Raw genomic sequence first — 285839 nt, 5'->3', positions numbered from 1 at the left:
TATTCACCTTGGAAACATTCTCTCTCGTGAAGTGGTTCTCCTACTGCTCCCATTCACAGCCTTTTTCGTCACTACAGAATCTACCAAACAAATCCCAACAGGGAAGGATGTGATGGGAGGGTTTGATGTGATGGTTCATATGAGTGATAGAGTCACTATTCAGAACAACCAAAAATCTTCTGTTGATCAAATCTGGTTGCCTGTTTGCCAAAGTCTTTGTTTCTCAAATTAATTGTATGCGTCAAGAGGCAGTTTCATCTGTGCCTACTGCCCCCTGGAAGGTTGAATCTGAAGGGACCAGGCTAATCCTTTGTATCAAAGAAGGAAATAATTAGGATAGCTGGGAAGGGTAGAAATCTATGTTTGTCACAACAGAGTTTGGATGATAATGTCACAGCTCTTTGTTGTCTTTTCTAAATGTGGAGATTGCTATATGTGTGGTGATTTATTATAAACCTGATCATCATATTTCAGGGCCAACCCTGTCTCACCTCTATTAAGCACGGCAGTCCATTCCCACTGAGTTATTACGGCCATTAAGATCAATACCAAAAATTACAAAATTGAGTTTCACATTGTAAAATAACAGAATGATCCTTTTACAAGGGGTCTACCATGCCCCAGTAGAGAGAGTTGCTTCTATATTTCCACATGCAGGTTAGGTTAAATTCCTTCTTTGAAAATCAACAAATTGAGCCAAGAAGATTATGTGACTGTCAGTCTGTATCTGTCTGCCATGTGTGAGACTGACAACCAAACCCACGGGTTGTTGCTGAGAAAAGCAACAAACCATGCAAAAGGGTTAATGTGTAAGAGAGAATGAATTAATGAATAAGTCCCTGTATTAAAGCACTTCAGACGGAAGGACAATATGTGTGAAGATGCGGTTCCACATGACATTTTTTAACTGTTTTTTTTTTAACATATCAACACTCAGTGTTCAGCAATTATCACCAATGAATATAATCTCATAATTAGCCGCTCTGTTCATTCTTACCAAACATGTTTATTTATTGCAGCTGGAACGCAAACACCATCTGCTTTCATCAAAAATTACTTGACCCACTTTGAAAATATCTGATCTGCCTTGTAACGTAAAAGCCCAAACATCTTTATGCAGATACCCAATTTGGTTTGCATGAATGAACATCTAAAATCTTTGGAAGCTACTTGGAGCAATTGTCAGCGTCAGCCGGTAATCACATACAAAGACATTCATGTTCATATGGAACCAATTTTTGATGTCAAAATAGAAACAAAAGTACAGAAGCAATTATACGGCGTGTGTATCCACATCCACTTAATCACAAAGCCTTTGATACTTAATGAGTCAGTGAAGAACAGCACCATTAAAACATATTAAAAAGTGAATCTGAGAAGGAATCACTGAGGTAGAAATGTATTAAATGCCTTTCTTAGAACAGGTATTTCAGTAGAGCTGCAGTGCATTTGATTTTGACATAAATCTAATTTACATGTGAAGATGTCAGTAGTATCCACAGTATGTTCCGGAGACCTTTATCCTTCAAATACCGCTTAAACTGTTGAGCCATGCTGCAGAAGCTGTTCATGGACTTAAACACGGAGTCACTCTGCAGTTGATGTTTGTTCAATAAACATTGGAAAACAAACAAGACAGGATTAGATTAGAAAGGTGATTTAAAAAAAAAAGAAGAAAATTATCTCTCCCCCCTGTTAGCATGATGTTGGGGAAGATTTATAACAATATAACACAGCAAATTAAAGGAGACCAGTACGTGTGTGGAATGGTGAAAAAAAAAGATGGAAAAAAAAAATACAACATCTTCCCCATCTTCCCAGCTCCAGCGTCATAAACAAGTAATGGTTGTATCAGTTTACTGTCCTGTTATATTTCATGCTGACAAGATAGAAGCCAGAGGAAAGAAGTGTCTCACCCATTATAGATTTTGTCCCACATTTACACATGAGCTGTCTGGACAAACTCTGACTTTCAGCGGGTTTCCTCTAGGCCTTCCTCACAAACCCAAAGGGAAGTCAATACTGCTTAAAACACGCTGCATTTTTTGGGGAATTTGACAGTTATTTATCTATTTTTAAATGAACACTTTAAAATGTGGCCAAATGTGATGCATTTTCTGCTCCCTTATTTTTGGGGGGAACTGTTGGCAGGCAATCGCTTTACCACCAACAGCCCTTTTCCTCCCACCACACAAGCGCGCACACATTACTGCTTTTTGTCTTCCTGTCTGCCTTGGTCTCCGTCTTCCTTTCAAGTGCATTCCCACCCCCCACTAACCCCCTCCCTCTCCCCGTCTATGTGTCTCCACTTGCACTTCCTCGCTCGCTTCTTTCCCATCTCACCGCTTTTGAAGTTTGAGACAGCTCAAAATCCAATGTGGTTCTTTTTTGGACAGCCGAGGGGAAATGGCTCAGAAAGAGGGGCTCAAGTTCGATTTCAGCTGTTAATCAAAAATCTACACTGCCCACCATGGCGTGATGTGAAAAATTATTTTGGTTTCGATCTGTGAAAGCCACTATGGTCTCCATGCACTGACCTACATGAAGATAAATTGTGCATTCACACTCAAAAAAAAAGAAAAAGAGAGAGAAAAGATCAGTTATACAAAATACAAACCCGGTGAGATATGCAAGAGAGGACAAATGAAAATAAATACAGAACAAATACAATTCAAATATCCGTGTGCATGCTTCTGTATCCTCTGTGCTTCATTCCCCAAACAGATAAAAATAAGAAATAAAAAAAGAACTAAATCCTGGTTTCTGCTTAGTTCGGGTTATTAAGGATTCACTCTCAATGTATATTCACTTCACCATGAAATCACACCATCTTTTAAACTAGTTACAGTGTACATATTTTTGTATCTTGATAAATTACACAATCCAGCCCCTACATCCCTGCGTCATTTTATACATTCAAATGCTCGAAAAAAGGTGATGACAGTGCTTTCAAAATGCAAAAACAAAAGCAGAGTTTTGTCCTTATCTTGTTTTTGCAATTTTCTCCACAGTTTCAGTCAGTAGTAATCATATTATTTCAAAAAGTTATTCATCAGAGAAGTAAAACAGGAGGCAGAATACTTAAACAAGATACAAATAAGGTGCCGCAGTTGTGGTGGAAGATTAAGAATAGATCAACTTTAAAGAAGCATCCTCAGCACAAGAAAAAAACAAATCTCCTGACTGATCGCATGTCCGATAATATGATTCAAGATATCATGTCTCCCTACCCCATCACAATGTTGAGCACTAACACGTCACTGCACTGTGACTGGGACCAGTGAATACTCAGGCTATAAAATCCTTGCACATAGGCTGCTTTCAAGACTTAGCTCAAGAAAATTATCTTTTTGAAAGAGGTCACTGTATGTTTAACTTACTGAACATTTTGTGCTGTCTGCTGGCAGGCATAGACTCGAGCATACCCCCACCCCCAACAGTACAAAATAGTGTTGATATGTAGCCATATTGGGGGTAAAAAAACATTGTGCTTTAACAAAAACCAAGAAAACTACAATAGTTATGTATTGATGCTCCCAGCACTTCTATGGTGCTATAAACACAAAGGTGAAAGAAAAAGGCTTTTAGAAAACACATGGAGTAGAATCTGTTTGCCCGATTGGAAAACCTTTATTGAAACAGCATGCTACATATTAACACCTCAGTTTGAAAATTTTGCAAAAAGCTGAATTACCTTTGGATAAAGGTTGAAGAAAGCTTTTGAAGTCAATACTAAAAGTAGCGGTGCAAACAATATCAGAAGGTGACGTTAACCAACCTGCATACTAAACTTAAGAGACTGCATTCAAAATGCTGCATAGTATCGTCTTGTATTCACTATCTACCAACTTTACATGCGGACAGTGTTTTTTGTAGTTCAAATGCACAGAGCACAGAGAAAACCAGAGCAGAGTATTCAGCCAGTAATAAACCCAAGGTTAATCCAGGCTGAAATGACGAACAAAATTAAATTAGGATGAGAGAACCTGAAGGACTGACATTATACACTTGATTCACATAGAAATACTGAAATAACATTCATTGCAAAACATTTTCATGCATAGAAAAAAAAAAAAAGATTCACAGTGAAATGTTTCAGATTAACCTCTACCAGGTTTAGTTTAAGCCATTTGAAGCATAGTTGAGTATCTCATTTTCATAGCTCCAGTTAACACCATTCATTATTAAATGTCTTATGATCAAAAGTATATGGTTATCCTTATTTTTTCTTTTCTGGGTCAGTTTCAATCAGTTGCACAATATTCCTTTGTACCAATTAAGGACAAGCTCAATGCAACAGCATCCAAGGTTTTTTAACAAAATATCAGGCTTCACTTCAGGACAATGCCTTTGATTCTAACTGTTAGTGATGTCACTAGAACCAAAGCAAGAAGTTTCTTTTCTGAGTTTGATATGGAAGAATGTGAGTGGCCTATATTGTGTCTTAATCTTGACCCCATCCATCATCCATGGGGTTAAATGGCTCACACACTGGTATCAGATATTCTGACCCAACAGCACTGCCCAGCCTCTCTTATATGCTTGTTGATTAAATACAGAATGCACTGAACCCTACAACCAGGGTCGAAAACCTTATGGATAGCCTTTCCAGAGACACCAAAGCTGTTATTCCAGCATGTTAATTGTGTCTGAAATTTATAACAGTTGTAAACAAGTATAATTTTCAGGAATTGATTTGTGAGTATTGCCTGGCTTGTGCTCATCGGTATTCCTGACCTGAAGACGAGGCTCTGTGTTGCTGCAAGGTGTAGGATGGCTAGAGACACACATTGCAGATCGCTTTGTCAGCATTACACGAGGTCAAATAAAAAAATAAAAAAAACACCTGTATCAATTCACTGTTTTCCTTTTTACACAAGATCACAGTGTTGTCTTAATATGTTACGAGAAAATACATTTGAAGTCAACAATTGGTAAGTAATCTGCACATTTGAAGAGCATATTGGCAATCACATTAATTGCTAGGGGTGATATTATACTTATGAATAAACAAACTGAGCAAAAATGTCTTTGTCCTCCAGCACTGAGGCTTAAACAATTTCTACCTATCTATCTATCTATTTATCTATCTATTTACAGTATATAAACTAGAGGAAAAGCATCATCCAAATCATCTGCTGATAAAATAACATTAATCATAACAGATTATACTGAAATTCAAAACATCAAAAGGTCAACTTTTACCTGAAGTCAGATACATTTCCACTACAATGAAAAATATCTGACATGAATATATCAGACATGTAATCAATACTTGTAATGCAAGTACATTCTTTTTAAAGAATAAATGAAACTGTATATACTTTGCATTTTATCACATATACTTTTTATTATATCTGTTTTACCTGCAGTCATTAGGATGTATTTAGGTCAATTGAATTTTCATTAAATTGTGAAGAAATAAAGGCTGTTGTGATTTCTGTGGAACTTTAATTGTTTTGCTCTAAGACAGTCTAATTGTGTAATTGAACATTAAATGTTTTTAGTGACAAGAACTAGTTCAATTACTTGTCCTTTAGAAAACATTTGGCCATCTTGTGAATTTCTTTTTTCTTTATAAGTGCAACAGGTCAAAAGGTTCACCATACTCCACCTGGCAAAAGGCAAGCATTTTAGTTTAAGTAAATCTTATAATGTTGCTCAATTTGTGCTGGATGAATGCACATGCAACTGATCCACATTTACTGTAATTGAGTTTGGAGCTTGTAGTACTGCCCCCAAGTGACCGGAAAATAAAGATCAACTCATAATCATCCACAAAGTGTTTTTTTGGGCATCGTTATAACTCCTATTGTGGTCTAGTTGTAATCATTGTATTTCAAGTATTTTTTTCAGTTTGTTTTACAACATGAATATTTAGAGGATGAAAGTAAAGAATATCATAAATAATTTTTTTTTTTTTTTTTTACATTTTTTGCCTACAGCTTATTTGTTAAGATTAAGATTACTTAATGAGGGAGTAACTTGGATGAAAATATTTTAAATAGGGGGTTTCCCACTATAACTTGTGTGGCAAGGAATTTATTTAACTTTATTTATAAATGCATACCCAGTAACGGTTACATACATATACTGGAGCCTATCCCATCTCTCTTCAGGCAAAAGGCAGGTGTAGAGCCTACACAGGTCACCAGTCCATCACAGGCTCACATGTAGAAAATACAACTATATATACTCACTCCTATGGGAAATTCAGATTCACCAATTAACCTAACATACATGTATTGTTATTTGTTTGTTTTTTTTGACAGTGAAGAGTACCCAGAAAAAGACACCTGTTGGGATTTGAACCAGAACCATTCTAGCCACCAAGCCACAATTTATTTTTATTTTATTTTATTCATATACAGTATATTGTCATTATCGATATATAGGAGAAGGTCACAGGGTTAGGAGACAGCAGTTGTAAAGTAACGCCAACCATCTAACATCTGTATTGAGGCCAACCTGGAGGTAACACAAGTCACAGTTCCTCAATTGGTTGTTGGAGACTGGCTCCAAAAGCCACTGACACCATTGGATCTCACTTTAAAATGTCAAGTTTTACAGGAGAAACATATTTGCAGCCTAGTTCAAAAAACAGTTTTGGTCTCTACTGTTTGATTTCCTAACGATGACAACTCTGACGGGGGTGGATTTTTTTTTTGTACAACCTAAGATGGGCTGAAAGAGCTGGAGGCCACAGCTAACTTTGATTGAAATATGGTAGTAATGTTCCACTTGGCATTCAAACAGGTCACCAACTTCCTCTCACAAAACAACCTCCTCGATCCATGAAAGTCCACCATTAAAAGTGGTCATTCTAATAAAAGCCCTGTTCTCTGTGATGGAGGCCCTCAAGAAAGCAAAAGCTGCCTCTCAGTCTAGTATTTATCATCCTGGACCTTTAAGCTACATGTGATATAGTCCACCACACCATTCTGCTATCTGTACTCTAAAAAAAAATTGCATTTTGGGCAAAGCATCTTGGTTTCAGTATTATCTCACAGGGCACTCCTTAAGCGTATCATGGCAAGGGCAAATGTCTATACCTCATCACCTCTCTACATAAGTGCCCCAAGGCTCATTGCTGGGGCCCCTTCTATTCGGTATATACACGTCATCCTTCAGTCCAGTTATCACCTTTCAAGATTTTTCTTTTCACTTCTACACAAATGATACCAAGCTATATCTAAGATTTCTGCCAAATGACTTGATGGTCTTAGCACAAATCCTAGCTTCTCTCCTATAGCTACATGGATGAAGGAACACCACCTTTAGCTCAACCTCTCCAAGACTGAGCTCTTCGTGATCCCAGCCAACTAGTCTATCCAGGTGACTTCAATGTCTAATTCACTTCTCCATCCCTCTGGCAAGGGGTGTCAGGATTAATGAGGTCAATTGGTTGTCCTCTGCAGATGTTGCATCTGTATCACAAACTTGCCACTTTGTGTTGTATAACTTAAGAAAAATCAGGCTTAACCTCTCTCAATATGTCAGACAACTCTTGCTTCAGGCCATGGTTATCTTTTGGCTCAATTATTGCAATGCTCTTCTTGTGGGTCTCAAGACATGCACATTTAAAATATATGCTGATGGTCCAGAACTTGGAGAGGGTCTTATAACCTTTACCTTTAACATTCTGGTCTAGAAATGCCCTTCTGATCTCATCAAACAAGTCTCTCCTTTGCTGTCTCTGGTTCATGTTCAGTGTGGGGTACACCATGATATCAAACAGCCAAGGGGGCTACTTTTCACTCTTTTAAATAGGCACAACTACAATTCAAACTGTCACAAGACAGTTTTCAGTAAATTGCGATTTATTATTATAATTGGTGAGTTTGAAGTTATTCATTGACCATTGTGGGTTTCCCCAAGTCTTTTTGTGAGTGTAATCAAGGAACCATCCAAGAGGTGGTCCTATCTTCCAAGTTGACCTTTTATTGAACAAACTCACAAGATTGATTCTCAACCGCTGATGTTATCTATTATTTCAAGTCTGGAGATTTAGGCATTTTTATACTGTCTGAAAATAACTATTTTTGCTGTCATCAATCAACCCATAAATTTAGCTTTTACACACTTCCAGCAGAAATAGTTTTATATAGGTGTAACTTTATGGAGTCTTTTTGGAGTGTGCTGAATAAACTACTGCCAGACGTGGTTATGGTTAAACAGATTTGGACAAGTCATACTTTATTGGTCTGTACCTTGCATTTGTAAAAAAGTTATGTTTTTGTCTTAATAACAATGCAGGTTCTAGAAAGTTTAATGATGTAAATGCAAGAACACACTTTGCCCTACCTCCCCTACCCTGCATATTCACCACCTACCACACTGTTGAATAAATGAAGTGCAACATTAATGTCTTGTTTTACAAAAGTGAAAACATTGTTATTAAAAACTACTAGAGGAAAAAGAACATGGCTTCTTGGGTTGAGAACATAAACATGGTACAAGACTCGAGTGAACATTCATAATTTCCAAAGTTTAAACTGCCTCCTGTAGAGCCAGAGGCTGAGTCTTATCAGGGGTGACATGACTTTTACTCTCTGGATCCCCAACCGCTCCCTGTTGCTAACTCTGATGTTACACATTTTTTCATTCTGAGTGGAGAGGAAAACCAGTTACACCACATGATGCTTACATGGGAAGAATGATTTTATTTTCATATTACACATTCACTCAGCAGATCTGATGGAGGCGCTGTGATGGAAGTGGGCGATGAGAGTATAACATACAGCTGTAGTGCTTCATGCTGCGCTCTCCCTTCCATGTTAGATGGAGGCTTAAACCTTTCTTCTGAGACTAAATTATAGAATCTTCCTCCTGTGCTGCGGCTCCTCAGTAGTCCTCTCCCTCTCTGTTGGGTGGCTTTCACCACAATAAGATGGAAATGCAGCACAGTTAGGTGGGACTCTCGCCTGGGTCTGTACAGCGCATTGGTGGTGTGTGTGTGTGTGACACATTTCCAGCGACTCCTAGCTGCTCCCAGAACAGCTGCTGAGGACTGTTGTGACAGCTTTCCACTGAGAGCACAGGAATTCATCTTCTCCCTGCGACATTTCTATTCCAGTTCAGTCACTTTTATTTTTCCCTTTTCCACAGTTTTTGCAACACTGTCATTCAAACAGCTTAGATTTAGTTTGAAGGACAAATGAAAGAAAGACATATTTCTTCCTTTAAAAAAAGAAAAACACTTGGTAAGTGTAATTGCTCATGTCTGCAGAAGAACTTTACTTTAGTCCTGATTCCTCACAATTTTTCGTAACATATATTAAACTGTTTGATCTTACATTGCCTCTAACTATCCTTTTGTGAGAGTTTTGAAAAGGTTTACCAGGGATTAAACCTTTGGAAAATCTGGGATCAAATGGGTACAAAAACAGGGAAAGGTTTCATTATTTTATAACATTTTTTATATTCGTTATAAAAAATAGGGTACATCCATCCATACGTACATCCGTATACGTACATCCGTATACATGCATCCATCCATCCATCCATCCATCCATCCATCCATCCATTACATACATACATACATAGTCTATTTCCCTTCCAATAAATATAATTCTTTTATGTCACTACCAATGAACTCTGCAAAAAGGTAGGAAAGTGTGCAGCTGAGTTCTAAATGGTTTATTTACACTGAATAATCTCAAAACAGACACCTGTTTATCCATAATTTGCTTTGCATTACCAGCAGGATACCAAGAGAAGACATGCTTGCTGAACATCACCTTGTGCATAAAGCTGTGCTGCAAGACACAAATCTTAAATAAAAATGAAATTCTTAAAAAATAAAAAAAATGCATGGAAAAACAAAAGAATATGATTTTGCTGTGAGTCTTTTGGAGGGTGCAGGGAAATTTTTATTTCTTTTAATAATCTCTCTGAAACAGATGACAATTCATGTTTCATTGAAATTGCCTAGCTCTGGGTTAACGGCTGATATATTCATGGGTTGTCGCATATATATGAGCACAGATGAGCTAAACAGTCAACTGCAGGGCAGTTAGTCAGGCACTGAAACAACTGAGGATTTGTTTTTAATCACCCAGAGAGACTTGACTGAGATGTTTAACACAGCTACTGTGTTCACAGTAAAAACATGATATGCAGTGGCCAAACACACTTCAAATCCAGCAGAGAAGTGATATGACGTCTGTGGTAACCAGTACTCACTTGCAAAAGCCTTTTTCAAATTGCAGACATTTCATCTTAAAGGATGTGGGACAAAAAAACAACTGATAAACATAAACTGAAACTGAAAAGTAAAAAAACTGGTATGTAACATAGACTACATTTACATGCAGTCAAAATTCGGGTTACGGTCAATATTCCAGTTACTGAAACATTAGGAATAATCTGTTTACATGCGTGAGCAAACAGGGTTATCCCTGTATACATGGTAATTAATCATTTGGGATATCTCGATCAAAGCAGCGACGCACGGAGAACGTCATGACACAATTCCCGTCATTTCCGCTTCTTCTTCCTGTGTCCAAATTCAAAACAACAACAATAACAGCAGGACGGCGGATAATCAACAGCCCAGTAGAACTCGTTTTGTTTCTTGGCCCTATACTTTGCCTTTTTCAGCGTCTTCCAGCGGTGCTTGATCTGGACTGGCGTTCATACAAATTCTGCTTCGTGCAACTTTTCTCTCACCTTTTTGTAAATCTCGCTATCCCGGTACTTTCTACCATCTACAAATGCCAAAATGTTCATATCTTTCATTACATTTATGAAGTGATTAGTCTCTTCCTGGTCTTGCGTTTTGCCATGTTTATAAATACTTCCTGGACTCAAAAGACCAAGATTCCTTGCGAAAAGAACATGCGCAGAAAACAAATCCATGTTCCTTTTGATGGGGATATCCCGTTAAGGGCCATTAGGGGCCAAATATCCGTTAGGGGCAAAAATATTCGGGTTAGAAAAGGAGTAACCCAGGGGTCATATTCAGGTTTTTAAAAACCGGAATATGAGCAAATTCCGGTTATTCAAAGAGGTTATTGGTGTTTACATGGCCGTGCGCAACCAGGTTATTGCTAATATTCCGGTTAGAAAAGGGTTATATTGACTGCATGTAAACGTACCGTATTTTCGCGACCATATGGCGCACTGTGTGGAAAGGCGCACCCTCAGTTTTGTGTGTCATTTTTGGTTTTAAAACACACATACGGCGCATCGACCCAAAAGGCGCCGTCTACGGAGACGGAGCTGCACAGACACGCGTTGCAAAACACACACGCGCTAAAAATACAGCAGAAGCAAAACTTAGTTTGATATTTTATTTCACTTTTCACATCAATCAAACCCTTCAAAGGTTCATATTCTGTTTCTGCATTAAAGAATTTAAAAAAACCACCGGGTTGCTGCACAAACCTGTCTCAGCCACTGATCATCTCCTCATCCATCCAGCCCTTTTCATTTCACTCTGGCTGGAAAAGTCTCTTTAGGGAACGCTTTTCTTTTAAAAATCCCGACCGCGGCGGTCCCGGGTCCCGCTCCCCGTTTGCTCCCTCGCGCTGGACCGGGTCCCGGGTCCCGGTCCGCCCCCCCCCGCGCTGGTCCCGCGGCGGACCGGGTCCCGGTCCGCCCCCCCCCCCCCCCCCCCGCGCTGGTCCCGCGGCGGTCCCGGGTCCCGCGTCCCGGGACCCTCGCGCTGGACCCGCTCACACACACGCGCTGTCGGGGAGCCGGTACCGGGGTTTGTATCCGACAGGAGCTCCGTTAATTCAGCTGCGCCAGTCCGAATTTCCAGACCGGTCTCAGCTTCTTGATCATCATCATCCCTTCATCCAGCCCCCTCTTTTCATTCACCCTTATAATGACTCCGGCTGGAAACCTCTTATGCAAAGTTTTTCTTTTAAAAATCACCATAAGTTTCTGTCCATCAGCTGCGCCAGTCCAGCACCACATAGCCTACATGAGAATCTGTGTGTCGCGCCGCGAATACACACACGCGCATGTCGGGATCCGGTACCGGGTTTGTAACCGACAGATTTGGCTGCAAATCTCGGAAAGTGAAGCTGCTCTGACCTGAGACAGACCCCAGAAATCTCTGCTCTTAAAGCGGCCGGGAACCAGGTCATCGGACCCGCTTGGGGAACCAGGAAGTCGGCTGCAGCAGCGACCATCACCGCGCTGCTGCAGCCGCTGCTTTAACCGGTGAATGTGGACGGTTCCGACCGGCCGGCGCTGCAGAACACTCACACACAAGTGTGCTTATTTAAATAGAGCGGAGCAAAACTTAGTTTGATTGTATTTTATTTCACTTTACACATCAAGCAAATCCTTAAAAGTCTTCATCATCTGTTTCGCATTAAACAGCTCAGTGGATGGTCTCATTCAGCTTCACCCGCCCCCTTCTCTTTTTACCTTCTCATGGTGGCCGACCTGACATTACCGTAATTCAGGTAATAGACACGGCGCACCGTTTCTTAAGGCGCCCGGCACATTTAAAAAAAAAAAAAAAAAAAAAAGTTGCGCCTTATGGTCGCGAAAATACGGTAGTCATAGTCATCATAGTAATGTCAATGTTAAATGTTTCCCACTCTTCTTTATATGTCATAGAGCTATTGAAGTGTCTTGAATTTTACGATGGAATTTTGCAATGACTATCTGTTATAACTCTTTAGATACTAATTAAAAAATCTAGTTCATCTCTGGACATTGATGTGGGTGTTGTGTATGTTTCCATTTCCCTGGTAACTGCAGTTGTTACGACTGGAGTTTTACAGGAGTATGGGTTTTGGGAAGTTGGTGCCTTTTCTGGATGTCTGGACTCTACACTGATTTTACTCTGATCCTTACCTAGTAAAGGTCAGTTGGACCGGTGCTCCACTGTAGCATCTCTTATTTCCTAGATATGACATTGGAGATGAGGATGGAGCTGACGGCCCCAAATCCTTCTCCCTTCCTGGCTCTCCCGGGTGACCCACCTGTTCCGTGTCCCGTCTGGCATGAATCGTGCCTCCAGCTCAGCCAGAACAGAAGTACTCAGTTGGGGCGCGTGAGGCCTTGCCATGCATCTTGGCCTCAGAGCAGTGGAATACTGTATGTATTTGTATGGCAGGCCTTACACACTGCAGACAGATCCCCAAGCCCTTACAGCCTTACTGGGCTTGTCTCGCACAGGATACAGACCACTGAGGCTTCACTGCAGGCCCGATAGGCTCCAGTAATATAACTTCAATCTACAATTCACTCCTGGTAGGGAAAATGTGTTGGCTGATTTGTTGTTACTGGCTACCCCTTCCCCTTCATCAGATTAAGGCCCAGTCCTAATACACCCACTACCCCTACTTTTCAGCACTACCCCTAAATTTTGTGCGTTCCCGTGAGGGTAGTTGTGTCCCAATTCCTCTTTTCATCTAGGGAGAGTGGGGAAAACGAGGGCTAGTCGGTATCTAGCCCTACAGAGCGAGGGTTTTCAGATGCACACTAGCTGGCCGAGGGCTAGAGAAATTTCCCAGAATGCTTTTTGTCGTCATTTGTGGACTGAATCAAACGAAAAAACATGGCGGACATTTCTTATTTTTTAGTGAGTAAAATCAATATTTTGAGTTAGTTTCTGCATAAAAATCCGTTTTGATTACATTTCTAGCAAGAAATATATATTTTACTTTCATGAAGTGAATGTATATAATCACTCGCTTGCTCGTTTTTCAGATCTCGCCAGAATAAAGGCTGATTTATGGTTCCGCGTTACACCAAAGAAGAGCCTACGGCGTAAGGCGACGCGCTGCGTACGGTGCGCGTTGCCGCGTACGGTGTGGCGTTGCCGCGTACCCTACGCCGTAGGCTCTGCGGCGACGCGCTGCGTACGGTGCGCGTTGCTGCGTACCCTACGCCGTAGGCTCTGCGTCGATTTAGCGCGGAACCATAAATCAGCTCCCGATCCAGCGGCTCTAGATATCCCCCGAAAACATCGGATCAAATTTCTTAACAGGCGTTATTTGGATAAACTGAGCCCAGGTTGGGGATCTTAACGGTTACTTTTATGCCTGAAAAAATATTGAAACTTAATAAAGTGGCATATTAACAGCGCTACAGCAGAAATTAAAACTTGCTTTTAGCTCTCGGCTTCCTTATATGGTGTGACGTATGTGCAAACGTAACTACGCAGTCACTTACGTACCCGAACGTGACCACGCAGTGACGTAGCAAGCAAAATTTAGGGGTAGTGCTGAAAAGTAGGGGTAGTGGGTGTATTGAGACTGGGCCTAGGGAAGATTACAAGGGCTCTAAAATTTGTGGCTTCATTTTTAGGGGTAGTGGTAGTGAGTGAGGGCTAGTGGTAGTGAGTGAGGGCTAGTGGTAGAAAGTAGGGGGTGTATTAGGATTGGCCCTTAGGCTCAGCTGCCTCAGACCCAGTCATCATCCAGATGTTTCATTCTCCTCTCCAGTCCACAGTTTTGCTCCAGGATCATGAAAAGGCCTCAGAACAGGACCCAGTGCTCTCAGCTTCGTACCTTTATCCACTCAGGCTGGCCTCCAAAAATCATAGATTTCGATGGAGTTGCTTCCCTTTCATTGGGTCAAGGATGAGCTGATATGCTGGGTTGGCGTCTGTGTCGCTCATGGACTCTGATCTATCATCCCTGGTGGCGTGCAATCACTCAAGGCCACCTGGGTATCATCAGAGTGAAGCAGCGCTGTCGCGACTGTGTGATGGCCGGTCATCGTAAGAGACAGTGAAGTCCTGGTGAAAGACTCTACAGCTTACCTTCTCAGTGGCAAGCCTGGGCCTCCTGCTCCAGCCCCCATGTAACCACAGTGGCCCGCTCGGCCCTGGGAACATCTTCAGCTCGACAGTTGTGGGGAGCTCCAGGGCGTAATGGTGGTCTAGGACTTACACTCTAAGTGGCCCGAAGTCTTCCCATCAGGCTCTGTTACCACACATGTGTTGACTGAGGTCCTAGGCTCACTCTTTGCTCCCTGGGGTTTCCCCAAAGTTCACACCACGGACAACGGCCCACAGTTTGTGTCCGCTGAGTTTGCTACTTTCCTGGCTGACCGAGGTGTTAACACATCCGCACGGACTTCTACCAGCCTGAAGCAATGGTGGAGTCGAGAGGCTAAACCAGACTCTGAACAATGGCATACCGACTCACGTGATTGATGGGTTCTCGTTTTCGGTGGCTCTGCCTTGCTCCCTTCTACACTACAGAGCAATGCAACATTCTACAACGGGCTGCTCCCCAGCTTTCCCAGGGGTTGTTGTCTATGTTTTTGTTGCCCTGGTAACTTTGTGAATGTCTGCACTCTACTTTGTTTTTTACTGTGATCGTTACCCAGTAAAGTTCAGTTGGACCGGTGACCCGCTGTAGCCTGCCTTTTGTTTCTCTAACATAACAGTGAGTCCTGAAATCTTTTTTACCCTGACTTCATATTCAAAAAATATTTCTAGTTTTTCCATTTAAATGATTTCCTCAAGGTTAAAAATAGCTTTGTATAATAGCCTCAGACAAATTTCAACCAATAGAAAGCAACAAGTTCTTGAGTGTCATTGTCAGACTATAGCTCAACAAAATAGTTTCGTCATCCATTTTTCATGAACAAACAAACTAGCCAGACATTTCCTTTCTTTTTTTAATTTGTTTATTTGTTGGTTTCAAGCTTGAACTTGATTATCTTTCCATAAAAATTAAGGATTTTAATCTTCAATTCAATTCAATTCAATTTTATTTATATAGCGTCTAATACAACAGAGTTGTCTCCAGACGCTTTCCAGAGACCCATACCCAGAACATGACCCCCGAGCAGTTATTACATAAACAATGGCAGGTAAAAACTCCCCTAGTGGGAGAAAAACCTTAAGCCAAACAGTGGCAAGGAAAAACTCCCCTTTAGGAGGGAAGAAACCTTGAGCAGGACCAGGCTCATAAGGGGGGACCCTCCTGCCGAGGGCCAGACTGGTGGGTCAGGGACGGCAACAGCACAGCAGGCAGGTGGAAGCAGCAACGGGATGACCAGGGGTGGGGACCGCAGGCCAGCACGCAGCTCCCGAAGCTCCGGCCCAATCAGCAAATCTTGGAGGCTATCAGGATTTAATCATTTTTTAAACATGTCTTAAGTGGCCTTTTTAAAAGCTCAAGCATTTGGCTCAAAATGTTGGCACTTGAGCGAAACAATTCAATTCAATTTTATTTATATAGTTATATGTAGAATGCAGATTGTAGTTGATTTATTTAGCTTCCCCATCCAATTTCACATTTTCACATCGTGTTGCATTTTCTTTGTCCCTGAGGTTGGCTAGCAAAGCTGTGACTCCAGTTTGAAAAAAGGCGCATCCCGTAGAAGGTAAGGGTGGTGTTGAGTCAAGTGACTCCACCCACTAAAAACCATCTGTTAAGGCGCATCTTTAAAGTCATGGTTAAATAGTGAACTATCTCTTATGGCATTTTAACATATCACAGACATTTCATGCATAGCTACCAAAGGAAATTGTGTCAGCATTTGAGAGAAAAACAAAACAAAAAAAATCTCTTTAAATGTCTCCTTTAATGGATGAATCATAACAAGGAAGCTTTGGTGAATGCATGAAACCCAGATATACTGTATGTGCTACACCACTTGTGACACTCACTGACTACAATCTATAAATCCCAGTTAAATGCAGATAGCAGAGGCTGCAAGTGCTGATTGTAGCACAACATATTCTTCGTGCTGTACTGTATATTTTGATCAGAAAAACTGCCCTGTGCCTATTATTGGCTCCAGCTCAAGGATGTGCAGTGGAAGTGAACAAGGGAGACTATGGAAATCTTTGTGACATGTTCAGAATTCAGCACGATAGAGATCACCCTGTTCTTGGATTTAAAAACGATAAAGGTTACAGCACAGAGCAATTTGTGCCCTCCAGAGAGCTGAATTGTAATGTGGTTTTATGTGACCTTGCAGACAGGTGAGCATGAGGCAGCACTTTGGCAGTCGATTCCAAATACTTCTTGAGCAGAGGCAGATCAAATCTTGCATTTAGTTTTTCTCAACTCTAAACTCCGAACACTCAGATCACCACTTCAACCAGCAGACAACAGTGGTTAGCCTCTATGGTTCTTCAAGGCTTATATGCATGCATTTGTGCCACTTTGTTCTGAGCCCTTATGCATCAAACCATTAGCGCCACCCCCTCTTTTCCCCCTCCTGTTGCGTTTCCTGCAAACGCCAGCAGGATTTAGATACCCCATGTATTATGGATAAGAAATATAAACAGAACGCGGCAGCCGTTTATATGATACACTTGTGAGATCACAGGACAGGTGCGATAAAAATTGCCAAATAAAGCTTCAACAGAAGGTAGAAAAAGGAGAAGAAACTGAAATAGAGCATGTCTTACAAATGTGGTGTATTTTTTTTTTACGCTTCCCTCTGCATGTGATCTTCTCCAATTGCATTAAGCCACCACTCCCACTCTTGTTGGAAGTCTATTAAAGTAGGTCTTAATCTAATAGAAGGCTTATGTATGCGTTGTTGTGATAATTATTCCTCTCATTGAAGATGATAGCACCTTCATCAAGCACTGCCTGGCTCCAGAGGAACTCCTTGTGCTCAAGTATATGAAAATAACCATGCAACATTGTCATGGACTGTAGCATTATGCTTGCCAGATTAATTGCATTCAGCGTTGGAAAGAATTGGTTTCCACCAAAGGCTCGTTAATTTTATGGCTCAGATAGCCCTCTTGAAATTTAAAAAATTGCAGAACAATTAGGCTAATGATTGTCCTGATTTTCTAGCTGAAGACACTGCAAGTTGGGTTTAGAAATAGCTTTACAGAAGTATACACTGCTATTGTACCAGGCGAATTAACTTAAAGGATTGCAAAAATAAGATGAATAATAATGCTCACACCCATCCATCCATCCTTTTACTCTACCACTTCATCCTGTTCAGGGTTACGGGTGAACTGGAACATATCCTAGCTGTCATCAGGCAAGAGCACACCCTGGATAGTCCGCCAGTCCATCATAGGGTCATACAGAGACAAATGATTCAAACAATGCTGCATGCTTCTTAGCTCAGCAGCCCTACTTTTTCAGATATATAACATGACAGATTCCTCTACTGACGTGTGGGAAACGGGTGGATTTTTTTCTTTTTTTTATTGCACTAATTATACTTTGACGATCGACATCACATAGGACGGACCATAATTACAAACCTCCGAATTGTAAAAAGTAATAACTTGAAAAATTAGCTATAAAATGTATAGATATTTTCTAAAGGCTCCATATACAATATTTCTTTAAAAAAATGTTACACAATATGCAAATGTGTTAAATCACCAAAAGTGTGTTGGTAGGTTTTTTGGCATTACTATGTGTAAGAAAATGTAGTAGCTGACAGAGGTTTAGGTAGAAAAACAGTTTTAAACTATTTTTTAGGGCATATTACGCGAGTATTACCATGATTTCAGAGTCAGTTCTTACTGTTTGGGGAAAAAAGCCTGTGACAATCAAAGATCATAGTTTGGGGTTCAACAGAGGCAGAATCATGAATTTAACATTAGTTTAAACGCAAAATACTGATCACAGAATATCCCTCCATTTCTGCACAAGCTCAATATGTTCATCAAATAATGGATAGTTAATCTTCTCTTTAAGCTATTTTTCACAACTTTGGTATGACTTCTTTGTTCTATTGTCAGTCCTTTTAAAGACTTACTCACTTATTTCTTCCGGAAACGGGGTTGGAGAGAACAAAATATCAAATAAAAAATGATTCAATATCTATTTTCAAATAACACAAAATAAAAACGTATTGAATATTCCAGATTATAATATATATATATATATATATATATATATATATATATATATATATATATATATATATATATATATATATATATATATATATATATATGCACACACATTTCAGAGAGTGATATTGTGTGTATTGTATTTATCACTGCTTAAAAGTACACTTTCACAAATTACAGTCCTTAAAAGTTTCCATTAGGACCTTCTTTTTGGAAAAAATACTTAATGCAATGTTCTTTTACAAAATAGAGCAGACATTTTTTGGATTTGAGTCTTAATGTTTTATTTTAGTTTATATTGATCAAGACAGTTTTAGAGCTTTTTTCTGCTACTGCAGGTAACCATTTGTGAAATATTTTGCTTCCTTAACTGACACAAAAGGTTGTGCATATACGCATCGCCAAACCATCTCCAAGTACCAATGGAGGTTTAACACACTATAAAATGTAGAGCCATCAGGGTGAATTCTCTTTAATCTTTAAAAGAGAGAAAGGTGGGTGATGCCACCTTGAGAAAGGGAACCCCATGAAGCAAAGGAGCGAAGCTACAGTACAAAAGCAAGGCTTAACTGCCACAAAGTAACCACCTTTTCCTTGCTAACTGACATCTTTACTCACCCCCTATTTTCTGTAACAGAGTTGTACCATTCATTGTACCAAATCCATTCATTTACCCATGCTCTTTGTTGTTTTTTTTTAGTTTGTGTACTGAAAAAATCATAGCACAAACAGCCTGCATAATTGTTTGTTTTATGACCCATTATCAAATAATCAACTCGTGTTATGTGGCTTGCACATCTGATCGGTATCAGCCCAGCAGTGTGAACACAATGGTGACCTCAAGACTCCCTATTGAATTACAGTCAGAGGCAAAGTCTGAACAGCACGCAATTTGGCAATGCTGAGAGCTGTGTAGTCTATCAGCAGCCTAAGGGTCACAGCCAAAAATAGACTTCACCTGGGACTTTTCCACATATATTCCTGAGGCTCCCTGAAGCAGCACTACACCATAACACGTGTTTGTGAAACACCAGCACAAAAAAAACAACCCCCAAGTCACCTTTCCAAATTACGCAAAAACCAGCTGCTGAAAAAAAAAAAAAAAAGACTGTGAGCTGCCATCTTGAATTGTTCAATGACATGAGTCCTTGAAAGTCAAGTGCATGGCCACAGAATTCATCTCCCCTATTAGATTCACACCCACACGAGGTGAAGCCAGCATTAAGGGCCATAATACTTGAAGCATTGCTCATTATGTGCACAAAACTGTTCAGTTAGTTCAGAGCCATAACCTTTTATACTCACTTTTTAGGGCTGCTTGACTTGGGGCAATCTTCCTCTTAAAGATATAATATGCATCAATGCCAAGAAAAAAATAGTCCAATGCCCTTTAGTGACCAAAGAGAGGCTTAGGAAATAACAGGTATCAGACCTGCTGTTGTGTATCAGAGTCATTATGCTGACATCTCTTGGACTAACACCGTGTTTCTCATGTTAAACATTAATTAGATAATTGAAATGTTGTCCAACAGGAGATATGGATTCCACTTACATTATTTGTTTACTCATGAAACTCACTAATATAATAAAAGATCAAAGATCTGTTCTTGTGGGAAAAAAAAAAAAAAAAAAAAAAAACAACAAACTAATAACAACAAAAAACAAGGAATCCAATGTCTGGATAAGGTAATCTACACTCTGGTGGGTGGAAATCCAATAAGGACTTACACTCTCAGAGTCTCAACTTGGACGTGTTTCACCCTTCAATATTTTACAGAAATCCTTTGTAATGATAAATCAAGTTAAAACTGCAGAAAACTTTTCAGATTACACACTGGGAAGCACACAAAACCCACCTTTCATATCACACTCAAAAGTTCATAATATCAAAGGGCACTGGCTTACGATAAGATAACCAAGAACTGTGAAGGCGTGTAGAGAAAATTACACATATCCCAACCGCAATATCAAGCCAAAAATGAAAGTGATAAGTGTGTAACCTATGTGGAAATAAAGCTATGAATATATCAGTGTATTACAGTGCAGGCTTTCGATTGTCTAAGTGGATCTAAAGCTCCTGCTCTCAACAATATTGATATGTATAAAAAAATACATGTATGACCTCCCTTTATAAAATATACCCAGTGTGATGGATCAGACATGTTAAAGATGAAACATCCAGAAAGAAATCTGTGCTATTCGACTGTATCACCATAGACACGTCATCTGGTATCACAGACTCTGCTGTTAATTTGCAGAAAAGGAAATTTAACAGCTATCTCACACAAACTACACACATGAATACAGCATACTGACAACATACTGCGAAAATGTTCTTTGGACAGATGAGGCAAAACTGGAGCTTTTTGACAAGGAGCATCAGCACTGTGTTAAAATGAAGCATTCAACAGAAAAAAGACTCAGCTTATTGTGAAACATGGAAGGAGGCTGTGTCTGCGTTGCTAGTGTCAGCAAAACCTGGTGTCAGTTCAAGGTCATTGGTTCTCCAACAGTATAATGACAAAAAACACACAACCAAGACACCCAAGAATGGATAAGAACATAGCATTGAACTTTTCTGAAGTGGCTTTCTATGAGCTCTGATCTAAATCCTATTTAATGTCTGTGGTAAGAGCTGAAACACGTAGTCTGGAGAATACACCCTTCAAACCCAAGACAGCTGGAGCAGTTTGCTCATGAGAAGTGGACTGAAATTCCTGTGAGCATACTTTTAAGCAGGTACAATATAAAGTTTTCTTCTTCATTGCTAGACTTGATATCCATGAAAGCTGTATCTGTTGAATTTTTATGTACCGTATCAGGTAAAACCACATAATGCCACAAAATCTACAATTAGGCACGTGGTTTTCTTACAGCTAAGAATCATGACTACTTAGCGTTTAGCATCTTCAGTTAACTTGGCATCACAGGTGGATTGAGCAGCCAAACTGTGGGCAAAGCTTGCCAAACAGCCCGCAGCTGGTCGCTCCTTTTGGCTGTGGGTGAAGGGGGCTCAAGCCAGCTGCAACAGCTGCCAGCTGATGCTATCGATTATTAGTCTCCTTCATTACAAATAATCAGTATGGCCATGGGCCTTAGGGGGGAAATAAAAGTCAAAGGTTGAGCCCTGCACGTGATTTAGTGGAGTGGCAATGTAAAATCAAAGAGACATAATTTAAGTTGAAACAAGTTTTTTTCTTTTTCAGCTTTTGTTTCTGATCAGTTTGAATTATGTTATTGTTTAATTGTGTGCTAGAAATAACTGCAGGCACATGTTCTTGGAAAACCTTTCTAATATGACGTGGAGAGGAAGTGTGAATTATTTGTCAGGAAAACTTGATCTTTGGCTCATGTGCAGCTTCAATTTTGTATCCATATGTACGGTAGCCATCTGTCTGTATATCTAGTTGTATTTACCCACAATGCTTTATGAAACAATGTACAGACTATGCCTTCATATGTTGCAGATAGAGCAGACGTTTCCAGCCCTGGATGCCCTGCGTGGACTTTTTCCTGATCTAGCAATACTGCTTTTGCCTGTGCAGGGATCTTTGCTCTCAATTAACGTTGATCAATTGTGCTGCTTTTTCACAGGGATTTAATTTTCTGTTTGTGATTCCATTACAGATACTATAAAAAAAAACAGATGTCTTCGTTTCCACTTCAGTGATGGGTGTCTGCTTTGGTTTGCTTGTTTTGGATTTTTTTTTTTCATATTTTGAGAGACTTGAGAGAAAATTTGCTTTCTGTATAGTTGCAACTAATTAGGTGTGTGTCTGCATCCACTCATGGTTAAAAATGGCACCAAAAGTTAGTTTATAGTGTGTAAAAACGTTTACAGTTGGGATTCATAAAAGGGAAACATACTGTAGATAGAAATGGCTTGATAAACCCAGCGACAATGTGTCTGCACATTTCTGCCTTTGTGCATACACACTTTATCGCTTGGGCACAATATCCAGTGAATATAAACATCTATCTTTTCAAAGAAACCAAAAAAAAACAAGTTTTCTCAAATTGACTTTACAATGGACAGATAACATGTTATAAGAAATACAGTTAAAAAAAAGCAGGAATCATGGTTGCCGTTTTATGCAAAGCACTGCATTGTCGCAGAAATACTGAACCCTTTTCCTAAGAATTAAGTACAGTTTTTTCTGTCAAATGAATGACAAGTAACACACAGGGGTCCTCCACATGCCAACTTTCCAAAGTTGGATAACTTGAGAATTCAACTTTTCATTTATGCATAATTCATTATCATTATTTTTTCTATCCTGTCATACGACTATGTGTTTGAGTTCAAGGGCAAAGATAAAATGATAGTACAAAGGGGCTGGATAACTCACAATGGTAAAATGGCATTATATCTCTTCCTTAATGTTTAATCAACGCTGTCACTGAGCCCACACAAGGCTCAGTCAGAGTATTCAATTTCAATGACTTCGTCGTGTGTGGGTGTGTGTTTGCGTCAGTGTGTATGTGACCAGCTTAGACGCTAACATTCTTTCTGAAACGTCCTAGAAACTTTCTGTGGTGTCAGAGTATATTTTTCGTGAAGAATGAGAGCTGAAAATCACCAATTAAAATGTCAATGCTAAAACCAGCATGCAAGACAATAGCAGACTTTCATCACACTCATGCAGTGTGTTCCACATGCATTTCTCATAATTACTTTACCAATTAATTAAATGAATTTTCTCATTTCAGCCAAAGTGGTTGCGACCAGACTTGGTTATTTCATTCTAATGCAATTTCTAAAAATAAAAAAAGTCTCGTCCAGTGGAAATGTAGATTATAACAAATCATATATAAAACTGTCGTTATTTAGTAACTTGCACCTGAATCAACTTGTGAAGAGACCTGTAGATACCTTCTAGCACAAATACTGTTGGACACTAATTTTTAATTTTCATAATTTTTTAACAAAATTGGATGTTTCACTCAAGTTCGTTGGTTTCCTTCAGATATACGAATTTAATCTGGAGTGTCATTATGAGGAAAACATGCTGTATTCAAAGGCTTAAAATAATTGAACTTTAGGAAATATTATTGGCTCGGAAGGCTACATTTTATTTCACTCCTCATAAAAACCAGATAAACTGCAATCTGCAATGAACATCGAAACATTGAATGACTGAAAAACAAGAACTCTTTGATTCTGCAAATGTGTACAAGTGTATGCTAGAAAGTCCGACTGCTCAGAATAAAGGCTGTTACAGTAAAAAGGGGAAATGTCAGTGAGGCCTACACTCCATGAAAGACCGAACTTCACAGCCACAACAAAGGATCCACAGTGTCCACTCCATCTACTGAGTGATAGGGAATTACATTCAGACTCTGCAGGTACACTGGCGCCATGTGACACCACACAAGGAGCACCACTGGACAACACTGTAAAGTCTGCCTTATATTTACATCTCAGTAGACACTGAGCTGCATCTCCCTGCATTATAATGCACCACAAGAATCTGTAGGTGCTGTACAAACCCCCCCCCCCCCCCCCCCCCCAACAAAATAAAACCCAAAAGTGTGACTTGCAGTTATGAACCAACAGTTATCTCCCAACTCTGCAGTACTTCTCAACTGTATTGATTCTTTTGCCTTTCTGCCTTTGGCTCCGTGGCGCACAACTTTACTGTTTTGATTCATAACCACTACTCTCATCCAGCCTGTTATAAGCAGCTGCAGCCTGCTCTTTTTTAGCAGCAGCTCCGACAAAAACCCAGTGCACATTATACTTCTACAGCGCTGAGCAGTTGACAAAGTTTGCCCCTTGTTGGTGGCACATTTAGCAGTTACAGAGACAGATATTTCCCCCAAGAGTTGCTGGAAAGCAAAGCAGAACTTCTGGCAGGATACAAATTGGACTAACAGCCATCAGTCTGCCTATGAAACTATGCCAAATGAGTCCTGATATTGCCCTGTGTCTTCTGTATGAGTAAACAATGTTTGGCACTCTGTGTTACATCTTTATAGCTCTTACACTGCTTCCAAGCGACCAAACAATTCACAGAATACAGACTTAAGATACATATAGAGAGATTCATTTTATCACATTAGATGTCTCAATGTCTATAACTTAAAATGATTAATGCTGACACATAATTTTAGACACAAATTAGACCTTTCTACCACCTGATCTGCACAAACAAAATGAAAAGAGCTAGATATATAATAGGAGATTTAATAGGAGTTCTGTCAGACAGAAATATCCTGTTTTGTCTTTGCACTGCCTTCAAGTTAAAGGTTTAATTAGAAATCTCTCAGCATTTTTTCTAACAGTCACAGTGGATATTTCTCAGTTTTCTTCTTTTCTTTTTTTAGGTCCTACATGTTTGTCCAATTAATGGAAAGCAAGAGCTGAACTGGTGGTTTCTCAAAGCAAAAAAGGCTGGTGACCATATCGGATCCTAAACAACCAGAAACATGTTTAAGGCTTTGATACGGTGAAGTGTGACGTTTCTTTTTACCGACACCAAAACCATGCCTATAACATACGTAATTGTAAGTGCCGAAAAGATTTTTTTTTGCAGACATTCAACTGGATAATTCCTTCAGTTATCTAACACTTGAGTGAAAGTCGGATATCTTTAGTCAGATAGATATCTTAAATATGTTGGTGTATATTCAGTTTATCAGTTATTATATCTGATAGTGTTTCTCATTGAATCCAATGCTACTTGTGACAGTAGCTGGATAACTGCCGCTCCATGATCCCTGGTTCCACAGGACAGACTCCATCTCCCCCCTGTAGTGGCCTGTAGCTGCAAACATTTTTTCAACAATCTCATCATGGGCAGCTTTTCTATTTATCCATCAATTCTCCAAATCTCTTCCATTTCAAGGTTGAAATAGGGCGGACAGAGAACAGGTCTCACTGTTTCCAGCCTCTTCTTCCAGCTCCTCTTGGTGACAACCTAGCTTTCTCAGTCAAGCTGCAAGATATCTGCACAAAGCCCAGGTCATCCTCAGGGTCTCCGCCCAGCTGGGCTCGCTCAGTACAGCTTTAGAGGGAGGTGAGCGCTGGAGCGTCTTTGTTCTGCTTTGAAACCTCAGCGAGGCTAAAAATGAGTAATGAGAAGCTGTGATTTTTTTTTTGGCTGCAGGTTCTGAAATAAGTCCTCCCAGGGTGAACAAATCCTCACTAATCAAATATGGGATTAGTAACATATTTGTGTCAATCAGTACCAGGCTTTGTACCACCCTAATCCCAATTAGATGCTATATAAAATGTAAGTAAACCCATATTTTATTCCTATTTGAACATAAACAACATATCAGTTGTCCAAACTCAGACATGATGCCATTTCGTGGAAAATATATGTTTACTTTGAGTTTGACAGCTGCAACCTCAAAAATCATTTCAAAAAGGTTGGTATGGGGGGAAAAAAAGTCTGGAAAAATAACCGGCACAATAAGGTTAATCGGCAACAGGTCAGTTACATGATGGGGGCAGGGGGGATTTCAGAGTCTCTCAGATGTAAAGACGAGTAGATGTTCACCAAACTGCTTCAAAAAGTTGTGGAACAGTTTCAGGAAAATGTACCTCAATATGAAATTGTGAAGACTTTGAATATCCCACCATTTTCAGTAGTTAATAACATCAGAAGATTAAAAGAATCAGTCCAAGGGACAATGCAAAGGGTCAAAATTGGGTGTTTATGATCTTTGGGCCTTCAAGCACTGACTGATTCCCGACTGGTAACTGCTGCATGGACTCAGGAACACTTCCATAGATCACTGTCTGTGAACACAGCTTGCCCTGCAATCCACAAATTTAGCTTTTAGATCTATCATGCAAAGAAGAAGCCATTTGTGAAGGTGATCCAGAAATGTTGCCATCTTATCTGGGCCAAAGCTCATTTAAAATGCGCTGAGGCAAAATGGAAAACTATTCTGTAGATGAATCAAAATTTGAGAGGAGGGGGAGCATCCGGCTTGTTATCAATAAGCTTTTAATGCAAAGGCCTGGAAATGATGGCGTGGGATTGCATGAGTGATCATGATGTGGGCAGCTTACACAATTTGAAAAGTTTACTTAGCAAGACAATGGTAAACTACATACTGCATCCATCATAACAGCATGGCTTCACAGGAGAAGAGTCTGGATGCTGAACTTACCTGCCTGCAGTCCAGACCTTTAACCAATAGAAAGATTCCGGTGCATCATGAAATAAAAAAATAAAAAAAAAATCAGCAACAAAGGCCCAGGACTGTTGAGCAGCTGGAATCTTGCTGCATCAGACAAAAATGGGACAAAGTTCTTCTTAAACTCCAGCAACTGGTCTAGTTATTTCCCAGATGTTTACAGTTCTCAAAAGAGGGGTTGCTACACAATGGTTAACATTCCATCCATCCATCCATCGTCCGCAGCTTATCCGTTCCCGGGTCGTGGGGGCAGAAGTTTCAACAGAGATGCCCAGACTTCCTTCACCCCAGACACTTCCTCCAGCTCTTCCGAGGGGAGTCTGAGGCGTTCCCAGGCCAGCCGAGAGACATAGTCTCTCCAGCGTGTCCTGGGTCTTCCCCGGGGTCTCCTCCCGGTGAGACATGCCTGGAACACCTCCCTAGGGAGGCGTCCAGGAGGTTCCGGTACAGATGCCCAAGCCACCTCAGCTGACTCCTCTCAACGTGAAGGAGCAGTGACTCGACTCCGAGCTCCTCCCGGGTGACCGAACTCCTCACCCTATCTCTAAGGGAGCGTCCAGCCACCCTACGGAGGAAACTCATTTTGGCCGCTTGTATCCGCGATCTTGTCCTTTCGGTCACTACCCAAAGTTCATGACCATAGGTGAGGGTAGGTGCGTAGATTGACCGGTAAATCGAGAGCTTCACCTTTCGACTCAGCTCCCTCTTCACCACGACGGTCCGGTACATCGACCGCATAACTGTGGACGCTGCACCGATCCGTCTGTCAATCTCCCGCTCCATCGTTCCCTCACTCGTGAACAAGACCCCGAGATACTTGAACTCCTCCAACTCCTCCAACTTTAAAAAAATATATATATTTTTTAGATGTGAAATTAAAAATTTGCAAATATTTTTTCATGACATGGCAACATGGCTGCTCCAACAACTGATATGTTCCATTGCTAATAAAATGTGGGTTTGAGATTATGCAAATCATTACATTCTGTTTATTAACATTTTACAAAGAATCCTTCATTGGAATTGGGGTTATCTAAAACATTGATACTAATCAGCCAGATCAGGAGTTTGTGGGGATGTCTTCAAGCCGCCATTATCTTGTACTTCTGAGGAGAACTAAGTATTAGTCCAAGTCGTTTCTTTTTTACCCTATTAGGTTATTCAATTCTGAAAGTTGCAAATTTAAATGATATCTTAAATGTTTTTATTTGGATGTCTTATCAAACTGTTCATGTATTAAAGTGGAGATTGTTTATGTATGTGTAGATGCCTTGGCCTTTTTGGGAACCAATAATGTTTTTTGAATTGAAATAAAACAATATGACTTAAAGTCAGTGAGTTGCCTCGCAACAAGGAGGTTCCTGGTTGTGAATCCCAGCAGGAGCATGTTTGTGTGGAGTGTGCATGTTCTCCACACGCTTGAGTAGGTGTTCTCCAAAAAATGCAGTTTTTACATCCAAAAACATGTATTTCAGGTCTATTGGTGATTCTAAATTACCCATAGGAGTGAGTGTAAGTGTGTATGGTTGTTTACATGTGGCCCCGTGATGGACTGACAGCCCGTCAAGGGTTTAGCCTTGCCCATTGCTCAGATATACTCCAGCAGATGGATGAATGAATGGATATGTAACTTAAATAAACACCCTGAGAATCATTTTACTGGCTTCACTCAATTTGTATTTCCCAGAAAACCCTGAAAGAACCCAAAGATGTAATAGCTACTAAAGAATAAGCAGCCATGGCAGCAAGTCATGAACTAGTCAATGTAATCATTAATCTCCACCCCCAATACTGTCAAAAGTCAGACTGACCTGAGCAAGTAAGGCAACCTGAGAGGGTGCAAATGCCTTCTAGCCGTGAACTGAAACTCACACACTCACACATACAGGATGAGTTCCTGAGCATCTGTACTACGTTCTCTGCTGTTTATATCAGGCATCTTCATTTAACAACATAACCTATTCAGGGGCATGTTTTATTGCACTCTTGCCATTTTTTTTTTTTTTTATTATTTTTTTATCCCCGATTTTTTACCCATTTCATCACCCAGTGCTAGGGGTGTAACAATATATCGTGCCACGAAATTTCGCGATACAAAAACGTCACAATACGTGTCGTGGAGGTGACAAAGTGTATCGCGATATTGGGTTATTAATATTAATCTATTGTGTTGACTAGTAACGCACATCCGACCGCGTCCGCGGCCGCGACCGCACCTCGACCCGCGGACCAAAATCTTACTCCGCTCAGAAGAAAGTAGTACCTTTTTGTGGTCCCGTTTTGAGCTCTGAACCTTTACTCATGTAAGGCTGGTGTAGAGTTAAGCCATACCTTATTAAATTAAACCTTTTTCGGGTCGTGAGTAGGATAAACACGCGGGCAACTCCAGTGTAGTTCCAGTGTACTTTAATGTCCGCTCAACAGCGTAGGATTTTAGAACATCAACACAGATCTAGTGCTGTATCACTCCGCCCAATCTAAAACAGACTAACAACTACAGATAAACTGACTAGTGTCATTATAGTCCCTGATTTACATCAGAATATAAAGAATATATTTATAAAATAATGAATCCTGAATTACCAAAATAAACTTCTTAACAAAAATAAATCTCCTCTTGCACTTATAAGGTGATGAATCAATCTTTTTTATGATGTAAAATTGTATGTATTTATTTACTTTTATTTAATTATTTAATTTTAGTTGTTAAATTAGAAAGAAAAAAGTCAAATCATACATGAGAGAAACTATTCAGTTTGTGGCAAAATATTTGTACTTGTATGAAACTGAAGATGCATAATGCAAACCTGACATTTACTTTTAGTTCAGTTTGTGGAAAATGGTTGGCCTGGCTTTCTCTTTAAAACTTAAACAGTTATAAAGCATTACAAACTGTAACAATAGGGCAAACACACAGCATTGTTTTGTATTTTGTGTCTTTCAAATAAAAGACAATTTTTTCCAGTCATATGTTCCTCATTCAAGGTTGTTAAAAAAATACTGCTATAATATCGTATCGTATCGTTATCGTGACCTCAATATCGTGTATCGTACCGTATCGTGAGATTATTGTATCGTTACACCCCTACCCAGTGCTCATACCTAAGTAACAGACCTGGGCATTGCTCTCCTCTGCCAACCCAGGGAGGGCCCTACACTGAGCTCAGGTCTCCTTCTTATCCTGAGGAGTGATGGACCGCTTCTTTTCACCAGACAGGGTGAGGATTCTCCGGCCGGACGTAATTATCAATTAATCTGCATTAGTCATCAGTATGATATAATCTATGCCACAAAACAGAATATTAGAGGTTGATAAATGAAATAAAACCTTAAACGGGAAAAAGAAACAACTTAAACTATTTGCACTGGCTGCATAACAGGATCAAATGGAGTGAGATTCTCCTTTTTTCAGCATTTTAATACATTTAAAAGGCAAAGGTTTGCTAAATTTAGGAAGTTTTTAATGATCATTGCTTTTTTTAAATCAGCCTCTACATTTTGTGCAGAAGAAAACAACAAAGAACAGCAACTGAGCAGTACAAGGTCAATCTGCTGGTAAGAAAACATGAGACAGGAAGAGCAAGTCAAGGTCACTCTGAGGCTTTTACAATTTCAAAATAAATGAAATCAAGCACAATAAAGGAGATATTACAACTGATTTAAGGCAAGTCCTAAAATATATATACTATGGTAACTATTTTGATATTGTTCCACCGATATGTCTATAAAAACCAATTTGAAGTTGAATTTGATATATACTTCATATTATTTTGTAATCAGTAACACGATTGTACTCTGTCTCCTCTTACAAAAGCCAGGCTTGGTCAGCAGCTCATTTTTATGCAAAATATCCCTTGACTGGAGACAATTAAGATTTCCCAGTAGGAGGTCATTATATTTGACGACAAAATATCACTTCTACATAAATTTCCTTTCAAAGCAGTCTGTTGAATGCAAAACAAACATGCCAAGACGTCCCAATATACCAGGCGTCATGGGAAGAGAAGATTATGATCTCTTGACAAGTTCTATTTAAATGTGTGCACTTGAACACATTAAGCTTTTTATTTACTCCTAGTGTCTGCCAGATGGATACGGTGCTGATGCACGTTTTAAGATTCTGTGTTTGGTCCAATTTTGATTTTAAATGACACAATTGAACATTTGAAAATGCACGTGACCACATTATCTCTGGGGTTTTTTATGCCATTGTGACCATTAATTAGACATCATATCCAATGTATAAAAGAATAAAAAATCTGATTAGGAGACAGGAGATTTGCAAGATTTAATCGTGCATGACACTCTCCCGTTCCCCTCAGAAAGGATGAAGGCGGGGGAGACGGGATGGGTTTGTACCATGCAAATCTCACACTGCTGCTGTTTAATGTCATGTAAAGTACATCCATCTGAGGGGGCGCAAATAATCTACTACTACGAGAAGCGCCGGCGGCAGCAGACTGCTCTCCTGGCAACAGATAGTGCTGGGGTGTTCAGTCAGCAGTCAGAAGAGTGAAATCCTTTCTTGTGGTGTCTAATAGCTCAAGTCCTTCCCTCGCACAGGCAAGAGAGCAGGGCAAAGGTGAGTCCGCCTCCCCAGTTATCAGAACCACAGTGGCAGATCCTCATCAGATGCATGTGAAGAATCCAAAAATAGTTCAGATTTAATGAGTGTGGCATGCGTCCAAAAATGTTTCGCTCTCTGTGTCTATGAACTGTGAAAATTATCTGACTGAGGGAGGGGTGCCTATCCTGCACCTCCCTAGTCAATTTGTGTGTCAAGTCAAGGCTTTTTTACAGATCAAACCATTTGATCTGGCCCCTGATGGCTCTGCTGTCTGTTCCTGAGCAGCTCTGGCCTATTGACCGAGGCAGCTGTGTCTCCAGCACAGATGCCACATGTTTTGGATTCAGTTCCTCTCAGAGTTTGACAAAAAAAAAAAAAAAAAAAAAAACAAAAGAGGTTCAGCTCAGGAAAGCGGAGCATGTCAAGACTGTTTCATTTGGGGAAAAGAAAGAAAGACATGAATAATTCCGAACCTGTTCGTAATACATATGTGTTTATGGGACAACAAACGTGTCTGTCTGTGATGCTAAGGTCTCCCTCACGTTGCTATGTAACCACTTGCTTTTAGACAACAACAGATCAATGCTGTGCTCCAGTATTACCGGATTGGAACCTGTATCATGAACCTAAACTCACTTCTGAATATTTAACATAATTGGCATAATGATAAATACACACACATTTCCCTAAGATTCACAGATTTTCAATGCTTTAAGCAAATACTATCCTGCATTAAAACTGCTTTGAAGATAAGTTATAATTCTTCTTCATGTTTCTTTGTATTTTTCCTCCACTACCTTTAGAGGAAAAAATACTATTTACTTGATTTATTGAATAGATACTTTAAACTTAGCTAGAAAGGCACAGTCTTTAGTTCAACAATCCGGCAATGAGTCCTCACTGTTGATTAAATATGATAAGATTTTGTAGGATTTAGTTGTACTGTGGTGCTGTTGAAGTACATAGAATTACAATGACTACAAATATTGATTGTGACCGTTATACACATCAATATTCTAATGAAATCAGTTTCACCACCAACCTACTGCACAAAATGTGGAGTCGGTAGTTATCTAAATTGTAGGGAACTGATGCATCCTGTACATCTGCTCATGTGACATATTTGGACTCATTTTCCATCAAACTGATGAGGGCTAAGAAAGCCCTGATGACTCAGCTGACATGTAAAGTTTGAATAGGAATGATTAGAGAATTCATGGTGGTGTGTTTTAGATTGCTTGATGGATATATTCAAGTTTTCAGATGAAGTCAATGTTAAAATAATGAATCAAAAGACAGCAAATAGAAAGGTAAGACTCTCAGTATTTGAGTTTGTTTCCTTTGTACAACTCTTGGCAAATTTTCAAAATATTTTACTTTACGTTTTAATTTGGTGGGTGTATAATGATATTTAGTTGAAGTGGCCAAGGCCAGGTCAAGTCGGAAGTTGTTTCAGTGGAAGGTCTTGTATTTTGGCCCAAAGCATTTCTCTGTCTCCTTTTGTCACACCATTGCACTTTCTAATGGCTCCCCGATCAGAGGGCACTGAGAATATCTGTTGAGTGAGTGGCCCCATCCAAATCCTTGCTTAAAGGCTGAATTAATACCTAAAACACTCACCTAACATCACTTGTGGCTGTAGTGCCTGACTCTATGATGCGTTAAAGGAACACTGTAGAAGAACTGGGTAGTTTTTGGATGTGGTCCAGGTCTGTTGTAAATTTAGCAGCAAGCAAGCTACTAATAATGATATATAACTTATTAGTCAAAAAGATTAAGTCTAGCATCAGTTTTGCAAGCTGTTGCTTCTTTAGCTCTCACCAACTAAAAGCCAGTCCAAGATTTAGTGTTGTCTGACTTCTTGCCTGGTCAGACTCTCTAAGCAACAAGAATAATGAGAGAACTGGCCTCTGGCAGCGGTGTTGATATTGTGTGATATGACCTGATCAACTCTAATTCAAGTCAATGAAAAGTCAGAAGGATTAAGAAATTATTGTTGGTGGAAGAAAAAAAAAATGCAGTCGCTTTAAGGGTTGTGGGCATATCACTACTGTCTTGTAGCTGCAATTGTTATCCTTTAAAGCCTGATATATGGAAAAAATACAGATTTTTTTTTAAAATTATTTTAAGTGTTAATTATATACTGCAGTTAAAAACAAACCTATGTCTTTCACAATAGTTTCTTTATTTTATTTTTTTTAATTCTGTGCATTGATTGATTATACGGGGGATGCAGAGGTCTCATAAAAACCTATCTACCACATATGTTACATCTAGTGTATACTGGTGTATATATAAACATCTGACATGTCTGTTTTGAGTGCATTGTTGGAATGGCACGCTGGTACTTAAAGTCTCCAATTTACATCTAAACTATGATTATGTCTCACAAGAAAGTCCGCAATGGTATTTACCGGTACTCATTCGTGAATTTATCATCACATTGTATATATCTAAATATAAATAAACACATAAACATTTATATTGTGTTTTACAAAGTGAGGAAAGGGATTCTTTAGCCAAGCCTGAGGTTGCCTTATGCATAAAACAATGATCCTTGTCTCCCCAACATCGTGAGTCATACAGTGCATTATTTCATCCTGTCGTGGAAAAGCTGCTGCTCTACCATTTCCAAACACATTCATTTTCAGCAGGAACTGCACTACTGCTTTCAAATTACAGATTAAAAAAAATATATTAAACCACAAACAACCCTTCCCTTGGATGTAGATCTATAAGTGTATCCCACTTTCAGCCATAAAATCTCATTGCTCATTCTCATGCTAAGAGTTCAGGCTTCACCTTTTTTTTCTTTTTTTTTTTTTAATCTGTGGCTTTACAGTCTGGTTTTTAATACCTGATCAAGGACCAAGCCTATTCTGCAGAACATTTTAAGAGCACCCCTTTTCCTGCTTTTCCCAGTAGGGAGAGCCCAGTTGGAGATAAAGATGGCTCGTTTCCATTTAGTAAGTGGAATGCACAACAGCAGGTCCTCCACTGAAAAGAAATTAAACCACCGAGGATACACCTGTGTTTTTCTTTATTTGACAAGAAAAATATGTAGTGATACAGGTCTGTACCATAGATCTCAGAGAGAGCAGATGGCAACTCATTCTGCTTGTTGGATTTTTCTTATTTCAAGTTATCAGACTTAAAAGGGATACTGCAGCATTTTGGGAATCAACTTATTTTGCCACCAACCCTTGAGTTCGACAAGGGAGTATATATGTTCTCTTCTCTGTGCATTCAATATCATAGTCTGACAAAGTCCCCCACAAGTTAAGAAAGGCATTCTCGCTCAAAGAGGATTGCTCCACCGAGCTTGAATAATAATAATACATTTACATGTTCGGACTTGCACATTAGCTGTCTCTTCCTAGGATCCTTTGTTGCACCAACTTCAGAGAAAACACAATGCCTCTTTATTACCTCAGCTGGTGATTTTGTGTTTATATATATTTAGAGCAGTAGGCCATAAATTGATTGGAATTATGTGAAGCATTATATATAAAGCGGGATTTATTTATAAATTATGTGCTGACCGTCGTATCGATGTGATGGACTTTTCAAACTCTGTGAATGCAACCTGATGACACTACATACGATCTGCGCACCCAAGTTCCAAATGAGAATATGTTTCTTTGCATTACATTTTATTTTATTTTTTTCAAAATGCTTGCATGCGTCCATAAAAGAAATCTCCTGTAGTGGTATGTGAAAGGAGATTGGTTAGTGAAGATAAAAGGCAAAAAAGCAAAAAAAAAAAAAAAAAAGATTTGGACACCCCAGTGGTTTGAGCTCTTAGACAGCTTTTATCAACATCTCAGACTTTAATTAGCTTTCTGGGGCTATATATCTTGTTTGCAGTCAACTTTAGTGGAAGTGGGCAAGTCTCAAAACTTTATAAATAATCTTACTCTACAAACCTTGTCCAAACAATCAGTTGCTAAATGAAAATAATTGATGCCCACGAAGTATGGAGAAAGGAGGAAACTCTAGGGAAACAACCAAACGTGTTCCTGTAGTTGTGTACTTACTTTGCAAAAGACATTCGGATTCATAAAAGGAGTCACTGTCAAATTAAGGTCTGAAAAGAACCCAAAGAAAAATCCATATAAAATAAAGCCTTTTTTGAATTCATAAGACCTTCAGGGTGATCTGGCAGACTCTGGAGTGTTGGTGCTCTCCTCTAGCGTGAACCACTACCTTTACAAATATAATCATCACAGAAGAGTCATGAGGAAAACTGTTTTTATGGATTTTGAAAATTCAGCATCAAAGGCTTACAAATGAGCATCAAAACAAATGTGATGCATTTTGAAAAAAATGGTCTTGTAGATTGGTGAAGTTAAAATAGAATTTTTGATTTAATGAAATCAGTCAGTCAACTCTCAATGATCAAATGTTTTCTTAGAGATAAAACACTTTTGGTGTTTAGGTCCAATCTTCTCAATCCCTACCTAGAAGACATACATAAAATGTCTGGGCCACTGAACATAACTGAAACACACCCGTGCACACATCCCACCACCAGGCAGGTGGAAGCTGAGGAGGAGGAATTTTAAGAGTGGCAGTGAAGTTGACATCAGAAGACATGTGAGAAACAAGTGCCTTTTGCTCCTTAAATAAAATGTGCATGTTCAGGTATAGACGTTATAAAATACGTCATAAACAGACCATCACAAACAGATCATCGCTAAAGGGGAATGGCATGAATGATTTCAATAAAAATTCTGACAGATTTGAGGCACTCAACAGTACTCCAGCTCAAAGTGCAATGCCTCTTCCTGCTGAGGAGATGCTGAAACAACTGACATCCAGAGGATCCGGAGAAACATTAACATTCAGAACGCAGCAGGGCCTGATAATGTACTTCAGTGGGTGCTAAAATAGGGTGCAGTTCAGGGGGGCTTCACTCTTGCAGACATTTTTGCTGAACCAGACCATGATTCCAACATCAATGCAGTGATCAAAGGATACAGAATCAGTTGTCCTAATGACTGCCACTTCATAACATTGACTCCTGTTATGATAAAATGTGTCCATTGTCTCCAAACTCCCCTCTGCTTTCAAATATTTCCAGACTGATAATTGTCTAAACCACACGGACACGGTTTCCTCTGTGTTACATCTGAAACTGCTACACCTGGAGGAGAAAAACACCCACATGTGAATTTGTTGATTTCAACTCAGGATTCAACACAGTAATCCTCATGCAGGAAGGCAGTCTGGGCATCAGTTCTGTGTAATTGCCTCCTCAACTTCCTTATTCACTACTCATAGTCTGTGAGTGCGTAAAATAATAGTTGCTTTGTCATTATAATGAGCACCAGCTCCCCTCAAGCCTGCATTCTGGGCCCACTGCTGTTCAGCCAGATAACCTACGACTGCCTCGCCACGTCCACTATAAACCACATCATTAAATAACCTGAAGATATGACAGCAGAGTGGGACATCAGAAACAATGATGTATATGAAGAACCTGTATAAGAAAAACCTGATCATGAACGTTCACAGAACAAAAGAGATCATCACTGACTTCATGGAAGAACCAGCCAAGTCACACACCACTGCTCATGAACAACAGGGCAGTGGAGGTGGTCAGGCGCACCAAGCTCCTGAGGCTGTACACCACGGACAATCTAAGTTGGACCCATAACACCATATGACTGGTAAAGCATGCTGTGATGGCTGCGCTGCAGCAGACTGGAAGGCCCCACAGCGTAGAGCATCAGTGGGACTTCTTGTTCTTCCATCACGGGCATAAAGGACAAACGCTGCCTGACGTTCCCCAGTAACATCATTAAGGACTGCAGTCCCCTCACACTGGACTGTTCTCCCTCAAGGCCTCTGGCACGAGGTACCGTAGCTTCAGGAACAGAACAGCCAGGTTCTGTAACATCTTCATTACCTGATTCATAAACTTCTGAACCCCATTAAAACAGTATCCCTCCACAGTCACAGTGAACTACTACAACAACTGTGTTGTATATGAGGTCACATTACCCTACAGGTGTGATATTCTAGGTGCAATACTTTTATATCATATAATTGTAGATTTTTATTGGTTTCAGTTATTCTTACTTATTTAAGCACTTTGCTGTTGCCTTTTAGAACATTACTATAAGTAAACATTTGCATATCTCAGATATTATTCATATCCTTCCTTCACTTGACTGTAGGGCTGAATGATTTTTGAAAATAATCTAATTGCGATTTTTTTCCTCAATATTGCGATTGAATATGCAATTATTTTTTCAAGGTCCTGTTCTCATGTATTTTTCAAATACACAAGCAATAAATCAATCTGTTTTATAATAAACAATGTCAGATTTATTCAAAGCACAGATTACAACAATAAAGAAAACAAATCTGTGGCTTTACCTCTTCAACACGTCTACACACGTCTGTACACACGAGTGTTATGGATCGTTCTCTCTGAACCCAATCGCACGACACCAAACCGGGTTAAACTTTAGCCAAAACGAGGCGTAGTCTTCACAAATAACTCACAAATCACAGGGAGAAAAAAAACACCAGCAAACAACAACAAACAAACAAACCAACAAAGCTCACATTATTAACAAAACGAACCAGCAATGAACAACTCGCAGCCTTTAACCTCTCCTTTGATGAGCTGACAGGCTGCAGGTGTGGCTCAAGGCTGATTTATGGTTCCGCGTTACACCAAAGCAGAGCCTACGCCGTAGGGTACGCAGCGACGCGCACCATACGGTGTAGCTCTGCGACGATTTAACGCGGAACCATAAATCAGCCTTCACAGCGCTACTCCACTGTCCGCCGGCGCGCGCCCGGCTCCTCGCCACGCCGACTCCGCGCTCATATATTTAATACATTTATAAAGCCCATATGTTTATAAAGCCCCGCCTGGCCGAGCCCTAACACTGAGGCCATGGTAGATAGGTTACACGCGGACACGCGGCACTGTTGACTTTTTTTCCCTGCCGGCTCTGTCACTCGCACATTACGTGACCAGATCACGTGACTGGTCAAATCGCAGCCTTTGCCGTTAAAAAATCTCGTTTTATCACATCGCGATATTATCGCAAATGCAATTAATCGTTCAGCCCTACTTGACAGTACAATAAGAAATGTTACTTATAATAACTTAAATTAAGTGTACTTTTGGACCAAAGGTCGATTTGCTATGATGACAGTGATTATTGCTATAGAGTAATTACGGAAATTACATTTAATCTGTTTTGCATTATTTCAGCGTACATCGAGCCAATGTTTCTTTTTTTTTGCTTTCAGCTCCTTCTCTAACAATATAGTGTTGCTTTAGGCACTACAAGCAAGTGGAGGTAAAAGAATGTAATTGTCCTTTAAATACACAAGCAGCATCCAAACTATAGGCACCAAATGAAATGAGCTCCAGAAGGTCAGCATCATTTGGATGCTGACGAGGGAGAGAGAAAAGAGGAGATGAGGAAAAGTTTGTCCATATTTTTCATGTTTTTTGTTCTATTTTTTTCTGCGGAGTTCATTTCAGAAAGCCTTGGCATACATGGAACTTAAAATTACTATCAGATGATCAAAAGGATGAATGTTAAAATGAATACCTCAGTGGTTTCATTCTCCGTCTGAACATTCATGGCATTTCCAACAAATTAACACTCTTTGGATAATCTGTGCTCTGTATCAACAATGACTTGTTATACAATATATACTGAATGATGGGCAAATAGTAATAGCAAAGTGTTGAGAGATTAATATTGTATAAAACTCTTTGCCATCATATTATTGTGGATAAAGACTCAATGATTTTCAGCTTTTTGGTTGACATTTTCCTCATTGTAGATAACAAAGAAGAAAATCGTGCTGGCCATGTTAGCAAAAATGTCCCCTCATGTTAAGTTATTTGAACCCAAACCATTTTTCACATACCATGTTATATATATATATGATGAATATATTTTCTACCGGTAGATATTAAGTTATTGCAGATAAGCCTGTCAGTGCAGATGCATAGATTTGAAGGTGGAAGTCTGAACTTATTCCAAAATGTAATGGACTGTCAAGTATTCTTTTCACATGTAAAATATCCAACTCACTACTTTGTATGGGGCTACTAGTTTCAGTCAAAAGTTTGGACATACTTACTCATTCCTTATTGAGATTTATCCAATCTTTGAGCTGGCATTGTGTCTTGGTATCAGTTAGGACTGTATAAGTTATCAATTGACGAAATTTGAAAGTCCTTATCAAAAGATAGGAGAATAAAAGAGAATGTGATATGGGCCACAACAGCTTTTTTTCCCCAACAGTCAAACAGTATTATCTACTTTAGTTTCAATTATCCAGGCTCTAAGATTATCTTAATTTCTTCCGCAAATAGCCAGCTTGCATATATGGCACTGATAAAATTTCATTTATCCGCTTCAGAAATTTCTGCTTTCACCTCCGTACAAGGAAGATATTGTAATGTCATGTGCGAAACTTTTGACATCTTAAAATGAAAACAAAATCCTTCCTCTAATGTTGAGTCCTTAAACAGTGTGGTGTGGTTATTTGTGAGAGTAAAAATATGCAAACAATGATTAGATATAACAAGAATGAACAAGTACAAGAAGTGGAGGCAATACTCATCTGCCTAGCAATGGCAGGGGAGACTGACATTTTGATTTCTTTGCTGCAAGTTTGATGATAATGATTTGGATTTGGATGGGGGACCTTCATGGAGTCTGAGCCATATGAGTGCAATTTCCGTCCTGGGGATGAAAGAACATCGATTGCCCTCTGATGGTTTTTTAGGGAGGGGAGGGGGTGCTGCTGCTTTCATCCAGACTCAGACATTATTGAACTGCGCTCACCATTAATGCTGGGTTGATTCTGTGTGACTATCAACAGGAGTCCAGCAAACATTCAATATTCTGTACTTGTATGATGTAGTTTCCATACCACTACAAAAGTGTTTTTGCATGTATATGCAAATAACAAATATATAAGTTGAGTGGGATCATTTTTATTTATTTTCTTACAATGGAGCAAAAACCTTATATAATTGCATGAATAAAGACTATGGGAAGTCAGTTTGTCAGCCACCCCTTGTAGCATAAAAATGAGCCTTTTATTCTTTGTAATTGATTAATATTGCAATTAGGCTTTGCAGTGGGCAAGCCCTTATGCATTCACATTAGGAAATTTCATCCCAGCTGGTGTGCAGCAGGGATGATGCTGTTGGAAGCCTTTTTGTCTTTATGAATCCCTCTCTCGGTGTCTGCTTGGATTAAGGAATCATCCACAGCTGTCTCTATGGGGCTGATGGGGTTTATCCTCGGGTTAAACGCCGAAATGTGTTCAAGTGATTCCCTTCTACTCCAAATCTTGCCGATTTGACCCACAAAGACACTGAGGAATGCAACTGTCGAAATAAATTCATAGAGATAAAAGCTGCTTGTGAAGACATCAAGCACATGAATCTCTGTTGTAAAAGGCGACTACCAAACACGATTCTCGAGTTATCTTTATCAATTACCTTTGAAAAGAATTTCAGTTATTGCGCAATCATGTATTTTCCATTGAGTTAGCTGCCCTCTATATCAGTAATATCACTCATTAGCTTTGACATATCGCTCAATTAGAACATCACATACCTGTTAAACATACAAGTAACAAGACATTTTATTGTCTTTATATGCTTTCATCAGTCAGATGCATCAGGGGTTCTTTCCATGATGATACATAAAAGGTTTAACTCTTGCCTGTCTGCACAAATAAAAATCATTGGGACCTATGGGAAATTGTGCCTTTGTGCCACTGACTATTTAATTAATATCCTTTTTGGGCTGCCGTTAAGGTTAAGTAATCACTTATGTACTTAATCAACTCTCATTTGTCACCGAAAGCTGAAAATTTCCAGTATGTTTAAAAGGCCTAATGGGGACACTGGTATTTAGTACCCAACACAAGACTGCAGGATCTGCATTTTTATCTGAAATTGAGGCAGTGACCTATGCTCTTTTTTACTTAATTTACAGACAATTTATAAATATGGAACATGGAGGAATCACCTTTGCACTCAAAATCGGCAATGCACAAGGTCGCAAAAGGGCAGGGGTTATTTCAGCAGTCAAATACATTACAGTGCAATAAACATTAACCTATATGCATGTCAGTAGGTCCAATTAGGTGCTTGATTTTTATATGTGTCTGTATGCAAATTAGTCTAGATTATCCATCCAGGGAGTGTGGCTCAGCTCAAAATAATGACCAGGAGTCAGGTATCAATATTTCCCACATACAGTGCAGCACAGTATTCCCAGTGTTGTTTTCCCTTGTTGATCTGAGATCTCCTGATCCTCTTACTCCTTCGCCTAATAGTCTGCAGTTAAAGAAGCAAAACTGATTGTTCGTCGAACCTGAACAGCAAGTAACACAAAATACACATTGCACACACCCACAGGACACTTGGCATCTCATCCAATTTGCAGATTTGTTCTTTAACCTGCTCACTCCTCTCCTTTTCGTTCTCTTTTTCTCTCTCAACTAAGACCCACAATCCTTTCAGATCTCAAGAGGCTTAATCAGTTTCTGTGTCAGACTACTTCACGGCAGCCTTCGGCCACGGCGGATATTATCCATCTTTTCCTTCGAACAAATCTGTCAATCGACTCAAGGGGAAATGAAACTTCTCTTTTTTGCAGACACGCAGAGAAAGCAGAACAACATGAATTCAACATTAAACACACAACATGGTGATGTGAAAGTGGCACAGGCTCCACGGGAAGGAATATCAGGAATAAAATATTGCTTTCAAATGTACAATGTATGCAAAGGGGTTACCTAACCAGGGGAAAGCTTGCTTTGATTTGACTCTATTTGCATAAACCCTCCCAACTATGCTTTTAATAAGTGATCTTCACCCAGGGAGTTGCCGGTGCATAGCAGATTAGCATATTCTAGACAACATGACCACCGGTTGGTTAGAAAAAGAGAGAGAGCGAGAGGCAGAAACAGAAGAAAAAGAAAGAAAAGCAAAGGAAAAGTGGTATGGGGGAAAATTGGCAGAATGGCAGGGGAGAACTGGGGGGGAGGCACCGAACAGACCTGTTTATTTTAAATTTCATTTTCAGTAATGCAGCAATAAGCGGCTACTGCTGGAAAAATAACCACCCCTATGATTCCCTTGCTAATTTTTTAATAGCTCAGTTGTTTCATAGTGCCCCCTAGTGGTTCAAAAATAATCTGTAGAATTGATTGAACAGAAAACTGGGAAAATAAACTCACCAGAGTAGTGGCAGTACTTTCTAAGAGGGGAAATTAATTGGGAAACAGAGCATAAAAGAGCATATGCTGCCAGGATCCAAGCTGACACTAAGTATCAGATTTTAAATGATTTTTTAAATAATTTAAATTAGGTTTTAAAAGCTGCAAATTGGAATATTGTCATCAAGTGTGTTGCACCTGCGATATATGAGAGAAGTTGTAGGCCAACTTTGAGGCAAAATATTCCTTTGTGATCATTTCTTTACACACTAGAGGGGGCTAGACTATTGGGACGGTGTAAACATTAAATATGACAGCAATGAGTGCTCTGGCCATGCATTTCCTACATTTCTACATTTGCAACAAACCCCCAAAGAGCTTACACAGAACAGATAAACATCTTCATCATTGCCAGCTGAATCAGATACTTTTGCTGGTTTATCTCCTTGCCTTCACGTTGCCCTTGAGAATGAAGTGACGTGGACTGCAGGATGGAAATGAAGTGAAAAAATAAAAGATATAGATGGAACAGCTGGAACAGACTAAGGCACCCCCCCTACACTCCACACACACACAACCCTGAACAGATAGAGGGGCATGGAAACTGACTGACTGAAAAGATATAGCTTAGTGGGTTCACGCACACTTTAGTGTCCGGGATAAGCTGGAAAACCAGTTAATATGCAGCAACTTCAATTTGCATGTATCTGAAAAGACAGAAACTAATTGGTATTTGATAGTTTAGTGGTGATAGAGGAGAACTGTCAGTTATATTGACAGAAATGGAAACAAAGCAACCATTGTTTTATTTCCGTCCAGAGGGAGCAAAATCTCATTAACTGCTACAGAGAAACTTAATCATAAATTCAGCCTAAAAAAATTCTTCATCCCTGTACCATTTTCAGACTTTGCATGAACATTTCAACTCAGGATGAGAAGCTGTATTGATGCTTGTGGGATGGTGATTTTTTTTATTTATTATTTGGCTTACATTATAACATGTTACAATTTAATTCACTGGATTAAATCACTATGGAGTGACATGTTCAAGTGTTCACTGATCAGTGATTATTTTATACCCACCACTCCCTCATATTTCATGTCTAAGGCAAAAGAACCACTATAAAACAGAGTATTAAGTAGAATATATAATTCAAATTTATGCAGAAGGAACTCAACCATCAACAGTCTTTGGGCTCTAAATACAGCAGATGTTGAAGTTTTTGCCTCTGAAGGTTTCTAGCTGTTTCCTTGACAACAGAGTGCATCATTTCAGCTGTGTTCTTATCTTTGTCCTTGGTGATCAAGCCAAACTCTGATTAGTGTGATTTATGTGTTTGAAATAAAAAAAGATGGCTAAAAAATGGGTCCATTTGCTGAAGGACAGGGACAAGACTGGAACCACAACCTGGAACCCATCAGCTGTTTTAAGCAGAGCAACTGCTCTCACATCTTCATGCTCTGAAGGCAACTTACAGGCCTGGAGCTAGGCTGGAGAGGGGAGAGGGAATGTGCAGAGCTTTGCATGCGTGAAGATGATGTCAACTTCCCAGTGTGAGTAAAAACAGATGTGCAGAAGATTGTGTCATGAGACACTGTCAAGAGAAACAGTACTATGCCGCAGAGAAGACTATTCACTTTGCAATTAAACACCAGTTCTTTTAACTGTCACTTAAAGGGGACATATTATGGCATTTAATGTATATTTTAAACAGGCCTTGAATGTCTTAAAAACAATCTAAAGCTTGTTTTTTCTACATAAATCAGAAATTCAGCCTGTGGGCCATGTCTCTATTTTTACCGCTTCTAACCCCTTTTTCTGTGCTCCATTCTAAGGGATGGGGGGGTATGATAATGAGGCTCTGCACTGATTGGCTGCTTGAATGACGTGTAGCAGGGGAGGGAACAAAGCGTCCCTCCGGGGAGAATAGCAGCGGCTGCGTAGCAAAGCGTGTCCACGGTTCTGCGTTAAATCGACGCGTACCCTACGCCGTAGGCTCTGCGTTGGTGCAACGCGGAACCATAAATCAGCCTTTAGTCACCTCGTCTTCACACTAATTCACACAGGAAGATTGAATTTAATTCTAAACAGGTACACCACGGTTATTTACTCCAATTCCTCATCATTTCACTTCTTATGTTACAAGACAAATGAATCATGTTAACTGTAAAGAAATCACAACACTGAATTTTCACAAATGGCAACTTTATTGTTAAAATATATAAATAAAATGTATGCACTATTGCTGGCTCAAGGAAGGACCGCGCGTCTTCTGAATGTGTCGTTGAACAGCTCCAGGTGCTTGAAAGATCTGAAACCACAGAAGAAAAATGTATTACGGTACTGAGCAGCCGGCTCCGGGGGAACCGGCCTCCTCGACGGTCCGTATGCGGCGCCGGGGCTCCGGAGCTAAGCTAAATACTTAGCCCATGCAAAGATCATACAAATATAAATGACATAAAAAAAAGGAACTTACCGCTGACTCGTGTGCAGTTGCCGGGTCCGTGCTGTGGGATCTGATCCTTTTATGAGGGTAAATGTCAATGCAAAACCTCATTTTAACTCTCCCTCGCTGTTCAAACCGGTGGAAAACAGTCACCGCTTCTGAACAATGGCGGACGCTCCGGCCGGCTGAGCTGGTTGTGGGTGTGGTTTCAGCAGCGGAGGAGACCGAGGGCGTGGTTTGCATTTTGCTTACGTAAAGAAAATGCACAAATCGAAACGGCTAGTAGAAACCACATGACACTGGGGGATTCAGCAGGGCGGGGGGAGCAGACCTTGCAGATTTTCATGGGATATCATCTTTTCTGTGCTGGCAGGGTGAGGGGAGACCACTTTATATATGTTAAAACAAGAAAAAACGTGTTTTTCATAATAGGTCCCCTTTAAGCTTTATGTAAAAGAACATTAAACATTTTGAAACAACTGGACCTTTTTTTTCAAATTGAGAATAAAGCTTCAACTTCATATGCTGAAAGTTGTCACTTTTACTACAAGATTACATTTCACCATGAAACATAATCTTGGACATAACCGCCTGTCTAGCTACAATGGGAGTCTACCAGCGTAGCTAAACACACCCAAACGGAGTGACAGCCAATCAATGCCCACTGCAAGGTGGGACTGACCAGAAACCCACTGCACAAACACAGATTTCACAATAAAGGCAACTCACAAACAGAAAAAGTAAAGTTAGTAGGGGTGTAACGGTATATGTATTTGTATTGAACCGTTCGGTATAGCGTGTTCGGTTCGGAACGGAGGCGTACCGAACGAGTTTCCACACGGACATATTAAATAGAGGACCGCACGTTGTGGAGCAGAGCGCTGCTGCAGCTGCACATGCAGTTGCGCTCACACCAAGAAAGTATTAAGATTAAAGAAAAAAGCACTAACTAATGAAGAACTAAAGAGCTAAGCACATAATTGTGACAAGTCCAGTGTTTCCCCTACCATCGAGATCCCCCGCCAGGCCTAAAAAAAACAAAACAATGATCATTTACGTTTATGAGCGCCTCTGCAGCGCTGTTCTGCAACGTGAGTCAACCTGCTTCGTTGCCTAGTAAAGCCTGAATTATGGTCCCGCGTTAAATCGACGTAGAGCCTACGCCGTAGGGTACGCAGCGACATGCACCGTACGGCCGCTCGCCGCGTACCCTACGCCGTAGGCCAGGGGTAGGCAATTCCGGTCCTCGAGGGCCGGTGTCCTGCATGTCTTAGATGTTACCCTGCTTCAGCACACCGTGATAAAAGTACCTGTGTCATTAACAGAATTGTGCAGCCCTGGATGACAAGCTGATGACGATGATTAATTAGAATCAGGTGTGTTAAAGCAGGGAAACATCTAAAACATGCAGGACACCGGCCCTCGAGGACCGGAATTGCCTACCCCTGCCGTAGGCTCTGCGTTGGTGTAACGCGGCACCATACTGTAAATCAGCCTTAACGATGCGAGTACCGCTGCTGAGAGCGCGGGCATATTATTATACATTATGGGATGTATAGAGTTTGTAGCCAGCCAACTATGGCGGCGGCCAAAAAAAGAAAAAATATCGCGGGCGACAGACAACATGATATAAAGAAATGTTTCTGCCAGGTACGTGTGTTTGTGTTTGCATGTGACGCTGCAGGGAAGCATGAAGGAAAAAACCACCCGACGACACACCATGCATCCACGGGGTCCTAGCGCCGGCACACGTAGAGCCAATGTAATTTCGTGTGTGTGTGTGTGTAATAAACAACTAGCATGTTTATATTTTGCATTTTGTTTTCTTACTGTACCGAAAATGAACCGAACCGTGACCTCCAAACCGAGGTACGTACCGAACCGAGATTTTTGTGTACCGTTACACCCCTAATAGTTAGAGATTAAAAAATAGATTAAGCGATAAAAAACATAGGGCCTGATTTACTAAAGGTTTGCGTGCGTAAAAACCTGTGCAAACTTGACAGCACCCGCAAACCAATGTGCGAGCTGATCTACTAACGGCGTGCAAAGAGGACTGCGTCTCTGAAATGCGCAGAATAGCGCACGCAATCCATTTAGTACTTTTGCCCTGATGAATAATCAATATGGGGCGTAACCGCCAGAGAGCGCTAAATACTGGGAGGGGAAGATGCAAATAGGTTAATTTACCACACGCAATGAGATTTACCAAGCCTGAAAGTAGTTGCGCGTATTGTGATTGCGTCTGTATTTAATACGTTTGAAAGGAAGGTGCTAATCTGCTGCTGCTGTTATTGTGGCAAGGAGGCGACATCCAAAATCAAAGAATACGCAGAGAGAGAGTCTTTATTCTGCTGCATGCTATTTTAAAAATGGTTGCACAAGTTTTATTAAAAGGCCACTTTTTCTTTAGTTCTTCGCCTTCTTGCCACCTTCTTTTAATGTGCCCCCCTCCACTCGCCCACAATCAGGCCAAGCCTTTGTGCCAAAATTTGTATTTTATTGATTACTTATCTTACTGAACGTGAAATCATCCTTCGTAGATTACATTTAAAAAATAAATTTACAAAAAAAACGATTTTTTTAGTTATATTTGCGCGTCCTGCTTTGCTCCGAGTCTGCGCCCACTCGCCGCCGACTCTGCTCCACCTGCGCGGACTCTGCGCCGAGTCTCCGCCACCCCATTCTATGTGAAAAAGGCTTAACTCAGAGGGGGAACACTGAGTCTTTTTTTAGACATTTTGTTCACATTTTCACTGTCAACTGCGGATTCTGGTGTTTTCCTCTTTGCAGCAAGTTTAAACAAATCCTCCTCCATTACACTATCCTCCTCTCCATCCAACACAGACTCAGCCATCCCGGTGGCAGTCTGTCCAGTCAGCCCCTTCAACAGAGCCTGACTTCCAGACTCTGCCATCTCGCTCTGTACACCGGTCGCTTCGCTCTGCACAAAAACCTGGGCCCCACTTTGCGCTTCGCCCGGCGCCCCGCCTGCCGTTCCCCCGCTCTGTCGGGGCATGAACGGATCAACTTGATATATTGAAAACATGTATGTGACCTCGTTGTGTGTTACGAGTAAAACGTTTTCAGTCAAAGTAAAATGTGCGCTTCCTTGCATTATTTACATCTAAGTGATTATATTTCTCCACATGTTTTAGACAGATTATTAATAGGAAAGCAGTGAGAATGCACTTTTTTCCTTAAAATGCTGTCCTACAGGACTGATTTTGTGCCCGCCCTAATAAGCCTCGTGCCCCCTCTGAATATTTGCTCTGGCGCCGACCCCGTCTCTAACTCCAACTCGTCAAATTTCATTTTGCGCTTGCGACTATCCTGCTTTCCATCCACTCTCCATGGCGCAAAATTTGCGCTCGCAAACCGTAAGACACGCAACACCTCATTTAAATACTGCTGTTTGCACCTGTTATCAATTGCGCACGCAATCTTAGTTGATCACCCGCAAAACACTCAACAACAGCACGCGCAAACTTTTTCAGTACACACGCAATTTAGTACTCTTTATTTAGGATCTTAGTAAATCGGGCCCATAATGCGTTAAATATGCCTATAATTAATGAATTAATCACAATTACCGCATCAATTTGCAACCCCCCAATATATAAATATATATATTTATTCCACAAAAAAGGAAAAAAAAAGAAAAAAAAACGACTTGTATTTGAATATTTCTTGCATTGGAATTATTTTCTGTGAGGAAATGTTACATAATGTCACTCTGCAGCACTTAAACATAAAAACCTGTTATTCAGACCTCAGAGCAGAGGGACATGCCTCCCTCACTACTTAACGGTCCAGAATGAAAAGAATAAGAGAGTTTAAGCAATGTTCCCTGTTTTGCCTGAGACAAACTAAAACTGAGGTGCAAGAAAATGTTTTGTGAAGTTGTAAGGGTGAATGGCAGTTTTCTTCAGATGAAGGGAATTCTTACTTTGAACAAACTAGGCAGGATTTATTCAGATACGCGGTGTTAACATTCAATGTTGGAAAAACCAGGCTTCTGAAATTGTAACAATCAGCCCTGAGAAAAGAGACAATCAGAAATTTGAATAGCAGGTGCCCACTCTGCTGCGTAAAAAGGTGAGCTGCTCTCATCTTACCCCAATGAGCTTGGCTTAGAAAGTGGAGCAACACACCCAGAATTCAATTCCCCAACACAAGACGTGACCCATTCAAAGTAAGTGAGAATTAGTAATCAGGTTTGTCAAACTATTTGAATATATTTGGAAAATTGCTGAAGCTATATTCAGTCATCAAAAGACTGAATGGAATTTTTAAATTGATGCAGGAAGACTTTAAAAATAACAAGAAAAAAACAAAGAGTGGTTAATTCACAAGTAGATATTCTACTGGAGATCTCTGTGGTGCTCAGCAATATGTTTCAGATTAAAAGAAACACTATAAAGGAGGATAAATAAAAAAAAATAGTGGTAACACAAGTGAGTCTGCTAAAATCAATCATACTTCATTCAATTTTCTACAATACGTCTGTAAACAATACCAAGTGTCAGGCGACCTGAAAATCCAAATGAAGAATGATAAAATGATCCATACAAAAAGAGGAGTATTGTAACTCTGGCAATTACTTTTGCAAAAGCAGAAAGTAATGAAAAATGTCAAGCTTACGTGCTTTGTCACTGATTACCAATTAAAACATTTTCTCTTGAAGGGCCTATTCCTGAAAATTCGGAGCAAGTATCAGTAAACAATGCACTTGAAGAGATGTTGACAAACTTAAAGATCATGTTAAAAGTAGGTTAACTGGTTTTCATTTTTCATATTGTTATAAAATGAATGAAAGGATGGCCAGATGGATCAGACTTAACACCTGTTTATCCACAAATGTATTGTTCACCTGATTTTCGAGGATACTGAGGGGGGAATTATCATCCATGTGTTGATATGCTCCTTTTATTATCAATACAATTATATCTGGGCAGGCTGCTTCAGGGAATATCAATATTAGTTAGCGAGTGTTGTTTGCATTGAATTAACCTTTTCTATAGTAAATTTGACTTTTTACAAATATATTGATGTGACAGTCAGTATTTCAAAGAACTGAAAAAACTGTAATATGTTAAATTGTTAACAATATACAGCTAAATACCAGTCATTAGAAACCGGGCTCCTGCTCTCCCTTTGATAAGAGGCTCATATAGAGTAGGAGTCTCTGGTGTGGTCATTGTTGTTTAGCATCAGCATATAGCAGCTGTTACAAATCCTTAAAAGTTTCACTTTAATTGCATGAACTACTCTGCTTCTGTATAGCAAGTCCTTTGAGCATTTATTCTATATCTTTGATTTCAGACATCAGTTTTCTCTGCAGTTTGGTCTTTGTTGTCTATAGATAGACATTTGTTCACACTAAGTTTTTATTTTTTTCTCATTAGTTGGACATAAGCTTATACTGGTTGAACTTGTAACCTCCATCATCTAACAAAAAGCTTTTGGAAAAGCTAAATGATCTCGACTTGCAGTTGACACTGTTTGTTGGGTCACCTGATGCCAGTGACCGGAGGATGTGGGGTCATAAGCAGATCATGAGGAAATGGTAGTGAGGCAAAATATCTACTAATGAAAATCTCCAGCCTGTCAAATAATCCTGCTTTTCTTTGTTTGCTTGTCAACAGCTCCTAATATTGTTGTGTTAACCGTTTTATTCATTGAAAAACTCTCCTCCAACATGACAAAGATGAAATTACACTGAATCTCCAGCCAGAGATGCCCCCCAAGACCATGGTCACTTTTCTCTTGTTGTCCCCCTTTTAACCTTTTTTTAAAATAATTTATTTTTTTATCTTTCCTTATTTATTTATTTATTTATTCATTGATTTATTTTGTAATTTTATTGATCCTATTTATTTATTTATTTTTGTGCTGCTGTCTCTCTCCTACTATAACCATCATTCTGTTTTTTTTTTTTTTTTTTAATTAACATACAGTACAAACAACAACAGAAGACGACATCAGTTTGTGTGTGTGTGTGTGTGTGTGTGTGTGTGTGTGTGTGTGTGTGTGTGTGTGTGTGTGTGTGTGTGTGTAAAGTAAATAAGTTAAACAAATAAATAATTATCTTATAGAGTGGTGTAGCACTATACAATGTAGAATAATAATATAGTAATATCCTAATATAATATAAATATTATAAAATATTATAACATATAACCAAATATCACCATACTATTATATATAACGATATAATAATACTATAGTTAAATAACCATCATTCTAGAAAACCATCATACTCATACACACCACACACGTGCATGCAAACACACTCACATACACGCCCACATATAAGAAGAAATCTGAGCAAAAACATTGATTTTGTTGTTTTGTTTTTGTACTGCTTTGTTTGTCTGTTTGTAAAATATATATAAAAATAAAAAAAGACAGACTGAATCAAGAAATACTTTGATTGCAGAAGACCTGGGTAAAATACAAAATTATATTATGGGAGGAAACATGCAAGCAAAGAAATGCAAGCTTTAGCGTAGCTCTTGAAATAAACCAAAGTAACACCTCTGAAATAAATGATCCACAGTAACCATCTCTTATTTTTATTATCAACTAAATCTGCTTATCGTTATTGTTGATTTGAATTTATTTTTGATTTTGATTTGATGTTTGTTGTACTAATGCTTCTTGGCAATAAATCTTATACCTATGGAAAGCCTGTTTATTTCCCTTATAAATTATAACACATTTGTAAGGAACATGCATTTGTGGGATGAACAGCAGAGCTGAATAAATGAGCTGTGCCCATGAAATTCTCAAATCTTCTCTGCCAATCCCAAACAGTTTATTTTGCTGTTGCTATTGACTCTTGTTTTGAGCTGCTGGTACCCCAGTTGCGCCCAGTAAGGCACCTGATTGGCAGCCCGTGAGCATAGGCCCTGCTACAGTGGTCAGTAGGTGTCTGCTGCAAGAATTGCCATGCTACATTTGACTGATCTGCATAGGGTCTGTTTCTGTTCCATAATGAAACTTCATGCTGGTGTTCTACAAAACCAAGTTGCAGCAATGTTTGGAGTGAGCCCTACTACTGTCTTCAACCGAAGGCCAAGCTCCATATCACTGGGGATGTCAGAGTCAGGCTGTGAAGTGGGTACCCCAGGAAGACGACACCCCAAGGAGGCAATTTCCTCACCCTGTCAGCACTTAGCTACCGTAGGCTGTCTTCTACAGATTTGCAATCAAGGTTTGCAGGACGATATGGTGGACGGCTTTCTGCCCAGATGATCCGGAAAAGACTGAACACAGCAACTCTCTGGTCTCATTGGACTGCCAGAAGGGCCTGCCATGACTGCCCTTCACCATCAGGCCCATTTGCACTGGTGGTGGCAACACATGCACTGGAACCTGAACATGTGGAGGAACGTTATGTTCAGCGATGAGTCCAGATTCTGCCTACAGCCGTTGGGTCATGGGGTCAAAGTGTGGAGAACGCTATGCTGATTGCTGCACGAATAGATTAACATCTTTTGTGTAAGGCAGGGTGATGTAACTGACTTACTCATCCCACGTATGCATGTTTCTCACAAATGTTTCTCATAAATGCATTTAGCCATTTAAAAGGGAGATAAATAGGCTTTCCAAGGAGATAGATATATATATATATATATATTTACATTATATATCATTATGTCATTATATAATTTCATAAACAACACACAAGTGAGGTCCACACATGCATAAGGTGCACACACCCATGAAAGCTATCATGGTGAATGACACATTACACGTTGTGTCTTTGAATGGAGGCCATGAAGTGACAGTATGTAACTCCCATTGCTCAGCCAAGTAGAAAGAGATTTGATGGAGCATCTGTTTGGAGAGCACTGAAACAACAGGCGGAACAAGAGTGGAAATCTGGACCAGACAGCCTGCACATTGTCATGCTGCGTCGAATGATAGCCTATAATAGTCACAGCAATGGAAAATCCAGTTTACACAAACGGAAGATTCCCAAAATTAAAGAATATCACCTGATATGTAAATATGCTCTTTTAGTATATCTTTAGTTATGAAGCAACACAAAATTAGCAACAGCTATTACAGATGTGTGTAGCTTGGCTGTGTGTGTGCATGCGGGCATGGGTGCGTGTGTGCTGAGAAAGAGAGACGAGGAAGGTAAAGAAATGGGAAGTCATTTGTATCTAAAATAAAAAACCAAACTGCCATTCAGTTCTAACATGGCCTTCACCTCGTTGTCAGCTTAATATGATTGTGAGTCACAGCCAATGACGGAGCATCTGTCTGTGGCACAGAGGGATCAATATCCTGGAGTGAAGCGTCATCTATCTTGTTACACTGACTTTGAAAATATAAGCAATAGGTGTGTGTGGGGGTGGGGGGTGGGAAGGAACAAACAAGCGCCATAGCACAATAAACAAATGATGAAAGCCCAGTACTACCAGGAGCTTTAAGATCTTAATTGGCATTAAATTATTTGACACAGTTTTAAAAATCCAGAGACTGAAGTCGGTTTAACACTTGAGGTGTTGCCGTACATCAATGTTTATGATAACTGTGACATTAAAGAAAATGAATATTAATATAATGGTCATAACATTTTTGTTAATATTGTAAGTGATGTAAATGTCTCAGTTAATGATGTACGAAAGGCAATCCTGAGGATTTTCTGCTCTGTCAGGTCATCTAATTGCCTTTTTTCTTTCCATTAAACATATGAGCATACAGTCCAAAGAAAGTAGGTCTTTTGGATTCAAAGCTTTTGATCAGCACATAATGTGAAAGACTCATCAGTGAAGATTAAATTGTAAACCCTGCTGGGTATTATTTTAATTTCTATTTATTTTTTTGTGTGTGTGCCTCAGTTTTTGAATCACAAATGGTACAAAGGACATGACAGCAGTAATTAACTCTTTCAATTCAGAGCAAACAACCCTAGCTATTTAAAAAACTGTTATAAATGAAAGGCACATGGAGGATGAACAACAAAATGAACGCTGTAACTGAAAAACAACAATAAAAGAAGACTGAGATGTCAAGAGAGAGCATATTGAAAAAAATAAAATGATTATAAAATGACAGTACAAATAAAACCAGGTGTATTTATTGTAAGCTTGTGCTACTGAACATATAGTATATATTAGGGGGTCGGGGATGATGATGATGATTGTCCAGTCTTCTTGTATAAGCAGAAGGGTGAGTGTCAGCGTTCAGAGTCCAGTCATCATATGGACCAAAATACATGGAGGGGGTTAAGCTTCTTGACAGCCTGTTGAACGAAGACATCCAACTGCCGTGCATGGCTTGGAGCTCCAGAATCTCCTTTCAGATGTCAGGAGACTGATACAGCTGCATGGGTGGGATGCTGAGTGCCAAGTGTAAATGTCCAGGAAGAATGGAAGTGGGGTTCAAAAACCTTTCTAGTACTTATACTAAGAAGCATAGAGTTCTTCCAGTTATGCATCTTGTCAGGATGCTCACAAGGGTGTCTTGAAAGAGAAAGGATACTGGGGCTCTGGCTCTCCTCAGTTTGAGGGTCCTGGAGCTGTACCTTAATGTCCAGTCATGGTTTATTGGGGTAAAGAGCAGGGGGCCTAACACACAATCCTAGGGGATTTCACTTTTCAGCACGATGTTGCTGGATGTGTTGTTACCATTCCATTCTCCTATCGTGAATGGAAAGATATTCTAATAGTATATAAAAAAGCCATTCGCAAAGCCAGAACAGCTTATTATTCAACGTTGATAGAGGATAACAAAAGTAACCCACGTTTTCTGTTCAGCACTGTAGCCAGGCTGACAAAGAGTCACAACTCTGTTGAGCCGTGCATTCCTGCAGCTCTCAGTAGTGAAGACTTTATGAGCTTCTTTAACAGAAAAATCACGAGAATTAGAGAAGAAATCAACCAGCCGGTTGTGGGCGTTTCTTCAGCTTTAGCGACTTCCCTAGTTTCCCTGTTTCGATCCTTTAGACCTCCCTGAGCTGACCTCACTCGTCAATAGAGCTAAGTCAACCACATGTATGTTAGACCCCATCCCGACTCGACTATTCAAAAATGTTTTTTCTCTTATTGGTGCGACAATACTGGACCAAATCAACCTATCCCTAAACTTAGGATATGTACCACAGGTTTTCAAAGTTGCAGTAATTAAACCTTTACTTTAAAAACCTTCTCTTGACCCAGACACCTTAGCTAATTATAGACCAATTTCTAACTTTCCATTTGTAGGGGGGGGGGGGGGGGGGGTCGAAAATTCTGTTACGTACAAAAGGGGGGCCTGGCAACAAAAGTTTGGGAACCACTGGTTTAAACCATATGTTAATCAGGTTTGTAAAATAGCATTTTTCCATCTCCGTAATATTGCAAAGATACGATGCAAATCAGAGTGCCCCTCCTTGAACCGCCACCTTACTGTGGTGGAAGGGTTTGTGTGCCCGAGTGATCCTAGGAGCTATGTTGTCGGGGCCATTACGCCCCTGGTAGGGTCTCCCATGGCAAACAGGTCCTGGGTGACGGGCCAGACTAAGAGCGGTTCACAAGCTTATCATGGTTAACAGAAGAGCAAGGACAGTTACGTCGCCCGGATCGGCGTTACCGGGGCCCCTCCCTGGAGCCAGGCCTGGGGTTGGGGTTCGTAGGCGAGCGCCTGGTGGCCGGGTCTTTGCCCGTGGGACCCGGCCGGGCTCAGCCCGAAACGGCGACGTGAGTCCGCCTTCCTGTAGGCCCACCACCCGCAGGAAGGACCGTGAGAGGCTGGTGCAATGTGGGCTGGGTAGCAGTCGTGGCGGGGTGCCTCGACGACCCAATCCCTGTCAGTTCGGGAGGCCATGGAGGAAGACTTTCGGTCGGCCTCGAGGAAATTCTGGAGGACCGTTCGGCGCCTCAGAAGGGGGAAGCAGTACTCTGCCGGCACTGTTTACGGTGTGGGTGGGGAGCTGTTGACCTCGACTGGGGACATTGTCGGACGGTGGAAGGAATACTTCGAGGATCTCATCAACCCGACTGACATGCCTTCCACTGAGGAAGCAGAGAGTTGGGACTCTGGGGCGTGCTCATCCATCACGCAAGCCGAGCTCACTGAGGTGGTTCGTAAGCTCCTCAGTGGCAGGGCACCGGGGGTGGATGAGATTCGCCCTGAGTACCTCAAGTCTCTGGATGTCGTAGGGCTGTCTTGGTTGACACGCCTCTGCGACATTGCATGGAGGAAGGGGACAGTACCGTTGGAGTGGCAAACTGGGGTGGTGGTCCCTCTTTTTAAAAAGGGGGACCGGAGAGTGTGCTCCAACTATAGGGGGATCACACTTCTCAGCCTCCCCGGGAAAGTCTACGCCAGGGTACTGGAGAGGAGAATACGGCCGATAGTTGAACCTCGGATTCAGGAGGAACAATGCGGTTTTCGTCCCGGTCGTGGAACACTGGACCAGCTCTACACCCTCCGCAGGGTGCTCGAGGGTTCATGGGAATTTGCCCAACCAGTCTACATGTGTTTTGTGGATCTGGAGAAGGCATTTGACTGTGTCCCTCGTGCCATTCTGTGGGGGGTGCTCAGTGAGTATGGAGTCTGGGGCCCTCTATTAAGGGCTGTCCGGTCTCTATATGATCGGAGCAGGAGTTTGGTTCGCATTGCCGGCAGTAGATCAGACTTGTTCCCGGTGCATGTTGGACTCCGGCAGGGCTGCCCTTTGTCACCGGTCCTGTTCATAATTTTTATGGACAGGATTTCTAGGTGTAGCCAGGGGCCGGAGGAGATCCGGTTTGGGAACCACGGAATCTCATCTCTGCTTTTTGCAGATGATGTCCTGTTGGCTTCATCGGACCTTCAGCATGTGCTGGGGCGGTTTGAGGCCGAGTGCGACACTATTAAAGAGGTGGAATTAACAGATGAACTCTCGACAATTGGCCAACAGTGTTATATTTATCGTTACCCATCCAATATAGCAATACTCTAATATTTACAGCCCAATAGTAATACAAGAAATTAGTGAGTGCCATCCCTCCCATTGTGCGAGGTCTCTGAAGCACTCTTCTATTTATGTAGAGCATTTTATGTTGAAAATTAAACTTGATATCTGATTATTTAATTCAGTAAAAAAAGATAAAAAACTTGGTAGTGTATTCATCATTACTCTATTAATTCTTCCACCCAAAGAGAGAGGGATACCATCTTTTGATATATTGATTTAAACGTGATAACAGGGGCTTCTAGTTAGCAGCACAACGGTCTTTATGTTGATTTGTGATCCATTTGCCAAGGAATACAAATTTTGTGGGGCCAATTTTTTTTAGGGAAGTGAATTTAAGAATGTCTCACCATTGCTAGTGCCAGCAGGCATCAGTTTGCTTTTCTGAGTTTTGACCCTGGAGTCAGATAATTTGCCGAACTCTGTTAGCATCTTTAGTTTAGGAAAGCTTGAAAGGGGTTGTGATATACTGTAGATGGGACTGGAATGCTGCTTTCAGAGCCTGTGATGAGGCTGGACTGAGAAAAATCTGTCCCAACTCAACCTGTGGCACATCTTCAGAGAAAGCACAGACACAGAGAGCCTGTGACAGGGGATTTAGACCATCACAAAATACAAATCCCACCAAGGACCTGTTCACTTAAAGAACTCAGGCACTTCTTCGTATGTTTTTCTTGATAATCATTTCTTTTGTTGGATTTTTTTTTTTGGCCTATCTACAGCCAGTGTGGTGAAATCTTTTTTTTTGGACCAATGCCTACAAAGCTGTTGATCCTGACAAAATCCCTCACCATGAGATAAAGAATGTGCAGAAGAGCTCATAGATGTCCTAACAGGCATTTTCGACACCTCACTGTTGTCCTTATATACTTCAAAACTACCACAATTATAATTGTGCCGAATAAACCATCTCCATCCAGCTTCAGTGACTCCCAAAATGTAGCCCCGACTTCCATCATCATGGATCATGTTTCAAACAGTTATACATAAAGTACATCAAAAACACCCCCTCTCCCTCCGTCCCTCCTTGGATATCTTCTATCTTCTACCTTGGATATCTATGTTTGAATATTAGGCCAGCCCGCCAATACTATCCAACACTGCTATCGAGAACAGGACATATCCATGCGTGAGAATGTTGCTGAACGACTTCAGTTCAGAATTCAACAAAATCGTCCTACAGAAGTTAATTTAAACACTGGGCTTATCGACATTGGTACTTCCCCATGCAACTAATTACGTGAGTCCTCGGCAGATGAGCACAAGGCATATTGGATTGGTAATTAAATTAAATTTTATTTGTTTAGCGTCTAATACAACAGATGTTGTCTCTAGACGCTTTCCAGAGACCCAGAACATAAACGCAGGCAGGTGGAAGCAGCAGCGGGATGACCGGGAGGGGGGGGACCGGGACCGCAGGAACTATGGGAGCGATGGACAAAAATGATAGCTATGAGATACTTATAATAAATGGAAATGGAGAAGAGAGGAAGGGAAGAGGAGAGGAGAAGAAGGGTGAGAGGCACCGCCCAGTGGATCATGTCGGTGCCCCCCTGCAGCATAGGCCTATAGCAGCATATCTACCACAAAGCTATATTTGAGACTAACTATTATAGTCTTGTTCTCTAGCTGCAACTATGACTACTGACTCTAACACACTAGAGTTTACACTACCTAGAGATTGACCAACACCAGCTAGAGGTTTACTAAACACTAACTATAGGCTTTACTAAACAGAAAGGTTTTAAGTTTAGTTTTAAAGGTGGAGGTGGTGTCTGCCTCCTTAACCCAGATTAGAAGTTGGTTCCATAGTAATGGTGCCTGATAGCAGAACGCCCGCCCTCCAAATCTACATTTGGATACTCTAGGAACTACGAGTAAACTTGCACTCCGAGAACGGAGAGCTCTGCCAGGAACATAAGGCACTATCAGGTCTTGCAAATAATGCGGAGCTAAGCCGTTTTGGGCTTTATAGGCAAGTAATACAATTTTTCAATTGGATTCTGAATTTTACAGGTAGCCAATGGAGCGACGCTAACACTGGAGAGACGTGGTCTCTCCTGCTGATTCCTGTCAGCACTTGCGCTGCTGCATTTTGGATCAGCTGGAGCCTATTCAGCAAATTACTTGGACATCCTGCTAATAGCACATTACAGTAATCTAGTCTAGAAGATACAAACGCATGAACTAGTTTTTATGCATCACTCTGATTCCTCTCTGATTTTCCTGAGGAAAAAGTGGCTGATTTTAGCCAAGCTCCTACAAACGCTTTTTTTTTCGAACACCGCGTCATATGACGCAGCACCAGGGAGCAGTCTCCACAGCTGCCCCATCTGACTGTGCAGACCCCGTACACACGTAGCCGGGTATCTGAAAAAACCCAAGATATTTTCCTACGTTTGGACCTGTCATCCACATGAAAACGCAAATAAACGAATGTTTAAAAAAAACTCCGGGCAAAGTGAAGATTTTTGAAAACTCTGTTTATGTAGATGCGTGTAGACAGAGACAAAGAGCAGTCACATTATGCTCCAAAACAACAACAAATCTGCTCTGATTCTGACGTCTAACGTGCGACCTTTGTTTACAACAGAACTACAGATGATCCACCATCTGTCCTCCAAGCTATTTATTAAATAAATGGTCTCTGCTCTGGACAGCCGTTTACTGCGTTACACCGACGCAGAGCCTACGCCGTAGGGTACGCGGCGACGCACAGCCCTACGCCGTACCTAGGGCTGCGTCGATTTAACGCGGCAGCTCCGTGGTGGGACACGGGGGGACTCGAGCTCATTACCCGAGAAGGAGACGCCGCTCCCGGGAAAGCTGCACCGCAGAGGCGGCCCGGAGGCCGAAAGACCAGATGATCTACAGGTTTGGAATGCTTATGAATGTGGTCGAAAATGCAGATCTTCGGTTATGTGTGGAAGGTTTGTTTTTTTTAACAACGATGTAATGTGGATACACATTTTTTTATAAACGAATGGGGGGAAATATTCGGTTTTAAAAATACCCGGCTATTTCGGATGCATTTAATCAGAAAAAAGAGAAGATAATAAGCCTGTTTTCTGTTTAGAAAGTACAAACGTAGTTTCAGAGTTTCTTTCAGGAGCACGGGCGGGTGCTGCAGTGAATAAAGGCGGATTTATGGTTTCGCGTAAAATCGACTTTCGAATTCTAAACAGGTACACCAGTTATTTACTCCGATTCCTCATCATTTCATTTCTTATGTTACAAGACAAATGAATCATGTTAACTGTAAAGAAATCACAACACTGAATGTTCACAAATGGCAACTTTATTGTTAAAAAAAATAAAATAACATAAGTTGTATATAAATAACATGTATGCACTATTGCTGGCTCAAGGAAGGACCGTGCATTTCTTCTGAAGGTGTCGTTGAACAGCTTCAGGTGCTTGGAAGATCTGAAACCATAAACAGAAGAAAAATGTATTACGGTACTAATAGAGCTCCGTAACACGAAGTAACAGCGGAGCTAAGCTAAATACTTAGCCCATGCAAAGATCATATTTATAAAAAAATATAAATAACATAAAAAATTAACGTCACTTACCGCTGACTCGTGTGCAGTTGACGGGTCCGTGCTGTTGGTACTGATCCTTTTATGAGGATAAGTGTTGAACCCTAATTTTTACTGTCCCTTGTTGTTCAAACAGCCACACGATACACCGCTTCGGAACAATGGCGGACGTTCTGGCCGGCGGAGTTAGTTGTGGGCGTGGTTTCACGCAGCGAGGCAGACCAAGGCGTGGTTTGCATTTTGGTGACGTAACGAAAATGCGCAAATCTGAACGGCTCGTAAAAGTCACATGACACTGGAAGGATCCTCCGGGCGGGGTGTACAGACCCTGCAGAATTTGGCTGCTTTCCTCCTTCTCTGTGTTGGCAGGGTGAGGGGAGACCACTTTATATATGTTAAAGCAAGAAAAAACGTGTTTTTCATAATAGGTCCCCTTTAAGGCGGCTGAATAATTTTGCACGCCCAATTTTTCCAATAAATTTTCCAATAAATTTCGTTCCACTTCATGATTGTGTCCCACTTGTTGTTGATTCTTCACAAAAAATTACAGTTTTATATCTTTATGTTTGAAGCCTAAAATGTGGCAAAAGGTCAAAGTTCAAGGGGGCCAAATACTTTAGCAAGGCACTGTATATTGACAGCAAATTTGCTTCATTTGAACAGTTAGTACAAAAATACCAATAGACAGTAAAAACTAAATAAAAAGACCTTGATCAAAAAAAGTGAAAAGAAGAAAAGTTCAAAAAGGTGGACTGAAAAACTTTGTGTACTAGATGAGTTGGAAATTGGGGGTGAGGGGGTTGTACTTATGCTCCATTAACATCTCATGGTAAAGCCTCCTCCCTCCATCATGCAGTGATTTAGGAGTAGAAATTCCAATCTTGCAATTTTTGTCCTCTTTCCCAAATGGTCCAATTATTGTAAACACCTGTGAAAACAGATGTTAATTACAGAGATCTGTAAATGTACCATGTTCAAGTCCCGTTGTTCATTGTTATATATATAGCATAGGATGTCTTCCTCTAAGAGCCTCTCACGTACAAAAGGCTTTTTAATTTTATTGTACTTTGAATAGATTTTTCTAAAATGTTGCCAAGTGCATGAAATCAAGAAAAACTTTATTTAAATGGAAATAAAAAGGACTTGTAACCTGCTATGCTGTTTTTCAATTTGTGAACAACTGAAGGTATTCCTTGACCTTGCATCTTCAACAAACTGTAGCAGACAAATGTGTTAAATTATTGGAATTTTGCTTTTTGGGTTCTTAATTTGACCTTAAATATATGAAATTTTTAATATATTGAGTTTTGTTTAGTTAAGTTTTATTTTCAATTCCTCCTTTCTGTACATTTATACACACCTGATCATCTAAAAATGACAGCACTTCAAAATGTTAGTTACTCCATAAAGCTCTTCTTGAGACAGTTATTTAATTTTACATCCGTGTGGGCTTGGCTCATCAATGTCCATATCTTTACAAAACATTGTAAACATCGTATACAGTGGAACTCCAAGAGAGAACGGTTATTTTAATAGACCTTATGGCCAAATTGCTATGCTTCTTGCCACATAGCATTTAGTAAAGGAAGGGAATTGCCCAAACTTACATTGAACCTCTTTGCATAAAAGTGCAGGAATGCAAATCCACCGCTCTTCGTATCTTAACGGAACTTTTGAATAAAAGTTAAGCTCATTCTCTTCTGAAATATGTAATCGCTCTCCGCCCTCTGAATCGAGGCTAACTCGAGATTATAAAAGGCCAACTGTTAGATTTGTGGACTAGACTCTCTACAAGGCTCTCCCTTGTGATTAACTTCATCCTCTATCTATACTGGCTTTGTTCTGCTCTCAGTTATGCAAGGCTGGAGCACATCCCAGTAATAGGGTGAGAGACTACACCCTGAACGATCAACTTTTCAATCAATAAATTTGATTAGTGTTCCTGATTTAGCCTTCCATAAGTGCTCTCATGTCTTGTTCTCTGATTTTCATGCTACCGTAGCTCAACTTGACCTGAAGTCTAGGTTTTATGTCAAAGGAAAATACGACCTCAGATTAACAACACCTAACATCTTAAACTACTGTATGTGTTAATTATCTAACAAAATCTAGGTCAAAATGCAGAAGTAGTGAGACAAAACTGGGTTGTTTCCATTTCTCAGTTGTTTGTAGTTCATGATAGCACAATTAGAAGAATTTTGAATGTAGTTTGAAGGGAAGATGTCTGAGGCATAAATTGTTCTCACTAACTATTCAGCACGAGTCCACAAAGTGTTACGTCCTACTGTAGCTCGGAGGAGATAAAGAGGCGCAACATAAACAAAATGTTAAATCAAATACTGTAAATCAAAATGTATAGCCAGATTAGTACATTCTATAGCAATCAGAAGACGCAAAAAGAGGTAAAAATTTAAAGTTATCCATATGAGTTCACTCAGTTCTATGTTACACTCAAAGCTCCAAACAAAAAGCCTTTTCAAGTACTCTGTATAACCATAGTAAAAGAGTGCTGCACAGAATAAAGTCCACAAGTAAACGAGTGCTGCACAAAGTCAACAAGTAAATGAGTACTGCACACAAGTGTATAATACACATTTTCTAACTTTAAATGAGTACAGCACTTAAAGGGTATAATATCTCATTACAAACTCAACTACCCAAGCAGCACACAGCGGTAGGCTCAGATCAATACAAAACTACCCAAGTGTAAACGCAGGGCCATAATACAAAGTAACATCAAAGCTGGTCACAAGACTTCTGGAAGAATGTATTTTGTGCAAAAATGAAGAAATATATAAAATTTTATCACAGCATGCAGATTTGGTTTAACCAAATAAAGCATGCACAAACACCTCTCACCAAGCATCAACCATGGTGGTGGAAGGGTGATGATTTTAATAATGTGATTATGATTATGAAAAATCGAAAGCAATATGATGCTTTGCTGCTACAGAAAGCAAGCTATTGAATTAAATTAGGTTTCATAGTGCTAAACAAGGGCATGGTGATATATTTCATGTGATATTGGTTGTATTTATCTAATTTTAAGGACTATTTTTTTGGTTTGAATTGAAATATTTTTTTCCCTTCATTTTCCCATAACTTTCCCATGATCCATGTAAAAGAAAAGTTGGGATTTTTGCCTAAACTGACTAAACGGTGATGCAATAATCACACCATATCTGCAGTCTTTTCCATGAGAGTAACTTTACTGATGTTTTATACTTTCCATGATATGCGGATGATGGTTTTTATCATATATTAAAGGATAAGGAAAATAATCAGGGGTGTTTGTATTCTCACTGCAGTTGAAGAAGGAGGATGTGTTGACTGTATAATTTTAAAAAAGTCATAAAAGAATAAAGAAAATGACTGATGAAGCTATATTTTCTTGTTTTCAAGATGTGCCTAAGTCTCGTATGAAGCTATTAGGGCAGAATGGTGGCATGGTGGTTAGTACTGTTGCATCACAGCCATTAGGTTCCTGATTCAATCCCCAGCTGAGCCCTTTCTGTGTGGAGTTTGTATGTTCTGCACATGCTTGTTTGGGTTTTCTCCAGCAACTCCAGTTTTCCTAAACACTTCAAAAACATGAATGTCAGATAAAATGCTAATTCTAAATCATCCATGGGTGTGTGTTTTGTTTTTTTTAGCTGTGATGAACTGGCAACCTGTGTACCTTTGCCTTTTGCCCACGGAGAACTGGGATATGCTCCAACAGATCCTTGTGACCCTGAATTGGAATAAACAGGTTGAAGATTTTAAATGTGTATACTATTCTTCATAAATATAATATAAAACCTCTGCTGGTGTTCACAAATGTTCTAAAAGTATAAGGCTGAGTCTATGACAATAAAAAACACTTTGACATCCCAAATGTACAGATTACCACTAGGGCTGTAATCAACCAAAGATATTCTTGGTTGACTAAAGCCCTCAAATTTTGACAAAAATTCGACTAATTGGCTATTTTTATTTCGGGGGTCCTCGGGGGTCATCGTCAATTTGGCGTCACCCCACATGATATCAAAATGTGACGTATACACTGCAGCAGTTAGAAAGAGGATTTATTTGTAAAGGACAGAGAGACTACTGACCTGCAGGTTGTCTCTCTGGGACCCTCATGGAGTAACTAGCTGATGCAACATCCTCTTTGAGATGATTGTCAATATAAAAGTCCCTCAATTGTATTTTTTTTCATGGTCACCCCAGATGATAATTCAGACAATGAACATATTCGGACAAGATTAGTTTGTGTATTATGATTGAAATGTGTGCACAAATGTTCCATAACTCTGTCAATAAATCTAAAACAAGTTTGAAAGTATGCCCAATAGGGCAAGCATTATTTTTAAATTGTTTTAATGTGATTTAAAACCAGTTGTCCAAACAGAATTCAAGGCCGGTCACCCCACATGATGTTTTCACACTTCAGATGGCAGAAAATGAACAATAACCAACATGTTTAAATAAAATAAGAGTGGGCACATGTAGAAGGAACGTATTAGACATACATGTTATATTTTTTATTTATTTTTATGTTTATTATAAAAGGTAAAAAGTTCCGTCGGACAGAAAAAGTAAGCGTCACGTCTTTGACCCATATGTTCTGGATGCAAAGTCATCAATGAGGTCAAAAACGTCTTAATAACATAAATTGATATAAAACTACAGCCAATATGTTCAAATTTGTCACCTATACGACCGACTGGTCATTTTACCACTCTTTTTCAACAGAGGTGAATGCAGAGCGCGTTAACAAGGCATTCAATAAATGTTCATCAGGGCTGCTGGAAAAACACAATTCTCCAGTCTAGACAGAGATTCCTATTCAATGAGCGGCAGCTCAGGTGGTTGTGCCACAAAGTTTAATTTCAACAACATACCCACCTTTAAGTGAAGCACAAGTTTCCAAGTCTTTTGTATTTTTTCCCCTCTTGCTCGCTCCTGATTCTTTCGTGATGTCTTCAGGACGACATGTTGAAATCTACCTTTCTGCAGCGCTGCAGAGCCTGCCTGCACGTGCTCCACCTCTGATTGACACATGTCGGCTGCTGCCAATCATTGCGCGGCCAGATTAAAAGGTCTCTTTTCTCTCCTCCGCCTCACGGTAGCGCATATGCGCATCCATTGCAGATATGTGCTACTGTACAAATGTGTCCTCGCGCAAAATGTGGCCCCCGTTGGAAGATGAGGCCCTTCTGTGCGCACAGCGTGTGTTCTGCGTTTAGGGAGGGGCGGCCCTGAGTTGGGCTAATCCAAAATAGCAAAAATAAAGGGTTGTCCAAAGATAGACCTGTGAAAGAGGTCTGCTCTGAAAACACCCCCTTTACAACTTGGTACTTTCCTACCGAATAAATTAAATTAAGTTAAATTAAATTAAAGAACAGACCAATCAGAATTTTAGTTGAGCCAGTCTCATAGACTCCGTTCACATGCAGTCAATAACCCTTTTAAAACCCGAATATTAGCAATAACCCGGTTTTGCACGGCCATGTAAACACCAATAACCCCTTTGAATAACGCAAATTTGCTCATATTCGGATTTTTAAAAACCCGAATATGACCCCTGGGTTACTCCTTTTAAAACCTGAATATTCGGTCATATAAACGCCTAACGGGATATCCCGATCAAACAGAACATGAATTTGTTTTCTGCGCATGTTCTTTTCGCAAGGAATCTTGGTCTTTTGAGTCCAGGACGTACTATAAACATGGAGAAACGCAAGACCACACCACACATTTGGAGTGAGGAGGAGACTAATCATTTTATAAATGTAATGAAGGATATGAACATTTCTGCATTTGTAGACGGTAGAAAGTACCAGGATAGCGAGATTTACAAGAAGGTGAGCGAAAAGTTGCTCGAAGCAGCATTTGTTTTGAATTTGGATACAGGAAGAAGAAGCGGAAATGACGGGAATTGCGTCATGATGTTCTCTGCGCGTCGCTGGTTTAATCGATATATCCCAAATGATTAATTACCATGTATACAGGGATAACCCTGTTTGCTCACACATGTAAACGGAATATTCCGAATGTGTCAGTAACCGGATTATTAGCAATAACCCGAATTTTGACTGCATGTAAACGTAGTCATAGACTAATAATTAAATCAGTCGACTGGGAGATTACGGCCCTACCACAGATAATAGACAAAAAGATAGATAGGTAGGGAGCTAGGTAGGTAGACACACTCCAACTCTGTGCCAGTCACTTCAGGTGGTTTTATTCCCCAAGCTGTCCAGTTCACCAACATTACTTTTCTTAATGCTGCCTTCCTAGCACACCACAGCACATTAGATGTTGAAGCTACCCCAACCTCCTCAAGGAGTAGAGCCTGCTCTGGGTACTCTCTGTATTTGCTAACCTGTCCAGTTTATTGTCCAGATCCAGCCTCAGGTTGCTGACTTAAATACTGAGCTCTTCAATAGAGACACGCAGCAGAGGTGGCCTTGGTCTCCTGAAGTCTGTCAACATCTCTTCAATGCTGGAGATGTTTGACTGCAAATGGTATTTCCCCACACTATTTCACTAAGTCATCACTCCCCTGTCCATCACTAATATAATCCACAACTTCTGTGTTGACATGCAATACCCAGCATGATGTAAGAGTTACACTTGAAGTGAGCGGTCTATGAACAAGACAGGGGAAAGTACGGTTCCATATCACATGTCAGTGACATCATTTTTCAGTACTTTTAGCCAATCAACAAGCTAGTCGGTGTTGTTTATTGTCATACGCCACGACAGTATGATTTTGTTGTTTCATAATACATTTGGAGACTATATTTAAATGGAATTCTAGTGGCTGCTGTGTTTTACATCACATGTATGAGGTCCAGGTTCTGAACCGACAAAGGCTTCTTGTGTGGAGTTTGCATGTCCTACTTATGCTCGAAGGTGTAATGTGTGGCCTTAGAAAAACCACTGGGTGTCACACTGGAGCAGCAGACAGTAATCAAAAGTGAAACTTAACTTGGAGCCCCCCCCCCCCTCAAAAAAATAAAATAAAACAACAAAAAAACAGGTGTAAAAACCCCAACTCAAAGGAAAACTATACCTCTGTTGACTCAGCTCATAGACTTCTATTGGTATCTTTGTAAGCAAAGGTGTGTTATTAAGTGATGCTACTGATCCGTTCTCACCCTCCTGTTCTTATATTTATTTACATGAATCACAGTTAATAAAACTTTATGAAAATGTCTGTCACTTGGACTCTTGTTGCCACAGGCAATGCAGTCCACTAAAGCACACGCTGAGTGAGTCAGTATTTTGCACCTAATAAGCAAACAGAGACAAACAGTGTTTGTGTTATGTCTTCTGTTGTAATTACATCATTATGAATTCATGTGAAGTGCTTTAATTGTACTAGACTGGAGGGACCAATTTAAATATTTACTTATTATAAATGTCATATTTCACGATCAAATTTCTTTATTCACAGTTGATTTACTTTTCTTTTTCTTTTTTTTTGTCAGTTAACATTCCAGTATGTTTGCAGTCCACTTCTGGTCTCACAATGCTTTACGGTCTCTATATTGGCAAAGGTTAAACAGTTTACAGTACAGTACTAACAATGTAAACAGCTGCAGCGCTCTGAAACATTTTCTCCAGACTGCCGCAGGACTTAAACGGTCTGAACTGTATTGTCATGTAGAAACATGTACAATAAAGAGTGTTCTCATTTGTACTTTCCTTTTTCACACCAGTTATGACTCATGTGTTAATGTTCTTCTCTTCAGATGAGCTGTCTGCAGAGCCCTCCTACTATCAACTCCTGCACTTTTACTTCCCTTTGACTATGCATATTTTTATGGTCAGCTTACATTATGTTGAATTTTTTTTTCTCCTTGAATTCAAAACTGTACTGTTTCCAGCTGAATTGCACAATGCAAATGTGAAGAAAGTCACATGGACCATAGTTTGAGGAGCTAAGAATTTGTTCCACCTTTTGATTTTTTTTCTTCATGTGGCTTGGATTTTATCCTCTTTGGGGGCCAATCAATTGTAATCATCTTGACGCCCCACAGTAAAAAAAATGATAGAAAGCCCAATCTCAGACACTAACTTCACACACACCAATAAGTGTACCAAATAATCATAGCTGTTTGTTAATAATCGCATTATATCTAATATTGTAAAATTCCTCAGGCTCACGGCACACAGTTATGCAACACTGCAGGAAAGCATATACATTACTGACCGCCATGGTCAGCTGTGTATGCACTTTTCCTTAATGACAAAAATGTTAAATAGTTCATTTTTGAGATGAGGGTTTAAGGCTCTGAAATAATAAAACAATCTAAAAGGGATTTAGAGTGGATAAGATTCAACTTTAAAAATCAGTTTTAGATGTGCATTAGAACATAATGCATTGTTTGTAGCTGTGGTCTTTGGGGAGCCTATCTGCCAGATATGTATGAAACGCAAGACAGTCTGCACTATTATGTGAGATGCACCAAAAGCTATAAGTGAATGTTTCCACAATTACCTAGATTGTCTTGTGAAACTATGTGGTTGTGTGTCTGAGCCAGTGGTCAAGCGCCCATGTACCACAGGGCTCCTGTTGTTTTGATTATGATTATGATTATTGTTGTATCGTTGTAAGAATAATTTGGACACTATTTCCAACCTGGGATTATTGGTGGTTGTGATGGAGAACTACAGATACCAGTACAGAGGGAGACCATGAAGAAGAAAGGTATATCTTCTTTTTGTCTGTGGTGGAGAGTGAGGTTCTCTTCATAGCCAGTCTGTTGGGGCACCAACATCTCTGTGCTCTGATTGTGGAAAGAAGAATACTGTCGTAGATGCAAAACATTGTCTAGAACATTGCAACCCTCTACAAAGTATACATGAGGTTTCTTCAGCTCTGCTGCCAAATGGGCCGGTAAAGAGGGTGATTCTGCCCGTAGCATTAGCTTTATATAATTCTCAAAATAAACAACAAATCAATTGATACGTTATTTTAGATGATGGCACACCAAAGCTGAATATTAACAGTTCCCCTCAGCTCTTCTGGGTTTGATGGTATCTCTCAATAGCTTACTTTAGCAGATATATTTAAAAAAATAGAGCACCTGATGGGAGCTGGGACTCAGCTGCTAAGAAGTAGAAAGTTATCCCTCTTGGACTAAGTTGAGGCCAAACAACAGTCAAACATAGTCTCAATATGTTGCAATATTACTCCACATCCGCCAGATATGTCATATAAATAAGCTAGTTTTTAATGTGCAACCATGTCAGTGTTGTGCTGTGTTTTTAATGACATTTAATGGTGGAGAATCTATTACTTTCATCTGGAAAATTGACATAATGTGTAAGACATATGGTACATTCCCAAGACACTTGCATGCTGGATTAAATGCATCGCTCTCCCAGTCTGCTGTTTTGATTCTCAATTCATCATTCAAAATATTAAGTGCAGTCATTTTGAATAACTTTTAGATTTTTTGAGGAATTGCACATTTATAGTCTTTCCTGTATGATCCCTAATGCTGTAACCTTACTTGTGATTCTCTGAGACCCTGCAGGAGTCTACAAGCCTGCTCTCAGACACTGTTCGTGACCAAGCACCCTCCCCTACCAGGAAACAGAAATGGAGAAATAAAAAAAAGAAAGGCATAAAAAGAAAAAGCTCTTTGACAATGTCATAGAGCTCAAAAAAGAACTCAGGTTTACTCACAGCAATTGGAGTTGCTCTCTCCTTAAGAAGAAAAAGCTACATGTAGCCGTCTTATTTGCATATCAGTAGGTGTTGAATATACAGTATGCAGAGTTGCTTTGAGACATGCCGAGAACTCAATTTCACAATTGTGAGGCTTTCCTGGTGCAGGGCCAATCCAGATACAGACATTATTTAAAAACTGTTATATCAGACCACACTGGCAAAAGAAAAGGCAACAATAAAAACTCACTCACTATGCAACTGTAAGTTACAGAATTCCCATAGCACCACAGATATATGACAGCAGTTGTCTTATTATATAAATAAATAAATAAATATATATATATATATATATATATATATATATATATATATATATATATATATATATATATATATATATATATATATATATATACATATATACATACACACTAATAGCTTACTACAAATCAATTTTCAACCATGAATCTACAACCCAATTCATAGCAGTTGGTGGAGTGAGCCACTCAGCCCCTTCTGCTTTATTTGAGGTATGTCTCACCTTTTTGAGCTAACCTCAAAATATACATTTTAGCAGAAATGACACCCAATAGCACATTATTAACATGCTGTATATACCATGTAAATGGATGTATATAAAAAAACGTAATAATGATAAAATGATAAAAATATTACAAGATAAAAAGGTTATAAGAGGTTAAGTCTCTTCGAGGTTGAGGTCTCTTATTACCGTCTGCAATAAGTCAAAGTAATGTAATCCAGTCGTACTTTTTATTTTCAATACCGTCCTTTTTTATTATTTAATTATTTTATTTGAAAACAGTAAACATTTATGGACAGCTGTGGTAAAGTGGAAAAGGATCAAAATGATATGATGAACTCTAGTGAAATCCTCTTATGGGCTGTGGATGTCTGGGATAACAACCAAAGAAACCAGAAACGATGGTTTGTATCTGTTTGCGTTGTAGCCACGGAACATCTGTTTGGCTTTTCCACTTATTTTGTTACTGAACGCAGATTAGCTGGAAACTCCATGGATGGTGGCTGTAATTATGATAAATCTTTCTGGAAGCGTACTTTGCCAATAAATTAACTACATTTGGATTGTATTAGATCAATACTCTGAGTCCCTTAATGATACTGTGTAAGACAATATTTTGATCAATTAAACTGTATGTACCTCTATGTGTAACTTTTAGTCTGCAGTACTATGACAGCTTGATTTCACCTCGGATACATTCCTGCTGGGTGGAGTTCCTTTTTTGCTGACACCCCCCAGTTGAGGATCATATGATGCTCTTGTGCTGCGTTGTAATGTTTTGCATATGGCTCCTGGGCCAGACTCCAAACTCTGAGCTGAATGGTGTTTTTGTTCAACATGGATCATCCTAGAAGAGAGCGAGAGTGTATACGGCCGCCTCAAACAAGGCTATCAAGATATTCACAGAGGCCCCACACCATCACACCCCACTAGGCAGCTGTTGCCTGCCAGGCGCAATCTACAAATAATCTACTGTTGATGGAGGTGTTTGCCTGTCCTGACTGTGAATACTGTGTACATTCAGGCTAAAATGAAGGGTTGAAAGCTGTTACATAGAGACCAAGGTAATCTTAAGGATCTTGAAAGATTGAATGCATGGGGGCTTTTCAATTTAATCAATCTGAGCCAATGTTGTTACCAAAAGCCATTGTTTGACAGCCATGTGTAGATTAAACAGTGACCCTGGAGGCCAAAGAGTGTTGCTATTGTCATATAAGACTATAAAGAGACACAATGCAACCACAGCAACAGAACACCCCTATAAATAGGCACGAAGTAAACACAAGGGGATCCAAACCAACTCCAAAGAAATGCAAACATCACCCACAAAGTACAACTACATACAAAAATAAAGGAAAAAAAAATAATGAAAATCAAACAAAGAAATGCTGGAATTGTGCATCAATAAATGCAAAGAGTTCTCAAAAAGAGTCAAAACAACTACAAAGGGATACAAAATGATTACAATGAGAAGAAAAATCACTTCAGAGAGATGTAAAATGACTACAAAGAGTCGTAAAATACAGAGATGAAAAAACACTTCAAAGAGATGCAGATATCTAAAAAGACTTGCAAATTTCTGAAAATATATGTAAATCTAACACAAATATATGCAAATGACCACTTAGAAATTATAAAGAGAACAATATTGTTATGCTCTCCACTTCTGCCACTACTCCTTAGTAAGCAGTCTTCATCTTTCACTGTATGTCTGTGTTTGATTACAGAATGGAGACAGGTTTGTAGGAGGCCTGGTCACCAGCTGTTCCTCATCACTCGCTGTTATAAAAGCCTGATTTAACCACCGTTCCCTGCCAGAATGCAGATTTTGTGACACTGTTAGTTGTGTTCCAGCCTCTGCGCAGTTTGTGAACGAGTTTTGCCTTTAGCGAACCTTAATCTCTTTCTGTCTGCTTCCAAAATTCCCAGCCTGGCTCCCGCTTTTGTCCCAGTGTCTTTGGCTCCTCGAGTCCAGCCTGATTTTACCTCTGCCAAATCCTGCATCTTGAACATCTGCTATCCGGCACAATCAATTACTCCAATAAACAATCTTGGAATATCTGAGCCTGACTCATCTGAGTGTCTTGCACTTGGGCTCTCTGTCTATCCATGACGGTGCAATCTAGCAACAAAAATGGAACCCTGCAGACACTTGAGGCTTTCTGCCAAACCCTCACAATTGCTACCCAGCATAACATGAACAAGTTCTCCAGGGCATAATAGATGTATTATTCTTCTTTTCAACTAAGCAATCAGCTACCTACTCAGGTCCCTTCCCAAGCTGAGAGCCAGGCCACCAATCCATCTCCCGTACTTGACCCAGTGTTCCCCTGTCCCTGAGCAGCAGCATCCATGTTCTGCTGGTGCTTCTGCTGCTGGGGTGAGCTGCTCCAACTTGGAAGAGTCACTGCAGAACAATATAACTACATTAGGTAAAATGTCTCTTCCAACTCATTGGTCCAAACTCTCTGGTGTATTCTGGATTTCTTCAGATGATGATGATGATAGTTTAACTACAGACCACTCGTTTTCCTGTTTTCCCTTGAAACAGTTTTTTCATATCACTGTTCAGTGCTTGTAAATATTGTAACAAACACAAGTTGGTGTTTGTAAATGCTTTTTCCAGTGCCAATCAATTATTTCCAAATGCTGACCTGTATTTAAGAACACCATTGCAAAAAGGGTTTAAGCTGCTGCTTTGAGATGACTTTGTGTGGACCAACAAGCATTAGTAGAAAAGCTGAAAGGAAGATTCAGTATGTGTATGTGGTACAAAAATACATAAAAAAAGTAGAACTGAAGCCGTATTTTTAAAATGCATGTAAATGTCTTAATCCAACTGAAACTGAACTAAACTAAACCTTTTAGTCGGACTAACACGCCCATAACATGATTGGAAGTCAAGCACTCAAGTTTCCACCCTTGGATTTGACCAAGAAGTTAACACATGGGGATGATTCAGAGAAGCAAGAATAAATATTTAAAAAAAGATTAAAAAGGAGGTACAAAATGTGCAGAGCTGTAAATCTGTCTAGTTCACCGCTCTCCATTGTTCCCATTTGCCACCGCCAGCTCCACCAAAGATGTATGTGTTGCTTTGGTATGGTGTAACATGTAATAGGTCTGAAAAACTCTGCTCAGTACCTCCTCTACTTTTGCCAGGACTTCAGCTGGCAACTTAATTCTGGACTTTGGTGATGAATAGCTGGAATGATGAGCTGCTACTCATCATCCAAAGACAAGTTATTTTATATCGGTCAATGTAAGTTCACAGTTGGAGGTCATTTAAGCATCCAGTTCTCCGTTACCCTCTAATGATACAGTATTCTCATTCTGTGGTGTACTGAATGACAGATGTCACACTGACATATCACCCAGGTTCACAAAATATTCAGCCCGATGTCTGATTACAACTTTACAGAGAGGGGAGTGAAGCTGACCCTTAGCTCGATAGTCAGCAAGGTCTCTGGGAGTCTAGTCAGGCAGGGACAAAGTAACAATCTGGTCCTGGCAATGAGCCATCTCATTTTTCTGTGCGTCACTTACTTTGTACTATCAGGTGCCCCAGTGGTCCCATTCATCCCACCTCAGCTGTTGTGCTGGGTTTTTTTTTATCTTTCCATTGTAAATGACTATGTTGGTTAACAGTGGAGACCGATGCCTCTGCTGGTCAAACATGAGCTCCACTAGACCCCTTTTTTCAGGTTTACTTTGTCCGTCAGCACTTTGGAGCCATCTCTGGACCCACATTTATTTGAATAATGTTAGTTGCACCCACAATCAAATGGTAAAACTATAATTTTAAACATCTAGAGTGTTATTCCAAAGCTGCATATTTTCTTGCCGTGCTTAAGATTCCATCTGCCGGAAACTTTCTGGTGGAATGCTGTTCGCTTACATGGGATACCCAAAGTGTGTTTCCATTACTTTGAAACTGCATGTGTTTCCAATGGGATGAGAGTAAATGCGCCCAATGGAAACATCAATTTCACAAAAAAAACAAACTTATATGAGGTGCTCTATTCTTACACTTCTTAAATGGAATATTTCACAGAAGTGCAGTGGAAACACCTTTTTCACATCTAGAGCTCACACAATGAGCCAAAGAGAGTCACTTTTGCTTTTCTGTAGGAACAGCCTCCCTTAGGCATGATGATGTAACACACTACACATAACTCATCAAAAGATGTGCAAATCATCCTAAAGTTTTGAATCCACTGCTCCTCAATAAAATACTGGACAATGACTTCCCAGAAATCCCTAAGACATGGCCAGCACTGCTTATCCGAGTTTGGTGTTGTAACTATTTGTTATAGACTTTTTTCCAAGTCAAAATAACAGCTAGACTGGCTGGATGAAGAAAAATAAATTAAGCAATCAAAAGTAAAGATGTTTCTGACATCAATTGGCATTATTCTGGAAGGATTTATAGTCCTTCTTTATTGCATTAAATGACTGAATGGAAACAGTCATTTTGCAGCTGAATTTATGATATTTGAAAATACTCCTTAGGTTATGAGCCAAAAGTGCTATGGACACAGCTACTGACACTGCTTCTTCCCTTGGATCACAATTTACAGTACCTCCTCGGTCTGAATAACCATTTAGGGACCTCCTCAAAACATTATCCTCAGTCCAATAGACCAGTTGAGCAAATCAACCAGGAGGTATAAGCTGCATTAACTTCTATCACCCATGGGCGAACAGTAAAGGAAGCTGGAAGATGCTCACATAGTATCCTATCACAGCACTCTTCAGATATGTCACCATGTACAGTATGTTGGTTTTCTTCAAATAAGGAGCATCCATTCCAAGAACTGGGTCTGGACTCAATATCTGGTCAATTGGGAGGGTTAAGCATGGTTTATGCTTCTATGTATAGCCAGCAATGTACTGTCTGTATAACTTTAGATAATTCTGCTGCTCAACATTCATCAGCTCCATTTCGCATTAGATACATTATTGGCTTAATTGGTATGTCTGAGCTTCATAAAGGTCGTAAACAAAAGGAAGCTCAGATCTGAAAGCGACAGGGCTGACGAAAAAAACACTATGCCACATGTTGTGATTACCGGTGTGATTACAAAATGATGCAAACAATAACGGACAAGAATATACACCAACTACAGCATATGTTCCATTGGCTACATGAGTAGTTTCCATGTAGAATCTCGCTTTAGACCTGAGGAGTGCATTTCAGTCATGCACCAGGTGGCACCTGTAGTAGAGCATGGATACACACCTGCCCTTATGCCACTGCTTCTTATCATCTTTTATTCTGTGTCAGAGTCTGATTACAGAAGACAGGTGTGCAGAGGGCATGACCACAAGCTGTTCCTGATCACTCACCATTATAAAAGTCTTGTTCAACCACATTTCCCCACCAGGTCATAGATTTGGTGACATTGTTAGTGTCCTACCAGCCGTTGCTCATTTTGTGAACCAGTTTCTTTCGCTTACCTTAGTTCTCCCTGCTTCCAGAATCCCTGGCTTGTTCCTTCTCCTTCATCCCCGCCTCCTGTGCTCCATGGATCCCAGCCTGATTCACTTCTGCCAAATCCTGCAACCTGAGCATCTGCTCCCTGACACAATCAATTATTGCAATAAACAATCTTCAAACTGCTCAGTCCGACTCGTTTCAGTGTCTTGCAGTTGGAATCTCAGTCCATCTGTGACAAATTTAGCGACAAAGATTAACAAATGTCAGCAGGAACGTGCACAGTGCAATATAACTAAAGAGATGGGGGAAACACAATTGGCAACAGATACAATCTAATTAGAAAAATATGCAGGAAAGCATGTTATGATTAGAAAAAGACAGGAAATTACACCAAATGGGTTAAAGTTACCACAACAAAATGCAAAACAGTTAGAAAAGGATGAGAAACACACTATAAAGTGATACAACTAAATATGTAAATATCTACAAAGTTTACAAAAAGAAATGCAAAAAAAACAGTGATGAAAAATTACACAAAAAGGCTAAACAACTTCAAAGACAATTACCTGTGCTTCTACTGTATGTCCTCTGCCTGTGCATGTACTGATGTCATGTAACACTTAGCCTGTACTGCCAGTGACTTCAGGTTATATTCGTGCCAAAGTTACTTTTAGTTTTATTGTAATTGATATTTTATAGTTGCAAGATATTCCTACAACTTTCCTCAATACACAGTTTGTAAAATGCATTGTTGTTATGACTGTAGGGCACAAGGCATCATGTTTTATCATTTCAGGATGAACTACACTTCTTCTTGTATTACAAAACAGCCAATCAGAATTTGACAGCCTTGTGATCAGGTGGAATGTCATACTCCATTAAACATGAATTTGATAGCTGAGGGGTTCATGTTATAAATTCTTACGGGTTCGGTTCACACTTTTTGCTCTGGTATTTTTAGTTCAATGCAATCTCTCATGACTCATAAAACAAGTTTGACCATTTTTCATAGCGGATCACTATCCAAAATGTCGCAAAAAAAGCCTTCCATCATATGGCTTTATCCCTTTTTTTGCAAATTGCTTACAGACAGTCAAGTTAACCGCAATCAGTTTGTATAAACATCACAGGAATATAGCTCATGCTAGCAAGCCAATACAGTGTCTCACAGGCCTGGTTGCCAATACCAGTTATGTAAATGCTAAAACGACAAGGCAGATGGTGAGAGGTGCCTGCTGGGGAGAATGACCACTTTGAACAGCTGCAGCAAGACACTTCAGATTCACATGTGCATCAAGTTATTTTATTTCATTTATTTATGTTTGATGTATTTATTGCTTTAAAGGAAATTGGGATGATGTCTGTCTTTGTGGTTAAGAAAAGATGCGATAGCGTGGATGATGTTATTTAAGAATTCAAACACTGGACATGCTGGACTCAGGAAAAATAGTCCTGAGTCAGAACTGAATATTTGCAATGGCGTCTTTGCACAGTAATATGTGCCTTAAACCACAAATATTAATATTCATCCTTTTATTAAATGACAGGAAAGTTAATTTACTACTTGGCAGAGTTGAATTGCAGCACCGGTATCACATTAAGTCTGAGGACAGCAGTGTCTGGAGTTGTCATAAAATCTTAGTATGGTAATAGTATGGTATTGAATAAAGATGGTGGCAGTAGATCATCACAAACAAACAAATCAATTTCATATGTGAGCACCATTGTTTCAGTAATTTACTATTGGATGGCGGTTCAATGCATATATATATATATATATATATATATATATATATATATATATATATATATATATATATATATATATATATATATATATATACCGGTAGTCATTGTTGTTTGATACGACGGAGTATTAGGGCCAAACTAAGACAAAAAAAATTGGAAATTACGAGAATAAAGTCATAATATAATGAAAATAAAGTCGTAAAATTACGAGAATAAAGTCGTAATGTTGCGAGAATAAAGTCGTAATAGAATAAAGTCGTAATATTATGAGAATAAAGTCGTAATATCACGAGAATAAAGTCGTAAAATTACGAGAATAAAGTCGTAACATTACGAGAATAAAGTCGTAATGTTGCGAGAATAAAGTCGTAATATTATGAGAATATAATTTATGAGAACTCTAACAGGAAGAGCTTCTTCTCCCTGTGTTAAAATGAGGAATATTGAGCATCTTGTGAAGTTATATTTATATATTTATAATATATTACGACTTTATTCTCGTAATTTTACGACTTTATTCTCGTAATATTATGACTTTATTCTCGTAATTTTACGACTTTATTCTCGTAATATTATGACTTTATTCTCGTAATTTTACGACTTTATTCTCATTACATTATGACTTTATTCTCGTAATTTCCTTTTTTTGTTTTTTTGTTTGGCCCTAATACTCCGTCGTAGTTTGAAGATTTTTATTCTGCGTTGTTATTTTTTCTATTCAGGGAGTATGGAGAGTTTCGTCCAACAAATGTAAATGGACTGTGATACAAAGTGTTGACAGAGGCAGCACACAAGTTAATCAACAGGTGCAGAGGAGGAACCAGTAAAAAGCAACATGAGGTACACGAAAATCAAATTAAACGCCAATAAAATGGATATAACCCCTGGTGTTGTAATCCACTCCGCGTGTTTCCTCCACGGAGGCAGTCAAGGTTAAATAAGTAACGACTCCCGCCGACTTGTGTGTGTGTGGTGTCTACAGCGTTAATAGTCCTGAGAAGCTCCACCTCCACTACCACCTTTTATGTTAATTTCAGCGTGATCTGATCACGGACAGTGAGGCTCTGCGCGCTCGGTCTGTGTGTGTGCTGCAAGCCTGCTGCGTAATATCGATGAGCTGCTGGACGGACGCAGTCTGGTGCTGAACGTCTGTCGGGACTTTTCCCCCCCAGTCTTTCTGAAAGGTGTCGCGTCTGTATAATGTATCGGCCGAAGACGCGCACCTGAATGCGAGAAGTGCGTCTCCAGCTCGTAGAGAAGAGGTGAACGCACCTTGCATCCAGCCATGGGAGGTCAGATCTGCAGAAACACCTTCTACGGTAAGCACATCTGCCACCACTGCCAGGAGACTGTTTAGATCAGCTATGACTGCCCACATATTACCGGCTAAAGCCTCAATTATGGTTCTGCGTTAAATCGACGCAGAGCCTACGGCGTACGGTTACGGCGTAGCCTACGGCGTAGGTTACGCGGCGAAGCGCAACGTACGGAGTGCGTCGCCGCGTACCTTACGCCGTAGGCTGTGCGTTGGTGTAACGCGTAACCATAAATCAGCCTTAATAACAAAAAGCGATATAATGGAGTGTCAGCGCTCTTGTGCAAGCTCAAGCCCGTGTGCGTGGAAACTGGAGGCGTCCTGTCAGCTTAAAATAAATGAGAAGTGAAAGTAGGTGTTTTTGTCAAGTTTAAGCACCGTTTGTTAGTCACGACTGGTTTAAAATTAAGATAAAATATGTTTTATAAGTGTGCCAAACCAGCAGAGCCTCTGCATCCAAGATGTTTTAGTGTGTGATTCAGGTTCTGCTTCTTTTTGAAGTATGGGTTAAAAGTTAAAAGGAAGCAAACAGGAACAACTTATCCAAGTTGGTGGACTCTAAGTTGTTCGTCTCTGAAGTCTTTAGGTGACACTGAAACACTTTCAGATTTGACAAATGCTTTTGTGTCATTCATGTCTAACATAATAAATCTTAACAGGTGCATACTAAACTTTTAATCTTTAATTTAACTTTTACATTAGATGCAATTTTAAGATTATTTTAATTAAAAATGAAAATGCATAATGCAGTGTTTGGTTTACCAGTCCCTCTTAGTTTATTTGCAATAAGCCATACTGTTGGAAAGGAAGGAAGTCATCTGCATTTCTTGACATGAAAATTAACATGTGCAATGCATTTATAGTAAATATAAAACGTATAGAACACTCGGTGCATTCCATGTTTAATCCTAACATCATGTTCTGTTTTGTAATGTGAACTTTAATCTCTCCATAAGGAAAATTAACAATAATGTATATTTCGTATATATCTCGTTTCTGCAGGCAGACTATCAACATAATAGTCAATTAACTTTAATTTCCTTTCAGGTATTAATAAAGTATTTAGAATTGAATTGAACTGATCACTGTCCTGAAACAACTATTTGGATCATTGTTGAATATACTTCAAATGGACTAACTTGGGATTTGAACTGTTGGTTTAAGGAAAAAAAAACTGGTGGGTCATTTCCACCTTTTTCTGGCGTAATTTCTTTGATAGAAGACAGATGAATCAAGAATGGAAAAAAACTTCAGATAAATCTAACTATAATAGTGTCATTAATGATAATAGTTGCATTGTTGCTTGATTGTATTTCCAGCATTTCTCTAAGTGTTCTCACAGGATGTTGGGATTGGATGTTAGCCCTCTGACACTTTAGCAGCTTGATGACTGAACATCCTGGTGTCACCTGACATCCAGTACAGGAGCAGGAAACAGAAACAGCTCATTTCCAAGATGTGCACATGGACATTGGCCAGCTCATATTGTCCCTTTTTTTTCCATTTTCCTTGGTAAGAGCAGGCGCTGTTAAACAACAGTATACATGCAGACAGATCGAGAATACAAAAAAAAAAAAAGAAAAGAAATTGGCCTTCTGACAGGAGCTCAGTCAGGGCCCTGGAAGTGTAAACAATTATAATCTCTGTCATGTTGCAAGGCCCCAATCCAGCTTAATAGCTCATGAATCATTGAGATCTTAATTCTTTCCATTTGGTAAACATCCATGGCCTTATTAATGACATTTAGGCATCAAATTGTGACTTTGGCGAAAAGCTGGAAACATTTGCCATGATTATGTTGACTTTTGTAAAAGTTCTTACATTTTTATCCTGTAACAGACATTTAGGAATGACCCTCAAGTCCTTGTTTTCTTGTCACAAAATAATTGTAGTTAAGTTTTGAGAGTTATTAGTACAGTATTTTCCATACTTACATGAGCATATCAATAGCAAACTAAAAGACTTTAACCCATTCAGACCTGATGTAACATGCATGCTTTTACCTTTCAAGTTGGCACGTTGACATCACAGTGTCATTTTTAATAGACAATAAAACATTTTAATACTTAAAGTCAATAATTTGAATAAGAGGTTGAAGTTAATGGCTGAAGTATTGAGTTTAAAGTTTCTATAGCACGAGGTTATAGAAAGTTTTCAATGAAGTCTTTAGACATGAATTAGTTAATAATCATTGTAAAACGTTCAGTCATTGAAAGCTGCAGAAATACTTTGGTGACAGTTCTTCAATGTGAATTCTCTCTATTTGCTTAGTCCTCTGCTGAAAAGTTCTGTTTTGGCTCTTTGAATTGGAATGTCACCTTAATTAAAAAAGAAAAAAAAGAAAAAGTGAAACTCTCCCACAACATCATCTTTATGTAAATAACCCAACAAATTCAATCGATCTCCTCCTGTTTTGTGCATACTCCATTAGGACAAAAGCAATATATCTTAATTTCCCTCAGTTCTGACTAATAAGATGATGGCAAACTGCACTTCCTTGCCTTGCAGGCAGTGTCTCCTCCTGTGAGGTAGAGGTTTAAAATATTTTGAGAATGCTTGTTGAAATGGCGACAAGTTATGACATACTTGTAAAAACTAGAAACACATACACACCTACAGACTTTTTTGCACTCCTTTCAGTAGTATGTCTTGCAAGCCTTAATAGTAATGTCACACCACATTAGGGCCTATGTTGAGGCTTCTGAACAAGCCAAAGCCTTTGAGACGAAATACAGAAAGGGTAGGATGCCAGGTAACATAAGCGAGGCCTGCTCATTGTCTCTCTACTGTTTCCTCCAATTAATGACAACAAAGGCCGTCACAGCGTGTGTTGTGGGGCATTAAGTAACAATATCCTTCTTCAAGTTGCTTATCTGACATTGACATGGCACCTTCCTTTTGCCCTGCCAGGGCTCTGGTCACTGTTTATCCTCAGGTCTCTGTCAGGTCGTATGAATATTTAAAAACACTCCATTGGACGCTGTATTAGCTGCAGCTTTGGACTCAAACCAGCTATCCATCCTTCCATTCATCCCGCCATGTGGATTGCTGGGCGTTTCTTCTCATTAATACAGAGTTGTTTCTTCCCATTGTCACCCAATACATGCTCAAAATGGACCACCAAATTGAAATTTGATGGTTTGTTGGTCTCCTTAGCTGGGCTATTTTAATTAATTTAATTTATTTCTCCAAGAGATGCATGTAGAACAGAAAAATAAAACATTTTCCTTAAAAAAAAAAAAGTTGTGGGAATTTAATTTCACGGTCTAACAAATTAAATTAATATTGTGGGAATAAAAGGGTGTATTGATGTCTGTAGTTGGATGGTAAATCAATGGGCAGTCTATGAGGTGTTGTCTGTTTTCAGATCACACAGGAAATACTCAATTCATTCTCCGGCCTAATTGTCAACAGATCACAATACAGTCCTGTTGTGTTTTCTCGAAGACATCATGTCTGACGTGACATCATGGATGCAGTATGGTTGAAGGATTTGTTATGACTTAAGAGCACTGTTGTGCACAGAGCACAATTCAACATTGTTCTGCTATGACAAGAGCATGCAAAGAGCCTAACAAAATATACTGTTCTGGGCCTGGACCACTTGGCGGAGTTTCGCTGATTGTGATTTCAGGGGAAAGACTCAGAGTGCTCGGTTTTGGCCTTTTTATTCTCTGCAAGGTTTTTTATGTATCATGTGCGCGTCCAATGTCAAAGCTCTTTCTCTGGCCTTAGATGAGATCATGCGATGTTTTAACAAATGTGACCCGTCACGTGATCGTCTATCTCCAGTGCAGACAGTCCAATTGATTTGTCTCTAGGATGCATTATAAAGCCCTAGAGCCTTCAAAGGGAACCAAAGGAAAGTAAGAATAGCTGCAGTGGCTCATATTTCTCTCACATACTGAAGAAAGACAAGCAGCTCATACACAGCCTTTCAAGTTGAGGTGTGAAAATACAAGAGGTTCTTGTGGATAAGAAGTGTTAATTATGCCTAAAATATTCATTTTCACGCCTAGCAGATTGACTGGATGGTCTATTGCATCAGTCCCGGGTTCTGGGGCACAAAACTGTATCGGATCAATGTTTGTCAATCAAGTCAAAATTAGACCTCAGCCTTAATGAGTGCCCGAAGTTTGTGAGAAAACACCTCCTCCACTAAACGTAGGATGACCTTGGTGTTGCGTTTTTAAATAGGAATGTGGAAACAAGAACAGGGAGAGTTGATCCAAATGAAAGGGAGTCGTGTGAAATCAGCCTCATGATGCCTTTGAGCAAATCCTTTATCTGTGTAAACACCCCCAGAAATATGGACGTCTCACTCTATCATGAAATACTGAGAGCTGGAACAGTCATTCAGCTTTTCACGTGGGAGAAAATATAAAAAATTTGGCACATTTGGTGACTCATTGTGTACCTGTGGACTTCATTTTGTCACTTCCTCTGACCAACAAACCCCCGAAATACCTTGTACAGGGCAAGAGTGCTTCTTTTTTTCTTTTTTTTTTATCAGTTTGATTAGGCAGTGAGAACACTCATGACTTTCTCTCTTTTGACTGATGTGTGCTTATTAAAACATGAGCTACAAACAATTGCTAGCAGCCATGCTTCACTATTATTAGAGGAGCTTTGGACATACTGTATCAGCCAGCTGGTACTCTTTTAAGATCCCAAAGGTCATTTTTCTGCTGGGTTAATTGTGGGCTTGTTAGCAAATCTCTTTTCTTTATCTTCCGCTTTCCGCTTTCTTTATGATACTTTATATTGTGCTTTTTTTCCTGCACAAATCATGCACGAACAGAGAAAGACGTAAAACACAAATTAGTTTCCGCAAGATTTAGGATAACAAAAAATTTGACTGGTGTTACCGGAAACTGCTGAAATTAGACTGTTTGGTGTGAACAGCTGAATTGTTCTCCTTAATTGGTTAACCAAGGGAGCAATTCAACATTTGTGAATGTTTTTTTTTTAACTATTCTGGCTGTAATTCACCTCGCACTCTGTTCAAATACACTCTCTGTGGTTTTACTGGCAACCTTGTTTAGAAATACAAGTTTCACAAGTATGCGATTATAAATATATACATTTTTTCTACCAAATTGGATGTTGGAGGAGGAGAAAAGGCACATGAAAGAAAATGACATGTGACAGGAGGTCGCAACCACACCCTTTCTAGTTTTTATTAATGTGAAGTGGTCTGTGGGACAGATGGTCTTATCCAATGTTCTAGCAATCTTAATCTAACATATTTCCATTTTCCTTGAAGTTAGGCCTCAAGAAAAATATGTTCCATATCTGATGTTCAGACTCTTTCTTCTCCACCTAGATTCTCTGAACGGGCAGTTTCCTGAAACATCTCACCGATGCCATCACAAGCCCAAGCGCTGCTTGCCCATTCGGACGTGTGGAAATTTGCCCACGTTCCCTCTGCTCTTCCACCCCAGCACCAAGGGATCGCAGATAATCATGGACATGTCCCAGAGGACCGTCAAGAGACAGGCCAGCTTCTGTAACGCCATCACCTTCAGCAACAGGCCTATCGCTGTATATGAGCAAGTTCGACTAAAGGTAAACGCAGTTCTCGTGTTCCTGTGAATGTCTCAAAACTGTAAATTACAGCCATTGCAAGGTGAGCTTTGGCACTAAATGCAGCTTGAAATTTGACAAGAAATCCTCCCGTTTGACTCCTTACTTTCATGTCTTTTCTTCATCTTCCTCTTCTGATTTTTCTCTCATGTGTGGGCCAGAGCAACAACATCTTAGAACAAGTTTCCACTCCACCTATCAGGCCATCTTTGACTCTAAAGTGAGAAAGGAGGCAAGCGCTGCCATCTGAGGAATATTGTTATCTTGCACAGTAAATTCAGGTTCAAAATAAGACAAAAATCGTTTGCAGGTGATAAACAAACCAAAGTATTTGGCCTCAGCAAGTTTGAAACAGAGTCCTTTTTTTAGCCCTGCTTGTTGTTTGGCACAAGTGATGGGAATGTTGGTCTCTGATGTTGCAGGCTGAAATATCTTGCCAAATGTTACATTGACTGTCACACTTTTTTATGGTGCATACATTGAACTTTTACATTTGAAGTGATAACTTGGGTGATTCTTGAATTGTTCACCCATTGCCACTATCAAGCCAAAGTTTACTATCAATATGCTGTCAAATATATTGGCTTGTGAGTAGGGCTGTTCGATTAATCGATTTTAAATCGTTATCGCGATTATGTAATTAGAACGATGTTAAAACGTGAAAATCGTAAAATCGATTTTTCACTTTTTTTTTAAATTTATTTATTTTTTTACCTTGTCTGCACACATATTAATGATTGATACCATATTAATGATTTGCTGATTTTTTTTTCAGAGATAAAACTTTATATTTTATTATATTTTTTTAAACTTTTTTTCAACTTATTTTACAGAGTTTTGCACTTTATTCATTCATTTTTGGTTTAATAAGAGCAAAGTTTGCACTTAAAGCCCAATGGAGCAAATGTTCAATAAAAAAACAGCATATTTGAAATCATTTCTTTGCCTTTTGTCAATTCACAAAATAATCGTAATCGTAATCGAAAATCGGATTTTGAGAGAAAAAAATCGAGATTTTATTTTTGGGCAAAATCGAACAGCCCTACTTGTGAGCATTACTGATAATAAATTGTAGCTGGAAGCTAAGCTGTGAAGGTCTTTAGCAAAATGTCATTAAATATGACTGTAATCTTCATTTAATGATTGCAAAGCATCAACATAAGAGCATTTTCATAACTGGCATTTTAACATGTAGACATGTGCATTTAGTGTAAAATAAGAAAGAAAAACCTGTTCAGTTTTGACATTCTATTGCCCTATTCAAATAGGATTATGATTATTACGGATTATATTTCCTTTGCTCCCCTGTGACTTAATGTTTTCCTCTGATAGGCCAATACTGGCTGATCTCATTGGGTTGACTCTAATTTTAACTGCAACAAATGTAGATTATTCCATCTGTAATACCAACCTGCTCTCAGAATCGCTGTATATTTAGTTGCCGATAAAAACAAACAACAAGGGCCTCGTTTCGTGGCTAGATGGGGGTGGAGAAAAATTAGACACATTAGCCTCGGGTTTAATCCCACCTCAAGACAGCTATTTTTTCTCGCGACCTCATTTCCATTTATTCACTGTTTACTTTAGATTTTTCTCGTTCTTTGCCTGGGTTCAAGCTTCAAAGCTACTTGGTTTAATTGAAGCAAAGATTTTGCTGTGGTTTTAAAACACAGCTTAATCAAGCACAATGATGAAGCTGATCATCATCATTTTATTTGGTGCATTGAAAAAAGACTTTTAAATCTACTTTTGTGATGATTTTTGGTCAGAGGTCCTCACCAAATCCTCATATACCACACCAGCAATGACCCATTAGTGTAATAATGTTGTCATATTAGTTCATTGACACATGTAACCAGAGGTGGGTAGTAACGAGTTACATTTACTCCGTTACATTTACTTGAGTAAGTTTTGGGAAATGTTGTACTTTTAGGAGTAGTTTTGAATCACTATACTTTTTACTTTTACTTGAGTAGATTTGTGAAGAAGAAACTGTTACTCTTACTCCGTTACATTAGGCTACGTTGAGCTGTTACTTTTCTTTTATCCGCGTACGCGTCAATCTCATGACATCACTGAGTGATTCTTTGGGAAAAATGTTTGTTTTTGCATGTTTTGTCACATTTACACAGACTCAAACACACACAGAGTTTCTATGAGTTCATGTTTGTTCTAGTTCTGCCTGGTTAAAAAAGAAAAGTACAAAGGCTTGAAATTTTGTGCTACTTGTGCTTAATTTATTTCTTTATTCTGTTATTCTTTTATTCATTTTATTATTTATTAAAGCACTTGAATTTACTTTAAGATTATTTTAATTCAAGTTATTTATTTTTTATAAATTTTTTTTTTATTATTATTTTATTGATTATTTACCTGAAGATGATTATTTTGTACTTTTGTCTGTTTGAATGGTTATGTTAAAAAAAATAAATCAGACATTACTCAACAGTTACTCAGTACTTGAGTAGTTTTTTCACCAAGTACTTTTTTACTTTTACTCAAGTCATTATTTGGATGACTACTTTTTACTTCTACTTGAGTCATATTATTCTGTAGTAACAGTACTTTTACTTGAGTACAGTTTTTGGCTACTCTACCAGCTCTGCATGTGACAGAAATACAACCAGTCTTGACTCTTCTTCATCCCTCTACATCCTAAACAGCTTTTATTTACAGAGGAAAAGAAGAAAAATGCAGTTTATCTTAATTAAAAGGCCTTCACTAATCCAAACCATGTAATCTCCAGATCACTAGAAAGCAGTGCTGCTGGAGCGGGGCTTTGCGTCTTGGTTTTACCTCCAAAGACCCTTCGAGGATCAATCCAGACACCTTGCCCAAGTACGCCTGCCCCGACCTGGTCTCACAGAGCGGCTTTTGGGCAAAAGCCCTGCCGGAGGAGCTCTCCAACGAAGGAAACATCATCTCCTTCTGGGTGGATAAGAAGGGTCGAGTGTTCTACCGAATCAACGACTCCAGTCCCGTTCTGTTCTTCAGCGGGGTACACGTCGCCGAACCTGTCTGGGCTCTCATAGACGTGTACGGCCTCACCAGGGGGGTCCAGCTGCTAGGTGAGTCACGTATTTACAGTAGAGACTAGTCCTTTCTGGGAAAGACTGACAAATATTGCTGCAATTAAATCGAATTTACCGTAACAACTGGAAAACACTTTGTTACTTTTCTGCAAATCCTTAAAGAATGAATCACGTTTCCATGAGTTACAGCTGTACATCATGTGTTTAAGGATAAAAATAGCTGCTTAAACATGGTAAACATGGTACCGCTAAAAAATGTAGGAGTTTATCTCCCAGCGCCTCTGCAAGTACGGCGTTCCAGTGAAGCTGAGAACACTTTAGTCTTGTTACTGTACCCCTGGAAACCATTCTGCATCTGATGTTTTTCAGTATGAGTGATAGAAAGGTGATGTTACTTACAGCTGCATAGGTTTTCCCACACCAGCATAATGACTCAGTGGAAAAAGATGGTGGGAGATAAGGAAGACTGTTTAGTTACTGCGGTTGTTGTTGTTGTCGTCGTTATCAAAGTTATTTCCCTAAAGGAGGTATTTTTTTTATCCATTTGAACAAGTGTTGTTAAGAGGGTCATTACATCAAAGAAATTAGAGGTAAACAGGTCCTTCCCAATTATTAACAGCAGTTTTTCACCTAACGGAACCACATGAAGTATGTCTGAGATCGCAGATCGAGAGGCATTCATGAAAAACATCACGCATTGTTAGCTGCCTCCATTTTTTTTAATAAAACAACAAAAAACTATGCAGAAAAGATTTATAGGAATACTTGAGGATGACTCTATACTTATTTATAACCATTTCCAAGAATGACATCGCCTCTCTCCAAAGAATAGAGTCTGTCAGCACCATTAATAAAAATAGAAGAGCCTTCCATATAGTGCAGATAGTGCCATTTAACCTCATTTCTCGTGGTGTGGTTGACAGCGAAAAGCGTGCTATCTCGTGATGGGCTGTTTGGTATCTAGCGCCAGAGTGCGACTATCTGGGGTTCACTGGCCTCGTGGCGCTGCCCAGCACATAGCTCTTGTCGAAGAACAAGAGTGGTGTGTTGGTCTTCCCAACAGGACAATCAGGAGGAGGGATGATGTCAGGTAATGACATGTCTGCGATGTTTTTTCCAAGACAATCAGCCCACTGGAATGTCTCACTCTTTGCCTCCAAGACTTAGTACGACTTCATGTGACGTGATGGCCTCTAACTCGCAGTCATTTGTTTATTAATCAATAGGGGTGTAACGCTACACTAATCTCACGATACGGTACGATACACAATATTGAGGTCACGATAACGATACGATATTATAGCAGTATTTTTTAACAACCTTGAATGAGGAACATATAACTGGAAAAAATTGTCTTTTATTTGAAAGACACAAAATACAAAACAATACTGTGCGTTTGCCCTATTGTTACAGTTTGTAATTCTTTATAACTGTTTAAGTTTTAAAGAGAAAGCCAGGCCAACCATTTTCCACAAACTGAACTAAAAGTAAATGTCAGGTTTGCATTATGCATCTTCAGTTTCATACAAGTACAAATATTTTGCCACAAATTGAATAGTTTCTCTCATGTATGATTTGACTTTTTTATTCTTTTTTCTAAAATTAAATAAATAAAAGTAAATAAATACATACAATTTTACATCATAAAAAAGATAGATTCATGCTCACCTTATACGTGTAAGAGGAGATTCATTTTTGTTAAGGTTATTTTGGTAATACAGTACTAGTCAACACAAGATTCATTTTAATAATCCAATATCGCGATACACTTTGTCACCTCCACGACACGTATTATGACGTTTTTTGTATCGCGAAATTTCGTGGCACGATATATTGTTACACCCCTATTAATCAAATAATATAGTTTAATGGGAGGCCTTTACTATTTTGCACTTAGACTGGGGTTTTCTTGAATATGTTTTTGCAGTCTATGTAGTTGCCTGTGAATGAGGCCAGCAGTCTTAATCCCATTGTTTCTATGCTGGTTTTCCCACATCGATCACTTTTATCCCACATCAAGAGCTTAAACTGAAAAGCCTCTGTCCTCAGTCAGCGGGAGGATCACTTGGCTATCAGCTTTCCTCTATAGCTTCAGAGCGTCACTACTTGAGAGCATGGTATATCTCAAAGGCCCAGAATTGTGTCAGGAGTTGGCTGCTGCTCAGCAAACACTTATCCTCTGAAATATAGGAAGGCATATCAAAGTCTGGTGTTGCAAACTGGCACGTATTTCCCTTGAACAGATGGGTGGTTGTTGATTCTTAATGATGCTTATACAAGGGTCTGAAATTAATGCTCCACCATCTGAAAAGATTTAGCCAGATTTCACCTGTTGTTGGCTCGTTATCACACAATCTGTCCAGGTGTAAATTATAGATCTGTCATTTTTCTTCCTGTAATTTTCTGTTTTAAACCTTCGAAAAATAAAAAGAAAGTAGGAAGCAAATGGAGCTCGGAGATGTGAAAAGGAGTGTGGAGAATAGCTTGGTTTAGATGACCTTGATTTGGCTTTTGAAATAAATGGACTGGGCAGAAAAATAAGTGATGAACTCATTGACTTCGGTCACATGTATTGCTGAGCCAGTGAGATAATGGGTTTGAAGAGCTTCATATTTATTAAAGTAGTATTCTGCCAACTTTGCCCCGAAAGATCAGATTATTTATCACCATGAGGCTTCTGTGCCTCCAACGGGAACATTTTGGTAGAGCCTCATGCTGGAAGTCAGCAGTGCATGACCTCACACTGCTTACTTCCAGCTCTTTTTAACCCCCCGATTTTTCTTTTTCCACTCCTTTAAGCAGTTTAACAGATTTTATTCAGATGCACAGACCCACAAAAAGTTACATCCATTTTTTTCACATATGAATTAGTACTTTGAACAACTCATAAACAGACCTTTGCATAGAAAATTGCCAAAATTTACATGATGTTTGACAGATGCAGGCTTTCACTTGGAGGACATAAATTAGATTTACCTGAATTACGGGAAGTATTCAACATTTCTGGCGTTTTACGGACAGAGTTCTGCTGCTTTGATTTTTTTAAATGTATGTATTTATTTATTTATTTTTGGTGTCTCGTGTTAAGAAAATAGGCTCTATGATTTGACAGCAGATTTCTATCTTTCCTCAACATGAAACTGTACCCGTAAACTGCCCCAATTCTTGTCTTATGACTTAATTTTCCAGGCACAAAAATTGACATTTTGCTCAAACTAGCCTTTACTCTTTTATTTCAGGACATATGTCGTGAATCAAGAGTATTTAATCTCACAGTTTAAGTGAAATATGTCCTCTCTGTTTTATTTCACGATTGATTATGAAATCCTCCCTATTCACTGTGGCAAGAGTTTTGAGAACTCCCACATGAGCACAAACCCCTACACATTCAGAGATGTGATCTAAACCATTTTATAATAAGATGAAAAGATGAAATTCCACCATGTACACACCTCTTCTGATTACATGGTTGGCTGTTGATCAGTGCATGGAGTCAGTTGTCCTCTGACTGCTGGAAGGTTGGTAGTTTGATCCGGAGGTCCATCACATGTTGGAGTGACCTTGGGCTGGACACCCATTGTGCTCATTGGAGTATGAATATAGAAATCAAAGCACTTTTGTATATAGAGCAGAGGCGCTGTTTTGTGAGAGTCTTTTTGTGACCGTATAAATGAAAAACATATTTCTACTAAGGTGCTATATAAATGCAACACTATTTACTTTGACTTTTTGTCCTTGTCTGCACGCCTGGATTTGATGTTGATTTCCTGGGAGCCAAGATCGAAGATATCTAAGATCGGTATACAAAATTAGGGTGAGATTTTACTAAGTTACAGAGGAGACTTATCAGTTTATTGATTATACCAAACAAATGTGAAGCTATTCAGAGTCTGGATGAAAGAAAGGAGAGGAATGAGGATTTTTATTTTAGTTTTATTTTTTTGCATTTGAGAGACTGAAGGAACCGTGTGCAGTCATTAAATCAACCAAATACCAACAACTATTGCACTCAAGTAACAAATCTCCATTTTGATAGCAATTGCCAACTGAAAGCATCAGCAAGTTAGTAAACAGGAAAGCGGAGAGGGTAGTGTTGCACGTAAAAAAAAAAAGTCAACCAGAATCAATAAGAATAAGAATAAGAATAAACTCAATCAGAATGACAAAAAAGTGTTCGTTGAGTCGAGTCGAGTTGAGCACTTTTATTTTCCTTCCAGCTGGACAATAAAACCAAGTATAGTTGTATTACAGTCCTCCATGACACAATTTTGTTATTTCTGTTCTGATTTAAATAAAAGAATAATAATAATAATTTACTGTAATTTAAATTTTATTTTGATTTTATAGAGTGATATTTTATTTTTTATTTTTTAGGAGGATTTAATTCATCATGTCAGGGCTACTGAGCAGGCCAGAGTTAGAATTGTCCTTCTTTTCTGTCCATTCAGTCATCATTATCAATCACCATTAAATACATGCTCCATAATATCTTAATACATCCGTGTCCTCAAACAGCATACGATAAGAAAATGACCTTTTCGCTTTTTTCACTGCAGTCTTTATATAGTTATACTGCTATCAGGGCTTATTCTGATGTTTTAGGATCTTTTGAAGTAAGGCGTTTTCTCACTAAGCCATTATCAAGGAACTGGAGTTCAGTAGCAAGCCGCCCATGCAAGCAGTCAAAGGTGACCCACAGATCAGTGAGACTGCTTGAAAGCTATGGCATTGCATAAGAGAGGAAGCTAAATTAATCTACTGAAATCAAACTGAGCTTCAGGGGTTGTGCAGACCAACAAAGCTACACATGCAATTTAGGGAAGATCTGTTACATCACCACACTTTCCCTACTCACGCAACTGTCAATACAGACTAAAGTGCCTTTCTCAGGCTTTGTACAGAGCGAACTGTGCTGCTGAGGATGTGCGGCCCCTGACTGAGAGATACTGGTCCTTAGAGGGACCGATAAAAGATTTTCTCAAGTGTATGATCTCAAGAAACAAAACTGTCCTCAAATCATCACTTTTGACTGTTTGCATTGATGTCTTGTTTCCCTCACCAGGATTACAAAAAGATTGTCTTTTGTTCTAACCAAAGTTTGCAAGTTTACTTTTACTTTGGCAGTAGTTGGCGTGCCAGTATTTGACTTTATCAAGATGTTTGATGAGGAATCTCCAGAACGACGGTTAAAACTACTTGCAGGTGTTCATTTCCACTCAGCAAAACACATATGGGAATAGTGTGGATTTCTCCTGTCAAAACAAGACAGCAAATCAAACTAATCCCTTTACACATATATGATTGCATTTGTTTACGGGACATACCCCCAGACACCACAAAGCATCCTCGGTTTTGTACAGGTGTGATGGATTTGTTCCAACTTGGATAAGCTTGGAAAGTCAAAGACATCTTTTGATGGAGGCGGGATGCTCCTCTGGGGGTTTGTTTACCACAGGCAGATGAGTCACTTAATCACTGGCAGAGCGGTAGTGATCCGTGAGACTGGCGTCGGCTAACATCATCTGCAACCTGTCTCTCCAGTCATTAGAGAAGAATCTAAAATGGCTGCGAGAGTGTCAAGAGGCGGCATACCTCTCAGGTGATTAAGAGAAGGGCGGTGGCATCAATCATCTCGCCATGTATCCCGTGCATTAGATCATTGCAGGGAGACCCTTTTCCTTTCATGCTCACTGACGTCCTGAGGGACATCTCTAAATTTAACATCACTTGGGATGAAGACAATTCGCACAGAGGAGATTTTTTATTAATTCTAGCGGCACAGCCCTATAGATGGTTTTCTTTCTTTTAGCTTATTGAATAAATTGCTGTGACGAGCTACATTTGTGATTCCCTTAGTTTTTTGTTGTTCTTTTTTTTAATTATTATAATTATTAAGCTATCAATCCCAGCACTTGAAAAATCCCATATCCTCGATTTTTGTCTTTGGTAGCAACTTGACTTCTTTTTAACAAACATTGTGCAGATTTACTAAACTAGGCAATTAAGCATGTTATCACAAGTCATAAAAAGTAACAATAAGAGTGTCAGTATCTGTGGGTGGGGTTTGCAAAATATTCAGTTATGACTGGTGCAGCCTACCAGCAGCAGATAAAACAATGAATTTCCAGCAAGCACCACCCTTATAATCAAAAGCCGGTTACTTCCCAACAGCACACATGCAGCTCGTTTGTTTTACCGTCAAGACAAGCAATAAAAGCATATTATGGTAAGTATTATACGTGTCTTTATGAGTCAAGATCGCTCAGCACTCGTGAGTAAGGAGGAATTGCTAAAGGTTAAGATGTAGCTTAATCCCAATAATGAGGAAAACATTTTAAATGTACACAAAACAATTTTTTCTATTACACATTCCCCACTCTTGCAGGTGATGCACATCACTTGGAAATGTAACGGCGTTCTCAATTACAGCATCAGGATGTGATATAAGAACCTTTCAGGTCTTCACCAGGTCCTAAAATGAAAGAAAATAAAGCTTTGTCCTGCCAGAATAAGGAAGTAACAGTTCTGCAATATCCCTCAATAACAACCCATTTATCATCTTATATGTAAATGATGCCATTTTTAAAGCAATTTTGAATTTCAGTGTAAGTCAATAAAAGGAGAATTGGCTCCAAAACACAGAACTCTTCATGTGTATGGTTTGTGCCGGAGATGATTAGGATCTACTCCGGTGGCTAGGTTACAGTTTATCATTTGCAGCTTACCGCTTCCCAGAACAGACTGGTGTGACTGGTTGAGGTGGGTTGCAAATTAGTTCCTGCACATTTGCAGTACGCCACAAAACCAATAATGCATTCTTTCCATTGTGCGGCTCTCACGTTATTCAAACTAAAACTGAAACGGTTGCCAGTTGAGGATTAATTTACATTTATCTCATATGTGTACTTTTTTGTGCCACCGATAAAGAGATCATGGGAGAATGATGAAAAGGCCAGTGCCGCGCAAACATGTATGGTTTTGTGAACCTGATTGTGCTGTACTTCCCTTTCTTTGTGTTTATTTTTGTCTGTTCAAGTGTACCACACACTCATGCTCTCCTGCTACGGATCTCAGTTATTGTTCCACTTGTCAGCACAGATTATGTGGCATTTCACAAGGCTTGATTTGTGGGTTTAAAGTTTTTAAATAGAGTAAAAGGGTTGTGATCAGGTGTGAGGTTAGATGCAATATAAAGCATCAGCGTAGCAACAATGAAAATGGCTCACTGTTATGGATTGTACAAGTAAAAGTTACAAAAATATATCTCTGTATTGTAACATTTTGAGTACCTGCTTCTGTGGGGATTCACAAAAGAAGAAAACTAAGCCCTTTTGTTAATTTTGATTGATGAAGATATGCGATAGACCTCAGGGGTTTGCGTACCCTGAAGTACAGCAAATTATCGTCGTACTAATGCACTTGATTTCTGGGCTGCTGCTTACAGCCAAATCCTCCAAATACAATAAACTGGAAATTCTGCTCGGTAATAGAAATATGCAAAATCATTAGTCAAAAGTCTCTTTTGAGCCAAAAACAAACACCAGACAGTGAAAGAGAAAGGCAAGGACGACTGCTAAATGTCCGTACACTGTAAACATTTAGTAATTTTCTTGAGCTGAACTTTTTTTGGCTGAATGAACCTGAAATCATGAAGCAAACTGCAGCCTGTCACTCTTTTCCCTTGTTTGTACTATTTTCTTGAACCTTTCTTCTCTGCATAATTATAGGACCAATAAATCACATGAAAAGTGATCTTTTCTTTTTTTGAAGGGACTTGACATTTGAAGCTGATTGCAGTTGCATTGTAATTTTGAGACTGAGGACCTTGTCCCAAGTTCTCCTCATATGGAAACAACTGTTGCTTGCAACCTCTTTTCAGGTCAAGGAGGCAACTTGGTTTCATGTTGATGCCTTTTTGGGTAAAACTCATAAGCCTGGAGATGCCTGCTGAGGCTGAGGTTTCCATTTCTTTGTAGGCATATTGTCCTGCTTACCTTAGAAATCGTACCCACCAGGTTTGATATCAGCATTCAGCCAGTACACAAATGCAAAATTACTTTGTTTAAATGATAAAAAACATATTTATATTTAAATTGATTTCACATTACTGTAGGAAAAATGGCCAATGTCAAACTCTTGACCCACAATGAAAGATTTCACTGCTTAATGTTTTTATTTTATTTGTAATTGCTGGTTGTAGTTTCATCTTGACGGCATCTCTATCTGACCACTTGCCAGTTTAACTTGACAGTACAGTTATGTAATTATCCCACAGTCATCTCAGTCACATTTGCTGTACAGACGTTGCTAAACACAGTTTGTTAAGATTATATTTTACACAGTGTGGAACCAAGATTGTTTTAATCGAGTATAAAGATGCTAACTATATGGAGGCAAGATTTCAGTTTGGAGCTGGTGAGATTTGTTTTGTCATGAAAATCTGAGTGTGCAGTACAGTGTGAGCAATAACAGAAAAAAATAAAAAAGGTTTTATGAATGTATCCACGGTAACAGTGACTGAGGCTGGAGTGAGTGAAAAGCACAGAAAGAAATGAGACATTTGCAGGCTTATTCATGTATTGTGGGGGTGAATTACCAACAACATGCATTTGTGTTAGCGTTCGAAAAAAGAGCTAACAACAGCTACAAAGTGTTACAGTTAAATTCGTTTTTTGTGTAGCTGCTTTATTCCCGTATTCCCTGCATCTTCTTGGTGTGTTTCACCTGTGCCTCATTTCCCATCTCAGTGTAAATAGCCTTTGTGTGTTTCGTCAGTCTCTATCAGGTTGACTGTAATCCCAGCATGCTATTCCCAGAAGTTGGTTTGCTCTGTGTTTTTAATCTTTCCGTTTTGGACTGGTATGCGTCTTGTTTTTTTGATTATTCCCTGATTATTCTTTTGGAATTCCTTTATTTTGACTTGGCCTGTTAGTCCCTGGATTTTCCAGTGCGCTTTTTTGTTTTCTCACCAGTTGAGGTTTGATGAAAGTACCTTATTGTTATTTCATCCTGCTTGACTGAGTCTTGGATTTGGGTCCTCTGCAGAACTCACACAAGGCACAGCGGTGAGTTACAGTACATGTCTTACTGAGTCTATGAGGTTTCTCTACATCAAAAAGCTCATTGTCAGAGCCATGTTCCTCTACTTTTTTCCATACACTCTTTGAAATTCCTGTGATTAGGCTTTTTTGTTATTTTTGCCATCCAGTGTTCTGGTTTTGAAACACATACTGGATGAGAGACCCCCATCATGCCTGCAGCAAAATGATGTGCACAGACCTGATTGTTTGATGCATCCCTCGTGCAGGTAGAAATAGCAAGCCTTCTGGAAAATACATGGACTAATTGTTTAGTATTTGTACAGACCTCTGGTTTAAAGCCAAAATGCAAAGTGCACTTCCAGTTACTACATTCGGGTTAATGACAGTGATACACAGTGTATCACAGTTACCCATATAACTGGGTACATTAAGGTCTTACACAACTGTAGCATCTCTTAAAGAGACAAACTATCAAAGCTGAGTCTTAATAGAAGGTGTTTGAAACTTAGTATTTCATGAATTTTCTTTCCAATGTAACATGAAAGATTAGTGAGGTGAGAGTGAGGGCCAACAATCAGGCACTCCTTTGTGCAGAGCTACACTTGCTAAGCTACGTTCAATATTTTTCCCCTTGTATAAAATTCAGTTTGTCAATTGAATACGATGACATGGGCTACATTGTTGAAGGACTGTCCTGTGACTCAATATCTACTATGTGCACATTGGGAAAAGCCCACATTTTGATGAGAATTCAGTTTACAGTGATCTCAGGGCCGGGAAATTATTTGATTTGTGGAACCTAAATAAAACCGGCTGGACAGGCTATTGAGGCCCAACTGGGATTTAATCGATCCAGATGGAATTGAACAGATTTACAGGAAATCAAAATAGAAAACGTAATGGAGCCTGTCAGATTTGGATCCAGGGAGCTGGGCCGTGCAGGGGGAAGCCTTCGGAGGGGAGGATAATCACTTTCAGATGGACAGAGCCCAGTCCCAATGAAGAAGAGAATGTGAGCTCTCTTCTCTTTGTGTCAGTGAGCACATGTGTCCATCTGTAAACTTTTTACAGATATTATTTTGACCAAACACTGACATGAAGCTAAAATTGGAAAAATATGTTTCAAATTGAGATCAGACTTAGACACTTCATCAAACCAATGTACACTTGTAAACTCTGAAGTTAGTGAGCGACAAGTCAGGCTCTGTACAAGCGCATTGGAGAGACACTTGAGTTAAAAGTGGCTTCGACTGGCCAAGAGGAAATTGCACCCTCAGAGTTGAGTGTGTCACTTTCTGTACTGGCATTCATCACCTTTGTGTGCCCCCTTTTCTGTCCATGATTGTGAATAAAGAAATGTGTGGCACTATTCCAAAAACCTTAGCCTGATCCGTCCAAACCTCCCCACGGCTCTTGTTACACGGTATCTGTTATTCAGACGGCTACACTTCTTCAGTGTATTGTGTCATTGCCTCCTCAACTCTATTAAGTCCTCTTTCTTCACATTCCTGTACTAAATAGTGGAGCTCATTCATTATTTTTACATTGTTTGATAAACCAAAGCCCATCCCTGTAGTTTTTTTGGGACAGAAACGCAACTTCTTAAAAACTGCCTTTCTCATGACTGATGACTTCACTCACTCATTGTAGACAGGACCCTGGATTAGCCTTCTTTCTTATCCATACTTAACACAAATCCCCAAACACAAACATACAATATGCACATTTGCACAGTCACTGCAGTTGACCTTGTATAGACGTTTCAGCACCATTAAAGCCCCCAAATGCCTCTTAATCCTGTTCCACTAGGGTCAAATAATAAACGGAATCCGCCCTTGTCTCTTAAGTACCAAGCCATTGTCTGGCCGAGAGCTGTTCAACACCATAAAAGGCCTAGGATACACACAAATGTTTTTCATCAAAACAGCAGTACTGTAGTACACACGGGGTCACTATAAGATGTATTTCAAGATGGGTTGAGCCAAGCTGTTTGTTTTGGCAATTCGTTTTTTTAACTGCAGACATTTAGTCTGGCGTTTGCTCACTTTAACCCACTGCAACCTAAGTCCTTGTTTGAAAAGATATCTAAAATGTTTGTGTTCTGAGGAAAGCGTGAATTTGTGCACTAAAAGCCAAAGAAACTACAACTCTAAATTATATTTGTTTTCCATCAGCTCTAGCTAATGAAAGTCGTTTGTGAGTCTTTCCCGGGTTCAGAAGGCAAACACACTCACAAGTTGCAAGAGTCGTAATAGATTAAAACAGGTTTCCAGTTTCAGTTCGACATACACTCTTTCCCAGTACCATTTCTGCTCTATGGAAACTGGTTTTTCCAGAGCGGTCTCAGTCGACTTGAAGGTCGACTGGGTAAACCCCACAGCAGGTAGATAGATGTTTATCTCTGCACTTCTGTCTGCAGGTGTATTTGCTGGTGAGGGCGTGTTCTTACTTCATTTAGGCCAAGAATTCCCCCAAATTGTCCAGCCAGAGTCTGATTACAGATTTTTCTCAAAGCTTCAATGGTTATATAGCGAGCCAAAGCCAAAGGGTCAGACATTGACCTTGCAGTGTCAGTCTGGTATGCAGTCCTCTATTTAATTATTTTTCTTCTTAAACTGAGTTACTGGAGCTGTTTAAATACCATTTAATGTTAGCAGGGCAATTTCAGCCATGTACTTAATCACAATCTCAATTGTTTTAATGTCTGAAGAAACTGACTCTTTTCAAAACCATCAAGGACATGAACCTTTGAAAATATTATAACTATTATGTTCATTACATCGCATTAAAAAACCTCCAGAGCATTGCCAAACATTAAAACTCATAAATGTACATGCTGTGATATGAAGTATATTTTCCATTGTTGATTGACTAAAAATAACAAGAACACAAAGCATGTCTGTGAGTTTGTTTGTGTTTTTGAGCAGTTTTCGGGAAAGAGCTGGGCTTTTATTGTTAGGCCAGGAAAGTTTATTTCTATAGCACAATTGAACAACAAGGGGATTTAATGTGAAGGAAAAAAAGAAAAAACAACAATAGATAAAGACGGTAGTTAAAATATGATGAGAATGCAGCTGAGAAAAGGTGTGTATTCAACCTGGATTTACTGTTACTGTTGTGTTATTTTTAATCATATATCACAAAGAACATGTGGCTTTAAACCAATTTCTGTTGTTTTTAATTACTTTTAGCAAGAGTGTGAATCATATCTATGATTGGGAGTTTACTTTGAATCCATGCCTCGCTCTAGTGAGCTTAAAGGCACACTAGGCAAAATCCATCTATCCGTTATCTATGCCCAGTCCTTCCTATTCGGGGTCACAGGGCTCTGCCGGAGCCTGTTCCAGCTCTTTTTAGGCAAATGACATGGCTTCACTCCAGTTTATTACAGGAACACATATATACAGTACCTATATACCCATTAGCCTAATGCATATGTTTTTGGGTTGTGGGAGGGAAGCAGCGTTGCTGGAGAAAACAGGGAGGGGGAAATGCAAACTTCACACAGAATGGCCTATTCTGCGATTTGAACCAGGTACCTTCCAGTTATGTGACCACAGTTCCAACCACCAAGCAACTGTGCTGCCTGCTAAGAATGGGCGATATTTTACCGTTCACAATATACCGTCCAAAAAATTCCCCACGGTAAGAATTTGTCATCTCGCAGTAAAAATGATAAAAAGAAAGAAAGATATGAGCCTGAAAGAAAGAAAGAATAAAAAGAAAGAAAGAAAGAAAGAAATGAGGCAGAAAGAAAGAAAGAAAGAAAGAAAGAAAGAAAGAAAGAAAGAAAGAAAGAAAGAAATGAGGCTGAAAGAAAGAAAGAAATGAGCCTGAAAGAAAGAAAGAAATGAGGCTGAAAGAAAGAAAGAAAGAAAGAAAGAAAGAAATGAGCGTGAAAGAAAGAAAGAAAGAAAGAAAGAAAGAAAGAAAGAAAGAAAGAAAGAAAGAAAGAAAGAAAGAAAGAAAGAAAGAAAGAAAGAAAGAAAGAAAGAAAGAAAGAAAGAAAGAAAGAAAGAAAGAAAGAAAGAAAGAAGTTGGAGTTGAATTGGTATTTTTTTATCGTCATTTTTATCATTATCGGGATAAATGCCCGAAATTATCGGGATACATTTTTTTAGTCCATACCGCCCATCCCTACTGCCTGCTAACTGAAATGCTCTAAAAAAAAAAGAAAAGAAAAGAACAATACCAATGTAACTGTGACATCCTTTGTCCCAGTAAACATGTGCGGTGGTCTATTTCTCTGTGGAGACAACACCTCTGTTGGCGTTTTCTTTGTTTCTTCCTATTACACGGTAGCATTTAGGCAGACGGTGTGAAGACACCTTGTAAGTTCTGATGAGAGAATAGGAGCTTCAGCACAAAATCAGACAATGTGGCACCGTCTTACTGGGTAGTGTGGAGGTGGGGATGTTCATTTTTGCTTGTAACGTAACAACTGTGAAACAAAGGGTAAACCATCTTTATTTGTCTGATTTGTGGCGACATTGGTGTCTTTCTTCTGTGTTGTTACTCTGAAATGAAAGATAGCAGTAACACATTTTGAAAGGCTCGGCTACCCCCTGGTTACTGTTTGTAACCACACCGTAACTGAGATTTACTTTCAGTAAATTGCTTGCTAAAATTGATGTCTGCACTCACTAGCTCATAAGAAATAAGATTCATTACATAAGCTTATAGGGCATGTTCAACACAACGTTACTACCCCAGGCTCGACAGCTGAGGTCAAAAAAAAAAAAAAAAAAATCTGAAAAAACATGCATAGATTAGTCTTGAATAATAAAAGAAGTGCTGATGAAACGGGATCATGGATGTACCGCCTGAAGAGAGCTTGTGATCCTTAATAGGAAGAAATAGTTATAGATGGTGGATGGGTCCGTTAAAAAAAGATAGTTTAAAAGATGACATTTGCTGTCCAATAATGTACCCTCTGATTTGCATACAGTTGCAAAGTTCAGTAAAGAAGAAAAATGTGTAAAATCTTGGTTATTGCAAGTACAGGATGTCTGCATACATTAAGTGTAAAATTTAAGCTCATGTTTGGCAGAATTATAGCGTTTGAAATACATCTGCTTTTTCCTCTTTCCTGTGTAATCTTTTTGTGTAATTTGAGGATTTCAGTTGTGTCAAACGTGAAACTCTCTCTAAACTCTTTTCACAAAAAGGTGAAACGTCTTCGTAATGTTACTAGTCCCTTCACAGCTTGTTGAGGCGGCTGCCCCTCTCCCAAAAACAGAAGCCGTGAACTGTAAGCAAAACAGCAAGAATAGAAATGATCTCTTGTATCCTGGAGTCGGCTAACTTTGCCTTGAAGATGATAAGGCTGCTAATAATAAGAGCCTCGTGGCTGGTTGTGGACACTTTTGACTGAGGAAGTAATTAAGTTCAAGCAGTTTATCAGTAGCTGGCCGGAGATGTGCTGCCTTTGCATGATAAAGAGGACCGTGATGAGGTACCCTCTTTCTCTCAAGTGTCCATCTCATGCTATTTTTTTAACCCTTCTCCCCCTGACACACTCTTGTTCTCCAGCCACTTCTCATAGGGGAAGCCCAAAGCAGGTCGAGGCTGCGAGCCATCATGTCACTCATCCCTCAGCCTCCCCCTCCCCGCTCTTCTCAGATGTCCAATCAGGCTAATTTTAGCTTGTTTTAAATTTGGCAGAGTCCCCAAGCGTGCCACGATACAGATCTGTTTGTACTGACTGCGCGCATGGAAAGCACGTTCTCTCTCTGTTTTCTTTTTGGCTCTGATGTTGTCATGTGGCTTCTATTTTACAGTGAGTGGGATTAGCATAGGAAGGGCTATTTGTGAGGGAGCTAAGCAGCATGGAGCCATGCAAGGCAGATTTTAGAATGCCTTGTCTTTTAAACGGTCGACAAAAAGCCCACTTTAGCGTACAGGCACATGACTGAGGATCTTAACATTGCACAGAGGTTTATGGAGTCACTGCTGCTGAGACGGTTTGCTATGTAAACACCTAGGAATTGTGTTAGCTCCCTGCAGCTATTTGAAACTCACGTTACTGTATATTTATAAACTGTATATACAGTTTTAGTCCTTGACAAAAGTGGAACAGTCACTGTCCTCATTAAAAAGGCTAGTTTTATAAGAAAAATGCAATCCTAGGTATTAGAAATAGTCTTATGGTGACAGTGATAATAAAAGAAAAAAATATATAATTATTCCAGGACCTTGAGGTCCAGACAAAAAGGTGAGCTGAAGCACAGAATCTTTTCATTCTTTCACTGTTACATAAAGCTGTTATGTCTTCTTTTTTTTCTTTTTTTTTGTTCACGATGAAGCAACTGGCCTGCAGCTACAGGCGGCCCCCATTTAAAGTCCTGATACGTTTCTGAGCATGTAAACGCCGACACATTTGTTTATCTTGTCGGACTGAAATCCTGAGTACGGAGAGTGCCTAAGAATGAGTTCGGTATGTGGCGGCGAAGCTGGAAGCCACCTTTTTCGTTTATAGTGGCAGGTATGATGAATGAGGAGTTTGCGGTGAGAGAATACAAAATAAAGCAGTTTTGTACATGGGAGTATTTGAGGAATCCAAGAGTTAACATAAATTACATTCAGTACCCTCGACACAGACTCCGACTTGTAAGAACTGATTCAGTTGTTTTTGTGTGTGTGAAATGTGCCGTGTGATGATTCAGATTGAAATGTCCATTTCAAAAGACCACAAAAAAAGTATTTACATAACACTACAACGTGTGAGTGTGTGTTTCTTTTCTTTCCACAGATAGTGAGATGGTCTCCCTGGACTGCGTTCGTCCTCGTTCCTTTGCTTCCACCCACCGGGCCTCCTCTCAGCGGAACGGTCGTGACCCTCGCCTCTCCATCAGCCTGTGTGACCTGAGCCTGCAGCAGCAAGAGATGCATCTGGAGGAAGACGATGAGGAAGAAGAGCAGCTACAGCCCTCCAGCTGCCATGTGCCCCAGAACTCTCAGAACTCACAGCAGTGCTCGCTGCTTCCCAGCCACTTGGACACTGAACTGCACTTTCACACAGTGCGTGGCATCCATGTCACTGTTCTGGATAAGCACACAGTGGCACGGCTAGATCACCATGGCGACGAGAGGACCCTGGTGTTCACCAGCCGGCCGATGCTCTGCTCAGAGACCGTGTTTATGAAGGTGAAAGCAGGAGTCGCCCGGCCCGGCTCTCTTTCTTACGGCGTGACGTCCTGTGACCCGGCCACCCTAAAGCCCAGCGATCTCCCATCCAACCCAGAATCCCTAGTTGACCGCAAGGAATTCTGGGCTGTGTGTCGGATGGGGGTGCCGCTCCTCAGTGGGGATATTTTGGGCTTCATGTTGAATGCAGAGGGGGAGGTTATGATGAGCCATAATGGAACTGGTGCAGGGATGCAGCTGTGTGTCGATAACTCCAGGCCTCTCTGGATGTTCTACGGGCTGCACGGCACCATCACACAACTCAGGATTTTAGGTACAGTCACCTGATCTTTTTGTTTTAAATCTATCCTTTTCTTTTGGCGCCCTAAAACTGCAGAAGGAGTGACATTTAATTAGATTTCAGCTGCAAATATTTCAAGACAGATGGAAATTTTCATACTAGTCGTTTTATCAATAGTCTCAATATTGAATTAAACTATTGTAATAGGAATTTTAATATGTTTGACAGAATGTCATTTGTAACTTTCCATTCAGAAGTTAACACAGTCTATGATCCGTGAATGGCCTTTGGAGGCTGAATTCCCGCTCTGTCGAGTCATGAAATACTTTTCCCTCCTTTGCTTTCTGGACTGCACTCAGAATTTTTATCAACTCATATATCACCAGGGAATTTGCATTCTTCTCCCTCAATTTACATATGAATGTTAACTTTGTACCTGCAGCTGAATCACATTTCTTTCAGTGTGGTTTTATTCCAGCAGATTTCACACAATGATACCACTGCAGTTTTACCTAAAGGCACATTGAAGTTCATGTGTGAGCTGCAGGTTTACCACTCGTCTAAGGTGGAAAATTAAGAAATAAGAAAACAGAATGATCAGTGATTTGTTCATACATTTCCTTCCTCAAATTTCTTGAGTTATCTTCAATGTAACAATGACAACATATATGTTACATGATTAAAAAAAATACCATAGTGATGACCATAACCTAAAGCACAAAAATACCAAAGACGTTTTTGATGAGGACAGGAGAAACATGTCTGGTTTAGCTCAAAGAAGACTTGTTTTCGTCCAGGCTCTGCCTATGCTCTCCTGATCATTTGATTGTTTAACTGTTTTGGACATATTCATGCAGGCGATATACATTTCTGTCTACTTTGGAGGATATCAAGAGCCAGTTTAGATGAAAAAAATGAAGCCTGTGATATCACTGAAATTCCATTTTCCAGAACATTTGACATTCACCATATGCTTTCATTTTGAGTTGGTCCAATTTAAGTTTGCATTATTTAGTTTGCCTTGGATACTTAAAACCTCAATTTTTCATAAGGTAGAGCTGTGAAATGCTTTCTGTATGTGGATGGGATTGTGAAATAGTGTGGAGTGCAGCAAGCACAAACGCGAGCGTTTTCGATTTGTTTACCGTCACTGTAGATGAAGATATTCATCTTAATTCTTTGAAAACACTCTTCCTCCAAACCACGGTTATTTGCTTCCTTAGCTATTAATGAATGCATCCCAGCAGGACAGACATCTTTCACAAGAAATCTATAATTTGAGATGAAATTCAGCGAGGTTAAAATGCACTCAGAGTTTGTCAATTCTCCTAATTTCCTTTCATAAATCATGTCAGTATGCTCTGCTCTCCTCTCCACTGCTTTATGTAGGCAGTCAGACCAGGAACTGAGGAGGTTATTTCTGTGTTGCGTGGGCTCCCAGCAGCCAGCATTATGTATCAGGAGGGCTGTGATAGCTCCTTATAATTCCCTCCTGATACATTATTAAAATGTAACTGCATGGAGATTTGAGTTGTTAGGTTTTTCCACCCACAGCCACTTGCTCGACCACTGGTCCTATGTTCTTCTCCATGCTTCCACTCTCTTCTATGCATTCCCTTCATCTTTTCCCCACATCCTGACTCTTTGGGGGTATAGGCGTTCCTCGAGTCATTACCTACTCCAGCTTTGGGGGTTGCATTCGTGACGTCTCTGCTCACCCACTCGCTGCAGCTGCATGCCATAAGTTGCCATGGAGACATCTAGCCACTGAAGCAAGTGACAGTTAGTCATGGCTGGGTGTTTTCAAGCCTGTGAAGTGGAACAGATGGGTGTCCATTGCTGTCACATGGTCATTTTTCTGTGTTATCTTGGAAACCAACATTTTTCCATTTCATGTAAGATACTCAGAATAAGTTATGGCTTACAGTGGACATGTATCTCCTTGTTGCTGTGAACTTACACATTTTCTTTGCGGGTGCTCAGATATTGTCTTAAAGTCGCTATGATACATATTTTTATATAAACAACTGGTAACTAACAGTGATCCTTTTCAGTAACGAGAAAAATGATAAATGACTTTCCCACGACTTGAATTTCTTAGTGTTCACTTTTTTGCTTTGACATATTATGAAAAAAATAACTTTTATTTTCTTGAGTGCAAATATTTGATTATCCTAAGTGACAACCAGATCAAAAACTGGACAAAATCCTGCTATTTGGCTTGGGGCTGCAAAGATGTATGTTAGCGAGTAATTCCAATGGGCAGGATACTGTTACATCACAGACCTCAGTGAGAGTAGAAGTGGATATTGAAACATATGAAACATTGCCTGCAAAAGGGATGAGGTAGTCGAGCATCAGACTCCACATCCTTAAACAGACCGATTAACAGAGTTGAAAGCCATGGTTGAAAAGAAGTGCAGTTGAACTGAAATATTTTGACCAAAGCATGTCACAGATATTTCATTAAGATGTCAGAAAATTATAATAGCATTGGGAAAAGTCCATAGTACTAAACATGTCCTTTTAATAACTGAAGCACAACACAAACTGGAGAAGTTTGCAAACATTTTTGCAGACTTCTCTAAAAACCCAGTCAACAATCTAGTTCAGCTTGTAGGCATCCTAATGTGTGTATCCTAACAGCCAAGCCCTAGTTTACCCACCCCGGTCCTTGAGGGCTACTGCCTTGCATGTTTTAGATGTATCCCTGGCCCAACACGCCTGATTAGAATACACAGATCACTGTCAGCTTGACATGGGGGTCTGCACAAGTATGTTAATAACCCATTCTTTTGAATCAGCTGTGCTGGAGTTGGGTAAACATCTCAAATATGCAGGGGCAGTAGATCCCGAGAGCCCAGGTTGAAATACACTATATTATACCACTTCTTGTGCTTAGAGAGCACATTTTTCTGGGTGCAGGGTTATGATTGACCCTGACTGGAAACATAACTATGATGACAAAACTTCTGGTATCTTACAGGGACAATATTCAGAGCAACTCAGAAAGAGAACAATCCTGAAAGCAAAATAATAGGAGAAAAAATACTATTATATTGTACCGGGTGGTGTGTGGTTACTCATTTACAATTGTTCGCCAACAGCACAGGGCCCAGGGGTAATGACACCATGCAAAGGCTGAATAATTCTTGGGAGTAAGTTTGGCTTGAACCAGAGAGAAAAGGCCTGCAACAGAGTTCTACATGAAGCTGGCAAGCACTTCTTGATTCTGCAAATTATTCAGAAGGAGAAACATCATTTTTGTCATTTAGTTTCACAAAAAAAAAAAAAAAAACTGCTTTTGTCTACAAGCAAGCAAGATATGGCTATTTCCGGTTATTGTACATATTTCTGGCTCTGCCCCCTGGTGGCAGCAGACAGCTGCACCATATAGAAATGCATCTGCAATGCTTTGCTTTACTGTCAGAATGGCAGAAGTTCCCAATCATAAACTCCCTTGTTTCGTCCACCAAACAACAAAAAAACAAAGTTAACAAGCATCTAAGTTGATTTAAACACCCCCACCCCACACCCGCAAAAAAAAGAGTTGCTAGAGGGCCAAACTGAATTAAACAGAGTGGATGCAAGACTTCCATTCAGCTGATGGATGCTAATTCATAACTGCTGTCTGTGGTGATAAACAACTGTTTGCTGTGTAGACTTAGAAGGTGATATATATCTGTATTTGATAAACAAGGGTTCAAATCCACAATACACACAGTTCAACTGCAAATAGGTTTACTGAACCACCGGCACAGCTAAAAGACTCATGGTCACACAGCCAGCAGTAAATTAATACAGGAGGCGATGAAAGGTGCCCTTGATGAAAGGGTACATGAATAGGCATGAAGGTTATCCATTCTGCCTTATTAGAGTCCACCAAGACATTTACTCTCAGCCAAGCTGCTGAAAAGCTTAGTTTAAGTAAATAATAGCAGGCTGTCTTGAGGTTACTGAATACCTGGGCGCCCTTCTGTCTACTCTGCAATATATGTTAATACTGAAATAACTTAAAGTTGTATCTAAGCAAATAAGTAGGGTTATCAGTTCCAGCGCTAAACTTCCATGCAAATGGATCACAGAAAGGTTACAATCCTGTATTCGGGGCAGCCTCTATTATCAGAGTTCTTTTTAGCAGTAAAATCAGCTACTTTAATATGTATTCATTGGTTGTAACTGAGACAGCAGTTGGAGTGGTCTTTAGAAAAAAGGCATGAGGGTCCACAGCAACAGATCAGAGCAAGCAGCCGGTGTTATGTAAAACCTTTTTTCTTTTTCTTTTTTTTCCCCTGAGTTTACAGAATCCTTTCTGCACATTTCTTGCTTTTTGTGCTTCGTTTTATCAGCCATCTCTGCTCCGCCGTCATTGTAGGACACTTTGGATAAGCAAATTGTAGCCTAGCACATAAAAAAACTCCATTATGAGATAATTTGTCATGTGCAGGTGTTGGCAAAAAGTAACCACCCAGACTTATGGGGCAGTATCTCTTCTGTGGTCAGTTAAAAGACAATGGGCCATACCTGCCAGGCGGACTGGATCAGAATACGTCTGTCTGTCTGTCTGTCTGTGTAATCGTGTCAGTATTCTCGTATTTGAAGAGAGATGTGGTGCAAATACAGCAGTGAAGCCAGGGGGGATGATTATGGGGTGCAGATGGGGATGGATCATGTGGGATGGACAACAGATAATCTGTGGAAATGTATTGTACCTTACCCAGAGGGATCATGGGTTCATGAAGAAGGAAGGAAGGGAGGGGGCCTTGCAGGCTCGTGACTCACTCTGTTACACCCACACACAGACACTGTGAAAGAGAGAGGACAGTATCAAACAGTCAGATGCAAAAAAAAAAAGACATCTACATTTGCTTTTTATCAGCTCTGACTTACTGCTACGATACAGTATGTAGGGCATGAAACCATATTTTTGACTTCTAAAACTGTTATTTTGATCGAGTATATGAATGTTTCTGGTAACCAAGATATCTCCTGTGTATCTCCAGGCTCATCTCATCCAGAGCTTCGAGGTCCATCGGTGCCCAGTTCCCCGTCATGTACACCTAACACTCCCACAATGCTCTGCAGTGGCAACTCCGAATCCAATCTGAACACGCCATTCAACATCCACCTCAGTTCAAGCCTGAACTCCAGTTACCACACACAGTTTTCTTCCTCCACAGGTTGGTCCAAGCTGTCGACATGCGCCTCTCTTTATTTCTACAATAGCATGCAAATGTTGTGTGATTGTGTATTACTAAGTAAAACATTTTTAATAAAAATCTCCAAAAGGCATAAAGTTAAAGGGGACCTATTGTGGCATCTAATACCTATTTTAAGCAGCCCTTGAATGTCTTAAAAACAAGCTTTTGATTGTTTTTGCTAAATAAATTATAAATTCAGCCTCTTAGCCATGTCTTTATCTTCCCAGTCTCTAACCTCATTATCTATGCAGGATTCTGAGGGGGCGGGGCTATGATAATGAGGCTCTGTGCTGATTGGCTGTCTGAATGACGCGATACACCGCTAAGAAAAAATGGCTGAAGCTCCGGCCGGCGGAGTTGGTTGTGGGCGTGGTTTCACGCATCGGAGGCCAACCTATGTAAATCGCATTTTCGTTACGTAACGACGGGAGCAAAATCTGAACGGCTCGTAGAAGCCACATCACACTGGACGGCTCATCCGGGCGGCTGTACAGACTCTGCAGAATTTGGTTGCTTTCCTCCTTCTCTGAGTTGGCAGGCTGAGGGGAGACCACTTTATATATGTTAAAGCAAGAAAAAACATGTTTTTCATAATAGGTCCCCTTTAAAGATACGTTTTTTCTAGTGTATTTAGTATGTGCTCTTAATGTATTTTTAACTCTTCATATTAATGTAAATCTTTATTAGAAGTGCTCAGAGTTTCACGAACAACTTTATTCAGTTTCATTCTTTATTTGTTCTGTCTTTACTTCCCTGAGGTATCATTACTGTCTCATTAACTGTCTCTCAAAGTTCACTCGCTAAACTGTGGAAAATAAAAGTATATTATAGTGTCTGAGAAGCCTGTATCTCTAATAACATTTTAACAAGCCAGTTCATGGGCTCAAGCTCATCTTCTATGCATTTTTGTTCAATTTTTTCCTTTATGTTTTTTCTTTTCTTTCTGTATGAATTTCAAATACATTAGCATGCAGAAGTAGACGAAAGCAATAAACCAGCCACCAGCACGCAAACACCGACCTAAAAACACCAACACATCATTTTATGATATGCATGTCAGGGCACAAAGCAAATATTTACCTTGATGATGTGAAGCAGTGATCCCCGACATCACTGTAGCAGCTGCAGACAGTATAACAGGAAAAATCCTGACAGCAAATTGCGTCAGTGGGAGTGGCGCTTGGAGCGCGAACACAGCTATTTTGGCTGAAAGTCATGCAACTTAATTTGTTAGCAGATGTTTGACATCTTAAACACAAGGAGTGTTGGATAAATGTTAAAATGGGCAGAATGGGAGTGCAGGAGAGTCCTCTGCCTGGACTACCTGGAAAGCTTTCTGCAATGTTTTTATTTTACTTTCCCTTTGACTCAAATATCTTCCATATCTTTTTTTCTCTCTCTATCATCTCAGGTACAACCCCGGGCTCTCCATTTTCCAGCCATCCAGAATCCCCTTCCTTTCAATCCTGCTCTGGCTCGTGGAGTGATGAATGCACAATTTGCTACGAAAATACAGTAGACACTGTCCTCTACGCCTGTGGACACATGTGTCTCTGCTACGCCTGTGGCCTCAAGCTTAAGAAGATGGCCAATGCGTGCTGCCCCATCTGCAGGAGGACAATCAAAGATATCATCAAGACCTATCGAAGCTCATAGGTTGATGTGTGACATTGTCAGGTTAAGCTAAAGACTTTGTTAAAGCCATGTAAGACTTTGTAAAAACACAACACAAGTGAGAGACCCACTTCTTTGTGTGTGTTTAATCTGGCTCAGGTACTCTACAGCAGGACTCTAAACTCCATCATTATAACATTTTTAATCATGTCATACTGAAAGCACAACATTGGAAGCTCTCTTTGGGTTGGGCAAGATTAATCAGATACCGACAAAGATTCTCCAAAAACTCTTCAGAAACTCTCATCTTGACCTAGAGTTGAGCTGATATCTTTTTTTTTCTTTTTTTTTTACAAACAAGATGTAAAATTGCACAATGCCATTTGTATATATTTAATTTGATGCTATCTGTTTCCATCTATCTTTGAAACTTATAACTTCTGCTCATTGTTTCAAACTTAGCAACTTAGACATAGACATATTTATCTTTTCTTTTTTTCTTCTTTTTTTTCAAATAAAGCAAATAGCACTAAATTTGAGGTTGGAAAGTCAATGCCTAAATTCCACTGTTGCCAAAACTGCCCCACGAATGCAAACACATGTTGCTGCAGCCTGGCCGTGAGCTACATGTGGTAATTGACATTCTCTGAGTCATTTTACACATGAATACAGCCAAAACCAAAATACTGTCTCTTATAACTTTATTAGATGACATCGTATATGTGAAACCACTGACAGCTGGTTAATGTGTGGTCTTAACTTTTATTTTTTCAGTTACTATTTCTGGCTCACTATGGGATAACAGAAAAAGTATGAATAAGAACAGCAAATGCTTACCCAGGTTGGCATATGGTTGTGTGAATACTCTTTTTCTTTTGTACTGGTAGCAATATTGAAATAGTAAGCATTATATATAATATAGTGTATTGGCATAAAAGGCATACTTATTTGGCTGTATCCTCTAGCCTTACCTTGACCTAATTTTGCTTGAATAGAAAGAGATATCTAGAGAGGCATCTGTCACACTTCTGCAGGGTAACTCTTCATTCTGCTGGTGATAGCATTATCAAGTAAAGTAAGATTGTCCAGAGCTGTGGAAAATAAGAGAGAAGCAATCTATGGTTTCCTCCAGCTGCTCCTCCATTGCTTGTCAGGAAGCATCGAGTCAGAGTTGTTTCAAAGGAAGAATCAATTTGCTCCTATATGTGAGAGAGAATCAAGTCATGATAGTTTTATTTGAGATTTCCACAAGGCATTGAAATATCCGTGAAAAGTGATTAGAAAGACTGAGAAAGAGGGGTTGTAGTGAAAATGCAGTTTGAGCAGTAGTGTCAAATGAAACCTAAACTTTAAGAGTCTAATGTATCCTACAGTACGTTAAATGTTACGCTGAATTATCTCCACCTGAAGTTCTTCTCTGAACTTAAGGAAAGGCAAGACTGGAAAAGGCTTAAAAAAGCAGGAATGTTGTCACCATACAATGCTACAATTGTGGTGACTCAGGACGGGAGTTGGTGAGTATGGAGAAAGGGAGGAAGGATGATGTTGTCTGTTTGAGATGGTGGTGAGGGGAGCTTCCTAGATGAAGGCCTGTTTCAGCATACAGAAACCGCTTGTTCATTGAGATGTCAAGGTGCATGTCCTGCTCCTTGACAGCAGTGCCCACCAATTCTGGCTATGTGCTGAAATTGCACAAAGATGCCATCCTAATAAACAATGGTGGACAGTGACGTGTTTTTAAAATGCTGAAAAAGCACATTAAGTTGACGAATAAACCTCTTCATCACTATAAGAATCCCCTGAAAGTCCCTGGCTCTGCTTACTTGAGGTTGTTCTCTCATCTTTCATATGGATATGAAATTGCAACACAAATATTTGACTCAGCGATGGCATATTTATGTACTTTGCATCAGATTGCAACTTGTTCATGCTAGAATTTAATGTTCATACCAACTTCGGAGCGCTGCTCTCCAGTGGTAAGAGCAAACGGCAAGGATATTTTCACTTGTCATATTATGTAATAATTTGAATTGTAACTATGTTCAAGGTATTTTCAGATGTTATTTTTGTATTGCTGAAACATTACAGTAGTTGTTTAGTGAAGGGATTTGTTTCTGAAGTGTTGACCCTTGTCATCTCATCACTGGAGGGAAAATTAACAGTTACAAGTGTATTGTGTGACATTCATATAAAGTCTGTGTGTGTGCCTTTAGAAGGTAAAATCTAGACTTTAATCTGCAAGACTCTTCATTGTGAAAACCAAGAGGAAACCAGGTGTTTATTTTCATCATTTGTTCATGGCTGTGACGTGTAACGTGAGGAGGTTTAACCACACATATAATACAAGTGTGTCGTATCTGGTGTGGAAGCAAGCGCTTGATATCGGTGCGTGGATTCTGTCCCTGTTGCAGATGAACTGTTTAAATAGCGCTTCATCCCCTCTTCAGTTACTGCGTTGCACTGTACTGGAATTTGTTGTGAGTATTGAGAGATGCAAAGCTTTTACATTTGCTACTTGGCTATGTGTACATTTTTTTTTTTTCATTACGACCAAATGTTACCAGACAGAACATAACTGAAATAAAACACAGTGGAGTATTTTTAATAGAAAAAGAATGGTAGTGAGGAGTATTAGAATAACTGTACATTATGAGGTTTATTTATTTTTTTCAGTACTACTATTTCTCACTGTTTGTTTCGTATGCGCGACTACAGTGTCTGAAATGTAAGATTACCATTTATTTTATGTTTGCATAGCGTACAATTATAGGTGGCTTTGGTGATCTTTTGTTGTCAGCTGATTCTTTTTAAGTCAAATTCAGAAATATTTTTACATTTTGGGAAATCCTCATCCACTTTGTGGTGGAAAGTTAAATGAGAGGTTCAATACCACTCTCAAGTGGCGGCATGTAAGCAAAGTAAGTTAACTCAAATACAGTACCAGAATGAACTTCAAATGTATCTAGACATACAGTATGTGGACAAATATGCTGGTATCCGTCCATTTAAGAAAGAAAAACCCACATTGCTCACTGAAACATATCTGAACTTCACTTGATTAATTCCAATCACTTTTCCAGGTTTTGTATATTTTTTTGGTTTCAGGATTATTAATAGATGGCAAGCTACTACAACCCCACTTTCCAAAAAATAAAGAATTGCTGTTAAAAACAATAATTTTAATATTGCATTTAATTCTAGAAAAACAACATCACAAATGTTGCTGCTGAGCAACATGATTATGAAATTTGATGCCAGCAACATGCTGCTTAAAAGTTCAAAGCAGTTCCCCAAAAGATGAGAAAAGTTATGTGATGCTGAAAATAATATATTTGGGGATAATTTCACAATTAATTAGAATTGACGCCAGCAGGCCTGTAACATGATTAAAAAAGAGCATCCCATGGAGAGAGGGTCTTTGTGAAGTGAAGAGGGAGAGCAATGCGCTGCTCTGTTAAAGTTGTTCAACAGCTTAAGATCAACATGTCTCTTTGTTTCTTCTGCAAATAATTTTTCAGAGAAGAACAGCAGCACATAGTTCAAAAGCCAGTATATAATCAGGGTATCAGAGAGCAGTAATTGACATGGTGCGGGGAATTTGCACATCTGTGTTTGAACTATTAGTACAAAACAATTAAAGATTTGGAGTACCGGTAATGCCACACAACGCTCTACGTCTGGTGGCTAAACTAAAACGTTTGTTATGAAATCAAAACAACAAAATGCCCCACTTTCAAAACAACAATGGTCTCCTCAGTTCCCAGATGATGTTAAAAGAAGAGGAGATGTAAAAACACTGATGCACATTCCTGTTCTGACTCCATCTTTCTACAGGCTTTTTAACTTCAGCATCCATTTGAGTTGCTGTCTTTTTAGCATTTTAATGATTTACAAGTCATAACACTCTTTTATTATTTACTCTGACACTGTCGGTTCTGCTCTGGAAATGGGGATGTGTATGGAAAAGAAATGTACCCAGCAGAATAAAGGTGTCAAAATGAGTTAATCCTTGTCCTTCCTGAGATTTAAAGATTTGCTCCCTCAATGGACTGCACCAGCTCTGATCATGGTATGAGAATGGTATTGATCTCTTCAACTGCATCCCAAAATGTTAAAAGTTTGGCTTAATACCATATATTAAAATATGGTATAGACGTTGACATAAATCTTTATGTTTAAATTTTCTTTTAGTGAATTTAAGTAGTAGTGTTTGTTCTCTTCCAAATGTGACCAAATAGTTTCAGTCCAAAACCAAGAAAAAATGAATATTTAAAAAAAAAAACACAAAAAAACAGCAGGTTATGGATGGTATTGTATATTTGGCATAAGAATACGCTTTGCCTTTGGTTTTTTGGGCTTTTGAGTTCTATTAGTTGTTAAAACAATCTAAGTGGTAACTGAATTTGCTGGTTATGTTCTGTTTGTTAAATAAAAGCTAAGTCTGCAACACTGGCTTCACTTCGTATTTGCTATGATTTCTTGTGTAGCACAAACACATGTGGACAAATTTGCTGGTATCCTTCCATTAAAGAAAGAAAACGTGACAAAAGTCAATGAAATAACTTAAAACTGACTGAATTTTCATTACTTTGTGTTTTTTCTTTTGTTTGGGTTTGTTTTAATTGTTCTGTATGTATGTATGTATATATATATATATATATATATATATATATATATATATATATATATATATATATATATATATATATATATATATATACAAATATAAAAACCATACAGTATATATATATTACTTTTGTTCTTTAATGGAAGGGTACCATTGTCCGTGTGTGGAGAATAGATGTTCAAATACAGCTCTCCTTTAATTGCAAAGCAACATAATTCCTCTTTTAAGTCCAGATGTCTGACTCTAATTGCAATGAAAAAGGCAAATTAACCATTATTATTTCATTGATTCAGTTCTTTTGATGCTTCTTGCCACAGAAGGATTTTGAAGTTAGTCTGGCACTTGTGGGGAATGAAAATGCTTTAGTACAATTATCTTCTTTCTTGCACTTTTCAACTTGTCTTTTCCTCAAAATACAATAGTCTGAAATCTTACACACAGCAAACTAATAGACATCCTGTACAACTGCATTTATCAGTTGTAATAATGTAGAATGATCCTCAAACTATTTTAAGTTTGCAAACTGAACTGTCTTCCCACTTAATGCCATGAAAGAAAACAAAAAAATCAATCTTCTCCTTTTTTTTCCCGGGGAAATGTCTCCGTAGCTGTTACAAGTCCTTCCGTAGGTCTAGTAGTTGGGATATTCTCAGTCATGATCTTGGCAAACATTGCGCCATATACTATATGAATAACAAAGGGAAGGGCTTTTAGTAAACAGCTATAACTCACAGAGAAAGTGTTTACAGTTGCACTGTGTAGACCTGGCTCGAGCGAACATCTTCTATTATTTACTACCCTGCCGGCCTGGCTTTACTGCTGCACTGTCTCCAATCTACCGGTGAGGCCCGTGACGTCCCGACATGAAACAGGCAGTGGCAGCTGCCACTTACGGCCAAGATGTGAGAGGGAAATGGACAACCAGGGTCTGTGCAAGTGACATGAATAAAGTGCATCTCGCTGGCGTCTGTGTAAGCACAGACTTTCCACTCAGACCTCTCAGTGAACCTGGCTCCCAGCCTTCTGAAGGACTTGGCACAGTTGTTAGAGGTGTGTTGCAGCGTTTACTGCCAGATAGATGCTGGGTCAAACAAATACACCATCTATCAAAGTATCAAATTTGCATTCCAAAAAAGCAGGGCAATATCAATTTTGAATTTTAATGTGCCATCGGATGATTTGAGTGTGGTCCTCTGCTGTGTCCCTTTTGAGCCTCTGGTGTTCATTAGGGTTTGAAAATATTTTCCATGAGCAGAATTGTGGTATCTATCGGCAAACTAGAAGAAGTGGTGCAAATTATTTCTAGGAGTACTTTCTTATGGCTTAAGATATGAATGGAGTCGTTACACCTTTACACTTTAACCACAGAGTTGATAAAGTCACAAAGTGAAGCTCAGCCCGACACTGGTTTGTGCACGGACTAAGATGCTGAGTGATGCTGCCCTCCAGTGGCCACTAACATGTACTGCATTTCAAGCGCTGGAAAGAAGTTCGCCAAAAAAAACAAAGATACAGTGGGGCAAAAAATGATTTAGTCAGCCACCAATTGTGCAAGTTCTCCTACTTAAAAAGATGAGCTATACCTGTAATTTTCATCAGAGGTATATCTCAACTATGAGAGACAAAATAAAATAATAATAAAAAAAAAAAAAAAAATCACATTGTCTGATTTTTAAAGAATGTATTTGCAAATTGTAGTGGAAAATACGTATCTCAATACTTTGTTATATACCATTTGTTGGCAATGACAGAGGTTAAATGTTTTCTGTAAGTCTTCACAAGGTTTTCTACACTGTTGCTGGTATTTTGGCCCGTTCCTCCATGCAGATCTCCTCTAGAGCAGTGATGTTTTGGGGCTGTGGCTGGGCAACACGGACTTTCAACTCCCTCCAAAGATTTTCTATGGGGTTGAGATCTGGAGACTGGCTAGGCTGATCCAGGACCTTGAAAACTTTCCTACGAAGCCACTCGTTCGTTGCCCTGGCGGTGTGTTTGGGATCATTGTCATGCTAAAAGACCCAGCCACGTTTCATCTCCAATGCCCTTGCTGATGGTTTTCAATCAAAATCTCACGATACACGATGGCCCCATTCATTCTTTCCCTTACACGGATCAGTCGTCCTGGTTCCTTTGCAGAAAAACATCCCCAAAGCATGATGTTTCCACCCCCATGCTTCACAGTAGGTTTGGTGTTCTTTGGATGCAACTCAGCTTTTCTTTCTCCTCCATACACAACAAGTTGTGTTTCTACCAAAAAGTTCTATTTTGGTTTCATTTGACCATATAACATTCCCCCAATCCTCTTCTGCATCATCCAAATGCTCTCTAGCAAACTTCAGACGGGCCTGGACATGTACTGGCTTCAGCAGGGGGAACGTCTGGATCTGCAGGATTTGAGTCCCTGGCGGCGTAGTGTGTTACTGATGGTACCTTAGTTACTTTGGTCCCAGCTCTCTGCAGGTCATTCACTAGGTCCCCCGTTTGGTTCTGGGATCTTTACTCACCGTTCTTGTATCATTTTTACCCCACGGGGTGAGATCTTGCGTGGAGCCCCAGATCGAGGAAGATTATCAGTGGTCTTGTATGTCTTCCATTTTCTAATAATTGCTCCCACAGTTGATTTCTTCACACCAAGCTGCTCACCTATTGCAGATTCAGTCTTCCCAGCCTGGTGCAGGTCTACAATTTTGCTTCTCATGTCCTTTGACAGCTCTTTGGTCTTGGCCATAGTGGAGTTTGGAGTGTGACTGTTTGAGGTTGTGAACAGGTGTCTTTTATACTGATAACCAGTTAAAACAAGTGCCATTAATACAGGTAACGAGCGGAGGACAGAGGAGCCTCTTAAAGAAGAAGTTACAGGTCTGTGAAAGCCAGAAATCTTGCTTGTTTGTAGGTGATCAAATGTTTATTTTACCCAGGAAGTTACAAATTAATTCAGTGAAAATCCTACAAGTTGATATCCTGGATTCTTTCCCCCCTTTCTGTTTCTCATAGTTGAAGTGTATATGATGAAAATTACAGGCCTCTCTCATCTTTTTAAGTGGGAGAACTTGCACAACTGGTGGCTGACTAAGTACTTTGTTGTCCCACTGTATGTTAAGTCAAATATGTTCAACATATACCTGTTTTTATTTGATATTATTAATATTTTTCTCATTTATCATTTATTATTATTATAAATGTCCTCAGGTTATAAGGAGGCTCACAGTAAAACGTGTTAATTTGTTTGTTTCACATTAAAAGCCATTTCAATTTTGCACGGTAGGAACAAACTGGATTATCTCTATTCCTTTTTTTCCCTTTATAGTAAATAATGATGTGAATATTTTGATGAAATCTAATGTTTTCAGGGCTTTGAAACACGTATTTCATCCATCAGCAGTGGAGCTACTGTTTTAAGGGTAGGCCTAAATGAAAAACTTTAACACCCAGGAATCAGTGATTTTGGCTTTGTTAATCACACATAATAAAGAAAATATCATGTTTATACATGAGGCTATCCACTTCACTGAGTCATAAAATCAGCTGCACATCTTCAATATCCATCCTCTTCTTCCTTACCACGTAACTTATAATTTGTACGCACATATACACATGAGCACCACACAAGCTCACAACACAAATCTGCACATACAGTAACAGGCAAGTCAAAAGAACAAACAAACATCCGATATTAACTCCAAGCCATCGAGTAGCGGTCTCAGAGCAAGAGCAGCATCTTGCATGGAGATACAGTAAATCTCATCTTGTGGTCGAGAATCTAATTATATTTCAAGCATCATCTCCAACATATTGTGAAAGCAATATGTGGTATCTGTGGTATCCGGTGTTTTGAGATGTTTTTTCTCTGATTATGGCTGAAGTGACAGCGACAGTACTGTAATACTGCAATATTGTAGATGCCACAGCGGGAACTTTTTGCTTTGTCAGTTGGTGTTAAATTAGGCAGCACAACACCACAGAGTGAAACCCATGTAGTCACATGTTTTGGTGCTCCTTAAGCTAAAACTGGCTTAGTTCTCTGGGGAAAAAAACAAGGTGGAATGCTAGGGGACCCGGTATGATCTAATTTATTTGCACCTAGCTGGTCAAACACTGCACTTGTATTTTATGTATGAGGGTGTGTGTGTGTGTGTGTGTGTGTGTGTGTGTGTGTGTGTGTGTGTGTGTGTGTGTGTGTGTGTGTGTTGTGTACACACTCAGAGACGTGGGATTATACTAGATCTTTCACTTGCTCCAAAGCAGAAAGGAAATGGGAGAATTGACATTTCCAGTGATTACAGCCTGTGATAAAGTGTCATTACATTGTTTATTACACGGCACATTACTTTGCAATTAATTCAGATGATAATTACTCCCTTTGCGCAGCAATTCGACACATAATAGAGACAAATGCCTTTTAATATACTTGAAACACTGAAAGGAATAGGCCAATTTTATTTTTCCTTTTCAAAATGTGTGTAGTGTGAAAAGTCAAGGCATTAATTAGTGTCTAGTTCTAGGTTTTTTTTACCTCCACATAAATCATTTTAGAGGATGTTTCTAGGCTCATCCAAATATTGTATTAGTACCGGTACATAACTTCCAGCAATAAAAGTTATTAAAAAAATGTATAAGAACATATGGAATATGGCAGATGATGTTCATTAAAGTTAAATTAAGAGACCAGAAGGAGACTAGATTACTACAGAAGCAAGCATGCCGTATGCACAAAACACGCACTCTGAGTCAGGAGTGATTGGTCTTCAGAAAATGAGGGAACTCAATTGTTCAAAAGTGCATTTATTAAAGTCATTCTTTTGGCACTTCAGTTATTAAACCTGGTCAAACAGTAAACATAAAACAAAAATGAGCATCCCATAAAAAGAGAGTTTTGTTAAATTTACTGCCCAGCAGAAATTCAATGTGTAATTTTTTTTTAATAGAGCAGTTTGGTTAAAGCATGTTTTAATATGGTTTTTAAGTCATGAATAAATATAATTTTCACTGAGAAGTTGTTTTTTTTTTGTTTGTTTTTTTGTAAAAAAAAAAAAATCCAGGGAGCTCATCAATAAATGTTTTTAACTTTGAGGGGAACAAGATACTGGTAATCAGAGATGCTCAATTTGTTTCATAAACACAATATTACAAAATTAGAAGGATAAAATACTCTACATAAAAATGACGTACAGTATGAGGATATATATATAAAAAACATGCAGCACCAAGATGAGACTAACAGGAAGCAGCTTTGGCAACAACAGACTTCTTGAAGGAAAGGGAAAAGAGAAATGTTAATTTCAACAGCTCAAGGCATCGTCGGTATAATGAATTACTTTGGACATGCAGTAAGCTATAAGTTCTTAAAAAGTGTTTAAAAATGACATTAAAAACTAACAGAAAAGGGCTGAAGGAGTAGACACATGGACATATTTCAAGTTAAAGTTAACTGCTGTATCTTTTTTTTTTTTTTTCCAATACAGTATCTTTCAATCAGTCCTCTGCTGGCTGGTGTTCTCTTTTACTGTGTTGCCAAGTCCCAACATGTGACTGCAAAGTCTAAAATACTGTATCCCGTAGACTCGTTTAACCAGATTTGCAATTGTAATTTGATCTGGCAGTTTGTTTGGGTGAAAGTACCAGGCTCACCTTGTTCACAAAATAAAAGCATCTGTTAGAGTAGTCTCAACACGCATGTCCAGAGTACTGCCAGCTCCACATGAGTGCTAGTGCTTTTTCTCGAGGTAATTTGAGGGAACCCATCCTTTTCTTGGTCTACCATTGTCCAGAACCTTGCAGTACCACCAGCCGTTAGGGTTTTTTTCAAGAACCTCTAGATGTGTTCCCTCAGGAAATCCCATGGTCTCCTCATCGCCATGGTAATCTGCTATGGAGACGTACACCTCTGTGAGATTTTTAAGGGTAATGTGGGGCTTTGGCTTCACCGTGGACACAGGAAGGACATTCTTCTGAGAGCTGAGGCCCAGAGATTCAGAGCTACCTGTACCAGATCTGTTCCTGTTGGGCAGTGCTATGCTGTTTGGTGCCAGGCTACGAGGCACCGTGCCGAAAGATGCATTGCGTCGAACTGTGGGGCTGGCACGTGGGTGGTCTGTTAAGTTGAGGGACTCGTTTCTCCTGAGAGAGCCAGCAGGGCTGGGACCATCTCTGATTGGGGCTGAGATGAAGACGGATTGAGGCCTGACAACCTGCTGCTGTTTGGTGTTATTCTGCTTGAGCGAGCTGAACAAGCTGGTGGGTTTGGAGAGACCGCCCGGAGGCTTTGAGGGGATGGGTGGCATGACTTTTTTAAGGTTTTGGTTGATGTTGTTCAAGACACGCACCCTTTGTTCGTTCTTCTCCAGGCTGTTGGACTTGCTGAGGCTTCCGGGTTTAGTCGTGGTGCCGTCAGATTCCGATTCTGTCGTGTCGTCCTGTTGCCTGGCCGGTTCCAGGTAATACGTCGGAGCCCAACCCTCTGCGTCTCCCCAGCGGACATACCACCATCCGCTTTCCTGCTTCTCCAGCACTTCTACTTCCACTCCAGCTGGGAAGCTGAGTTCAGAAACTTGGACTTTCTCATAGGGATCTGTGGTTCGGTACAGGTTGCAGCCTTCCAGGTCGGAATCGCCCCGGCTGCCCTTAGAGTAGTTGGAAGAGAGATCAGACATGCTCTGAGAGGAATAGGAGTCTTCTGAAGAAATAACCGAAGCCGTCTCTGAGTCTTCACCTTTAGTTCTGGTGCCATTCTTCAGCTGACCCGTTGGCCGCAGCTGTCTTCTCAAGGTGCTGATGTCCATCTTCTCTGCGCTGGATGCCTTAGCAAGTTGTGGTTTGGGTCTCACCACTGGTCTTAGCTTAGAGGAAGACTTGGTGGAAGATGTCTTGCTCTCATCTTGGTCTTTCTTAGGTCTGAACAAATCTGGGGGGGCCTCAGTGGGGGCAGGTTTTGGACTGGATGTCTCCTCAGGTTTGGGTGAAAGTGCTCCATTTAAATCGGTCTTGAGTTTGTTGCCAGCAGGTTTCCATCCACCTGATATTGGGTTTGCAGTCTTGCCAGTTTCTGACAGGACATTTGTCTTGGAAGAGTTTGAGTCTCTGCTGCACTGCCTTTCTGGGGTCTCCCTAAAGGGGCGGAAGCCGTCGTTTTCATAGATACACTCCTCCTCTCCCTCCGCCTCCCCTTCCACTTCATGGCCATCCTCAGAGGACTCACCCATCTTGAAGGAGGCACTGTGGAGCGACGAAGCTGGAGACGGCTTGGAGGACGGATGAGATCCCTTTTCTGAGGCAGTGTCCTCAGTCTTTGCATCTACCAGAGAACCTTCTCCCCGGAGAAACTCAAACTCAGACTCCAGGTCCAGATCGCCAATAGCAGGGACATCATACTCTGGTTCCTCATACACGGGTCTCCCAGGAGACACGGGAGACTCCGGGGCCTCGGATCCAGGGCTGCTGGGAGGTGCAGTCTCCACTGAGTCCTGTTTTTTCACTGGCGGAGCTGGAGGGGGAACTTTTGGCCGACACAGAGTACTCGTTCTTCGATTCAAGTTGGGCTTTTTACGTTTGTCTATGTAGGAGCAGGGAGCCCAGCCCTCCTTCTCACCGATGTGGACATACCACCACCCGCCAGAATTCTTCTCAATAACCTAAAGTACACAAATTAAAAAAAACAAGTTAAGTTTTATTTTAATCTAACAATCGTCTTGGTTCTAAAGTTTACCTTAAAAAACGGCTTACCTCTGCTTTCTGTCCTCCATTGAAACTGATTCCATCAGATATACAGGACTGGAAATCTGCAATGGTGTAGTACTCTGCTTCAACTGCAGGGGGCTCTGGGGGGGAGGGCAACTGGAACCCCTATGTGGAAAATATGAACTGTGTCAGACTCAACAGTCATATATGGGACAGTAACAACATTTATTCAGGTACAGTCAGTACTCGAGTTGAGGGGGGATGAGGGGGGATGGCATCCCCCCTGAAATAAAAACGGTCAAAATCATCCCCCCTGTAAAACTGCCATCCCTCCTTTCCATCCCTTATGTCATTTCATCAATGAATGTGGTTTTACTGCTATTTTAACATTTAAGCCCCTTTCACACAGCCAGTTCGAGGCGGGAACGTTGCGCCTTTAAGCCGCCTCGCTGTTCTGTGTGAAAGTCACGGAGGCGGAATGGGGGGGCCAAGTGGCCCCACCAATAAGCCGGCAGCGGAGGTAGTCACAGAGCCGTCACAGAGACGAAACGGGGTCTGTGTGAATGACACAGCCGGCATGCCGCTGACATGACGGTCGGACTGACGCTGTCGTCACGCCTCTGATTGCGGAACGCCGGCATGCTGTGTGAATTTACAGACGGGAGCGGCGTTATGCCGGCGTTGTATGGTTCTGTGTGAACCAACAAAGGCGGCGTATTGGCAGGACTTCTTTACACCAATATTGCGGAATCTCTGTGTGAAAGGGGCTTTAGAGTCATCACCAGAAAAATAACTTATTTGACAATTTTCACCTGTTTCAAGTCAATTTTCACTTGAAATTAGTAGGACAATCTGCCAGTGGGACAAGATTTATCTTCTTATTACAAGCAAAAAAATCTTGTTCCACTGTCGGATGTTTCTACTTATTTCAAGTGAAAATCTACTTGAAACAGGTGAAAATTGTTGTTTTTTTCCAGTGATGAGTCTTGTTCTAAGTCAGTGTAATGAGATTTTTTTTACTAAATTGAGACATTTTAACTAGAAATAAGACAAATATTCTCGTTAAAATTTTGAGTTTTTGCAGTGATCCATTTTACTTATCCTGTGAAGGACAGAATCATATTGATAAGTTCAGAAAACTGTTTTTTATTTTTGTGTTTTGATGTATTTGATGTAAGCCCAGTGGATATTTAAAGCTTACAGAAGGCTGCATTTAACTGCTGCTATGTCATTCCTGCAGTATTTCTGCAGGTGTTTTGGTCAGTGCTATTATTTGTAATATATTATATTATTTGTAATCAGCACAAATTATCTGTCCCCATATGATAAAATCCACCACCCCCCCTGATTTTTTTTTACAACTTGAGTACTGGGTACAGTAATGCAATTAAGTTCACTTGAAGAGCAATTTCACTTACGTATGTCCATTTTTTTTTATTCTAGCACTTAAGCTTAAGAAGATAAACATATTGTTTTTAATACTCAAGTATAAGACAGCAGCTCTTGCATATTTAAAGATTTTAAAGTGTAAAATAAAATGATCTTACCAAATAAACTTTACTCTCAAAAATAAACAATATACTTTACACTGGCGTGTAAAAATTTGACAAAAGTTATTTAATTTTTTTGGTTCACCCTTAAAAAAAAAAAGAAAAGTAAAGCTCAGACGCAGCCATTTGAATTACCCAGGTGCTGCTGAGACCGTACCAATCAATAAATAGAAATGAGCAGATGGAGTGACTAGAGGGAGCAGCAGATGACTGAAATACACAACACACTTACAAGGGTTGCATCTCTCCGAGGAGGAGGTTTTTGCCTTAGGACGGGAGAGCCTAGGAAAATAAAAAAATCAAAAATTACCATGCTGTTACTTGAAGTAGATACTTGGAGATTGTGTAAAAGCATCTGCCTACAGATATTCATGTTATTCAAAAAGTAAAGTACAGAATATGAAACAACTGACCAATTTCTACCCGGTGTGGGGCTATACGGGCTACCGCTGGCGAAGCAGGCTCTACTTTGCTTTTTCCATCTTGTGGGGCATTAATGGGGCTGGAGTCAGTGCAGAGGATTGGCATGCTGATCTCCTTCCTGGCAATCTGGGGACTTTCTGGGACACCCTCCGTCTGCACATCCTTCTCGCTCAAGGTCTTCTTGTTAAGCAGGTTGCTGATTTCCATGATGTTTCCTATTATTTCCACCGGGCCTGTCACAGTCTTCTTTCGAGGGGAGAAATCATCCTTCACCTTCTTGAGGTACGAGGCCGGAGCCCAGCCCTCCTTATCCTGATACCTGAAAAAGAGGAGAAAATGATGAAATCACGGACTCTTTGTGGCAGAGGCAGTCAAAGAATGTCCAAAGCAGGTAAGTATAAAACATTACCTGATAAACCACCAGCCTTCCAGGTTCTTTTGAATCACCTCCACAATGACTCCTTTCTCAAAAGCAATTTCATCTTTGCCCTGGCTGGAGTACGGCTGCAGGGATACGTACTTCTCTTCTGCCAAAGGAGAGAATCACAACAAAGATTCAGTTTTGACAGCCATGAGATTTCTGACACAAAATAATAAATTGCACTGAAAAACAGAAAGAAAAAACTGTCAACATGCTCTATTTTTTTGACTTCATATATCTTTATAATAGAATAGCCTAAATAGCTGGGATAGGCTCCAGCAGACCCCCGTGACCCTGCAAAGGATATAGCGGGTATAGATAATGGATGGATGGATATCTTTATGATTTGATTTTGTTTATACGGTATTCAGAATCTCTTGTGATTCATTAACAACAATTTAATGATATTACATAGAAAAGAGGTCTTCTTTTAACAGGCTCTGCATGTGGTTCAGCTGCCACATGTGCATTTGTTCCGGGTTTTTGGCAACTGGGACTGGACTGTAATATTTTTATTATGCAGTGGAATTTAAATTATAGTAAGTAATACAAGATACCAATAATCACTGTCTTTCTTTTCTTTCTGTTTTTGCATTCAAAGCAGTGATTTATGTGGCATTAAACAGATGGATGCATGGTAAGGTAAGTGTGTAGGGATGTATTAAAAACATTATTATGCACAATGCATTGTGACAGCACTGGGCAGAGCTCAGGTCTGATTTCTAATACAGAAGATTGGTTAAAAATTACTTATTCTGACTTAAAATATTCCTACAATAATCACACGTATGTGTTCCTTCTGTTCAAAAATATATATTCTGTGTAAGCGATAAGAGAGCCAAAAATCTAAAATTTGAATAAAAATGTAATACACATATGTATATATATATATATTTTTTTTTTTTTTTTTTTTTTTTTTTTTGTTATTTGCTTGAGAGTATATTAATGGGTGTCTGAAGTGACGACCAACCCTTTCATACTGAGCTTCATACCTTAGATCTGAAAATATGTTAAAACTAAGTGCCAGAAGATCAATATCTGGAACGAACAGAGACAAAAATGCCCATAAATATACAATGGGTTGCTAACAACTGGTGTAATCAATTCTCCTGTCTCATCTATTTCATTTGCCAGTGGTCTCACATTCCCCATGGTGATCAAGAAAAAAAAGCAAAGGTTTATTCTTCGTTATCCTGCATTTTGCATCTTGTATGTAAAGTTTTTCAAGGGAACTGAGTGTAATATAAGTCCAAATTTCCGTCTATATGGATGCAAATATCTGGCGTGACCAACCTCAAAAGAGACACACCCCACAAAAGATGGGGGTGAAGTGGAGTCAAGTGACTCACTTTGTAAAGACGAGGCGGAAAAAAAGACCTGTGGGACTGCATGTCTGTGTTATTTCCTTTCAGCGCTCTTCTATCATCTATCCCGCAGAATACAATAGATACAGTATTTCCTGAAAATGTTATTAAACTATGTGAGCAATGTTATCTGTCACACTAACATGAGTTAATTAACTATAAGATGGGTACAGAGGGAGGAAAACTAAAGCATTTACAATGCACAATCAGTGTCCTTGGCCCGGAGTCAGGGGGACACCTCCTAACTCAGCACATAAATGTGAGCAGAGGCACCATGCTGATTTATGTATTCCCATAAGGACTAGGGGCTGAGCAAAGTCATGGTTTCCTGTCATTATGGCAATTCCTGTATAAACATGGAGACCAGAGGGAGGGAAGGTGTGTTCAGAAAGGCCAAGAGCCCAAAAAATCTAGCTATTCTGTGTGTCAGTAGACATGAATCAACACTGTGGCAACTTATCCCATTTTCCTTTTTCTCCACCCATTTCCAAGGTTGCGTGGGAGCTGAATGTTTGAGGAAAAGCAAGTCTTTGCGCTTGCATACCTCCAACAACACACAATATATCTGTATGCTTCAATTTTCTTTTTATTTGGTCTTCTGGCATCGTTGTGATCGTTGTCCTCTCACAGCCCTTTTGCAAATAATATCCAGCAACCCATTAAAGGAAAATCCTGACCAAGATTTCATGTTAAGCACAATATGCATCATGTACATCAGTTTCATAAATGACGTTTCAGAAACAGTTAAGTCCTTTTTCTTTTAAAACACAGACCAGAATTTCAGTCGTAGGGCGTAAAGTCTCTCTCTTAAAAGGAACCTAATAACAGTGATAATTATGTCTTCAGTTAGCAGAACATGTACAAGTTCGGGAATGAGAATGTGATTTTTTTGCAAACTAAGTGAGACATTAATAAGGCTCTTTGTGTCTCGGTCCATGCTGGTTGCTATCTGCACCACAGCAGGATAAATGTCTGTTTCTGCTAGAGCACACACTCATTAGACAACTACATACACCCTTCATTTCCTCATGAAAAGTAAAATATGGCTCTAAAATGCAGCCTAAGGCATTCCAAGGTCTATTATGCAACTGCTTTCAGATGAGCGGAGAGTAATTCTGAGAATACTGGTTTTGGCTCACAGACGTCAGTTGTAATGAAAACGCTGACATGGAACAATTTTGCAACATAATATGAGCTTAGCATTAATAATTGACATATGTAAAATTGTTGATTTCACCTTTGCGTTCCAGGCTTTTTTTTATTTTTTATATGAACATCAGTTAGTGGTTAGTTGTGGCAGATTGTGGCTCATGATAAAATGTGTTTGTTGAAAGACAACACAGGATGCAAGACAGAACACGTCGAGTCATGTGATAAGACAATGGATAAGAAAGCGGGAGGACAACAATATCAAAAAAAAAAAAAAAAAAGGAATGAGAGGAGGGAGTATCATTTATCTTAGTTCACCTCGGCTCTGCTGGCGGCTGATGACACCCCCCAACGTCCACCTCCGGTCCAGCCTCTTCAGGTGAGCCTTATGCCGCTTAGTAACTGACACACGCACACAGTGACCAGACAATAACAAACATAGAGACATGAAGAGCGAGCATAAATGTTACACAAACACACAGCACACAAATGACATGGGTCATCCGAAGGAGGCCCATTATTAGCTACACGAAGGACATAAAAAACAGACCACAGAACGAAGCGTGATGGACAGTTAGGGTGGATGAATGGAGGTTACAGAGGAAGTGTTAAACCAAGATCTTCTCTGTGGCTTGTAATTAAGATGTTGTTAGCATGGTTTTTACATCCTGTTGTTTTTGAGCATCTGGGACGCACATTGACTCCTGCAGGAATGCAATCCCATTAGCGGAGCAGCTGAGAGCAACACCTGTTGGAGGTGTGTTCCAAATAATGGCCATATTTCTCTATAGTTTGTTGATAAAACACAAGAAATGAAAATGACTTCTGCCACCAAGAAGATTGTAAATGACATGCAAAAATGGTTTGACGGTCAGGTATGTAGACTTTTGGCTTTCAATGTGAGGAAGTACCCCTCTGAAAGACTAGTAGTAAATGTAAATGTAAAAAACAGTAAATGATACAAGCTGGTCATTTATATGATAAAATTGAAAAGAAATATTCACATCCAACTTTTAGAAACCTTGTAGATTTAAAAGAAGTAATTTACAAGTGAGTTTCTGCTTAGAGGACAAGATTATATGGTTGAACAATAACAGCGTTATCAATTAACATGTTTTACCACCTGAAAATGAACAAAATACAATGTTGTGTTAAACATAAATTCTGTGTTTTATGGAGTTTTAAGCACTAAGGCTTTTTTTCCTGCCCTCAACCAGTTGCTGCATGACTGTTTAGACAGAAAAAGCACATAAACCCCCTTAAGCTGGCACACCATTTTTTTTTTCTCCAGCTTTACTGCGGTTTAAACAAGCAAGATTTGAGGCATTTTGACGGGAAATTCCAATTCCAGTTTTCTGGAAATCTGTGCTTTGTTTTCCCTGCGGCAATACAGTGGCACAGATTCAGTGGCACAGATGGCTAAAGACAAGACAAAGAGATGCTTTACGAGATTCATGCCATTCTTCTGACGGACTAAACACATAAACTCTAGTTACACTCACAGATTGTTCCCCGACAGTTAACTCAGCCAAAAAACTCCAGCTATCTCCAACAGAGTAGACGTAGGGTTGAGTGGAGATGCAAAGTGGGTGTATATGCTGTTATACATTTATTTTATGAAAAATTGATACATGGTGTCTATGTCTTTGAGTTCAATTAGAGACAATGTGGCATTTCAACCCATCAGCAAAAACATTTACAATGTTTCTCAGTTATCTTTCATCATCAACGAGTGATGAGACGTATATGATGAAGGTGTCCTGGGTTCCTTTATTACATAGAACATTGTTACACAAATGGTATCACAAAGATGCTTGGCTAAAGTGCTGGAAAATGTTGATGTTTGTTTGGAAGTGTTCATTATTTTCATGCCTCCAAATTGTTGGGCTATCTCCAGCAACATGATGCTTAAACTTTAACAATCCTCCTGTGCTGCCTGTCAGAACATTCTGTCTGAAATATAAATTTGACTTGTCGTCCGAGGATTAATATTGACAATGAGGTGATAGTTGTTGAAGGCTCAGTAACTGTATCTGAGTAGCCTGTTAAGAGAGCTGGAAGCCATCTTTAGCTGTGCATGTCAGGTACTGTATATACCGTATTTTCACGACCATAAGGTGCATATTATATATATATATATATATATATATATATATATTTATTTATTTATTTATTTTTTTTCAAAATGTGCGGCGCGCCCAATGGCGGTTGTAGGCAGGTGTATGTAAGGCGACCAGGTGGTTTTTTCCACAAATCACCATTGCTGTTGATCTGTGACTCTATGGATGACCGATGGAGACCACAGTTTCACAAAGAGTGGAAGGCAGCGCCGGGCAAGTTACGCCACAGTTTGCGGATGGATTGTATTTGTAGATGCGCGGGCTAACGTGTCTGCTGGCACTGTTGTTCGAGCTTTCGCAAAAGCCGGCATCATTTCCAAGGGGCCGCAAGGCACGGAAAGTGACTCTGACAGCGAAGAAAGTGGAACTGATGTCAGGACTCAGCCCGTCGGGCTTCATCCGCAGCCCGATCGTGCTGAGACTGGGTCGTCGCAGCGCGCGCAGCTCGCAGTTCTCCTGGTCTCAGCGCGATCGGGCTGCAAATGAAGCCCTTCGGGGTGAGTCCTGACAACTGATGCATATTTGATTTAGCGCAGCTGTTTAATTCAGAAACGGAGGATGAGGACTTCGATAGGTTTGATTAATGACGCTTGTTTTAATTTTTGATTATTCATTGGTGATTTAAAAATGTTAGTACTTTGTAATAAAGACTTAAATAAAGCACAATCAAACTCAGTTTTGCTCCCGCTCTATTTTTAAATACGCACACTTGTATGCTTGTGTGTGTGTTGTCGTAAGGCGGCGCGCCATATGTGTGTATAGACGGCGCCTTTTCATACGGCGCGCCGTATGGTCGTGAAAATACGGTAATCCAGCAATACAGTATGTAGTGTCTTTGCTATCAGGGATTGGTCTGTGACTGGAGAAATCTCACAAAATTTAACATCAAAACTCAGTACCAATTTTTAAGGATAGACAGACATTGAGCGAAGCTTTGCACTAATTTAGACAGGTTTGACGCATGAAGTATTCTGTGTTATTCAATGTTTCAGTGAAAACACATGGGTCTTTCATGAGCTCACTCCACGGTGGTCATATCACTTAATGCCGCGCTGTATCTCTGCTGTATACTCCACCAACTGTACAGCACATCCCTTCAGACACTGTGGTTTGGTCTCTCCTGGCGCTCCGTGCTGTTTACCCACGTCTGAATCTGCACTCTGTTCAAGCGTGCTTATAGTGGCAGGCAGACAGGGAGCAGTGTTCAGCAGCCGGGCCTAAACTGTCAGCGTAGGCCGTCTGTGGCGAGACGGGCAAAATTTTCCCCACTTTGTCACAGATCAAAGACAGAGGGCATACGCGGTGCCCATGTGTGGGTGGATAACAGAGTGCGTGTGGTCGTGTTTTTGCACGCATCAGTGTTTCGGTGGAAGGGGACACTGACTTACCTTCCCCTGCTTTTGCGGCGCCCAGCTCCAAGTCATCCCTTGTGCCACTGTGGGAGTTGAGATAGGTAGCTGGTACCCAACCCTGCTCCTCTGCTGTGCTGACAAACCACCAACCTGGGGAAAAATGCACAGTAGCTAAGAATCACCAAGATTAATGTTGCGGTGGGCGTGGCTTAAACGTTAATGTAAGGAGTTTGACATCTCTTCTGGGCAAGGTCAAATTAAAAAAACGAAGACAAATGACCAGCATCGATGTGGCCACAGATTCTCTAGTCTTATCACTTCATACCCCTATCAAATCATTTCATCAATGTTTTTTTCATCGAGCCTTTATTTGATAAAATATCTCAAAGACCATCGGTGAACTAATACACAGACACACAAGGAACTTATTGGCCATGAATCTGCAGCTATTTTTGTCAGGGTCAGGAACATCAGAGCATTGGCTGTTTGTACACTGAATTGCGATGAGGTGTTATTTAAGCTTCATTTCATCTGAATCAGTAATTAAATTCTGCGGCCAGGACACTGCGAATGGTCTTCTCACAACTGTCTATTTTTCATTGGTTTCATGGAGTGTGACAGCTTTGCTTTGGCATTTTTATGACAAATGCATCAGCAGGAGAGGGACATGTTTTACTTTAAAATCTGACCAAAATAATGTGAGTAATTGAGTTTGCAATCCACAAGTGTGCTAATCAGAATATTTTTAAATCTGTGCTGAGCAGGCACTTCCAGATATAAACAATGCAAGTTTGGTGGGTTCAAGCCAGATGAGTGATGTCAAGGCTGGCCAATATGTCTGATCATGGCTCTAAAACAGTGTTCCTATATTGCACTCTGTAAAAAGACAAAATATGAATACTATGACTGCTTTGACTATGACTGCAACCACATTTGGACAAAATTCTAATGATGTGATAATGACAACATTGTAAAAAAAAGAGAGAGAAAAAGAAACCCAAAACAAAACAGAATGGATAGAGACTGGTGTGCAAAACAGATTGTTTAGCATTAAAATGAAGAAAAAGGTTGACGCATAAATGATGTTCCAAGAAGAACTGACCATGGAAATAAATAGTAGAGGAATTATTGACATGTATCACAGCTTATAGCCCTTTGTACAGAGCTTGCTGGTTGCAGAATTAATGTCTGAAATGCAAATGTCTGTTCTTTAGTGTTCACGTACAGCATGTGTGACAAACACAAGCTTTTGTGGCACAATTGCTACTTGAAAAAGACGATCGGTAGCTATCATCATAGCATCTGCACTGATGCTACACTGTCTTCACTTATGTGAGAAATCAGACCCAAAAATAAATGAATTTTGATCCAGGTTTGCTTTGCGGCATGTTTATGAACTCAGGTTTTCAGCTTGTTTATTTATTATACTGTAAAAAAAAAAACAGAACAGCTTAAAATGGCTAAAACACAAGTATGGTGCTAAAGATTTTATTAGTTTAAGGCTGACAAAAGAAAGAATGTGTGAGTTTGGATTGTTCCCTGTAAGAGAATGGAAATGTTGAGTTTTCATTGATTGCTAAAACACTCATTAAATGTAGTCAATGAGACGCCATGTTTTTTGGTACTTTCTTGTTTCTTGTACTTAAAATCTTTGCTGACACCAACCTGATTTTTTTGGTGTGGAATCGGGTCTTAAAGAACACCGACGCTGGTTGCCTGTTTTAACTATAAATAGATCTGTGTTTGCAAAACAGTCATCCTCCTGTATCAAAGAAGAGCATAAATCAGCAGTGAAAACCCATCACAATAAATGAAACAAATGACAAGCAGGGTCATCTTCTAACAGACTCCAGTGCAATCTGACTACCTCGTGCAAACACTGTTGCCTCCCTCAACTACATCTATTCTTCATGGACAGTCAGTGTGTGCGTACCTACATCAAACATGATACTATTAGTGTAACATTTCTAAAACCCCACCATATGTAGGCAACCATTAAGTCACATCACATCTGTGAAGCTGTGTCAACATTCTACGAGAGCTTGAGAGACAAAGCTGGCAGAAAAAGTGTCCTATATGTAATATGCCACACATGCTCACTATTTGTTGTGGTTACAGAAAAGCTGTGTGGCTGACAGCTGTGTGGAGGGGCCATAAAGATGACAGGATTGTTCCATGACACTTTCACAGCTGGTCCAAACCACGAGCGTACACTTTTCTATGGAAGCGGTGTGTAATGAGTCAGTGTGGTGGCACGTGATTAATACCATGAATTTATGATAAAAGCAGAAGGAAAATGTAAAAATTAATGATACACGGGAGAATAAGGTACGATTATTGGATGCTAATATGGAACTATATGCATAAAGGAGTCATGATGCAGTCATGCATCATAATAAGAAAACTAGTCTCTATGGAATATAGTGATTTATTGATTCATGTAGACTGACATCTGTGCAGAATACTGTAATTGCTAGCTTTGCTTCATGTGGTGAAATTGTTTTTGTAATCAGGATGAGCTTGAAAAACAATCCACAAAACCTTAAGTCAACAACATAAACCACCCAAAAACCATTAGCTCCATAACTCGTTATTGACATCAGAAAACTAATGGCTTCCACAACAGTTTATGGATTTCTACAAGGATGACCATGTGATTCAGATTAAGTATTTCTTGATGTCATGACACGTCAAGTTTCCATTTGATGTCATGGTTACAAAAACTTTAAAAACTTGTTTAGATTTAGCCATTCCTAACTCGTAACACAACTGACTCCGATCAATTTAGTGGCCAAGTACCCGGGCCTGTCAACTAAATTAAACTGGAATTTTGAGGAACCACAAATATCCTGTTGACAGACTAATACATGTCTTTCTTGGTGGGAGCAATAACAAAGAAATCGTTCCAGGCCTTTTTTGTGGCTTGCACACGCAGCCTGTGTGATTTATGTGTACGCTTCTTTATTTAAGTGAGGAACTTTCTAAGCTACACTACATCAAAATCATGATCAGCCGTCTATTTAGCATAGAGTTAGGGTGAGTTGTCTGGCTCGGAGCTTTGCTGGGTCGTGCTCAAAGATGTAGCAAGACTTTTAATGTACTTAGTGTTTGAACCAAAGCTTTGGGCTGAACGTGCCAATAAATCAGATTAATACTATAAACCACACTCACACAAAAAAAGAATGTCCACATTAATCAAAACAAATGAACTAAAAATACAGACGATTTCTTTTCTCTAAAGCTGAGAAGATGGGTTTTATTTTATGTGACTTTAATTGCAGTGATGTCCTAATTTTACATCACACTAAACTTAATGGAATCAAAATGCTGCTAAAGCTCACGAGGCCAATGAAAATATTAAAATTAAATCTGATGTGTTTAATGGCTAATGGAGGGTAACATCAACTCTGTTTATGGTACGTTAAATTAAATCAGCCATTATGCAGAAAGATCAGCTTGGAAGGAGTAAAAAGTCTGGAGTCACTGCATGGAAGAAAAAAAACAACCTATACCTACAACCTACATCTGCAAAGTGCCAAGGGAAATGTCATATTCACTTCAGCAAATTGACACTTGATAGAAATGTAAGCACACACTGTATAAGAATAAGGTGTAGGAATGCGTTTAATTGAGAGCACTTGGCTGAGTCTGAATATACATACAAACCAAAAGCATACTGTGACTTTAACAGGCCTGAGCAAATATATGCTGCTACTAATGGCAAGGGTGGCTTTGCTTGTATTTTTTTTAACCATCCTTCCATATGGCAAGTGCTTAGACTGAGTTCCCTGAACCGCAAAAGAAGCAATAAAAGCAGCCTGAAAATGCGCACCTATTATGCAAGAGATGATTTTCTGAGCATTGGAGGTTTAAATCAGACAGGTTGCAACTGCACGAAATGCAGTGACAGAAAACTCTGCTTCACATCTTTCATCATTAGCATTCATTCACAGAATGACTGCTTTACAGTTGAGATACAGACAGTACAAATAGAGCATTCAGAAAGTATTTGGTGAAATAAATTAGTCTATAGAGAATATTCAAGGCTTTATGCTTCAAGTAACGCAAACATGCGATTGCAATAGAGCATAGCTCAGGCTATGAAGAATCTTCAAGATTATTTCTCTATCAGGTTTGTGAGGTGAATATGACATAAGTTTTGGATTTCAACTTCGTTTTTAAAGATTCTTTACTATGACGCAAACCCTCAATTGAGTTTATTTCAAAAGAAACAGCTGTTATGTCGGTCTCCTGCTGCTACAGCGGCAATTTTGCAGAATTACTCAATCCTAACATTTTGATGAAATCACACAGCAAAGTCTGCATGGATCTCTGGAATTTGTTAACCTTCACTTTTATCACTGTATGACCCAGAAGGCTTAGACATAAAGGCTCAGACCACAGATTTGAATACCTCACAGATCTTTAAGTTTGTGGTCTCTGCTTTCAGACACAAGACTGTGTAGTATGTAACATCATGAATACAGAACAAAAGGAGCTTCACACAAAAAAAAACACCCAAGAAAAAGTTAAAAGGTAAAACTCATGTAAACCAAGTGAGTGAAGTGGTTGATTCAGCTGCTGAGAGGTGAAACAGCACACAATGGAAATTAGATTAAGAGAGCAATGTGCTGTCTCTCGCTCACTTCCGATTATCTGTACAGATGTGGGAGAAAACTGAAGCATGCTTCACGTCTGGAAATACAGTACGTGTGAGAGAGTTCGCACCACTACACCTATCAGTGCGGATCCACCGACACGCTTGGGTCCCACAGCAGTGAAAGCAGACATGCAAGATAAGACTCCACCTGCATCTCTATCTGCGCCTGTCTGTCATCTTGTTGTGATTCTTTCTCTTATTCATTTTTCTTTCTGTGTCCATGCCATGCTATTAAAAGATTAAAGTCTTTGGGCGCTTCTACAGTTTCAACCACAAGAAGAGAAGATATCCAAATGCTGCTGGCAAAATACTTTGTTAAATATTACTCAATATGACCAAAATAGCTTCTTGGTCAAAATCCTGTCAAAGTCGTAAAAAAAAAAAAAGAAAAGATTTTTAAGCGTAAAACAATAGCTAAACCCACAACCCTCAAGTGACTCAAGTGAGGATCAGGACCACAGACATCCAATTCAAATATCACAGCCTCTGCAAAGAGGAAACCAAACGGTTGCCTCGACAACAGGGCTGTGCTTGCTTACAAGGACACCAAGAAAAACTGAAATGTCTAAAGCAGAGGGCACGTTGTAATTAAGTTTATACTTTAGCTTCCTGTTGTGAGGGACACAGTTCAGCTTATATCAAGTTAAACGCATGCTTGAGCCTAATTATATCTCAATTTAAAAAAAAAGAGAAACTTTTAGACACCAGTAGACAAACACAGTTGGACATTCAGTGAAACTCATATCTTTCACTGCGTTAAAACCCACAGACACCAGCAGGTCAGAATCGCCTCAAACATAGCTTGGAGCCAAGTTGTGCATCTAAAGATCAGTTGTCTCTTGAAGGTCAAATTAGCCTTTGCAACCCACCAAATGCTGCAGTGTTGATCAACAGAACATTTCCAAAACAAGTTTGCTTATTGCCGCAGGAATGAGCATCAACGTTTATTTTTAATAGCAGCTATGGAACTCTTGTAGTCAGCTTCTGTCAGCCTCACGTCCCACCCTCTCTTCCAGAAATACTAACAAACACGCATTAACACGGTCCATACTAAAGGGCCGCCGACTCCACTGACACTTGATTTAGACATTAATTATGTCTTTGTCAGTTTGTAAAGCTCAGTAACATAAGCTGTGGTGAAATTTCAGAATCACACTCATAAATCAAAATCTCTTTCTGCACCCAAAAAAACAGCAACAGAAAAAAATGGATAACACTTGTTTTGAAAAGTGAAGCCAGTGTGGACAGACTTTAAAGACAAATAACACTATAGCAGCCACCGGGGATGGCTCTTCTGCATCTCAATAAGGTTTCCATTAAAAAAAAAGCCTACTTCTTAAGCTTAAACATTTGTTTGTTACACTACTAGTTTCTCTGGTTCTGATCAGTGTCCTCATCGCCCATGAGAATATAAAATCAGATTAAATGGAAATTAAATCTTGAATATACATACAGTATTTCTGTCCCGTCAGATTTGAAACGTTACATACCAGCTTCAGCTTCCTGTCCAAATACAGTCAATTCTGCCTCCCCATGAACCTAAATGGCAATGTCCTAATGCTGAACCCGAGGTTCACAAACCAATGGGACACCGAACTTCTTTTCACTCTTTAAATGTGACATTACAGTGGATTCAAGTGCAACTTAGAAATCTGAACACAAGACCATGAATGACAGCATGATCATTTTCACATCTCTCCAAATCAAGAGAAAAGTTTACCACATGTTCATAAGTTTGAGCTAGACATTTTAAAACTGAAGATACTGTATCTTTCAAGAGAGAAAATCTTTCAATTTGATTATTTTGCAGTCATAAAAAGGTGCATGATTAAAAAACGATATTTCTGTATCTTGCCTGTAAAAACTTAAGACTATTCTACCCCTGCAAGCGCCGACGCACCAGAGAGATATACACAACGAGTGCGTATAGTATTTTCAAGGCCTATTTTTCTCTGCCATCTGGTAACTCTATCAGCTTTAGGAGCCGTACTTCACTTTTACTGTAATCAACAACAGATTTTCAGCTGCAACAAAGTGATTACATTTATACAACTTTGGTTTATCTCAACGCAAGTGGAAACACTATAAAACAAAACTGTAATCCATGAGTGCAATCAATCAAGTGGGATACTTACGCATGGCCATGCATAACACACTGTGACAATGCACTACCACCCAATGTCCTACAGTAAAAACTGATGTTTGACACAAATAGGCTTTAAAATGCAATGAAATTTCTCCCCCATCTCGCATGAATATGAGAAACACAGATTCAGCAGCACGAGGAAGCTTTTTTTTTTTCACGACCTGAAATGATGAGGAATCCAGGGGCTCAACAGTCCTGATATCGGACACCACTGTTGAGCAGATCGGGAGAAAATCCCATTCATTTCCAGCTCCTGTATTCATTAACAGTAGATCCTGTATCAAAGCACGAGAGGCAAGGCATCCAGCCCCAATACACACACCTCCAGTTTTCATAACACGGGGGTTCAATCACCTGGGTGGCTCTGGTATGTGGAGGGGTGAGGGGCAAAAATGGCACAAAACGACTTTTAAGAGCTAATGTTGACCAAAGGAATAACCCTCACTCCTTCCAGGCCTCTGAAAGAATCTCCTCATGGTCTGGACAACGCTGTCGCCCCCGGCTCATGTTCTCTCCAGGCTCCACTGATTTGGAGACACAGCCGTCCTTGAGTATCTCAGAGCCCGAGTCTTAAAATGAGGGCGAAACGTAATGGGGCAATTCCAGTGTGCGATAAAGCTATCTTTTCAGCTGCACTGCTTGACTTCTGTGCACTGTTATTGCAATTTCTTCTATCACCTCTTTGTCCTTGTTTTTCCACCTTCTCTGCCTCTATAAGATACAATATTATATAGTATTGGAGTGGATGCCTATGCTAAAATGCCAATGACAAACTTACCCATTACCGTTTCCACATCTAAAAATACATGAAACAGTTTTTGAGATGGCCATTAGAGCTTCCTATGTTAGTCTGAAAGAATGCGAAGGATGGGGATAACGCCGACTGGGTAATGTTTCTTCCATCTGCTGCTGCCACCTCTTCTGAAAAAATACATTTAACACTTGGCAAGCCCTGAGTATAATGTCTTCAGTGGTTTTGTTGACAAGAATTATAGGGTTTTTCCTCTGTTATACAAGGAAACACGTTCTTGCTGAAACAGCACATACCAAAATGGTAAACTGAAGGTTCAAGCAAAAGCAGCACTTGAAGCTTAATGTTAACATGGCCGTTGGCTCTCCTGCATGCCAGACACAGAGAACTGTATCAAGCTTGGCTGCATTTACACTTAAAAGGGTCATTGGAGCTTTAATCTGCCACTTAATACGGCATTTCTAATTGGGAATCTGAGTGTCTTGACAACACACTGTTTGGTGCTACAGAACCAGCTGTGCAGGATGGATGTGAACACATGTTTGGTTTACTGTGCTGGCACTTTTCTTTTTCCACATTTGAACTTAAAGTGTTTATTCTGTGGGATTTTAGCAAGGTAGCCAAACATCACTTACATTTTATCAGTTTATCTGCTTGTTCCAAATTTAAACTCAACAAAAAGGCAAACTTTGACGAGAAAATGTTAAGAACCTCCTGAAATCACACTCACTCAGTAGCGGAGATACTGTACCCGGGTCCCTTCCATTCACAGCCATTTTCACCGGTACAGAATGTACCGAACTAACTGCAACATGGAAAAGGCAGACTTTATGCTCTGACTCCTAAAGGTGTATCAAAGTTCCACTATTTCAAACAGTCAAGATGCCTGCTTAATTGGTTGAGTTTGAATCTAATTGGATCTAAATCCATAAGAACCAGACTAGAATTTTTCCCATCAATAAAAGAAAAGAATTAGGACGGCTGGCCCGGCTAGCCCACAGTGTCCACACAGTAAAATTTTCAATGCAAGACTGAGGACAAAATACCTAAAGCTGCCCTTGAGGTGTAGGAAAACTGGCTCCAAGTGCTACAATATTTCAACAAGTACATGCAAATTATTTTTTTTCCCTTCTGGTATACTCCATCATTGAGGGGCAAAGTTTAAACCACCGAATATAAAGCATTATTACTGACCAACAACACTGCTAGCTCGACTTTGGTTAACATCTTTCTGATACAGTGTAAAGTGAGGAGGCATCCTGGAGGATCCATTAAGCCGATATAATGAACCAACCCCTCTGAACCACTAACTTTGGCAGGAAATTGCTTTTTCCACTTTCTCCCTGAGTTACTTCATGCAAGAGTCTATTCCTTTTTCGAGCATCCCCTTCTGGCAGATGCTCAAAAACAGACAGATGATATGGTTGCACACAGAGTGAGGACAAAATTAGTAACTCAAATTAAAATTCTTCCACATTAAGTATTCACTTCACCAGATAAAGCCTGTGTTTTTGTGGATGTGGGCTAGATAGTGACTTTAGGGTTGTCATTCAGTTCAAACTAAAAGCTGCAACAAATCATCCAGCCCACTCTGGTTTACTGCGCTGATTTACCACGACTGCACCTACTTTAAACCCAACAAACCAGCAAGCTGTAGAAGCTACTGTTCCAACCGAAACAAAGACCACAAGACAAACTGTATCGTCAAGCCAGTGCAATGGAAAATACTCACTTGGCTCGGGAGAACTGGCTGGAAAAGTGGAGAAAGCTGAGCTTGCTTTTAAGTCTGACCTAGATTCCCTGCCCTGTCAAAGACATACACTATCTGATCCAAGGTAAGAAAAGCTGATAACTGCACTGGGCAGTGGTCACAGCCAGTGTCAATGGTACAGTAGCTTTAACAGCAGGACTTCTCGTAAAGGTCTTAAAGTAATGGCAATGCAGGATTTTAGTTTTCCATTTCAAAATATTTTACTGTTACTCTTATTCTTTTACACAACTATGAAAAAACCTCATCCAAAACCAATCAAACACACAATTATTGCACATAATTAAATGACAGAATACAGCTGTTTTCCACTCTGTGCAGCCAAAGGTTCTGCACAATCTGAAAGTCTATGCAGCCTTTCTATCAAAGGATGGAGACACCTTTTGTCCTTTTAATTCTGCATAATCTCAATGTGGCTGTGCAATATGCTGATCAATCTGTCAGAAAGCATTATCCTGCAAGGGAACGGGTGCTAAGTCATAGAGCTCTGAGATCTTCACAGCACACACCTGGTCCAGTTAGTACTGGCAGGGAGATGTGGGGTGATGTCACCCAGCCAAACAGAGCAGTTTGAACCGACTCCCACCACAGGAGGTTTTCAGATTCTAGCTACATCCTCGCCACGCTGCTGGACACAGTGTCCATAGAAAAAAAAAGTAAGTGAATTATTTCTGCAAAAGTGTCAGTGTGTAATGAAACTGTCAAATAGCCACAGGGAGAATTTTTCAAACGCAGCAACCTGCTGTTTTGTTTTCTACAAAGTTGTGAGAAATAAAGCCGAGATGAATGAGTTGACCAATTATAACATGAAAGAAACCTGGGATTCATAAATCTGCAGTAGCATCAGTATGAGCTTCCCATAGATCAGCCACCATGCACAGTAGTCGAGTGAAACACAAAAGTCAAGAGGCCTCTTCTTAAAAAACATCGGGCCATGCAGTTCAAATTCACGGAGGAAAGACCTCATAGAAGGTCCCCGATAAAAGGACTTCAAGGTGTTGGAACATCCGCCTCACTGCGGCTCCCCATCGGGCTGACATTCAACTGGATCAAGGAGGGAAAACAAATACATGGACCCTAAGGCAGGACACGTGACACTTCAAAGCCGTCCAGCTTTGTGGACCCTCTTCCTCGAGGGCCGGTGTGGGTTTCACACCCATCATGAAACCCAAGTCAAACTGCCTTCCTGGTCACTGCTTCCTCCTCCATCTCTCTCTCTCCATTCCCCCTCTGAAGAACACATGAGTCCCATTACTATTTTACTGTATCAGCACATCATTAAAGCTGAACATCAGAGCTCGTTTATGCAGGGTTTATGCCTCTCCAGTTACATGCAACACATTTCCTTTAAGAAAAGTGACTGAGGCAGACATGGATGTTGGGGATTTTTGAGTTAATTTTGCTTTAATGTTTGTGGCGATATCACAACTTATTCCTCAATACAAAAGCTGTATGTTATATTGGTGCGTGACTCATTTAACATGAAGAATTGTCACACTAACTTGCATACACCCTAAAACACACTTTGGTTATGTCTGTAAGTTGTTTCCAGAGGTTAAACAGCTGACTAAGGACTTACTGCAGCTGGCATTTGTAAACCCGGCTTTCCATTAATCTGAGATGGAATAATTAACATGAGTGTGGAGGACATTCCTGTTGCTAGAGGCAACATTCTGGCACCCAGCCTAAACCAACAGTAGGAAAAAACAGAGCTGACTGCGGGCCAAAGTGAGCCTCCAGATGTGGCTGAGTAACAACTAGCAAGCGTTTTACAATAGAGGTGAAAGGGTTGAGTTTGGGAAAGGGGCAGAATGCTTGAGGGACTGAGGACTGAGTTATGAGGGAGGCCGTCTGAGTCGGACATACGTGTAGCATGCATGCTGCGTATTGTTTTGATTACTCACCACTCTCGCTCTTTTCAATGATGTCCACAACCTCCCCTGCTTGGAGACTGATCTCTGCAGGCTCTTGTTTCTCATAGTTGGACACCACCACGTACTGTTCCAGGAGCATGGGGTCCGACGTATCCAGACCTGGAGGTGACGGAAAAAAGCATGATGTCAGCCAGCTGCCAGCCATAGGTCCATGGGAACGACGGCTGGACATTCGTTGTGCCATAGGCCACTTTGTCTGGAGGGGCTCAGCCAATCACAATATTCACAGTTTTTAGTGCATCTTCCCCAGAGTCTAGCCATAGAGCTGCATCTCCCTCCAGCCCAACATCAGGGGCGATGGAAACGCTGAACGTTTAGGAAAAGACTCCCCCTCCTAAAAACGGAAGGATCAAACTGTCGACAGCCGAAAATCCATTCTGTTTAAGCGAAGTCCCTTCATCCTCATCGTCAAACAAATCCGTTCAAGTTCAGGCCAGGAGATGCAGGTAAACATACAGTTTCAAGAGGAGCAGCTACGAGAGATTAGGAGATGTAGCAGAAAACAGAAGAGTGAGCTAAGGCCAGCTGAGGGCAGGACAGTAGAGTCGAAGAAAGAAATAGTTTCCCTTGGAAAATAAACCATCTGCTAAAAAGCCTCCTTCTCCTCAGTTGGGGCTGGAGCTGGAAGGAGAGTAGGGGGGTTGTGTACGCCAATCATAAGAGCCGGCACTCTGGGCCTTAAATACAACCAGATGAAGGGGTTGGAGCTGTACTCAGAGGGATGGCCCTCCGTCTCTGAAACACTAGAGCTCTGACTACAGCGTGAAGCCCAGCCAATGGAAGTCTTCCTCTCTCCACTTCACCAAGTTAACCATATAAGCACCAGCGCTGACTTACTTTTTTTACTTGGTCCATGTCTGCACTGCTAACTAGGTTGCCGCTCACCTCGTCCAGCAAATTGTACTTCACAGACAAAAAACGGGAGTGAAGGCTTCTAGAGCGAAGCATATGTTTTCATTTGTGGAGGCATTTAAAGAACGTGTAGTGCCCAGTTTATTACAAACAGTTTTTATTTTCCTTCCACAAGGATCAGGCTCCATTAACTGAGCCCAACTGAAGCCTTAATCAGGTCAAAATCCTTAAAACAAGCATAGCTGAATGAACTGAAGCAGATCTAACAAATGTCAGCTGGAATCCAGACACAAACCAGCTGACGCTCGGTTCACACATTAACAAGAGCTTCTGCTGACCACCGAGTTCAAAGCTGCAAACAGGAAGAGCTACTGTTTGCACGCGTTAGATTATATGTGTTTACCATGATACCAGCGCTACAGAACATATGCATCTTTATGTGGTGTTTAAATAACAGGCAAAACCTACAGACCTTGCTGAGATCACAATCTCTTTTCATGGCCACACATGGGCCAAATCCTGCCTAAATGCTAATATTTGACCGGGTATTAGGTTAAACATGTGAGCTTTTGACCTATAGTCAGCAAATATTTTCCACAAAATGAAGATATATACACATGCCCACAATTTCAAACCTGATAACAACAGCTTCTGCAAAGAGTCACTGCTTTACTTTGAGGACAGGAAGTAGGATCAAATCAGTCCAATAAATAGACGGTTTGGAGCTCAGATAAGAAATGAGCAAGAAGATTTGATAAAGCTGCCATCTCTTCAAAGAGATTACCACGAGAGAGCACCTAAGACAAAAAATTTACATTTCTCTAAATCTGGATAATATTTTGCCTACAATTTGTGAGCTCCGTCTGAATTGTCAAGGAGTTAATAATTCATAAAGATAAACTCCCCACCATCAGCATTTCACAGGCTAAAGCTGCCAACGAGTCTGACACGAGATTACTGTGGTCGGGCTGCGGTTTTTGAGGCATTATCTATGCAAGATGTTCTGTCAAACCACAAAGTTGGGTAGAGAAACAATGGAAAAAACATTATTTACACACACACGTTCTTGTTCTTGAATAAGTAATATGACAGCAATTACTTTATAAGCAGCCAAATGGGATATTTATTTTGACAGTATTAATATGTTTTCATGGCTTGGTGCTGATCCACGGATGGTTTCATGGCTCTAAATGGCTATAAAATGACTGAATCAGTCACTTTTTTAGCACTTTTCTGTTTTGTTTTGGGTTTTTGGGGGGTGGGGGGGGGTGTTCAATTAAAATAAGTATTTTTGAGTATTTACAATATGAAAATTATATTTTTTGAACGTATGTTATCAGTAGTTACGTTTCAACTTTTTCTTCATGGTAGCATAAAAAAAGGCATATTGCCTTTTCTAAATTTACAGATGTATTACTATGCAGTACTTTTGTAGGGTAGATTAATGCTAATTAATACTCTTTGTTATGACCAGTAATTGTTTTTAGAACAGCAACTCTCCAGCTTTTGCATCTTTATGCAGAATTTGATCTAAATTATGGAGAAAGAAAGAAAGAAAGAAAGAAAGAAAGAAAGAAAGAAAGAAAGAAAGAAAGAAAGAAAGAAAGAAAGAAAGAAAGAAAGAAAGAAAGAAAGAAAGAAAGAAAGAAAGAAAGAAAGAAAGAAAGAAGGAAAGACAGACAGACAGAACTCTGACAACTCAGCAAGTCATTATCTCATAAAGCCACAAGCTAAGTCAAATGATTTAAATGTCACTCTCTAAAACAGGCAGTTAACTACTGCTGTGGGTGAGTGGTAAATGTGGGACCTGATTTGAGTAAAAACTGTGTCAGCAAAGTCAACAGGCCTGAAAAACAAAAGCTAGTATTTCAGTTTCATTCAGGAAATGAAATGTTTTGCAACAGCAGGAAGACAGAGCCTGAACAAAGACAACATGTGTGAGAAAAATGAGGCGAAACAGCCTTGGACAAGAAACAAGTCCAATTTTTAAAGAGAGTTCAGTACAAAATGAGCAAGCCTGAAATGGTATAAATCAACATTGCAGATAAATGAAGCTCTTCGGTGTCGAGGCAGTGCTACAATTAGTCAGTGCATGGGTAAAATGATTTCTACGTCATGCAGGATTAGCAAAAAATAATGAATGAATGTGTGAAACATCAGATTCTGTCACACTGAATGATAGTTACACAAATATGGTTCATCTTCATCTAAAAAAGAAAAAAGAGAAAGGGAAAAACTGTGTGAACATGTGTGTATGCACTATACCTGTAAAGCATATATTAGTTTTGAAAAGTATTTTTCTCTTGATTTCCATCACGTTAGTGCTATAAGCCACTTTTGGGTGTTTATTTCACCTGGCTCAGATTTACACACGTGCTTCCTGCCCCCTCTCCTGCACTCCCAGACGTCCTAACTCCATCCAAACCCCGTCCCCGCCCACCCTCGCCAGTCATCGGCTCCATCCAGAGACGATGACAGTTGGGAACTTTGCAATAAATCATCATCAAGGGAAGGAAACCAGGGAGTGCACAAATTTATTCCAAGGCTATTTTCTTTTTTTTTTTTTTTCTTTTTTACTTTTCAGAATTTTGCTGAATAGCTCACTGCTCGCCTGTCACTAGCCTAGGAGTGACTTCATGGGAGCATAATTTGGTTGAGAGGAGTAAAATCTGGCAACGGGCAGTGCCTTTGTTTGGCTCATCAGTAGCAGATGTGCAGCTGGATTAGAAGGGGATGCAGAACTGCTATTCAATGTAGTACAGATGTACTCATGTCATTGAATCAGTATGTGGCCCTGGGGGAGAAGTGGAAGACCACAAGTAAATCGTATCAAAATCAACTTACTGTAGGGGAATCTTCACATTTCTGTTTAGAAAATGCTGAATATTCTCATTACATTAACATAAACTGTGTTTTTTTCTCATATATTCAAATGTAAAGATTAAAAAAAATAAAACCCTGCCATTCAAAGTTTGGTATCCCTTCCATTACATAACTGAGGGCTGAAATACTGTAATAGGGAGCATTTGTGCATATTTCTTGCCTTTTATTAGCTCATGAACAAACAAGATCGCAAGCAGCTCCTGATCAGTGGAATGTACAACGCCACAGCAGGACTGCAAATCTTGTAACCCACATCGCTGACCCGAATCCCCCTCCCTGATTCCTGCCAACACAGTCCAGCTTCACGTCTGTTTTCATATTGTCTCTGGACAACTGTACTTGCACACAAACACTTTTCTACTTCATTTTAAATTCATATTATTGTATTATTTTTGTCTATGTAGTCTTAAATTGAAATCGTACCTACATTGATTGTTTTGCAGTGATGACTATTTAGCGCTAACATATCAAAAAGTCAACTCCTTGTATGCGTAAACTTAATTGGCAAATAAAAATACCCAATTCTGACTGTATGTATATCTAAAATGAAAAAAAAGTAGCCCATAAAAGCATAACTTATAGCGCTACTGGTGTGAAGACTTCATGGAGTACCTTTTAACCACTGCAGCTACCAAGTGATTTGAGAAAGAAATGAAAAAATAAACTGAGACAGAATTCCACATACATGAAGTCAATACAAAGTTATGATCTCGTTCTCACACAAAAAGGCTTGTGTTCTGAGCGCTGTTTTGAACGAGAAGCTTAAGTTCTGCCTTCAGGGTTGGTGTCGACTGCAACAAATGATCACTTATCAGAAACAGAGCGGCCTGTATTGGGTCTGCTCTGAGCTGCAAGGGGAGGAGCTTCCACACAGCTTTCACTGGTAACTCTGAGGGGGGAAAATAAAGTCCACACTAACAGCAGCTCAGTTGGTAAATTAACAACTAACATTTTATTTTAACTTCTGTTAACCCACACGATGGGTCTCTCAGGTGCCGCAAGGCTCGTCTTGAGCAGCAGTTTTGAATGAGTGCGATCTGTAAAAAAGTCCAGTACTCAATAGCTGTTCAGGGACAAACAAGCTACTGAAACAGCTTTTGCTTGTTAAAGTGATTCGGAAGAGCTGATTTGCCTTAATGATTTCCTACTCCTCTTTAAAATCAAATCCATCTGCAAATACAAACAAACAAATAGACCTTTCGACCCACCCACCATCTAGATTTATTTACAGATTAAACCTTACTCCTTCACCATACATAGAAGGCATAAGTATGCACGGAGACAAAAGCTCATGCACACATGATGTACTGTACTGTATAAACACTGCAGCCCCCCAGAGACCTGCAGCTCAAGTAAAAACAGAAATTCTGCTCGCACTGACGTGCTGCCTCGGCCTGTGCGCTGACATGATTTCCACTTGCCACGTAAACCTCCTCTCCTTTCCAGCTGGTTTTCACATGCACTACACCCCCGAGCGCTGCATTTCTTTTTTCCCCTACTTTATTTCCAAATGTCTTCTGCTCGTCTGACTTTTCTGTTTGAACACACATAATGAGCAACGCTTTCGAAGACGATACGAAGCTCCGGAACCCCAGCATTGTACAACATAAACAGCAGCTGATGCTGTTTACTTTTAGATTTGCTATGATGGCATGTTTCTTCATCAGTTACTGTCATCTGACAGTAATTTGCGCAAACAAGCAGTTAGAATGAGCAGATACTGTTTACATTACTAAAGAGAGAATATAGTTCTCCTTGAACCTTACAGTATGTAGACAGTGGTTTGGTTCTCAATCTTATTGAAAATGTCTGACACAGAAACCCAGTTCATTTCCAGCACAAAACCAAGAGAAATATTTCGAGGAGAAACACTTTCTGCAGTGATTATGATCTATTTGGGTATGCAAAGTTACTACCGAGTCAGCAATTCTGAAATAACACAACCCTAAACAGCCCTTCACACACACAGTCAGCTCATTCCATCTCTGTAGTGCTTTTATTCTGCCCAGTTGAGGCAGAATGCCTTAACATTTCTCTACGCCACTGTTCCACCTGTTCCACCTTGAGAGACAGTGACAGAGGTATAACAGTGACAAATAGGGATGGGCGGTATGGACTAAAAAATGTATCACAATAATTTCTGGCATTTATCCCGATAACGATAAAAATGATGATTGAAAAAAATACCAATTCCACTCCACCTTTTTAACTATAAATCTATCACCACATTCAGTCTTTGGAGCCCGCAAAACAAGTTTTCTTAGCTTATAAAATCACAAAGTAGAAAAAAATACAACTTGATAAATAAAGAAACAGGACAAATAAATAAAAGTTCACTGAAAAGAAAATCCAATCAGTGATGACCTCTTCTAATATAAATAAAATGTGCAAATTAACCTGTGGTTGGAACATGCCACAAATTAGATACTATTGCAATTTTTTTTCCTAATAGTCAAACGTTATATCAAAATGTAACAACCATTTCCTTCTGTTTTTGCAGACTCTGCATATAATAGATGATGTTTGCTCCTCGTCACTCTTTTTAAATCCAAATCAGTTCCAGATAACGGAGCTGGAGCCTCGTTTAACAATGAGCTCCTCGCTCTCAGATCCGCCTTCCGCGTGTTTGTTACACAAAAACATCATCAACGGGAATTTATCGTTTTTACCGCGAGATGACAAATTCTTACGGTGGGGAATTTTTTTGACGGTTTATCGTGAACGGTAAAATATCGCCCATTCCTAGTGACAAAACAAGAAGACATCTCCCTCCTGGAGGCATGGAAACACCACAGACTGCAACAGTGAAAGAAAAACTCAGACAAGTGCCGCTGTATTAGAGAACCCAGGTAGACACTTGATTATTTTGTTTAGGCTTATTCAGCACAAATTGACTAAAGTAGTCAGTGAACGTACACATTTAGGACTTGGTGGATGTGGACCGTGGAGTTTAGTAAAGAGTCTTCAGATTGTGAAATGTCACAGTTTGTTTGGTGAAAGCACACACTGAAAAGGCAAGACTGCCCCTTCACGGGATAACTGGAGAGTGGATGTGGAATAAAGAGAGGATGTCCATTTTATCTCTAAACTATAATCTCTGTGTGAAAGTGGTTATTGTTTGGAACCAACTCAGTCTAAGAAGATGTCATTCGGAGAGCGGTCTAGATTTACTGTGACATCAGTTACCCAGACCAGAATAAAATGATCCAGCTTCCTTTTCTTTATCTCCACCCAGCTTCACATCATGCTGCATTTGCAGTGCCTCAGAAGTGGGTGGCGTAAAGCTGTGAAACCGATTTCTGGGGCGGGAAGGGATGGAGTGAAGAGGACAGGCTGACTCCTACCCCTGAAACCACCTGCTATGAGAAGCATGGTCGAAAAAACGCTATCATACTGCATCTTTGTGGTCTTTTGACCAGAGCAAGGCACACACATTTCATTACAAAATTGGGAAACTGTGTCAACTTTTGTAAAAGAAAAGAAAATAACTAATTATTTGATTGCATTGGTTTGACACTTCTGCATTATCTTCTATTAGTTCTTCAAAAAAAATCTGGAGACCAATAAATATGGTGACATTAAAGCCAAGAAAAATAAAGCTGAACAAAAATTAAAAGCAAGTGATCAGCTGTGAGTGTGCGAGTCAATGATGTCCCTCAAATTTCCTCTGTCTGCCAGGTTAACATAGTCCAACCTCTAACCACCTACAGCTTTGTGGCGGAATGCTACATTCTCCTTTTTGGGGCAGGGGCACAGTAAATTCTTAAGGGAGACCTACACCGTATAATTATGAAACCCATAATATGCAAGTAAAGCACAAATTCACCATAAACTCACAGCACCTCATCTGCTGTCCTGCTTTAAAAGAAAAGTATCAATCTTTAACCACTAATGTCCAGCGTAGGACTACGGAAGGGCTTTCTACAGTAGCTCAAGTATGGAGAGCTTGTACAGAATGTGCAACATTTGACCAACAAATGATCACGTATACCAGATAAGTGTGTCGTCGTTGTTTTCATTGGTTGGCTTGATGAAGGAACTTATAACAAACTGAATGTCAACCCAAACAATTCGGAATCAGAGAGCTAAAAAAAAGTGGCAGGCGCTATTTGACAAAGTATTCAAACATTTGAAGGTGAGTAGAAGCCAGTGTAATATCTTTAACAGGCTGTACACATACACACAGTTGAAATAAGACATTGTTTCCATTCCACTATGTGGCTGAAGTTCCTTGTTACATAAAGCAAGGAAGGAAGGGTGGCAGACTTAAGAAAGCATTGGTGGATTTCACAGGGTGTAAAACGCCCCCCCAGCTATGACTATGCACTTTACTACCCTGTTTTCAAAGATTGAATAAGATTCTTACCTTAGTTAATTGCAGATACAGAAAATGGGCTTGAAAGCCTTAAAATAAAGATACCCACTTCATCTGCCTTCGAGAGGTTTTTCCCTTCATTTCATTTGTTAATATACATCTATTGTTACATTTCATGCCTCCAGTACATGCTGATAGATGTTGGGACAATAAAGGTTTTACCACTTTGTAATGTTGCTGTTTCTTTTCACAACACTTAAAAGCCATTCTGGCTTCAAGGATATTACGCGTTGAAGCAATTTATTTGTCTTTTTTTAATTCTATTTTTAAGTCCATTCTGACTGCAAACACGTTTTAAGATGTGCAATATCACATAGCTGTCAATGTTGCAGTTTTTTTTTCACTTCTTGTATTTAGGGCAGGTCAGGACTGTTGTGTCCCTGTCATGGATACTGCTTTTGTAACAAATCATTGTGACAGTCACCTGGTGACATCACTTGTTGGAAATTAACTTAGCACAAAAAGTAAGGAAATTTGTGTTTGTTAGATTATTTCTTTGTTATAACAATGCTTCTTGGCAATAAATCTTCTGCCGTTGGAAAGCCTGTTTATCTCCCTTTTAAATGGTAACACATTTGTAAGAAACATGCATTTGTGGCATGAGCAGCAGAGCTGAGTTTGTGGGTTGCTCCTGTGAAAAATGTGTCAAATCCTCTCTGCCAATGCCAAACAACTTATTTTGTCATTAACATTTGTTTGGTGGATTGAAGTTTAAAGAAATGCCATATACTGGAAATTGAACAATTTCTCCACGTAACGGACATGAGCCTCAGTAGGGTGTGGAAGAACCCTAGACCCCCACCACAGCCTGGCACCCCCTCCTCATGCTGGTCACCAGCCTGCTCACACACTGCTCCGGGATGGCATCACATTCTTCAACCAGCATTTGTCCCAAGTCAGCCAACGTGGTTGTGTTGGTCACTCTGGCACGAACAGCACGCCCGAGCTGATGCCACCAGTGTTCAATGGGGTTGCCGTCAGGACTGCTGGCAGGCAACTCTCAAATTCTGGAAGTAGTCTCTGTTAAACCCGGCTCTGTTAGGGTGGGCGTTGTCATCTTGGAGGATAGAGTTCAGTCCCAGACTGTGGATATATGGGATCGCCACTGGTTGCAGAATCTCATCTTGATATCTCTCTGCATGGACATTGCCTCCAATGATGAAGAGCCTTGTTTTTTCAGTGATGGAGATGCTGCCCCACACCATCACACTGCCTCCACCAAAAGATGTTACTCTATCAGTGCAGCAATCAGCATAAGGTCTGAAAAGCCTTCTCCACACTTTGACCCTTTGATCCAACCTAGGATCAACCTAGGCAGAATCTGGACTCATCATAACATGAACATAACATCCCCACATGTTCAGGTTCCAGTGCACATGTTGCCGACACCAGTGAAAGAGTTAATAGCAACAGCAAAATAAGCTGTTTGGGATTGGCAGAGAAGATTTAGCAAATTTTTCACAGGCACAACCCACATACTCAGCTCTGCTGTTCATCCCGCAAATGCTTGTTCCAAGTTTATCCTTTTAGTTCTTCTTTCACGTCCTTTCTGGCAACAAACTGCCCCTGCACCAACTTTTTGAGAATGTACTGCACTGCAAAAAAAACAGTCTGTCTAGAAATAAACCCAATGTTCATAAATCTAGTCAAAATTGTCTTATTTTAAGCAAAAATATCTTTGTCAATAAGGTGAGAAAACTCTTCTTGACAAAAATTCTTAAATCTAAAAAAAGTAAGTATTTTTTTACTTAATTAAACATTACTTTTTGAAGTCTGCAGGCCTGAAATGGATGCACAATCACAAATAACATGTGAGAACCACTCACATTCTAAATTTTCCTTTTTTTACAACACAGTGCCAAGTTAGTAGCCAGTAATATTGAAGGAAGATTGACCAAATATTCATATTAAAGGCATGAAGTACTAATAATAATGTTTTATCATAGTCTCATTAAGAGAAAACATCACAAGAGAACATAACATGGGTTCAGAGTGATGCAGATTCTCAGGTAAGTTTTGAGATATGGACCCCTTTCACATTACAATAGTCTCCCTCTTGAGCTGAATCGTGTATTTTATATGTGTTAATCTCCTTGTATTCTATGAAACACATTGTTCAGATTCAGAAAGCAGTGTGGAGGAGTCACAGTCAGGGTGAAAACCTGGGATTTAAAAAGACAGTACAAATACCAGGGGCACAGTGGTTAATGAAAACCCTACTGTCCCTGACAGGGTAACCCCCTCAGCAAATGTCTCATCGTACCCCCCATGACACCGAAACGAAATTTCCACCCGTGGCAGGAAGGATAGTCAGAGAAACTGTATATCTGAGTGTCGGTCCAGCATGTAATTCAGTAAAGCGTGTGGGTATTCTGAGACGGCATGCACACAAGTGCATGCACATACAAATACACAAAAAACTGCACAGCTGTTCACTAAACCCCTCTCATACTTTTCCTGCTTCCTCCTACGCTCATATCCCCATGCTCAGCTGAGTCACTCCGTCTCCCAAACGCACACATAAACTCACGGACTTCCAACCGCCAGCGATGCCAGGGCAAACGCAGAGGCACAAACAGGTGCGCTTGCTCCCAAACACTGTTTTCATAACCATTTCATCATAATACATACGTGCCAGGGCAGATTATGTGTTTGAAGAACATATACTCTGGAACATGTATTCCACCAATTTAGCATTGTACTTGAATGACATCATGATGGAGAGTTTACAACAAAGAAAACAACAAAATCAGAACTACAGAACCAGATGTTTCTTTTGCATAAAACCCAAAACCATCAATTCATCTGCTGGTTATTTTTGTGATTGTTTTTTTTTAAATGTATATAAGCATGACAATGACTTCAAACTGTTTGCTTTGTCCAAACAGCAGTCTAAACCCAAAAATATGATGTGATGACAAAAAGCATCAAATTCTCTCATATGAAAACCAGAAACCAAGGAACATTGAGTGTTTTTGTGATCCAATTATTTGTTATTCAGTTAAACCTTACGGCTTTATTCAAAATATTCTTCCACCTAATCAAAACCCAGCAACTTAATGTCTTCTGGGATTTTCTTATTATTTGTAATGAACAGTTTAAAAATTAGGAGAGACTGTTGCTTCCTCAAAATGGAAAGACCACAAAGTCTCATTATCATACCGCAAAAAGAAATAAAGAAACAACCAAGTAAGTGTTTTAAACAGTAGACTGGGATTAAAGGAATTTCTTACCTGATTTACGTTTACCGGAGACTCCACAGTCTCTGGAAAAGAAACAACACCAGAGCAGCATGGTCAGTATGAGAGCGTGAATGGGAGAGGTCAGAACATTGATACAACTTGATCAATCCAGCAGCTGATTGCCGCTGAATCTCTTTCTGAGACCATCCAAGTGCAGCTGGCACACGACTACCAGCCAAGCCCTCACTGAGAATGCATGCAGAACTTGACCCGCGACCAGAGGGAGGGAAACAGGGAGGGACGCATACAGTATGGGTGAGTGTCACAGTAAGTATGCCAAGGACAGTAATGAAGCAAACCACCAGCCCTTTATAGCCAACATCGCTCATCCATTCTAACGGCAGACATGAGGGTGACGGAGCTGCCTGTGTTTAACAGAACTTCATTTATTTAATTGACAGCAGTATCATATCTCCCTCTTAAATCCTATTCATGTTTAGCTGTGAAAGGCGCTTTTCTTAAGCCTGAACTGCAGTAAAACACTAAAAGGGAGACTGTTAGAGTTAAAGAACTTGCCCTGTGCGTTGACCCTCGTTAAGTCACAGAGCAGCAGCTTTTCACTCACTGGGCTCAGTTTTAATGTATGTGTCTGTGTATGACTCAAAACACAGACCTTCATCGGCAATGAAGGGGTACTTATGTGTGTTTCTTACAATGGAAAGCAGTGTGAATCTCTCTGTTTTTTACATAGACAGAAACTGTATACTATACTACAAGAACGTATTTGGCTAAATGTAGTATGCAGTATGACAGGATGCAGGATGCAGGCAACTCTCCCGTCTGCAGGATGCGAAAAATATCCAAATGGTGTGCTACTTCTGTGACCAATCTACCTCATATACTATTTAGGGCTGGGCGATATGGACCAAAAGTCATATCTCGATATTTTCTAGCTAAATGGCGATACTCGATATATATCTCGATATTTTTTCTGTGCCTTAATTGGGGTTTCCCCCAAAGCATTATAGCATAGCATCTCTGTTAGCTTCATTTTTTTCTGAGGCAAACCCTTAAAAAAACAGTCAGTTTTAATACAAAGCCTCGTGCCAAATGTCACACAGGTACCTTTATTAACAGAGGTCTGCACAATATCAAAATGTATAAAACAAATGAAATAAAAATAAACTGCCTGCATATATAGAATAAAAATGCTTCTTGAATAAAATAAAACAAATATCCCTTTCCTGCATAACAATTAAATTAAAATACACTGTAATTAATACAATGTAGACAGTAACAGGCAGACTTTTCCACTGAGGTTGACAGTTGTGCAAATAACAAAACATTTGTGCAAATCTCAAATAAAACATTCAAGTCAATTTGTCACAAAATAAGCTATATCAAAATCATAAAAAAAAAAATTAAAAAAAAAAAAAAATATATATATATATATTTTTTTTAAATCGATATAAACGATATTGTCTCGTACCATATCGTGTTTGAAAATATATCGATATATATTAAAATCTCGATATATCGCCCAGCCCTAATACTATTTAATGCAATGCACTACTACAGGAGAAGTTTGAAACGCACTACATATCAGAATGTACATACGGCTCCAACCCTATACAGAATGTTTTACACTGTGTAGCTCATACTGGGTACTGTGTTGTATACACAGTATACAGTTTCAAAATCAGCCCAAGATTACAATGACACTATCTCCGGGGGGATTACTGTTACTATGGTGACTAATGAAGTCACTGAGAACCTTGTTTAAAACCAGACTGTGCAGCAACACCACATGTGACCACATGGGGACAACATATGACAGGAAAGCTCACGTGTCAGATCCTGGAGTTAGACACAACAAAGTGCACCTTTAGTGGGTTCAATTTGAGTTAAAGATGTGCGTAACCATCCCCACTCATTATCCCCCAGTCTCTTTTGCTAACACAGCAAAGCTACATGTATATGCCCCTATGTGGTCAGTAGTTGTATTGCTACATAGAGTGGCTTGGAACCTCTAATATTCTGATTCACATATTTGTGCTTTATACAATATATATTCATATCTGTAAATATTGTCATCCAACTGGTGGACAGGATTTTTCAACCTCTTCAAGATTCCAGTTGTGATTTATGTTGGCCACCATATACAGTGTACCGTTTATCTAATCTGAACATGTCAGATTTTGTTCCATTAAGCCTGAGAAAATATACAGCTATTGGATTAGAATTACTACATTTTGCCAGAAGCAAAAATTAAAAACAAGATGAATACTGTACATCTTAGACTCATTAAGCTGTTTTAGGCTCCGTATGAGGTTTCTTCGTCCGTCTTATATAATGCAGGTACAAAAATGATGACGCTTGAGAAGGAAAAAAAAATGCATAAACATCTCAAACCACAAGACCATTTTAGGAAGAGTGAGCCCACTGCATGTCCTCGTTTGGTTAGTCTGATGAGAAGCTGAAGTTTGACACAGATGGGAACAGGCACCTGGCTCTGTGCAGAGGCCAGCAGCAGGACAGAAGCCATGGTCAGTTATGGATATGAGCCCATGATTGGATAAACCTTATCCAGCACTGGCCAACTTTTATTAGCCTGTGCATCAACTTTAGTTAACAAGAAAGTTTCTTGTAACTGTTTTCCAATTTCTTACATGAATGACTTTACGCTGTATTGCAAAGAGCCTGTTTCACATTTGGTTTGGATTTGAGACTGACACTAACGCTTAGGAGCATTAAGCAATAAAATATAACTTTTGTGAAAACCACGTCATGTTTCTTGCTTAAAGAAGGAGGCTGCAGGATTTAGTGACATCAGGCATCATGAACTGTAAATTGCACCGACAGAGTGCAGAAAATAAATGCACAATAATTCCTATTTTCATGCAACTCTACAATAATCCAAACAAACTAAAGAATACTTTCTCACTATTCTGGCGAGTCAAACTTTAAACAAAACACCTTTACTCATAGGACAGTTATTTTTGCTCAGGGGACTTATTCTGTTTCCAGACACACGACTACATTAAAGGCATAAATGTACTTAATTTTGAAATTAAATAGCCGATGGACACGATATTCAATGAGATCTTGACATCATAGGAGTAATGTTTGAACAATGTTCAAGCAACAGTCATGCTGTAGAAAAACAGCTCCAACCCATGTTCATGACTGTCTACATGATATAATGTTCAGGATGAGATCTTGTAAGAAATTTTAGATCACAAAACTGTATGCATTCAGTTTTCAATTAATAATTTGCACATTATTGGAAGCGTACGCTTTATGTATGTCACATTATGTTAATAGTTCATTGTTTGCAGTTCAGAGACTGTGACAGAATTGTAACAGATGCCAAGGATACGTGATGTATTCTGTGTTTGCTAGGCCAAAATCTGTCTGGGTGGAGATGAAACTGAGGCTTGGCGAGAAGTAGAGAGGATAAAGTGAGGCCTGACCTGCCCTGTTTGTTCGTGACCCTTTACTCAGAGGTGGAGTTAAATTCCTCCCAGGAGGAGACGGAGTACATGGCTCTGTCCGAGTGTGCTTTCCTCCTATCACTAGTAAAATCTAATAGCTGAAAGGAAGAAGTGAAAATATGTCCAAACGACCAAATGTTTCAGAGATTTTCCGATGGTTTTGGGGGTAAATTTGAACATATCATTAACGGTACACAGAAAGAGAAGCTGGGTGATAGTCTTTACAGTTCATACAGTTTAGGTCCCATCATGTGGATGTCTATGTCTGGAGATGCACGCACTGTACTCATGCCAAAGAGCAGAACACATCATTAAAACTCCAAACCCGTGAGAATCCCGCTTAAGCTTGAGTTGAGAGTAACCATCTGTTTGCACATAACTGCAGCTCACTCTTTGTAGGTGGGCCTTTTAGAAAAGGAATGTGTGAGATATTAGTCCGTCTCTCACATTTTTCAGCCAAGCCAAAAGGACTTCGGTATCTGCTCTGCACCATGTCAACATTACGCAGACACTCCTGCATGACCTCAGATTTACCCCTGCAGGAGTAACCTTCAGCTCCGCGGTCAATAGGTCCACATCATCGGGCTGCAAATCATTATGATAAAACGGAGGTCTGACATGCACACCTTAGGTCTCGCAATAGGACGCTTTGCATAAAACATAATGACGCTCCTTCAAATGTGCACACACAGCCCCAGCAAGCTCCTACACACTCACCCGAGTCTCCAGCGAAGCTTGGCAATGATTAAGCTCTGATGTCAGTGTGAAAGAACGTTTGTTTGACAATGAATCAGCCACTAATACCTTCCCTTGTGCTGAAACAATTAAGCCAAAATGCTTCAGGATAGAAAGAAAAAGACTTTTAGACAAATACGGTGCCACTCATAATTTACGATGTATTATCGCGTAGTTCTACTAATCATGTTTACACATGTGGGCACTCTCTCCACAGTTTAGGGTGGAAGGCAGAATGCCACATTAAAATTTGAGGGTAATTCTTTAGTTTTGGTTAATTGGGGTTTGGTACCGTCAATTTTAAGGGAAAGAAAATCTCCCACAAAAATAAGGCTGTGCAAAATTGTGAAAATGTGTGTGTGTGTGTGTGTGTGTGTGTGTGTGTGTGTGTGTGTGTGTGTGTGTGTGTGTGTGTGTGTGTGTGTGTGTGTGTGTGTGTGTGTGTGTGTGTGTGTGTGTGTGTGTGTGTGTGTGTGTGTGTGTGTGTGTCCACAATAGCATCGCCATGTCTTTTCAACAATTTCAGAAGAGAGACTGTCATTTTAACTAAATAAGTTGAATTGAAATTTGAGGTAATTAATGCATCTTGTAGTGATTTATGTCTTTTTTCTTTTTAAAAACAGAAAAAAAAGAAAGTCAGTGATTATGACAAAACAAAAACTACATCTCAAGGAGCAAATGCTTGAAGTTAGAGCTTATGGTAGTTGTTCTTTTTTTCTTGTTGTACTGGTTCGATTCCACTTGTTAAACAACTCTGTGTCAACAAATGAGCACAAAGGTTCTGCTTGAGCAAGCAGTCATGGTAATGTGTCATTCACATATAGCCCAGACCAGTCTTCAGTTTTTCTGTTTCCAGGCTCCCTCTAGCGGCAAAGCAGCTTTTATAAACCTTTTTTAATCTGTGTAGTGACGCGTGTTGAACATTAGATGGCAGATTCGGCAAGTCTGATGAGCAGGCCGGTTCTACGCTGAAGTTGCACCGACTGACCAAATAAATGAGTTTAATGTCTCAGAAAATGTCACCATTAATCTGCATGTTTTTGGATAAAACTTTTACTGCATTTAAAACGATGTCAGACTTTTGTAACCCTTTATTACCAACCAAGAAGAAAAACGTGTTTGTCTTTTTGTCTTCTGTTCTGATTATTTCCAACAGTTCTTGCTTCATGTTGATATAAGCTATATATTGTGAATTCACAATATATTTCACATCGGAAGATCACGTTTTCTTTTATCTGGAGCACTTGGGATATAAGAGAAAAGCATAATAAGATTCTCAAATGGTCCAGATTGTGCAGGAGTGTGTGGGTGGCATGACTTTTAGTCCACAAACTCTCAATTTAAGATGCAATGGACCGTCTACTAGAGAGCAAGAGGCTCTCACTTTGAAGTGAGATTAGCATGTTTGGGTCCTGAAGGTTAGAGGTGGTTGTCCTGGTAGAAACTGAGGGGCCATTAAAGAGGTACAGTTCTCTTCTTCAGCATAAAAACAAGATAACGCTTTTAAAGAGTTTAATCCACATCTTAGTGAGAGAGTCATGTTAAAAGTACAACTGCAGATACATCAGACGGATGAAGTAATCTTGCATCCAGTCAGTGCCCGTAATTACTGCAATTACTCCCACTTTGACTTTGAACCCGAAAATGACAAATGACCTGACTGAAGCCTTTATCCGCCCTGAGACCAGATCTCACTGCGTGTCATGACACTGCTGATCCTTCCTCATTGGTTCTGGCTTCAGATATCACCTCCCTGAAATCATTATTAATAAAACACAGTGCCTTCTCACCACATATCAATCAGTCATCCCTTTCACAGCTAAGCCTGCAGATCAGGACGGGTCAACACAAATGAAAATGGTCCCAGCTGCTGAACCACACGAACGCACGCAGTATTTACAACCCACCAGAGGGCAATGTTCGGCGTCTCGCAGCTCACGGGACGGAGGGGATGCTAGTGTTCAATGACAGCTTATGATTTCTACAACGTAGTTCCAGATACTCACTCTGTGGGAGGGTTGAGGTCCTCCAACTTGGTTTCAAAGAACTTAAGGACCTCCTCACTTTGGGAAATGTGGGAGGGCAGCTTCATCAGAGCCTGTGGGAGAGACAGGGGGGGGGGGAGAAAGCCACTGCTTGTGACAAAAAACACACACGGAAAAGCTTGTGTGAATGTTTAAAAGTGCTTTAGTTCAGCCAGCATGGCACTGAGTAACCAGTTTATTACACTTTGTGCAGTGAGTCAGAGGAGCAGGAGGAGATGTGGAGGGTGTGGAGGGGAAGGAAGAAGGCTCAGGCCCAGGGAGAAGGTTAAAACAAAGGAAAACACGTAGGGGTGATGTTGTGAAAGGACCAATCGTCACAGCTACTTCAACAATCAAACCAAAGCGGTTTTCGGCCCGATTGCACTTTAATCAGAACAGAGTCCGTCAAAGGAACAATATTTAAAAGCGAGCTTTCTGCTTTCACAACAAATCCCCACTAAATGAAAACTGCTGCCACACTTGGCAGCTCATCTGCCACACATTCCCATCGCTGACCTCACAAATGTGAGAGGGGCAGGTCTGTGCTCATTACTACACTTTACTGTACGTCTGCTGATTCATTCTTACCCCTGCACGCCCCCCGTTCCCTAGTTTCCTTTATAGGCTGCCTATTTACATTGGTGACAGGAAATGACCAGCGCAGATAGAGCAGTCGCTTTCCTGCAGAGGCTGCTGGGGGTTGATAAATGTCGTGGCCTGCCTTCAAAATATCATGGCGAACGTTCAAGGAGCAAAAAGTGCTCTTCAAAACGACGCAAAACATGAGCGGCCCTCCCTAAAAGTGCAGTATACAATCTGAACAAAGGTACATGTATTAGGATGTAAAGAGACGGTGAGTTTTGACTTACTTTGCAATAATTATCCAGGTGTTTCAGTCTTTTGACGGCTACGTCTCTGATGTGACTGCGGCGAAACAAGACTTTACCTGAGGAAAAACAGTCAGATAAAACTTGTTTATCTCCAAAGAAAAACACATTTGTGTTGTTTTTTTGTCAATCAAACATTGATGAAAATGCCAGCTTGATGCTTCTCTATCGAAGTGCTGTTGTTAGAATGTATATTTATTACTTCTAGATCTATACATCTCCAGTAATAAGATTTGTTATTTATAAGGAAAAAAAGAACCCCCCCCCCGTTCTCTTCCTCCTTAAACTGCCACTTTAAGACTTCTCACAGCTCAAATTCTACTCCACAGTTCACTTTAACGCCATTTGCTGTGTCTAATGCAGCTCACCCATGTTGGGCTTACAGAGAGATCAAAACAGCTCTGCTTCCACTCGACTGGCACAGCTTGTCTAACAAAGGATCTCTTTACTACTCTCCTCTGCTCTGCCGTACAATGAGTTTATCAGATTAGACAAATCCCTCCCTGCTAACCTCCTACTGGCATGGCTGACCACAAATTGATTTGGCCTGAGGCGGAGTATGGAAGTCGATAGGAACCAAGCAATGCGGTGGGCGACGCTATGGAGCTTGTAGGAGTACCAACAAGCAGCGCTTGTGCACGAAAAAATGACTTGCAAGGCTACTAAATTGTACAGTCTCTGGAATAAATCTAAAACAGATGGTGATACTGACAATGACACCAGAGGGTTGTGAATAGTGTTTATTACCTGGCAAGAAGGGGATGATCCTACTTTTGGGGTCCTTCTGTCCTCCCTCGAGAGGGAATTTGTCAAGGATTCGCATCTGTAGAAGTGATGAAGAAAGTTAGAAAATATAACAAAACTTCTTTAACACCCCTAAAATGTACATACAAATATAAAAGGCCCCCCCGACTGCTTGTATCTACCATGTTTGCCCAGTCAGCTAACAGAAATAGGAAAGAAAGCCATTGTCAACTTTCAGATGACCTCGGTGTTAAAGTGCATGAGTTCAAAGCGCATCGTGACGTCTTCTGGAAAGCTGAGTTGCAGAGTCTCGCTTTCATCACGGGGGTGGCAGACGAGATGATGACACCCACACTAATCTGAACAAACTCGTAAAAAAGAAAAGCCACATAAACAGCTTTAAAACCCATCAAGATGGATAATTACCTCTTTGATGCTCACAACTGATGCATGTGTCCACTTACTGGATCAATCTCTTGTGAGATAAGTTACTAAGCTGGACCGTGAAATGAGTCAAACAGCACTGAGTGTCAAGTGTTTTGATTTAGATCCATTTTGAGTGCTAAAAAAAAAAAAAAAAAGGCAGATGCTGCAAACGTGTCGAGTATGTATCCATATCGGTGACAAGCGTTTCCCATTCTCTCTTTCAATAAATTACACCCATATCATAAATGCACAAAAGAGCATCCACCAGTGGGCTTCCACTCCAGATGGAGCACGCCTTTGTTCGTTTTGCCTTGCCTTGTTCCAGATGTGCTGTCAAACAGCGATGAGCGCAAGCGTCTGGGAGGAGGGGACTGGGAGGCCGGTCTCCGTCTAAATTGAGCCAAAAAGAACCAGGTGGACAAACAGAATCCATCTTGGCTGCTAAAGTTGGATCCAGTCTGTCTGGGGCTGTAGGAGTTGTTTGTAGGACTTCTTCAGTAAGAGGTGGTTTGGTTTTTCCCATGTTGTGGTTCCTTTTTTTTTTCCAATCTCATCTGCTGCCTTTGCTAAATCACAAATTTCTCTCTGGGCATGGCATTTCCCCCCTCCTCTGAACTCTGGACAGCCAGAACGAGCGGTTTCCTTTGAATAAGACAGTCATCATTTTTGTGCTTTAAGGGTAAAGCGAAGAACTGAGCACAAAGAACAGTCTTGGTTAACCACACCTGCACACAAGCACAGGGAGATATCTGCTCCTACTAAAATTAGTGTTTTCTGCTCCTAAAACCGAGAAGGCAAAAGGGCAAATGTGTATACAAACCAGACTGTTTTTCTTTAGGGTACTATAGCAATACCACTGTTTTATAGCAAGGGCTGCAATTTCAACAAATCCCACTTGTTATAACAGTACTTTGGCAACTAAATTGTTTGTGTGACACAAAAGGCTGCACACTCAGCTCAGCAGCTGAAAGTAGCTGTACACTCCCTCCAAGATGGGAAAGTTCACATACGAGAGGCTTCTCATCCTGAGATGAGGATGACATCACCACCCTCAAGACCTGCCTTGATATGCTAACCCCCCCCCCCCCAATCCCTAAAAAGACAGGTGTGAAACCTGTTTCTATGGCAACCGCTGGACAACTTGCAACTAAACTCTCAGGGAAATCCTCTCTCGCATTTCTTACATCTTTCATTTGAAGGATTTGGGAGCCAGGGTTGGTGTAATGAATCTGCATTTCACTCCTTAACTTGAGTCTGGGAAACCTTCAGCGTATTAAGCTGAGGTTTGCTTCACTGGGGAAATAAACATGTCCATGCATTAGCAGGTGCTATGACGTAATCACATTCCCGTGTCTTTTCACACCCTGAATAACCGCAAATAAATGCGAAGAGGAAGGAGATGACACGCACATAAATATATATGTATTTATATAAATGATGAACGAATGACTTCACTTTGACACAATGATATTGTGAACATAAATTAGAGTAACAGGAAAAAGCAAAACAGCTTCTGTAAATAGTAGCAATCGTGATTTGAAGGATTTATTCTTAACTGCCCTCACATGACAGGAGGGAGGAACAGACGGAGAGAGACCGCACTGTGCAGCACACAAAGAAACCGTTCTGAGAGGAATCTCAGACAGGGGGAGTTTGGAAGAATGTGCGAGTGGGAAAACAATCTGATTCCATCTCTGGGTTGTATTTTGACACCTACTTGATAGTTGTGTACAGCAGAAAGATCATGGTGCAAGAATATATTCCACAGAATCAACATGTTGTTGCAAACGCTGCTGTCCGGAAAACCACTCAGATCTTTGGTTAGGTTGGTCAGCTCTGCACTCACTGGGTTCGGTTCATTCATTATCAAGAAATTCCTACCAAGCGATTTGCAGATGGGCATCATATAAGGCTACTGTGTACTATATAATGCCTTTTGGGGTTCCAAAAGCAGTAGGTTGCAACTGCTTCAAAAGCCCCCACTTCAGTTGTCATCATTTCAAGATAAAGACACACTTAAAGATAACATGAAAAGAAGAATCTATAGGAAGGACCATGGATCAAATTCCTGCAGCCTGTTGCTCAATTTTGATTGAAGCCTCCTACTCAAAGATCAGTCATTTCTATAACACACCCACATTTCTGTCTCAGCAGTCACATGCTATGGTGCATTGTGGGTAATGTATCTCAGGTTATGCTGCATCAGCATGGGTATCCATAATAAGTGCATGGCTAAAGGGGGAAATAGCTAAATAATCTCTTAATAATCTCAAATGACTCTGACTACGGTACTCTCAGAGATGAGCTCGTCTTCCCTCGTACGCCACTTCATTATGATAACAGTTTTTGAGAAAAATTCACTTTTAAATCGTCTGAACTTGTGTCAAGAATGCAGGTCAGACAAAATTACAATGCAAACTAAGAAGAGCTGACCCCGGTCCAATTCAATGATCCAAAAATGTCAACTAAGGGATTTCTGGAGAAGTCTCTGTTGGAAAGGAAACCAGGCCAGCTTGCACACGCCACAATCTCCCAGTGGAATGCAGTGACCCGCGCGGCTCGTCTGCTGTGGTTGCCGTGCAGAGAGGGGAGACCTCACATGCTTGACACACTGAACAATTCTGCTCAGGTCAGACGTATGCAGGTCAAGGGCATTTTGGTCTGACACCAGAAACTCCTGCAGAATCAAACTTCTCAACCAAGAAAGAATCAGTGTGCTTAACGCCGAGTGCACATTGCAAAGAACTCGCTTCATGTAGCTCAGCAGAAAAGACAAAGAGAGAAGAAATCAGAGGTACAATGAAAAGGAGATTGGATCCTGGTAATTTATGATTATTGCTTCCCAAAGGAACCATTATGAATTATGGTAAGTGCAGGGGAGAGATTTGAAACATTAGCAGCGAGTGCATTTTTAGACATCCAACTGGCAATAAAAACAGATCTTTCATGTCTCAAAGACAAACAGAGAAGCTGCTGGTCGAGGGATTTTATCAGGCCAGCTGTACAGTGCTGACTGACTCTCCACACAGCTTGAACGTCACCTCTTTTTCTGCGACTTATCCTTTTACTATAAATCCAAGGTTTCCAATGTGATTTTTTTCCAGCTTCTTGTAAACTTAAAACGTGCAATTTTGCTGGAAAGAGTTCAGATAAAATGGTAGGTGTCAGTCGGCAGACATGTAAACAAAAGAGGAGTCTCCGCCTTGGGAGGAGGCCAATCTTTTATTAAAGGCATTAGAAAAGTAAGGCAATACGTTGGCTATCATTGCTCAACAGCACTAAAGTAGCTGTCTTATTTAAACTTCCAATCTCTGTGTCTGAATCAAAGGCTCCAGAGCTGCTTGTTAACCAAACCTCTGAACTTTCCTGGACCTCTATGTACTTTTTAATGTTTTCCATTCACACTTGGACTGCTCTTTGTATTATTCAATCTAAATTGCCCTGATTTAATTTGCTGCTGCAACATATGATCGTTTTTGAAGAGAAAAGTACTGTTCCGTTTGTAAAAAGATATCTGCTTTTATGGAAGATCAGCGATACAACACTTCTAAGTTTTGTGGCATTCTTCTACATGTAAGGGTTTCTTCATATAGAAGAATGAATAAAACACATTATCCCCCAACCATTTTGTGTGGACAGCTGCAGACTGTTGTTCTTCACGTAATACTGTGGCCAAAGAAACACGCCTTGGCAGAAAGGATCTGTGGACAAGACTAATGTTTACATAGACAGGAGAGAAGCTCTGTTTCGCTCGAACAGAGCAGGGTCGGATTTTTCTGGCTATTAGCAAGAGACCTGAGAACAAAGGGTGGCCTGCAACCAGCTGATCTGAGCCGCGGCGCTGTAGAGACAGAATTATCAGACAAGAGCCAGAGACAGTCTTTCAGAAGAGAATTACTTGATGAAGTACACACTCATGTAGGTGGAAGCTCTTCATGCTGTTGTTTAAGCCACACAGAAGTTAGTTTACGTTTGTTATCTGTCCGACAAACCGGCCGGAGGGCACACTTGAGTCCCAGTTAGGAAATTAAGATATTTCACTGGACACTTCCGTATAAAATATAAACATGCTGAAGACTGCGGCCCGTGCTGCATTCTGTATTCCAACTGAGCTCAAGTTTTTTCCTGCATCTGCTGACTGGATTTCCCCCATTTCCCTATTTCCAAGCACTGGTTTGAAATGAGACCTTTCACTAAGCAGAGTGCCTGCAGCAACTGAGCAGAAATCAGTGACCCAAAGGTCGGACTGACCTCATATATTACAATACTGTAGTGTGATTAAAAAAAAAAAATTATTTATTTATTATTTATTATTTATTTAATGTTATTTTAATTTTATTTTAGTTTTTATTCACTTAGTTTTTTTTTTTTTTAATTATTATTAATTTATGTTATTTGTGAAAGGGGCAGATCAGATAAGATTCTTCTTCTTTCTGCTCCCTTTTCATTCATAAGTTAGGAACATTTGTGTTTGTATTAAATTGTTTTGTTTTTTGAATGAAATAAAGAATAAAATGAAAATGAAATGAAATAAATAAATAAAAACTCATCCAGGAGATTCCTGACTAAAAATATCATACTTTCTGGGTTTTTTCATTTACAGCATCTAAAAAATATTTTGTTATTCTGCCAGAATCACATACCTGCAGGTCAAAGAATTTGCTGTATCTCCTGTAGATGACATGGGAGGTGGAGTCTGAGTAAGTGACGTTGATAAGGTACACCTAATGAGGAACACAGAGAAAAAAAAGCAGGTTAAGAGCAAAGTCGCTCTGTCAAAGACAGCATGGCACCACTTTAACCCTCCTTACTTACCTTCAAAGGTCTTCAGAGGTCAAATAAACTCATTAAGTTCCACTGTTTCAGTCACACACACTAGATAGCCATGTGGAGGGGGGTGTTCAATGGGAGAGCCAGTAGATTTCAAGAATTGATGAATTTCAGTTGAGCTTGAGTGCAGCTGAATGAATGTGGGTGGTTTAGTTTTATTCCCACCATATTCCACCATGCTTTCTTTTATCGTTCAAGGTTTTTTTCTTCTTTTTTCTTCATAATGTAAAACATTTTCCGTTTTCCAAATCTTTGTATTTAACTTTAACAAGGCCCACCAGAGTCTGCTGCCTGAGGAAAACAATGATGCTAGACATTATATCAACCATGTCTAGAAAGGTCTGCTCATTGCCACAAATCAATAAATAAATAACAGGGAAAACAGCCCTACGCATGCTGAAACTAAAGTGGAACCACAACCTCTTGAGCAGTAACTGCTTGAAGTTTTCCCAAAATAGAACTTTCTATTTAATCCAACAAACAAATATGCACTCCCCGAGGCTCAGGAACTGACAGCCCTGCATGTACGTACGTGCTCAACACACACTATTTACAAAAGTAACTTTTACACATATGGTGGCAAGCTGCAGGGACATCAAGCCTGAAACGCAGCCTTTGCTCTGCAAACACTTTGTAGCTAAAAGAATGTACAAAACAAGGTTTCCATCAGCTTGCTTATGAGATACAGACAGCCTGACCAAAAACATTCCGAATTTAGGCAAAAGCCCTAGCTCAGTGTGAGGATGTGGAAAGATGCATCTCTAAGGATCGACAAGCAATGTGTCTGTTTTGATGTGCCAACAGAAGCCATGCAGCAGAAAACCACGTGGGGATCAACTGAGAAGGCTGTAGCCGAGATAAAAGACAAATCATGGACCTTTTGCTATTTTTTATAAAAGGAATACACTGTTTAGAGTCATTTTCCAAAGAGATTAATGTGTATTCATGACACAGTGTGGCTTCATCATGATGGTATTAAACTACCATGACTGTAGTTCATGCAGCTGCACGCCCGTTTGTATTCTAAATATTTAAGACTGAGCTTACCAGAGGCGTCAAATACAGTATGTAAACACAAATATACAGACATTGCCACTGCTCCTCTGTATCTCATGTGCCACAAGTCCCTGGAAGGAAGTGACATTTGAACAGTGGGGACCAAAGACAAAGGGCTGCTTCTTTCCTCTCTCCAACCGGACATGCATTTCCAGTTGCTTAGCTCATAGATAATGTGATTTTATTTTTTTTTCTTCCTCTTCTTTTCTCGCGGGGACTTCCCACTCAAACCTGACATCCGGCTCTAATCCCAGGAGAAAAAGTCATTGCCCTAGATGCGGTGGCCTTGGGGAGTCTCCAGCGGCACGAGATGGATGATGCAATTGATCTTCACTCTCAGGTTAATTAATCAATTTAAACCCAGAGGACCGATTTGATTTTTGCAGTCCTGCTGTGTTTCCTGGATTTTCAAGCCTGATCCCTCAAACCAGTAAGAAAACACCAAAGTGAGGTGATGCAAACGAGTCCAAGAGAATTAAAGAGGTAGACATAGTAGCCTATGGTTTTATGTTAATGTTGTACTTTTATGCTACATGCTCACAGTGACAATACTGTAATACAATGCTAATATCTAACAGATGCATTTATAGGGGCAGCGAGTCGGTAATAAACATTAACATATAAATTAACATATAATAAACATTAATAAATGAGATACCTAACTTTAAACCATGCCACTGCATGCATTGTGGAGGAATTAAAAACTTTAACTGGAGCGTGTTCTTTTCCTGTGTTGTGTTGGGAATTTGTTGTTTACTTCTATTCTATTAGCTCTGACCACAACTTTGTATTTGAATCCGCCTTTTTGCCAAGCAAAATGGATTCATCTGATAATAAATATGTATTTGATTATGTCCCCCATTCTCTGTGGATGAGCTCACACAGAAAAGTGTATCAGTTAGATGTTTGTTTGGTTTTTGTCAGACCTTGTTGGGAGTGTGACACAGAAATTAGAATGATGAATTCTTGTTAGAAATATACCATTTTATTGCACATTAAAGCTGTATAATAATAATAATAATAATAATAATAATAATAATAATAATAATAATAATAATAATAATAATAATAATAATATCATGAAAATCTAACCGTTCCTCAGTAATTGACAGAAAACTGTTCATGGCTGTGTTGGACATATCCAGACGTTTGGTCCATTTTTGCAAGAACTGTGTTCTTACATAGTGTTTTTAATGAGCTGAAGAATTGTACAAGCACTCTTGGATAGAGTCCATAGAGCTACTTTACATTAGTGTCTGAGCCTGTAGTTAAGGCTGTCATAAATGGATAATGAGAATCAAACCACATAGTTTTCTTACAAGGATGTGAGTTCTCAACAAATCAACCTGCATGCTTTCAATTTTCCTCGCTCTGCTCACTGCTGTCAGGGTTGGACCAAAGACCGATCCTAACTGATTGCTGAGCACATAGAGACCGTCTAACTGTCTAAAAACCTCCATGAGCATCTTTACCTTAACTATGATTTCCCAGGATCTCCATACGGTTCATCAAAGGGAGATTGGACAGGCCGTCGTAATAGTCCACCGACATAAATAATAATTTGTGGTACAATAAAGATATTTTTCTCTCATTTATGTGAATTTCCATTCATCTAAATCCAACATTTACTTTTGAGGGTTTTCTTTTTCTTGTCAGGCTCTCAAATCCCTCAATATTTCAAGTGTTTTTGTTTGCTTTGGCGCTAACTCATACACCTCTATATACTGCAGGAGAAGAGGATGCCCTCTGTCTGGCTACACATCTCTAGTCATATCTATGTCTATAAATGTCTATTCCTGATCTTCCAGTGGACGGTATTTACATGGGAATGTGCTTGGCTCCAGCAAGACCTGCATCTCAGTCTCCCATGGGTGTGAAAAATACTAGGATGGTGTATTCCCTCCTGAAAACGCCTTTCTTGTTATCTTAAGGAACTGCTCCCTCTTCTTTTTCAGCCTAAATATATCATATATGACATAACCTGCATAACTCCAGTCTGCAATGTTGCTTCCATCCATTTATCTATACACGCCTCTTAATATCAAGGGTCACAGGGGTTTAATGGAGCCAATTCCTGCTGTCTTCAGGCAAAAAGCCAAGGCACACCCTGGACAGGTTACGTCACTTGTAATTTTATGTCATTTTTGTAGAACAGTCAGCCAGAAACTCACCGTGGGGAAAGTGTCTGAAACGTATAACCTGAGAAATACTTTGAAAAAAACAACATTTAGTGTCATAGGTGGAATTTTTGCATTTCCTTGCCTTTAATAATGATGACATATGGTCACCAAGTGATAGTCTGAGCTTTGTGCTACACAATTGTGTACAGACTGAAACTTTGATGTTTTGTTGATGAGCAAAACACCTTTAAGACTGAAAAACATTGAGTTTTAGGAGGATTTTTTTCATCTGGTATAGCAGATAATTAAATCAACAGCCAGACCTAAAGTCTCACCATATAACTCTTTCTTATAATAATTACAAACATAAAGGACTTGCTACAGACAAAGGCTTGATGGATGAGCTAAAAAACAAACATTAAATGCGTGAAAGCAGTAGTCTCAGTCCACATAACCAATTAGAGTGCCTATCTCCAAATATCACTTTTGCCCAGATGCCAATGTGACTTTTGATCTTCAAAACAACCGGTGGCTTGAAAATAAAGCCTGTCTACTTCTTCTTCCACTGTCAGCTCTGGGATGTCGGCTATAATCCATCTGGGATTATAGGGAGTAAATCAAATGTTCAAAGAGAGCTCAAAGTTTTCCACTCTTTTTTAGAATTAAAGTAAAACATGTCGTCTGTGTTTTCTATTCTTACCTCAAAAACCAAGGACTCATTACATTTTTTAGTGGGTCTTTAAATTGCCTGGGTCTTTACTCCAAAACCAATGACATCATTCTAATATTTATAAACAGCCCCAAACAGGACATGAAACTGAAGGGTTTCACTCTAGTTTTTCAAGTATTATATACAAATTAACTGATGGCATCTATCTTTAGACGGACACATTGTTTTCTGATGTAAATCCTTCAATTTTTATAGTTTTATAGCTTGATTAATGTTCATTTTCTACAGAAATGAACATAAACTAAATTTGATTTAAAAACTTTTTTTAATATCCCATGAGAAGTCATAGGATCGCAGTGTCAGATGTCACTCCTCTCCTGAAGACATCATCTAACTTCTAGTTGGAATAAGAAAAAAGAGCCACAAATCACCAAAACAGCTTTGGATTCATCCTCTGGAGACCATGAACAACATTTATGTGGCAAAACCGTCCATTTGCTAAGGCAGATCAATGTCACAGGCATCCACAGGGACGGTGGCATGCAGGGCTTAAGTTTCCGTGTAGATATACATGATGTAGAACCAGGAAAACAGCAGAAAGAGAAAAGGAGAAAAGAAACTCACATAGTGTTTGGATGGATTCCTCCTCTTCTGCACGTCCACCACATTAACGTCGAGGACTGTGCGGAACTGCATCTTCTCAACACTACAAGTTGCACCAGAAAATGCTACAGATTGTACCAGAGAAGATCTTCACCCATGAAAAAAACCTGAATTTAAAAAAATAAATAAATAAATTACAAACACACAAAAGCGACGGCTCGTGCGAACACTAAAAAACCAAGTAGAGCAGGTAAAGTGGAAAAGAAAAAATAAAAACCTCTGCACTCAGGCGCTGGGTGCATCCATGAAGATGGTGTCAGATGGTTTCAGTGTTTCTGAAGTCTTTGTGAAACATGACAACGCAATCAAACTGGCTTTTAATCACGTTTCTCGTGCCTTAAGAAGAAGGGCTGCTCCTGCTGTGGGAGAGGAGAGGGGCAGTCGGTCTGAACGGGGCGGTCCCTCCTCAAGCCGAAATTATGGTTCCGCGTTAAATCGACGGCGTAGGGTACGCTGCGACGCGCTAAGTACCCGGCACGGACGCGCACCCTACGCCGTAGGATCTGCGTTGGTGTAACGCGGAACCATAAATCAGCCTTCAGCTGGACCGGACACACTTCTCAGGACCTTCAGGAACAACTGAGCTCTAACTGCAAATGTGAATGGCAATTAAAACTGTACTGCGGCCACAATATTGATCCTACTTCATTGGAAGTTATTCAAAGCAATATTTGTGTCTATTAAACAACCACACGACACAGGAAATACACACTTTTCAGGGTTCTCCTCTCCCAATGTTTATTTGAGTTTATCCTGGGATTGCAGTAAACGCGTCTGCTGCCCCCTAGTGGAAAACACGTGAATACGAAGCCACAGATAATAACGTTTAGATGGCTTGACCAATCTAAACGTCTTTGAAAATTATATTTGCTTCCACTCGCGCCATGGAAAACTTTATTATTAGGAAAACAGTTATTAGGAAACTTTAAAAACATTTCCTTGAAAAGTTAAAGACCACTTATAATATGATAATAAACATATTTTCTAAGAATAATAATCTATCTATATCTAATAATAATAAAAATCCAGCTATTTCCTGAAATTGAATAGACTTTAAAATGTAATTTGACATATGGAAAGAAATCTTATAGCATTTACGAGTGTTGCTGAAGAATTTTTGAACGTAGCTGAATTAATTCTTCCTTTTATTTCTTTAATTGCGTTTTTCTAATTTACTATTCTGACAAACTGATGGGTAAAAACAATTTCTGTTGGAATGTATGTCTTCAAAGCTTAAAGACATAAAACAAATATTTCAAGAAGTAATTTCAGTGATGACGCAAGCTTGGACAAACACATTTATTTTATTGCAGCCTTCTAACATTTCGTCAATTATACTTATTTCCTACAAGAACAGTACACCAACAGAATAAGACTAGGTCCTGACATTAACCATGGCACTCAGGAGCTGCAGGCAGTGACCTACTGTATTATTAAGACTTTATATTGAAATAGAAAAGAACTATCAACAATGTTATCAATAACATCTATATATGCAAACTAGCTAATGTAGAAAGAATCACTGGAGCACAGTGTCCGAAATTATACTATGATGACATTTCTCCAATGATCAAATAGTATATGCCAGCCAGCAATATTCATATCAGCAAAGTTTTCCATAATCTGCTTTTATCTATGCAAATCAGCTTCTCAAGTACGAAAATAAGTCCATCTTATCTGTACCACTGTCAAACTTCCGTCTACAACCATAAAAAGGCTGTCAAAGTGTTGGACAGTTCCTTGTAATGTTTTCATCATCAAAGCTAAACATTTTGCTCGAATAATTGTAGGATTTTATTTTGGAACTTTGGAAACTGATAAAATACCCCGGTATGCCTCTTCATTTATGCGTTATTCCTTCTTTCTGACTCACAAAAGAAAAATTGTTGGTGGTTTTTGTTTTGTCTTTCAGTCTTTTCTTTCGCTTTCTCTCTTTTTTAACCCACCAACAGCTGAGCCCCCAGCCGTGACGGTGAGAGAGGGTATAGTGGGGAGAAAGGAAGAAGGAAATAATTAAAGACCATCAAGACCACCCCGGATGTTACTCCCTCCACTAACTTGGGACCTCTGATCCTATCAAATAATCTAGTGTCTAAACCTGTGTAAAAGAGCTGTCAATCTAGTGATGTGCATTAAAAGATGCATGGCAAAAGCCCAGCACGGGGGGCAAGGGCAGGGTGAAGGCCTGGTCTCCCAACCCCACCTGCCTAGAGAAGAGCACAGCCCCAAGCAGCCGAGGAGGGAGGGCCGACCCATGAGAGCCCAGCGGGGGATACCCGAGGGACGGCAGGCCACAGCAGGAGAACACCCCAGCATCCCGGGATCCCTACCCCCATGGCCAGAAGGGACTTTAGCCAGATACAGACAGGAGCGATGTTAGCAATCCAGCTGGGAGGCCAACACGGTGTGGCCCTGGAGCCGCCCTACAGGCCTGGCCTCATCCCATCTGCCTGGGGGGTGAGTTGCTAAAGAGCAGCAATCACGGTCAGCCGGCATGCACCAGAGCACCACTGGCACCCCACGGGCTTCAGGCCCCATTAATCCACCACTCTGGGAATATAATGGGTCCCCCACCCAGACAGACTCACACCCCCAGAGGACCTGCAAGCATATATAATCACACCAGGTCAGAAAGGTCATCGTTAAGTTAATAGAAAGTTGTGCAGCCACATGCAGAATGATGGAGAGACAAGGATTTTATGTTGTCACTTGTATTGTATCATAATATTTTTGAAATGCGCAGAGATCCAGGCTAAATTGTGTATTTTATTTTGAGGTAGATTATAAAAAGATTCCAGATATTGATGAAAACAGCTAATTCATTCATACTAGTAAATGTATCTACCAGAATGATTTATGACATAACTATGAAGAGCAGGTAGAGCAGGCATCACAGGAAACTTTGCTTTTTATGCAAATTATGTAATTTACTATTCAAATCAGGATGTTTTTAGATTTATACACACATGTAAGGATAAGGTTGTCGACACCCCCCTGAAATGAGCTTGACTACAACTAAACAAGTTCAAAGAAGATAGATATTCAACTCTACTCAAGTCAAATTAATTAAATTTTCCTGTATAGCGCCATTTCCCAACATTACTTCAAGGCCCCCTTACGCAGAAAGCACAATGTTTATAAAGTTAAATATCATCCAATTCTAATCAATTTATATTCTTTGTAATTTATGCATAATTCCATTTAAATCAACTGAGTCTAAAGTTCAAATTTCATATAGTGGTGATTTATTAAAAAAAAAGAAAAAAGAAAAAAACCTAGCAAAGGAAAATCCCACAGACTGCATATAATCCTCCATCCTGAGCAAATGTGAGGCAACATATTGGTGTATATTTTGTAATCATTCGTAATCCAGGGTGTTGGGTCAGATTACTGTAGTAACATAATCCTTTGGTGTAGTAAATTCAATCCAACACGAATGCCTCAGGATTACATTAAAACTAAATATTGCACTTTATGGGCTCAATTATTAACTTGCTTCTCTGTTCACAGTCCATGAGGTGTGATTGTGAGCAGTCACACTGCCAACAAAATCCAACCTTACTGCAATTTTATTTGCCTCCCAAAAACCTGATGAAACGCAAAATAAACAAAGCTTAAATGGTCAAATGTATTGTTGTAGTTGCCAAATGTAATACAGATATTGCAAGAATCCACAACAGGGAGGTTTAATGTCTCCTTAAAAAAAGGTTAGTGAGTTATTCACATGTCTTCCTCATGCATGCACGGGTTTTAGCTGAGTATGGTACTCAGGGTTCCTCCTACATGCCAAAAAACTTGCATTTTAGGTTAATCTGTGATGTTAATTGTCTGTTGGAGTGAGTCTGATTGTGAAACATAAGTATAAGAAAGTCAGGTAAATACTAAAGAATTGAAAAGTATATTTAATTGCTTTTCACTTCGTACTACATTATAAATGCAGACGAGTAATTAAAATAATAATAAGAGAACAAACAAAACAGTGAAGTAGCATTTCATAAAACTCAAAACACAACAAATGCCAAAAGAGGTAGGTCTAATATCTTCTTAAAAGTTCCCATGGTCTGAGCTGTTCTTATATAAATTGTTCCACAGATTAGGAGCAAACAGTGAACTGTGTAATATGATTACATATTTTTGTTTGCCTGCAGTCTTTTTCTGTTGTATCTACTGTTAATCAGTGTATTGATTTAAAGGCTAACTAGTTTTCCTGTACATGTGAAAATAAAAGGCCAGACTTGATTTTACAGCCCCTGTCTCTCCTCAGCGCTCACAAGTTAGGCCTGTAGACTGTAAAATGATATACAATAGGTCTTAAATAGTTATAAAGCGAGGGAGGAGGGGGAAAAAACAACATTTTCTCTTGTTCATGACGACAGTAACGCAAGTGGCATGCGTGGTAGAGACGGGGGGGCTGAGCAGAGCGGAGCGGAGCACGTCCTGCAGGGGAGATCCAGGAAACAATCGCCGCTAAAGGCTGATTTATGGTCCCGCGTTACACCAACGCAGCGCCTACGGCGTAGGGTACGCGGCGACGCGCACCGTACGTTGCACCTCGCCGCGTACCCTACGCTGTACTTACGCCGTACCCTACGGCGTAGGCCCTGCGTCGATTTAACGCAGAACCATAATTCAGGCTTAAACCAAATGCGTCAAGTAACACAGTGCAGCACACACCGGAAACAGGCCTTTATTTCCTTCAAAATAAAAGCATCCAGGAAGCGTCCCTGGCCGTACATACTTAGATGCGAAAAATGTATTGATAATACATTTATTTTTAACAGCGTGTGCTTTTTATTATTTTACTTATTTTCTTATCATCTTATTCTTAATTTTTTCAATCTTATTTGTTTTTTACTGTCTAATTATGTCTTGCCGCTTTTAATGTCAATGTAAAGCACTTTGAATTACCTTGTGTTGAATTGTGCTATATAAATAAATTTGCCTTGCTTTTGAAATTGCTGTTTTTGCTGCATTTAACGTTTTGTAACCATTCTACACTCGTTTTTTTTACCCCAAATTTCCCCGTTATCGCTGACGGATTTTATTTCTCTAATTCTAACGGACACTCCCATCCCCACACAGTCTAACTTGACGTTGATCCGCTAACTTCTGTTTGGTCAAACCGACCGAAGCATGAGGTCTGCGGATTGTCCACTTTTTTTTTGTAACGTAAGAGGATACAAAATGTCGTGTTAAGGGTGCTCATATTTGTGCCTGATATTTTCGGTGGCGTTATATGTGAGTTGGTGTGAGAACGGAAGCGCTTTGAGGCTCTGCGAGCAGCGGTATTACCCAGTATTACTCAGTATTACTCGGCTCAGCCCCGACAAAGCTGCTAGCTGTGATGTGATGGTGGAACTGCCGTCGAGGGAAGTTATAAACGACATTATCCTGGCTGAATGGCCCCAACACAGGCCCGTCAGCGGTCATTTAACCTGCATGCTGCTCTTCTGATAGCCATTTGAGCTTCACGTCGGGGGAAAACCGCTATATCTTCTTGGCGGAAATAACTCATAAAGACACCTCATCCACAGGAGAAAGAGAAAACAAAAAAAACATGTCGTTCTTCAATTTTCGGAAGATCTTCAAGTTGGGACCGGATAAAAAGAAGAAGCAGTATGAGCATGTACACAGAGACGTCAATCCGGAGGAAATCTGGGACATTATTGGAGAGCTGGGAGATGGCGCTTTTGGCAAAGTGTACAAGGTAAGTTGGTGTTTATGCCGCGTTCCATTTGCCCTCGGAAGTGGGGGTTTCCCAGTTCCCAGTCGGAATTTTCAACTGGAACGCCCCTCGAAGTGGGATTTCCCACTGGGAAAGTGGGAGAGTCTTCACCACCCCCGAGTTCACATTCCAAGATGGCTGCCCCGGTTGTAAACAGTAGAAGAGAGCTCTGTAAAAATTCGTAGCACTTCATTCTAGTTTTGGTCACACTAAATCACTCGTATACAAGTATTGTTCGGCATATATATGCTGCTATAGTGTAATTTACATTTTTCATGTGGTATATGCGAACTACAAACTTGTTTACCTACTTTGTAACTGGAACGCTGATAACTCGGCTGTGACGTCATTCCCAGTTCCGAGTTCCGACTTCCGAGGTAAATGGAACGCAGCATTAGACATGGCCTGTAGGACTCCAGCCCTGGTCTTAATAACAATAACACATTGTTGCATGGAGGTCACAAGCTCTAACAGGAGTAATTTATTTATTTATTTATTCGTTTCGTGCATGGTGGTCAATCTACACACCCATGACCGAAAAGGAGCAGGATGAAGACAAGTCTTATGTTACCTGCCCCTTATTAAATACCAAAACAAAAAGAACAGTCAATGTAACCAATATTTACAAAAATATACACTTAAATAGAACCAACCACAGATATTAATAATACTGCTTAATTCCCAGTCTATTCATGATCATATAACTTAAATATTTTATCTTTTATACATTTTTTTGAACCTAAGTGAATTTGTGCATTCCTTTAAATCATTTTGTAGAGAGTTCCACAGTTTTACTCCCACAACTGATGTACACATCTGCTTAAGAGTGGTCCTTGCATGCTGATGTTTGAAATTATATTTCCTTCTATGTTCTATATCTTCTGGATTTGAAAAAACAAACAACTGCTGTAGATTACTTGGTAATAATTTTCTTTTTGCCCTATGCATAACTAATAACGTCTGTAACTCAACTATTTCTTTAAATTTAATAAGTCCTGAATTAATAAATAATCTGTTGGTGTGTTCTCTGTAATTTGCTTTATGAATGATCCTCACCGCTCTTTTCTACTGGATAAACAATGGATGTACATTGCTAGTATATGTGTTGCCCCAGACTTCCACACAGTAATAATGATAGCAGTGTCCAGGCCACTGTTCTTCAGCTAAGGCCACAAACTTGGGGTTTCCTTTCAAATAAAAGCTACGACAAACGCCACTACATGTGGCACATCTTCCTGTTGGGAGGTGGAAAAAAACAAAACAAAAAAAAAAGCATGACTAAAGTACCAAGGAAACGTGTCAGGGGCGTTTCTCCTTTTTTTTTTTTAATGGGTTGAAGAAAAGGCTTACATTGGCAGGTTTTAAACATGACTCTCATGTAATTCAGCTGAAGGAGTGAAGCCTGATTTATGGTTCCGCGTTAAATCGACGCAGAGGCTACGGCGTGAGTTACGCGGCGACGCGTACCGTACGCCATAGGCTCTGCGTTGGTGTAACGCAGAACCATAAATCAGCCCTGAGTGGTTTTCTCAACATGGAGTAAACATGGCCTCCAAAACGTCAAAAAGGTTATGGTGGCTCCTACAGATCACAGGACACAGTGATTAAAAACAATATCAAAGCTTTGCTATTACAGTTAGTGCTGTCATTGATAGATGTGTTATGCTCCTTTCTAACACATTGTATATTTGTTCATGTTTTTTTTTTATGAAATAGTGCTATCTCTATCCTCTACTTACTTGAAAGGCTGCAGTTTGTGATGCTAGTCTGCAATATATATATATATATATATATATATATATATATATATATATATATATATATATCGTTAAATAGGTTCTTTATGGTTTATTGTACGTATGCCACTCAAATAGAGATAACATTTCCTTTTTTCCTCCCTAATATTTACAACAATATCCAATAAATTGAATGGAAAGTATAATACAAATGATTAACCATTTTATGAGCTAATAGAAATTTGTTTCCAATTACACGAGGCTCCATGTTTTCACAGTTTTAGTAATTTTGTAATCCATGTTCAACAGCTTCTTTCTGTGTACACTTCTTCTGTAGTTCCTTTTTTCTGGAACTCTCGTGATCCAATGATAGAGTTAAAGGCCCACTGAAATCGTCATTTGCCTTCATTTGTTTCCCAGGCATGTTTGATGGTTGGTTAACTGTGATGGGATATCAGAAGACTTTCTTATTTTCTTAATTTAAGCTGTAAAGCTGACTCGTACACTAAACAGGAGACAATGTACAGTTGCGACACACAAAAGGGAGGAGAGACGTTTCCTTTATTACCACAAACACCCGCTGCTATCAGCATAGTTATTTCAGACTTTTGATGCCGGCCTCCTTTAGGTGTGGCGGCAAGGGCTGCCTGTAAAGTAAAGTGTCAGAATCAGTAATAAGTTTATTGCTAAGTAGTTTAACACACACACGTTGTTGAGAAAAAAAGACTTAAGGAATTAAACACAGCATAGGTTGCATTTTAATGTAATGTAGTGAAGACATGTGTAATTTTTAGGTCCTAACACAAAATACTCAGGCTGTTCTGTTGACACTGTGAGACATTTCTCACGCTTTGCATGTACAGAACCATGATACAGTCCTTTACAATTGGAGTAGTGACAAATTTAACCAGTATAATTTAGCCAATGGTTGGGTGTCCCCCTCAAATATGATTACACTTAAAACTCTTTAAGTTTCCTGAAAACACTTGGTAAAAAAATGTTAACGACATTGACTCTACATACGTAATAAAAATGGCCGGTTACTCTGACATCAGCCAGTACAAAGGAAAGAAACAGGGACTATGTTTGGTCAGAATGTGCAAATATAGGTTCTGACACAGAAGTTAGTGTTAACACTCCCTCCCTTTTCTTTTTCCCTAACTCCCTGACATTGTGTCTGTATCCATAAACATTAAGCCCTAGGCTAGCCTTAAAATAACTTTGCAGCTATTTTGTTTCAAAGGATGTTTGGTCATTTTTGCTATTGACCTTTTTGAATCTACATTTGGAAGGATGATTTTGGGGAAAAAAGTATATTACAAAAGCCCACTTCGTACTAAATTATTTGGTGTAATCTCTCAATTGATATTTAACCCTGCATGGGTTCATCAAAGTCAGGAAAGAAGCATGAGTAGGGGAGGAAACAAGAAGAGGAAGTGAGCAAACTTCACAAGCTCTGTTTATGATAGTCAGAGCATGATGGGTGTGTTGTAACTCCTTTGATTTCAAAAAGTTGAAGCTCTTTTTTAACATATAACGTCATGTTATCAGCCTCAATTATATATTTTATAGATTTGCCGCCAACAAGGAGTTTCTTGTAAGCTGCATGTGACGAGTAGCAATTTTAATTTCTGTTGCTCAAAAGCAGCTTTTGTCTGATATGTAGTTCTAAATATAGTTAGATGTTTTCACGCCACTGACATAGTAAAATGGGGGTGGTTGTTGTTCTAAAACTTGGCAAGCAATATCAGAAATACATCGACCAATATATCCCACCAATACAATACCCATGTTTTTGTCCTTTTCTTGTCTCATACATTTTGTTTGACAACATGCTCCATATTTTACCATTTTGTTTATATTTTTTCAGGCCCAGAACAAGCAAAACGGGACCCTTGCAGCTGCTAAGGTTATAGACACAAAAACAGAAGATGAATTGGAGGATTACATGGTGGAAATTGACATTCTTGCGTCCTGTGACCACCATCACATTGTCAAACTGCTGGATGCCTTCTATTATGAAGCCAAACTTTGGGTAAGAACACAAATGCCTGACTGATTTTTCCCTCACGGACTGAGGTTGATGTGGAAGAATGAGACAAGGACGCAGTGAGCTGGTCACGCATGGAGACACAAATTTGTCAGAAGCCACAATTTGTTATGCTGTCTCTCAGGATTTTTTAGAGGTTTAAAGCTAATCATGTGATACAGACTCGGAGGGTAATCCAAGGCTGGGAGTGCAGGTTCTATTGCTAGATTTCTCGACCATTTAGAGTTCAAACTTCTTTATGTAACACATGTTTAACAGTACACAAAACCCTCTTTTAAAATTCTGTCTTTTGCTTCCTAATAAGTGAAGCAACGCATTTCAGCAAATGTAGGTTAAAGAGCAAGTGGAGCCTCTTGTGTAATAATCCACATTTTGACCTAATTTTTCACCTCATACAAATCATAACAAATGAAAATGGCTTATTTTATTTAATGACAAACAGTAGAATGCTGTGATACTCCTTCCCTGCTTAGTATGCAGTTATTCTGAGAGGAGGACAGTTTTAATACATAGTCACTATATGTCATTCTGTATCCACTATGGGGCCCCAGAGCAATTAGGTCCTGGCATGTGGTGTCATGTGGCTGCCCCTTGTGGACGGGCCACAACTATAGGAAGATAATGGAGTCGTTTTGGTGGTTGGAGAAAGTCCTTGTGAATAATTCAGAGCTGCACAGAGGTCGTATCGCTGGCCCCTGTCCTAAAGCAGAATGATGAATGTGTAACTACTTATATTTTGCATGTCCCTGGTATTTGGGGTTTTTTTTTCGTTCTTTTTTCTAAATTATACAATTTGTTGCATAAAAAGTAAGCATTTATTAAAATGCCACAAATTTTGAATTGTGCACAACTGACTCAGTCAAAGGATTGTAAATTGTGAGGATGTCATAGCATGATATTTAATAGCTGTTGGGGAGAACAGGAATAACCACTTTGTCTCTTCCCTTTGTTTGAAACATTAAATAGAGGGTGGTGCTCAATTGAAAGTTGAATTTATTTATTTATTTGTTTTCCCTTAAATCACCTGATACCATGATCCTGTAAGTAGAATACAGGCATAATCCATGGGAATGAAGGGGCGGTCAGGTAGTGTACATAAAATGAGCTCAAGCAGTCAAGCTAACTGTCTCCTATTATATAGTAGGGACCTTTTCAGAGGGAGCTGTTTGTGTAATGCACTGTGTCTTCATGTTCTCAGGTTTGTTTTTTTTGTGAGTGTGTGTTCTTTATATTGCTATGACCATGCCAGTGTTTTGGATTATATGTCCCAGTCTAAGCATTTAGCTTAAAGGGGACCTATTATGGAATCTAATACCTATTTTAAACAGGCCTTGAATGTCTTAAAAACAAGCTTTTGATTGTTTTTGCTAAATAAACTAGAAATTCAGCCTCTGAGCTATGTCTTTATCTTCCCGTTCTGTAACCTCATTATCTATATGGGATTCTGAGTGGGTGGGGCGGCTATGCTAATGAGGCACTGTGCTGATTGGCTGCTTGAATGACGCGATACACCACTACGAAAAAATGGCGGAAGCTCCGGCCGGCGGAGTTAGTTGTGGGCGTGGTTTCACGTATCGGAGCCCAACCTATGTAAATCGCGCCCGTCGTTACGTCACGACAGGACCAGAATCTGAACGGCTCGTAGAAGCCACATCACACTGGATCATCCGGGTTGCTTTCCTCCTTCTCTGAGTTGGCAGGCTGAGGGGAGACCAGCAAGAAAAAATGTGTTTTTCATACCTTTTTAAAGAGGTGATGTGGTTTTTCACACAGCAAATGTATGAAGGGACCTTTGGCTTGCCTTTTAAAGTATTTCCCGTTATATTTTTCTTTAATGAAAATATATTGTTTTTTGTACTATGAGTTGATATATCAAATGTTTCTAAAATTTAAAGTATACACCAGAGTAAAAGTGCTTACATTTTTGTGAGTTTCACTTATTTTTAAAGTGCATCAGACTAGAAGGGAAATGTGCTTTTTACAAACCTTGAACTTAAAATGAAGCGCTCCCTCAATACAGGTACTAATGCAAATAAAAACAGGTGCATCCTGCAATAAAAGCCACGTGGTCTGATAATCAAGCTGACTCCGAATGTCCTGTTGTGTGTAGCCATGACACTCTCTCACTCTCACTCTCACTCTCTCACTCTCTCTCAGAACACACTCTCTCAATTATCTAATTCATTGCCAATCATCTAATGCTTGTCTCCTCCCATCTCCACACCTGTACCACACCTGGACTGGCACACCTGAACTAATCAGTGTGCCAGGAGACACAGACCAAGCAACACCAAACCCAGATGCTCTTTTGTTTAGTTTGATCCTTAGTTTAGTTAGTTTTAGTTTGGGCCTGGAGATGGCCGGTAGTCCTTATTTAGGTTGTTCGCTTATTTGATTTTAGTTAGTTGAGTTTTGAGTCGGGGGGGTGTCCAGCTTCGACATCCCTATAAGGGATGGGCTGTGCCCCCCCCCTCATCCTCCTTAGTCCAGCCGGCGTCTCCAGGTCCCCTTTGCCTTATAGTGAGTATTATGATTTATGCTTAGTGCTACCTGCTTAGTGTTATTTGTGGAGGTTGCTTTAATAAAAGCGTTAAAACGTGTGCTCCCTTTGTTGATGTCCTTCCTTTTATGTTGAGGTTTCCATTTTGAGCCATATTATTTAAATGTTATTTGTGTGGAGACTGCAACATGATGGGGCTCGTCACATTAATTGAATTTGTTGGTGTTCACGTTTGCATATTTCTTTTTTAAGGTTTGGATTTATTTTGTCCACCATTAATTAATTGACTGTAGGCCTTGTTTGCAAAGTATATTCAGTATTGATTGACTTAGTTTTATTGAGTTTCTGGAATTGGTTGTTTGCTTTTGTAGGCCTAAGTTTGTGCACACCCCTAATTAGGACATCACTTACAGTTTAGTCAGCTCTTAACCCTTTTACACCAAGCTGGTTCCAGGGCTGGTTCTGGGCTAGAGCCAGACTTAGCACCAGTTCTTTGGTTTTACACAGCCTATGCACCGGCTCCTGGCTCTCAAAACTGGTGCTACAGGAGAACGGGGTCTTTGCTGGGCCAGGTCAAGAACCACGTTACGTTGGGGGCTACGTGCCTACGTCAAGGGCTGGGGGCGGGGCTGGGGACGGTGTTGGTGAACAACCAAAGCAAAGTAAACACGGAAGAGCGCCGTTTTTAAACAACGGAGCGTTGAAGACGGCGGTTAAGTTAGCAGACTCTTTTATTATTACATCCATTTATTTACCGTAATAATGGATGGAAAACAGAAGCAGCAGTGGTCTACGGTACAATCCATCAACAGTAACGTCGACGGGCTCCGTGCCCGCCGATGGAGCGGCAGCCTTGCGTCCGAGCCCGCGGGTAAGCGTTCCAGCCCTGGGACGCTTCCCCGCGGCCTTGGACTCGAGGCTGCCGCTCCATCGGCGGGTTCCCGGCCCCGCGGGGATGCCTCCCAGCCCGCGTCCCAGCCCGCGGGACGCGTCCCTGCCGCTCGATCCGTGGTTCCTCCAGCCTTCAGCCTGCTTCCGCATCGCAGCTCCCCCGGGAGCATTTACACATTCAGACTTGGATTACAGTATTCCACTAGGTTTATATTATTATTTTTTATTTATGTAACAGCTAAGCTAATTGTACCGGGAAATGGTGACTTATACAGTAACGTGATGACGTGGCTCTCTGGCCAGCTGCTGGCCAGCACCAGCTTGTGTAAAAGCAAACGGTTCTCAACCGGTTCTTACTTACAACCAACCGCGAACCGGCTCTAGCACCAGCTCTAGCACCAGCCCTGGAACCAGATTGGTGTAAAAGGGGTATTTGTTGAGCAGTGGTTTTGAGCAGGGTTTGGCTTGCTTGGCTGTCTCATCGGTTGGCTATTTTGCTTTAAATTGTATATTGTTTGCGAGCGTCTTATGGTGATCTTTGTGGCCTTAAGCCTATATTACTTTTGCAATTTATTTTTGCGCTCTTTTGTCGCTTTGCGGTGATTTCTTTATACAATTGGTAAAGCCCTAGTTCTAAATGGAGTTTAAGTTAGACGATTTTGTTAAGCAGCCTTCCCTTGATGTTTTTCTTAAATGCACAAAGGATATTTTAATTGGTATTGCTGATCACTACAATATCAAAGTCTCTAGTACTAAAGCAAAAAAGACAGTTAAACCTGAGTTGTTGGCAGCATTGTTTGACAAGGGTATTTTGCCTGACCCCAGTATGGCCGCTTCTGGTACTTCACCATTAAAATCAGCTGATGCTGATCAGAGCGTTAGGAAGTTAGAGTTGGAGCTAGAGCTGCGCCGCATAGTTGCAGGACAAGGATAATGAGAGGGCAGCTAAACTTAAAGAGCAGGGGCCTCATTTATAAAAGAGTGCGTAAGATTCATTACTAAAAGTGTATGTGCGTTCAAAAGCCGAAAATGGCGTGTGCACAAAAAAATCTGCACGCAATGTTCACTTTATAAATCACAGTCCAGCTGGAAGGTTGCGCACATGAATTCGCCTCCTATCCCGACCTCCACCAGCCCACTTCATACCATAAATGGGCAATGCAAAGTATTTGATGACTGTATTTGCATATAAATGAGCCTGCCGATCAATGGTGTTTTACACTCAAAAATCATGGCAGGGAGGACCACAAAGCGAAATTTCGCGGAGACTGAGATCGAGGTGCTCGTGGATGAGATGGAGGCCAAGAGGACATAAAATAATTTCTGAAAAATGTCTCTTTTAATATGAGAGCAAACATTTTTAACATTTTTCCTTTAACAACCTGTCAGAGTAGTAGTATGATTAAATGTTGAATAATGATATAAGTTTTTATCCTGCTATATAATTTAGAAATATATTTTGGTCATTTTAAAATACTACCGTATTTTGACGACCATACGGGCGCCGTGTGGAAAGGCGCACCCTCAGTTTTGTGTCATTTCTGTATTTAAAACACACACACGGCGCAATGACCGAAAAGGTGCCGTCTACACACACGCGCGCCGCACAACACACACACACACAAGCATACAAGTGTGCATATTTAAAAATAGAGCGGGAGCAAAACTTAGTTTGATTGTACTTTATTTAAGTTTAGGGCTGCAGCTATCGAATATTTTAGTAATCGAGTATTCTACCGAAAATTCCATCGATTAATCGGATAAAACACATTTTTGTTTAGTTTAAAGAGCAATTATAAATATACATAAGATGTTAGATGTTAATTGACATTAAAGACTAAATTATATAATACAGTAGGTTCATGGCTGTGCATTTAAAAACCCTGAACTTGCACCAGTTGACCAAATTCATCGCCTTCACTCAAAAAACTAAGGATCTTACCAAGAAATGTTTTTATTTCTAACCTAAAAATGCCATTACACCTGATAACACACATCACTTAAAAAGGTTAGCTGTTTTTCCCACGTGTTCCAATTGAACTTTCATTTGTGTCAAGCAAATTTTAAGTTCTAATTACGGTAAGTTTTAAGTTAAAGTCTTTAAGATTTTGAGTTTTGGCAGTGTTCAAAATAAAATTATGAGACCTGCTGTATTGGAGCACATTTTCTTTTAGTTAAAACTGTAGCGGGAACAGACGTGGAACCTATGTATGTACCGGATTAAGGCTGATTTATGGTTCCGCGTTACACCAATGCAGAGCCTACGCAGTACCCTACGGCGTAGGCTCTGCGTCGATTTAACGCGGAACCATAAATCAGCCTTTAGAGGGGGATCATATAGGAGAACGGACCAGAAGAATATAGAGTGGATTAAAAATAAAAGTTAAGCACTGAGCTACATGTGTCTCTGTCTGGGCCATTGCAGACTGCCTGAGCACGGCATTTTACTAAAACCAAACATAACCGCTGCCTCTTTCTTCCCCCTTTAACGTGTGCGGCGTCAGCGCGTTGTGCCGCATTAAATGTAGTCCGGGCGAAATACCATGCTTTGAGCTGCAAAATTAAGTCGAGGCAGAGAAAATTCCTCGATCATTTTTTGTAATCGAATTATTCGAGGAATCGTTTCAGCCCTATTTAAGTTATTACATTAATCCATTGTCATTAATCCGTTGCTTCATCCGAGCTTCATCCGAGCCTGATCGCGCTGAGACCGGGAGAAATGATCAGCGCTGCGACGGGCACGAGCCCGCAGCTCTGGCCATGCTGAGCAGCCGAGTCACTTTCCGATTCCGATGTTCTGCCGAGTTGTCCTACCTCCGCGAATCGTCCTACCCTTAGGATGAACAGAAAACCAAGAGTGATCAGTACCTGTATGTGCACCGGGATGGCGCGATTCCGGCGTGTCGGTCTGTCTAACATTGGACCCAGTTCAGCACATAGATCCAAGAGCACTGCTCTAGGGAATCGAAATCAGCTTATTAGCCAGTCATCATCATGGGCCAGGAAATCTTCATGGTCCCTAATTACTCTCTCCATACTGAGCCTGCCATTTACGTGATCCTCAGGCAGTGCCAGCGCATCCATTGTGCAGCATTACGCACGGCTGTCACCGCACAATTTATATTCCTACTCAGCAAATAGACTGATTGTTGCACACTTTGTCACGATAAATAATCATTCTGGTGCTATTCACCACGCCATACCATTTGAAGATGGAAGTATGATATATGAACGTAGTACCTACTGCAAATACAGGCGTAATGGCTCACTTACGGAACACATAGATCTATAACACTGCCGGCTTGGGTGTTCATGGATCTATAAGTCTGATATGTGATGACATTAAGGCCCTGTCCCAATACTATCACTACCCCTAGTTTTCAGCCCTACCCCTAAATTTTGCGCGTTCCCGTGAGGGTAGTGGTGTCCCAATTCCTCTCTTCACCCAGGGGTAGTGAAGAAAACTAGTGTAGTGACTATGAATCTGTCCCTACGGATCGAGGGATTTCCGATGCTCGCTAGTTTGATCTAGGGCCAGAAACATTTCCCAGAATGCTTTTCGTCGTCATTTGCGGACTGAATCAAAAAAAGAAACATGGCGGGCATTTCTTATTTTTTAATGAATAAAATCAATATTTTCAGTTAGTTTCTGCATAAAAATGCGTTTTGATTACATTTATAGCGAGAAATATATATTTTACTTTCATAATATTCATTCAGTGAATGTACATAATCATTCGTTTGCCCGTTGTTGCGAAGATCACCAGAATAAAGGCTGATTTATGGTTCCGCGTTACACCAACTCAGAGCCTGCGGCGTAGGTTACGTAACCTACGCCGTAGTCCCTTCGTCGATGTTACGCGGAACCATAAATCAGCTCCGGAGTCGGCAGGCAGAAATCTCGAAATTTTCGGAGCAAATTTCTTAACAGGCGTAGTTACAACTGTTAGATTTCATCTATTAAAGCAGCACAATGTAACTTTCCACCTTAATATAATATTCCCAGAGTCATTGTGATGGTACATCAACTTACGACAGGTTTAATGACACCTCTGTCATGGTCTGAGGGGGTCTGTATCGCCCTAAATGATTTATTTCAGCCAGCGGTAATTCTCAACAGAGCTGCAGGTTTCTCCCCCGGGACGACGGCGCATTTCAAGTGCCCTAAAATCTGTCCCTTCTTTTTTAGAGGTAGTGATAGTGAGGGAGGGCTAGTGGTAGAAAGTAGGGCTAGTGAAAGAAAGTAGGGGGTGTATTGGGATTGGGCCTAAAAGTATGACATGAATCTGGCTTCACCTCACTGCCTGCGTCGCCAGTTCCCCATATCTTCAAAATGTTTGTGCGCTAGGATCAAAGTTGGCGTAAAGATACGCACATTTTCCCGTTAGTTTTTTTTTTTTTAAATCCCAACCTTTCCATAGAAGCTGGCGTGCGCATCTTTCAAGCCCTGTTTTGTGCGCACGCAAGATTTATAAATGAGGCCCCAGAAGCTTAAAGTTAAAATCAGAGAGATGGAGTTGAGAGAGCAGACTAACCGGGAAATACGTTTGAAAGAGTTAGAACTCAATCAGCCCACTCCTCATGTCAGTGGTGCACAATCTGATTTTGATGTTAATAAATGCATCCGTATGGTTCCTCCCTTTAATGTTAAAGATGTGGTTAAATACTTTACTCTGTTCGAACGACTGCTGACACTTTGAAATGGCCCAGAAATGTTTGGACATTGTTATTGCAGTGTGTGCTAACTGGGAAAGCCCAGGAGGCATATGCCTCGTTATCAGCAGATGATTGTCTTGATTATGATAAGGTTAAAGCTGCGGGACTCAGGTCTTTCCAATTGGTGCCTGAATCCTACAGGCAGAGGTTCCGCAAGTTTAGAAAATCTGACAATCACACATTTGCCGGGAGAAGGAGGCTCTATTTGACCGCTGGTGTCAGTCATCAAAAGTCACTGAGCGTGAGCTCATTTTACTGGAGGAGTTTAAAAACTGCCTATCAGATAGGCTTGCAACCTATGTTAATGAGCAAAAGGCTAGTACTCTTTTAGCTGCAACTGTCCTCGCGGATGAGTATGTGCTCACCCACAAGGACAGTTTTGACTAATCTGTGTCCTCCGAGCGTGGTTCTAATCCTCCATGGCGTAAACCTAACTCTTCTCACTCGGACAAATCGGACTCTTCTCACATAGTCTCAGCAAAATCTTTTGCTAAACATGAGGGTGAGGAGAAGTCAGAAAAGTCAGAGGGTGGGGAGGGGGCAAGGGAAAGGCCCACCTGTAACTATTGCAAAATAGTTGGTCACACCATAAATAGGTGTTATGCTCTTAAAAACTAGTCTCAACCACCTAAAACTGTTGCTTTGACTAAAGGTCAGTCCTCTCCATTGCCTTTTGCGGTAGAACCTGTGCGTATTCCAGACCCTGAGTTTCAGCCATTTTTGATGAATGGTTTTATCTCTGACAAAACGAATGCTTGTTGTAACTACATTAAGACTTTCAGTAGGTTGTGTATTGTGTGTTTTGGTCTCAGATGATCAGATGTCAGATTTCTAAAACCTGATTTTCCGGATTTTCCTTTTTAATATTTTTACATTGTTCATCGCTAATACCAGTGAAAGATAAAAGGCTGCCCGCTGTATGCTCAGCCTGACACAAATCTAGCTTCTCAGACTTCCTCATATTGGGCATATTCAGCAGGGTAATGCTTTTAGATTAAATTGGTTCTTCAACCAAAGTTTTTGGTTGTTTTTCTCCCACAGTCACAATCCTTGAGTATACAGTACTCACAGTGGAAAATACATCCACATGTGCACTGATGTGGTCACTGTAATGTGATTCAATCACTGACAGGAGAAAAGAGGTGGGGGTGGGGGAGTGTCTGTGGCTGATCTGCCAGTCACAAGTCAGTGATGAAAGCTGGAAATCTGCCGACCCCTGTCACTGACCCATTAATCAATACATTTCCTGCAATAACTTCTTCTGGTGTTTCAGTCCAAAGAGGATTGAAACACAAGATTGTTGACGATCAGTAAAGTTTTAACTGCGTAGCTTCATCCAGAGTGTAATCAGTAACATAAAATGGGATTGCTTCACACTACTTTCCACCAAGATGCTTAACTACCTTTTAGGATATTGAAGTGTAAGCATATTATGGGCTCTCAGAGTTACATGAACTTACTTAACTTTTATTTTTCAGATTCTGATTGAGTTCTGTGCTGGAGGAGCGGTTGATGCCATCATGCTGGGTGAGTCCGTCCTTCAGTGAAGGAAACATAACAACCCTCATAAAGTTCTGGGCTTTTCTTTGCTCCATCATTGAGTGCCAACTCTTTTTATTCCATCCCAAAGCCTCTGCTCAGGGCTTTTTTTCTTTTTCCCTCCTCTCTCCCCACTATGAGAAGCCTTTCCAACTGTATAATTATTGTCGCTTAGGTTTCAGGGAGTGGTTTGTCCAGTCCTTAGTCTGCTTGTTCTGTCTCATTTTGAAGCCTGGAGAAACGCATAGTTATTTTTTGGAAATGTGAATCACCATGACAAAACCTGCTAATTGACTCATCTCATTGTTTGTACACGCAGTGTGCTTTGTGGTCTCAAGACCAGTCATGTTTTACAGGATGACGTAAGGGTGGAGTCTGTCCTCCAGTTGCTATTGGTTACCTTCAGAGAATCACATTTGATGTTAATATGTCCAGATGGCCCCGTCTCACTTTACTGTGTGTATCCTCATCAACAGAACTGGAGCGACCTCTGACTGAGCCCCAGATCAGAGTGGTGTGTAAGCAGACCCTGGATGCTTTGATTTACCTCCATGAGGGCAAGATCATCCACAGAGACTTGAAAGCTGGGAACATTCTCCTTTCCTTGGAGGGAGATGTAAAACTTGGTAAAATATCTCATCTTTTTGTGGTGGATTCATTTGCATATAGAGCTGACGCTTGTACTGACATGTGCACAACACTGAACTTAGGAATTATTAAACTGTAATGTGTCATGAAGTTCAAAGTCACACAAAAAAAAATAGATGTGCATTTCATACTGTTTTGTTTTCATGCACCACTTATCTGCTAAAGTTGGTGATGGATTGAGTTGGTTACATAATTTTCTACAAGCAAAGTATTCATGTTGCCGTTTGTAGCCTTCATGGCCTCCGTAGCCTTGTAGCTTTCCTGATGATTCATGTTTTGTAGGCAGAGGGTCATGATGAAGCCGGGCAAACAGTAATTACCGAAGCAGTTGAATATCATTCTCCCTTCAATTTGTAGATACTTTTACGTGGTACAAAAAAAGAAAGCGGGCTCAAATAGTTGTGCAGGTAACACAGCTGCTGGTCTTACATGAAAGGGAAATGTGGACGTTTGTGATAACGTCTGGTGTTAATATTTGAAAACTTGAATGAGGGTGTGCAGTAAGCATGTTACGCTTGTAGTTATGTATGTTAATTTTCTTTTTAGCTTGATTCATTGAGGAAAGGAAATGCTTTTCATTTCTACTTTCAGCTGACTTTGGGGTGTCCGCTAAAAATACCAAGACATTACAGAGAAGAGATTCTTTCATCGGCACGCCATATTGGTGAGTCATGCAACCTAAATATACAACAGCATTCACCGTTTTTAATAATTGTCAAAGAACATCTTCCATTGAATAGGGAATACTGTAACAGAGAGTTTCATTCAGCAGTTTTGGGGCACTCAAGTGTTGAATGATCTCAGCCTTTAACCAAAGATCCATCCTTTCTTTCATGTTCCATACAGATATATATATATATATATATATATATATATATATATATATATATATATATATATATATATATATATATATATATATATATATATATATATATAATTTGCGTTGCAAAATCTTCTGTATTTACAAACTGACTTGCTAAACCCGAATTTTACAGGATGGCTCCAGAGGTGGTGATGTGCGAAACATCCAAAGACCGCCCGTATGACTATAAGGCCGACATCTGGTCCCTCGGGGTAACCCTGATAGAACTAGCACAGATCGAACCTCCCAACCACGAGATGAATCCCATGAGAGTGCTACTGAAAATAGCCAAGTCCGAGCCACCCACACTCATGAATCCCTCTCGCTGGTAAGACGCTGTGTGAATGATGACTAAAAGGGATGACTATAGACAGTTTATGGATTGCAGATAAGGTTATGATCAGTTTCATGTGGGAAAGTGTGATGACTTTGTTAGTGCTTTATGGAATGGCTGCAGGGGGATAATGTAACTAGCTTGTTTTGTTTTTTTCTTTCTCTATCTCTTTACATCACAAACTGATTATTGAGCTTCTTCTTTTAAAGGTCACCAGAATTCAGTGACTTCCTGCGAAAGGCGCTTGACAAAAATGTGGACAATAGGTGGAGTACGGCACAGCTTCTGCAGGTGAGCTGCAGTAGTCTGCTTAAAACTCCAGCCTTATTCCACAATCCATAACAAACCACGCAATGTGTAGAGTGAAAGCATATCAATCTGTCAAACCGCTTTATGTATTTTCTTTTTCTTATATTTGTTTCAAAGTTATGTTTTATATTGATGTCCCATTTCTCTTTTTGTGTTCCTAGCATCCTTTTGTCACCTCTGTAACTGACAGCAAACCCCTCAGAGAGCTCATCGCTGAGGCCAAAGCTGAAGTCACAGAAGAGATTGAGGATAGTAAAGAAGAAGAGGAGGAGGAAGAACCTGACACACCTGTGGTGAGAAGTTCTGCCTGTGTAAATTATATTATGGCATTTAGTTAAATGATTGCTGTGATGATTCACATTTTCAAAGTGTAGCATCAAGGATTAATATTATTATTCATAATAAAGTTTCATGCTTACATTTTTTTTAAATGAGCCACGGAAACCATGGCTCTTTTATGAAGTCGTACTAGTGGAAGATGTTGCCATGAAAATTAGTCCTACGAGTTTTTCTGTCACTTTTCTTACATGTTTTGATTGATGTTTTTTTTTCATACTGTTGTTTCAGACGGTTCCTGGGCACAAGCGTGTACCATCAGATGCCAGCGTGGCCAGCTCAGAGGATGACAAAGTTCTGCCAACTCCCTCCACCCTTGAGTCCGTTACAGAAAAGATGGAAGCTGAGCCCGTCGAGGACCGGACCAGCGACAAGCTCTCTGATGAAGGACTTGGAACAAGTGAAGTAGATAAGACTGAGGAGGAGAAACTCAATGAGGTGTCCGATGTCAGTAATGAAGAACTGGTCTCTGGACTAATAGAGACCAGCAAGGACCCAATTCCACAAGAGTCTAACCAGCCAAAACCAGACGGGGATCAAACTGATAAGATTCCTGGTGAAACTGGTGTTTCGGAGCCAGAAGAACTTATAGAAACAGACAATTCCCAAGTCACGGATGGTGAAAATCCAGAGAATGCGCAGGATATGAAGGAAACAAAAATGGAGGATGAAGCTGTCCAAGTAACAGGGGAAGAAAAAGAGCCTGAGCATTTCAAACAAGAGGAAAATGAAGAAGCTGCTGCAGATGAATCTGTAGAGTCGCGCGAAAAACCTGAAGATATGCCAACAAAGACAGAAACCATATCCAAAAAAGAGTCTGAGGCAGAAGAAGAAAGCACAGAACCAGATGAGATGTCCCAACAGACAGCAATAGAGGACATGATTGACACTGTTGATAAGGTAGACACTGAAAACAGAGACTCTGTAGTTATTGATTCAAACATAAATGAAGAAATTGACACAAAATTAAGTCTGAATGATGCTTCTACTGAGGTTCTGTTGGAGAACAAGACTGTAGAAAGTCAGTCAGAGGAGAAGGCAAAGGACGAGGTCCCTCAACTACCTGAACATGGCACCACAGAGGGGGTTGAGCTGCTAGAACAAGCACCGGGTGAATCCAGTGGAGTCAGTGATGAAGTCAAAGACAAATCTGAGGTTTCAGAACAAATGGTAGAATCTAAAGAGGACTCTGTGAAGGACAACGGCGAGAAGGAAGTTCAAGTAGATGAGAACACTTCCCAAGACGCCATTTCTGTCCAAGAGAGTGAAACAGATTCAGAAATCAAGATGGAGCACGGGAGCCCTGCTGTCATCAAGTCAGACGTGGAGAAGGACTCTGACTCAGGAAGCAGCTCTGCTGCTGATAGCAGCAGCCTCGACCTCAATCTGTCCATCTCCAGCTTCCTCTCCAAAAGCAAAGAAGGGGGCTCTGTGTCTCTGCAGGTAACACAATTTGTACCTCATTTATTAAATGATCTAAGAGCCACTGATCATTTCAGCCACTAATACATCCTTGTTACTTTGGTAGGAGTCAAAACGTCAGAAAAAGACTCTGAAGAAGACACGCAAGTTCATGGTAGATGGCGTGGAGGTCAGTGTGACGACATCAAAGATTGTGACAGATAATGACACCAAGAATGAAGAAATGCGATTCCTGAGGTAAGCCTGTATCCAGTCTGCTCAACATACTGTTGCTTTAAATATGGGACATGACCCATTTAACACCCTTGGCTTTAATAGTTCTCATCATTTCACAACTCCCACAGCTTTTTACAAATGCCAGATGGGTAATCTGCCATCATTAGTGCTGCTTTATGTTACTGTCATCTCCAATGTTGCCTTTTAAAGAGAAGATATACTGCTGTGACTGTTTATACAAGTGCTGTTTGACTATTTGCCATTTGTTTCACAACCTTGTGTCAGTGTGTATGATGTCAACTAGTATAATGTTTAGCAACCACTGCTCCAAATGCATTGAAAATAATGTTTATGCATTTAATGAGTGCATCCCTAATGTGAGGATTCAACTTTCTTTAGATTAAATGAAATCCTACCTTAAAAGACCTGTTATGAATTAAGTAGTGCATCTGAGGTAAGTGAATATTGTGACCCTCACGATGCTTCTGGTGTGGTTTTTTTCAGGCGGCAGGAGTTGAGGGAGCTGCGTCTCCTTCAGAAAGAGGAGCAAAGGGCCCAGCAGCAGCTGAGCAACAAGCTGCAGCAGCAGAGAGAGCAGATCTACCGGCGCTTTGATCAGGAAACTACTGTAAGTCAGTCATATCTCCCGGAAATAAGCTTCTTCATCTCGAAGCTAATCTCAAACTTGTAGAGATATTGATATGGAACCTGTAGCCGAACAGTCTTTCTGTATCATTTAACATATCTGCGGTAAAAATTAATTCCTTAATGAGTAGATAACATCAGAAACTTTGATACTTCCATGTTGTACATGGGAGGCCTCAAACCAAGAAATGACTGAAAGAGGGGAAACAATATCTTATGACCTTACTGATTTTATGATAGTAAACGACATATTGTGTTTGTTTTTTTGTAGGCGAAAAAGCGTCAATATGACCAAGAAGTGGAGAATCTTGAGAAGAAACAGAAGCAGACCATTGAGCGCCTGGAACAGGATCACACCAGCCGGCTCCGAGATGAAGCCAAGCGAATCAAAGCGGATCAAGAGAAGGAGCTCTCAAAGTTTCAAAACATGCTGAAGAATCGAAAGAAAGAGGTATGGGGCTGCATGGGCGTGGCTGAGTGGAAGTGCTTAGCTGGGTGACTTCTCATCTTTTAGAGCAACTGCATGTCGCACAGCAGCTGTTTAGTGGTGCATGTGTTGAGTGGGTTAGCTGATGGCTCAGTTTCTTGTCATACCGATCCTGTGGTTTTCTGCTCTGCCTCTTATAATATTTGTACCAATAAAAGGGAATAGACTGTAAACAGGCTATATTATCCTTCTCCTAGTTGTTGCTTGCTCCATGATGTAGCATCCTTTACTAATCTCAAGGTCTTTGGTTGCCCCTTAAGGCATACATTGCTACTTCGGATAATTTGCTGTATTTAGAAAAAAAATATTTAACAAATTTCAGTCTTGGAATAGTTGTTGTAAGTCAGACTGGCTATGCATTTATTCTGTTTGTTTGCTTTGTCTCATTTGCCTCTATTTTTTGCTTTCTAGTGATCTTTAAATGCTTTGCTGGGTGCTTTGGGTGAACTCGCAGTTTTAAGCTTTGCTGTATGTGCAGCATTATCAAGGCAGTTGAACTTATTAGCTTCTGTTGTGCGTTCTGATCAGTGGTTAATGTCATGCTCCCACTTTGATTTCTGGGATTATTATTATCCTAATATGAGAGTACAAGAAAATATCAATGTATTGTAGATCAGCTTTTGTTTGCTCAAAATATCAGCTAATATACCTTTTAGATGAATATAATATACCTAATGTGGGGATTTTCTTATTTATTAATATGTATGTTTTTTTTCTTGTGTCTTTTCAAAATGATGGAAAATGTGTGTTTTTTAAATCATGTTTGGTGTATGAGTGTGTGTGAGATGGCTTTGGTCATGGGATGGCCAGATTTGGGTGGTTTTTCCTTCAAGGGTTCCTTTGCATTAAAGTAACTGATATGGAATTGTCTGAAACAGATCTTAATAAACATTAAATGGAAATTAAATCAGCACAGTTTTGTGAATCGCTAATAAATGGTCAACCAAAAAAGGAGGTTGGTGATAGAATACCAACCTCTCTAGAATCTCTAGGAGAGCTGCGTGAGGGTTTCTGTTGGCCCCATAAATATGTTATACAATTAACATTTTGCAGATCAGGAGTGAATACAAGACAATTCCAAATCAGTTACTTTTTTTTTTTTTTTGCTTTGTAATCATTATTATTGTTTCAAGAGTTATGCAACATTTATCGCTGTGGGTCTCAGTTGAATGCAAAGAGGTGAAGGTGGAGCTATTTTTGCTAACATTTCTGCCATGCACGAGTCAAATCTATCTTTCGACATGAACCTAACTCATGCAGGTCAACGTGACAGCGCTGATGTGCTCTGAAAAATTCCATTTTGTTAAAACAATCATCAGAAGCAGGCCGTGGAAATTAAGCTTGTATACAAATCTTTTGGTGGCTGGATGCTGTATCTCTCCTCTCAAAGTGGGCCATGCATGTCTCCCACCTCTCATTTGCCGGCTTTGTTAGATTTTCCAAAAGAAAATACAGCATCAATCAGTTTCTGCATGCTCACACACTGTAGGTTAAACAGGAAGTTGGACAGTCACCCAAACACATGAGAAACGACCTCATGAAACGCTTAAAGGAGGACCTGTCGCTCCTCAAGACTGCTGAGGTAAAGAGTCACCTTCTGTCTCCCAAAGTCAGAGACAGGAATTACTGTCCTTTTCTCCCTCTGCTTTCTCTCTCTGACACAAACACAATATCTGTGGCTGTATTTACTCCCTGCTTGCAAATATTATTCACTTTCTCAGTACATTGCCTATGACCTACTTATGTTCCAAGATATTACCATGGATATTGATCTTATCTACTATTACTCCGAATGATACGTGTAACTCTTTAAAGCAGTGACCCGTATTGGACTTGAGGCAATAATTCCTGGAAGCTTAATCTGTTTTAGGTTTAGTCCACTGGGTTTTCCAAAATATAAATTTCTTCAAGTAACTACTGATTTTAATTATTTCTCCTTTGAATTTCCAGGATAATAAATGGAGACCCCTGTGGCATCTAGGTTTTTATTAATGTTTTGATAGAGCTTTAAATTAAACAATTTTTTTCACCCCATACTGTGACAGTTGGTAGCTGCTGCTGCACGACTGCAATATGCTGAGACCTGCTTCTAACATGGTTTTCATCTTATTAATGTAAATGCCACCAACTACGTTTGCAACATTCTTCAGATGAAAATCTTTCCACTTTGAATTACAGGTAGTCCTCTAATATAGTAAACCACATAACTTAAGGTTTTAAGTCTTTAATGACCCAACATTTCTTTTTTTTGATGGCAGTTTATGGATTTGAGGGTATAGTTTCTACTCTACTTCTTTTCTAACTATTCTCCAACACAGTCCTCATCTTTGTTGCACCATTTTAATGCCATGGTACACTTGTAAGAGGAGATTTTACAGTGTAGTCTAAGATCTAGATGATGGATCGTAAGTGTCTGTTCTCGTACTACCAGCTACCTCAGAGCACATTTTAACGTTAGGGGTTAACAGACGTTGCTTTTGTTTCCACTCTAGACATCTGTACTGAAAGCCCTTTCCAAACTTTCCCTTCCTGTGCATCTTTTTTTAATTAAACCTGAATCATGTGGACAAAGCACTCCTTTTGTTTAAAAAACAATACTCCATTAGCCATTAGCATGGGAAACAAATGCCCCTCTACATGCTGGAATTATTAGCTGCTCTCAAGCATGTCATGACAACATTAGTCTAAATAACTAATTAACTGGCTTCCTCTTAACATTCAGGCAGAACTGTGCTGCGCGCCTCAAACTCACCCACAGTGGAAAACCCATCTCTCATACCGTAGAAAGACTCGTGTGAGTGGTGGCGTGTGCGTGTGCGAGAGACCCTTGGCCTGCTGTGTGTTGTGTTTCCCTGATCAGGGCGAGTGCGCTTGTGTGCTCTCCTCCGCAGGCAGTGGCCCAGGTTATGATACAGTCTTTTCAGTTATCCTCATGCGCACTGTTCAACGCTCAGATGCAGGATGTAAGTTTCCTTCACACCCACCTACCCCGTTTCTCTCCATCTCTGGCCCATACTTAGATGTGTGTGAAGTGAAGTGACAGGATCGTTTGTGATGCTTCACTTTTACTTTAAGAACTACACATGTAAGCTTCGGTGTCACTGGACTTTGTTTTTGTTTTTTTATTAAGTAACTGTTTGTGGAGTGGTTCTCTCTTCTCTCCTCTGCTCAGTATTTTCCCTCCATCAGTGCAGATATACATCTAGTCAGTGTCCTTTTTATATGTTATTAATGTTGTTTGGCTTAGAGTGGACTGAGTCTGGTGTGTGCGGCAGTGGAGCCGTTAAGCTTGTTCTGTCTGGATCCGTGTTTGTACCCAAGGCTCATGTACATGCAGACTTCCTTACAGGATAAATGAAAGTCTCTTTAATTGTCCAGTTAACTCGGTAAGGTGTCACACTTGAAGGATCTTATTTTGGATTCAGCAATTGGACAGATAAATGCCTTTACTGCAAATTAAGTTGAATTAAAATGCAGTATAAGTACACATTAATATGTTTTAGTTTTAAAACTTGTGTTATGGTTACACTTGGCAACCCCACACTACTGCAGTGAATTCAGACTACAAATCCTGTTTGTAAAAGGCACCTTTTGTTTAATGTAAATGAACAGAATCAAAAGCTTCTAGTAATGATGGCGGGGTCGCTGGGTCGCTACATATCCTTCCCTGATTTGCCAAGTCTAAATCAAACAACCATAACTGTAAAATAACACACAGATGCATCTTCACGATGGTGTTAACTGCAATGTGGAGGCAGCAGATAGAGTTCAAATACTCTCCTCATTGTAATTATGAGATTATAGAGAGGCTCCATGTCATCCAGCCCTACTCAGTTATACTTAATCATGGTACAGTATTAAACTGCAGTTCATGTGTTTTTAGAGCTTGCCACCTGATATTAGAGATGTTTGAATTAAAAAGAGAAAATCCTGCAACTTTGTTAATCAAATTCAATATAAATATTAATCTAATTCCTGTGTAGTTATTAGGGGTGCAACAGTTTGGATCAGACGTCACATTTTCTTCATTTGTTTGTTGATGGGGAGTTGGGGTTCGATCATTAATGGACCTTTGAACATTTATATTGTGGTTTTGGTTTGGATTCGTTACGCCCCTACTAATTACTCAAGTGGGAACATGTAAATGTTATCTCACAACAAAGTGGATGAATCTCTATTGGACTTTGCCTCCCTCTTTCACTTCCATTGTGGATCGTTGCCATCCATGATCTGAGTGTCTCTTCTTCTGCGTCCAGATGATGATGTGATGCCCTGGTGCTTTGTGTTTGAAGTGGATGACTTAACTGTGCATTCTTATTTCAGAGTTACTTGATATGCATTTTCCTTGTGACATTTAGTCGTGCCTTCTCTTTCGGCTCTTCGCTGTCCCTCTTTACCATATCTGTCGCTTCAACCGACTTCTCACTCCTCTCCTTCTCTCTGGCTCCTCAGGAGCAGGAGTTCCTACAAAAGCAGCAGCAAGACTTGGATGGAGCTCTAAAGAAAATCATCCAGCAGCACAAATTGGAGATAGCCACCATTGAGAAAGACTGCCTCAACCACAAACAGCAGTTAATGAGAGGTACGAACTGGAGTCCATAACACAAGATATTGCAGCCCCTTTTGTAGGGTTTATTTTTCTTTTTTTGTGCTATGGTGGAGAGCTATGAAACTAACTGTTTAAAATATAAGGGGGGATGTTATTTTAGTTCTGAATCATCATTGTGTGGAGGAAGTGAGACTCTGGCGTACAGTTTTGTTTGGTTGGATGTGTTGGAGCCCGTCCAACTTGCTGCCACCGTTCATTTTGTCTCAATGCTTGTCACCAGCTAATGTGTCTGTACATGGTCTCAAAGAAAGACAAGTGTTAATATGTGTGTTTTTGTAGCTCGGGAAGCCGCCATGTGGGAGTTGGAGGAGCGCCACCTGCAGGAGAAGCACCAGCTGCTGAAGCAGCAGCTGAAAGACCAGTACTTCATGCAGAGACACCAGCTGCTGAAGAGACATGAGAAAGTAGGATTTGTAGGAGGAATGCATATAGAGAGGTCCAGGCTAAGTCCAGGCTAATTTAGATAATCTGAAACTGTGTCTGTTTTTAATTCATAGGAAATGGAGCAAATGCAGCGTTACAACCAGCGCTTGATAGAGGAGCTGAAGAACAAGCAGACTCAAGAGAGAGTCCGCCTGCCCAAGATCCAACGCAGCGATGCCAAGACTCGCATGGCCATGTTCAAGAAGAGCCTGCGCATCACCGCCACAGCATCTGTCACCCCTGAACAGGAGAGGGAACGGATAAAACAGGTGCATTTTCTTTTATTTTGTCTGCTTGTCTTTTCAGTCGCAGCAAGGATCAGGTTTTTTTTTTTAATTCCCTCATGCCAGCATTTTTCAAAAATCCATCATCCTCAAAATTTTAGTTTCATTTTATCCAGATTCATTGATATCCAGACCAATCTATTAACAAAGGACATTTTAGACAACTATGTTTGTTTGTTTTTCTCGAACTGGGTTAGTCCCCCAGCACTCATGTGACATGATCAAAACAGCATTGTTGTGAAAACTGCTGTCACAGCTGTTTTGTTGTGTTTTTGTTTTCCCGTGGCCCAGTTTGCTGTGCAAGAGGAAAAGAGGCAGAAGAATGAGAGACTCCATCAACACCAGAAACATGAGAACCAGATGAGAGATCTGCAGCTGCAGTGTGACTCCAACATCAGGGAGCTGCAGCAGCTGCAGGTGGGGCAGCAGACACTCACAACAGTAACCATGTTGCATTCAAAATAGAATAAAGTAGATAAGGATCTGTTGTTTATCCTTCAGTTTTATTGCTGTAATGAAGCCATGTTGATGTTGCATATGTTAATATCCTGTAACGATTCCTCAGGGCAGCCATATTTATAGTTTATATTAGCCAGCACATGCCAGAATAGTAGTGGTGCAGACTAGCTCTGATCTTGATGAGAAAGTCTTCCTGTGTGTAGGATCTGCAGCATAAACTTTGCAAAGCAGTTATAAACTGTCCAATCATGCCAAAAACAGGATTATGGTACATCTTATTCAATTCAGGAGTCTTTGTGTTGCTGATGTAATTGCTGCTCCAAACCCCATAATTATTGTTATAGTCTACATTTAAAAGTACATGGAGTACAGGACCCGTTAATCCTGACTGTACCGTTCGCCTACGTTTTCTTTCAGAATGAGAAATGCCACCTTCTAATCGAACATGAGACCCAGAAGCTGAAGGAGCTGGATGAGGAGCACAGCCAAGAGATAAAGGAGTGGAGAGACAAGCTAAGACCAAGGAAGAAGGTCTCTAAACCGTTTGTTTTTAAGAAGTGGTTTTCATCCAAGTCTTAGATTGCTTGCAGATACATTTCCATGTCTGACTCAGTTTTTTTTGTATCTGCTGCCCCCTGCAGGCTTTAGAGGAGGAGTTCACGCGCAAGCTCCAGGAGCAAGAGGTCTTCTTCAAGATGAGTGGTGAATCCGAATGCCTTAATCCCACCACCCAGAGTCGAGTATCGAAATTTTACCCCATTCCAAACCTGCACAATTCTGGTTTATAGCCCCGTGTGTGTCTGTGCTACAAAACAGACTCCTGTCAAACTAGTCTGTGCTTACTGATTATTCTTGGTGGAGAGACGCATATATAAATATATATTTTTTATGTTACTTGTAAACATGGAGATTTCTTTACTGGTTTGGTTCCACCATTAGTGAGCTTGATGTGCCTACACACCGCTTCCTCACTTAATCAAATTTTTCTCAGCGTGCTGGGAAATATTTAATGTGATATGCACTTTTTTGAGCATGTTCAGATTTGAAAGATCTGCGGTTGGTAAATGAGATCAGTCACACTCGTCAAATTATTGTAAGCACAGCCTGCTGGCGGTTTAAGTGATCTCCAGTGCCTCTTGTTTTTCAGCATTTAGGCACGTCTGTTTTCTAGAGCTTGCAGCAAAATGCTGAATATCCTGAATGTTTGCTCCAAAATAACTGGTTATCATTTTTGCTCATGATATTGAGTTTTTTTGTTTGTTTTATTTTTTACATAAGCTTCATGCCATTTACTAAGAATTAGTTTGGCTGCATGTAAAGTAGATCTTGTTGAAGGAAGATGAATCAAGAAAACAGACTGTAGTTCTCTGAGGCTGTGTTATGTCTGTGTAGTCTTCTGTGCGCTTTGTCTCATGTCGTTACAGGAGTCAAAAGATGTCATGAGGCTGTACTTTGAAAATAAAAAGGAATGTACTGTGTTGTGTGCTCCGTACAAATGAAGTTTTAATCAAATGCTGTGCTTACCAAAAAGATTTTACCGTCTTTGCAGACATACAAACAAAACATGTATACATTTGTTTAGGACATAAAGTCGTCTGTCGTGTTCGGATAAACTCAGAGGTGTTTGTCAAATTTAAAATTAATTATTTTACCTTCTCCAAGTTATTTTGAAAAGCACGCTCGCAAGTGAGTGATTTGTGTCGGAAAAATATGAATCTTAAAAGAATGTAGAGCTGTTGATTTGCACTGTTTTGCCACATGAAAGACAAAATATGCAGTAGGAAGCATTGTCCTTTGCCTCACCCAGGCCTATTCAAGCTCCAAATTGATAGAATTATTTAAATACTTTTGCTTGCTTTTAAAAAAAAATTACTTATTTGACATTTTTCTAACCAGCCCTCCTTGTTTTACATCCCTGTCTAGTTTTCTAAGCTGTTATTCGTGACATATTGATACTGTAAAGGCTCCTCGTGGCGAGCTTGAGTCCAGTGCTGTAACTGAACTGAAGCATCTGAGAAGGTGAAGACCTTGGCTGTTTTCTGCAACCTGGGATTAGTTTCTCCAGCCACTGCATCTCATCAGTGCATGCTATAAATTCTGTATGCTGGTATTAACACAGACTAGAATGTTGTCATGAATCCTGGATTTTTATTGGAGTTATAAGAGACTATTATGTGGATTACACCATTCAATCCAGCGGTTAAAAATTGTGTTAATTTGCAGCATTTTGATGTCATTCTACCGTAATGAATATTCTTACTTATATGCATTTTGGATGTCAGATCAAATGTATTTAATGCATATTAACAATTGGACATTTTTTTTCATGTAAATAAAATGTTGACTGTTTATTTGACACTTTGAGTGAATTATTCAAATTGGTCATAAAAATATCAAGCATCACAAGTCCAAAAATAGATTTATTCTGTATCCTTTGAATATATTGAATAAATGTTCAATCATGTAAAACAAAATCTGGGAACATTTTATAATTTAATATTTTCAACACTTAAAATTATATAGAAAATATATCAAATTCAGTGCTTTGCTTTTGCTTTTTTTTGCTTTTTTTTCTTGTTTTTTTTAAACACATACACAACTGAATCAGTCACGTCTTACCGATCATATGATTCGCTGTCTCAGTCACACAAACATGATTCTTTTACCAACAAAACCTTCAGGAAAACTGAGCAAAAAATCCAAAATGACCCTCACTCTGACTGAGACTGAGCCAGGTTTACATAATGTTTGCTTTATGCATTAAATGCAGGAGTAAATTGTTTTGTAATTTTTGGGGGGGTGAATGAGTACAGGATGCTGTTAACACTAGTATAGTCTTCAATACAATATAATCCTCAAAGCAAATATATATATAATTTTTTTTTAAGTACACCAGGCACTGAGTTGAAGAAGATGCAATTAAAATAATTGCTAGTGCTAATTATGCTCGACTATTCTAAATAAAAAATAAAAAAATATGCAAGCTTAAAAGTAAGCAAAGTAAACAATATACACCCACATGTCAACGCTTGAAGCCTGTGCTAGAAAAACATGGACCAGCAGCTCTATTTAAGCCTTTTAAAAGAAACTAATGTGCATTTATTTATTTTTTTAAGCTGACTTTTCTATAAAAAACATCAATAAAGAACATGTCTGACCTCTTGCATTGATACATGTTAACACTTGGAAGGGAAAAAAAAATGCATAAAGCTGAAAGAAATGTGATGAAGTAGTGCGTCGGCCCTTCAGCCGCTGCTGGCGTGACGGCGATGCGTCTGACGATGACCCACCACGTCACTTCCTGCAGCAGACATAAACATGATTTATGTGAATAGTCTATTCATTTATTTATTTATTTTTTTACATTGTCATATATGATATTACCTGCTTCCCTCTCCTGCACGTTGTGTGGAATCTGGACGCTGTATGTTCCTGCTTCCCTCTCCTGCACGTTGTGTGGAATCTGGACGCTGTATGTTCCTGGTAATCCAGGTAATCCTGAGCGTCCTGGCTCACCTGTAATCATTCAAAACTCAGCTTGTATCTTAACTAAGACATTCTTGAGAATATATAGTCTTGCATCAGTTTGTCGTGAGTGTACCCTTGTCTCCTTTGGGTCCAGGGTAGCCTCTCTCTCCCCTTGGTCCTGGGTATCCTGGAGGACCAGGGATGGTCCCGTAGGCTACAGGAGGGAAAAAGCACAAGCTCAGTTGAGATAAAGAAACATTTTCTACCTGCATCATTTTATTTTCCTTTTCTGCTGATGCAGCTTATGACAAAATGTAACTCTGTATGCTTACTCCTGAAGAACTCCATGAGGTCCGCTGTCACGTTGCCATAGGAGCCGATGACGCGAGTCTGACCGGGTGGTCCAGGGGGGCCAGGTGGACCAGGAATGCCTTGAATAGCTCGCACATTCGACCTCCAAGGACCTTCTACCAGATACTCTTGCAGGAGGCCTTGATCTGCAGAGTTAGCGGGACACAAGTAAAATGGTTTATTGCCAGAGGCAGAACATGTTTTGCCGATCCTTTCAAAGCTTCGATCAAAACAACGAACTGACAGATTCAAACATGTTAGATGAACACGCAGATAAGTCGCAGTTAAAATGATAAATGTGTTTGTTGATATCAAAAACAAGTTCTATGTGGAGTCTGTAATCTACTCACTCTTGATGTAGTCTGTAACTTTCACGGCGACGTTGGAGTAATCCAGTGTCTCAGTGAGCCTGCCGACATCAATCCTCTGCTGGGAGCCGACATCAATCCTCTGCTGGGAGCCGTCGTCAGAGTGGCCCTGGGCGTAGCTCTGGCTCCGCGCGTAGCCCTGGACATAACCCGGCTCTCCCCGCTCTCCTCTCTGGCCCCTGGGACCTGGAGGCCCCGGAGGGCCGACGATGGTGCGTCGAACATTGTCACCTGAACGAGACAGTTTACCCGTGATCTTAGAGATGCTGCCATCGTCTCTGAGCTGATGCTCATTTCATGTTTTCATGTGTCATGTGTCTGTGTTTGGGCTGTTTGAGGCTTACTGGACAGATACTCCAGAACTTCAGAGTGGATTCTCTCCCGAGGCAAGTTTCCACTGTAGGTGACTGTTCCAGCGTAAGCGCCTGACTGACCCGGGGGTCCCTGTGGACCTGCAGGACCAGGAGGACCAGGAAGTCCTCTGAACCCAGAACCTGGTGGACAACATGAGGAGACTTGAAACCTTACTGATGTGCATGCAAGCAGAAAAGCAGTCATTACAAATGGTAGAGTTAAATCATTTGCTTAATGAATTTAAACTAAACAAAGAACAAAACCATCCTTAAATCTCTAAAACTTTTACTTTAGTTGTTATTCCAGACTTTAGTTGAGAAATTAAAATGTAATTTATGGCATTTGCAAGATTTTACCTGCACATATAAATATATATCAAGACACCTTGAAATATTAGAATAGAATAGAATAGAAAAGAATAGAATAGAATAGAATAAACTTTATTAACCCCACAGAGGAGAAATGTACTTGTGCAGCAGCAAACATACCGTACACACTCTCAACAATTTTACACAATACACACAAAGTATGAAAAGGTATAAAAAAAGTATATCCTAAAAAGGAAAAATAAAAATAAACAATAAATAGCTAAATAATTAAAAAAAGAGCAATATAAAAAATGTGCAATGTACAAAAGAAATACTAAACCCGAAAAACCAATAATATATATACGTGCAAAAATACCAGTGAGGTATTTAGAGGGAGAAGGTTATTGCATCAGAAAAACAGGTTATTGCACTCTTGAATTCAGAAAGAAGCCCTTTTCCTACTGTTGATGATTTAAAACTATTTCTAAAGTCATATGCTATCAAACTGCTCAGATTATGTTTGCATGACTAATCATATTCCAGAGAAATACTTCCTTAAGGAGGGAGTTCATGTTTTAATTACTTTTTTAAATTGGGGCCTCTCTGGTTTATAGTCAGAACAAACAGAAACTATGCAGTAAATAACTTGTTCTAAATAAAGAAGCATTTCCTCATTTCCTCTTCAGCTCACCCTGCAGGTAGCGCTGGATATCCTCCATGCTGTATCCTCGGCTCCCACCTCCCGACCCCGTGGCCGTGGAGACCCCCGGCGGCCCCTGAGGGCCGGGGGGGCCGGGGGGGCCGGTGGGCCCGGCTGCTCCCGGGGAACCTGGACGACCCGGAGGACCTTGCTGCACAGCAGAACTGACCCACGAGCGGAACTCTGGATCTGGGTGAGTGAAAATATGAAGAAGATGGTGAGTGACCTTTTGTATCAGTTCATTTGTTTGTGTCCAAAAAGAAGCTGATGATCTTACTCCTGATGAGAGCAGAATAATCGATGACAGCAGTACTGAAGCCAGCAGCTCCTGCAGCTGAAGGTCCAGCAGGCCCAGGAAGCCCGGGAGGACCAGGTGGGCCTTTAGCAATTCCTCTCTCTGAAAAACACAATAATTTGAGGGGCACCACTTCCAGGAACAACTTCCACTGTTGGTGTCCGGGCCTCTACTTACCATTCATGATGTTGAAGACGTAAGTAGCTACCTCCTCAATTCTGTAAACGGTTGACAGTCCTGCTGATGTTCCTGGCTGTCCAGGTGGTCCTTGTGGCCCTGGTGGCCCAGACACGTATCTCCTCACATCTTCTCCTAGATACGTTGTGGTAAACACAGAGTTAATATAATTAGATCATCTGTTAAAATGTATTTGTCTTCATAGTCCAATGAGGAGATGATGATGCTGACAAAGGGCTTACAGACACATTAATATGCATCAGAGAGTGTATGGCTCAGGTGAAGTATATTATGCTACACTCACTCTGAAGCATGGCGATAAGAGTACTGACTGAGAAGGATCCAGAGGAAGGACCGGGAGGACCAGGTGGTCCTGCAGGTCCCTGAACGCCAAGGCCAAAGCCTGAATCTGAGCCTGGAATTACACAATGTAATTAAAGGTAGCAACTATCCTCCATGCTCCATAAATGTGCAAAAAACCTTATTCAATCATATAAATCCTCACGTCGGAGGTATGCGATGATACGAGCAGACATGTCCTCGATAGAGCCTGAGTAGGTTCCAGGTTGTCCTGGAGGCCCAGGTGGACCTGGAGGACCCTGACCACCAAGTCTCAAGCCTGAATCTGAGCCTGAAATTACACCATACAGTTAAAGGTAGCAACCATCCTCCATGCTCCATAAATGTGCACAAAACCTTATTCAATAATATAAATCCTCACGTCGGAGGTGTGTGATGATACGAGAGGAGAGGTCTTCTATAGAGCCGGAGGAGGTGCCAGGTTGTCCTGGAGGCCCAGGTGGACCTGGAGGACCCTGAACACCACTCTGCCTGAATCTACCTGCATGAAACAAAAAAACAAAACCAAAACATTAATAATGAATTATGTTGTTCCCCTGAGAAACTCTAACCCTTTTTTTTTGGAAGGATTCTTACTCAAATAGTCTGTCATGTACCGCTGCATCTCGCCAGAAGAGCCAAAGGAGCCCGGCTGGCCAGGAAGACCAGGAGGACCAGGGGGGCCTGGCAGGCCTTGGGTGGCTGATGAAAGATTTGGTTGTTAAGATCCTGAGTTCAGGTGATCTTTTTAAAATCAATGTCAAACTACTAAGGCTTTTACAGGAAGAAAAGCCCCACAAACTGACTTTGTGCATAGGTTTTGAAAGTATTTATGGCAAAAGTGATGGTTTTCTCTACCTCTTGCGGATCCTGAACTCCCAGAAAATCCAGGTTCCCCTTAGAAATGAAGAAGAACATGATCATCAGTTACAGTTCTTTCAGTGAAATTCAAACAATAAAGAGCTGAGATCATTCAAAACGTTGAGTGGGTTTCAATGCGTCCACCTTTGACTCCCTGTGGTCCTGGACGTCCAGGAGGTCCTGCTGGACCTGGGGGTCCAGGAATCATGCTTCCTGCAACGAGTCAAACAGAGTAGGCCTGAATATATATACAGCATTTGTAAACCTGCAGCCCACACATCCTCAGCAGCACTTGTGGCTGTTGGTGAATGCTTTTTGTCTAATGTGATTGTGAGGTGATGCTTTGACTTGGGCTGCAGTGAAGCTCTGACCTCCCAGAGAAACTCCTGCTGCTCCTGGGGTGCCTGGCGGGCCTGGGTCACATCAAACAGAAGTGACAGTTACTGACGCTGTAGATATTTGTTCAGAACTATCTATAGTTTTATGTATGAGTCACAAACACAGGTGGTTGGGGAAATAAGCAAATGTAAAATACCTTGGTATCCACGTGGTCCAGGAGAACCTAAAGAAATGATGATAATATGATAAAATGTTAAAAACACCAATATAGTGATGTAGAGGGAAAGATCTTAGACATTCTGATCACCTGGGGATCCTCTTTGTCCGGGCTCCCCAGCAGGTCCTGGTGGTCCGGGATAAAATGTTCCTGTGGGGAAACCAGCGTTGATCTCAGTTGTGTTGCCACATTGTACGTTAGTTGTAAGTTATTACTGAGAAAAATGGTCTGGACCTTACCAGGTCATACAAATTTGGTAAATATAACCACAGATAAAACAACGCAACATGACATATTGTACTACTATTATTTATTTATTAAAAACTGAGCCAAAATGCAGAAGCAGTGTGTGAAAATGTAATTGCACCTTTACGGCTTCCAGTGAACGGGTAAGCAACAGCCTGGTGTGCTAATCATATTTTAACATCTACAAGTATCGGTGGGATTCTTTGGTCTGGAGCTTTCAAGTGTGTGATAACAAAATGCCAAGGAGGAGTTACCATCAAAGGTCTTGGAAAAGCAATTGTTTCTGCCCATTCATGGGGAACATTAAGGCTAAGGCTATTTATAAGGGTATTTCCAACCAATCTGGAATCCATTGTTCTATCTGAAAGATTATTCAAAAGTGAAAAACATTCAGTACTGTTGCCAGGGTTTCCAGAAGTGGAAGTCCCAGCGAGTTGCCTACATAGGTCAGACCGGGCAATACTCAGAGGGATGTTAGAAAAAAAAAAACTAAACTCAACAAGTCTCAGTTAGCAAGTTAACTGTTTAAGTTCAAAAGACTGAAAAAAATGTGTTTTTAAAAGAATTAGTGTTAAACTTAAATTTGCAAAGTTTCACCTGAACAAACTGCAAAGTTTAAAAACAATGTCCTTGCACGAACCAAAAACAGTATACCAAGAAAAGTGCCTCAAAGCAAGTGTAAGGTACGGTGGTGGAAGGGTGATGAATTGGACTTTGCTTTGCAGTCACTGGACTTTCATTGAGTTGAGCTATTAACTCTGCTGTATGCCAAAGTATTCAAGAGTCAAATGTGAGGCGATCTATCAAACAACTTAAGCTCAATCAAAACTGGGTCACGCAGCAGGACAATGATCTAAAGCACATCAGAAATCTACAACGGAATCACTAGAAAAAGGTCTTGGAATGGTCCAGTGAAAATCAATACGATATGATACGGTACAAAGTGATGCGATACGATACGACGCGATACGATGTGATACGATGTGATACGATGTGATACGATGCGATACTATGTGATACGATGTGATACGATGTGATACGATGCGATACGATGTGATACGATGTGATACGATGTGATACGATGCGATACGATGCGATACGATGCGATACGATGCGATACGATGCGATACAATGTAATACAATGGAATAGGATGCAATACCATGCGATGCTTACGATGCGGTACGATACGATACAATGCAATGCAATACATTACGATGCGATGAGATACGATGCAATATGATGCAATGCATTTTTACTTTCCTGTAAGTAAATTAGTCTTGGTCTCATTAGTACCGCATTCATTAATATCTGCATACATCAGTCTACAACCTGCCATCAATAATAAAAACTAGTAACAACAATTAAAGATATGATGATAAATAATGTTCAGTAAAAACCACAACTGGTAAAACAGCAGTTATCAGTAAGTAATAGATGAGCAAAATTTGCCTTCAGCATAAGGTGACTGTAAATAAATATGTAAAGATAGCAGCCGGGTCCATAAAAAAAACCTGCACCTGCTTCATATATTGCACATATACAACCGGGCAGATTTGTTGTGACAGAACCTTAAAAGACATGTAAATAAACAAATGCTTGTAAATCTTAATGACAATGCATGTTAGAAGAATGGGCCAAAATTCTTCCATATTGATATGAGAGAATGACAACGTTCATCTGGAGTTATATTCATACAATTCTAAGACGCGATGATGACCATGTTTTAATCACATCTAAATGCATAAAGACTATTTTGCCACATGGTGACACATTCTTTGTTAAGATTAGATTTTGGACCAGACCAGAACTGGATGAAACGCTTGCGTCTCCTTTTTCTCCTTTAGGTCCAGGTCTTCCATAACCTAAAGAGCAAAAACACAAAACATAAGCCTAACTTAATAAAACCCACAAAGAGTGATAAAAGTGTCCGTAGCTTCATGTGTTCTACTCACCGGGTTGGCCTGCAGGCCCAGGTGGTCCTGGGGGTCCTTGTCTTGAATCACCTGATAAACATTTTTACATCAGACAGACAATAATACAGTCATATCATTTTCTAATCAATTGTGCATTCTCATAAGGTATCAAATTAGTCAAAATCAATGTTTGTGGTAAATTGTGCTACAACAGGCCAGGCCCTATGTCTTATTCACCTGGACGGCCAGGAGGCCCAGGTGGGCCTGGTGGGCCTTGCAGTCTGGTGTCAGAGAGCTGTCCTAAACGCAGAAACAACAGTTGTGTTGGTTATTGAACACTTGGACTCTTATGTTCACATCCCAGGAGATGAAAATACGATTTTCTTATACATTTAAATAAATGGGTTGGTTGGTCAACTAACAGAATAGAATAGAATAGAATAGAATAGAAAGCCTTTATTATCATTATAATGGTACAATGAGAAAATATAATAATAAGAAGAAAATAACTATGAAAATGAGTGAATGAGAGAATAATAATGCACATACAGGACTGTCTCAGAAAATTAAAATATTGGGATTTTCTGTAATGCAATTACAAAAACAAAAATGTCATACATTCTGGATTCATTACAAATCAACTGAAATATTGCAAGCCTATTATTATTTTAATATTGCTAATCATGGCTTACAGCTTAAGAAAACTCAAATATCCTATCTAAAAAAATTAGAATATTCTGGGAATCTTAATCTTAAACTGTAAACCATAATCAGCAATATTAAAATAATAAAAGGCTTGCAATATTTCAGTTGATTTGTAATGAATCCAGAATGTATGACATTTTTGTTTTTTTAATTGCATTACAGAAAATAAAGAACTTTATCACAATATTCTAATTTTCTGAGACAGTCCTGTAAATGAGTAAAGAATATTGCACATAATGGATGAAGAATATTGCACAGTATGAGGAGCTTATTGGTTCAGAAAGTTCACAGCTTTGGGAAAGAAGCTGTCCCTGAGTCTGTTTGTTCGGGTCCGTATGGACCTGAAGCGCCTGCCAGGGGGCAACAGGTCAAAGAAGTGGAAACCGGGGTGAGTGTTGTCCTTTAAGATGTTAAGATGTTCCTTGCCCTGCTGAGGCAGCGGGAGCTGTAGATATCAGACAGGGAGGCCTCTGCAGCCTCTTCCTGTCTGCCTCCGTGCAGCTGGAGTGCCACACTGTCAGCAGGTAACAGGTCTGGATTTTATTTGTTCATTAATAACCTGTGCTCAGTGAGGGGGGGTGGCCTTATTATCCCTCAATTAAGATGTGTCGGCTCGCTACGTGGCGACACAATTGGTGCATAGACAAGAATTAAACCAGCTCACGGTTGGTCAAAAAGAGAGATCACTGTGGCCACAATACATGAATACAACAGTAGCAGACAGATTAAGAGTAGCATAAGAAGAGGAGAATTCATAACAAAAGTACTATATGAGACAGTAGTTACAATGAGTCACATCACATCACAGAAACATAAACTCATGCTCTTTAGCTGAGGATTAAGATGCTCACTTAATTGGTCAATCTCTGTTCTGCTGAGGGATGTCGTCTCACTGATTCTTGCTGATATTGCAGCTTCTCCCTGATCTCCCTTATATCCCCTGTCCCCTTTAGGACCTGTGAAGACAAATAACACCACATTTTTTGAAACTCAGAGAATATAAAAATACAACAAAAACATATTTTGGGAGGAAAAATAATAAGTATATGAACAAACCAGCAGGGCCAGGCAGACCAGCAGGGCCGATGGGACCTGAAGGGGATCAATCAATAAATCAATACTTTGACATTGGTGTAATCATTCAGCTCTATTCTGTTGACTGTGCAGATGTCTAACTACTTTACTGGCGAATTCAAGAGTCAAAGCTCAGACCTGATAATCCTGGAGAGCCCGCCGGGCCGGGAGGACCAGCAGGCCCAGGTGCTCCTGGGATTCCAACAGATGACAAGCCAGCTGGAAAAAGAAAATAATTATCAGATCTTAAATTGTAGCCTTATTAATGGTGCGTTAAAGTTCAACCAGTGATCGATCACGTAGTGTGAACAGTAACATGACTGAAAGACAGCAAGTCATGTAGCCAAATCTGAAAACCGCATCATCTGAAACCGGCCTTACCAGCATTAATGATCTTCCCTGGTTGACCGGGTTCACCTTAAATGCATAAACACATGGTCGTTACTCAATTTCCCAGACAGCAGCTCAAAAACACTGTAATTCAAAATAAAAACCCAATAGATGACAGGAGTTTTACCTTTGACTCCAGGTTGGCCTGCATTTCCTGGTAACCCTAACAGCAAGATGAAAGCACATCATCAGGGACGACAACATCAAACACAGAGATAGGTAAATCAATGAGACAATGCTTCAGCATGTGTTGCATCAGTTGCACTACCTGGTGGTCCTTGAAGCCCAGGGGCTCCTACAAATGGGAAGATATCATAATTTACTTGTTGTACTTGATGTTAATGCAGCTAAAGATTAAAGTTTCATAATAGTGACTTTACCTGCAACGCCAGCATCTCCATGAGGTCCAACAGGACCTCTGATTCCAGGAGCTCCTTGATCACCTGAGGCCCAAACATGAAAACTAAATAGTGAGTCCATGTATAATTCCATCCTTCCATTTTCTATAGCCGCTTTGTCCTTTGCAGGGTCACGGGGGTCTGCTGGAGTCTATCCCAGCTCATTACAGGCGAGAGGCAGGGGTTCACCTGGACTAGGGCTGTTCGATTTTGCCCAAAAATAAAATCTCGATTTTTTTCTCTCAGAATCCGATTTTCGATTACGATTACGATTATTTTGTGAATTGACAAAAGGCAAAGAAATGATTTCAAATATGCTGTTTTTTTATTGAACATTTGCCCCATTGGGCTTTAAGTGCAAACTTTGCTCTTATTAAACCAAAAATGAATGAATAAAGTGCAAAACTCTGTAAAATAAGTTGAAAAAAAGTTTTAAAAAATATAATAAAATATAAAGTTTTATCTCTAAAAAAAAAAATCAGCAAATCAGCACTTGAAAACATACAGTAAGTTATATTTCCAATTAAATAAAACAAGACATTTTCTAGTTAAACTAAACTGGGTCTTTGCATGCTAAATAATAATGCAACCCATGAAGGAGGTAGAGGTGTGTAATGTCAGTCATTACATTTGCTATTCACATTTGCAAGTTTTTTGCAAGGAACACGAGCCGGTCTACCGCATCTGGCTTGAGGGATGCCCGGTGGCATGTTACAACGCCCCCTCCTACACTAAAGAGCCTCTCTCCGATGGGGCACTTGTCGCAGGTATTGAGAGGTATTTCCATCAATCATTAATATGGTATCAATCATTAATATGTGTGCAGACAAGGTAAAAAAAAAAAAAAAAAAAAAAAAATGGATTTTACGAGTTTCACGTCGTTCTAATTACATAATCGCGATTACGATTTAAAATCGATTAATCGAACAGCCCTAACCTGGACAGGTCGCCAGTCCATTGCAGGGCCACATAGATTAACAGACAACCAGGCATACTCACAGTCACACCTACGGGCAATTTATATTCATCAATTAACCTCATTTGCATGTTTTTGGACGTGCAAACTTGCAAACTCCACACAGAAAGACCCCCGCTGGGCCTGGGAGTTGAACGGGGAACCTTTTTGCTGTGAGGCAACAGTGCTTACCACTAAGCCACCGTGCTGCCTCTACATGTATAATGTGAAAACTACATAGTGAGTCCATGTATAATGTGAATAAAACATACACGGAAGATAATGTTTATGTTTTAGCTCTATCATCACACATTCTTTCACTGTTTGTATATTAAGTTATTTACCTCTTGACCCTTTTGCACCATCTTGTCCAGAAGGTCCTGATGACATGGCAAAATCCATGTCAGAAAATCCATCAAATCATCAGTTTAATTTTACAGTGATAAACTTCATAAAAACATCTATTAAAAACGACTATACACAGTTTAAAGTGATCTGTTTTCCCATGTCCTTGGTACAGATGGATAAAACCGTTGTTATAACACTCATTACTGGGATTGAGCTCCCACAGATCAGATTAAAGGCATAGTGCAACATTTGGAGCAATTCCCAGGTCCCTAGTGAAGATCTACTCAATAGGCTGTCATAATAAGATAATCTGAGATTCAATAAATTATTAAAAACACCATTTATACCCAACCGACTTACCATTAGATCCTTTGGAGCCTTTCTCTCCAGCTGGTCCCGGCACACCTGGTAAACCAGCTTCACCTAACAAGTAGAACATCTGGATTAGGAAATTCACCCAGACATGCATATTTAACAATTATAAAAAGAGTTTATCTTTAAATTATCTCAGATTCAGATTCAGATTCAGATTCAGATTCAGACGACTTTATTAATCCCTTTGGGAGTTTCCCTCGGGGAAATTGACATCTCCATTTCACACACACACAACACTGTCATTTACAAATCGAACACCCCAAAAGCCAAACACCCATATAAAGATAAAAAGATAAGAAAATTAAAAATAATAGATAAAAATAAAAGTAAAAGATAAAAACAAAAATAAATAGAAAAATAGAAAAATACAAATAAAATAGAAAGTGAAATAGAAAGTGCGGTGCCAGAAAAAGAATAATAAGGCGTAAATAAATGATCTGCTGACCTTGCAGACCTCTGGCACCTCTGTCACCTGATTCACCTAAAATATGTGACAGAACATGTTTAAAATATCCCACGGGTCACCTGGAACATCTGAGCGAGTTACCACAAACCTTTGAGTCCTTGAAATCCAGCCAGTCCCCTGTCACCTGAAAAGTGAAGGGAATGGCTTTGGGTTAAATTACGAAAAATATTACATTTGATGAATAAACTATGCTTTTCTCCGTTATTTAACGAATGACCAGAATAAGTGAACAACCCACCTTTAGAGCCAGGAAGTCCTGCCTCACCGCGGAATCCCTGAGGACCTGGTTGACCTGAAATAAAACAAAAATTAAGGGGAAGCACCATGATCAACATTTTCAGCTGGTTCCACTGCAGGTGAAGTTATAAGATCTTCTACTTTAATAAGAGAAACGAACCTGGTGGCCCAGAAAGACCAGGGAGTCCCTGTGCACCTACAACCAAAATGAACAATTAATAAATATAGTGACATCATAGAGAACCATAAATAAATAAAACAGTCATCTTTAACTGTCAAAATGCTGCTGTAAAGGAGTTGAAATTGTTTATTAAGCCTTAATGTTTGATTCAAGAAGCACGTTGTGATTGTCATGAATGAAGAAAGGCATAATTTTTACAAAATACTGTAAATTGTAAACAAAACCTGTAAACTGGGAACAAGGTAAGAACAACATGTTTTCCACTTCTGTCTCACATGACAGTCCTGAATCTACACTGCCCCCTGGTGGTCACAGTAGATCATACACCTTGCAGTTTGTATTTGTTGTTTGTTTGCGTGTGAGAGTTCTGTGAACGGATCTAACCTTTAGGACCAGGAGGACCAGCAGCCCCAGCAGATCCAGGAGCCCCAGCTTCTCCCCGAGGACCTGCACAAGCAAAACACATGAGACCCCACATTGGAAATGTGGTACAAGTCAGGATGAAAGCTCTTCCTCAGGTATGAGTCTGAACTGTACCTGTGTCTCCTTTCAGGCCAAACCCTGGAGATCCTGGTTCACCTCTGGGCCCAGACAGGCCTTCTCTGCCCCGGATTCCAGGTGGCCCTTCCACTCCATGTTCACCTGATCAAATATTTGACATACAAAATCTCACTTAATCTACATCTACTGAATCATTGCACCACCTCTGAAATGAAGCCATCAATCTACCTTGACTTCCTTTTTGCCCTTTAGGACCCTCGGGGCCAGCGTGTCCCATCAAACCTGGCGCACCTGAATTAAACGGCCACAGCCAGAGGAAATTAAATCATAACAGGGCAAAGAAATGAAAGAAATACTACTGATAACTCAATGGAAATGGGTTCTCACCTGCAGGTCCAGGGAAACCAGCTTCTCCTGTTAACGGTAAAACACAAAAGATACATTTGTTATAACAAAAGTACAAAGAAAAACTCCAAAGGACAAGTGAGAAAAAGAAACTTGTAATAGTAATTAATTCTGCCTTCTGACCTTTAAATCCAGTGTCCCCTGAAAAGACATTTTAGCAATGATTAAATACATTTAATTTACACTACATTAAAAAGATCATTGTTTTGATTTTAGAATATATATATATATATATATATATATATATATATATATATATATATATATATATATATATATATATATATATATATATATGTATATATATGTATTTGAATGCTACCTTTAGGTCCAGGTAGGCCCCTTTCTCCCTGCACTGTCGATCCTAGTAAAGCTGAGACAGAAATCAAGATTTCAATATACTGGAACACATTGAGTGCATGTGTGTGAATTTCTGTGTGTGTGTGTGTGTGTGTGTGTGTGTGTGTGTGTGTGTGTGTGTGTGTGTGTGTGTGTGTGTGTGTGTGTGTGTGTGTGTGTGTGTGTGTGTGTGTGTGTGTGTGTGTGTGTGTGTGTGTTCAGTACCTTTGAATGTCTGGGACTGCATTTCTGATTGTACCAGCCTCATCAGGGTCGCCTGGAAGACAGCATCATCTATGTATTGTCCATTTATACTGATCCTGTGGCTGGTTCCGCTGCTGAAGCTGGTATCACTGGTGCTGACACGGCTGCCCACACTGGAACCAGCACTGCTAGAGCTGCCACTGAAGCTGGTGTGATGCCCATCAAAGGTGTTACCCCCAACGGAGCCACCAACACCCCCAGCGGAGCCACCAGCACCACCAGTGGAGCCACCAACACCACCAGCGGAGCCACCAGCACCACCAGTGGAGCCACCAGCACCCCCAACGGAGCCACCAAAACCACCAGTGGAACCACCAACACCACCAGCAGCAGTGCCGATTTGTGTATTGGAGCCAGTTCCAGCTGCAGCTCCAGCTCCAGCTCCTGCTCTAGCTCCAGATCCAGCTCCTGCTACACCTCCAGCTACACCTCCACCTCCACCTCCAGCTCCAGCTCCTGCTACACCTCCAGCTACACCTCCACCTCCACCTCCAGCTACACCTACACCTACACCTCCACCTCCAGCTCCAGCTACACCTCCACCACCTAAATGCACGTTGATGTCATTTGAAGAACTTGAGAAACGACTGGTCCGAGCTGCAGCGACCGAACTCTCGGCCTCCAGGGTCGCCACTCTGTTCTTCAGCTTCTTCACGTCTTCAGCTGAGGAAAAAAAAAATTACAATCAATTACTTGACAACCCGATATTAATCAAGTAGTTTCTACAAGCAATCTCTTCCATAAAGTTTTACTCCTTTTGTTTGACTCCAAATGTTATTGATTCTTCATTTTTTTGTGGCTCTTGTATGTAAAACCATCTTGTGCTGCATTTATACACGTTATCAAAACAGTATTATGTGCACCAAAAACAATAAATAGTAATAGTTTGGAAAATCTTTTTCCATGTTGAAATGAGTTCATGTGAAACCCTCCCTCCTGTTATAGAAACATACAACATAAAAACAATGGAAAACAACCTTGTTTTAGTCTAAACAGTGCTCACTTTGCAAGTAAGTAGACAAACCATCTTACCCATTCGTATAGTCAGGCACTATAAATATAATATTCTTATTTCAGGTTTTCACAAAAGAAACATAACCAGGACAAAATTCCAGTCAGTCCAGATAAGGACTTTATTTCAGTCGTTATTAAATAAATGTAATATTCTAAATAATAAGACTGGTGCATTTTTCTACCAACCATTACCAATTTCCAGGGCTCAGTATTTCATAATAAATATCTTGGAATTGTAATGTATAATTATCCATCTTTTACACCTCATATCCAGCAATTAAAATAATGTATTTATTCCACAATCAGGTGATGCCTTTCTTTCAAAATGTCTGTGGTGATGCTACTTTACATGCATGCAGCTACATGCAATCTCAATGCAGCTGATCATGGAGCCATGAATTGTATCACTAATTCTAAATATTGTACTCATCGTTGCTTGTCTAATGCTTGTGTTGAATAGTCTGCCTTGTCCACTCACATGTACTATTTGCACTGGTCCAAAACTACCTCTGGACCTGCAGTAATTCTAAAATTACACCCCTGCGTCTGTGTTTCTTTCAGGGTATTTGTCCTGGATAAACAAAGTCTGTTTAACCATGATTTACTGATATTGATCCCTGGAAGTGCATAATTGCATAATTAAACAATTGCATAATTAAACAATTATCTTTTATTAAACATAAACCTTAAATATTGAGTTAGGAAGTGTCTGATCAGACACTCTATGATTTGATTGTAGTGACTACCTGTCAGATTCAGACAAATTAACGAATCTGAAAATGCTGTATTGGCCTGTGGCTTAAGTTGCCATGGTAACAGTAAACTTAACGATAAAAGTAACTGGAGAGGCTGATGCAACATGAAAAGTGTCTTACTCCGTGATGATGCCACGCATGTCATCACCTCATTGTTGCACTTCTGCTGATTTAAGCTTTTTGTTTTAAACGTCTCTGTGAAGTTTAACGTTGATTAACTTCTTTATATATTTAGCCACCAAAAATGCAATATTATCGTAAGCGAAGGAATCTAGGTAAAAGTCACATATAATATGACACTATGTCCCGCAGCTGTCATGTTTCCATCCTGAAAGAGACAGATGAGGCGACTGGAGGAAGATTTTCATCATGACTCCTGCTTGCACGTCACTGAATTACTGAGACGTGCATTCACATGGGATTAAAATGATCTCAAGACCTTGGTGTTTCCTGAAATAGGATATGTAATTTGTGTAGATATTTTTACTTTACAGATCACAGACATGGCATATTCGCACTCCATTAAAATCACAGACATCCTCCGTTATTATTATAGCCTACAGCAGGTCCCCAGGTAATTTAAATCCGGTACGAATGGAGCAAGAGACTTTATCACTGGTGTGTTGTCATATGCAAGGAGATTCCTGGGCTCCATCAGCTTCCGGACTGGTTTTAATCAATTAATTTGATTTTGTTGAATGAACTTGAAATAATGTCAAAGAACTTAGACCCTTTCAAATGCATGTGTGTTTTGATTGATTTACTCTTACTCTTTTATGACTGTTGTACTAATTGTAATGTGACAACTTTCTTGTCAAAGACATCCTTAATCCTGGTTAAACAACAGTTGTGTCATTTTTAAATTCCATAATACAAAATAGAAAATAATGAAGATAATCTTTTGTCCTACAATCTACTGGATATCTCCTTTGTAATATTTCTACAATGTCGGCATTACTGTATATCACACAGTTTTCATTTACATAACCCTCATTAAAATGAACAGAGCTGCTTCCTTATTTACAGTAGTCATAAGCTTCCCAGTCACAGTGGAGTCTCTCGCTTTGTGATGATTACTAAGGAAGTGCGCATGGTCCTCTATATAGCAAAAGTCAGGGGATCAAACTGGCTGCTCTCCAGTGACCTGATTTAGTTTCTCTCATTTTGATGCCTGGTTCGCAGCTCAGTGGCTGCTGCAACATTACCAGGACAGACCGCCAACGTGTTACCAACTGAAGTCAAAGTAATACAGCCCATCTTTTTTGACAAACAAGACACAGGGAAAAAAAAAGATTATTAAAATACAGTACATTAGAATTATGTATCACTAGATGATGCATCGAGATGCCGTCTCAACATTATACTTACTCTCATGTAGTTACACAGAACCCTGGAATACTTTGATATTGACAAACACTCAAAACTCTAACGAAATTCCTCTCTAATGAAATGCTATGCTTCTTTTAGGTAGGGGTGTTTACATCGTGGAAATGTTTCTACTATCTGCAGAAAGTGCATCACTTGTGTGACTCTGAAAAGGAATATTATGTTACTGACTAAACTAAACTAAACATCAAAACTAAACTAAGACATCACATATAAATAGACCATGTATGTTTGTTTTTTCACTTTTAACTTGCATTGTCTGCTAAATTACATGATTAAAGACAACAGGTGAGTGAACTGTTAAAGATTTGGAGTGTCAGAAACCCTTCTCATATGTGAGTGCATAATTTACTAGCTTCTTATCAAGATGAGGCCTTTGCATGTTTATATGCACTAAAAAAATACCTCAAATAAAAGACTGCCGTTGTTTTGTTTTTTTCAGGCTCTTGCTGCCATGTTTAATCAAGATTTATGTACATTGCTGCAGGGGAAACAAACTGGAATATCTGATGTAATGACGCAACAATCTCTGAAGCAGTTCCATAGACAACGGATGGCAGAATTTATGAGTGTAACAAAACCCGCAGAGATCACATTCCCAGGGAAAGTAGTGCTTTTACTGTCTCACAGCGGTGTAAAATAAGGCTCAGTGACTTGTAAATACTTGAAACACACATTTTATTGGTACAAAAACAGTCACTCTTGGACACCTCATGATAGAGCAGCTCCAGACTCTCATGAGGTGTTATCTTAAGTGAGGTGTGTACTTTTCCTTATTATTCTATTGCTTTTGTTTCGTGGGTCAGTCTTACCCAGTGCAATGAGGCCAAACAGCAGTCCCAGCAGGAGCAGGGTGAGCAGGAGCAGACCCAGCAGCCACTTCCACCAGGAGCAGCACGCGTCGGAGCAGCAGCAGAAACCTCCGCCACCGAAGACGCCGCTGTCTCTGTGAATCTCTGAGGAAAGGACCAAGAGCTCAAACCTCAAGCCTTTAACACTGGAATACTCACCATCAAGTAAATATCAGTGATCATTTTATAAATACTTTTGCACCCTGGAAGTGAGGTTTCTGTTTCTCATGTTTTTGTCAAGTTTAAATACTGAAATCAGAGAATTTTTGGGATGTTTTTGTGAAACAAATCACAGAAAAAATAAATTTTTATTATCATAATGGCTGCAATTTATTTAAATTGTCTGCCAAAAATTTATTCAGTTGTAATTTCTGCATAAATGTAAAAAAAAATATACCTGCATAGGTGGCTTTGTCTTTCATTAGAACTCCAGATGATCCATCTGATGGAAAGCAGATAAATCATCGGTCACACATTTATTTATTTTTTTTATTTAATGGGTTGTTGAAAGTTGTCTTCAGTGATCTCTCACAGTAGTTGCCCGTCTCTGACTTGATGGGAGCCGTCTCGCTGTAGCTAGAAATAAGCTTCTCCTTCTGTATCGAGTCTCCTGACAGCGAACCTGTAAAATCAGACAACCAGTATTTTCTCCTCACATTTAATCACATCAATTTACAGACACAAACTCAAAGCACACAGTGCAAAAAAATGCATACAAATAATTCCCAATACATTATCATGGTGGAATTGTCTAAGATGAACTGAAGGTTTTAGCAAAGCCTAAACATTAACTTCAAGTCATTTTTTTTAGAGAACTGAATTAAGCAAATGTCAAATGAAAAACAAAATGAGGGAATAAACATTAAAAAAGGGAGGAAAAAAGAAGATGATCTATAAAAGTAAACAAGAAATATTTTGGCAATTGAAAATACAGGATACTGATTTTAAGGAGAAAATACTGATATATGAGATCAGAATTGTGGACATAAAATCATGAACAGCCTAGAAGTGACAAACTTCTGTCGTGGAATTAAATACATAGCTGGCATTTTTGGATCCAAATCTGGATATAAATAAACCTGAGGAACCCATGAGATGAGAGAAGGTTGAGTTTCTCCAGCGGGGGGCAGTGGATATGTGGCTCACCTCCTCCTACATAACCGCTGCTGATGGTGGTGAAGTGCTTGCCGCTGTCTTTAGCCAAAATGAGAGTTTCTGTATCCCTCTTGGCTGGAACGTTCTCCTTATCAGAGACATGGAATTTATAGTCTCTCCTATAGGCATCATCAGTTTGGGATCTAGAGACTGACAACAAGTGGGACAGTTATAATTGAACAGCTGTTGTCAAACTTAGTGACTGACTCTTGATAAGATGATAAGAAGAAGAGAAGAAGAAGATAAGAAGAGATGAAACCGTTCAAGACTTACCTGAAGAGACTCCAGTGGTGACGGCACCACCACTATTTGACACGTTCTTCTGAACCCCATACCCTGTAAATATAAACACACTCCTGTAATACGAATGCTGTTTCGAGCTTTCCTAGCATGAGAAATATTTGTTCCTGGCCAGACATGCTTTCATACCTCCGAGGTTAGTAGTTACGTTGGCGCCACTGGTGGTGAGCACACCGGCAGAGGTGGGTGCCAGATTATTCTGAAAGCCGTAAACTTTAAAAAGAGACATTTGATTACCTGATGTAAAGTCATAAAATTAGACATGATGACACATCAAACACGTCAAATAACTTGCACTGATTAAACACATCGTGTTCTATTCAGATAAGTCAGAAATACCTCATTAGAAAGTATGACAGGTTACTGTTTGAACTAATGTCAAGAGGCCACATGTTTGCAAAAAACAAAGGTATGGACTCCAAACTTTTGTGATGGGTGGGTGATGGGTGGATTTTACAACTATTTTAAAATTTCAGCTACAAATTAAAAAAAAAAAAAGAATACTTGTTAAGGATACTAAGCAAGGAGGAATTTCATGTGGGGTTTTTTTTTGGTTTGGTTTGGCTTTCCTCTACCTTTTATAATACTTTTTAAAAGGTGCAACAGTGCGGCCATCACTGCATCATTTTTAGTTTCTAAATGATCCACTTATGCTATACTAGGACATGTCAGGATTGCATAACAAGTCAGTTCCGAACCTTCTTTTTATGCAACAATGTCATCACGATGTAAGCAGAATGTGGTCTTGTATTTTGTTGGAATATGTTGCCTTAAAGGAGGCCTGTGTTGCTGAACTTCCCCGAGGGGCAATTGCAAGCCGCTTCTCTCTCCACATGAGTCTTCTCTTACAGAAAAGTTTTAAGAAGCGTTTTTTGATTTAATCCTCATTGTAGTGACTGTCAAATGTTTCCAAAGTCATCTGGGATCCATGTGATTATATCGACAAGAACTGATGATGACGGTGCTGGTTATGGATGCAGGGCCATCTGAGTTATCGGAAATCATGTTTCCACCTTAAAACTACACCCTTGCCCCTAAAGCACTGACGTTCCTCCAGATTTCTTGAATTATCTAATGATATTATACACTAATAAATGAAGAAATATTGCAGTTCATTCCTACTTTTCTTTAAGGAACACTGTTTTTCAGTAGTCAAATAATTATTTCACACAGGTGGTGATTAACTGGTGGTTATCTTCTCATCAATTGGCTGCTCAGATTTGACGTTTGAAATGTTCTCATAATGGATGCCATAAATAAGAAATATAACTTAACATTAAATCAGGAGATTTGAATTATGTAAAACAATTGTTTAAGAATAAAGTCCACTTCATATAGTTAAGCAAATACAAAATCTTCAGGTTATCTGCACAGATGTTTGGGTTTCACCTGACAGGGACGAAGGAGCAGCTGGGCTGACAGGTGGGGACACTCCAGACCTGTTGTTGTTCCCCGCCTGGTAGGTGTATGCGCTGGTGGTACCGCCGACGGCTGTTGTGATGGATGAGGAAGGAAGCGTGGTGGTGGACCAAGTAAAAGCAGGAAATGCGGAGTCCAGTGTGTCATACTGGCCCGACCTCACGGTGGTGTCATATTGACCCGACCTCACGGTGGTGTCATACTGGCTGGATTTCAAACCAGTATCATAACGCCCTGATTTAAGACTGATATCATACTGGCCTGATTTCACACCAGTATCATACTGGCCTGATTTGAGACCAGTATCATATTGGCCTGATTTGAGACCAGTATCATATTGGCCGGATTTGAGACCGGTATCATATTGGCCTGACATAAGGCCAACATCATAATGACTTGATGTCACACCAGTGTCGTAATGGCCTGATCTTAGCGTAGCGTCATACTGGCTGGATTTGACACCTGTGTCATACTGGCCGGAGTTTAGTGTGACGTCATACTGGCCGGTTTGGACACCAGTATCACGCAGCCCAGTTGTCAGGTGTGTTTCGTACAGGCCGGCTATATCAATAGTGTTGAACCCGCCTGAGTGCACACCAGAGCCAAGGGAGGTCGATGCTGCTGGAGATAAAGGACAGAAAAATAAAGATCAGGAAAGTGTCACTTGTTCCATCTTTGTTTGGTTTTACCAGAGCAAAATAATGCCTAATCTAAATCCCAGAAGAAGGTTATTTAACCGTTTTAAAAAGTGCATTTTATTAAAACAGCTGATATTTTCTCCTTCCATCTTTAATATCTTAAACAACATCCACTTGCCTTAAAACTCACTACCTTTCTTCCAGTTTCTAACCAATATCTTTTTAAAGGATAAGAGTCAGGTGATAAATTTACAACCACTCGATTATTTGTAAACTGACATTCATTTTATTCTTTATGTACTTTTTTCCCTCTTACTTTGTAAAAGAACAAGTTGGCATTATTTACAATTTTGAAACATAATACCTGACCTCAGCCACAAGTCAGTTTAACAGCCCCTCCTCTCCCCTCATGCCCTTAGTGACACCACCTATTTTTACTGACAAGTCATGAATTTACAACCTTTCCAATGAAACCATGAGCTCTTCTATAAGTAACTCAACTGTTCCTACTGCTTTGCTTCTACCCAGGATATTGCTCCTTGCTCCAATTCATAAAAAACATCCATTTTTGGATCATCTGCAGGAGGAATAACTTGCACTGATACAGCTGCACATGGCAAAGCATTTGAGGCAACATCAAACCATTTGCGATGGATATATACCCGACTGAGTGGCCACTGAGATGGTATTGGTCTCCACTGTGGCCTTTTTAGGGACAGGCACCGTGATGGAGGCGCAGGAGGAACGAGTGGGGCTGACGCTGCAGGAGCGTCCCTTCAGTAACTTCTTAACATCATCCAGCTCTGCCCCTGCCAAAGCACAATTATACAAACATTGCTTACCAAATATTAGAGTAGTGTGCAAACATCATTTTTTTCAACCACTTTGTCTTTTTTATGGTTATAGGGGGCATGAGTCCATCTGTCATGAGGGAACGGGAGACAGAGTCCCCAATCAAACTAATGTGTGTACCTTTTGGACTATGACAGAAATCTGGAGTACCTGGAAAAAAATGAAACAGGCAAAGGAAAAACATGCACACTCCACACAGAAATGTCCGAGCTGACATTCAAACCAGGAGCATTCTTGTTGTGAGTTGACAATGCAAACTACTGAACCACTGCACTGCTTCCAAACGTGCCGTTACAGTGATTTACAAAGGGAGTGCGTTTATGTTCCCACATTTCTGTTCAGTGAACTTCACCCTCAGCAGGCTGCTGTTACGGGACCTGAAGAAATACACTGCATGTGTTTGTGCCATTTAGACACAGTGCACCTTTACTTTATTTACGTTTTAATAAAACAGCAAAAATTTGATATAAGAAAAATAAAATGTTGCACTATTTATGCAGTTTGCTTAAAAGTGGAAAGGGCCCTACATCAGGGCTTTTCAACCTTTTATATGCCAGAAACAGGCAATGTGCAAGGTCTGTGGGCTCATAGGAGCCTTATGTTGAGAAGAAGAAATCATAGAAATGGGGGAACACTGCTAACACGTGTTTAAAAGTATATCTGAGAAAATCTTTTGTTAAACTAATTTCTCACGACAAAGGAAGATACCTACCAAAATCCTGACTGAGTGTATCTGTGGTTGACACAACATTTAAACAAATAAATAACTACCTTTATAATCTTTACAGAACATGAAATTAAAAAAGCACAAAAGGTCCAGGAAAAAAAATGTATTATTTAACTTCACTGTCTAAAAACATTGTTAAAAACAATAAGCTTAATTCTAATTGTAAAGGTGAATTAAATAAAGCTCATTCTAGGTGGGAGATATAGGCTATATTCAAATATTAACTTATAAATATATTCATTGACATACTGTATCTATAAAAAATCTTTTTATCATCTTAAAACATTCAAGTATGTGATTTGGTCATTTTTACTTGAGTAAATGAAAGACGACTGACTCCAGTACAAGACTAAAGTGGCGGTTACCAAAATCTGCTACGTCAGTTAGCTGTCGTAGAGGTTAAAACCTCTTTCTCTCTCCTTTGTTTTTTTTTTGCATCTTTTGAATACAGAACTGAACCGCAAACAATGTCAAATTGGAAGTAGGGCTTTAACTTCAAATATAAGTGTAGTTTATCTTAACTAAGTGCAGCTTTCGCTGTAGCTGAGGCTAGGTGGATGTTAACTGGATGTTTACTAGATGTTTGGTTGTACAACAGAATCTGTAAAACTACGTGGCGCCATAACAAAAAGTGGATGTTAATCCACTTTGAAAGTTTGAGTGAAAGTAGAAATCTACTTAACTAAAGTAAATTATTCAAATTAGTTCTTATTACTGTCTTTGTTGTTGTTTTTGTGGGATGCAGTCTTAATACTACCTTATGAGGGCTACTGTTCTACCAGAAACTGAGCTGTTTTGTGAGAAACAAAACAGTTTTATACGGTAGCAATTATTTAAAATAACGTTAGTGGAACAATACAAAAACTAAAAAGCATTTACCTTCTTTCTATGTTTTTAATGATTTGCCACAAAAGGCAAAGTCCTTCTTTCACTATGCAACTTCTCAGTGAGAGATTCAGAAGAGTTAAAGTGGTGAGGTACATTTGTTGCATAATCCAGATTAAATAACAGCAGTTACCAATTTTAACCAACAGGGGGAGTTATGAGAAACTGTGTGACTTTGAATGATTTTGTTTCAAAAACAGGAGTGACTCATGTGTGCCGTTGCTGCCACCACACATCTGCCCTTTAACGTCTTCTCCACATGGTTTGAGTGCAGTCAAATGCATAATCATCAATGTTTGAACCTCCTCCCTTCCCTTTTGTGCTGATTTGATCCTCTGTTTGGGAAACTGACTGCACATGTGGTACTAATTGAAATTTCAAGGCATGTGAGAGATGGCATGTGACTTAAGCATATGCTGCACCGGACCATTTGACAGCCACCATAACTCTAAAAATGCACTTCCCGCAGGAAAAAAATCTCCCAAACCCATGTGGTGATTTGAACGAGCTCTCAGAAAAACAGTTTTTCCTTTATGAGCGATTGCATAACAACACCAAGCGGATCAATGTCTCCAGTGGTCTTACATCTTCCGGCAGTGGGGGAGGCACTTTGTAATCTGGCTCTGATCTCACTCTCTGGAAAAAATCACAACACACAATGGAGAAAGGAATCCTTATTTAATAAAAACCAAGAAAAGACATGGATAATTCAGAGTTAGAAATGTGAAAAAATAATGATGGAAGGAGGGGAAGAGACATTGAATACCTCTGCTTTCACTCCTCCCTCTTGTACTACTGTTGCCTGAAAAGAAAGGAAAAGTGGAAAAAAAAAGGAAACATTAAAATACACAGCTGCATGGTAAAGCTGTTAAAATATTTTGCATTGAGAAAATATTCCTATACAGCTGTCATTCTCTCTTACAGTAGTTTCCATAGTCTTTGCGTGTAAATTCAGGAGAAGAATTTGCACTGGAACTCCCTAAAAGAAAACACAATAGTTAAGCAAACATATAAACAGCACCCTTGAGTTAAGCCTATTTCCTTTACTTTTTGAATACTTTTCTTTTGGGCACCTTCGATGCCAACTCCTTGTTTTATTAACAGAATCTCTCACCATCATAACCTCCTGAGCGGCTAGATATGGTCTTCCTCTCCCGGAAACCTGGCGACAGGCCTGCTGATGAGCCAGCAGTCTGCCCTCTCCTGGCACTGCCTGACGAGCTGGACCGGACCTTTGACACAGAGCTCACGAGATATCTGCCCCCGCCGCCTCCTCCTCCTCCTCGTCCTCCCCCTCCTCCACTTCCATACCCCTCTCCATCTATGTAGCTCCCCCCTCCCTCGCCTCCTCCGGAGGAGTCCCCTCCGAGATAGATTCCCGAGGAGGAGCTGTAACTGCTGGCGGTCACACCCACAGAGGCTGGAGGGACAATGCAAATAAATGAGCAAAATAATGGAAAAAAAGGGAAATAATCATTAGATTTAACCACAATTCCTCAGAGCCAAATCAAAGTTATAGAAATGCAGAAATGAAATACTTCTACCCAAGCACTGCTGGGAGTTTTGTGTTTTCAGGAGTGTTTTCAGATGTCCACTCCACTCCACGCCACACACACAAAAAGAAAATCTGAACATCTGTCAAGCGTCATGAAGCATGGCAACTAAAGTAGTTACAGCTGGTGGTAAGGTGTTCTATCACAGGGCCCTATCTAATGCTTTCATGAGAGATTATCCATAATTCAGTAAACATTGCTGGAAACATACTGATGATTTTCAGACACACCTCTTAATTGAACTTAATTTTTTTACACTCAAATAGAAAAATCAATTTGCAGAAGAAAATGTAGGACTGCAGCAGGAACAGATCTATACAAACTGTAGATACTGGTTACTTGTTACTGGTACTACACGATTAATATGCTTATGCTCAGCACAATAATGCTCAGTTGTTTTGGCACAACATTTATAAGAAATGCTTTCAATGGAACTGCATAAACCAACATCTGTGTCCACAAATTAAATCCTCACATTTGTCAAGATGAAAACCTTTAAAGTTTGACAGTTTTGCATGAAGACCGACCCAAAAGATCGATTAATCAACTACTCAGAAACAAAGCAATGCATTTCTTCATCTGTCAAAGTGTGGCATTCTGCAAAAGTTGAATTTCCACTTGTTTAGTTATATCCCTCAAATAAATATAAACAGGGCACCAATTGGACGAGGATATTTCCGTAAATGGTGTTGTGGAGCAAAACTGTGCACTAGCATGTAAAGTTTACAATGTAGTAAAGTAGAAGAGCCTTAATTTGTGTTTACATGTCGTCACTGGCAGTGCTGAATAATCAACACCAGTTTCTTCTCAACAGGTCACACCAATGAAATGAGTACAGTTTAACAGGCGCAGCATCAGCAAGAGATTATTTCAATGATTACCGTAGTTACTAAAAACTCAGAAATACTTCCAGCAATTCTGTATGGAAGCCTTAAAAGCCTCTCTGATCCATAAAGCCAGACATCTTCATTTCTGCTGAAGTTTAAAAATACAACATCCCCAAACTTTGTCCGAAGACAAAGCCACAACTTCCCAGTTTTGGCCCGTGAGTGGAAAGTAGCTCTCACATGAAGAAAAGTAAGTTCCACCGCTGCTCTGGGTTAAGACATTTTTCTCCAAGCCCAGCCCTCCAGCACTGCTGGACATATTCCTGTGATTTGATCCGCTGGTTCCCTCTAGCAACGAGAAGACACAAAGTAAAACAAGGAGAAGCTATTACTCATCGGGTACTTCCTTAAGAGCCTGTTGGCTATAATTACAGTATTGTTTTTTTAGTTTAAAATGACAACAATTAAGGCCGGTAACTACTGGGATAAAATAAACTTACTTGGTGGGAGAGACGTCAATCTGGTTGAGGAAGTTACGGTTTCTGTGACAACTAATAAAAAGAGAGATACATATCACTGTGTAAACATGTAAATGAGTCATCCTTTTTCATTTGAACATCTATTTTAATCACCTCAGATTGTTTTTTAGTTGTGCAAATCTGAATTTATGTGTTGACAGCGCTCTGCAAATTTCAGTGCTGCTTGCAAATGATGAGATTTCTATGTAGAGATTATAAGGAAATTGTATATAATAAATTTTTATAGTTTATGATGATGATTTTTTTGCAATGAGAAAGCTGAGGTTTTTAAAATAACAAGCTTGTCACGAAATAGAAGGATATTCTTGAATTACTTTTTTATTTTAAACTTTCACACATTTTAATGTCTACTTCCGCTTTTAAATACATAATCCACAAATACAAATAATATACTGAGCTATACAAAATAAATCACCAATCTGCCATAAAGTGGGTGGCTGGAGTTTATGAACTCAACAAAATAGTTCAAGTACAGAGTTTTTGATCTTATATTTTCATGTATTCTTTAAGGAGCCATGGCTGCTCCTCTTATCAACATCTGCCCCTTCAGGAGGGTCTAAAACGGTACTTTGAGCACATGTGAATGTGCAAGAGTCCACGAGGTGATATAGAAGTTGCCGCTAGGAATATGTGAGGTGCAGATGTTTGCCGTGGCTGCAGGGACTTGTTTTATGGAGCATTATGTACTAAATATCTGTTTCTGTAGACGGTGATGCACTGCACGTGCACAGAATGTGTCCTGCAAGTGCAGAACAACCACGATGTCTGTGACAACCCATGCTTGTGCAGGTCCACAGCTGATCAGAACCTCGACATAGATAACGTTTTTCTTGAATAAAGTTTGTGTAACTAATAGGTGCACAGATTTGATACAAATGCCATTGTCCTCTCCCATGAGCCATTTTGTTTTCCTGCAGCAGCGTGTTGAGCTTCAGTTAAAGATAATGTGCATTCCAATCAATTGCATGCCCTTCTCCTCACTCCTCACTCCCATCCTCCTACTCTCTTCTTACGCTGTCCTTTTAAGGGTTTTTGACCACAATCAGTCCTTAAAAAGATCCTTCACACTTCCAGACGTTTTTTCTTTTTTTTTTAACAACTTCCAAACTGCATCATGTGGACCGTCTCTTCTCTAAATATGAAAACGATGCTTTACATGAGCACGCCGGTACTTGTGCCTCATAAATAAAGTTTACTAACTTCCTTTAAGAGGTGGCACATAAAACAAGCAGACAGAGGGGCTGATTATATGTTTCTCAGTGTCGAACATATAATCAGGCTGTGCTTGACCTCTCCGTCCACCGCGGTTTTACAGAGTTTTGATACCTCAGATGATCTGAGCTTGAAAATTTAGCCTCGACCACTGCAGGAAAACCCGGAGGATGGCTTTAACAATGAGAGGTGGAAAAAGAAACCAGTGAAGGCGTGCATGTTGTTAGTAAGGCCCCCAAAAAGAGAGACAAAACCATCACCACGGTAAAGGAGTCCAAGATTTGACACAAATGACATATTTTACCACATTGAAGTCTTTGGAAACAAGACTTTGGCTAAAAAAGTTTTAGTTTTTTAATTTCATGTTTTCCATTCTGCTGATATTCCAGTGGCAGTAAGGTTTTGTTTTTTTAATGTGCGTCTTTCTTTTTGAGGGTTGAACATGCCCTTTATGTCGGCTTTGCCTGTCCGCAGTTTGAAAATGTGATTAATATATCCACAAATCTCACCCTTTTCTCCTGAAAAATCCATGTGGCTTGTTAACTCGTCCATCCCATCTTATCTGCTGAAACGATGATAAAAAGAAAAAGAAAATACCAGCAATGTCATGCATGTTCTGTGTCAGCTGCTTATTTCTCAACTGTGAAAAATGGCATTTCAACAACTGTACTGAAGGCAAACGAACAAATAACTGTGTCCAAATGATTGAAGACCAAGCTGTCTGTTGTCTGCGCTGACTGGAAATTTCATCACACTCAAGACGGAAAAATGTCACCACATCAGTTGCATGATCTGATTTTAAAGATCAACATCTAATACTTTGCTAGATCTTATTTTGAATGACCACTTTTAGTGAACTTATTTACACCAGTACTGCTGCAAGAAGTCCAAACACACTTCTCCCTTTAGCAGAAACTTTCATGACATATTTAACCCTGTGGATACCACAATAAAACTAAAGGATCCACAGTCTTTCAGGGTTTGTGTTTACTTTTGTGTCATTGGAGACTAAAACAACAAAGGAACAACAGGGTGGCCACCAGATCTTTGGCTCTGAAAAGACCATCCTGCCACCACACCCTGCCAGCCAAGGACATTTCACTGCATGTCCTTCATCTATAGACCACTGATTTTCAAGTTCACAAACAGGGAAGCAGATACGACCTTTTGTCTGATGTACAGTAGCCTATGTCTTGCTTATATCTCCGTTTCTTTCTCAGAAAACTGTCTCAAATGTTCCTTTTTTCTCAACTGTGAGGAATGCATAAAGGAAAGCCAATATTACCAAATAAATTAACCCCTTCTTATCTTGTTAACGCTCCCATAAAGTTGGCTTTCCTGTTATAGCCTGTAACTGATCCCAAGAGCAATTATAAAGGGTTGGTGTTAAAGAAAGCCTGGTGGCCTGGCCAGGTCTCGCAGTATATTTAGATGGATGTAAATAGCGCAGCAAAGGAGCTGTAACACTATCCTGAGATCACCATAACAGAAAAAGGATCCCCAAAAACCCCCTAACAGGTTGAGAAGTATTCAGATAAGATGAATACAATGAACTTGAATCTGTTCCAGTTTAATAAAACGAACTTGACAGCCCATCACCAAACTCCGTGCGTTTGTTAGCGCAGAAATGCAGAAGCCAGGTGCCAAGAAACATCCGCAACATCCAGCAAAAACCCAAAACAAACCACTTTCAGACAAGAATTCTCCAGGTTGTTTCGGCGGAGTGGACTTTGTGTTATTAGGATCCATACCTTCAGCCAGCATCAATCAAATTCCTGACAGGATAGAGCGACTGATCCGCGGGAGGAACAATGCGCAAATGTGAGGCTGCGGCGCAGAGCGCGCAGGGATGTTCCCCAAGTCCTTTTGTGCCTTTTCTCTCAACTTTCCCAGGCGAGTCAAAACAGAGATGTGGGCTCCGAGCCCAGCCGCGCCCATCAGAGCTGCAGCTTGGCAGGCAGGTGTGGCAGACGGCACGAAGGAGCTGAAATTTTACAAAGAAGAGAGCGCCTGAAGGAATCAATTAAGTTCTCATCCCGAGCCCCGCAGACTCAGAAAGTTGACTTTAAAAAAGAAAACGTGATGCACTCCTCCTCTTGCTGCCGCTGGGCTCTGCTTTAGTCAACTTTTTGAAACTGCTAAAAGTTTGGGAGGAGGTTGGAACATGAGTGATTTGGGAGGTGGGATCTTTCTCTCCCCCTCTTTCTTTGGAAAAGGACTTTAACCGTATTGCAGGTTGTGTATCTGCTGTCTGTGTGCAACTCAAACACATCTGGAGCACACATTGGCAGAAAGCGTAATCTATAAATTATGGTTTCAGCTATGGTTGCAAATATGCATTTGAAATAGTATTGCGCAATTTATATGGCAGTTTTTTTAGAGTCAAAAGATGCATTAAAGTGTTCCTTGAGATAATAACTAACTACAGGGACTGTAATCTTATTTGAGTTTAGTTTTGATGTTCAGTATTCTGATTAGGAGTTCTGCAACTTTTCGTGTGACACCACTTGTGCCCTTCAGAGGCATGCACAATGAGCTGTTTTGCTCCCCAAATTAAAGATCAGATTTTAACTCTATCATCATAATGAAAAAAAATCCAGTCTATTCATCCCCATTTATGCAATTTAGAGCCAAATTAGATGCTTTATTCCTCCTCTGGCAGCCACAAGCGTCCACAGGTTCCCTCACCCACCACACCCAGTGTAGACATCCACCCACCCTGCATGACTCACAGCCAGTGTGACTCTAATCTGCTAAAATGATGGAAAACAAATGCCCCCAAGGACAGAATACCGGGAGGAGGAGGAGCTGCTCTGCTCACATCCATGTGTGAGGTTGAAAAATGCCAGATCTTAAGGGAAAGCAACAGATTCCAAGATGGCTTTAGTAGAAATGAAAACAAAAACAGGGGCCGCCTGGCTTGTGCAGCTTTCACAAACACTCCCTCAACTTGTGTTGGCGATAAGAGTGTGTCCAAATAAAGCCTCATTATTTGAGCAGAACAAAGGAGAAGCAGCTTCTGAGGAGTTTAAGCTGCTGAGTTCAGCAGAAGAGCAATGTTCATCACTCAAGATCACGTGTCATGTCAAACACAAACATGATTCACTGTGAATCCTCACAGGAGAGTGTTAGACAGACACCACTTTCCCATTCAGGTAAACCAGAACACCTTGTTAATTTTGGTTTAATGTCAGTACTGATGGAATCCACACTTTAACTGAATGGTCTCTGCAGAAATTAAACTTTCTCAAGCTTATTTCTAGTTAACGCGAAACCAAGGGAGCCCATTTTTAGGGGTAATCTAATACACACTGATTTGAACAGAGATGCTGAATAATCCCACAGATTTAGAGGTAAAACTGAGTCATCTTTTCAAGAATGTCAGACTCTGGTCTAATTTAAGATGATGAACCTCTGTGGTAAGATAAATACATTCCTCCTCCGTGGATACTTGGCTCGTGGATGGTGTGGGGAGATTCTGGAGAGAGCACATTATTTATTTTTAAACCGTGTTCTCAGTTTATTTTGTTCTTATCACCAACAGTCAGAGTTCAAACAGTTACACTGAAAGTGATTTAAAAAATGTATTTGTTGGGGGTTTTTTCAAACAGAAAATGCATTAAAGAGGTAAAATATTGTTGTAAAGCCATATTTTTCTTTGATATATGAATTAAATTAATATCTTTTGACTTTTTGTGTACCGCTTTGAAAGAAAAAAAACTCTTCTGCAGGCTTTATAACAAGAATATTAAGACATTAACACAAAGAGCTTCAGCACAAGCAAAACCATCTTTGCTTCATGGTGTTATTTAAAATTAGTTTTTCTAAATTGAAAATACTATAATTTGTGAAAGACTGTAAGTTTTGACATGGTCAACATTAATCTTATGAGCTGTGAATTAACTGGAATCAACATGACACAACAATCACCAGGCTAAATGTCAAACTACTATTTCAAAACCACTTTGTTAATTATAAGTCACATTTCTATGCCAGACATTTGGCAATAAGAGAAAACAAAATGAGGAGGAAATTTTGCTCTTGGTGTTTTAATTCTTTTTTAGCCTCATGTCTTTTATTTCATGAACTGCAGCACTTTCTGTCGAGCCAAAGCTGTCTCTTGTTTTATGTGTATGTGTTCTTGTGTACCAGTATGTCTTGTTCCTGAACTGATTGTTTGTTTTCTGTTGCTTGTTTAACTCTCGACTGCAAAACCAGTTTACCCTTGGGTATCAATAAAGTAACCTGAACCTGAACCTGAACCTGGACATGAATAAATGTAACGCCTACTCTGTGCCTCTCAGAAAGACACCACTTTCACCTGTGCTTTTCCTTCATGGCATGTCAACATGTCTGCTGGGAAAAGAAATATCGCTTACAACAGACTCCAAGTGGCCTCATAAGTCTTATGTTTACTGTCTGTCCGTTTGCTTTAATGGAGTGTTTGTTAACTTTAGTAATAAATAGCCATAATTAAAAAGCATTAATATAATAACACGTGCGCTGTAATCAGGAGACGGTGTGGCGTTGTAGATGATCCATATGCCAAACTCTGGTTTGAAGATCTTGTGAAGATCTTGTTTAAACCTGGAGGTAAAACCTGGAGGAACTGAAATAACATTTGTAGAAATTGCTCATCATTGAAATATCAAAGAAATAACACACTATAATGACCTGAAATAAAAGCAACCTCCTAATCTTCAATGAAAATCACCTTTTCAGCTAAACAAAGTCAAACACATTCCTTTGTGGAAAAAGTTCAAATAAAAGCTGAATTCCTCTTTCAACATGTTTCTCTTTAGCAGAAAAACTATATTAGACGTGAAGAGTACAATGATACATTATCGCTGAGCCACATGAGCAACTTGATGGAATTATTAGTCTGCCTAAACATGGCAGGAGACATACAGTATTTGTGAATGGACGGGAACATCTGGCACTTCACAGTCTCACATTGTCACATTCCCTCTAGATTCTATAACCCTATACCAGTGGCTTCGTGTATATTGCTGAGGAGCAAGAACTATATTTCATGTCAACTTCACAAAGAAAATGGGTTTACAGGTATACAGTAAATGTTCTCCTGACTCACATAGTAATTATCTTCAGTGCTCAGTCCCAACAGATTCTTCTGTTTAAAATGTAAGTAAAATCCAAGTTTCCCCTCGGGGTATGTAATATCACTTTGCCAAGTACTGGAGATCAAGTCCAGGCAGAAACACTTTAAACTACCCCACCTTTCTCTACAAACAAAGTGAGATATCACACACTTGTTGAAATAGACTTAAATAACCACTAAGAGTTTTTTTTGTCCTTTATGGGAGATGAATCAAGAAAAGAGAAGAAGTGAATCACAACGTGACTCAACCCTGGTAACCACGCCAATGAGTAACACCAGACATGTACACAGTCCACAAAAATCACTCTCACTTTGTGTCACACACGTGACTGAAAAAGTTTCTTAATGTAACCAGAAGGCAATGTTAAGAACCAGCTTTAGATTTTATTTAGTTAAATTGTAATAATAATATTAAATAAAGTATACTGACTTAAAGGGGACCTATTATGAAAAACACGTTTTTTCTTGTTTAAACATATATAAAGGGGTCTCCCCTCAGCCTGCCAATTCAGAGAAGATGAAATCCCATGAAAATCTGCAAGGTCTGTTCCCCCCCGCCCGACTGAATCCCCCAGTGTCATGTGGTTTCTACGGGCCGTTTAGATTTGTGCATTTTCTTTACGTCACCAAAATGCAAACCACGCCCTCGGTCTCCTCCGCTGCTGAAACCATGCCCACAACCAGCTCAGCCGGCCGGAGCTCCGCCATTGTTCAGCAGTGGTGACTGTTTTCCACCGGTTTGAACAGCGAGGGAGAGTTAAAATGAGGTTTTGCATCGACATTTACCCTCATAAAAGGATCAGTTCCAACAGCACAGACCCGGCAACTGCACACGAGTCAGCGGTAAGTTTCGTTTTTTTTATGTCATTTATATTTGTCTATGAGTATGACCTTTGCATGGGCTAAGTATTTAGCTTAGCTCCGGTGCACCGGAGCTGCTCACGGACCGGACCGTCGAGGAACTCCGGGTTCGGAGCTCCGGGGGCTCCGGGGGAGCCGGCGGCTCAGTACCGTAATACATTTTTCTTCTGTGGTTTCAGATTTTCCAAGCACCTGGAGCTGTTCAACGACACATTCAGAAGACACATTCCTTCCTTGAGCCAGCAATAGTGCATACATTTTATTTATATATTTTTTATTTTATATATATATATATATATTTTAACAATAAAGTTGCCATTTGTGAAAATTCAGTGTTGTGATTTCTTTACAGTTAACAGGATTCATTTGTCTTGTAACATAAGAAGTGAAATGATGAGGAATCGGAGTAAATAACTGTGGTGTAACTGTTTAGAATTAAATTCAATCTTCCTGTGTGAAGACGAGGTGACTAAAGGCTGATTTATGGTTCCGCGTTACACCAACGCAGAGCCTACGGCGTAGGGTACGCGTCGATTTAACGCAGAACCGTGGACACGCTTTGCTACACAGCCACTGCTCTTCTGCACGGAGCGAGGCTTTGTTCCCTCCCCTGCTACACGTCATTCAAGCAGCCAATCAGCGCAGAGCCTCATTATCATAGCCCCCACCGCCCTGAAAATGAATCACAGAAAAAGGCTTTATTATCTGTAAAACTATAGACATGGCCCAGAGGTTGAATTTCTGATTTAGGTAGAAAAATCAAGCTTTAGATTGTTTTTAAGACATTCAAGGTCTGTTTAAAATATACATTAAATGCCATAATATGTCCCCTTTAATTGTAAAGATCAACATATGTGATTGAATACTGGATTGACTGGATCATCCTCGAAGTTTTGACTGTTGAAACAGCCCTACTTGATTTATCCTCTCAAGATCAAGCATTTTTTTTTTGTGTTTTTTGTTTTTACTTATTGAAGTTAAAGGAGCTGTATGTAAGAGCAATAATAAAACGAATCATAAAATGACCCCGATATGTCAACAGACATTTAAAAATCATGTTCATTTCAAATACTTATGTCACTGACAACAGCACTCAAGCCAGGATATTCCAGTTTAAAAAGAGGAGTTGCAGCCCTCAACTGATGTTTATGTTGTCATTTTTTGTTTTGGCCTGAAGCTCCACCCTCCACCTATCTCCCAATCACCAAGTCAGTATTGTTTCTGAAGCTCCACCCTCCACCTATCTCCCAATCACCAAGTCAGTATTGTTTCTGAAGCTCCACCCTCCACCTATCTCCCAATCACCAAGTCAGTATTGTTTCGGCATCCGGGTTGCCAGCTCGGCTCTAATTATCGCAGCCATGGCAGCCTACGTTCCTGCTGCATTCTGCAGCCTACCTGGCAACCTCTGGTGGGGGGAGGAGGGGGAGGGTACACGCCGCTCAACAATATTTTGAAAGTGACTGCAGTACCAGTTTTGGACATTTCTTACAGACAGCTCCTTTAATGTAGATGTAGATCGTATGTTGTAGAGTTTTTGGACTTTTATTGCAAATCATACATATATATATATGTATATATATATATATATATATATATATATATATATATATATATATATATATATATATATGTAGCATAACAGATTTTCAACCTACTATATATTATATATATATATATATATATATATATATATATATATATATATATATATATATATACTGTATTTATATATATATTAATATCTTTTGATATATATATATATATATATATATATATATATATATATATATATATATATAGTAGGTTGATCTACCAGAGGGCAGCATATCAGATGTTCAGGACAGCTACAAATACTGAGGGATTCCACAGGTGAATGGTAACTATGAGAAGACTGCAAGGAAGTCGGACAACTTAAAGTAACTGAAAAGAATCAGCCAGAACCAGAAGAGCCAGCTGAACGGAAAGAACAAAGTCCATCAACACGTATGCCCTGCCAGTAATAAGGTACCCCGCTGGCATAGTAACCGGACCACAGGAAGAGGTGGAAGCCACTGTTATCAAAGCAAGGAAGCGCCTCACGATGCACAGAGGATTTCAACCCAAGTCCAGCACCAATTAGACTCTACACGAAGCGAAAAGTTGGACGCCGCAGATTAATGAGTTTTAAAGCCACCATCCAGATCCAGGAATACATCAAGAAGAGGCCCCTGGATAAGCTGCTACGTGAATGTCACATGCATCACAAGTCCAGTGCAGAAGAAAATGTGTAGGAAGAAACACCATGGACAGAGAAGCCCTTGCATTACCATTGGCAGATTGAAGGATTGGCTGACATGGAGAAACACTACCAGTGGCTGAAAAGGGCTGGCTGGAAGGACAGCACGGGGCATTAATCAGGGCAGCACATGAACAGAAACAACTCATCACATAATAGCAGGATGCAACATGCTGGCAGGTACAGCATACATGGAAAGATACAACCAGGTGGCATAGTGTACAGAAACATTGCAACTGAATATGGATTGGAAGTCCCAAAGTCAAGGTACGTCCACTTTTGGTGGAGAATGAAAGGGCAAAAATCCTGTGGGACTTCCAGATCCAGACCAATAAACTGGTGATGGCTACCCAACTAGTAGTACGAGCACTTGGAGCTGTGTCCTCCAAGCTGTGAGAGTGGCTCCAGAAGATCCCAGGAACAACCCAGGAACAACATAGGAGATCTCAGAGCACAGTCCAGGAACAGCCCGGATAGAAGGTGCGAGCTTGAAGAGGCCAGCCGCCTGCAGAAGATTTAATTTGATTTTGATTTTAGGATCCCCATTAGCTGGTGCCATGGCAACCAGTCTTCTTGGGGCCCACAAAAAAAAAGAAAAATGCAGAATTATACAATTGCAAATACAAAGTGATTACATGATTTAACTCAATGCACAATGACAAGTTCGATACTAGATAAAATTACATAAAAAAAAAGAAAATTATTAAATAATATATTAAATATAATAAATAATAATAAATAATGTATTAAATAATACAGAATGCAAAAAGAACAGACAAACAACAAAAACTTTACAATGTTAAGTAGAGGAATTGGTGAGAGTGGAGTTAAAAAAAATGTGTGTGTGTATATATATATATATATATATATATATATATATATTATGTAATGTAATGTACTTTATTTATGTTTATTTACTTTACAACAGCCTTTCGGTGTGCCAAAGTGCTTTACAGCAAGTAATATATAAAAAGGAGGATAAATATATATATATATATATATGTGTGTGTATTTTATGTATATATATATGTACATATGTGTGTGTGTGTGTGTGTGTGTGTGTGTGTGTGTGTGTGTGTGTGTGTGTGTGTGTGTGTGTGTGTGTGTGTGTGTGTGTGTGTGTGTGTTGTTCTACATAGAGCGGCACCCAAAATAAATGTCCGCTGTTAATTGTGTGGTAGAACCTACAACCATAGACTGTATCATACCGTTTCAAACATAAAACTACACTTCCCAAAATGCCTTTCGTCTAAAACGTGTTGAAATTCTGTCCAATCACTGTCGGCGCTTCAGAAAAGCGGAAAAACACAAGAATGTCACTTACTTTTCCTTCACTCTCGAGTTCTGTGAAAACTGTCGACTACGTTCAATTTAAAACGAGGGATTGTTTCAATGATTTTGTACTTTGGGACATTTGTTGAAGAATTGACTATAAAAAAAACCTGACTATTGGATTCATTTTACAAGGCAAGTCAAACTCAGGTTAGCTGTGATACCCGCAGCAAAAACAAGTTTACATGAGCCAAAATAAGTGTGAATAATGGATACCACTCCCAAAGCAGTTACATTAAAACCAGCGTACTCTACACCTTGTTATTCAGTCGACTCAAGCCCCACCGAGTTTAAAGAGGAAAACGTAAGTGCTCTTATTGTTTGCTGGTCTGATGTATGCATGTTACCTGTATTTTAATACATTTGTCTTTTAAAACTAGAAATAGTTGATTTTACAGATTGTCAAACGTTATTTGATTTGCATTTTATTATAAATAATGTACTGTTGTCATCCACATTAAAATACATGTATTTTAATGTGTGACCTGTAATTTGTATGTATTTTATATGGAACCTTTTGAGTCTGTAATAAAGTATTCATTCATTCATTCATTCATTCATCCCACAGCATCGCCATAAGCTAAGTGCCTCCTTGAAAGAGAGACTAAAGAGATCTCGCCGCTCCTTCATCTCCCCCCTGCCTGTGGCCAAACGCCTCTGTGTGGATGATGCAGAGACGGATGGCCAACAGGTTTCAGCAGACTCCAAGGGGGGAAATACTGATCCATCAGATGCTGCACAGACAATTGATGAAAACAGGAATGTAAGTTCAGGGAGTGAGCGGCTTCCTGGACCTGTGGCCAAACCTACACTTGTCCCTTCAGAAGAATTAGTACAACGACTGAAGAAGGAGGTTAAAGAAAAAACAGAAACCCTGCGTCGACTTAAGATGGTTAAAATGTACAGGTGTAAGGTATTGGGTATTTTTAAACTAACTATTAATAAAAAAATGTATTTTGTGTAGTGAAAGCAGTAATTTAATATTCTACTTTCCGTGTTTCTCTTTAGAATGATCTAGCACAGCTCCAAACTCTGATTGACAAGTGGCGGAGTTGTGCTCAGGCTGCGTTGTATGAGCTCCAGATTGATGCCCCCATAGATGGACGAAAGGCCGACCTGTCTGAGCTTATGGACCTCTTCGGTCTAGAAGATGGTATTCTACAATTTGACCGCACAGAAGACGACTTCACTACTTAACATGCTTTGGATGACATCAGTCATACTGCAGAAGAGCAATCGGACTCAGAATATTATGCATTCACTCATTGTTTTATTTGTTGTTACCAAAGTTGTTATTCACAGCAGATATGGTTCACAGTCTGTTCATTTCTTAAGAGAAGTATTAATAAAACGATTTTGGTGTTTTCTGTTGAAGAAAAGGCTTTGCTTAGTTGTCGTTCATCTCAGGGAGTGAAGGGAAGTTCTTCATCCTCAGACGCTCAAGTTCCGCCCAGAGGGCAGCCAGGTCCTCCTCCTGTGCCCCGGCAAGGTCCTTCAAGTTGCTCATCTGAACAATCTCCTGGTAACGCTCTTCTGTTTCAGCTGCTTCACTGTCTTCAGGAGCTAAACACCAACAAATCCATGTGACTACCTAGAAATGGTTTGAAATTATCTTTGCCGAGTGCATATGTAAAAATGAAATGACTGTTTCACCTGCTGCTTCACAGATGTGTCTCAGCTCCGCTACAGTCACCTGCATTTCAGGATGCTGCTGCTCTAAAGTGGCATTCTTCCTTTCTTTTGAGTCCGCCTTTTTGTTAATCCATTCGATCTTTTCCATGCGTTGCTCCACACATCGTTGATTGGCCTGTAATTGAGATTATACGTGTATTTCCATGCAAGTATTGTCAGCATACATCACAGATCTGACTGATGACATCACACTTTGGCATTACTCTTCTTACCTTCTCCATTAAAGCAATACTTTCCTCCAAATTTGAAACTTTGTCGGACATGCGACTGGCATGTTGGGCCTTGTTGTAATGCTAAAAAGAAATGAGAATAGTTGACCTGTAAAAACAAAAGCTGCTGGATATTGTTCCAACTGGATTTTATGTATTTTATCAAATATCCTAACTTGTATACCCACTCTATTTCGGTTGATTAATGGTCATGCAAAATATGTCGCAAAACCCCTTTTAATAGAAGATGGATCAGGATGGATTTATTTATATTCTCATAGTTTTGAGAGTTTAAACAATGTCAGGAAGCTGAAAGCTGCACCACACCAGAGCTACCTGAAACTTGCCAGAGGAAACTGGCATTATAGCAGGGAAACTTTGCTTACTCATTTGTTAAAAATACAGTTACACGTGACTAATTTGGTCTGCATTCTACTTCTTTAACCATTTCAACTCTGACTATCTTTTTGTAATGTTTTATATCATTAAGGGGTTAAGAGCAAAATAATGACAATGAGTGTGGCTGGTGTCTGATTAAACTGCCGCAGAACAGAAGATAATCGTCTTTTTTTCTAAATTTGAATGTGTAAAAAAAGCTGTTAAATCAAGTCAACAAAGAAAACATTGTTCTTAAACAGACTGCCTACTTGGTCAAAACAGGCATGTAGAAAAAAAAAAAGAAAAAGGAGAAAATGGGTGTGGAGGCTACATAAGTAGGCGGTGAGTCTTCTATAAAAGATAATCCATCTGCACTGGGAGATGGTAGCAATTTTCTGCTCACAAAACATCTGACACTGCCAAAACCAAAATACCTGCCCTGATATGAGAGTCAGAAGTTGGGCCAGACATGCTGACACGATTAACGTCCTACCCCAAATGCAAACATTTCTTGTCATTTCAAGCTGATTTGAACCTTTGTCGAAACATCTGACATAATTACTTAGTCCCAAGCTTTTAATTGTCTATAAACTTTTAAAATCCATGGAAAATTTTTTTGAAAGAAAGATATTTTAGAATCGAGGTTACAGTCATGTCCTGTTGTTCCTCTGAGAGCCGTAACATCTTGATGCTTTTTTCCTTGTCAAGGATGTCCTCTATCTTGTTCCTCTCCACCCTGTGTTCCCACTCCAACTGGATTATGCACTTATGGACCTCTTTACGCTCCTCCATGGAGGTAATTTTCTGCTCTGCAAGCATCTGATCAAACATATTAATTATTACTATACCATTATAATCATATCAAAGTAATATTTTGTGACAGTAAAGACTCTGGTGTGTTGAGTGAGAGGCTGACTCTGATGCTCCCCCTGAGCTTGTCCACCACGCTCTTGTGGTAAAGAATTAAGTCGGCGTCTGTGGACCCGGGTGTCAGGTCTTTGGTAGATGCCTCCACTTGTCCCTGTTTGAGTATGACCTGGACCATGGTGTTTTTTCGCTGAGGGTTTCTCTCTTTTTGCAAACTAAAATGAAAGAGACAGTAAAAACCACATGTGCTGCTACTCAGAAACGGAGCTGCTGCACTTGTGTTTCAAATCAACTTCAAAATAAATCTTAAGACCAGTGGTACAAGTGCAAACATGTACATGTACAGCTACAGCAGGGCTGGTAGTCACACTGATTAACAACATTAAAGTCATACCTCTCCAGTGCTTTTGAAAGGTTTTCAATGTGCTGTTGGGCAGAATTAAGTTCTTGTCTTCTCCTCTGAAGACATGCCTGCATCTGAGCAAGAGTCAAAGCTTTCGTTTTTACCTGCAAACAATAACAGTGAGCAAAGTACACAGATTCAGAGAGAGCAACATACATCAACAAAATAAATCTTAATCTCTTTTAATAGCTTGCTGAGAATTATACTTTTGCAGTATATAAAATCAGCAATTCTTATTGATGGGTGCAAATTAGCAGGATTCATGTTCTCTATGGGAGTGAGCAGATTGGATAGGATCAGGAATGAGAACATCAGAGGGACAGCATATCAGAGGCTTTGGAGATAAAGTCAGGGAGGCCAGACTGGGATGGTTCGGACATGTCCAGAGGAGAGATAGTGATTATATTGGTAGAAGGATGCTGAGTTTTAAACTGCCAGGCAGGAGGCCCAGAGGAAGACCAAAGAGGAGGTTTATAGATGTAATGAAAGAGGACATGAAGGTAGTTGGGGTAAGAGAAGAGGATGCAGAAGACTGATTTGCTGTGGCGATCCCTGAAGGGAAAAGCCGAAAGGAGAAGAAGAAGAAAGTGGACTGGCAGGGTCTCTCTTAACATTCAGTCTTCAGCCTCAGTGTATTACCTTTTGCTCACTCTCTACTTTTTCCCTGCGTGCAACACAAAGTTTCATCCACACGGCTGGACACATCCCTTCTGGCATGTTTTCAGGAGCATCAAGCTCCTCCATGGCATTAAGCATTTGGTTGAGTGCATTGGGCCCCAGAGAACCACACAGAGGTGTTCTTTAAACAAAAAAAAAGATAAAAAATTGCTTTTAAATTTAAAACTCAAAGCAACCACATCCTGCATATTCCTACAGTAAAGGTTGCAAACCTGGGTCTACGTTTGAACAGCTTGTAGAGTTGATCGCTCGGATGATTTTGTATATCAAAACAATTCTTCCTGAAATCTTTGTCAAGAACCTTGGGAGAAAAAGACAATATTACATCCAAATCCATCATGTCACGCAGTCTTGATGTTTTCAGTGTTTTATCAGGTAGCTTACTTTGTCCTGAGCTACCAGGCTGTCATACTCCTCATGAAACTTGTCTAACTCGTCCTGACATCTCTTCACCTCCTCATCAGTTTCACCCTGTCGAATAAATGCATGTCGATATGGATGATATGGAAAATTGCAACCCAAGACATTTCTTTTTTTATTTGTCAGCTTAGCTTAATTTGTTTTTACTATATAAAGCCACTTTTGTATTTGAGCCTTACAACACATTCCAAAAATGTTGTTATGAGGTTCAATTTAGAGCTAACGAGGACATAAAAGAGAAAAATAGCAATGTTACATCAACGGATGATTGTTTTGGTGATGTGGTACCAAAGCAGCATCCAAAAAGGACTGTTTGAGGAGTAAATGTGGTCAAAAGATCTCCACTTTGTCAAAAACTGAGTGAGAGTGAGAAAATTATTGAAATCTTTGAAAACAATGTTCTTCAAAGAAAGACTGGACAGAATTGGCTTATTACTCCTTCAACAATGCATAATATTAGTCGATGATTTAGAATGTGGATCGGTTTAAATGGAAAAAGAGCAGGTACATAAGTCTAAGCTAGACCTGTAAAACCATCTTGCAATAAAGAGCTACATTAAGGAGGAAAAGCCATTTGAAATTTTACTGTGCAGTAGAGGAATCATATGTTACTCTTATCCAACAGTGTGGTTGATGTTTTTAGGGCTCTGGGGTATCTGAGATCAACCATCACAGCATGAAAATGTGCCATTTGGAAAGATTAAGTTTTAAAATGGATCTTTTTTTTATTTTTTGTTTATTGAGAATGGGGGCACTCTGCTCTGGACCAACCAAGAAAACAACATTCAGACTGCTATCGGCAAAAAAAGCCCAAAAGCCAGGCTGTCTAATGATTGAAAGGGTTTTGTCAATGCCCTTAGCCAAAGTCATAAATACAGAAAAGCACTGAGATTTTGGAGAAACATATTCTGCCTCCATGATGATACCTTTTCCAGGGACATCTATGCATTTTTCATCTAAACAGTGAAAAACCACATTGTGCACACATCTTAAAGGCATGACTGAAGATGAGGAGGGTACTGATATTAAACCGACTTGCCTGCAGTCCCAACCTGTTTCCATCAGAGAACGTGAGAGGTATTTTGAAATGAAAAATATGACTGCAATCCCTGTATTGTTTTGGAAAACACACGCCTGAAGATGTGTTTCCAGGACAAACAAGTCAAAATATAAACTAAAAAGCTTCATCACTTGGTGTCCTCAACACTATAGCACCTTTAAGGGTTGTTTAAAGGCATGGTAAGATCATAAAGTGGTTAAATCTGTCCCTACATCTTTTTTTATTTTTTTTTAAAAGTACGGTAACTCACCTAATGCGTAAATGGATTCATGGTAACCAGTTAATGTTAATGACAAAAAAAAATATATATATATATATATATATTGGGTTCGAACTGTCTGGAAGGAAGTAAAAGTCCATGTAAATTAAGAGGGACGGGTTTATTTGTTTGTCTATTTATCTGCATTTTCATTATTGTTCTGATTAGTTTTTTATTTTTGATTTGGGGTTGTAGGAACTGCCGGGCATGTGGACTGGCAGATATTTATGCCGTACATCTTTGCTCTTGAAAAAACATGCCAGAGCAATGGAAAAATTTACTAGAATTCACATAAACACTGCTGTCATTTCTCAAAAAACAGATTATGAGGCTGCCATAAATTCTTACAGCATTACTCTCTTCATGCTTTCTGACCTTGTGTGCCAACGTCTTGTCAAGTTGGTGCTTGAGCTCCGGCTCTTGATTTTTCAGCTCTTCTTCTTTGAGCACTGAATCAACAAGATGGGCAATTTTGAGTTCTTCCTGCAGAAGACACACAAACAAATAAGAATCTGTTATTTAGTTATTTATTTATTAAAAAAAGAGAGATACTACTACCCACTACACATCATCCACTGTCTGTGTGTACCAGCACACCTGTTTTATAGCGAATGTACATTTCCCTTTCTTCCCCTTCAGCTTTGAGAGCGTTTCATCGAAATTCTCTGTTGTGTCTTTGGTGGACTCCTGCAGTCTTTTTATTTCAAGTTCCAATGACTGGAATTACAGAGTTCACAGTTCATTAATAATGAGAAACAATTAAATGCTGAAAGGAAAAAAAATCAAAGTCAGTAAAAGTGTGAGTGCATCCAAGTTATACCCTTTTGTACTTCTCCTTCTCCTCGCTGAGGGCTTTGGCTTTCTCTTCATACTCTTTGTAGACTTTTTTCTCCTCCTCGCTCCAGTGATTATTAGGTTTGGTCAAAGCAAACTCAGGCAGAGGTATTTCCTGTGGAGTGAATTCAATAGAAACTATGTGCTTGTCATACTGATTTCTCTAATTCAGTTGTAATTGACTAGAAAAAAAATCAAGCAAAAAATGAAAAGAAAAAAACTATATAATTATCCTAAAGGAAGAATTCAGAGGAATTAACACTTTACATGTCGTTCATTTAGTTTTGCAAAACTTAAGAAAAAAAAATGCAGGGTCTTCTATTGTTTTTGCAAAGTAAGATTAGATCGATGAGTGAATTAATAGTAAATATTTCTGGTAAATAATTTGAATTATGATGCATGGATAAATATTTTTAGGTCAATTTATTACATTAATTATGTGTCAACAAGAAGAAAGAAATAACTAAAAAAATATTTTTTTCATTTTCACCATCTTCAAGATCTCCACTTTTTTCACTTCAAGCTCTCCCTTCATCATGTCATCGAGAGCTTTCTCTCTGCTACCATCGCCCTGCATGCAGAAAGACAAAAGCTCATCAGTACAGCATAAGACAACCACTGCATTCTGTTATGTTTTAATCCAGAAATGCAAATTGTGATCTTCTTTTTATCAATAAAAATGCTTAATGTGCTTATTGTTTTAGAAATCATTTGAATATTACAAGAAAAAACGGAACAAAGAATAACCAATAAACAAAACTTGATGGCAGCTTACTTGCGCAGTCAGTTGGCGTTCCTCCTCCAACTTCCTCCTTTCCTCCTCCTCCTCCTGCTCTAGTGTGAGGTACTTCTCTGCCTTGATCTAAAATGGGACAATGGAGATATCTTGTGATGGTAATCATATACTAGCTTTCATTTCAGTACAAAAACAAACAAACTATAAGGTACAGTAGGTCAAAACTGCACATGTGTTTTATGATCTCTGAGTGAACTGTTTCCACTGATTAGACATTCCAGGAGGACAGCGACCTCAGAGTTGTCCACAGTGAGCACTCTTTCTGGCCACTCGCTGTCGATCAGGCTGGGCTCCCACAGCTCCTGGTTTATGTCCAGCTCCAGCATGATGTCTCTGATGCGTCTGTTCCTGTCCCCAATATACTTCAGTTCTTGGACTTTCTGTCTATGCAATGCTTCAAAGTCAGCATTGAAAGCTGTCTTGATGCGGTAAATCACGCCCTGCATTTAGAGATGAAATAAAAGAATATCAGTTATTATCAGGATCCAAAGAGCCTTGACAACCTGAGTCTGGTCTCTTCATTTAGTCAATTTCTTGCCTCAAGTGTGTGTGTTAGGACACTGTTTAAATCTAAAGCCCACCTGTAACATAATTATCTGGTTGTTCCTCTGCTCTGTGGTTTGCAAGATGAACTGGTCATAGATGTAAGGATCTGAATATCCTAACTGAGCTGAAAAACTCCCTGTCAGAGCAAAACTTGTTGCCTCGTGGTCTTCCTCCAGCTGGTTTTCCTCTTGTGTGTTCTCAAGGCTGCTCAGCTGTGGGTTAAAGGGGAGCAACAACAAGATAGTGTCGATATACTGAACATTGAATCTGTGCTTAGAAGATAATAAACTTTATCCAGAGAGTATTGTGGGGAAGAGGACTATTGGTGCGATGTATGCTAAGCCACAAGATTATAAATCCTGAACACTTTCAACACTACTGGACTGGCTTGTGTTCAAGTATTTCAATGAACTACACCAACAAAAGGTCAGATGAAGTGTGATTCAAACCATCTAATTATTCTCTTGCTGTAAACTTGTTTTGACTTGAATAGTTTTACCATGAAATGTACTTCCAGAAAGTAAAAATAAAATAAAGACAGAAACGCGATTGCATTCTCGTAGCACTTCAAAGAAAATATTGCATTATTGCAATTCTGTTTAATACAAATCAGATGGGTATGGAGTTTGTGTTGAAGTGTCAGTCAAAAACAGTCAGTTTTGCTTACGGCAGGTTTTTCAAGCTTCCTTATATTGTGAACCCTGCGGAGGTCCTCCAATTCTTCCTCTGTTCGCTCTTTCAGAGGATAGTTCTGCACATACAGTCCAGAGTGAAAGGCCTGCAGAAGACAATCACGTTATTGAGAGCAAAATGGGAAAAAAGGAAAAATGTTCATTACAGAAATTCAAGAGCGGGTTTCAAAGGCATCTGACCTTAATGGCCCTGCCTTTGACTGTCACAGAATCCCAGCATTCTCTCTTCAGGACATCACGGCGGTGACATTTCTCCTCAATGTCTTGTGCAATTTCAGATTTTGTCTGAACAATGAGAGGATTTTAAAGATTACTTCCAAGACATAAATTAAGATTAACTGGGCTGAAGTTTGTGTGTAGTGATAATACCCTTGCAACTTCCTCCTCCACCATGGTTTTGAGTATTTTCTGCTCCACCACATCCAAGTTGAACTGTTCCTCCGGGAGGTTTTCATTTTCACGAAGCATCTTCTGGATCTGGCAGTGCACAAAAAAAATAAATACTATGTCTTCTCTGTGTGTTTTATAAGACTAGGTCACAAGTGTTAAAGTTAACAGATGAAATAAACTTGAGAGGACTTTCAGCCCTGTGCTAAAGTTAGATGATGCCCAATTCACAGGTAGTATGCACCTCCAAGTCTCATTGAATAGTTAACATTTTAGAGTGTCAAAATTTGTTACACAATCTGGGAAATAAAAAAAAATAAAAACAAGGTGCAATAAACTCACAGTGTCACGCAAGTCTTTGATGGCTTTCCTCAGTTTTTTCTTTGTATCAGAATAATGCTCATTGTCTTCTTTTATAACCTGTTTACAATATATATAGATTGATTTTCTGTCAAGTTTACATGAATCATAGCACATATTCAAACTTTTACAAACACTAAGAAATTATGATAAAGACTCAATCACAATGAAAGTTATGATAGCGACAAGTGAAAAGTTTCCTTTTCTTGTGTAATTGTTCACCCAATATTGCCAAATGAATAATTTTTTTAACATTTCTGAGGTCACTGCACAACCTACATAATCAAAACACTTGCAACAAATTGTTGTCCAACTAAAAAAAGCTAAATAAATATTGTCTCCTCAGGCAAAAGGCAGGGGTATGCCCTGGAAAGGTCGCACTCCCTCATAGGATCACATATAGATAAACAACCACATATGCTCAAACAACAACAAAAATCATTTTCCATCTACCATTTAATGATAGATGGAAGATGTTTGGTATTCCAAGAACAGTTACACCTTAGTTATCAGTTTATCTTTAACAAGAGGCTTTGTAAGATGATAAGTACTGATAAGTAAATGCTGATCCACTTTTTAATCAGTTGGTGTTCTCCCTGTGTAACTGACAATAAATCAAGTTGCTACAGAATGCAAGCACATGCCAAAAGCAACAGAGCTGCTCTCTCAGCAAGCTTTCACACTCAGGCGGAAAGGGCCCTTTCACAAAACTCAATCTGCTGCATCATTGAAAAACCATCAGGAACATATCTTCATGGTTATCATTATCCACATATTATCCCACTACTAGAACGAACACCATAGCTTGTCACTGACTGCTTGTTGTTTGCTTTCCAGCCAGGTGGGGTGAAGAGATGGAGACTGCAGTTGGCTCTTGTACATCTCATCCTGCTCCGTTACATCCACAGAAGCCCCACCTCTGACCTGCATAGCGTGAAGTAAACCCCGGAGATACGGACATTTTAACACAATTGATTTGACATATTTTTGATATTATTTTATGAATACCATAGAAAACAACACAGTCATTTTTACCTGACTTTCTTCTGTGTTTTTACTGACACCAGGGGATGCTTCACTCCACGCAGGAAAGTTGATAAGGATGGGGTTTTCAGTACTGAATAAGCTCTTCAAGGACTGAGTTATGCACTGTTTGCTCGGGGAAACTGCATCCACAGCTTTAATCCTGTACGGAGCCATGGAAAAATGTGCACGGATACGTGAAGGTACTTTTTAATTGTTGTCCCATGAAAAGACTAACAAAAACACTGCATCTGTGTGCTTCTGTAATTTCTGGCATTCTTTCTCCGTCAGTGGCATTTCAATTCATTTGTTCAAATGGGAAAATGTGTCTGGCACAACTTGTCCTTGCTGTAAGGTACAGGATACTTTTTTTTTAAATTCAGGAGAATATTTAGTTTGATGCCTACCAACCACATTCCTAACCCACCCCTTTAAATGCTCATTGGTCAACCCATCTCAGTGGATGTGTCTGATTGGATGATTTGTACTTTTGTTTGTTTCATACATGTCCTACTTGTTGGTACTAGATGTTTCATGAATGTGAAAAAGAAATTGGATACAAATCAGTTGTTAAACATCAAAGTTGTGCCATAAATTCATTTCCGTTTAAACGTAATCTTTCTACTTTAATTATCCATCAGTTAACGTATGATGCATCATCATGTCTCAGTTATTTTTTAAGTGTTTGGACAACACTTTTATATTAAATGAAAGCTGTGGCTGCACAGTCAGTATTTCTTACAGTCTTTTCATGAGATTTCTACCACACACATCCTTTAAATGAACATTTAGTTGATACAAGGGATAGAAAACACAGTGAACCAGCAAATGGTTATTGAAAAATAAACATAAACTAAACCAGTTCCTTTTATATTCAGATGGCACTGATGTCAACATGACAAAAATGTTTGGTTGTAATCAGAGGAGACAGATGTGGGAAGTGAGGAGAATGTTATTCAGAGAGGAGCTGTGAATTTTATTATTTTTGTTTCTCTGAAGCCTAAAGCTACCACCCACTAGCCCTTCAATTCTATTTATTTGCTTTTGTTCCCCAGTGCCGGTGGAAACTGAGGAAAAACAATGTTTACTTTAAAGCACATCAAACCCCAGGTGCAGCACCACGGCACTCCACAATGAGCAACAGTCCCCTCTGCTGTTCACAGCTGTGTATTATGTAAGCATGAGTGGCTTTACCTGAGAGTAGTACACACAAGAGAGCCATCTCCGACGCCCGTGGTGACGAGTGTGTGGCCATCTGTGGAGAAGGACACACTCCGTACGCCTCCAAGATGACATGAGTGACACTGCATTTCAATGTACTGCTCCTGTAGGTGCAAAACAAACAATTATAATACATGAGACAGGAAAAAAATAAAAACAGAATGAAAACTTGTACTAAAAATACTTCAGTATTTTTGAATTTGAATGAAACTGAATTACCATGGAGGCAGTTTGTCTGATGCGTAGTAAGCCATCGCGGCCAACAGAAGCCAACTGTAAACAATTAGGAGACAGAAGAAGAGAGGCAGGGCCCAGCGGGTGACCTTTCACTTCCTGCTCTGGTTGCAGATCAACCACCTCTTGGTTGGAGATACTTGTCTGCGAAGACAAAAAAAAAAAACATTCATGGGTAAAGATTAATATTTCATATTAATGTTAAAAATATAACAGTAAATACATTTAAGGAGAGAGAAGATATGACTGCATTTGTTGGCAACAAACCTCAGGAAGCTGAAATCGCTGAAGGTTTTTTTTCTTGTGGCAGTAAGCAAAGACTTCACTGATTCCAAGAGCACAGGACTCGAGTGGATGAGGCACTTTATATGTGAATACTTTGAGGAAATGAGCGGAAAGACAACCATGGCGCTCTATGCAATCTGAACCTGCAGAAGAGCAGAGGCACATCTAATGAGGAGCAGATGAAGCAGTTTACCAGTTTGTTTGGGGAATAATTCTGCGTAATTCAACTGTATAAACAAAGTAATACAATAATGAATCAGCACTTATGATTTTAACCAGTTATCACCTTTACTACTGGTTATGTCTATCACGGAAAAGTCACTTTAAGTGGTTAAAACACACTGAAGACATTTTTTTTGGATTCAATAACTTCCATGTGGTGCAACTCAGAAATCCTGCCACACCCTCAACTTGCTTGTCTGCCCTCTCCTCTAGAAACTGCTGTGTCACAGTGCATTCTGTCAACACGTTAAAAGCAGTTGATTGAACAATGGATATTTGCCTAAACTGCCAAGTCATGCTAAATCATTGATATTGAGATTGAGATTCCTTTATTTTTTATATTTTTTCTTGTTCCCGTGAAAATGTTCAGATATTCCTAAATATTGCTAAATGCTTTCAAACTTGAATGTGCAATTGAAACAACCTTTAGTTGATTTTCAAAGAAATTATCAGAAAAAAACCGAGTTAATCAGCAAGTCATCACATCTGTCAGTGCCATATCTGCAGATGATTTTATTTGTCTAATTTGTCTCTTATTTATTTGTTTTTATTTGTTTTTGTAACAAATGTCTAAATAGTAAAAGAAAAAAGAAAAAAGTTGGCAACGTGACTCAGGATTTAAGTTACACCTCCCATGACTTGCTCAGTTTCTATTTAAATGTGCTGAATTGCTTTAGGTCAATGTCTCATGATTTTATGATTAATATTTAAGATGGGGTTTACTTTCTTTTATAGCCACTGGTCTTGCAAAATTGCTCAAATACACTAGCACTAAAGGTTTGGACACACTTTCCTTATTCAAATGAAGTGGAAAGTGTGTCCAAACATTTGATTAGTTATGTCTTTCACGGATAAGTCACTTTAAAACACACTGAAGCTATGTTTTTTTTGGTTCAATAACTTCCATGTGGCGCAACTCAGAAATTCCTGCCACACCCCTCAACTTGCGTGTCTGCCCTCTCCTCTAAATATTTTGCTGTCACAGTGCAATTTGTCAACACGTTCAAAGCGTTTTATAATAGATCCATGATTCAAAGCAGCAGATTGAACAATGGATATTTGTCTAAACTGCCATGTCATGCTAAATCATTGAAATTGAGATTGAGATTCCTTTATCTACCATTGTTTTTTTTACTCCTGTGAAAATGTTCAGACATGCCTAAATATTACGTAATGGTTTCAAACTTGAATGTGCATTTGAAACAACCTTTAGTTGATTTTCCAAGAAATTCTCAGAATTTTATGATTAACATTTGATTAATTGTTGATAAAATAATGATTGTTCTTTCAGGGATTAATAAAGCATTCTTTAATTTAAAATTAAATTGAATTTGACTGGTAGTGGTTGTGTGAATGTCTAATCACAATCCTTCTTCCTCTTTACTTGTTATGTTTTCCTTATGTAAAGCACCTTGAATTGCCTTGTTACTGAAATGTGCTGTAAAAATAAGCTTGCCTTGCCTTAGCAAAGGGTTTATTTGTTTGAATTGTTATTGTAGATTTGAAACGACCTCTGATTAATTTTCACATACCTGCAAGGTTCCTGGTCGGAAGGGAGAGCACTTTGAACAGGCTACCGTCCTCATTTTTATCCTCCTGTCCAGTGCACAGAGCAAGTACTTTCACCTCATCAAGGTCCCTGAAGCACTGAGTGGAAAGTGACAAAACCTTTCCAGGAATAACTACAAAAGAAAATCCACATATAATAGAACATTTCTATGAATCCTTAAATTAGGGCATACCTTTGTGTTAAAAAGGGGGATGACTCCCATGACTGCTTTGTTACTTCTCCCATGACTTAACACAAAGTCACATGAGAAGTAACAAATCAGTGATTTAGTTACCAACAGATTGCAGTACAATTTTTTGGGGATATATTGAAAGTTTAAAAAGAGCATTTACCTGCATATCCCATGACTGAAAACATCCTTGAGGGCTTAGCATCTAGTATATAGACAAATGAATCAGAACCACTGGTGAAAAGGTAGTGCCCTTCTGGATCAAACCTGTAAAAAAACATCTCGATTTACTCTTTTGACCTGAAGTGGAGTAACAGTTTTGCTCAGTGCTTTTATTTCATAAATGCAGTATAAGATGAGACTATATCACATGTGCTGTGTTAAAATGAAACTCAATGGTGTTGGAGGGATGGAGGATACTTGCACTAAGTGATCCACAGCAGCGTGGTACAGATGAACCTGGTGCACCAGACGAGGCTGCTCAGCCATGTTCAGGTCAATGAAGATGACGTCACCTGACGTTGTTCCCACAGCTGCATAATGCGCGATAGGACAGCAGGCCAGACTTGTCACCTAAACAGACACAGATTTATGTTTTTAAACAGTTTAAGATCACTTCAGCTCTCATGAATGTGTTTGATTGATTAGTAAAAAGTTGTTAGACATGCATGTAGAACATTTGTTTTGCATGTTGTCAATTCAACCTGAGCTTGAACGGACAGGGACCCGAGGCAGGTGCCATCTGAAGACCACAGCTGCAGTTCTCCAGAGTCTCTCAGTGACTGCAACCAATAGAAACCCAAACATTACCACACCATGATCCAAATAACAAATGCCAAGTCACTTATAAAACAAATTCTTGAAAAACATGTGCTTTACCACACAAATATTGCTGTCAGTGTGCGACAAGGCAGCTGTCACAAAGTTGCCACTGAAAATATCCAGAACCTTTACGATCTTGTCAGACTGAGTTGGGTTCAGCATATACATTCTCCCCTAAGGATAAAGAGACCAGTCAGGGTATGTTTTCAGTGTATATTTTCTTTCAAGAAACATGTTACTTTTTGATCAACTGTAATGTACGTTATAGCATGTCTTGTGACTTACTTCATTGGAAGACAGAAGTAATGTTTCATTGTCAGGGGAGAGCATCACGGTATTAGCAGGTCTTTCTAATTGCCACGTTTGTGTGACATTGAGCTGAGTCCCTCTAATCTGCAGACAGTGCACCATATTCTCCTGCAATACATTCGAAATTTAAAGTGTTTTAACCTGAGGATCCCATAATCCTGAAGTGGTCATACGGATGTTAATGGAGGCAAGGGCCCGTACCTTTCCTAAAACCATGAGACCACTTTCATGAAGGGTTAAACCTTCAATGCTGCAATTTCTGAGTTCAGGGATGGCATCAGCAGCTGAACAAAAGTGAAATGCAGGTGTCAATGACTTTTCCACTGCTGAATAAAATTAAATAATAATACATATAACAAGAGAAAATATGATTTCTTGGTAAGAGCGCATCCCAGGGCCCCAGTGTACACCTTACTTGTGGGGGTGAAAAGGACTGAAACGGAAAGGCTCTCTGTATCAACAAGTAGCAGAAACCCCTCCACACAGCCCACATAGAGTTCAGATGTGGTTGTCCAGCAGATAGCAGAGGGAGTCACCGTGGCTCTGGTCGTCGTCTTTGTAACACATATGGAGTTGAGTAACAGTTAACAGTTGTGCCCTTGTGAGTAAAGTGTTTTCCTAACAAAGGCTTCAATGTATGTCACCAAAAGAAAACACATTACGTGGTTAAATGGCATTGTAAATGTGTATACACACAACAGTGAGACAATACCAAACTGCTCAGACAGTTGGCTCTCCTGACCCTTGATAGAGGCATCCCTGGTACCAAGTATTGCAGTTGGTCTCTAACATCATGAGAACTGGTTGGACGTCCCTCAACAACAGAACCATTAGTTGCAGGAAGCTCAACTACTCTGCAAAAAAAAAAAAACTCAAAATAATACTGTATTACGAGGTTACAGATTAACTCAATGTGTATTGAATGTAGAATACACTATACAACTATATTTTCTGATTTTCTTTGGCCTTTACCTTGGTTTCAGGACATCAACATTGGCAATATTCTCAATTTGCCAGACAGTGAAGGATGTAGTGCCCAATGCACAAAGCTGGAGCCAGTTAAAAGGGTTAAACACCAAAGAAATGACATCCTCTCCAGCTTGTGGTTGTGTACAAACTGGTACAGCATTTTCCCAGTTCCTGCATCACACAGTCATAATTACAGCAACTCTACAGCACGCATAAACATTACACGAAGTACTGCATTGCTTTCAGTGGCTTACCACACTGTTATGGTGTAGTCAGGAAGAGAGGAGCACGAGGCCAAATAAGGACCACCATCACTTAATGCCAGAGATGTGTAGTCCAGCTGGGTGCCTCCTGCAGAAAATAGTTATGGTAAATACATGGGATGTGTGTGAGGAAATCACTCTAATCCCAACTAAAGCTACGTACCTATTAATTCACTCTTCAGCTGAAGCTCTGGGAACCCATACAAAAATATAGATGGAGATAGTTTTTGCTCAGAGAAAGCAAAGATCCCAGTCCTACCGTCAGCCGTCAGTGCACCAACGCAGGCTCCACCAGGACTCTGAAACACACTCTGCTTTCCAGTCTCCAGGTTCAAGAAACACACATGAGCTCCGCACGTGTAACACACTGTTTTAGTATCCACAAACGTAACATTCTTGTTTGTAAAGCCCTGAATCCATCTAGAGTTAAAGAAAAGAGGGAGAAAAGAAGAATATTAACGTTTCCGGATATCTGCCTGTTTACATTGTTACTGAAATGTAAATGATACATAGTCATATTTGAAGTAGCAAAGTACCTGATTTCTAAACTGCCAACGTCGTCCATTTTTCAAGATATTAGTGAAAAAGAAAATTATTCAATTAACACTTTTTAAATACTTTTTCAAGTCGAGCTGTCGAGTCATGTCTCAGGCGAGTCATTGCGTATCCATAGCAACCACAAGACTCGAAAGAGCCCACCTCCTCTCACGCTATTGGCTAGTGGCTTACCAGACACGCCCACCTCCTCCTGACACGCCCACCCCGGAAGACGTGTACGGATTAAATAGTCCTGGCAAACGTCCTTCTTGTGTGGAGAAAACCAGCGTTTTCTGTCCGCATTTTAATCCCACTCTGTGCCACAACTGCTTTCAGGGTCAACATGTCGACTCAAAAGTCTTTCGCCAAAGGTAAGCTTGATTAAGATTGCAAAAAACTAAATTTCGCTTCCTCCTCTTTTATGTTTTGGCTTGAAGGCGGTAAGCAATCTTCCTTGTTCGGCATACAAACTCTGCTGAGTTGGATTGATTTTGCAAAGTCATCATGACTTCTCGTTATGGAACCGTTTCAGTTTGTGAAGGTAACGTGCACAATAGCATTAATTGCAAACAGTGATGCAGTTATTAAGATTTTGTCAGTGTAAATACATTTGGATATTTTGCAAACGCATCACTACAAACCTTGAAAATGCAGCAAAAACAAGAGGTTATTTGGCCAAGTATCTGATGCACAAAGTACAAGTTCTCTTGTTTTTTACTGGGTTACAGCCCTCTGCAATAAACAAGGCTTTCATGTGACTAAATTTACAGGGTACAACACCTCACTGCAGAGAGGACTGAGAGAAAGTGTTATGATACTCATTTTAAAGATACCTGCTCATTAAAGTGAAATGCCAATTTTTGTTTTTATTATAGATAATGCGGGCACACCTGTGTAATTGCAAAAGACCTTAAGGGCGAAAAGTCCAGTTAATGTAACACAGAAAAATGTTTTAAATTGTTTCATTACATAATATGACTTTGAATGATCTGAGCCTTTCAAACTTGTATTTGAGCGTACAGTAAACTGGAAAAGTCAGGTCCCGTTTAAATATTTACTCTAGAATATAGTGATTTATTAGATTATTATCCTCGTGTTTTTTTTTTATTTACACACACACACACACACACACACACACATACACACACACACGGAATATAACATTTCCTTTTTGATTTTCTTTTAGGAAGTGCTGCACCTGGGCCGGTCCCCAAAGATACCATCAGACTTTACAGCATGAGATTCTGCCCTTTTGCCCAGCGAGCCAGATTAGTGCTCAATGCCAAAGGGATAAAGTAAAGATACTTAATTTGAGACATACCAATACTAGAAATGATTGTAGTTCCTACTTATAGACATTTCAACCTGTATTCCAGGCATGAGATAATCAACATACACCTGCAAGACAAGCCTGACTGGTTCTTTGAAAAGAATCATCTTGGTCTTGTCCCAACACTGGAGACGTCTGCTGGTGAGGTGGTATACGAGTCTCCCATCACCTGCGAGTACCTGGATGAAGTGTACCCTGAGAAGAAGCTGCTTCCATCCTCTCCTTTTGCTAAAGCTCAGCAGAAGATGATGCTGGAGTGTTTCTCCAAGGTATGTCGCATGAAAGGTTGCACCTAAATATTGGAGTTTAGTTTTACATCCTTATTTAATGTTTCTTATCAATACTGCTTTCTACAGATTACACCGTACTTCTACAAGATTCCAACAGGGAAAAAGAATGGTGAAGATGTCTCAGGACTTGAGGCTGAACTGATTGAGAAGTTTGCCAAGTTAAATGAGGTATTTTCTTTTTTTTTTTGTGCGTATCCCATTTGTGTGTGTTTTTTTTTTATTAACTACAACCACCACATATGTAGTGTGATTAACTTGTTCGGTCCAAACTGAAGCATAGTTTTACATTACATGAGTGCATGTGTTCACTTTTCAGGAACTGGTAAGAAAGAAGACAAAGTTCTTTGGTGGCGATTCAATCACAATGATCGACTACATGATGTGGCCGTTTTTTGAGAGACTTGAGGTCGTTGACCTGAAACAGTGAGTAATGCACTCTCAGGACATTTAGAAATAAATACAATTTTATTCAGAGAAACAGTTGAGACACTTTGATAAAGTTCATGTATAAGCTGGGAATATTACAGTAACATAACATAATAATCAGGTCTTAAATTCCTCACAAGACCTGATGTCAAGAAATTAATACCGCACCTGCAGCAAAAAGGCAGTAAGAAATGACATCAATGCAAATATTAATGCACTGTTGGTTTATATTTTGAAATTCATAAAAATAGAAAAAGTAACAGTGCTTTTGATGTGACGCCAAAGTCAATTCTTAGTAAAGCCCACTCTGGCAGCTATCGCAGTTTGCAAATTTTATTTTCTTTTTTTCCCTCCATTTTTGTTGCCAACTAAGGTCTAATTTAAGATCATGTGGAGATGTCCATATGCAGTGACCTCACCCCACCTAAAGTGAAGCATGTTGGGTATCCAAACAAAGTCTATGGCAGTGTTCCCCAATTCTGGTTCTCAAGGGCTAGTGCCCTGCAAGTTGTACATGTTTCACACCTGATCAAATGAATGGGTGTAACAGATGTGATGACCCCAAGCTGCTGGTGATCCACTCATTTGAACACTGGTTCATGTGCTGGGTGAACGCTGATGTAACAAAAACACAGGAGGGGTTGACCGTGAACGTTTTTCATCACAAATTCAAAGACTAAATGAATAATGAAGTTAAAGGTATCTGAATCCTGAAAAAGGTCTGTCTTTCTTTCTTTCTTTCTTTCTTTAGCTGCCTGGGCAACACACCTGAACTGAAAAAGTGGATAGAGCGCATGCTGGAGGACCCAGCTGTCAAAGCCAGCGGGCACAGCGTGGAGACCTACAAGGCCTTCTACAAGACTTACGCTGATGGAAAACCAGATTATGACTATCGTCTTTAGACAACGCTGACTTCAAAATCCACCACCGTCCATTTATAATCATGTTGCGAGTCAGGTCCGTCCAACTTCATGTTGTAAAAGCCAACTACTTCAGGGACGGATCTGAAGTACATATCAGAGGTGTTTTTTTATGTGATGAAACTTTATAATATCAGATGGGAAATAAAATGCTATAATCTTCTGACTCGTGGTGTTCGTGATGATTATTGCGTTGGTTGTTGGAGGGGATGCTCTGGAAGGGCTGACGTCAAGATGCTGGAATTCAATAACCGATAAAATGAGTTTCTTACATATAACATTTCCACCCATTATAGCTGCCATCAGGTTTACAACTGTTGCCACGAATAAACAAAAGACGGATTACATGTTTGCGAACAGTTTCTCTTTTCTGTTTGCAATATGAGAGGTATGTGTTAAATAGTTTTTGTAAAAGCATCTTCTTTCATATAGATCCAGATTATGCCATATTTTGAATACACAGTTTATGTTTAAATTAAACACTGTCTGTGAGAAATAAAAGATCTCAAAGTGCTGCTTTCATACCAAATGAGAAATGTTGCACATGCAGCTTTAACAGTTGCAGCAACAATGATGCTCAAATAACCGAGCGAAACCAGCGCTCATATACTTTCATCCAGGCTGTGGTTTAAGCCTCCGTTCGATAAGTACGGTGTGTATTCTTGTACAAGTACAGATGCATTTCTTAGCATCTCCTGAAAATGCCTCACAGTTGCTGCATAAAGGTCCCTCTGCAACACCAGAGACCTGAACAGATTGATAGGCTCTGCTTTGCGAAATATCTCAGGAACCTGGATTTCCTCTGGCACTTTCCAGTTCCCAATCAGAGCATGGTGAAGTCTCTTTTCCTGGAGGCTGTTCTGGAGGAAGATGAGCAGATCCTGAAGCCTGTGGTCCATGTTCTCAGCCCCCCACGCCGAGGTCTTTTTGCTCAGCAACAAGTGGAGCAGAGTGGTCTTTAAGTGGTAGCTAGTGAGGGCACTTTTTCCTGTCAGGCCTGACTGCTTTCTGTTCAGGAAAGTGAGGATCTGGATGCAGTGTAAGTGACAAGAATTTTGTGGTAGCCGTTTAGAAAAATATTTGAGCAAATTCCTCTCATAGACCGCTAAAGAGAGAGACCAGTACGGATCTGGACAGCTGTCACAATCTGAAGGGAAGTGAGATACAAAATAAGCATCTGTATCCTCCAGCTGAACCACTGGGATGATGTTCAGTACAATAGTTTTCCCTGAGCAGAACCGGATCTTCAGGGCACCAGCAGCATCCAGGTTGCGAAACGTAACTTCAAAGTCATATTTGTGAGAGATGCGTGCCCACGCTTTGGTGACAGAGATCTGAAACCACCTCATGACTTGATCTTTAGCTAAGAAACGTGTGTTCTTGGAGCACAGCAGTTCTTCTGGGCTGTGGCTTACTTGGACTGCATCATTCCTGTTGTGCAACAGACAAAGCATGTCTTCTCCTAGATTTGCAGCACCGCAGACACAGCCCTCCTCGTTCTCCCCAAACCTGGACAACTTTATCATTCCACACCCTTGCATGTCTGGAGGCATGTCACTGCAGGGGCTGCACCACAGATGGTATTGGAAGGAGTGTGGATCTGGAGGAGAAAACGGCACTATGACGTCACAAATGAGAGGTTTGCACACTTTCCAGGATTCAAACATGCTTCCAATCCCGATAAAATCCCAGACTTCCATGTCAGCCTCCCTGTCAGACAAGCTCCTGAGAGACTCCAGCAAGTCATCAGCAAAACCCTCAGCAAACTCCCTCACCCTCCAGTTTTCATGAGCTGAAGTGTAAGAGCATTTGTCAGAGAAGTTCCTTAGGATATTCTTATCTAGCACCATCATTCTGGGAGCGATGGATCCACTCTCTGATATTGCATCTTCATCCTCAACTGGCTGGATTTCCATGTCAGCAACTTCCACCCTGCACAGCTCAATTGTGAAGAATATCACAAATGACACAGTGCTCCAAAAGTACCAAATATAACCATCATCTGAGTCGGAGTCCTCTTCACTGGTGTCCTGAAGAGAGAGCGCTTTCTCCAGTTTGGCCTGTTCTAACTTCAGCCTCTCCTCATGCTCCTGCATGCGAGCCAAGAGATCCTCGTCCTGCTCCTGGAGCGTGGTGTTTTCTTGAGGGAAGAGCAACGGATGGTTTAATATGGCAGCTGCCACTACCATGCACACTCGTGCAATGGCCCCCTGCATCTTCAGCTGGTTTCTAACAGACACAATAAATAACCGTGTACATGTTAAGCCAGCTGCAGCTCAAGTCCTGAAACGAAAATAAGAATAGTAGTTTTACTGGAAATGCAAGAAGATATGCGCAACATGAGACAATATGTACAAAAAGTCTACCGGTAGGCATTTCCGTAAAGTGCTCCACCCTTTGTCAGAGGCACAGACTGTTGCACTAAATATAGAGGCAGCGTGCTGAGTGACGCATTCATCTACTATCACACTTTGCAAGAAAGGAGGAAGGAAGATCGGGCCTCTCTCTCAAAAAAAAAAATCAGCTCTCTAAAATGTAAAACAATGTTGAACAACTTCCTACATCTTATAATGGTCCTCCCTAAATGTCTTCAGATTACCAACAAATAACATAAAAGTATTGTTCGCAAGAGGAAATTACATACGTTTCTTGATTACAGTATGTCTCAAACCTGAAGTTGAGATAACGCTGCATGGTAATATTTAGTACATCATGTTACATGACTGTGAAATACTACAAAAGCAGCCCTGGTGGTGAAAAAAACATAAACAGTTACTTGCCTGAAGCTAAACCTATGGAGCCAGCAGTTATTTTCCAGAGGAGGAATGGTATTACTAAACCTATCATCACAGTAATGACAAAAATAAAGTCTGATAATGTGCTCAACATTGCAAAACAGGGAAGTACACAAGAGCTCAGTGTATCATCATGGTATGAGCTTCTTCTCTGCCCGAGTGCGAGGATTCGAAATGACAGCAGTGGAACATGCGAGGCCACAGAACCAGGGAAACTTCCCATGACTTACTCCCCGGGACATTTTCCAACACTTACATAAATCCCTCCATCTAAACAAACATGGAGCCAGAAAAAAAAGCCTGAGACGAAGCTAATTTAAAAACATTTAATATTGTACTATTATCTCAGAAAAAGACGTCAAAAAGCAGTTTCCAAAAGGTTTACCCAACATTTAAATTGAGGGTGACTCACTGCCAGACCGGAGGGAAACACTTTACTGAAGTGTTTCTGAAAATAAATAAAAGAATGTTTTGTGAGACAGATTCAGGAGTTACAAGTGAATGAATTCCAAACTTGGTAATGAAATATTTAACAGTGTAAATCCTGCTGAAAATTACATGTTGTAGCGGGACAAGACGGAGCAAAGATTTGAGTTCCTTATCCTAGACTCAAAATACTTTCTCTTGTACTGCATCATATAAACACTGCTCAATGTTTTATCTTACCGTGCATATTGTTAAACCTACTTTTCCTATCTATTTTCATATGTTTCAGCACAATGCTAATTGGTTAAAGAGTACATAATGTACTACTTTAGAATAGAATAAAGGACTAAAAAGCTGGGAGCTGCAGAAGGGTGTGAGCTTCAGCATCAAAGTGCTATGTATAGATTTTTCTTTTATTTAATTGTATTTATAGTGGGGGGGTTTCATCAACTGTCCAGTTTGCTGATAATCTGGAAACAAGGACATATTTTGTGGCCATGTTCTCCTTTGAAAGACAATAAAGCAGTAAGGACTACAGCCTAGTTCAAAGATTGGCAGCAACATTTTAAGTAACTAATGATGAATCTAATTAATGAAAGACTCAACTCGCCGAAATTTACCAAATTAAATCATAGCAAGTTATTATTATTAATAATAATAATAATAATAATAATAATAATAATAATAATAATAATAATAATATCCTGCAAGATATCTGAAATCCGATCTATTTGAAAACAAATAACAATATGAAAAAGTAGCCTACTTTAACGGTTAACTTTAAACATGAATAAATGTAAAATAGCATAATCTCTGATTGCTCCATCATCCTGAATATGTGAATCTGTGTTTTTAAATAGAATAAACTAAAATAACTACGACGTAGGCATGAACGCGACGTGATGACGCCACTGGTCAACTCTGTTGTCATAGCAACGAAAAACAGAGTCCACCCTCTCATCACGGAAATTGGGGGTACTTTTTTTTCCCCCTCCCCAGACAAATGAGTCACTTAACTCCGTCTTGTTGTTACTGTGTGTAAAATCTAAACCTATAAAGAGTATCTAATGCTTTCGGAAAGGTGTTTTACATTATCTGGGCAGCATGACTGTCAGTGTATCAGGCTGAGCCTGAACCATGGATGTATTATAAAACACTGAACAGGATGGAGCGGGTACAAAGACGGATGGGTGGGTTGGCGGCATGTTGGGCAGCCCGGGCTCACTGCCAGCTGAACCACCGCGCTCCTCTACTACTGGTTTAGTGAACCGTGCAGAAAGTGAATTAAACCAACCTACCTGTTTGCTGTTTCGGCGGAGGGCCATAGTGATGAAAGCACCTTCCCGCGAACAACTCGGGCACAGTTTCAGAGTTTCACACGCAGCTCCTCCTCAGTGTTTCCTGGCTGTGCTCCACCCATGCTGAGAAACACCGCCCAGTCTCCCCTGCTCACCAAAACACGGGCTCCTCTACTGCAGGAGCCGGTTTCCCTTTCTGTATTACTTCAATTATCTTAAAAGTTCTGCGAAATCCCAGTCTACGTGTTTAAAAATAGCCACAACCAATTAGTTTTAGATTTATTCTACGTAAGATGCTTATGCCGCGTTCCATTTGTCCTCGGAAGTGGGGATTTCCCAGTTCCCAGTCGGAATTTTCAACTGGAACGCCCCTCGAAGTGGGATTTCCCACTGGGAAAGTGGGAGAGTCTTCACCACCCCCGAGTTCACATTCCAAGATGGCTGCCCCGGTTGTAAACAGTAGAAGAGAGCTAGCTCTGTAATAATTCGTAGCACTTCATTCTAGTTTTGGTCACACTAAATCAGTCGTATACAAGTATTGTTCGGCATATATATGCTGCTATAGTGTAATTTACATTTTTCATGTGGTATATGCGAACTACAAACTTGTTTACCTACTTTGTAACTGGAACGCTGATAACTCGGCTGTGACGTCATTCCCAGTTGCGAGTTCCGACTTCCTAGGTAAATGGAACGCAGCATTAAAACGCTACTTCTGCTTCAGCTGATCCGTCAAGAAGCTGTATACACTCTACGTCCACAAGGTGGCGCTTCAGTCTTTAGGGGCAGGACACTATGTGAATGTTTTATACTTTGCACATTTAAGTGGTTTCTTAGTGTGACATCAACATTGAAGAGCTTATCTGAATAACAACTTTTAAATCATTGTGTTTAGATTACTTTCTGATTGTGTCAGTGGTATTTTAATCCTGACTGCATAAACCCTTGAGCAATACTGGAAACTTTGGATGTCATTCTTTAAAAAAAATACTTTGTGATGACACCCCATAACATCATTTTTTTAAACATCCGTGATCACAATGCTGGAATGTAAACTCCAAGAGCACATAAAGCCTCTTTCTGCAGACATTTTGGGAGGGGGTCAGCAGGCTGGTTGCATTAACCCTTATTTCTCAGTTTTGGTTTCCTCTTACAGTTATTCTGAGTTGCCGTTTGCCTTATACTTGTCCTGATTTCCTGTGCTCCACACCCTGGTGTTGGGCTTCAAGATCCACCCTTAAAACAAGGAGAACTGGGCAGCAGGTTGTGTAATGTCTTTCAACATACGGTATGTTTTGTTTTTCAAAAGTTGTGTCTCATTAGCCCAATTGCAAGAACCATGTAAGTATTGTGTGCATACTGAAACATTAGTATTCTGCTCTGAGGATTATGGTGAACAGATAACATCAAAACACTTTTCACTTAATCTTTATTTATTGAAGGTTTTTTCACAATATACAAGTGGTGAAAGCATAATACTCACAGAAGAAAGAACATTCAAACATTCAACATCAAATTAACACAAAAAAATTGGATATTTTTCAACTTTAAAACGCAAAAAAGGAAGGAAACCTCGAGAGTAACTCTGCCAATTACTTAATCAGCTTAAAGCAGATACTAAGGGCTCCTTTGCCTGTGTGTACCATCACGATAGAGCTCTGTAGTTCAAGCTAATATTTCTCCCAAACTGCTTTTATAATTAATAACTAAGGCAATACAAAACATTATATACAACCCCAATTCTATATACGAAACGCATTGACTAGAAAATCTCATAAACAAACTTCCCCTAGGAAGGTTAGAGTTAAACTTTTATCAATTCGTGAAAAATAGTAGCTAATTTTGAATTTGATAGTAACAACATGTCACAATAAAGGCTGAGGTATGGGCAAGAAAAGAATAAAGAATTTAAGTAGCACTAAAAACAATTACCCTGAGTAACATTTTGCAACTAACTTGGTTAATTGGCAACACATCAGTAGGCGCATTTCCATTACCCCTAGATTTGAGCAAAACCAAGTATCAAAAAATAAATCCTGTAATGGAAAATGCCCTAATTAAAAAAAAAAAAAAAAACAACTCCCCAAGTATCTAACAAACTTTTTTTCGCTTCCAGGAGGTGGTTTTTCCAGGCGATTCGATAATCCATTTATTCGCAAAAGTGTAAAGGAAACACTTTTTGTGAATTTCCACATCTCTGGCAATCAAAATCTAGTTTCCAGGTGTTTTTGCCCTAATTGATACAATGCAGTTGTACCGTCCGTAACACTACTTAATCATTATGAACTACATGAAGACTTCCCTCTGAATAATCTGGCTATGTTCTCAACAGCGGTGGCGGCAATCACAATTATTCGTCAAAGACTAAAGACTAAATTTTCTTTAGTTTTGAGATTTTCTCTTTCGTTGTTTTGAAGAGGACGAGATACAGAGTCATGAAAATTACCCCGATAAAAAAAAAACTTTTCTGAAGAATTTCTATACAAAAAAGACAAGACTGAAAATCAGTACTTGACCTTGTGACCTTGGGGCCCTCGGGCAGCACTGCATTAAAAGCAGAAGAGGTTGTGTGATAAAAATCATTCATGTGCTCAGGGACACTTTCAGAAATCCCCACCCAAGAACACAGACTACTATGCCATCCACAAATGCAGGTTAAAGCTCTGTCATGCAAAAAAGATTATGTCTTATGTCTTCTTTGGCTGATCAAAAATGAACTGAGGCAAAGTGGAAGACTCTCCCATGACCCCACAAACCAAACACCACTTCTGTTTGGAAATCATGGATCCCCTGTCCTTTTGGGGGTGCATTAGTATCTATGGAAGGGAAGCTCAAACGGATTCTAAAAAAGGAAAAATAATGCTGAAAACCCTTGGATTTCTTTGCAAGACCGAGCCACAAACGGCATCGGATTTTATAAAAGCACAGCTTCCTTGTAGAAGAGTTCAGGTGGTTAACTGGTGCACCTGCAGTCTAGATCTTTCACAAACTGAAAATATTTGGCAAATCATTAAATAGAAACTTCCTAAAGACTCAGTACTGTTGAGCAGCTTACGTCCTACAATATCTCACATGGAGACGGCAATCCTCTCCAAACATTTCCACCTGCTGATCTCCGTTGTTAAATCAACATCACCATCCACAAGCTTTTTTGAGACTTGATGCTTCCACCAAATTCAAAATGATGTATATATTTTAAGAAATGTTTCATGCACATTTATGCAGAACCATTTCCGGAACCAGACTTGCCTTCCTCCAATATTTTTAAGACCTTCTCATATTTGCCCTTTTTGCCAGTTTTTTGAAGGATCTCTAACAATCTTTTTGGGGCAATACTGCCCTGTTTCTCCACCCACTTCTTCAGTAGCTCAAGAGTCTGCTCCTCAGCGTCCTGCGGGTGGTTTCGTTTACAAGAATCAATGGCAGCTTCTAATACACCACTACGTATTGCTATATCTTCCATATCCTTCCATCCAAGCACTTGTACAATTTCAGGCAGGAGACACTGGAAGTCCTCGGCTGGAAAGAAAATTGGGAACCAGTGTGTCACATCACAACTGACTTTAAATTTATTGTTGAGGTATTTTAAAGATGAAAAGAGTGCTTTGTAGGAGTTTAACGGATTTTCTGTTGTTTTTCTTACCGTTATTTGAGATGTTGTTGAGATGCTGAAAGTAAAAGTGTACTGAATGTTAACATTCAACTCTGTCGCAATAAAGAAACAAAATTTGCAAACCTCACAAAAACAACACAGAGATAAGCGGAGAAATAGGGCGAACAAAAGTGCATTCAAAACTAACCTGTCCCCCTTACATAAAGGGGCAGCTAGGCCAGCATTAGAGAGACAGAAAAGCATTTAACATTCATGTATGAATCTATGACCTAGGCACACAAGAAGGACATCTTAAATCAGGACAGATTTGGTCAACAGACTAACTTACCACAGCTTCATCACCGTTCGTTGTTGGAAGTTGGCTTATTTCCCCTTTTCCTTATGAGAAGTTAATGAAAAATAAGAAAACATATAATTGTTAACAAAAAAGCACACACATACATATACAAAAATGATAAAACTGTTCTGTGGAAGGATCTTGAGCCCTCCATTAGTCTTATAGTGTAAAGATAAATAGAAACACTTACTTCGTCTTCTGTTTTTGTAGAAAAGGTAGACTAATACAGCAACAATCAAAACAAGAACAGCAACAGCAATCCCAACAGCAACGGCAGTGGTGTTATCTTCTGAAGATAAAAGACAAGACCATCATATTATTTATATAGACACAATTACTATTTTTTTTGATTGCAAGTTAAAGGAGCTTGAGGCCGGATTGTGGCAGGATTTATGAAAAAAATCCCTATACATTTTAAGTTTTCTAGTAATAATGTCAGATGAAGCGTTCCAAACCCAAAAGAATGAGCCCTCTAGTGTATTTCTCCTTTGCCTTGAACAGGCTGTGTGCTGCAAAATGTGCTGCAATTCGGGCCCAAATTTCCCGCGCTGGGCTGCGGATGTGACGTCACATGACGCTGCATGCGCGTTCTCCCCGTTCTCCCGTGCCGGTGTCTGTGCTTTTTTTTCCCACCTGCTTTTTTTTACCGGCTCCCCGTACGTGATGACGTTCCGTCTTGTGATTGGCTTCTGTTCCGTTCCAATTGTCTAATGAAAATAGTCCCTAATAAATATTTTAACTCTAATATTTTTTTTAGCCTATGTCAGTAAGATCACTGATAATTCTGATAATTCCTTGTATATGTTTCTTCTCCCTTTTACCTCCACTATGATCTGCTGCTTCTGACTTTACAGAAGTGTATGTCTCTATATGTTCTCATTGTTAAATCTGTAAATGTCTAAGCAAAATAGTCATAATAAATTATATAAATATAATTAAAAAAATGTAACGTCAACTAAGCGCTCACTGATTAATCCGCAATTGCCAAAAAAGACGTTTTGAATGTGAAGACATGGTGAAAAACTACCTTCCTAGCTTAACATGGCAAAAAAATACCATCGCGGGGAAAAAATGCACACTTCCGGGGAAAATATTGCAGCCCGATACAATCTGGTACCCACACCGGCTTCACTGTTGGCTGCAGTACCCCCAACAGCCGTCGTGGTGAAGGGTGGCGCTAGAGAGTCTCATTTCTTAAAGGAGCCTCATGCTCCTTTAAGCCATTATGGTTTAATCCACAGAGACTGAAACTCATCTATAACTTACGTTTCTCCTCATCTTTGCAGACGGTGTTATTGGTAGCAGTACAGGGTACTTTGACTCCAGTAGAAGCACATCTTGAAGGAAAAGAAAACCAAATATGAGTAACAGACTGGGTGAGAGAATTAGAATTCAATCTTTTTTTAAGGATGCCAACTATACAAGGAAGGGTCAATGCATCCATGACACAAACGATGTTTTAAAGGCAACTTTTTAAAGGAGAATCTTGACAACTTAATATCACAGAGTCCAGAACATCAGCGCAAACCTGTGAAGGCTTAGTAAAGCAGTAGTCATGACAGCTGTTTAATGTATGTATCAGAAGAAGTAAAACTTACGTTTCACATGGATGGCAGACTTTGCAGTTTTCCATTTTACAATAGTAGCCTTCCTTACATCGGCACACAGTGTTCTTTGCAGAGGTGCAGGGCTCGGCCTCTTCTAAATTAGCTGAAAGGATAAGACAGATGCACAAATGTCATGTGACGTCATGTGACGTTTTGTGTACACGCATGCAACAGGGATGCATTTATTCTTCATCCAGAACTTGTCCAAACACGGGCAGCACAGTTTAAGTCAATCAGATACAATAGAGCAAACCATCAGTAGTCAGTGGTGAGATGTCACCAATATCATTGCTGTGATAGCTTCCACTCCGAATTGTTTGAACCCTATTATTTTAAAAAACACTGAACCATCCTTTGTGAATGAAAAGGAAATTATCCCATCATCCAATTCCTCACAGTCACACCAGTTTAAAGCAATGAAACATGTTAGTGGCAAGTTGGAGAGGGGTATCATGCCTGTGCAGGGTGGTGTTCATCAAATGAAAAAAACAACATATTTTTGAATCTCAGTTTATGTTTTTTTTACTGCCTAAAAAGAGAGCAGGACAGTTAAGGGAGAGTTTGTGGCTTCAGACAGTCCACAGAGAGGATAGAATAGGACACTGTGGGACTGTTACATGTACATTTGTGGTAATCATTTCATCACAAGTTTAAAAAAATAGTAATCGGTTCTGAGGGTAAGGCTGGTTCTGGGCCAGTGCTGAGTGTGGAACCGGGCTTTCTGTTTCCACTGACAAAGAACTGGCTCTGGGCCAGAAAAAAGGGTTCCAAGGTAGCACCAACTCTTTGCTGGGCCAGAAGAAAGAACCGCCTACATAAGCAGAGGGGGGTGTACTTGTTAAGACCAACGGCAATAGCAAGACTGCAACATTTTCAAATAAGCGACAAATCAATATGGATACAGCAAAGCAGCAGTGGTTTGTGGAGGAGACAACCTGTCTTTTTAAGCGATGTGGTCCATGGAGGCTGCTACGCGGACCTGGTACGTATTAGCGCAAATACGTTGTTGTTGCTTCAATGCAAACGCAGCGACGTAACTGATGTTTACAGTGACATAATGACGTGGCTCGCCTTAGCACCCGTGCTATGAAAAAGCAAACCGGTTCTCAGCTGGTTCGCAAGTTGAACAAGTTGTGAACCAGCAGCAGCATTGGCCCAGAACCAGCTTGGTGGAAAATGGGTAATAGTGGTCAAATGTGATGCTTCATTGAAAGGACAATGACTGAAATACTGTGTATTACCTGGAGATTCATTGAGGTAATTACACGTGTCGGGATACGACACTTTCACGGACACAAATAAACAGACATTCCTTTCTCACTATAAATGAAAGTTTTTTCTATTATAACATGGGCAATCGTGGCTTAGCAACGACATTATATAATTGTTTACCTGACAGACCTTATGATTCTGGCACAAAACAAAGCAATACCATAGTTTTATTTAACACTTTTACTTTTTTAATACTAAGCAAATACCAAAAAAGTTGTACTAACTACCATTCACATTCAGTGCATTGTTTTTACCCATGAATGGCCAGAGACAAAAGAACCTGGATGTGTTGTTCTCATCTACAAATTACGTGTGAAATGGCAATGAGGACGGACGTAACAGGTGTGTGAGGACGGCTGCAAACTCCATTTGGAGGATGAAACAGTGAGAGAGAAAAATGTGATACCACCAGAAATCGTACCATTATGGTGTGAGCAGGATTTACACGGCTCACAAGTCTCCCGGGAATTAGGGAAACTGTTGTATGTGCCATCTTCACAAATGATACATCTTGTGTCGTCTGGAGTTGTGGTGCAGTGTTGTTGGACTTTCTGACCTACAATGCAGAGGCACAGTAATCAGAAACAGAAACAGGTTAAACTCACCCGTGTTAATAAAAGCCATTAGAGGGGAATATTTTTTTTTCCCAAGTTCAGTTATGGGAAGTCAAAAACAAAAAAACCCATAAATGAGGAGCATTTCTGCATTCTGCTCTTTCCTCCGACCTAACAGGATCTATACCTTTCACATCTATACAAGGACATTCTGTACCTTTTATTCCTGAGCGTAGATCACATGAAAGTCCTGAACAGAACGTGTCTTAATGAGTAAATACATATTATTGAGTACATAACAGCTCCTCATTATTTCAGGGCTTTCACACTATTGAGTTATATCTGTTTTTGCTGGTGTTTCTTTAACACTACAACCTACTATTGACTGACCAGTATGGTGAAGTCCTGGCAAAAAGTTGAATAATTCATGTTTTCAAATTCATGCAGAATAGTTTCCAAAAAACCTGGAGAATGGATAGAAAAGTGTCAAGGTTTGACATTCCCCCCAGCTTTCAGTTTCTGTTTTGCCCCGCCTGTGTCCCATCTGCCCTGATTGTGTCTGCACCTGTGTCTCGTCGTGTCTCGTTATCCCCTGTGTATATCTGGTCTTGTCATTCCCTTGTTCCCTGTCGGACCTTACTGTTTGCTCCCTGCCACGTTTTGCTCCTCAAGTGTTTGGATCCCTTTTTAGTTTGTCTTGCCCAGCAGAGCCTTGTGTTTTGCCTTTTTTTAAATAAATCCTGTTTTTTTGCCAACTCCTGCTCTCCCTGCGTTTGGGTCCACACCTTACCCCAAGACGTGACAAAAAGCATGCAGCTAATGACATCTTAAAAAATTGGTCTGAACTTCAGCTTCGTAGACCTCTTACTTACCAGCTGGACAGAGACAACACTTCCTGCCTTCCTCGACAGTGTAGTTGCCATCTGTGCACACGTCCCTTTTGACACGCAATCCCCCTTTAATTGTTGCAAGAAGGGATCTCTCCCCAGGTGTTACGGACAGGTGAAGTAAAGCGCCCCTGAGAGCGAGAAGATTTAGATTTTTTAGATTTATTTATTCAGCACAGTATAAAAAAACAGAACAAGTAACATAGAAATGTAAAAAAGAGCTCGGCTGAGGCCTCTACCTATGTAAAATACAGCAAAAAATTGTACAAAGATTTAAAATATGCAGAATACATGATTGCAGTCTAAACACAAAGACAAAGCAAATAAACAGCAGCATGAATAGAATACATGGTATCTACATGATTAAAGAAAAAATAACAAATCTAGAAATATCATTAGGTAATCTGATCAATTAAATGTGTCATGAGCTTATGTTTAAAATTATTGAATGAAGTAGAGGTAGACGAGATTCTTGTATAGGTGTTCCTAACTGGGCTCCCCTGTATCTGATGGAAAACTGACACAAACCAGTAGGGAGATTTGAATGATTAGCCTGTCTTGTATTAAAATGGTGCATATCACTGTTGAACTGAAAAAATCTTTACATGGCAAAGAAAAGGAAACTGGCAGGAACAATACTTTGAAAATAAAATTGCAGGTTTGATATGTATTTAACTTAAAGATGGGTAAAATATTGAGTTGTTTGAAAAGAGGGGCAGAATGAGCAGACCAATTACTGTGTGTGGCAATCCTGTAGAATCTTTTTTGCAACATAGTTTATGAAGATGTGTGTTATAGGTAGCTCCCCAAATAATATTACATGAGATATGGATATATCAAGCTATAATAAAGCGAAAAAAGAAACCGAAAGTTAGTTAATTTAGTGATCTAGTTTAGCTGGGAAAAAAATAGATTAAAAAAATACATAGCTAGCGCGTTGCCGCTTTTTCCCAGTTATTTTTGCCTTGGAGTTTGAGTTTGAGTTTGACGCCGGGTGTGATAATGCCGCGTTCCATTTGTCCTCGGAAGTGGGGATTTCCCAATTCCCAGTCGGAATTTTCAACTGGAACGCCCCTCGAAGTGGGATTTCCCACTGGGAAAGTGGGAGAGTCTTCACCACCCCCGAGTTCACATTCCAAGATGGCTGCCCCGGTTGTAAACAGTAGAAGAGAGCTCTGTAAAAATTCGTAGCTCTTCATTCTAGTTTTGGTCACACTAAATCAGTCGTATACAAGTATTGTTCGGCATATATATGCTGCTATAGTGTAATTTACATTTTTCATGTGGTATATGCGAACTACAAACTTGTTTTCCTACTTTGTAACTGGAACGCTGATAACTCGGTTGTGACGTCATTCCCAGTTCCGAGTTCCGACTTCCGAGGTAAATGGAACGCAGCACCGCATCTGTCTTGTAGTATAAACCTAACAACACCTATCTTTTCCGAAACGTCTACCACTCATCTCTGCTATACAGTTAAACATATCATATACTGAAATATATTTGATATTAAATGCGGAAGATAACGCTGTCGACTTGGGTGACACACATCAACACAACACTTCACTCAACAGTCTTCTAAAGGCTGATTTATGGTTCCGCGTTAAATCCACGCAGAGCGATGCGCGTCGCCGCGAATCCTACGCCGTATGCTACGCCGTACGCTACGGCGTAGCATACGGCGTAGTGCCTGCGCAGACCATAATTCAGCCTTAAAACAGGGCGTGTGTCAAAACTAGTCCACGAGTCTGAAAATCATGTAGCTTTACTTACTGTGACAACTGAAGGAAGGATATGGAAAACAGAATGAAGCGAGCACAGGACATGTTCAGTCCAGCAGCCATCGTGTTATAAAGTTGTTGTCTCTTACACAACTATGTATGATACAGTAAGCGGGGTTTTCCTGCGTGAACTCCCTCCCCTCCCAAACCTGCTTTACTTTCAGTTTCACTTGTTGCAAGGACATATCTCTGCCACTAGATGGTGCTATTGCCCGAGGGTTTGGCAAGGAAAAAGGGAACTGTTTAAACAGTTTAAGTAATTTAAAATAAAAAAAGTGTTCTAACTTTGGATTGGCTGTGTTTAAAGTCACTATACTTAAGGAGGATTGGCAAAATAGTTTAAAAAAAAGGATGAATTATGTAACAACTGAAACCCTTACCTCATAGTGAAAAGCTTGTGAAAAGATGTAATCTACTTTAACAATAATTATGACTTGTATTGGCTTACAGAAGCCATCCTTATTTTTCCAGACATGAGAAAAAGTTGAGAAAGTTATGTGAAGTAAAGTTTAAAATGTCCAATCATCTTTGGCATGTGAGCATGAGCAGTTACTGACTCATAACCGCCGTCTTCTCCTGAACAGGAAATCATCCATCTGAAGGTGAGAGTCGTGAGACACTGCAGGTAAGCAAAATTCGCCACAGCTGGATAAACTAAAAATAAAAGCCCTTGTATAACTCAATACTAGATTGAACTCAGTTTTTTTTTTGAGATTGAAGATTGAAAAGATCCAGTGCCTAACTGTATGGTAGGAAATCTACGACGGAGTATTAGGGCCAAACTAAGACAAAAAAAGGGGAAATTACGAGAATAAACTCATAATATTATGAGAATAAAGTCGTAACATTACGAGAATAAAGTCGTAATATTACGAGAATAAAGTCGTAATATTACGAGAATAAAGTCGTAACATTACGAGAATAAAGTCGTAACATTACGAGAATAAAGTTGTAATGTTGCGAGAATAAAGTCGTAATAGAATAAAGTCGTAATATTACGAGAATAAAGTTGTAATATTACAAGAATAAAGTCGTAATTTATGAGAATAAAGTCGTAATTTATGAAAATAAAGTCGTAATATTATGAGAATAAAGTCGTAATATTATGAGAATAAAGTCGTAATATTATGAGAATAAAGTCGTAATTTATGAGAATAAAGTCGTAATATTATGAGAATAAAGTCGTAATATTATGAGAATAAAGTCGTAATATTATGAGAATATAATTTATGAGAACTCTAACAGGAATAGCATCTTCTCCCTGTGTTAAAATGAGGAATATTGAGCATCTTGTAAAGTGAAGTTATATATTTATAATATATTTAATATTACGACTTTATTCTCGTAATATTATGACTTTATTCTCATATTATTATGACTTTATTTTTTATTTTTTGTCTTAGTTTGGCCCTAATACTCCGTCGTAGAAATCCCCTCTTGGTGCTACTAAGTTATATATTTCATGTCACACACGCCACCCCACTTTCTAAATGAAATAAAACAGCGATATCTATGTGATCTTGCCAACAGTAGTTAGCTGCAAATGTATCTTTGAAGAAAAGTAGGAAAAGGTGTTTGGCTGGGGAACAAAACTTAACTCGCAGAACTCTTGTGGGATTCGGTTGTTTTTGCATGTGTATCACTTTTCAACCTTTTGTAGTCCCACTGAGTCCCTGTATGTATCGGATTTGTACCAGTCTACTGACAGCTAATGTGGCCCACTTATTCAGCAAAATGAATACTTGTAGGTGTTGGTGAAAAGCTGATATAGATCAGACCCACATCTAGAAAAATGTAGGATGTAAATATACCCACAAAGCCAATTTCAATTTGCTAGTGGTGTGTCTAGTTTTCTAGGCTAATATTATGTTCTTCTTTTTTTTCCTACCACACTAAACCACACCAGCTGTATGGCTGCTGGTGATGTCTTTGGTCAGCCCAGTTTTATTCCACAAAAGTGTTTAAAAATGACGAAGACAACCAAATCAAACAACAAAGACAAATATATACTCAATCATTTATTTACTGACAAATACACTCACCGGCCACTTTATTAGGTACACCTTGTTAGTACCGGGTTGGACCCCCTTTTGCCTTCAGAACTGCCTTAATCCTTCATGGCATAGATTCAACAAGGTATTGGAAACATTCCTCAGAGAGTTTGGTTCATATTGACATGATAGCGTCACGCAGTTGCTGCAGATTTGTCGGCTGCACATCCCAAAGGTGCTCTATTGGATTGAGATCTGGTGACTGTGGAGGCCATTTGAGTACAGAGAACTAATTGTCATGTTCAAGAAACCAGTCTGAGATGATTCCCAATCTATGACATGGTGCGTTATCCTGCCAGATAACCATCAGAAGATGGTCCACTGTGGTCATAAAGGGGATGGACACGGTCAGCAACGACACTCAGGTAGGACGTGATGTTGACACGATTGGTACTGATGGGCCCAAAGTGTGCCAGAAAAATTGATACAAGGCAGGATGGATCCATGCTTTCAAGTTGCTGACACCAAATTCTGACCCCACCATCCGAATGTTGCAGCAGAAATCGAGACTCATCAGACCAGGCAACGTTTTTCCATCTTCTGTTGTCCAATTTTGGTGAGCCTGTGCGAGTTGTAGCCTCAGTTTCCTGTTCATAGCTGACAGGAGCGGCACCCGGTGTGGTCTTCTGCTGCTGTAGCCCATCTGCCTCAAGGTTCGAAGTGTTCTGCGTTAAGAGATGCTCTTCGGCATACCTCGGTTGTAACAAGTGGTTATTTGAGTTTCTGTTGCTTTTCTATCAGCTCAAACCAGTCAGGCCATTCTCCTCTGACCTCTGGCATCAACAAGCCATTTGTGCCCACAGAACTGCCACTCACTGGATATTTTCTTTTTTTCAGACCATTCTCTGTAAACCCTAGAGATGGTTGTGCGTGAAAATCCCAGTAGATCAGCAGTTTGTGCAATACTCAGACCAGCCTGTGCGGCACTACCAACCATGCCACGTTCAAAGTCACTTAAACCACCTTTCTTCCCCATTCTGATGCTGGTTTGAACTGCAGCAGATCGTCTTGACCATGTCTACATGCCTGAATGCACAGAGTTGCTGCCATGTGATTGGATGATTAGAAATGTGCGTTAACGAGCAGTTGGACAGGTGTACCTAATAAAGTGGCTGGTGAGTATAAATTCTAGGTAAATGATTAGCAGTTAATTTGAATCTATAGGCAGATGTTTTCAAACTTTGGAAAGACAGTTGATGTTTTACTTAAAGAGCCTGCCACAACACATTTCCTAGTGGTATATTGTGATTTCTGATGGGCTAAGAAGATTTTCCTGGTGCTTGTAAGTTGGAAAAGGTAACAAAACCATCTGTGTAGGGTTTCAGGTAACTTTATACAAAGTTAGCAGATAAACCTTATATCAGGGAAACATGGTGGCTGAAGTCTAACAGTTTTTTGATCCATTTTGGTACGTCCAGAACGCCGCTGCTGCTTCCACATGACTGCTGTGTGCTGCTGATGTTCCTGACTCCCCCAGTCCGGCCTTCGGCAGGAGGGTCCCCCCTTATGAGCCTGGTCCTGCTCAAGGTTTCTTCCCTCCTAAAGGGGAGTTTTCCTTGCCACTGTTTGGCTTAAGGCTTTTCTCCCACAATGGGAGTTTTTACCTGCCATTGTTTATGTAATAATTGCTTGGGGGTTTATGTTTATGTTCATGTTCTGGATCTCTGGAAAGCGTCTAGAGACAACATCTGTTGTATTAGACGCTATATAAATAAAATTGAATTGAATTGAATTGAACGGCTTGTTTCACCGACGTAAGAAAAAAAACATTATTAAATTACACTAAATATCAGAACAACTTGTTGCATCTTAAGAAAGTAGGTAAAGCAAGCCACATACATAATTTTAACCAAACAATAGTTAAATAAAAATGAAGTTAATGTTTTGGAGTGGCAAATGCACAATTAAACTCTGCTCGAGGTCAAAGGGCCAAGAACATAGTCCATGTTGGGAAACCCACAAACGTCACTGAGTTGAAGCAGTTCTGTACAGAGAAATTGCCTAACTCTCTTGCAAGTTGTGCAGGAATTAGAAACAGTCACCAGAGAAGTTTTTTTGCAGATGCAGCTTCCAAATGTGTGACACAAGATGGTTAAAACAAATGTTCATTTTTCCACTCACAGATAAGACCAATCACAACACCAAGTACAATAGTTCTATCACACTGAGTTATCTTCGTCTAATTTTAGAATTATGACTGAAAAACTAACAATGTTTTAGTCATTTATTTCAGTTTTTACCTGATGCAAACGTTTTTCTGTCAAAGGCATTAAAATAAAATAGTTTTATGGATATCAAAAGAGGTAAATAAACTCACGCAGTACATTTTAAAAGTGAGAAAAAAGGATCATGACGATCTTATCGTTCAACAGTGCTTTGAAATGATGCTCATCTTTGCACAAATGCATGTAGTTGTTACTAGTAGACCACAGTGATACTCTCATCTAGTCGGCTGTATTGCAAAAAACAAAAGCAAATACTTGCAAAGCCGCAGTGCGAGAGCTGCAGCTTGTAGATGTCTGCTCTGTGGAGTGGTATTATCATCCACAGCCATGTGTTCTGCCTCCCGTCACCCCCAGGTCATATGCAGAGTAATAGCTCCACAGAGATGGAGGGGAGGAAAAAAAATAAAATAGAAGAAGACAAAGCTTTTGTTGTTTGGAAGAAGCTGCTGGAAGGGGCGGTGTTGCAAAGCGTCCCCAGGGACACAGATGAAGACAGAGGACATGATTCGGTGGGAGGTGGCAGGTAACAAATCTTCTCTTTGAATAACAGAGAGGAGTCTCCTGCAGTCGTCTCTGTGCTGAAATTCATTGCTCCTGAATGTTTCATAGATATAGTCGACTAGAGTTATGATGCCCTCTGTCTTTCTCTGGAAATTAGGTCACAGCAGTATAAGCTCATGAAGAGCAAAGCAACAAGTTTTTCCAGAAATGGTTTTGCATGCACGTCAGTGTCACACTTTGTACAAGCAGCAATAGCTCCCCTTTTTGCATTTGTTAATTTAGAATTTCATGCATCATGCAAAGGAGTTCTTCTTATTTCTTTTTTGAAAGTTTGAAGTTGAACTACTTTAAGCTGTAGTGCTCCTCATATGCAGCAGCTGCTCTACTGCAGATAGAATGGACTTGAAAGTGAAATGATTTATTTCATGTCACACTGGAATTATTTGATGTATCCTACTTTGAAAAACTCAGATTTCAGAGTTTTGCTTGTTTAATATTCAGTGCTCGAGTCGAGATCCTAAAATCAGGAACTGCTATCTTTACTTATTCCATCTCAAAAAAGGAACCAACTACTATGGGGGGGGGGGGGTCAGCTGCTAACTTCTTATGTGCCTTGTGAACTGTGGCCAGTAACGGAGACTGGGAGAACAAACCTGATGCTTCTTCTCACACACACAGAACAGGAAAAGAGTCATGCTGCTCTTCAACTACAGGAAATAACCTCGCAGCTGATGACGCAGGTCTCACGGGAAAGCTCAACAAGTTCAATAGATCTGAAACATGCTGTTCTCTATAAGTGCACGAGCAGCAGGCCTGTGTAACTCACACTCTCAAAGCCACACATATCGTTTCTGTGCTGTTTTTTTTTTTTGTCACCCATTAAAAATATTAAATGCGTTCTTCTCTAAATCATCAAACACAATTACAGTATCTCTTCCGCCTTTATTTCCCTCAGCATCGGCTTACACATATACACATATACTAGATGAAAAGACGTAAATCTGTAAAGCTGCCACTTGATGATAAGTCTTTGCAAAGAGATTTCCCCCAGCAACACGTCCAGCGGCCTGCCTAATCACAGCCGAGAGTGTCTGTGGGCAGCGTGTCTGCATCTGTGTCTGCTCATGGAAGGGGGATTTAGCCAGGAGCATTCATTCATTCATCGGCCTGTCTGCTTGGAAGACAATGGTGAGGAGAGTAGATTGGATGTCTTGTTTCCAGAGGAAAGACAGGAATAATGCCAGTTGAAATCCCCTCAGAGATGGATTTATTGGGACTGTTGGTATTGGAAAAATCCAGTTAGGGGCTCAATCAAAACAGAACAGCATGCAGGGAGAGACTGAGCTGAGTCTGCAGGCAAGACTAAACTGATGCAAGCCCTGTACTTTACCTGTCCTCACTGCCCTCAAGCTGGGCTCCATAGACTCCATACACTGAGCCAATTACAACACCTAAAAATCATGTGTTGGAACACAAAGTTTGGTAAATCGTCTTGTAACTGAGCAATAAAGTCAAACAACCAGTTAAAATAATGGACTGGAATTGTGCACCACAACATTAAAATAAAGGTCAGTAAATGTTAGCATTGCTTTTATTCTTACATAGGCATCTCCGAAGGGGTGGGGAAAATTAGGCAGGAAGTGAAGAAACAGTTCATAGAGCTAATGCTGATGGAAACAAATAAATACATTACTTGTTCAAGTTACTGACTACTGATTGAAGACTGCAGAGACTACACACTCCCACTGAGCAACAGCTTGCCATCCCTGCTTTATTATCAATTTAAGTCTGAATGGCTCATAATTCACAAAATGGACAACTCGGAATTAAAGACACAAAAGGAAATGCTTGCGAATAAAAAAATAAATAAATTGAGCCATTTTCCGACAAACTAACTGCTTTTTGCAGCCACAAGAGCCACCCTCCTTGCTAGCCATTAAGGAGGCCCCAGATGTAAGGAACCCCTGAACAGGGTTCATTTTTGAGATGACCGACTACAAAAGCAAAGTTAATCTTGATATACAGTTTGTGATGAGGAGATGGCCTAATCTGATGATGTGCTTTTTGTCTTTAACGTCATGTGATGTGAATGTATAGGTGCGTGTGTGTCGTTTACATGGAGAAGAGGCGGCAGCAGGATGAGCCATGAGATGAATACGTGACAACTGAGGCAGATGTGGGTGAAGCTCTGCTGGAAAACCAGGTCCTGCTATTCACCGGGATGCTGTACTTTCAGTGAAACCCGATTTTCCTGATGGTATTGACCTCTTTCAGCAGGATGGTATGCCATACTACACTGCAAAAATTGTTCAGCGGTTGTTGGGACTGCTGAAACTGTTTATGCTGTTCACTTGGCCTCTAGATTCTCAGATCTCAATCAGGCTGAATTTATATAGGATTTAATAGAAAATAACAGCTAGAGCACTTCAGGTGGTCATGGGGACACCTACAAAAATGATTTTTATGTGCAACAAGAAATCCTACGTATATAAATAACTACATCAAGATATTGAACAATTGTTTGTCTCTGACTTGTCACGTCATACTCCACCACAAGTGGAATTTGATTGACAACCTCTTTCACAGACACTCAAACAAATGTAACCAACAAGATAGAGTTGCATGTTCACTTCAGTGAAATTAATTCAATTTCTGCTAACATAGCAACACACACACACACACACACACACACACACACACACACACACAGACATGCGATTTTGCACAGCTCCTAAATGTGTAACAAATAATACACACTAACCACACCATGTGAACAGAGTTCTCACCTCCCACCCACCAGCCTGGAAAATATTAACCTTTTCATCTCATGTCACTTTTCTTTCCAGCTTCACGCACCACGCTCACATGCCACACTGCACATTATGAACTGGTGTTAAGTGCACACAAATTCATGCATGCAAACACAGATACACACAAGCAGCTGCAGATATCTCAGAGGAATTTGAGAGAATTCAGGGAGTGGAGAGTCATTTTGTTAAAGAGGACCAAACTGCAGGAAATGAGAATCATTGACCCTCCCTTGTGACCAAATTTACAATCTGTGCCTGAAATCAGTTGGAGGAAGAGAGAAAACAGAGAAAGTTAAGCTGGAGAAGGAAATGTTTGAGCGCCTATAAATAGAATTCCTGTGTTTGAAATGATACTGAAAGGCGTGCAGTTATTTATTATTCAGCTCATAATGCTCCGTGTTTATCACATTGAACGAGTAAAACAAACTTGACAGGCCTGCTTTGCATCTAGATTTAAATTCTGACAGGAGAAGATTCAAAGCTGGAGGAGCTACAGTGTAAGGTAATGAAAACGTAACGCTGGCATGGGACAGGTTTTGGTGCAGCATGAATTCCTGATGCCACAAATGAACACCTAAAGTAAATATTAAAAGAGAAAATCACATGCTGCATTTGCCAAAAAATCACCGGATCCCATTAAAACACAAATCCTCCTCACATGCAATGCCAAAGAATCTTACCGTCTTAGTTCAGGACCAATTACCAATCTGCTCTGTGCAGTTTGACTACAGCCAGACAAAGGAGATTTAAAATAGCCTCTCAGTAGTCTGAACCTTTTATTTAAGATCTTTATCACAGCAGTGTCCATGGGAGTCTGCATTCCTGCATGAGGCATTAATAAAAACAAACACTATATGCTGAGCATGAAGAGAAGAAC

At 39.9% G+C, this 285839-nt stretch overlaps 9 protein-coding genes across 18 annotated transcripts; 4 read left to right on the top strand and 5 right to left on the bottom strand.

Moving 5' to 3' along the window:
- The first annotated feature begins 79128 nt into the window (after positions 1–79128).
- On the top strand, positions 79129–114065 carry neurl1ab (neuralized E3 ubiquitin protein ligase 1Ab). Its single transcript, XM_061745375.1, has 6 exons — positions 79129–79386; positions 84709–84950; positions 87715–88036; positions 103793–104500; positions 109471–109647; positions 111080–114065. Exons 1-6 carry the CDS (start codon positions 79353–79355, stop codon positions 111322–111324), a joined length of 1728 nt encoding a protein of 575 aa, XP_061601359.1. The 5' UTR covers positions 79129–79352; the 3' UTR covers positions 111325–114065.
- A 6610-nt stretch (positions 114066–120675) lies between these two features.
- Positions 120676–172513, bottom strand: sh3pxd2ab (SH3 and PX domains 2Ab). Of its 2 annotated transcripts, XM_061746180.1 has the most exons (15): positions 172380–172513; positions 172124–172269; positions 167467–167547; positions 162401–162476; positions 161636–161712; positions 160749–160840; positions 154565–154596; positions 143192–143320; positions 131999–132112; positions 128809–128892; positions 125966–126083; positions 125547–125875; positions 125366–125415; positions 123629–123748; positions 120676–123537 (listed from the first exon to the last, which is right to left on the bottom strand). In XM_061746180.1, exons 2-15 carry the CDS (start codon positions 172193–172195, stop codon positions 121615–121617), a joined length of 3297 nt encoding a protein of 1098 aa, XP_061602164.1. In that variant the 5' UTR covers positions 172196–172269; positions 172380–172513; the 3' UTR covers positions 120676–121614. The 2 variants fall into 2 exon arrangements, with proteins under 2 accessions (XP_061602164.1, XP_061602166.1); XM_061746182.1 differs by lacking the exon at positions 128809–128892.
- A 4756-nt stretch (positions 172514–177269) lies between these two features.
- Positions 177270–204705, top strand: slka (STE20-like kinase a). Of its 3 annotated transcripts, none has more exons than XM_061744676.1 (19): positions 177270–177869; positions 181494–181658; positions 191259–191307; positions 191796–191945; positions 192559–192631; positions 192966–193160; positions 193376–193457; positions 193637–193768; positions 194043–195254; positions 195340–195470; positions 195954–196077; positions 196366–196545; positions 199473–199544; positions 201034–201163; positions 201470–201594; positions 201688–201882; positions 202189–202314; positions 202774–202887; positions 202998–204705. In XM_061744676.1, exons 1-19 carry the CDS (start codon positions 177720–177722, stop codon positions 203142–203144), a joined length of 3552 nt encoding a protein of 1183 aa, XP_061600660.1. In that variant the 5' UTR covers positions 177270–177719; the 3' UTR covers positions 203145–204705. The 3 variants fall into 3 exon arrangements, with proteins under 3 accessions (XP_061600660.1, XP_061600658.1, XP_061600661.1); XM_061744674.1 differs by lacking the exon at positions 199473–199544 and adding an exon at positions 198071–198163; XM_061744677.1 differs by lacking the exon at positions 199473–199544.
- Positions 204706–204836: 131 nt separating this feature from the next.
- Positions 204837–235174, bottom strand: col17a1b (collagen, type XVII, alpha 1b). 7 transcript variants are annotated; one of them, XM_061744673.1, is made up of 58 exons: positions 234796–235174; positions 233554–233609; positions 231794–231844; positions 231534–231641; positions 230028–230333; positions 229836–229892; positions 229680–229715; positions 229499–229549; positions 227112–227258; positions 226181–226432; positions 225782–226126; positions 224522–224605; positions 224366–224428; positions 224084–224242; positions 223470–223559; positions 223335–223379; positions 222899–223042; positions 218893–219594; positions 218651–218701; positions 218452–218469; positions 218311–218337; positions 218152–218214; positions 217960–218064; positions 217807–217869; positions 217402–217437; positions 217243–217296; positions 217093–217128; positions 216984–217019; positions 216524–216586; positions 216160–216195; positions 214843–214905; positions 214731–214757; positions 214590–214625; positions 214454–214489; positions 214211–214291; positions 214055–214090; positions 213850–213954; positions 212531–212593; positions 212333–212383; positions 212183–212242; positions 210224–210283; positions 210113–210139; positions 209949–209990; positions 209722–209790; positions 209575–209613; positions 209314–209418; positions 209099–209218; positions 208883–209008; positions 208682–208792; positions 208378–208512; positions 208183–208302; positions 207897–208094; positions 206888–207037; positions 206526–206774; positions 206157–206321; positions 205958–206038; positions 205741–205872; positions 204837–205657 (listed from the first exon to the last, which is right to left on the bottom strand). In XM_061744673.1, the coding sequence occupies exons 2-58, from the start codon at positions 233594–233596 to the stop codon at positions 205602–205604; spliced, it is 5814 nt and encodes a 1937-aa protein (XP_061600657.1). In that variant the 5' UTR covers positions 233597–233609; positions 234796–235174; the 3' UTR covers positions 204837–205601. The 7 variants fall into 7 exon arrangements, with proteins under 7 accessions (XP_061600657.1, XP_061600651.1, XP_061600656.1 ...); XM_061744667.1 differs by having other exon boundaries at positions 225782–226432; XM_061744672.1 differs by having other exon boundaries at positions 204837–205661; positions 205793–205872; positions 225782–226432.
- Positions 235175–242610: 7436 nt separating this feature from the next.
- sfr1 (SWI5-dependent homologous recombination repair protein 1) lies at positions 242611–245073 on the top strand. Its single transcript, XM_061746175.1, has 3 exons — positions 242611–242938; positions 243203–243547; positions 243643–245073. The coding sequence occupies exons 1-3, from the start codon at positions 242843–242845 to the stop codon at positions 243829–243831; spliced, it is 630 nt and encodes a 209-aa protein (XP_061602159.1). The 5' UTR covers positions 242611–242842; the 3' UTR covers positions 243832–245073.
- cfap43 (cilia and flagella associated protein 43) lies at positions 243896–260283 on the bottom strand. Its single transcript, XM_061746177.1, has 38 exons — positions 259839–260283; positions 259466–259722; positions 259294–259390; positions 259043–259210; positions 258813–258924; positions 258486–258624; positions 258272–258354; positions 258047–258178; positions 257819–257935; positions 257644–257721; positions 257364–257512; positions 257103–257206; positions 256733–256882; positions 254961–255121; positions 254679–254837; positions 254433–254563; positions 253251–253401; positions 253032–253139; positions 252198–252275; positions 251838–251945; positions 251649–251753; positions 251444–251554; positions 250812–250988; positions 250464–250670; positions 250210–250296; positions 249925–250005; positions 249421–249549; positions 249198–249317; positions 248976–249083; positions 247246–247332; positions 247074–247162; positions 246823–246982; positions 246175–246287; positions 245830–245995; positions 245562–245732; positions 244539–244619; positions 244288–244441; positions 243896–244197 (listed from the first exon to the last, which is right to left on the bottom strand). Exons 1-38 carry the CDS (start codon positions 259865–259867, stop codon positions 244022–244024), a joined length of 4833 nt encoding a protein of 1610 aa, XP_061602161.1. The 5' UTR covers positions 259868–260283; the 3' UTR covers positions 243896–244021.
- On the top strand, positions 260063–262971 carry LOC133464144 (glutathione S-transferase omega-1-like). Its single transcript, XM_061746174.1, has 6 exons — positions 260063–260210; positions 261026–261134; positions 261216–261438; positions 261526–261627; positions 261776–261882; positions 262637–262971. Exons 1-6 carry the CDS (start codon positions 260183–260185, stop codon positions 262785–262787), a joined length of 720 nt encoding a protein of 239 aa, XP_061602158.1. The 5' UTR covers positions 260063–260182; the 3' UTR covers positions 262788–262971.
- itprip (inositol 1,4,5-trisphosphate receptor interacting protein) lies at positions 261874–267425 on the bottom strand. Its single transcript, XM_061746173.1, has 2 exons — positions 267325–267425; positions 261874–265088 (listed from the first exon to the last, which is right to left on the bottom strand). The coding sequence occupies exon 2, from the start codon at positions 265019–265021 to the stop codon at positions 263408–263410; it is 1614 nt and encodes a 537-aa protein (XP_061602157.1). The 5' UTR covers positions 265022–265088; positions 267325–267425; the 3' UTR covers positions 261874–263407.
- Positions 267426–268778: 1353 nt separating this feature from the next.
- Positions 268779–277518, bottom strand: fas (Fas cell surface death receptor). Its single transcript, XM_061744754.1, has 9 exons — positions 277368–277518; positions 275580–275725; positions 274575–274709; positions 272873–272984; positions 272541–272611; positions 271465–271563; positions 271266–271315; positions 270968–270992; positions 268779–270843 (listed from the first exon to the last, which is right to left on the bottom strand). The coding sequence occupies exons 1-9, from the start codon at positions 277436–277438 to the stop codon at positions 270542–270544; spliced, it is 1011 nt and encodes a 336-aa protein (XP_061600738.1). The 5' UTR covers positions 277439–277518; the 3' UTR covers positions 268779–270541.
- Between the last annotated feature and the right edge of the window lie 8321 nt (positions 277519–285839).

This window comes from Cololabis saira, chromosome 17 (assembly GCF_033807715.1).
Source record: "Cololabis saira isolate AMF1-May2022 chromosome 17, fColSai1.1, whole genome shotgun sequence".
In the NCBI taxonomy this organism is placed as follows: Eukaryota; Metazoa; Chordata; class Actinopteri; order Beloniformes; family Belonidae; genus Cololabis; species Cololabis saira.
The sequence above is the reverse complement of the archived record's forward strand: the minus strand, read 5'-3'. Positions and strand labels throughout refer to the sequence as shown.

What these genes read in the sequence shown, in the direction of transcription:
- cfap43 (XM_061746177.1), bottom strand. Translation starts at nt 259,867, where the DNA reads ATGGACGACGTTGGCAGTTTAGAAATCAG. An exon ending in GCTGCTGTGGATCACTTAGT is followed by an intron (nt 257,207 to 257,363) that starts GCAAGTATCCTC and finishes GTTTTTTTACAG; the next exon opens with GTTTGATCCAGAAGGGCACT. An exon ending in AAAACACAGAAGAAAGTCAG is followed by an intron (nt 253,140 to 253,250) that starts GTAAAAATGACT and finishes CACGCTATGCAG; the next exon opens with GTCAGAGGTGGGGCTTCTGT.
- sfr1 (XM_061746175.1), top strand. Translation starts at nt 242,843, where the DNA reads ATGGATACCACTCCCAAAGCAGTTACATTAAAACCAGCGTACTCTACA. An exon ending in CCGAGTTTAAAGAGGAAAAC is followed by an intron (nt 242,939 to 243,202) that starts GTAAGTGCTCTT and finishes TTCATCCCACAG; the next exon opens with CATCGCCATAAGCTAAGTGC. An exon ending in TTAAAATGTACAGGTGTAAG is followed by an intron (nt 243,548 to 243,642) that starts GTATTGGGTATT and finishes GTTTCTCTTTAG; the next exon opens with AATGATCTAGCACAGCTCCA.
- sh3pxd2ab (XM_061746180.1), bottom strand. Translation starts at nt 172,195, where the DNA reads ATGCAGTTCCGCACAGTCCTCGACGTTAATGTGGTGGACGTGCAGAAG. An exon ending in GGAATCCATCCAAACACTAT is followed by an intron (nt 167,548 to 172,123) that starts GTGAGTTTCTTT and finishes GTTCCTCATTAG; the next exon opens with GTGTACCTTATCAACGTCAC. An exon ending in ATGGAGGACAGAAAGCAGAG is followed by an intron (nt 123,538 to 123,628) that starts GTAAGCCGTTTT and finishes TGTGTACTTTAG; the next exon opens with GTTATTGAGAAGAATTCTGG.
- fas (XM_061744754.1), bottom strand. Translation starts at nt 277,438, where the DNA reads ATGGCTGCTGGACTGAACATGTCCTGTGCTCGCTTCATTCTGTTTTCC. An exon ending in ATCCTGCTCACACCATAATG is followed by an intron (nt 272,985 to 274,574) that starts GTACGATTTCTG and finishes TTATCCTTTCAG; the next exon opens with CTAATTTAGAAGAGGCCGAG. An exon ending in GTCTGCCATCCATGTGAAAC is followed by an intron (nt 272,612 to 272,872) that starts GTAAGTTTTACT and finishes TTTTCCTTCAAG; the next exon opens with ATGTGCTTCTACTGGAGTCA.
- neurl1ab (XM_061745375.1), top strand. Translation starts at nt 79,353, where the DNA reads ATGGGAGGTCAGATCTGCAGAAACACCTTCTACG. An exon ending in CTGCAGAAACACCTTCTACG is followed by an intron (nt 79,387 to 84,708) that starts GTAAGCACATCT and finishes TTCTCCACCTAG; the next exon opens with ATTCTCTGAACGGGCAGTTT. An exon ending in ATGAGCAAGTTCGACTAAAG is followed by an intron (nt 84,951 to 87,714) that starts GTAAACGCAGTT and finishes TGTAATCTCCAG; the next exon opens with ATCACTAGAAAGCAGTGCTG.
- LOC133464144 (XM_061746174.1), top strand. Translation starts at nt 260,183, where the DNA reads ATGTCGACTCAAAAGTCTTTCGCCAAAG. An exon ending in TGCTGGAGTGTTTCTCCAAG is followed by an intron (nt 261,439 to 261,525) that starts GTATGTCGCATG and finishes TGCTTTCTACAG; the next exon opens with ATTACACCGTACTTCTACAA. An exon ending in AGTTTGCCAAGTTAAATGAG is followed by an intron (nt 261,628 to 261,775) that starts GTATTTTCTTTT and finishes TTCACTTTTCAG; the next exon opens with GAACTGGTAAGAAAGAAGAC.
- slka (XM_061744674.1), top strand. Translation starts at nt 177,720, where the DNA reads ATGTCGTTCTTCAATTTTCGGAAGATCTTCAAGTTGGGACCGGATAAA. An exon ending in GGAGGGAGATGTAAAACTTG is followed by an intron (nt 191,946 to 192,558) that starts GTAAAATATCTC and finishes TTCTACTTTCAG; the next exon opens with CTGACTTTGGGGTGTCCGCT. An exon ending in CAAACAGCAGTTAATGAGAG is followed by an intron (nt 201,164 to 201,469) that starts GTACGAACTGGA and finishes GTGTTTTTGTAG; the next exon opens with CTCGGGAAGCCGCCATGTGG.
- col17a1b (XM_061744667.1), bottom strand. Translation starts at nt 233,596, where the DNA reads ATGGACGAGTTAACAAGCCACATGGATTTTTCAGGAGAAAAGG. An exon ending in CTCAGTGGCCACTCAGTCGG is followed by an intron (nt 226,433 to 227,111) that starts GTATATATCCAT and finishes CTTTATCTCCAG; the next exon opens with CAGCATCGACCTCCCTTGGC. An exon ending in TATCCAGCGCTACCTGCAGG is followed by an intron (nt 207,038 to 207,896) that starts GTGAGCTGAAGA and finishes GTTGTCCACCAG; the next exon opens with GTTCTGGGTTCAGAGGACTT.
- itprip (XM_061746173.1), bottom strand. Translation starts at nt 265,021, where the DNA reads ATGCAGGGGGCCATTGCACGAGTGTGCATGGTAGTGGCAGCTGCCATA.